A 277,472-nucleotide genomic window follows, 5' to 3' on the forward strand; every position below is an offset into this window, starting at 1 on the left:
CTTTTCTCTGGATGCCATTTGCTTGAAATATCATCTTCCAGTTCTTCAGTTTGAGCCCGTGTTTGTCTTGGAAGCTGATCCTGCAGGCAACATATAGTTGGGATTTGTTTTTAGTGTATCCCACTCATCTATGCCTTTTGATTGGTGAGTTTAGTCCGTTTACATTTAGGGTGAGTATTGATATATGGAACTTACTGCAGACATTTTATCTTTTCTAGTTGCTTTTGTATCGCCATTCCCCCCCCCCCCCCCCCCCCTTGTGATTCTCTGTGTTAATTTGGTGGTTTTCTATGATTTTTAAATCTCCATTACCTTTTTCTTTTGTTTGGAATTTCAGCTCTGGAATTTTGTTTTGTAGTTACCATTAGGTTTATGTAAAATGTTTCCTTTATACAGTAGTCCTTTCAACAAGTCTTGTGATGAAGGTCTTGTGGTGGTAAATTCTCAGCTTTTGTCTGGGAAAGCCTTTTTTCTCCTTCATAACTAAAGAATAATTTGCTGGATTTATGATCCTTAGTTGATGGTTCCTTTCAATATTTTGAATGTTTCCCTCCACTCCTGTGTTGTAATGTCCTACTGTGAAATCTAATAATTTACTAGGGTTTCCTTTGTAAGTTATTCTCTTTTTTTGCCAGCTGCCTTGAGAATTCTTTGTCATTGATTTTCGACAGTTTGAATACAATGTGTCATGGAAACGTTCTTTTTGCATTGATATAATTAGGTTTTATGTTCATTTCCTCTGTTTAGAAGTCCAGTTCTTTCCATGGGCTTGGAAAGTGTTCTTTTCAGTTATTTGAGTAAGTTCTCCGTTCCTTTCTTTCTTCTGGTTACACCTGTTATCCTTAAATTGTTCTTTCTAATGTAGCCAGATCGTTTTCATAGGGTTCTTTCATTATAAACTCTTAGTTCTCTTCTCCCTCCTGGGTCATTTCTAGATTTCTGTCTTGGTGCTTTTTCTTTTTCTTCCATCTGGTCTGCTGTATTCCCAGTGCGCTCTGATGTGTTCGTCATCTCGTTTTTTGATTTCTTCAGCTCCAGAATTTGTTTGGTTCTTTTTATAGTTTCAGTCTCTTTAGTATAGTACTCCTTTTGTTCATTAGCTCCTTGAACTGCCTGAGTTTTCTTGCATATCATCGAGTTTCTTCATAGCCTCAATCTTGAATTCTTTGCCATTTAAATCACCATCTTCCATGATTTTGAGTTTGGTTTCTGGAGACCTCATTTTCTTTGTGCTCCCAAGTTACGTTGGTTGGTCATGGTATTTGATGGCGTATTTCTCTATATGCATCTGAGATCATTCTTTTCTTGTTTAGATGCTGTTTTGCTTACAACAATTCAGCAGATTGATAGGTAGGGTATTTTATTTTCCAGTGATGGTATTAATAAGTTTTTGTTTTTTCTTACCTGCAGCATTTGCACATCTGGGATTATGATAGAACAGCATTGCTCTGGTTAAAGGAAAGGCTGTGTACCTACTCCCCTCTGTTAAAGGGCACCCCATGTGGTGGGGGGAATATGGTGGATGGTAGAGGACTGGTTTTGCAAGGTCCCAGAGCTACCTCCTTTTCACTAATGTCTGCTGTCCCCACTGTTTAGGGGGCAGAGGTGTCTCCACTGTCTCTGCCAGGCTGTGCTGGGATGCGTGGGGCAACGGGAGCAAGTGTCCTTCATGGCTCTACCCTCCTGTCTGCAGTGGCGGTCAGTACCTCTCTGCAGCTTAGGGCAGCATAATCTCGAATGGCTGCTGTGGCAGCCTTAGCTGAGACGTCACTGTCCACCCTCCTAGTGTACTCGGGCCCAGGGAGGCTGGTGAGAGAAGGGAGCCTGCACCCATAATTCTAACCTAAGTTTTTTTTATAATGCATTGGCTAGTACAATAAAGTTTATTTCTCTCATGACAATCCACCGCCATTCTGGTGGAGCAGCTCTCTTCTAGAGGATGGCTCAGGAGGGGGCTCCCTCCATTTTTCTCCACCATGGCCGCAGAGTCCCTGGGGTGCTCCTCTGCTCTGGCCAGCAGACAGAGGAAAGGAATGGAGTCACAGAGTCACATGCCAGGGCTGAAAGTGGAATACCTCGCTCTGTCCATATTGTACAGTAGTCGGGAGGTATAGATCAGCGGTGTGTCTTGGAAAGGGATGCTTGTTCAGTGACCGGTTGGTCTCTGCCACACCCAACTTTAAGGGCTTCTCTCTGAGGTGCTTAAGAGGTACTGAGTGTCTGGGTACTTTCCCTCTGTCTACCAAACCCAACTTGCTTGCAAGTCTTAGAACTGAACTGCTAAAGGCTCCCTCATCGAGGGCATGGTATGGGTGCACAAATTACCTGAAATATTAATAAAAGATTGGCTGAATGTTTTTGTAAAAGGTTTATTGTATTGATTTGAGAGAGAGGGGGAGAGAAAGACAGGAACATCAATTTGCTCCTGTGTGCACCCTGACCAGGGATTGAACTGGCAACGTCTGCACTTTGGGACGATGCTCTAACCAACCAAGCTATCCGGCCAGAGCAGGACAGTTAAATATTCAAAAATTAAAACCTCCTGGTTGTGGGTTCCAGGTATCAGTATGGTTTAAAAGTGGCCAGGTGATTCTAATAGACAGCCAGCATGAAAACCACAGATGTTGATGCTCAGGAACGTGTTGATCAGAAGTGAGGAGGGGAGAAATCGGAAGTGTATATAGAAAGGTTAGGCTAGGGTACAGTTTTGAATCTGCACTGAGAATTGGAAAGAGAGCTGGCCAAGGCCTGTCCTTTTCTGTGAGAGGTAACTACTTTTTCCCCTGTGACCAAAATAGCCTGATTAATACCCTTCCATGTCAAACCTGAGCAACTCAGCGAGCATAAGAGTGGATAGCCACAGTCCCAGTGCTGGAAATCAGGTCACTAATACCAACCATCAACTGGAGGGTTACCATATTTCCCCATATATAAGACGCACCTTAATTTTGGGGCCCAAAATTTGAAAAAAAAATATTACATAAAGTTATTGAACTCAAGTTTTATTCACCATAAAATTCATACAAATCCTCATCACTGTCAAAACTCCCATCTATTAGCTTGTCCTCATCTGTGTCTGATGACAAATCACTGTCTTCATATATTGCCTCATCCACAGTTCCATCTATGGCATTTGAAATGCCACACTTCTTTAAAAAAAATCTATAACCACTATATAAGATGCACCCAGTTTTAGACCCTAAATTTTACAGAAAAGGATGTGTCTTATACATGGGGAAATACAGTACGTAGGTGGAAGCGGCTATAACAGTGGCCTAGGTTAACAAAGCCTGTATAGGGGCCCTTAAACTAAACACACATTCCATAAGAGTCGGGGCCTGATGGATGCTCCTGAATCTCTTCTAGGGGCTGATGGCCCGACTACACACACCTTTCCCTGTTTCCAGAGAGTAACTCAGTGTGCGTGACTGCCTCTGCAGCTCCTAGCACTTACCAGGGGGCCACAGGGAAGCTGGAAGAACAAGGATCAGTCTCTCCCCAGGCAGGAGGGCCAGGGCTGCAGCCTTCCAGCCCTAGGGGTTTTCTTTGAGTTTTGCTTCCTGGTAAGTTTTCTCTAAGCACATGGGTACCTACTGAGGTTCCAGAAATGCGAGGCTGCCCGCTATCTGGTGCTCCTCTGGCTATGCTAGGAAAGGCCCACACCGTGGCCGTTAGGCCCCAGGGCGAGGGGGAGCTGTAGGTAGGGAAGACAGGACAGAAGACTGCCCTTCCCTGGAAGCCAGGGCAGCTGGCCCGCAGGGGCCGCAGGAACGCCCTCCTCAGGCAGAGCAGCGGCGGGGGCGGCCACAGCGGTGATGCCAGGCCCCGGCTTCCCTGCCGGAGGCCATCACCTCTCCGGGACACACAGGTGGTTGGACCCATGGTACAGGTCAGTGACGGGCACAAAGCAGCACACTCGTGAACAATTAAATAGCGTGTTTAATCATCTCACAACAGACAGTAGTACAGTAGTATAAACTTTCATTTTAAAAAGTCACTTCCCCGAAGCGCCCATTCCTCAACACCCAGGTACCATGCTGAGGAAATGGCGGAGGGATCGGGAACTCTGTTCCAAGGAGCTGAAAGTCTTTCCAGGTCAAGGCTGCCTGCCTCGTGAGTAGCCGAGAGCCCTGTGAGGAGCTGATGCTCACACACTCCAGGAGTGCGTGCACACACACACGCACACGCACACGCGAGGTATGCAGAAGACGGGCGGACATAGGAAAAACAAAGTGGGGCGATCACACAAGTGCACTCTCATGCCACAGCCTTCTAGTCCGTGTGGTGGTCTCCGGGCACGGGGGTGGCCCGAGCCCTGAAGTGGCCAGCGCTGGCCAGAAGGGGAAGCATTCTGGGACACACAGCCAGTTCTCCCCTCATCTTGGACCAGAGCTCGTTTCTGCACTGCCAGCCCGGCATCTGCGGTGAGAAGGCACCACGTGCTCTGGGCCTGGTGAGCGAGCACACTCCACCCCAGAGAAGAGAACAGAGAACGTGGGGCAGGCTCTTGGAGCCAGGAGGCTGGTGGCGCTTGGTGCTGTGCCCAGCAGAATGGGGTCACAGCCAGGGCTCGCTGTGCAGGTGCCCTGGGGACGGCAACACTGCCACCGGGGAGCTGGAAAGGTGCCAGGAGCGGCTGCGCCCAGCCGTGGGGCAGGAAGGGGTTGCAGAAAAGGAGGCCCTGAGGTAAGGCTATTTGGGGCGGGGCCTACCAGACGGGTTTAAAAAGGAAACCTCCGTCTTCATTCACAGCTTGTTCAGGGGTTCCTGGAGTGTCTCTCTGGGTTCAGGTACCAGCAGCTCTGGCTGGGGATGATACAGGGGGAGGCGACCAGCAGATGCTGGGAGAACAGCTGCCTACCGAGAGGGGAGGCTTGAGAAGCAGCCTGGCAATGCTCGGCCCCCGGCACTGCCAACCCCTGCCCTGAGGAGACAGCCCGCTGGCTGGCTATAAGATCTCCTCCCGTGGGCTCCTGGCCTTAAGTGGGGTCTGTCCATTGGGCACGGAGCCATTCTGACCGTGCAAGAGTTTGCCCTTCTCTCTGTCTGGCCAAGTGAAGATGGCATCGTCACTGTCCAGCTCCGACTCGGAGTGCATCAGGCTGCTGCTCAGCACTGGGCCTTTCTGTTTGATGCCTGCAAGGAAGAGAAGGGACCCCAGTGTCAGAAGCACAAACCTCCCCCAGCTTGAGCCACACCCTGCAGCCAGCCTCCCAGCCTGAAGAGGAGCAAAGGACTGGGAGCCATGGTCCCCTCTCCTGGCTGCAAGAGGCCAAGGGCAGCTTCCTGAGTCCTCCCCGTGCTGGCCGGTGGGGACAGCCCCACAGGGGAGTCAGGAAACGAGGCCAGCGTTGCTGTGCTGATTGTCTCTCTCCAGTAGCTTTGGTGAGTGCCACCCAATGACAGTTTCTTCTTTCTCTTATATATGCAATGTTTTATCTCCCTTTATGAATAGGGTGGAGTTCTTGGGAGGCAGGAAAGCACAAGGAACAAGAATACAAACTGTAAAGAATGAGCTTTCACCAAGTCCTGGCTCAGCATGGACATGAAGTGCTGCCCAGAGTTCCTGACGCTGATGGAGCATGTGACCTCACTCTACAGCGGCGTTTGCTCAAGCGGGCTAACCTGCTCGGAGAGCCAGACTGGCAGGCCCAGCTGGCAGCTCATCAGAACACACAAATAAGGTCCCATAAGAAGCACCTGAGGCCCTGGCTGGTTGGTTCAGTGGTGGAGCGTCAGTCTGGCATGTGGAAGTCCCAGGTTCAATTCCCAGCCAGGGCACACAGGAGAAGTGCTCATCTGCTTCTCCACCTTCCCCCTCTCCTTTCTCTCTATGTCTCTCTTCCCCTCCCACAGCCAAGGCTCCATTGGTGCAAGGTTGGCCCAGGCGCTGAGGATGGCTCCATGGCCTCCGCCTCAGGCGCTAAAACAGCTCCAGTTGCAGCAGAGCAATGTCCCAGATGGGCAGAGCATCACCCCCTGGTGGGCATGCCGGGTGGATCCCAGTCAGACACATGGGGAAGTCTGTCTCTCTGCTTTCCCACTTCTCACTTCAGAAAAATACCAAAAAAAACCCCTACAAATAAAACCACGAAGCACCTGAGGTCAGAAAAGATGTCTGAGATTCCACAAGCCATGGAAGTCCCTTACTACTCTCCCTATGGCTGCAGAGGCCACACCATACTGTAGTCTGGCAATGGCTTTAGGGCAGATCCCCCCAGCGGCAAGACAGCTGCCTCCTGATACTCTCCAGAGGAGCAAAAGGAAAGCTGAGACAGCAGGACGAGGACCGGGAACTGCCAACAGCAAGCACCCAGCTTGGCAGTGCCCTGGGTCCTAGAACTGCCCACCCCCAAGAGGTGACCAGTCAGGTGAGGTGTGTTTGAATCGTCATCAAACAATCACTCTCCCTCCCCTGGTCCCACCCAGGTCCCCAGAAAACACTGAATGAGTGTGTGATGTGATTCTTGGCCATCATGCCTGCAGGCTGTGAATGCTGAGGACGGCCAGACCCGGACTGCATCTGCACCTCGGGCCACACCCTGCAGTCCTTGTCCTTCTCAGAGGTACCATTTGGGGACATGACTGCAGATAGCCACGCCACCCACTGATTCTTGAGACATCAAAGCAGCAGAGCCAAACACCACCAGCATCCCGGGCCCCTCCTCTATGGTGGGGGCAGCAGCCAACCAAGCCCAGGGGGCTCAAGGTCCTCAGAAAAACCAAGGCCAGGGGGCTCAAGGTCCTCAGAAAAACCAAGGCCAGGGGGCTCAAGGTCCTCAGAAAAACCAAGGCCAGGGGGCTCAAGGTCCTCAGAAAAACCAAGGCCAGGGGGCTCAAGGTCCTCAAAACCCTGCTTTGCCCCCGAAGATGAAATGCCCCTGCCTCCTGTGCTCCCGGTGGCTTCCCCTTCCCTCTATCCCCACAGCCCTGCTGGGCACAGCAGCAGAGGCCAGGAGCCCGCGGGGGCACCACGCTCCCGGCACACAGCACAGCACAACACAGCACGCCCTCTGATCACGGCTGCTGCTCTGCTTGGAGAACTGAGTGGACTTCACTCACGAAACAGGACGGGTAACATCAATGGGGGCTGAACAGACATATCTATGAATCAGCAGTTCCATTCCTAGATCTACACTGAACAGGAACCCACACAGATGCCCAATTAAGGACGTGGCAGGACATTTACAGCAGCACTCTTAGTAATAGCCAACATGGAAAGGAAGAAATCCCCATCGACAATATGCCTGATGAATAAAAATACTCACTCAATGGAAATTATACAGCAATGAGCATAAACTATTGCTATATGCGATATATGGATGAATGCCAGACATGGACTGTTGAGTGCAAGGAGCCAACACAGTGATTCCATTTCTGTGAACTACTCCAAAATGTCAGGAGTAAGGGGGGCAGCGGGGACAGGCAGCAGCTGGGAGGAAGCACAAAGGAGGCACTTGGCGGGGGTGGGGGGGTGGGGGGGTGACATGGCTGGTTCAGTTGGGAAAATCCATTAAGCTGTGTTTGATTTTCTGTACATACTAGGCTGGACCACAAAACACTGCCATTTTTAAATATCAGCAATTTCACATGGTTCAAACTAATATACATCAATAGAATTTTTTAATCAATAGACTAGCGAAACCAAATAAAAAATAACAGCTGTTGAATGTGAACCACATCTCCCAGGGCAGGCAGTCCCCACACTCCGCCTGGTGGACTTCGTGCCCAAGAGCTTCCTTGGGTGGGACCGTCTATTTCCAGTCACGCATCATCCAGGCTTCCTGCAGCTCCCAGACCCTACACACGTCCTCTTCCTCACAACATGACCCACTATGTCTACTCTTCAAGCGGAACTTCTTCAGTTCTGTGCCTTCCACAACGTGGTCTTGAATCCCATTCCTGACCCTACTAGTGACCCTGCTCTGGGTTGCACCTGCTAACCCACAGAGCCCAGAAAAGAGCCAGGGCTTCTGGGCTGGTTGGACCCACCCCAAAACCAAGGGTAGTCTTGGGACACTGCCGTCAAGGGAAGCCCTGCTGAGCCTCATCCCCTTTCCCCGCGGTGACACAGGCGCACTGGCCGCCCGTAGCTGCTCCTCGCCACCCTCCCCTCCACACGATGCCTGCCATCTGCCCTGGGCCCGCTTCCCACTGTGCCTTTCAACCAGCACTTCCAGTGCCGCCAGCCGCTTCTCCCGCCCCGGCCCCGGCCTCGGCCTCAGAAGTGTGGGAGTTCCATTTACACACCCCTCTCCTCCCTGCCCCTCCCGCCACCCTTCTCAGGAACCTCGCCTGGACCTTCTGCTTCTCTGCCCACAGATTTGCTCCTGAACTCCAGCCGAGGAAGTCGTGTCTTCTAACCCTCATCCTGCGGCTTCTCCCCTTGTCTTTGTTCAACTTCCACATGGATTGAAATATTTAGGGCCTCCATTTCCTCTCAGCCTGCTCTAAAAACCTGCATTTCCATGTCTGCCATCACCCCGCACTCCGGCTCTTTAGGTGACCAGAAACCTGCCCTGCGGCAAGCCCGCTGAGGCTCCTTCATGGTGCCCCCGCCCCTGGACAGCGTGCTTAGGCTCCTCAGCGCCAGGCCCCTCTTTCATCCCTCAACATTCTCCCCACAAGGGAGTTCATCTGCTTGTGGTGCTGACGTCACCAGCACGCAGAAGCTTCCGTTGACTCGTCTAGTCCTAGTTGTTCTGCTGAATTCAATTCAATTCATCTCTCACCCAAACCCCACTGCACCAGATGTCCTAATTCTGTCAAAGGTGCTAACATTCCTGCCTCTCAGGTCGGAAGTCGGCGGTGACCTTCCTATCCCTCCATCCCAAGGACGCGATGCCGTTTAAGCCATCATCACCAGCTCCTCGACCACTGCAGAAACCTTGCTGGCCTCCACCTGTAACGTCTCCCCTTCAATCAAAATGTCATTAATTTTCTGAACTTCTCATCACCATCAAAATAAATGCTTAATTCCTGGCCCTGGCCGGTTGGCTCAGTGGTAGAGCGTTGGCCTGGTGTATGGCTGTTCCGGGTTTGATTCCCTGTCAGGGCACACAGGAGAAGTGACCATCTGCTTCTCCACCCCTCCCCCTCTCCGCACCTCTTGCAGACATAGCTCGAATGGTTCAAGAAATTTGGCCCCAGGAGCTGAGGATGGCTCCATGGGCTCTCCTCAGGTGCTGAAATAGCTCAGTTGCCAAGCAACAGGGCAGCAGCCCCAGATGGGCAGAGCATCACCCTGTAGGGGACTTGCTGGGTGGATCCTGGTCCAGATGCATGCAGGAGTCTCTCTCTGCCTCCCCGCCTCTCACTTAATTTTTTTTTCTTTTTTCTTTTGTATCTTTCTGAAGCTGGAAATGGGTAGAGACAGTCAGACAGACCCCGCATACGCCCGACTGGGATCCACCTGGTACGCCCACCAGGGGTGACGCTCTGCCCACCAGGGGGCGATGCTCTGCCCCTCTGGGGCATTGCTCTGCTGCAACCAGAGCCACTCAAGCGCCTGGGGCAGAGGCCAAGGAGCTATCCCCAGCGCCCGGGCCATCTTTGCTCCAATGGAGCCTCGGCTGCGGGAGGGGAAGAGAGAGACAGAGAGGAAGGAGAGGGGAAGGGGTGGAGAAGCAGATGGGCGCTTTTCCTGTGTGCCCTGGCCGGGAATCGAACCCGGGATTTCTGCACGCCAGGCCGACGCTCTTACCACTGAGCCAACCAGCCAGGGCTTCATTTTTTTTTTTTAAATAAACAATTCCTTAGGTTGATGTTCAAACCCTTCCACAGTCTGGTCCCTGTCGCTCTTCCAGCCTCCTTTCCCCATCCCTATTCACAACGGCTCTGCACAAGCCCTCCATCTCCCACCTTTCCTCCAGGCTTTCTCATCCCAGGGACTGGCATCACACCCCCCCCACACACACGTGCTCAGAGAAGCAGCTCAGGAACCATCTTCCTCTCACAGCCCTCAGCCCACATATCAAGTCTCCCCCAGACTGCCCAGCCTCTGTCTGCCTCTGTCCCTCCATCACCACCACGAGGACATTCTATTGAGTCTCCTCTCGCTCGCTCTTCCCCTCCAATTCCTTCACGGAAGCCACAGTTGTATTTTTAAAATTAAATCGTATCGCACCAGCTGCCCCTTACAAACTATCCGTGGCTCCCACTGCTCTCAGAAGGAACCCACAGCAGGTCTCGTCCAGCCGCACGCCCCTCGCCCCACGCTCATGTCGCCTCCTACTTGCCCAGATGCCCACTGCTCCTGCCAGCAGCTGGGCCTTCACCAACCTGGCTCCTTTGCCTGAAATGCTATTTCCCAGTCTTTACATGGCTAATGCCTATAGTCCCTTGGGTCTCAGCCTGTCACTCTTTTTTTTTTCTTTGTTTTTTTTTTAATTTATTTATTTATTCATTATTAGAGAGGAGAAACAGAGAGGGAGAGAGAGGAGAGAGAGACAGAGAGAGAGAAGGGGGAGGAGCTGGAAGCATCAACTCCCATATGTGCCTTGACCAGGCAAGCCCAGGGTTTTGAACCTGAGACCTCAGCATTTCCAGGTCGACGCTTTATCCACTGCGCTACCACAGGTCAGGCAGCCTGTCACTCTTTATAAAGACCTTTCATTATCACATTTGTGTGTATTTGTGAGTTTGTCTGTTTAATGTTTATCTGATGCTAAAGTGCGCATGAGTGAAGTTGTCTGTCTGCTTTACCATAACACAAGTGGGTCTGGCACAGGGCCTGGTACACAGCGTCTCAACCATCCTCGCAGATGAGTAAGACACAGTTCCTGTCCTCAAGGATTCCACTGACTGGTAAGGAGACAGACACAATCACTAATGAAACACAGTGAAATGCCAAACCAGACGTGGGAGAGGGTGAGCGCGACTTTAATTAGCAGGTTAAGGGAGGGTTGAGAAAGAGTTTCCTGGACAGAGATGTGAACCCGCAGACAAAGTGCTGTAAGCTCGCTGAGGCAGTGCCCTCCAGACTGAAAGTAAGCCGCTGAAGGAAGGATTCCAGGGGGTGGGAAACCCTTGTAAGCAGCATAAGAACAACGCTGGCCGCTGTGGGGAGGGTGGGCTGTGCACATTTTTACCTCAGGCCCCATTCCCATCAGCACGTGGGTCCCCGTCCACGCGTGGGTCCCCGTCCCTGTGTGGGTCCCATCCCCACGTGGGTCCCCGTCCGCACGTGGGTCCCTGTCCCTGTGTGGGTCCCGTCCCTGTGTGGGTCCCTGTCCCTGTGTGGGTCCTGTCCCTGCGTGGGTCCCCGTCTGCGTGTGGGTCCCCGTCCGCGTGTGGGTTCCCGTTCCCACGTGGGTTCTCGGCTGTACTTCTCTGTGTGTGAGCCCAGCGCCCCCAGGTGCCACCGCACAGCGTTCTCCAACTGAGCTGCCCGGGGACAGAGCCCGACTGCCCGTGAGCATTCATCTGCGGGTAAGTCCTCTCTCCCTCACTGCACTGACGAGGAGGAAGCTTGTCTTAGAACTCTCTGTGTTCCCCTACCAAGAGCTGATGAACAGTACTTTGTAATAGAAACTGTTCCACTTGCAGTGTTTAGAAATAGCGCCACACAGAGTCCAGTTTCCACAAACAGACAATGCCTGTCCTGCGGCACCCGTGCTGGGTGGAAAGCTCAGCGAGCAGGAGCCCAGCCGAGGAAGGGGGGCCTCTGCCGTCCTGCTCTCCTAGCCCGCACACAGAACCCCGGGGCCCTGCCCTCCTGCCTGCTCTGGCACCGCTCAGTCCCGCAGAAAGACCGTGACAGGCGGTCAGCTGGCAGACACTGGTTTTGATCGCATCATCGCCCCCTTCTTGTCTGCCCAAAGGAGAGACCATGGTGTCCGAGCCTGAAGAGCTAAACGCCAGGACAGAATCCTGAGGGGAATAAGCAGAAAAGGAAAGCAAGAGGGCTCGCCCGGTGTAAAGTGCCAGGACTGCTGAGAGGGGCGCGCCAGAGCGGGCCAGCAGGCGGCTCTGCTGCCACGGGGCCACGTCAGCCCTCGCCTTCCTCAGATGGGAGACAAGGTGCTTTTCCAGCCCAAACAGCTGCTGGGGACACATTTGTGGGGACACTAGTGACAGTGGCTCTTCACAAACAATGCACAAATCTGGATGCCCCAAGCCCCAGGTCCCAGGGCCTCTACCTGCTTGGGAGGTTGGCTTCAGTTCCAGGCTTTCCTGATCCGTCGCATCCAGGATCTTGTACTTGCTTTTTCTCTTGGGTTTTCCTTTTTGCCTGAAAAACACAATCCCGCCCCTGCTCAGGAAAGAGGCTGTGTGTGGAGTTCTGGTAGCCCCCCACTACAGGCTGACTCTCAGCTCTGCCACTTACCTGTGAGTCCACAGACAGGTGATACACTTCCCTATTTGAAAGATGGGAGAAGGTGGCCATGCATATTAAAGCAGAAGTTACCAGATGATGTTTATGTGGTGCTCAGCACACAGTAAATGTGGAAATCAGGCCCTGGCCGGTTGGCTCAGTGGTAGAGCATCGGCCTGGCATGCAGGAGTCCCGGGTTCGATTCCCAGCCGGGGCACACAGGAGAAGCGCCTATCTGCTTCTCCACCCCTCCCCCCCTCCTTTCTCTCTGTCTCTCTCTTCCCCTCTGGCAGCCAAGGCTCCATTGGAGCAAAGTTGGCCTTGGCACTGAGGACGTCTCCATGGCTTCTGCCTCAGGCACTACAATGGCTCTGATTGCAGCGGAGCAACACCCCAGATGGGCAGAGCATTGCCCCTTGGTGGGCATGCTGGGTGGATCCTTGTTGGGCGCATGCAGGAGTCTGTCTGTCTGTCTGCCTCCCCCCACCCCCACCGCTTCTCACTTTGGAAAAATACAAAAAAAAAGTGGAAATCATACGTATTAATGAAAACCACAATAAGCACTACCATTAAATATTGTAATACTAGATAGGAAGACCAAATGAAAAACCTATAACATGTAACCAGACTAACTGTGTGAAAAGTGTACATCAGGGGTCCACAAACTTTTAACACAGGGGCCAGTTCACTGTCCCTCAGACCGTTGGAGGGCCAGACTATAAAAAAAAACTATGAACAAATCCCTATGCACACTGCACATATCTTATTTTAAAGTAAAAAAACAAAATGGGAACAAATACAATATTTAAAATAAAGAACAAGTAAATTTAAATCAACAAACTGACCAGTATTTCAATGGGAACTATGGGCCTGCTTCTGGCTAATGAGATGGTCAATGTCTGGTTCCATATTTGTCACTGCTAGCCATAACAACTGATAAAACCTGCTTCCGGAGCCGTGACGTGTGCGTCCTGCATCATCGGAAGTAGTACTGTACGTGAGCGACCCTGCACTTTGCCGCACCGCCACATACAGGACTCCAGGATGTATCCTGTGCTCCTCTCACTGACCACCAATGAAAGAGGTGCCCCTTCTGGAAGTGTGGCGGGGGCTGGATAAATGGGCTCAGGGGGCCGCATGCGGCCGGGCCGTAGTTTGGGGACCCCTGGTGTACATGAATCCCAATAGGAAACTGGGAGAAAGTGAAGAGCTCGTGGTGGGTGGTGGGGCTGAGGTACGAGCGTTCAGGGACAAACACCCTAGATCTGTGATCGAGGGCCACACCCAGGCCTGCCCCCTCCCGCCCTGGCCACACATCCTGGGCAGCTGATCTGCACGCTGCCAGCCCCTGGCTGGAGGATTGTGCTGCTGCCCTCGTAGTGGCAGAGGGTGAGGAGAACCTCCCTGCGCATGTGCTGGGGGGCCACACTGCTGAGCAGTGTCAGGAAGGAAGGAACCAGGACTTAGCACCTTCCACGTGGAACGGGCCACACACCTCTGATGCATGACTACACGACTAGAAGCCCGAATGCATTTCCAAGGAGACTCCATCTTACCTCTTACAACAACAGATCACAGTCCAGGACAGGGTTCCCAAGGCAACAACAATGACAAAGCAAGCAATGATAACATATAACACGCTCCACTCTGCCAAGAAAAACAAAATGGTCAGGTTTGTGGAGAGAAAGGAAAGAGAGAGGTCTGGGTTGTCCCCACCTTGGGCAAGAGTGGCTTCACTGTCAATAAGAATGACCCCGAGTGCCCCCAGGAAGGTGAGACCTCGGAGCTGACAGCAGCTAAAGCTTTGCGCTCCTGAACTGCCCCTGTTCTCTGGGTCCCTCTGAGGCCCGGGGCAGTAGGGCAGCTGACAGGAGCTTGACAGAGGGGAGGGGGGACAGTGAGCTGAGGGCTCCCATTAGGCATGGCGTGTGGGCACCCCGAAAACACAGGCCTATCCCCGGTCTAATGCAGGCTACAGTTTGCAGCCAGTACGATTTAAGCTTGGTTCTTACAAAACTGCTTCAGAGCTCTCCTTTAACCTTGAGCAAGTGTAGAGGAAAGAAGTAAAAATCCTCTGCAAACAGAAAATACACCAAGTTCTTCTCACTTGCTCATCTGCCTCGGAAACACCAACACCCACCCACTCGACGCAGTGCCACAGTCGGCGCCAAGTCAGCTGGCACAGTGCCCCGCGGAACACTCACCACAGTTGCTGTCTCCATCCCTCAGCTGCACCTTGATGAGATTCTCCATCCAGAAAGGGTCACAGATGCAGCGTTTGGTAAATGAATCACAGCGGCCGTGGTCGGAACAGTTCAACTGGCATGCTGAAAGCAGCAGGAAAGAAAGACAACGGGAGTCAGTGTGCCCGGGAGGCAGGAAGGCCCCAGTTCAGGGGCCTGGGGTGAAGTTTCCTGAAGACCTGCCCCAAGAGCTTCTACAGCTTGGGCACACTGTCACCAACATCATCACGGTCGGGTAACACTAGAGCACTTAGGCCCCAGACTGCTTTTACTTTTTTCTGTATATCAGCAGTTCTTAATTTATTGATTGATTTTAGCGAGACAGGAAGGAAGGGACAGGGAAGAAGAGAGGGAGGAAGGAGGGAGGAGGAGAGAGAAACATCAATTTGTTGTTCTACTTACTTATGCATTCATTGGTTGATTGTTTTTGTTTTTTTAGGAGGGGAGATAGTGAGACAGACTCCCACATGCACCCAACCAGGATCCACCTGGCAACCCTGTCTGGGGCCAATGCTCAGACCAACTGAGCTATCCTCAGCGCCTAGGGCCATGCTCAAACCAATCAAGCCACTGGCTGTGGGAGGGGAAATGGAGGGTCAGAGAAGCAGATGGTTGCTTCTCCTGTGTACCCTGACCAGAGACCAAACCTACGATGTCCACATGCCAGTAAGATGCTCTATCGATTGAGCCACCGGCCAGGGACCATTGCTTGATTCTTATATGTGCCTGACTAGGGATCAAACTGACAACCCTGGTATATTGGAATGATGTTTTAACAAACTGAGCCACCTGGCCAGGGCCGAGGTGTTATTTTTGGCTGAGTTTTTTTTCCTTTGCTTAATCCCTTTACCTTTTTCACTCAGCCCCACCCCCCACCCCTCTGACAGCTGTCGGTCTGTCCTCTGTACCTATGAGTCTGTTTCTATTTTGTTAGTTTTGTTCATTAGATTCCACATATAAGTGAAATCATATCGAAGAAATAGGTGCAGGGAGGAGAGAGAGAGAGAGAGAGAGAGAGGGTAAGAAGCATCAACTCATAGCTGCTGTACCTTAGTTGTTCATTGGTTGTTTCTTATATGAGCCTTGACCGGGGGGCTACAGCATTCCAGGTCAATGCTCTAGCCACTGTGCAACCACAGATCAGGCAAATCATATGGTATTTTTCTTCCTTTGACCTAATTCACTTAGCATAATACACTCAATGTCCCTCCATGCTGTTGCAAAAAATAACATTTCCTTCTTTTTTACGGCCAAGTAGTCCACTGTGTAAATGTACCGCCGCTTTTTTTACCCACTCAAAAGCATGTGATTTTCCAAATAATATATGTGTGCTTTTACTAAAACATGAAGTAGCAAGATCTAGAAATGGGTCTAAGAACTGATAACTTTGAAGTAATAATGAGTGAAAATATTTCTTCATGTTGTGTGATACAAAATTACCTGTGATTTCCACTGCCTCAAAGTCATGGATTCTATTAATAACACTGTCATGTGTTGCCTACCTTTATAATTGAGGGAAATAATAAATTTCAGTTAGAGATAAGTGAAAAGAATGATGAAATTTTTTCTCATTCAAATTTACAGCCCCTCTGAACACTGTCTCAGAGGTCCGTGGACCCCAGGTTAAGAACCTGTCCAAGTCAGGAGGAAAGAGATTTCTCCATGTGCCGGGGGAACAGGAGCTGAAGCCCCAGGACAGCGGGGATGGACAGGTGAGCCTGGGCACTGGGCAGGCTCCTGTCCCCACCCCCCGAAGTACTCACTGACAGTGTAGATTTCCAGGGCTCTGAAGACCAGAAAGTCTGCCTTTTGCTTCCGCAGCTCATTCTTGAGCATCGCTGCCACCTCATGGCCCTTGAAGATCTGGTGGGGAGGCTCATTTTGAACAAAAAATACCATCTTGGTGCTGCAGAGACATGCGACAGTATGTGTGGATGAGCGGAAGCTGTCAACAGCAACAGCAGTGGCTACCATTTGCTAAGTGCCTCTGCTTGTGCCAGACCTGGTGCTAAGTACTGCGTGCATTCTCTCATAGCAAGTCAATGAGAAAGGCGGTATCAGTGACTGTTCCGTTTAACAAAGGACAACACTGGGGCTCAGAGGGGTTAAGCAACTTGCCCAAGGTCACACAGTTAATTTTGGCAGGGCCAGATCCCAACCCTGACACATCTGACTCCAAAGCCTATGCTTTCAGAAATGCCCCAAGCTGCCTCAGCTGACAAGACCCATTCCATACAGGTAACTGGAGGTCAGGAAAATGGGGATTTGGTTATGACTACATCCCTTCTGTCAGCTAAGACTGTGGTACTGTTGGGTTTGTGCCTAGCTTACCTGTAAGACAAACCATGATGCTTTGTAAAATGTAAATTATTAGACAGCGTCCAAGAATTATCCATAGGCCAAAACATAGCCAACACAATCGTTACTATGACAGCAACAAGAAAGACTACACAATGGTGCAGCTGGTGCAAGATTATGTTACTCCATGCCAGAATCTGTTTACTTTCTGATTGCCAGTTTCTGTACAAGGCAGACCATGTCTGAGCTCACAGCTCGGCGGCACCAAGGCTGCTCTCCATGGCCTGGCCTCCACTTCCGGCAGTCTGTCCCGGAGCCTCCTGTCTCCCAGGCTGCACGTTCCCACCAGCGGGTCACAGTGGGTTTGTAGGTGCCCACACAATACTCATCCCCTCAGCACACAGCATAGCTGGGTGGGACCAGCTGCTTACAATGTTAAGTCTACTGATCCCAAATGGCATTGTTTCCTATGTGTGGCATGGCCTACAAGTTTGGGAAGCAGTAGCATAAAAGACTTTCTAGAAGCTTGCTGCACAGGAAGGCTAATGATGGGGTATCTTATCACAAATTCCAGAATCAAGAAACAAAGCTTTACCATAGAAGACTTGTGTTCATGTCTCATTATTTTTTTGTCGTTTCCTAATCCACGCTTGTAATTTCAGTTTCTGTCTATACACCAGTGACTCTCAAATCTTGATCCCCTTTCCGCACATCCCCCTGGAGTGACTGAATCTTAACTACAAATACTTGCTAGATTATCTATCCCTGGAACCTCAAATCCAACATGTCTCAACATAAACTTATGATAACCATTAATCGAGCACTTGCTGTGCATTCAGGAACTACACAAACATTATCTCACTGGATCCTCAATGACAACCCTACAGAATGGGTACTGACACTTTTACGAGAGGTAGAACAGGCTCAGAGACGGGAAGCAGCCTGTCTGGTGGGGGGCCATGTTCCTTCCCACTGTAATCTGTCCCTTGTCCCCCTGCCATGATGCAGCCCCTTCAGGATTCCTCAGCTAAGCCAGCCAGAAGCCAGCCATCGCGAAGCTTCCCTTCCTCACGCCCAGAGCACTGAGCAAGTCTGCGAGCAAACCCTTCCTCAGTGCTCGCACCAGCTCCCTCGCTGGTGTCTCCCCCAGCTGGCACCCAGCCGAGTCCCACTAGCTTGGAGCGACCCAAGCAGCCACTCTCCCTGCCCTACTCCCTGCCGCTCTCTCTGCTCCAGTGAGCCCTGACTGCATATCAGGCTCACTGCGGGCGCTTTCAGCGTTTAGATGTCCCAAACCTCACTCTAGACCAAGTGAACCAAGTTCCAGGCTGCGTCTTGGATGAGGGTATGTTCACAAAAGCTCCAGATGATTCTGCGGTGGGGCTCGAGTTGGGAACCACTGCCCTCACCTCACGCCTCTAACCTGGGCTGAGACCCCAACGTTGCTCAAGGCCAGCACCTTCCCTGCGCTGCTGTCCCCCAACCTCACCCCTTTCCTCAGGCTGCCCACCTCGCTCCCCCTCCCCAAAGCTGATGGCCTTGTCTCCAGTCTCAGAGACAAAACACAGGACGTCTGTACCAACCGTCTTAAATTTCATCCTCAGTACCTCTAAATTCACCATATTGTTTTCAGCACCAGCCTCTTCAAAGAGGTGTTATACTTACCATCTCTGTGTCCTCAAACCATGGAATGAATTTGTCCTCTGCCCCCAACATCTAAGTAAAATGCTCTCACTGTGATTCTGATGATCACAAATCCCAAGCCTGTTTTGCATCCCACGGCACCTGCACCTCTGTGAGCCTCGGGAGCCTAGCCCGGCCCCCCGCCCCCCAGTTCCCCCGCAGCCCCCAGCAGACCAGCCCCACCGGGCTCTCCTCCCGCCCGTCTGACTAGGACTGCTATTTCTTACTTTCCCTTACTGCCTCTTCTTTTGTGCTTCCTCCTTAAATATGGGTGTTCTCCAGAGTTCTGTCCTCAGCCCTCTTGACACAGTGTATCTGTCCTCATGGTTTCCACTGTTTGTACGCAGACCCCCTCTGGCTTTTCCTCCACCCCAAGTTCCAGCCTGTATTTGCTACAATCTGATGACACATCTCCCCATGTAACCCATAAGACACCCCAAATTCAATAGTCAAAACTGAACTCATTATCTTTTCTTTGAAACCGAGTTCTTCTGCATCCCTGTTCTCAATTCATGGCACACACTGCCTGTCCGAGCATCCAGACCAAAAGCCTCATATTTGATACCCCCTTTCATTCCCAAAGGGTCTCCAAGTCCTGTTGATTTACCTCTGAGTTTCTTTTTCATGTCTTCTCTTCTGCCTTTTCCACCATCACTACCTTAATTCAGGCTTCATCCCCTTTTCACTAGACTAGTCCACATGCTTCCTGAGCGGCCTCCCAGCCTTCAGTCTCTCCCTGTTTTAGTCTAGCCTTCACACTACTGGACTCCCTTAAAAATAAAAAGAAAATTTTTTTTAAAAAGAAACAACTGATTTTCTTGCTTGGAAAACAAAACAAACAAACACTTCACACATATAAAACAAACTACCTTGAGTCCTCCTGCCCAAACGATTAAAAGTAAACTCCTGGGCTTGCCCGTGACTTCTCAGTCCACACGGTCAGCCTCATCTGCCACCACGTTCTGGGGCCCGTAGCTCCCAGAGCCAACGCCTCTTCCAGAGGAAATGCTGTACTTTCCTCCCACAGGACACCTGCTCACAGTGTTCCCCGTTCCCAATTTCCTCCTAGTCCTCCTATGCTTGGCCAATGCAAGTTTCACGTCTTCTGGGAAATCTTGAGACTTCACTCGACCCCAACCCTCCTGAGAGAATTAACCCCCTGCCTCTGAGCCTCCAGGATACCACACATTCTGTCACCCTGCACTGATGTTGTGTGTTTACTTGGCTACTTCCCTAACAGACTATGGCCTTCAAATATAATGGACCTCTTCTGACCCACAGCCCGGTGCTCTGCACAGTGTCTTACACAGAGCATGTGACCTGAACTAGAAGAAAAGAGCCCATTAAAGAAAGGGACACCATGAGTGGTTTCTGGTCAGAGTCCACCCTTCCTTCACTACTTCCTCAGCGAATCCTGAAGCCCAGGGGGCCCTGGTATTCCACCCCCACCCCCACCCCCACTCCATTCATTGCCTGGCTACCTCTGCTCCGTGTACGGCTGAATCTTCTGCACAATGATGTCGGAATCCAGCACCCCCAGGAGGACCCCAATCTGGCGGATGAACATCCCCTTCAGCCTCTCAGTTAGCTGACTGACACTGATATCCAAGATGATCTCCACCAGGTCGTTTCTCCTGGGATCTGGAAAGCGTGTGGAATAGTCACGGTTTAGAAGTAGGGAAGCTCACAGACCCGGCACTGTGCGTGTGTTTGGGCACAGGAGAGAAAGTGAGGGGAGTGGTCAGAGATGCAACTGACCTTCACATGGGAAGGGACAATAATGAATTCTTAGTAATGCGTCTGGTGTTGGCTTGGAGAGGTTCGAAAGGACTCCTGGTCCCTGTGTCAACCTGAGAATCACCACACATGTGCTAGTGACAGGGAGGCAACAGGATTTATTGAAAGGAGTTGGAAAGAGAAACATTTAGTGTTTTTGTGTTTGTTTTTAGAGAGTCAGGGAGAGAGAGATAGGAATACAGAGTTGCTTCTATATGTGCTCTGACCTGGGAATTGAACCAGCAACCTCTACGCACTGGCACGACGCTCCAACCAACTGAGCCATCCAGCCAGTGCTAAGAAACGCTTGTTTTAAAACAAGTGGCTTTGCTGAACTCTCCAGGCCAGGCAGGGGTTCTCTAACTACCTTGCCTTGTCCACACCCGATTTTCAGCGACTCACTGTACTTTGTCTACAACAATGGAAGGGAAGATGCCCATCTAAAGCATCTTACCAATAATGGGAATGCATCTGCCCTACAGGTGTGACAACAGTCAACACAGGTAATCCAGGCAGCCAAGAAACAAGGATCTCCTTAGAGCACATCACAGCTACAATTTCTTTACAACTCTACAACTGGGAAACCATTGTGCTTTCCTTCTGATTATGTCCTAAAGACTGTTCTACACTTGAAGGTCTGTGATTATTCAGTATACCTTATTCACACACTTGAGTGCACCATTTGCCTCTCCTGATGTATAATGTACATAATTAGTGGACTATCTGTGATCTGATTTTAAACACAGAAGGGATGTCATGGTGTCTTGGCTGTTTACTTCAGAGAGCTGGGACAAGGACTGCCAAGATCCCTTCCCATCCAGGAGCCTGGCCTGGAAACTGAAGAGTAGGTTTAAAGTTCATTCCGCCTCATCAGATGCTCAGGAATTTATAAAGCTCTACCCCACCGCACACTAACTTCCTCTCTAAAAGCAAATTAACCACAAAGCAAAATAAAAACATGGTTCTATTTAAGAGGGAAATTTTATTCTGCAAATCTGAAAATTGTAAAGGATGCTATCTACTTTACCTTCCCTGGGTTGTCAGAAAAAGCCTGAGGCTCAACTTATAAAAATAAATTGTTTTCTGCATCTGGGTGCTGATGAGACATCATGACTCAAGTTATTCCTGTGCTGATTCCCAAAGTGCCCTGAACCCTCTCTCGTCAGTCACACCCAGAGCAGAAAGTGCTGGATGAGGGGCACAGAGGCCTGGCTCTGACAACTGCTGCTGACACCAGGTGAACCTTGCCCTGACTTTCTGTTTCTCCAACAGAGATGAGCAGGGGGAGGTCCACATTCCTGTTTGGGTAGAAAGGGTGACGATGGGACAGGCAGACTCTAAGGATTTTTCAGCTTGGGGTTTCTAGATTTTTTTTTAAAGCTGGACATGCCATCTGGCCCAGTCTGTGCTGGGGAGAAAGGATCTCGGGACAGAGGCCCCACTGGGCTGACCCAGCAGGTCCACTCAGTCCCATCACCAAATGAACTCACCAGGTTTCACCTCCACAGTGGTCTGGTCTGTGTGACTCTCACCCTTTGCGTCAGTCACTTTCAGATGAAACGTGTAGGTTCCTTCAACCAGGTTAGAAAGGAGGAGGATGGGGTGGTGGTCAGAGTGATTTAACACCTCCTGTGGGGTTGAACAACATGGCAATGTTGCAAAACAAAACCACATTCCTTTTTTATTTTATTTTATTTTTTTCCTGAAGTTAGAAGCAAGGAGGCAGACAGAAATACTCCTGCATGCACCCGACTGGGATCCACCCGGCATGCCCACCAGGGGGCAATGCTCTGCCCCTCTGGGCCATTGCTCCGCTGAAACCGGAGCCATTCTAGCGCCTGAGGTGGAGGCCATGGAGCCATCCTCAGTGCCCGGGCCAACCTTGCTCCAATGGAGCCTTGGCTGCGGGAGGGGAAGAGAGAGACAGAGAGAAAGGAGAGGGGGAGGGGTGGAGAAGCAGATGGGGGCTTCTCCTATGTGCCCTGGCTGGGAATTGAACCCGGGACTTATACACGCCGGGTCGACACTCTACTGCTGAGCAACCAGCCAGGGCCAAAACCACATTCCTTTTGTGGGCTCAGCTGCTGCTGCTGTCACAACTACCCCTCCGAGCGGAACCACCTCAGCTCTGGGCGGCTCTTGCTCTATACCAGCATTCAGCCAGGAGCAGGGATGAAAAACACGTTCTGTGTCACAACAGCTTGCAGAGCGACCCTAGGCAAGTCATTTGACCGCCCTAGATTTCAGAGAGCAGTCCAGGTTTGACACAGGAAACCACAGACCCTAGAACATCGGGCTCAACTCCTCTGCCCATCTCCCCACCCGGACGGTACTGCCCTCCAGCCCTGGCACACTTACCCCTGCTGCAGGGCTCCCCTCGTCTCGGGTCCAGAGGTAGCTGACTATCCCCTTGTCATCAGAGGACTTGGAGCCATCCAGCTCTGCTGTGTCCGTGGGCAAGGTTATCACCACATTCCCAGTTATCTTGGCTATAGGTGGTTTGTTCATTTCTAACCAGAGAGAAATTACTGAAATTATATAACATTCTAGGAAAAAAGAATTGCTTCTTCATGATGTTTATGGAAAATTAAACCTCAAATGCATCTTAAACGGAGAACTGTTTCAAGTGCCTATCCACGCCAGCAACTAAGCATAGGGTTAAAGCTACCATTGCCACTGGTCCTGAGGCTCCAGTCGCACCCAGAGAAATGTCCTCCTGACACTGTGCGATGAAGGGGACAAGTGTCGTTTCTGCCTGTGTTCTCACAGCAAGCAGCCTCCCCGAAAGTAACCCATATCTGTGCTTTGGAAATTCATGGTAATTAGAAACAAAGGCCCAGAGTTGGAGTAAAACCTTGGAGTTTGGGTTTCATCCAGCAGATACCACAAATTCTCTTTAAAATACGGGTTAAAATATTATTCTCTGAACATCTTTTCTGATTCCTTCCTTAGTACTTTAATAGAGAAAAAGGAAAGAGACCTCGCTCAACCTGGGCCGCACCTGCAGCTTGTTTACTTAGCTGTGTGCTCCCAGTATTTACTGAGCTCAGGACGCTCCACAAGGAGGTCATCTGCATGCCTGACGGTTTTTCCTACTACCAGCTTTTAGTATCTCCCGAGGCCACGATCACCTGCCTGCAAACCAGAGCAAGGCCAGTCAACTCTTGCCTCAAGCTGGCTTCCAGAAAGCTACAGTGCAGGACAGTCATTCCAAGGTCTGACAGCAGGTGTCACTGTAGCTAGCAAGAGAGTCACAGAAACCCCAGGTCTTAGCAGTGCAGAGGCAAAATAAAAATGCAAAGGAAAAAAACCTTAATTCTTCTTCCATTCGTTAAAGAAAGGTAAGGTGGAAGGGAGAGAGGGGAACACAAGAAGTTAAAATTCACCTTACAATCACTCAATTACGGTGGTTTTAGAAAAGCAAGTTAACCCAACTTCCTTCCCCGCACCCGTCTGATTGACTTCTGCAGCCCAACAAGAGATGAGGGATCTGTTTTATCTGCCCCAGAGGCTGGGGCACCAGCCCGAAACAGGAGGTACCTTCTTTGACAATGACATTCACCGAGCTCTGGCTTTGCAGGTTCCTCTCATCTTTGACAGTCAAGGTGAACACGTACGTTCCCACTTGCAGCCCAGTCACAGTGGCGACACTGCTGTCAGCATTCTCAAGCTGCACCCCATCAGGACCCCTGGACAAAGAGAAAAACCAAGGGTGGGGTTGTACCTGTCTGCAGCGCTCCTGTCCCTGACTCAGCAGGTGCAGACAATTATTGCCTCGGCTCAGGCATGAACTATTGTTTCCCAGACCTTGAGAGGACAAGTTTAAAAATACTGCATTTGAACAGAGTGTCATTTGGCCCCAAAATAAAGGCTACCTACTGATCAGAAAATTCCATTCACCAGCTTCAAACACATCTAGCCAGCCTGCCTTTTATATGAGCTTCTAGAACAAACTCTTTGCTGTTCCAGTTTATAAAAGGAAGAAAGTACTCTGAGCAGGTCTCTGATCAAAAGAATGATTTCAGAGTGATGTTTCTGAAAAGTATTTCTGGCCTATTCGTTGGTTCAGCTCTTGCCAGCAAAAAAGAAAACACATTTCTTAATCACATGCCAAACTCACTCTTGCTGAAAAGTCAGAGAAAGGAAATGGGCCAAAGTTGTAGAGGAATTCTCAGGGCAAAAGACCCTCTTCTGAACAGCTCTGTAAGCAACGTTCCCTCCCGCTCTCGTCAGGGGCCACAGAGGACCCCGGCACCCATGTTCTTCCTTCTCTCCGGGCCTCACACGGCAGCCTGCAGCGGGCGGGAGCTCTGTGGCCTCCACCAGGCACAGGCTGCACACAGCAGAGAGCGCCCTGCTCAGGATCTAACTGCCCCAGGGCTTTCCTTAAGGCCACCAGGACTACCAAAGAAATCTGCAGGCTTTCCAGTTTTGTTCTGATGTTTAAATTTCTGACCTCCGATCCTAGCAGCCCCTCCTAAAACAGACTCTTCAAGAAGCTTGCTAAGCATTATTTCTGTGGTAAACACTAATAAAATTCAACCAAAAGGTTCATCACTAGTATTGTTAATAGTTATGATTAAAACACATTGGGCCTGACCAGGCAGTGGCGCAGTGGATAGAGTGTAGGACTGGGATGCGGAAGGACCCAGGTTCGAGACCCCGAGGTCACCAGCTTGAGTGGGCTCATCTGGTTTGAGCAAAAGCTCACTAGCTTGGACCCAAGGTCGCTGGCTCGAGCAAGGGGTTACTTGGTCTGCTGAAGGCCCACGGTCAAGGCACATATGAGAAAGCAATCAATGAACAACTAAGGTGTCACAACACAATGAAAAACTGATGATTGATGCTTCTCATCTCATCTCCGTTCCTGTCTGTCCCTGTCTATCCCTCTCTCTGACTCTCTGTCTCTGTAAAAAAACAACAACAACAAACAAACAAACAAAAAAAAAACACATTGGGCTGAGGAAGATTAGGTTCTCCAAAAGACAGAAACAAGAGCTGAGAAAAATAATTTCTAGCATCCAACTCACCAATCATAAATCAACTGGTTTCTATAGTCCAAATATAGATAGCCTGTTCTCAGACAAAAAAAAAAAAAACAAAAACAAAAGCAGCCTGACCAGGCAGTGGCGCAGTGGACAGAGCGTCAGACTGGGATGCGGAGGACCCGGTTTTGAGACCCCGAGGTCGCCAGCTTCAGTGCAGGCTCATCTGGCTTGAGCAAAAAGCTCACCAGCTTGGACCCAAGGTCGCTGGCTTGAGCAAGGGGTTACTCGGTCTGCTGAAGGCCCACGGTCAAGGCACATATGAGAAAGCAATCAATGAACAACTAAGCTGTCGCAACGAAGAACTAATGATTGATGCTTCCCATCTCTCTCCGTTCCTGTCTGTCTGTCCCTATCTATCCCCCTCTCTGACTCTCCCTCTGTCTCTTTAAAAAGAAAAAAAAAATTAAAAACAAAAGCAAAAACAAAACACCCGGTCTATGCTATGGTTGCTACCTTTGGAAATTGAAAAAAATTTAACTCCTTTTTAACTTTTACTCCGTTTTGGAATTCCTTTACTTCTCTTGGGATCTTGCATAGAATCTGAGTTCCAGCTGTTATGATTTAAAGGAGCTGAAAGAAACTGAGAGCCAGGAGATTTGATCGGGTAATCTCAGTTTCATTAGTATTATTTTGGTTCCTGCCCTTCACCTCCGGCTAACATAACTGGTAAATGTGGTCTTCAAGGAAACAGTAACAGAGCAATGCTTTCATTTTGTGGATGAATTCTCAGTGCCCCTTAATCGCAGCTCTGCCCCAGCCCTCCTGCCAGCCTCACCCAGTTAATTCTGAGCAACAGTATTTTTCTGCTCCATTACCCCTTCCATCCCGCCTCTCACGTGTAATTAAACTATGCATTTCAGCAGATGGGTTATACCTGTAAGAGCACCAGGACCACAAAGTACTACTTGGGGACTGTCTGATAATAAGCAGTCTTCCTTTTTTTTTCTTTTGAGATTTTATTATTCATTTTTTTAGAGAGAGGAGAGAGAGAGAGAGAGAGAGAGAGAGAGAAAGAGAGAGAGAAAGGAATGGGGGAGGAGCAGGAAGCATCAACTCCTAGTAGTTGCTTCTTGTATGTGCCTTGACCGGGCAAGCCCAGGGTTTCAACTGGCGACCTCAGCATTCCAGATCGACGCTTTATCCACTGCGCCACCACAGGTCAGGTGTTTTTTTTTCTTACAAAAATTATTATATACCATTTTCTTAGAGTCGAAGTTCGGCACTGCAAACCTTTCTCAGTCATACCCCACCCCCCTCTGAATAAGCCAACAAGAGCAAGTAAACTCTTCAGCCAAGTAAAACCTTGCTCTGCAAAGGTCTGGAGCCTTTGCATAAATAAGGGTTTGTGTCAGGACTCACTGTGTTTTTCCCCAGAGATATGAGATAATTTTCTGATCATCTGAGCTTTTGCTACCATCCAGGGTCGTGCTGTCCACGGGAAGGGTCAGCTCTTTGTCTGGGCCTGCGTCTGCCTGCGGAGGCTTGTTGTTTTCTGGAAGACAGAGACTTGGAGGTCAAAAGCAGGCAGTCCAGCTGGGAAAGGCAAAATCCAATTGGGACATATATTCTGGAAGCCGTAAAGACTGCCTCTCCACCCGCAGCACTGGCAGATACCGTGGGACATGTATGTACTGGGGTTTGGTCAGGGAGCTCACAATGAGGAATACAAGACTGAAAATGAAACAATTCTGAAAGAACATGGCAGAACTTCATGAAGTTATAATGTGAACTATAATGCTACAGCAGTTCAAATGAAAGGGTCTGCGTGGTGAGCTAGGGCTTTCTTTTTTTTTGTGTGTGTGTATTTCTCTGAAGCTGGAAACGGGGAGAGATAGTCAGACAGACTCCCGCATGCGCCCGACCGGGATCCACCCGGCACGCCCACCAGGGGCGAAGCTCTGCCCACCAGGGGGTGATGCTCTGCCCCTCCGGGGCATCGCCCTGTCTCGACAAAGAGCCACTCTAGCGCCCGGGGCAGAGGCCACAGAGCCATCCCCAGTGCCCGGGCCACGCCCGCTCCAATGGAGCCCTGGCTGCGGGAGGGGAAGAGAGAGACAGAGAGGAAGGGGGGGGGGGTGGAGAAGCAAATGGGCGCCTCTCCCATGTGCCCCGGCCGGGAATCGAACCCGGGCCCCCCGCACGCCAGGCCGATGCTCCACCGCTGAGCCAACCGGCCAGGGCCGAGCTGGGGCTTTCTTGAGGAAGTCGCTTGAAGCTGGTCCTTAAAGGACACATGATAGGATTTGGGATGGCAGAGACTCTATCTGCTATGTTCCCTGGAAGGCACAATAACTGGCCGAGGGCAAGGGCATAGCTGAGGCTATGAAGTACTCTTTCTCTCTAGCATGAAGAAAGCACCAGGGGAATGGACAACAGAAGCTGCCACAGGCTCCGTGGATTGGTGCCTCCCATGTCTACACTCCTACGTCTCAGAATCCAAACCCTCTTCTCCCCCAGAGATAAAGGGACCAGCCAATCGAAGACCCTACACCTCAAGATGGGAACTTACCAGGCTGCACAATAACAGTCACTTGAGCGGTGGACTGCTGTCCTATCGTGTCAGTCACTTTGAGCTGGTAAGTATAGTCTCCTTCTTGCATGGCAGAGAGCTGCAGGATTGGTGTTCTCACACCCTGGATATTTAAATACAGAGAGTGAAAAAGCAGCCTCCCAGAATCACAACATCATACACTAAATCCTGCTCAGGTCTAAGAGATTTGCCCAGTTTTCTAAACTTACTTGGTACTGGGCTATGACCTCCTAGTTCAGCAACATTAGTGAATGCTGGATCAGACGCTGTGGGACATCTTGTTAAAGTTTCCCCCTTAAAGAGAACAACCTCCCTCACAGAGCAGCAGTTTCAAATAAGATCAAGAGCTCTCACAAGGGAGGGAGGGGGTACAGGAAAATGCGCAAAGATAACCAAGATGTCTCTACGACCGACAGAAAATGATCATGAATATATAATAACACAATCTTTAAAACTGTTCTTCCTACGAAGGCCGCCCAATGATCCTTACAAAGCTGCCTCAAAAAACATGGCAGTGGGACAAGCTGCTGTGTGACAACACGCTGTCCCCTGACGGGTTTGTACAGATCTGCAGGGGCAGAGAAACCTAACATAACTTTAACTACATCCAGGTGAAATGTGAGCTTCAAGTCATGCCTCCAACCTAGAAACAGATTCTAGAGCAGCGGTCCCCAAACTTTTTACACAGGGGGCCAGTTCACTGTCCCTCAGACCGTTGGAAGGCCAGAATATAAAAAAAAACTATGAACAAATCCCTATGCACATTGCACATATCTTATTTTAAAGTAAAAAACCAAAACGGGAACAAATACAATATTTAAAATAAAGAACAAGTAAATTTAAATCAACAAACTGACCAATATTTCAATGGGAACTATGCTCTTCTCACTGACCACCAATGAAAGAGGTGCCCCTTCTGGAAGTGCGGCAGGGGCCGGATAAATGGCCTCAGGGGCCGCAGTTTGGGGACGCATGTTCTAGAGTGTCAGCAGGAACATTATATAGAACTTAAGACAAACTTCCAATGCTGGGACTTCAGAACACTGGGCAAAAGCTGGCCGCCTCTGGACTGAATCCAGCTTGTGGACATTTTGTTTGGCCTCTATGCCTTAAAAATTGTAAAATTTCAAGTAAAGGTCTAGATTTTTTATCTTTTCTTGAAAAACTGTACTAATTCTAGTAATACTGGGTCCACACTTCCCTCTGGCAACCACCAGCGGGGCTTGAGGAGCAGCTGATCCCTTTAGTCTGGTCTTAAGTTCACTGGTTTGCCACAGCCTGTCCAGCTTTATTAACATACGTCACCTGTGTGGTGACCGATCTGGTCCCTTCTTACACAGACAGGATGCTCACCGCCTAGGCAGGCCGTGTACTCCGGTCTATGAGACTCACACCTGTGTCGTTTCTAAACAGCCTGACTCTGGAATCGTCCTGGAACAGCTACCATTTCTCATCTCATCTCTTCCTTTCATACTAAACATTTAAGATAAAAGGTTTTTGCTGGTATGTTAAAGGGTCCTTAAACTTTCTTGATTTTTAAAGAAAGTCAGATATTCTATGGACAAATCTGACTTTGGTAATAAAATACAGCAAAAACAAGCCTTAGGTGGGTGATCTAGCCGGCAACTCGAACTCCGCTGGGCAAGGAAAGACGAAGCGTGTTCCTTCCTACCTGCATCTCCACCACTTTCCCTTTGCTGCTGGGGCTGAGCGACCACTCGTAGCTGGTGATGCCATGGTCATCAGTGCTCTGGTTCCCGAACAGGGTGATGGAGTTTTGGGGCAGAGTGATCACTTGGTTGGGGCCTGCATTGGCCACAGGGGGGTAATCCACAGCTTTGTTCACGGTCAGGCTGGCAGTGGTGGAGTTGGTGGCTCCATCAGAGTCTACTACAGTCAAGCTGGCAGGGCAGAGAGAGGAGTACAATCAGGGATGGGCTTCAGTAAAAAGAACAAACACAGGAGGACTGGAAGTCAAGGCTAAGAAACACCAAGGTGGCAGAGTTGCCAACTGCTAACTGATTCCTGCCATTCCTCTTGGAAAGGTAGAGTAATACCTGAAGCTAACACTAAGGGTTTACTGTGTGCCAGGCACTGTTCCAAGTGATTTAGAACTCAATAAATCCTCACAACAGCTCTGTAAGTCTTAATCTCATTTCATCCCTTACACACGAGGAGACTGAGGCATAGAGAGGTCAGCAACTTGCCAAAGTGAGAACGGAATGGTATCGGGACGGGAATCCAGGCAATGTGTGCCCAGCGCCACCGTGCTCTGCGGCCTACACGTGTCTGAGCGCTGGGACCTGTACAACCACCATCTGATCTGGCCCTCACAACATCAATCAATCTCATTTACAGGCGGCTGAGAGAAGCAAGGTAACCTGCCTAGCACTCTATCATGAGCCAAGACGCAAGTCCCGTTCTCTCTGACTCCCAAGCCCTAGAACCAGGTCTTAGTCCCTGGTCCCTATTCTGTGGGGTTCAAAGACACTGCGCTAACTAAAGCCCGGCCTGTAGCAAGCGCTGCTCCCATCAGCGTGCCTTGGCTGTGCACCTGTCACAAGAGTGGACGTCCCGGGCAGGCAGCCTCTGGGATGGACGAGGGGTGCTGGCTGTGAGACAGGAGCCTGAAATGGAAATGAGTTCTCCTACGCAACAGTTCCACAGTTTGTGCCAGTGTGAAAGAGGATTTGAAAGAGACCAAAAAAAAAAAAAAAATGTTCATTTATAAGAACAGGCTTTTACCTAAATGATGCCTTCCAGATGAACAGCCTAAAGCTGCTCTTGCCACCTCAGAATGTGAGCATAAGCAACAAGGAGGTTTGGGCTCCTTCCATTTTGCTGACAGAAAGAGGAAAAGCATAGAAAAGACATGTCGTTTGTTTAACTTTCACCACCAGCCACACACAGAGCCAGACATCTGTGGGGTTTTATCCTGCAGTCTCACCTTTTTCCCACGGTCTGGGGGGGAATCTTTGGTATAACAGCCTTGAGAAAAAGAGCAAAAAACATCATACACACAGACATGCAAATCAACAAACACTGGAGGGAGAAATATCCACAGAAATTTCCCTCTTTTTCCGGTTTCCTGTTGTTTTCAGTTTTTGTTTTATAAATATTCTACTCATTTCCTTTTTCAGAATAAAAGCAACTTATAGACAGGTGGCAAAGCAGCAGCGGCCCATTATTGACTTTCACCTCAGTCCCTGGCTTACACACAAGAATCCTGAATCCAAACAGCAGCTGACCACAGCAGTGGGAGAGTTGTAAAAGTGAGGGAGAGCAGACGGCGAGTGGAATCAGACTAGACCTTAATGCTAATCAAACCAGCCCCGTTGTTTCACAGACTGAGGCTTAGAAAAAAAGAATCACTTCCCAATACTCTATATCTACCAGAGGTGCTGCAGACTAACATCATGGTTAAAAGCTCAACCTGCCTGTGTGACCCTGGGCAAGTTACTTAACCTCTCAGTATCTAAATGTCCTAATCTATAAAATAAGAGTAATTATAATACCTGTTATAAGGGTTAAATGGGCTACTGCTTGCAAAGAGCTCAGAACAGTACTAAACACATAGTAAATGTTCAAGAAACAGTAGTTAACTATTGTTACTATTTTTAAAAAGATCAACCTAGCCCAGGCTAAATCTCATAAATGTTAAGATTCCTATATTATAAATCTAAGGTAAAAACCAATTCACATTTCCATTGTAAGCCAATGAGAAGGCTCCAACATTGTTGAATGGCAACTACAGGTACCTTTCATTCTCCTGAAGTCTTGAGTCAATGACAGAGCTACTAGGTCAGAACTTGCATAGTTATTTACATTTTGATTGATTGATCAATTGATTGATTTTGAGAGAGAGAGAGGGAGGAAGGGAGAGAGAAACATCGATTTGTTGTTCCGCTTATTTACGCCTTCATTGGTTGATTCTTGTATTTGCCCTCACCAGGGGTCGAACCCACAACCCTGACAGAGATGCATATTTATTTATATGGTAGGTATTGTGATAGAACGTTCATCACTGTGTCTCTGCAGTATCTAAAACTTGATTAATCTCAGATCCAGTGGGGAAGACAGACACCCATGGATAAGCTGCTACACCTGGTAGGCGTCATATAGAGCAAAGAGTGCAATGTTCTCTCCTCTCTGGAGGCATCTCAGGGCCTCAGAGAATGCTGTAGGTCCCTACAGAGAGGCAGAACTCCAACAGACTGAGAAGGGCATTCAAGGGAGCATAAAGAAAATACATATAGGTCAAGTCAAGGAATACAAGAGAATGAGCCCTGACACAGGGCTTAGAAAATCCACATTTCAGTTCTGTGTGACCTAAGAGAAGTTAGTAAATACACTGTGCCTCATTTTTCTCAGTATAAAATGAGGACAGTATCATGTACATATGGTGTTTATATGATACAAGTGCTTGTAACATACAAAGGGGATTACTCTGGAGTCAGCCTCCCACTTTTATTAATCACATTCTAGAACAGGGGTCGGGAACCTATGGCTCATGAGCCAGATGTGGCTCTTTTGATGGCTGCATCTGGCTCGCAGACAAATCTTTTTTTTTTTTTTTCCGAATTTGGAAACGGGGAGGCAGTCAGACTCCCGCATGCGCCCGACCGGGATCTACCCAGCATGCCCACCAGGGGGCGATGCTCTGCCCATCTGGGGCATCGCTCTGTTGCAACCAGAACCATTTTAGCACCTGAGGCAGAGGCCACAGAGCCATCCTCAGCACCCGGGCCAACTTTGCTCCAATGGAGCCTTGGCTGCGAGAGGGGAAGAAAGAGACAGAGAGGAAGGAGAGGGGGAGGGGTGGAGAAGCAGATGGGCACTTCTCCTGTGTGCCCTGGCCGGGAATCGAACCCGGGACTCCTGCACACCAGGCCAACGCTCTACCACTGAGCCAACTGGCCAGGGCAACAAATCTTTAATAAAAAAAAAGTTAAAAATATAAAACATTCTCATGTATTACAATCCATTCATTTCCTACTGCTCCTGTTCATGGTTGCGGGAGGCTGGAGCCAATCACAGCTGTCCTCCAGGACAACACCAAATTTTTATTGGATAATGCGTAACGTACATGGGTCGTTGTATGGCTCTCATGGAATTACATTTTAAAATATGTGGTGTTCATGGCTCTCTCAGCCAAAAAGGTTCCCGACCCCTGTTCTAGAATGTTGACACTGGTTCCTATAAGGACTATCTTTGAATCAGATTCTCCAAAAAGCCCAAATAGAGAAAGATCCTATAGCTCATATTCAAATAAATCACTTGTCAAAAGTAAAGATTTTGAGATATCATAAGTTAAAGAAGCATCTCCCAAAGGGAATAGGCAAGATGGCATTCTAGTTTTTTATTCTAGATTTTTTTTGAGGAAAGGCAAAGGAAGATGGGAACTTTCACTTAACGACAGAAACCCTGAAAACATGTTTGAAGATCTGCCAGGTAAGTCTGTGTAAAGGACTAATTGTGGTGGATTCTGATCTGTTATGCAAGGACTTCTGCCCTAAAAAGTTATTGCTGTTGTGACCACAATCACCATAGGGCTCAGAGAACCAATGGAACCACATGCTATATTTTCAACCAACTCTACAGTGAACTTGGCACTTGGGTTTTATATTTTTATATATTTCCTGTGAGAATGCAAAACCCACAAGAAAAAAAAAATTGGCCAATGGTAAACTTAAAGGATCCTAATTTACCTGAAAGTGTAGTTCCCAGGGACAAGCTTGCTTAGTTTTAATATGGCCGTATCTTCAGAAATCTTCTCTTCTCTCAGAGGTCCTTTAAGTTCTTCCCAATGGTACCTGATGATTTTATCATCATCAGTGCTTTCTTGACCATAAAGAAACATTGGTTACAACATGAGAGCGCTGGGTCTCATCATTTATCTAGTTTATACAAACCAAGGCAACTACCTAGAGATCTGAGGCTAGGAAAACTTCATGAAATTACAGACTATCTCTGCAGAGTGTTGCTTCCCTAGGAATATTGAGTCATTCTGCCTCTCTATGAATAGTCCAATGCACAGTTTTCCAAGGACTGCAACACAGGCAACCTTTGGTTAAAATGCTACTGTATAAAAGAAAGGAAAATCAAAAATTCTTAAATGCATGAAAAGATACTCAACCTCAGTTAAAAGAAATGCAAATTTAAATTACATTTGAGATACCATTTTTAAACCTATCAGATTGGTAAAGACCAAAGTTTTATAACTCTTTAAATGGGGAAACGTGTGGAGAAAGAGTCCCTTTCATACATCATGGTGGAAACATGAATTGATACAACCTCTATAAAGACCAATTTGGCAAAATTTACTACCTTTTTCCCTGCAATTCCTCTTCTAGGAATTTATCCTACAGATATCCTCACACATGTGTTAAATGTCATCTCTATGAGATTATTCATGGTAATATTATTTATAATAGTGAAAGACCAAAAATAATCTAAATGGCCACCAATAGAGAATGACTGAAAACAAGTATATATTCAAACAATGAAAATATACATCCAGACAATGTTGTTATTTACTTATTTATTTATATTTTTAATATACATCCATGTAATGGAAGGCTATTTAATCGTTAAAAGAAAAAAAGAATGAAGTGTTCCATATTTTGATTTAGAAAAATTCTCCAACATACAGAAACAGGCATTGTACATAGCAGTGTGCATAATGTTTTACCATAAAGACTGTATATATATCTTTTTATATATGCATAAGCTATCTGGAAAGATACAGAGAATAACAGCATTGATTGTCTGGAGGAAAACTGGATAGTTGGGAGACAGGGATGGTAGTGATTCTTTTTGCTGTATACCTTTACACATTATTTAACTTTGACCTATTCAAAAATATAAAATAAAATGGTATTGTATGAACCTTGTCTACCACTCTCTCGAGTGCTTCTTCCTGTTTTGTCTCTTCCTTCTTGACCTGCTATTCTTCTAGCTTCTTCTTCTTGTCAGACTATCTTCATGGAATGTTTAACACTGCTAGAGATTCCTCTGCAGAAGCAGTGACTACCTCTGCCCAAAACCACTGTTGTTGCCAGGGTAGTCAGGGTAACAGGGCCTTAACGGGTCTCAAAAGAACCCAAGCAAATACTGGTGAGATGATAGGCCTGAAATCTCCTGCACACACAGCGCCAGGATCAACACAATGGCCCAGAAATCTGCTCCTGTCCTCTGAGGGGAAATGGGAGCGAGCCCAGGCAGGGCGGGAGCTCCTCAAGTCTCTCCTGCAGAAGGCTGACCAGAACCCTGTTAGGCAGCAACAGTTGGGGGAGAGCCGTCAGTTAAGACTCAGTTACTTATCTTGTCCTGATAGAAAACAGCTATGTTTCCATAACTGAGAATGGCAACTCCATCTAAGAAAATTTAAAAACCAACAAGTTTCAACTAAAGTAATGCTAAAGACATGAATAATCCCACTTTCTTACAGTCGCAGGACAGAAATACCACCTCAAACAAGCCACATGGGGCTTTTAAATAGGGCATGTTTGGTTTTCCCTTCCTAATCAGTACCTTCAGATGGTTGGTCTTCTCATACTGTGGTCGAGAACCCTAAGCAAAATGCAGACATAGCTGGCCCAAATCTTCTACCAGAGGACGCAGTGAATGCTACTCTAAAGCATCATGCCTTGGTAAGTACTCACGGCTGCCGTCAATGATTGTAGAAGTGGTTGGCAGAGAAACCTCCTGAAACTGTGGTGATACAATGGCCACGGGAGGCCGATTCTTACGAGGCTCTGCAAGAAAATGACCCAGAAGAAATTTTAAAAAGGGCCTTGAGCCTGACCTGTGGTGGTGCAGTGGGATAAAGTGTCGACTTGGAACACTGAGGTCGCCGGTTCGAAACCCTGGGCTTGCCTGGTCAAGGCACTTATGGGAGTTGACGCTTCCTGCTCCTCCCCCTTCTCTCTCTCTCTCTCTCTCTATCTCTCCCCTCTCTGAAAATTGAATAAAAGTCTTTTTTTTGTGTGTAGAATAATTAAAAGGCTTTATTGAGTACATGAATAAGTCTTTTAAAATAAATAAATAAATAAATTTTAAAAATAAATAAATAAAAGAAGGGCCTTGAAAATTATAGGAGGATCAGGCCATATCTAGGTAAATTATAAATGTCTCCATTACATAACTGGTGGGTGAAGCACATCAAATGCAAAAGTCACAAGACCAGGTTGGCATTCTAACACAAGACAGCTGGGAGTATTAAAGTCTCTTCCAAATCTGACTATTCCCAAGGCCACGCCCTGTGCATTCTTTCCTGCTCAGTGCTATCTAGGTCATGAAAGGTGCTACAGCAGCAAGTGACTGCTTTCTGGCAGGCTGGCCAGAGGTGGACAACAAAAAAGCTTTGTGCACTAAAAGCTTTGGCAAGCAAGCTATCCCTTGGCACAAGACTGTGTTGAGAAGATCATGGGTAATTTTCCAACCACCTATGAGCTGATTATGTGTGAGGTGACTAGGCCAGAGTGTTGAAAAGGCCACAGACCACTCTGGCCCACCTGAATGACTGTGAGCCCCATAGCCTTTTCTGTGAGAAATGATCAAATGGTCTTTATACTAAACACATTTTTAAGAAAGAGAAAGAATTACCTTGGCTACAGATTCAAGGAATTAAAAGAAAATCTATTACCAACAGAGACGGGAAACAGTATTTAGAATTTGTACCAATGTATGTGCCACTTGCCAACTTCCCCCAAATTTCTCTGAAAAGTAAAACAAGATACCTTGCTATCACACTGTAATCTACTGATCACTGAAAAAAGAATGACAGTTTGGGGTCCAAGGTTAAAGTGAACTGGCAGGGTTACAATGAGGAAGTCTGTGAGCAAAGGCCCACATTTCTGGAAAGAGATCAGAAAGGGCCAGCTACTTGGCTGGTTCTCCCACAGAGTTTCCTAGGCTCCTGGCTTTCTTGTGTTTCTTAATGACAACACATGGTCTTCTCTCAGCATGACCCACTTGGAGAAGTAGTTAGTCCTCAGGTAGATATGCTATTGCTCAGGCCACACTGCACCATGGGTCATGTGACTTAGGTTTCCCTGCCCGACAAAGTGTTCCAAATGGAACCTAACTATATACTTTGCCACCCTCACTTTTTGCTACGTTAAATTAGGAATTGCCCAAAAACCATATCACAAAAAAAGAATCAGAATTTAAAACCCCCAAAGTCATCTCTATCTTCTTGGGAATCCTGCAGAGGGAGCAATGAAGACACAGGGCTGAGAAACATACCTGGTTTTACTGTCACATTCACATAGCCTTCCCCATGGGAATTCTGACCAGCTACAATCACTTTGAATTCATAGAGGCCTGGAGTGAGCTGCGGAAAGTACAGATCTTATAGTCAACTGCAAAGAACTATAATACTTAAAATCACACATATGTGAACTCTCCCATGCTGCACTCTCCTCTTCTTGTACTGTTTGCAAAATGGAAAAAGTAAACTAGCTGAAGAGATTAAACAATGAATTATAAACTAAAAAAACATAGCTTTTAATGTGAATCTTATTACTAGCTGACTCTAGAACAACAGAAGGGATTTCAATATCTCTGTACTCCCATTTTCTTTTAAGAAGAACATTAAGGGCCCAACCATCCTATTTCACACAGTTATGAAATTAAAACAATCATCTCTGCAAAGAAAAATATTTTGTAGAAATACCAAATAGCTCCCAAATATCGGATTATTTCTCCCTCCTGATTTTCACTAACTGTATAAACATAATATAAAAGAAAAAGTAATCACCCAAAATCCCACTGTCCTAACAACACATCAATTAATCATATTTCTCTTATTTCCTCCCAATCCTTAACCATACAAAAAATAGTTTTAAACAGTTCACTCATTCAACACACACACTTATTGAGAACCAATTATGTACCAGCCATTGTCCTAGGCCAGGGACTGGAGATGAGTAAGACAGATCCCTGCCTTCCTATGTCAATGGTATTTAGGGTCTAGCTAAAATCAAAGTGCATGTCAAACATTTTATTGTTCTTTTTTCCCCATTCATTTAGCATGAACACTTTTGCAACTATAACAGTCTTTTTAATAGTCATTTTAATGGCTGCAGACTAGGAGATGAATAAATGTGCCATAATTCATGTAAGCATTCCACATTGCCGGCTATTTGAATTGTTTCCAAATTTTAACTATTATAACTAATATTATGATGACATCTTTTGGGCAAATGGATTTTTTTCTTTCTTTTGAATTATCTTCTTTGGGTAAACGCTAACTGACTGCATGTAGCATGTTTGACCACTTCCTTCTTCTCATAATGCTCTCCCTTTCTTCGCTTTCACTTCCCTGCCCACTCCTCACTTCCTTCAGTTTCCCCTTTCCTATAATGACAGTGTCCCCCAGGGTCCCAAACAAAACCCATTTATTTCTTCACTCTACACACTCCCTCTGGATGATCTCATCTATTACTATGGCTTCAACTGTCATCTCTTTGAGGTTGGTGTGCAAATGTGTAGACCTGTATATATCCTATCTCCAGCCCTTACCCCTTATTGGGAACCTGCACTCCTGTTTCACAGGAACCTCAAACTCACTCTGTCCAAAAATGAATTAATTAATCATCTGCAAACCTCCCCGCCAAACCTGTTCTTCTATCTGTGCTTCTCATTTCAGTGAATGTCACCACATTTGCACCAACATCCACCCAAGTGCTTAAGCCAAAGGCTAGAATTATCCTAGACTTCTCTTAAACACCTTCACCCAATTAATTGATCACCAAGTCTTATCAAGTCAACCTCCATAACATTTCTCCAACCCAATCACTCCTCTCCATTCACACTGCCCTCCCCTAAGCGTTTAACCACTCACCATAGCAATGTTAAAAGCATGGGTTGGGGGAGGTCTTTAGAGATAGAAAGTTCAAGTCTACCATTTAAACACTTTGTGAACTTTGGCCAAACCACTTTATTTTTCCAATTTTTAGTTTGTCATTTGTAAAATATATATTAGTATCTAAATCTCAGGGTTGTTATGAAGACGAAATGAAATAATTGCATAAAACAATTAGCACTGTTTCTAACATATTGTATGAGTTCAATAGGTGGTTTTCATTTTATGTATTTACTTTTCTTAAGCTATTATCACCTCACACCTACATTTGTCAATGGATTCCTCACTGGTCTCCCTAGCTTGAGTCTGACCTCCTCCAATCTATAGTCAGGGTGATCTTTCTAAACTGAAAATCTGAACATGTCTTTCTGTTGCTTAACACCTTTCAAAGCCTCCAGGTTCCCTCTGGGTCAGAGTTCAAGTCCTTACAAAGGCTCTGCAATCTGGCCTCTGCATCTCTCCAGCTTACTTGTGCTATTGCTCTTTTCACACCATAGGCTCTAGTCAGGTTGAAACACATATAATTCCCTTTTCCCCACATTTTCTAATACATGGCCCAGTGGACATATTACCTCCTCTGCCTACAGTATTATCATTCTACCTTTTACCTAGTAAGTCAATAACCTTTCATGACCCAATTAAGCAAACTCTAAGAAATCTACTCTAACTCTTGGGGTTTCAATACCCACCCTGCACTGACCTAGTACATTCCATGTTATAATTACCTGTTTCCAGTCAATATCACCTACTAGACTCTGTTGTCCTTGAATGCTAAGTTTCAATTAACTCACTGGTAAATCCCCAATGCCTGCTATATAACTAGTGTACAATAAACTGTGGAGGGAGGGAGGAAAGTTAACTGCTTGACCATGTAAATTTTCATGAATTTTAATAACTACACTGAGTCTCAAAAAAAGACTGAGCCAGCCTGACCTGTGGTGGCAGTGGATAAAGCATCAACCCGGAATGCTGAGGTTGCCGGTTCAAAACCCTGGGCTTGCCTGGTCAAGGCACATATGGGAGTTGATGCTTCCTGCTCCTCCCCCTGTTCTCTCTACCTCTTTCCTCTCTCTCTCTCTCTCTCTCTCCAATAAAAATGGATAAATAAAATCTTTTTAAAAAAAAAAAAAGATTGAGCCAGTTTACACAGCCAATTTACATGTGGCCACAAATAACCTAGCTTTTCTACCAAATTCTAAAATCCTTATGTTACCCTTAAAAGCTGCATTTGCAGCTATCACCAATATGTTTATACAGTCTTCTCATCATAAATGAAAATTTGAGAATTATATACTAACAAATATTGGATGTCAGTCAAAACTTTTGAAGGATTCACTTCTGAATCCTGCTGAAATATTGTTCCTGACCTAAATGTGGACAGAAAATTCTATATTATAAATTTTTAAAAATGTTCAGCACCTCGATCCCAGCCCTGCAAATGACAGGAGGCAAATTCACCTTGGACAGTTTGAGGAACTGCGAATATTTCCCTTCCATTTCTCCACTGTAGTCTTTAGGGTGAGTAATCAGCTGCCAGTCGTAGGTGTAGTTTTCTCCTATAGAAAGGCAGTTACAAAAATCATCAAAACACACACCTACACACAAAGAGGGCAGCCACACAGCCTGCCAATAACAAATCTCTTCTAAATCTTGACATGGCCTTAGTTTCTAAGATTTCACCCCAAAGCCTGTAGGGAAACCAAACATTCTGTGGAGAGAAATGGTCGATTCTGCTGACTCAGCTACAGTCAGGGCTTCCTCTACTTTCTCCCAGCTATGCTCAATCCTGCCCCACACCCAAAATACCACGTTTCTCATGGTGTGGCATCCCAATGAAAGTTCATGCCTACCAACCACTACAGATGAACTCATTGGGAGTAAAGGCCATTTTCTTGCAAAACTTCTTTTGCAACAAAGAACAGCAATAACTTCTAAATAACATGGTTCAAAAATAGCTTTTTACAGAGTGCGAACAATGCTCGTCTCACTGAGGTCATCATATCCTGGTGAGTTAAAAGAGCTTCATTCCTGCTGAGCTAAATAACACTCTGCAGAAGATGGTAGGGGATGGCCCACTTAAAACAGGCCCCACTGAAATTAATTAAGCTCAAATGAAGCATTCCATGGTCCTCATCTGTAGCTCAGACCATATGCCTAGGTAAGGGAAGGACAGAATGCCATTATCTAAATGGAATGCCTTCCCAGTAAAACCGGTCTTAAATTTGGGGGAACAAATGCATGTCTGGCTAGGGAAGAGTGGGATTGATAGAAAGATGTAGTTTAATTTACCATCCAAAAGTAAAAAATAAAATGAAACATAAAAAACCTGAAATGCTTAGTAGAGTATGGTCATCTTTTTCATATTTCACAAGTTCAATAATTAAAGTTATCACACAAAACCCAATTCCAACATAGCCTTCATCTTAAGACCAGATTTTCTTGTAAGCCTGCAGTACAGATCTATTACTTTTCCTTCCTCTCCAAAGCTCAAGTTTTCTTTTGGCCAGTTGTCAGCCCAGGCCACTCTCACAAATGGACACAGCAGTCAGGTGAGACTGCTTAGCTGGAGAGAAGCAGCAGTAGGACTGGTGCAAAGAGATGACATTTCTTCCCACTGTAACTGGACATTTTCTTCCACACAGAAAACAGATCCGCACTAGTTTTGGGAAGTGACAATTTCATAGTATCTAAGGCTAACAACACAAATTTCCAAAAAGGACAATATTCCTAGGACAGAGAAGCTCAGGGGATGAAATACACCCTACAGCCAGAAATTTACCCAAGGGCAGGATCAACTAAGTATGGGTCTGTTCCAGAGAATGCTGGTTTTAATAATTTAGAACAGTGGTTTAAACCGTGCCTCCAAACCCTGGAGGGATCCTGAGAGGTGCTTCAGGGGCTGCCACGGGAAATGAGGATAATGAAGAGCAGGCAGAGCTGGTCCTACCTCATTGTCCCCAACCTTTGAAAGTTTGAAACCACCCACTTCATGTATCTGATTAAAGATTGAACAACCTGGGGAATGGAGAGTTGAAAATAATCTGTTTCTGAACTGATGTGTTTTGGATTACTGACCTACAAGGTGATATTAACTGACAGAAATGTATGAGCACACAGGTTAGAAAACAGCCCAGCATATCTTTCACCAAAGAGTGGAAACAATGGCAGCTCAAGGCAGTTAGTTCTTTCCTCACCTCTGTCTTCAAAGACCACCAAATCCATTCACCTTAACTCACTACCAGAGAAGGAAAGGAAAAAGCTTCTCCAGGGAAAGGAGGAATGGGTTCACAAGGAAAACTCAATTTGAGGGCAGAAATATAGAACAGAGAGGGCATTTAGGTTTCAGAAAAGTGCTTTTTGCATAAAAATACTATTTGATATTAGGCCCAGAAAACAGATATATTCTATTGGAAATGTGTATACCCAAAATGGAAGAACCCTTTCCTGAATTGAGTATGGCATTCCACTTGACTAACCTCATAAATGATGGTAATATAGACCCAACGAAATCATTTTTCATCAAAGCATGCTTCACTTCATTTCATAGATAGTCTTAAGAGAATAGGTTTGTGATTATTAAGTCAAACTCTGGTATATTAACATATACTTCAAAGGTGAAAGAGATGCTCATATGACAAAAGTTTTCTTAAATAATGAATTAATCATCCCTTATTTTACATATTTTGTATATTTTAATTTTATATATTACATTAGGCCTGTCTTGTGTTTGTTTTGTTATTGAGGGGGGGAGGTAACAATTTTATAGTGGCAGTAGTCTTGAATAATTTCTCTACAAGTTCTGTATCTGCTACTTACTAGCTGTTTTGGCCAAAATAAAGAGGTCAACCTAAATTTCAGTTTCTTCCTCTTTTAAATGGGTGTATAATACAACCTACATTTAATGAACATCAGCTATATGCTAGACCAGGCATGGCCAACATACGGCCCGTGGGCTGTATCGGCCCGTGGAATGAGTTTATGCGGCCGTGATTAAATTTTTAATATTCTCCGCACGACGCACTGTGGAAATGAAATAAGTGGTACTTTTAAACCGTTATACATAAACTACGATATCTAACCATTGTACAACAATGAAAGTTAAAATCTCAGCTACTCAGAAGCGGAAGCGTCTTTGATTATTGGAAATCGAGATATTTAAGAAGAGAGTGATACACGGAAAAGAATTCCGTGTTTGACTAAATCTAGGGTTAACTTCCAATAATTGGTCGAATGGATTTGCGATACTTCTTTATTTTTAAAAAAATCCATTATAAAGATTTACAACTTCTGTACTCGTCTGTGCAATTTTTATAAGCAATTGAATAATGGAAAATATGGAAATTTTAAAAAGCTTGCCAAGGAATATTTAGTAATCTTCAGCTCAACTTGTATTTGTGAACAAACTTTTTCTTAATAAATCTAAATAAAAGTACAAGATCAAGATTGAATGATTTACATTTGAAGGTTGTGTTAAGAATAGCTACTACAAGTATAGAGCCAGATATTAAAAAAAAATAGGCGATGCAAAGCGCCTCAATACGTCACATTATTTTTTTTGTTAATTTGTTGTACTAAATTACTTACATTTATTCATAAACAAGTTACATAATAAAGTTTTGTTTACTTAAATGAATCATTTTTGTATTTAACATTTTAAAATTTTAATATTTCGTCCAGCCCGTGAAAAAAGTTTCCTTTCTAATCTGGCCCGGGGGCAAAAATTGTTGGCCACACCTGTGCTAGACACTGAAGCGGGTACCTTATATACCATTTCATTTTGCCCTTAAGGTAGCCTAATGATATAGAAATCATCTTGATTTTACTGAGAAAGAAACGAAAACTAAAAGAAGTTAAACAACTTGCTTAAAATCATTCAGCCAATGACTGGCTGAGTTGAGATTTGAACCCAGCTTGACATTAAAGCCTATGATCTCAAACTTTATATTATATTGCCTCTTGTATCACATAAATATTTATGCACGTGCATGCTCTCTTCTATTCCAACAGGATTGTTGCTATAAGTGAATGAGTTAAGGTATGTAGATATCATTATAAATTAAAACATTGCCCAAATGTAAGGAGATGTTTTACCTTTAAGTGGTTCTTGGAGAACATATGCATTTAACTGAACTTCATTCTTAGGGAGTGTTATCTGGACACTCTCTCCAGCAGATACCACCAGTTCCTTTATAACTGCAAACAAAGAAAATATACACGAGATAAGAAATGAGATCCAAACTATCTCATTTCTCTCTTTCCTTTTGCGGCCAAATTTCTTTTATAAACAGTATTCAGTTACTATCTTCATTTTCTCATTAATTATCCACTGTAATCACCTGAAATTTTATTCTGCTGCCACTTTTCCACTGAAAAGGATCTTTTGAGGTCATTAGCAAACTGCTTCTTAGCAAGTCTAATAGCTGTTTCTCAGCCCTCATCCTTCACCTCTGTGGTATCTAATATAGCTGACTGCCTCCATGTTAAAATTTTTGGTTATCATGACACCACATTATTCTACTTTTCTTCTTTTCTAAGTTTTTATTAACTATGATTGATCTTTAAGCTCTCTTTATAGAGAGCTCAAGACACAGAGTTCAACTCTGTTTCAAGGGTCATCTTCATGCTGATAAATAACTTTTATTTATTTACTTTTTTTTTGAGTGGAGGGGATACATCAACTGAGCTATTCCTAGTGCCTGAGGCCAACACTCAGACCAATTGAGCTATCCTCAGTGCCCAGAGCCAACACTCGAACCAATCGAACCACTGGCTGTGGGAGGAAAAAAGGGAGAGAAGGGGAGAGAAGCAGATGGTTGCTTCTCCTGTGTGCCCTGACCGGGAATCCAACCCTGGATGTCCATACACTGGGTCAATGATCTATCCACTGAGCCAACTGGCCAGGGCCAATTACTTTCTAAATAAAATACACACATGCCTGACCAGGCAGTGGCGCAGTGAATAGAGCATCGGACTAGGATGCAGAGGACCCAGGTTCGAGACCCCGAGGTTGCCAGCTTGAGCATGGGCTCATCTGGTTTGAGCAAAGCTCACCAGCTTGGACCCAACGTCGCTGGCTTGAGCAAGGGGTTACTCGGTCTGCTGTAGCTCCCCGGTCAGAGCACATATGAGAAAGCAATCAATGAACAACTACGGTGTCACAACAAAAAACTGATGATTGATGCTTCTCATCTCTCTTCATTCCTGTCTGTCTGTCCCTATCTATCCCTCTCTTTGACTCTCTCTGTCTCTGTAAAAAAAAAATAAAAAAATTAAAAATAAAATAAAATAAAATAAAATACACACATGAAGTTCCTAGAAGAGGCAAGTACAGATCATAAAGCCAGCCTTAATTTCCATTTCAACTGCTATAACCATAGACTTAGATTATTCCAAGAATCTTCATTGTTCTTCCCTGTTAGCTCTCCCCACTCTAATCCATTCTGTCTTCCAAAACACCCACCATCATTAATTTTTCTAAAGTACTCACCCACCATGTTACTCTCCTATTCAAGACCCCCCCAAACACACCATGTTTAAGTCCAAACTCATAACCTGGTATTAGAGAACCATTATCATCTGATCAAACCATCTCATTCTTCCTACCCAATTCTGCCTCTAATTATATTCATTTTCCCTCTTGTGTTCCCCACTGAAGTCTATGCTTGGGGATTTGGCTAAAGCTATTTCCTTCAATTGGAATTTGAGCTTTCTTCATTCTAAATACAGTACTTTGTTTTTAATTCAAAGCCACTCTTCTCTCCAAGAAATCTTCCTGGACCATTTCAGATCAAACTTTACTTCTTGAACTACTTTGACATTTTTGGAACACCACATCAGCTAATAGCTATATATTGTCTTTATACTATTCACTAGCTATTTCATACATGTTAGGGCTTCTCAACCCTTGGCACTTGGGGCTAGTTCTTTGTTGTGGAGAAAATTGTGCTGTGTACTCTAAGATGTTTAGCAGGATCCCTGGCCTCTACCTATTAGATGTTAGCAGCACCCCTCCTCCATAGTTATAACAACAAAAAATGTTCGCAGGTTGTTGAGAAACACTGATTATATAAATCTTATTTCTCTGACAATAATTGTTCATTTGGTATGAGACCTTGGGACCAGAGAGAGAGCTTAAAGCAAACAACTGTCTAGTCCACCTACATTTCAAGCCTGGAGGCGAGAAAGCTTCCTAGGCAAATGTGAAATTTGATGTTTGTCTGCCTAAGAACTCTGAATGTACTTGGGGAGAAACAAAACCATCTATTATGGAAGCTTCACCATTTAGACACCCCAGGAGGTGGAATAAGAATTCTCTGAAGTGACTTTCAAAAAGAAAAAGGAAAAGAAAAGAAAGAAAGAAACCATTATACTCAGAGAAAGTATAATGGACAAAAATGCAGTATAGCCCAAACCTTCCACAATTTCACAAAAAATTAGACATTTTCTCTGAATAAAACAGTTACTTTAGTGCCAACAGAATTGAAACCCTAAAATTTCATGTTACATTACCACTAAAATAAAGATCCTTGGAAATTAAAATTTGGCAAAAATAATTTTCACTGGCTTTGCTTTATCCTGTTGACTTTTTTAGGGGTTTCCTTGATTAACCATTTCCTCCTAATAACTTACAACAATACTCATGAAGCACAAACTTGTTAAGGCAACATTCTATGTATAAATCTCCTTCCTATGGGTTACTTTAAAAAATAAAGATGCTGGGCCTGACCAGGTAGTGGAACAGTGGACAGAGCATTGACCTGGGACGATGAGGACCCAGGTTTGAAGCTCTAAGGTCAGTAGCTTGAGTACAAGCTCATCTGGCTTGAGCCCAAGGTCGCTGGCTTGAGCAAGGGATCACTGTCTCAGCTGGAGCCCCACAGTCAAGGCACATATGAGAAAGCAATCAATGAACAACTAAGATGCCGCAATGAAGAGTTGATCCTTCTCATCTCTCTCCCTTCCTGTCTGTCCCTTTCTGTCTTTCTCTCTCTTGCTAAAAAAAATTAAAATAAAAAAATAAAGATGCTGTTAAAATCAGAGAGATAAATATCTGACCTACAATCAACCATTCAGAAGGCAAATAGGTGCACAGATCGAACCCTGGCCTCTTGTTTGCTTGATTCCTTGAACATCACTTAATTGAATCATTTGCCTTGCAGGCACAGAGGAATCTGGCTCTGGGAAAATGAGCCTTATAAATTCCCATAGACTAACTAGGGCCTGTTGATAAAAGGATTGAGAGCCCCAAATCCTATGATTACAGGGACAGGGACAGTTACACTATTATTTTTTCTCTAACCTGCAGAATTAAAAGGCATGCCTCCCTCCTTTCTTTCCACTAAAAGGAACATTTTGATCAACTGTTCTACTTTTCCATCCTATCTCCATGGGCAGAAGCAAAGGTCCTCACCTGGATATGGTGTTGAGGTGCTTTGGAAAGAGGTGTGGAGAGTGGGGGTAGCATAACTGTAGGAGGGAGTCACTGGCAGAGGGAGAGCAATCTGAATATTCCCAGAGCTTTTTGCTTGCTGAGTGCTAGGCGTAGGACCCAGATCCTCTGACGTCTCAAGTTGGACTGATACCTTCTTTGACCAACCAGGAATCTCCCCAGCCAGATCTGTGGTTAGGGGATTGGAAATTGTAACTGCCTTGTGGACCTAAAGAAATGCAAAAATTCAATTGAGTAGGCAAAAGTTATACGGCCTGTTTTTTAGGTTATGTCTTATGAAATAATTGCACATTAAAATTTTTTAATGCAAAACTGTCTACAATATTGAAGAAACTAATCTCACCACCTAAATTGGTATGAAAATGTTGATATAAATCTTCCCAGTCTTTTTTTCTATGCACAGAGTTTTGCTTCAAACAAAATAATAATCATACTATGTACAGTATTTTTATCTTCTTTTCCCACTTAACATTTATATTTAATCTTTCTACAAATACTTATTTAAGCACCCATTATGGAATAGGTCTTCTGGATCCAAAATATAAATAAAACAATCACTGTGTTCAAAAGTATACCATCCAGAGAGAGAGAACTTAAAACATAGTAAGAAAACATGGTAAACATGTCCATAAAAGTTATGATGAATCAAAGAAACAGAATCTGAGAGTATTTAGCTACTCTTTCAGTGAAAGGAAGCATGTGAAGAAGGATGGTTTAAATAAAGGTTTTCTGAAGAGGGAGAGTCCCAAGCTGAGTTTTAAAGGGTAAAACAGTTGTTTGCTAGACAAAAAGCTGCAGTGAGAGATACATATAGGCACAAGAAATTATTTTAACATGGCATGTGTTGGGAACTGAGAGTCAAGCAAAGTGAGAGGCAAGAAGTAACAGAGGGGCCCTGGCCGGTTGGCTCAGTGGTAGAGCGTCAGCCTCGCGTGCAGGAGTCCCGGGTTCAATTCCCAGCCAGGGCACACAGGAGAGGCGCTCATCTGCTTCTCCACCCCTTCCCATCTCCTTCCTCTCTGTCTCTCTCTTCCTCTCCTGCAGCCAAGGCTCCATTGGAGCAAAGTTGGCCTGGGCGCTGAGGATGGCTCTGTGGACTCTGCCTCAGGCGCTAGAATGGCTCTGGTTGCAACAGAGCGACGCCCCAGATGGGCATGCCTGGTGGATCCCGGTCGGGCGCATGTGGGAGTCTATCTGACTGCCTCCCCATTTCCAACTTCAGAAAAATACAAAAAAGAAAAGTAACAGAGGGTGAGCTGGAGAGATAGTCAAGGGCTAAAGAAGAAAGTATATGCTACTTTTAAGTAGCCAGTTAATGGTGAGCTATTAAAAGGTTGTATGCTAGGAAGTGACACGGTCAGGTTTCTATTTTAAATGAATCATTCAGGTTATGCCTAGTTGTATGGGTTTGAAGAAGACAACAGCAGGAATACCATTTAGAAGGGTAGTGTGTTCATCCAAATGAGAAACAAATGTGGTGGTATAATTTTTTTAAAAAATCAAGTTAACTGAAGTATAATTTATATAAAATTAGCTGCACACATTTAAAGTGTACAGGTTGCCTGACCTGTAACCTGGAATGCTGAGATTGCTGGTTTGAAACCCCAGGCTTGCCAAGTCAAGGTACATAAGAGAAGCAACTATGAGTTGATGCTTTCTGCTCTTCCCCTCCTTTCTCTCTCTCCTCTCTCTGTCTCCCTCTCTCTAAAAATCAATAAATAAAATTTTTCCAAAAAAAAGTGTACAGGTCAATGAGTTTTGATAAGTGTATATACTCATGTAACCGTACTCAAGAGAGAGAATATTTCTATCAACCCCAAAAGTTGGTTAGAAGTACTTACTGCTAGTATATATAAGTATCTTGTACTTTATAAGAAACTGTGAACTCTTATCCAAAGTGGCTGTACCATTTTGCATTTCCACCAAAAATGTATGAGAGCTCCAGCTGCTCCACAACTTTGCCAATACTACTTGGTATTCATCTTTAATTTTTTGTCATTCTAACGGTATCTCGTTGTGATTTAATTTGCATTTTCCTAATGACTAATGAAGCTAAACATCTTTTCATGGTGTTTATTGGCCAGTCATATATTCTCTTTGGTTAAGTTTATTCAAATCTTTGTTCATTTTTTTTTTCAACTTAAGGTATAACTGACATGCAAAAAACTGATATTTAAAGTCTACAATTAGGTAAATTTTCATATATGTGTATACCTATGAAACCATCACTATATAATCAAGAAAATGAACATACCCACCACGTCCAAAGATTCCTTATGCTCCTTTATAATCCCTCCTCCTCCCACTCACAAGCAACCACTGCTCTGCTTCCTGTCACTATAGATTAGTTCGCATTTCCTAGAATTTTATGTAAATGGAATCACAGCCCTGGCTGGTAGCTCAGTTGATAGAGCATTGGACATCCTAAGTTTGATTACTGGTCAGGGCACACAAGAAAAGTGACCATCTGCTTCTCTCACCCTCCCTCTCACTCTTCCCCTCCCGCAGCCAGTGGTTTAATTGGTTTGAGCATGGCCCCTGGCACTGAAGATAGCTCTGTTAGTCCAAGCAGTCAGCCTCAGGCACTAAAAATAGCTTGGCTGATTCAAGCATTGGCCCAGATGGGGTTCCCAGATGGATCCTGATTTGGGTGCATACGGGAGTCTAGCTCACTATTTCCCCTCTTCTCACTTGGAAAAGGAAAAAATAAATAAAATAAAATAAATAAAAGTAAGTGGAATCATACAGTATATACTCCATTTTTTTTAGTCTGCCTTCTTTTCACTCAGCAAAATCATATTTTTATTCATCTGCATTGCTCTATGTATTAATCATTCTTTTCTTATGATTGCTGAATAGCATTCTGATTCATTCTGGAGAATGAACACTGGAGTAGATTCCAGTTTTTGGCTACTACAAACTGAGCTGTTATAAATATTCCTCTACACATCATTGTGTGGCCATATCCTTTCATTTTTCTGGAATAAATACCCATGAGTAGCATACCTGGTCATATGAAAGATGTATCTTTAGGTTTTTTAAAAAACTGCCAGTTTTCCAAAGTTGTTCATCACTATATACTCCTACCTCCAGTGTGCGCATTCCAGCTGTTCTTCAACCTTATCAGAATTTGGTGTAAGAAGTCTTTTTTTTTTTTTTTTTTGTATTTTTCCTCAAGTGAGAAGCAGGAGGCAAAGAGACAGACTCCTGCATGTGCCCAACCAGGATCCACCCAGCAAGCCCAACAGGGGGCGATGCTCTGCCCATCTGGGCCATTGCTCCATTGCAATCGGAGCCATTCTAGCGCCTGAGGAGGAGGTCATGGAGCCGTCCTCAGCACCTGGGCCCACCTTGCTCCAATGGAGCCTTGGTATGGGAGAGAAAGAGAGAGATAGAGAGGAAGGAGAGGGGGAAGGGTGGAGAAGCAGATGGGCACTTCTCAGGTGTGCCCTGGCTGGGAATCGGTCCCGGGACATCCACATGCTGGACCAATGTTCTACCACTGAGCCAACTAGCCAGGGCCAAGAAGTCTTTTTAATTGTAGCCATTATTGAGGTATACAGTGGCATCTTACTGTGGTTTTAATTTGCATTTTCCTAATGATTAATGATGTTGAGCATCTTTTCATGTACTTTTTTAGACATCTATGTGACTTCTTTGCTGGATAATCTGTTCATATTATTGTTTTCTAATTGAGTTACAAGAGCTCTTTATATATTCCACAAATAAAGCCTGACCTGTGGTGGCGCAGTGGATAAAGCATTGACCTGGAAATGCTGAGGTTGCCGGTTCAAAACCCTGGCTTGCCTGGTCAAGGCACATATGGGAGTTGATGCTTCCAGCTCCTCCCCCCTTTTCTTTCTCTGCCTCTCTCTCCTCTCTCTCCCTCTCTCTCTCCTCTCTAAAAATGAATAAATTAAAATATATATATTCCACAAATAAATCATTTGTTAGGTTTTAATTTACAAATATAGTATGTTTCCCAAGTCTGTAGCTTGACTTTTCATTTACCTTGATAGTGTCTTTTAAATAGCAAAAGCTTGTAGTTTAGATGAGCTCCAGTTTATCAATTTTTCTTTTATGTTTCATGCTTTTAGTGGCTTGTTAATTCAAAATCACAAGTGTTCTGTGTTTTCTCCTACAAGTTTTTTAGTTTTAGCTCTTAAATTTAGGTCTATGATCCATTTTGAGCTAATTTTTATGTATGGTGTGAGGTAAAGATCAAGGTTCATGTTTTTCCTTATCACTATCCAATTATTCCAACACCATTTATTGAAAACAGTATCCTTTCCCCACAGCCACATCAACTGACCATATTTGTGTGAGTCTATTTCTAGACTCTATTGTTTCATTAATTTAGTCTATTTTTATACCAATACCACTGCTTTGATTACTGTAGTTTTATAGTAGTCTTAAAGTTAGATAGCTTAAGTCTTCCAATTTTGTTGTTCACTTTCAAAATTGTTTTGATCATTCTAAGTCCCAATCCATGAAAATGGCTGTATTAGTTTCCTAGGGCTGCCATAACAAATTACCACAAACTTGGTGACTTAAAACAATGAAAATTGATTATCTCACAGTTCTAAAGGCCAGAATACAAAATTAAGGCATTGGTATGGCCACATTTTCTCTGAAGACTTTTGGACAGAATCCTTCCGTGCCTCTTCTAGCTCCCAGAGGCATTAGCATTCCTTGGCTTCTAGCAACATAACTCCAATCTCTGTCTCCACGTTCACCTTCTTTCTTATGTCTCTGTGGGTTCAGATCTCCCTCTCCTTTTTTTTTGTAAAGATACCAGTCGTTGCATTTATGCCCACCTTAAAATGATTTCATCTCAAGATCCTTATATAATTATACCTGCAAAGACCCTATTCCCAAATAAGACCATATGCTGAAGTTCCAGGTGGACAATATTTGGGAAGCTGTACACTATTCAACCTATTACAATGGTATCTCTCTCCATTTACTTAGTTCTTTATTGTCTCTCAGCAATGTTTTAAAATTTTCTATATATAGCTTTTGCACATATTTTGTTACATTTATCCCTAAGTATTTCATGTTTTTGGTTGTTATAATACATTTTAAAACTTTAATTCCCAATTAGTCTTTGCTAATATATAAACACAACTAATTTTTGTATATTGATCTTATATCCTGCAACTTGCCAAACTCACTTAATAACTCCAGTGGTGGCATGATCTGTGGTAGCACACTGGATAAAGAAAGCATTAACTTGGAATGCTGAGGTTGCCAGTTCAAAACCCTGGGCTTGCTTGGTCAAGGCACATATAGGAGTTGATGCTTCCTGCTCCTCCCTCCTTCTCTTTCTTTTTCTCTCTCTCTCTCTTCACTAAAATAAAAGTAAATAAAAATTAAAAAAAAATTTTTTTAATAAAGTTAAACTCGGCGGCTTTTATGTACATCCCTTGGAATTTTCTATGTGCGTGATTATATGAATAAAGGCAGTTTTGCTTCTTCAGTTCCAATTTGTATTCCTTTAATTTTCTTGCATTATCACATTACCTAGGACCTCCTGTATAATGCTGAATAAAAGTTATCAGAGGCCCTGGCCGGATGGCTCAGTGGTAGAGCGTCGGCCTGGCATGCAGGAGTCCCGAGTTTGATTCCCGGCCAGGGCACACAGGAGAAGCGCCCATCTGCTTCTCCACCCCTCCTCCTCTCCTTCCTTTCTGTCTCTCTCTTCCCTTCCCGCAGCCAAGGCTCCTTTGGAGCAAAGTTGGCCGGGGTGCTGAGGATGGCTCTATGGCCTCTGCCCCAGGCGCTAGAATGCCTCTGGTTGCAACAGAGCAACGCCCCAGATGGGCAGAGTATTGCCCCCTGGTGGGTATGCCGGGTGGATCCCAGTCGGGCACATGCAGGAGTCTGTCTGACTGCCTCCCCGTTTTCAACTTCAGAAAAAAACAAAAACAAAAACAAAAGTTATTAGAGCTGTTCTTTGTTGTGTAATTGTCATCTCATTATTCTTTAAATCTTTGACCATAGATTCCTTTAATTTTAAGCATATTTTTAATAGCTGCTTTGAAATATTTGCTAAATCTAACAGATGTGTACACTCAGAATTCAATTCTGTTGATTATATTTCTGTTGAGTATGGGTCAAAGTTTCCTGGTGCTTTTTTTTTTTAATTTTTTAAATTCATTTCAGAGAGAAGATGAAGAAAGAGAGAGAGAGAAGGGGAGAGGAGCAGGAAGCATCAACTTCCATATGTGCCTTGTCCAGGCAAGCCCGGGGTTTTGAACCAGCAACTTCAGTGGTCCTTGTTGATGCTTTATCCACTGCGCCACCACAAGTCAGGCTCCTGATACTTTTTTGCATGTCTGACATCTGGTTGAAAACTGGAACTTTTAGATAATATATTGTAGCAACTCTAGATTTTTATTTACTTTTCAGAAGGGCTGTTGTTTTTAATAACTTCCCAGTACTTAAACTAAAGAATCTCTCTCCCTCTCCCTCTTTCTCTCTCTCTTTCACACACACACAGTATGTTCCCATTGATGTCTATGCTGCTTTCTGCCAACCCATCTGTGTATTACTCAAGGAATATATTCAAAATTTCAGCCAATTCCTAAATTGCCCCTGATTTCTAGTTTTTACCAGGATTTCTTGGGTCTCTCACACATGCAGATAGTTTCTCAGGTAAGGCTATGTGAAGAGCTTATCTTAGCCCTTCTATGACTCCCTTACTTTTAGGATCTTCTCATTAAGTTTCTTTTTTTTTTTTTGTATTTTTCTGAAGTTGGAAATGGGGAGGCAGTCAGACAGACTCCTGCATGCGCCCAACTGGGATCCATCTGGCATGCCCACCAGGGGGCGATGCTGTGCCCATCTGGGGCATCATTCTGTTGCAACCAGAGGCATTCTAGCGCCTGAGGCAGAGGCCATAGAGCCATCTTCAGCGCCCGGGCCAACTTTGCTCCAATGGAGCCTTGGCTGCGGGAAGGGAAGAGAGAGACAGAGAGGAAGGAGAGGGGGAGGGGTGGAGAAGCAGATGGGCGCTTCTCCTGGGTGCCCTGGCCGGGAATCAAACCCGGGACTCCCGCATGCCAGGCTGACGCTCTACCACTGAGCCAACCGGCCAGGGCTCTCATTAAGTTTCTAGCAGGTCCACCACTCAGCCCAACAGGCACTGCGACCTCAGCCTAGAAAAGCTGTGGATTCTCTCCCTTCATTCCCAACCAAGTTTGCCAATTTTAGATGGCAAAGCTGTAAAGTTTAATCTTCTACCCCAAATGAAGTCCACACTGGTAAAACTACATTTTTTAAAAAAAAAACACAAATGGGATTTTTTGTCACCATTAAATGTCTGAATTTTAAACAGGTTCTTGGACTGGGGGTTCATATTCATCACTCATTCAACTTTAGCACCTGTTTCATCACCAGTAGCTTTTCCCGAATTGCTATCTTCACCATGACACCCCATGAGTTCTCCCAATTCAAACTCAGCTTCTTTAGCACTTTGGCTTTTCTAACGTAGACATCGTGGAGTGGACAGATTGGCAAGCCTTTACCCTCTCTTTGCCAGTGCTATCTGGAATCAGTTTATTGACCACTTCTTTCAAGTCATTTGTACCTCTTGGGTCATGATTTCCATCATCTTCTTCCCAATTTGGCAGACTTGGTGATGCTGAGCATAAGAGGTCTTCTGAATCTGATTGTTGCTTTTTTTTTTTTTTTTTTTTTTTTTTAGTAAAACCAACACAGAAAAGATGAAGCAAATAACCATTAGTAGTCTTGACATTACCAGGAGCTTCAATTACAGTCAGTCATTTTTTTTACCATGCAGCAAGCACATTTTGTCACAGGTAAGATCCATGCAATGGAAATTAGGCAGTTTTTGCCCTGAATATCCTCAGTAACAGGCTTGAATTTTCTAAATACAACTTCATCATTCAGCAGATCAGATAGGCTCACTTCAAAAACACGATCCATCCATAAGACTATCAGATGTGATTTTGGTTCCTTGAGTTCTCCTGACTAGTGTTTCTCCAATATTTCTTTTTTTTTTTCTTTTCTTTTTTTTTTACAGAGACAGAGAGAGAGTCAGAGAGCGGGATAGATAGGAACAGATAGACAGGAACAGAGAGAGATGAGAAGCATCAATCATCAGTTTTTCGTTGCAACACCTTAGTTCAGGGGTCAGGAACCTTTTTGGCTGAGAGAGACATGAATGCCACATATTTTAAAATGTAATTCCATGAGCCCTCGCTGGTTGGCTCAGTGGTAGAGCGTCGGCCTGGCGTGCAGAAGTCCTGAGTTCGATTCCCGGCCAGGGCACACAGGAGAGGCGCCCATCTGCCTCTCCACCCCTACCCCTCTCCTTCCTCTCTGTCTCTCTCTTCCCCTCCCGCAGCCAAGGCTCCATTGGAGCAAAAGATGGCCCGGGCGCTGGGGATGGCTCCTTGGCCTCTGCCCTAGGTACTGGAGTGGCTCTGGTCGTGACAGAGCGATGCCCCAGATGGGCAGAGCATCGCCCCCTGGTGGGCGTGCCGGGTGGATCCCGGTTGGGCGCATGCGGGAGTCTGTCTGACTGCCTCCCTGTTTCCAGCTTCAGAAAAATACAAAAAAAAAAAAAAAAAAAAAAAAAAGTAATTCCATGAGAGCCATACAACGACCCGTGTATGTTACGTATTATCCAATAAAAATTTGGTGTTGTCCCAAAGGACAGCTTTGATTGGCTCCAGCCACCCGCAACCATGAACATGAGCAGTAGGAAATGAATGGATTGTAATACATGAGAATGTTTTATATTTTTAACGTTATTTTTTTTTTTAATTAAAGATTTGTCTGCGAGCCAGATGCAGCCATCAAAAGAGCCACATCTGGCTCACGAGCCATAGGTTCCCAACCCCTGCCTTAGTTGTTCATTGATTGCTTCCTCATATGTGCCTTGACCATGGGCCTTCAGCAGACCGAGTAACCCCTTGCTTGAGCCACCGACCTTGGGTCCAAGCTGGTGAGCTTTTTGTTCAAACCAGATGAGCCCATGCTCACGCTGGCAACCTTGGGGTCTCGAACCTGGGTCTTCCGCATCCCAGTCCGACGCTCTATCCACTGCACCACCGCCTGGTCAGGCTCTCCAATATTTCTTATTGGAACGCTGGTGCTTTCACATCATACCAGTCTTTCTTAGGAACTGGATCAACCACTTTTTTCTTGGCTCCCTTTTTGCTGCCTTTTGTAAACTATTCTTGCCAACCACCATGATGCTACTCAGACAGCCAAAACGATAACTACATTTCTTGTCACCTGAGCTGGGGTGACAGAGGTAGAGACAAATGGGAGAAGCCCTAGGACGAAGGCTACAAGACTCCCACTGTACTTGTTCATAGCAATGCCAAGAATAAAAAATAAGTACCTTTTCAAGAATAAACACTTCTCAACTTGCTTCTGCCTCTTTTATATTTGTAGTGGCCAGAAATATGTTTTTGACAATTCTGTCCAATTTTATGTTTTTTTTACAATGAGAAAATTATGAAGCCCAGATGTCTTAAGTGAAAGTTCTCTTGTTTCTATTTTCTCATTTTAAAAATTGTTTACATTTCTCTTTTGAAATTCCTTAATTATTCATGCACTAAAACCATTTTTCCTTTAATTTTCTTCAGTTCTCTGAACATATGATACTTTAAAGCCTTTGACAGCTCAAACTGATCAACTTGGAGTCAGTTTCTATTGACTTCCTTTTTCCCCCTGGGTATGGGCCACTCTTTCCTGTACCTTTCATGTCTAATAATTTTTGTTTGAATACTAGGCATTTTATCTAACACAGGGGTCCCCAAACTACGGCCCATGGGCCGCATGTGGCCCCCTGAGGCCATTTATCCGGCCACGCCGCACTTCCAGAAGGGGCACCTCTTTCATTAGTGGTCAGTGAGAGGAGCACAGGATGCGGATGTAATGTATGTGGCGGCCCTGCAAAGCACAGCATCACTCACGTACAGTTGTTACGCTCATATCACTTGTTACGGCTAGCAGTGACAAATATGAAACTGGACATTGACCATCTCATTAGCCAAAAGCAGGCCCATAGTTCCCATTGAAATACTGGTCAGTTTGTTGATTTAAATTTACTTGTTCTTTATTTTAAATATTGTATTTGTTCCTGTTTTGTTTTTTTACTTTAAAATAAGATATGTGCAGTGTGCATAGGGATTTGCTCATAATTTTTTTTACAGTCTGGCCCTCCAACGGTCTGAGGGACAGTGAACTGGCCCCCTGTGTAAAAAGTTTGGGGACCCTTGATCTAACACATGTAGTGACTCTAGACTCTACTGTGTTTTCATTGGGATTGTTTGGGTATTTTTTTTCTAGTAGGCAAGTAATTTATCTGTATTTAAACTGTAGACTTTGCTTTCCCTGCAATGTGCAGCAACTCTTGCACTCGTTTATTAGCTTGATTCCCTGTAGGTTTTCTTGAGTAATCTGATGACTGGCCAAAACCTTGGCCATAGATTATACTCAGATTTGGGTAGGGCCTGCTCTCACTGTGCTTTCTTTATTCTGGAGATTACTTCCTAAATTTTCTGTTTTAGACTCTGTCCTCTGACACCTCAAATCAATAAGACTTCAGATTTCTGCTACTTGAGCTGCACATGGTTGGGAATGCACTCAGTTAGAAAAGCAGCAAATTCACAGAGCTCATCTGGTATAAATTCTTTCTTTCTAATTTTAATTTATTCATTTTAGCGAGTAGAGAGGAGGAGGGGAAGGGGGAGGGGAGGGAGGAGGAGGAGAGGGAGAGACAGGAATATTGAGCTGCTCCTGTATCTGCCCCAACTGGAGATCGAACTAGTAACCTCTGCACTTCGGAAAGATGCTCTAACCAACTAAGCTATCTGTCCAGGGCAATGTAGGTTTTTTCAAAGACAGACTCCTGCCTCTGATTTCCACCTGCTTTTTCTATCAGGCCCTCTGGAAACTCCCCATGTTTAGAAATTCAGCCAGGGATTTTAATAGAGTTTATAGTCCAGTTATGGGTTTCACCTTCTTCTATGGTTTTTATTACTTTCAAGGGCACCTCCCCTTATATTTCCAGGTAATTTTTCTATCCTGAACTCTGTCCTTTGCCACCATAAGAGAAGTAAGACTGTGGTTTTCCACTGCCACTTTCCTCCGCTGTGGGGGCTGGTTAATGCCTTCCCGTAAAACATTTAAAAAGCTACAAACTCACAATTCTTATCACTTACACTTGCTCTTTTTCAAGAGTAAACTCTCCTCTAGCTTCCATCTGCTTTTGGATCCTTTCCAGTTTCTTTAAATACAATTTTTACATATTTTATAATTATTATCTGTGGGAGGGTTCAGGAGATCACTTTACTCTGCCACCATTACCAAAAATTCCCCCTGAGGGATGGATTTTAAAATATTAAGCATCTATATTTATGAAGCTGAAATGCATCTGGGGCTTGGTGAAAAGAATTTAAGATGACTCCCATGTTTCTAAGCTTGAGTGAGGGACTAACTATGGCAGTGTCAAAAACAAACACAGACTAAAAAAGGTGCCGTTCTAAGAAAATAACAAGTCAGGTTATGTTTTAGACATATTGAATCTGAAGTACCTCTGGGAAATTCATATAGAGACCCAGAGTTGGAATCAAGTTCCCAAAGATAGTAGCTAAAGCCATGGGAATAAATGAGCTTACCAAGAAGAACATGTAAATAAAGGAAAAAGGCTCAAAAATAGAATATGTGGGAATACCAATGTTTAAGATGTGAGCAGAGCCTGACCGGGTGGTGGCGCAGTGGATAGAGCGTTGGACTGGGATGCAGAAGACCCAGGTTCGAGACCCTGAAGTCGCCAGCTTGAGCCCAAGGTCGCTAGCTCCAGCAAGGGGTTACTTGGTCTGCTGAAGGTCAAGGCACGTATGGGAGAGCAATCAATGAACAACTAAGGTGTCGCAATGCGCAACAAAAAACTAATGATTGATGCCTCTCATCTCTCCGTCCCTGTCGATCCCTCTCTCTGACTCTCTCTCTGTCTCTGTAAAAAAAAAAAAAAAAAAAAAGATGTGAGCAGATATGCCTAACCAGGTGGTGGAGCAGTGGATAGAGCATCGACCTGGGACACTGAGGACCCAGTTTTGAAACCCCAACATCACTGGCTTGAGCGTGGGCTCACCAGCTTGAATAGAGGGTTGCCAGCTTGAGCATGGGATCATAGACATGACCCCATGGTCTCTGGCTAGAAGCCCAAGGTCACTGGCATGAGCAAGGGGTCACTGGCTCTGCTGGAGCCCTGCAGTCAAGGCACATATGAGAAGGGAATCAATGAACAACTAAGGTGCCACATGAAGAATTGATGCTTCTCATCTCTCTCCCTGTTTTTCTCTCTCTCAAAAAAAAAAAAAAAAAAAAAAAACCAGTAAGACAAAACAAAAATAACCCAGCTTGTTTATTATTTATTATTATTTTTAAAGAAATAGAAAAATCTAGGCCAGCAGGGGGAATGGGGGCCACCTTCAGTGGCAGCTCACCCCCCACCTTCCCTAGACTTGTACTGGGGTGGGATTTGGATTGATGGGAAGGTTTTTTGTTTTTTTGTGTTTTTTTTGTATTTTTCTGAAGCTGGAAACGGGGAGAGACAGTCAGACAGACTCCCGCATGCACCCGACCAGGATCCACCCGGCACGCCCACCAGGGGCGAAGCTCTGCCCACCAGGGGGCAATGCTCTGCCCCTCCGGGGCGTCGCTCTGCCGCGACCAGAGCCACTCTAGTGCCTGGGGCAGAGGCCAAGGAGCCATCCCCAGCGCCCGGGCCATCTTTGCTCCAATGGAGCCTTGGCTGCGGGGATAGGAAGGTTTTTAAGGGCCAGGGCTGGATCTTTTCTAAATGTTATTACCTGTAAATAAAGTCTATTTTTCTCCCTTGAAAAAAAAAAGAAACAAAAAGGATATATGGAGCAAATTATTTTACTTCAGAAAGTATAAAGCAATAGTGAAATTTTTAGGGGATGACATAGGGTTAGGGACACTAGGGTGGAATTTCCTTAGGCAATTTTTTCTGGCACTTGAAAGAAATCATAAAAACTAACCCAATTCTGAACAAACTACAAGTCATATAATCATACCCCAGGCGTACATACATATATTTCTTCTTCAAAGAAGCTTTATTCAGAATAAAAGGTTTCTTTTCACATTCCTCTCTCATTTCTCTCTCCTTCCTTCTTTCCTTCTTGCTCCCTCCTCATTCCTCCTCACCCCCACTCTGGGCAACCCTCTAAACATCAGGCAGGCCATCCCCAGTGAATCATACCATAATTCAAGATGACCCTCTAAAAAAAATTTGTGTCACCAGCTGTTCTGTTTTGAATAGAAGACTTCAGGTCACACTCAGGATGTTGATACTTAGCCGGTTCATATCATCATAGACCAGGTAGAGGCCCCCCTTGGTAAGACACATGTTACCCTTGTGTCTACTTCATGCTAAAGAATGATTTGCTAAAATTCAGCTTGCTTTCAACACATTTTGATTTGAGATATAACTGTATTAAAATAAAAATTACCATCGTCACAAACAAAAACCCTACTAGATGAAAGACAGTGTCTTCCTACACTAGCAAAGCCAGTGGGGGGATGAAAGACATCCCACGCCAGTTCTTAACAACTAAGGATGAGGCTGGATGGAGAATACAGCAGGGTTTGTTTGTAGCAGTTAGTTACAAAGTTATGTCTTCTCAACTCTCCTTGGAGAAACTGAGACCACCAAAGACGGGAGAAAGGGGGAAGGATGAAAGGAGTGTTGTTAACTAAGAGATAGCTGCTTTTGAGACCTCCTTACCATGGCTTAAGCTCAGCCAATTAGCAAGGATCTGTTAATGAATTCACACCAAAATCCTCATCACCTATTGCTTTATAAGTTAACTTACAAAGTAGCCAACAAACACATTTTCAAATTCATTTCACATAGTAACACCAGATAAGCAGATAAAAGAACCAGAATACTTTAGATCAGGGGTCCCCAAACTACGGCCCGAGGGCCGCATGCGGCCCCCTGAGGCCATTTATCCGGCCCCCACCCCACTTCCAGAAGGGGCACCTCTTTCATTGGTGGTCAATGAGAGGAGCATAGTTACCATTGAAATACTGGTCAGTTTGTTGATTTAAATTTACTTGTTCTTTATTTTAAATATTGTATTTGTTCCCATTTTGTTTTTTTACTTTAAAATAAGGTATGTGCAGTGTGCATAGGGATTTGTTCATAGTTTTTTTTTATAGTCCAGCCCTCCAACGGTCTGAGGGACAGTGAACTGGCCCCCTGTGTAAAAAGTTTGGGGACCCCTGCTTTAGATTATAGGAGAAAGTGAGCAGCTATGGTAAAAAAAAGGGGGGGGGAGAGGGTATTATGGTTCAGGCACTAATACTTTAGAAAAAGAAAAAGTACAATAGCAGGACTTTCTACACACCCCCACACAAGGAAACAGGCTACCCAGTTTCTCTCTCCATGCAATAACCCGCTCATGTAAGTTCAGAGGGTGGGGAGGTGGGGCCGGGGGGGTGCTTAGAGAATACATGCACACAGACAGTCCTAGAAGGGCCTCGATTACTGAGGGGTTAGAAACCCATACAAATTATACTGGCCAGAGAGCAAAAGGGGGCCTGGGTCTCAAAAATTTTTGATGTCTGCTCAGCTAACTAAGGATGAGAATCTGGGGGAAAAAACAGCCCCTGAGGGATTCCAAATTTGTCAGGAAATAATAGCCAGAAGAATAAATGAACCCTTGGCAAAAATTTTATAAGCCTAAAGGATTAAAGGAAAGCTTTAAAAACAAAAACTAAAGGAAAGCAACCAAGCAAAAAAAAAAAAAAAAAGAAAAACCTGATAAACAAACCAAACCATAACAAAAGCGGGGAGGAAGGGAGGAAGCTGCTTAGGTTTCTGTCCTTGGTTATGCAAGGCTCTTCTTTGTCGCTGCCCACACCCCATGCCTTGATCTCCCGGTAAGAAGTAAACTCTGGCCTTAGGTAGACTCAGCACAACAGTTTTCCTCAGTGAAAAAAGGCAGCAGAGAGGTGTTCAAGGGCTTGGCTCATTTACCCACTCAGTCATTTGTTCCACAGAAAACCACTAGCTTGTAGGGGTTGAAATGCTGTGATTATTGACTGGAAACAGGGAGATGGATGATAGAGAGAGGAGGATCTCAGTGTCCTAAAGTCAAACCTTATATGCAGAGGTACCTAATCGGACCTTCACTTCCTGGCCTCAAAGAGAACGCCTCCTTTCACAAAGCACACTGGCAGCAAGTAATTGCCAGGGACTAAAATGCTTGTACTGCAAATGTTCCAGTACCCAATCAGCAAGCCTTCATGCTCCTCCTGCTAGCAATTCAGAGGTTCGTGGCATAAAGCAGATGCAGTAATTAAACCAAGAAGGGGGAATAAATTGGTGATATTTCTTTCCACTTTGGGAATTGCAAAAGCTCCACAATACCCTGCTCTTGGATAAAATATATGTATATTTCCAAAAGGATGAAAAATGCTACTGACAACACATGGCCTTTGCAGCTCTGCAGGCATTTTAGGCAAGACAAGAGCAATTTATGATACAATTTCTTTCCAGTTGGGATGCAGAGTTGCTTGACCTACCTTAGTGAAAACAGGACAAACTAGAAACTAGTGCTTCTAGCCAGTCATCCCTAATTAGAAGATCAGCCATGTTTACATTTCCCTTCCTTTCCCTAGTGCATTAAGCAGAAGTTTGAACTCCAAATCCTCTCCTAAAAGAAATGTTTTCTGGTTAACAACTCTGAATGTACAAGGTGATCCTACCACCCTTCCAAAGTTATCCATGGCCTTCCTTCAGCATTCCGGGTCAACACCCCATCCACTGCACCACCACAGGTCAGGCTATGGCCTTCCTAAGCAAGCAGAAAAGGTCAAATATAACTTTTCTGGATCTGAAGACCTCATTTTGCCCCATTTTTAGCAATGCTTGTAGTTCTCAACATTAATATCAAACTACATAATGCCTCCATGCACAAAGGCCCACTCCTACTTTTGGGGCTCAGAATATAAGTTCAGTATTCCTCCTTCCACATCCACCCATTCTCCATGTTAAAGCATAAAGCTGAGACCCTGTTCACTAGCAACAATTTATTGCCACTGCCCACTGCTGGTAAACAAGAAGAAAAAGAACCCCCAGCCAACACAGGATCTTCCTTCCAGCAAACATCTGAAGTCTGTAAGGCCCAAGTTTTGAGTTTTTACCATCTTCCAGGATACTCTCTGGCCTAAATCTACCATATTTCTCATATTACTGGTCTAGTTCTAATTTTATTGACCATAATTTTCCTATAGTGTGCTACTGTGCCCATCTCTCCCAACTGTGTGTTCAGAGACTTCCACGTTGGTAGCTTGAAATTGGTTATAGTGGTAGTACTTACACTATGAAACTGGCAAACTCAGGGTTTATTTTTGTTTTCTAGGGGAAAACCCCATTGTTAACCATATACTACGCTAAACTGTTATCCCTATACTCATCTGTACTTCTTCTGTGATCTCTAACCTCCTTTTCTTTCTCCCAAAAACTCCATGGGTTTGTCTTGGAATTTCTACTCTATGATAAAAATGTCACTTATATGCTCCATCATTTCATGTTTTGTTCCCTATACCTCCTGCAGGATAGGCTACATAATTTGCAGGATCTGGTGCAAAATGAAAATACAGGATCCCTTGCTCAAAAATTATTAAAAATTTCAAGACAATAACAGGAGAGCATTAAACCAAAAACAGGGTCTTTTTAAGTGTGCAGACTTATACAACCATATAGGTCTTGTGCCCCCAAACTAGACCCTGACCACCTATTCTTAACTGTAAGCCTGACCTCCCCTAAGGATACTGTTTCTTTGTATGATGGCTACTTACTCTCTTATTTTAGGATTGAAGGCGGGTTGCTAATAATTTATTTGCTCTCATTCCCATTGCTCTTTGCAAACCATTACTCTTCTGTCTTCTTTGTAAAAACCTCTTCTCCTTTGCCATCTTGCTGCACTACATACACTTTAACTCATCGTAGCTGTCATCTCCCAACTTACTAGTTACTTCTCCTACTTTACTAATGGCTTTGACATCTGGCTCTCAAAATTCCTCTTCACCCAAGTCCTTGCTCTCAAAATTCCTCTAGCTCTCAAAATTCCTCTTCACCCCAAGGCCTTGCCTGGTTAAGAGAACACACTCTGGATAAAATCAGGCAGTCTGGGTTTAAGTATTTTTTTTAGAAAGAAAGAGAGAAAGGGAGAGAGAAATATCGATATGTTGTTCCACTTACACTGCTCACAAAAATTAGGGGACCAGGGAACTTGCAGATACTCCAGTACTTTGAGCCTTTTGTATAGCGCATTTTCACCAATGAAATAGAAGTTGGCTTTGCATCTCATTTGAATAATCGAACAACTTTCTTTGACTTGTCTTTGCTTTTCTGATGTTCTTGTTCAGTAAAAAAAAAAAATCAAATGCTTTTTTTTATCGCTTCATATTCATTTGGAAATATACCCTAATTTTTGTTAGCAGTCTAAATGCATTCATTGGCTACTTCTTGTGTGTGCCCTGATGGAGACTGAACCTGCAACCTTGGTGTATCGGGAAGATGCTAAGCTAACTGGCCAGGGTCAAGGATTCAAGTCTTCATACTAACATATACTAGCTATGTTGCCCTGGACATGTTCCTTAACCTTTCTTTTCCTGAGCTTCCTCATTTATGAAATAGAGTTAATAGTAGTACTTCATAGGATTTGTTGTATAGATTTAAAGAGTTAATACATGTAAAGGGTTCAAAATGGTACCTGGCACATAATAAGTGCTCACTCAATAAACATGAGCTATTGCTTCTATCATCATCACCATTGTTAAAGTCTATCTCAAAGTCTACATGGATAACTCATTTAATATATTCTTTTTTTTTTTTTTTTTAATTTTATTTATTTATTTTACAGAGACAGAGAGAGAGTCAGAGAGAGGGATAGACAGGGACAGGCAGACAGGAACGGAGAGAGATGAGAAGCATCAATCATCAGTTTTTCATTGCGCGTTGCAACACCTTAGTTGTTCATTGATTGCTTTCTCATATGTGCCTTGACCGCGAGCCTTCAGCAGACCAAGTAACTCCTTGCTGGAGCCAGCGACCTTGGGTCCAAGCTGGTGAGCTTTTGCTCAAACCAGATGATCCCGCGCTCAAGCTGGTGACCTCGGGGTCTCGAACCTGGGTCCTTCTGCATCCCAGTCCGACACTCTATCCACTGCGCCACCGCCTGGTCAGGCTTAATATATTCTTTAACCATCCTGTCATCAACAAATTTATTCTCTACTCTATCCCAGCAACCCTCTTCCACAGCTATACCCTACATCCTATAATCACCAGAACTTCTCCACCTCCCAAATCTTAATTTCAAATATTTCTAACTACTACCTTCCAGGATTCACATTCACCTGTGTCCCATATGTCTGCTTCCTATCAGCAAAACCTATGAATATTGTATCTCCTCTATCATATTCATCAGCCCCTCCTATCTTTGCCTCTTTTCCTGTCCTCTTACACCCTCTTTCATCCACTCTCTTAACAACAACTTCAATTCCCATTCCCCAATTTCCTTCTATATAAGATTGGCAAAGTTCCAACCTTGGAGGAATCAAACTATCTGCTTTTCTTTTTTTTTATTTTATTTTTTTGCATTTTTCCGAAGCTGGAAACGGGGAGGCAGTCAGACAGACTCCCGCATGCGCCCGACCGGGATCCAACCGGCATGCCCACCAGGGGGCGATGCTCTGCCCCTCTGGGGCGTCACTCTGTTGCATCCAGAGCCATTCTAGCATCTGAGGCAGAGGCCACAGAGCCATCCTCAGTGCCCGGGCCATCTTTGCTCCAATGGAGCCTCGGCTGCGGGAGGGGAAGAGAGAGACAGAGAGGAAGGAGAGGGGGAGGGGTGGAGAAGCAGATGGGTGCCTCTCCTGTGTGCCCTGGCCGGGAATCGAACCCAGGACTCCTGCACGCCAGGCTGACACTCTACCACTGAGCCAACCGGCCAGGACCTATCAGCCTTTTCTTGACAGGGCTGCTCAGAGCTACTGGGGAAATACATATAACTATAAAGATCAGTACCACTCTTGTAAACCCATGGGCACTATCTTCAATGCTGCCCAGCAATCCTTCTAGTTCCTCACCTAGTCTGCCATCTCCTGCCCTTCACAATGGCTATTTCAGACCTTTACCGCTCTTTCTAGACCTCCCCACTCCAGCTCCCTTTGCTTCTGCTCTCAGTAACTCAGACATGAAGATAGATTATTTCTATTCCACTTCAGAAAAAAACAGGAACAAGGTTAGAACTACCACAAGGTCCTCTACCAAACCTCAAATACACCTTAGCTGCATCTATATCCACCCATCTCTTCCTTTCTATCACAATGAAGATGTCTCTCCACCTGCTTAAAGCTAATCTTGTGCCCCGTTCTCTGGATTGTAATTCCCCATCCTTGAAGGCAATGGTTCTTGAAATATAATCCCCAGACCAGTAGCATCAACATTCTCCAAGAACTTGGTACAAATGCAAATTCTCAAACCCTACTCTAGACCTACCAAATCACAAACTCTTGACTTGGGACCCAATAATGTTTTAACAAGGCCTCCAGGTGATTCTGATGCACACTGAAGTTTGAGAACCACAACCCTGAGGGACTAGTTGTTGTTTACCCCCTCCTTCTGTATCTTCGACCCTCTTCTTTGTACAATGGTTCCCTGGCCTGAAGAGCCTCCTATTTGAATGCTTCATGTACATTCTTGCCCTCCTCCAGTTTTTCCACACACAGCAACACATCTGATCACGTCATTCCTGCTTAAATAAGGCCAACATTTAAGGCCTCAAGGTTTTGCACACCTCTCAGGTCTCTTCTTTCACCCCTAGCTCTTTTGCTCTGTTTGACAAACAAGACCAGTCTCCCTCAATTTCCTGATCTTGCCTCTGACAAACTTTGAAGTTGTTATCTCCTCTGCCTAAAATTACTCTTGGCCTGTTTCTTTCCCTAACTCTTACTTCTACTTCAAGCCTTAGATTAAACTTTCCTTTCTTAGGGTAGCCTGATCTTACCCCTTAGTCTTGATTAGGACCCTATGAGATGCTCTTACAGAACTGCTCTTAGCCTCTCACAACCTGCACCAAACTTATAATTAATTATTGGAAATGTAATGTCTGTTTACTTTGCCAGAGTATAAGCTCTACTAAGGCAGAAATCATGTTTATCTTATTATTATATTCTTTGTGCTTAGCTTAGTCTAGCACCTTGTACTAGTAATGTGCAATAACTATCTGCTGGCTGACTGAGCCTTTGCATTCTCTGTGCCACTGTCCAGAATACTTTTTACTACCTTTAACTCCTTAGTGAAATCCTGTACACCCTTTGAGAAACAAGTTTAACATCTCTGTAAAGTCTTCCCTGCACATACACACCGCCTGATGTTCAAGTGAATCACTTTCTCTTGTGTTCCACTGTATTGTATACATAAGTCTACTAATGCAATAATTATACACTATTGTAAATATCTTGCTTCATGTCTGAGTCTCCAGGAGACTATAAACTCTCTGAGGGCAAAGATCTTGTCTTATTTACCTATGTGTCTTTAGTGCTGAGAAAAGTACCTGACATTGATAACAAGTCTATAAATGTTTATGGGCATATTAAGCCTAAGACTTTATCTCTCATACTGTACTGAAAAGTTTTTTCTGAATACTAAATCTGGGTTCCAATTCTAGGTTTGCTATTCATTAGCTGCATGATCAAATTGTTTAACCTCTTTAGGCCTCAGTTTCCTCACTACCAAAACAGGGCTAATAACACCTACTTGGAAATATTGCTCTGAAAATTGAACAAAATGACATGGTAAAACAATTAGCACACACAGTGCCTGGCATGCAGTACTGCCTCCCCACTCTGGCTTCGACTTAATAGAGACAACTAGGACAAAACAAATACAAAAATAAGTCACAGCAATCAAGGGAGACAGAGCATAGAGTGAGTCATTCCTTTGAATCATTTGCCCAGGAAGATTAACAATAAAGAAACATAATAAGTGGAATAAACTCTACTGGTGGCATCTCCCTTGGCATACAAAGCTCAGTGAGAATTCACCCTACAGACCTCTTGGCAAAGGCTACATCCAGCTCCCTAGCCCAGCAGGTCAGGACTTAATCTGTTGTAGCAGCCATGGTTACTTCAGACTGGAAAAGGAACTACCTCATAAGGAATGTGTTTACAGTCAGGAGATGGGGGAGGAGGAGGAGGAGAGGTTGACTGCAACCACATCTATCAAGTGTTTTGCAATCAGCAGAAATCACTGCAGAATCGTTGGTGGAGACTAACACCCACACAATGGTACTTACCTGTAGACAAGAGCCAACTCAGACTAGATAATGAGGAGCCTTCCGCTTTTACCAAAACAAGTCAGACTTGCATGGAGTGAACATCTCTAAGATCAAACTACCCTTGTTCATCTGGAAAGCCCCCATGGAGATGATACCGAGCAGCTTTCTACATACATTCCTCAGCCTAGGAGCACTGCCCACAAGTGCCAGCTTCACTGCGTATGTGTACCAAATGTAAAAGCAGACTTAACCGAGTCTCCGCTCCATATTCATATTATGCTTACCTCTTCAGAGCCATTGGTATTCGGATCACCTAGGTCCTTGGAGTCATTCACTCCAGAATGCTGTGCCACTGTAGGTTTAACTTCTTCACTGGGGCTCTCTCTCTTCTGAAGCTTCCTGATTAAGCTCTGCTGGTCACTAGGAGATAGAGTGGGTCTGAGTGGAGCTCCAGGAGGGCTCTGCCTCCTCTGAGATGTCCTGCTCCAACCCAGCCCCAGGATACGTGGTACATCATCTCCAGGTGGAAAGCCCAAATCATCTGCAGTTTGGAATTTTTTAAAAAACACCAGCATGGAATTGAAGGAGTCTGTATTAAAAGCCTGGCAGCTCTGGGGCCTCCTGCAGTCCGCCTGAACGCACATCCCTTCCAACCACCAAAAGGCATGGCAGGTGGGCTCCTGGCAGCAGGCAGCCCAACATGCCTGGAGAGAGCGGGTTCCTTCAAGAAGCCGGAGGTGATTTTCTCCCCCAGATCTCAGGCCAACTCCAAATTGTGTCTTCACCTGCTCGCATCTGCTCTCACCAGCATCTAAAAACAAAGAATGAAAATATTTTAAGATGAAATAAAAACAGAGACTCACTCTGTAAAGAACCCTTAACACACCAACATTTTGAGGCTATTTTGGAGACTAGTTTTTAAGAGGGTGGGAAAGCTGTCTAGTAAGAGGAACAGAAGCAGCAAAAGAGAGTGAGTGTTCTTGGCTCAGGATATTTTAGGCTGCAGAGTACTGCTACACATCCATCACTGATTCCCCTCTCAATGAGTCTCTGCCACATGGACCTTATACACAGACCTCCATCTAATTTGTGAACAAACAAACAAAAATAAAGGAAACCCAATCAAAAGAACTACTCTGGTGGCAGTGCATGGAGGGAAGGGGGCCCATCCTACCATTTGATCTCTCACTCACCTCAAAGGCATGTCTCAGGAACAGTGTGTGGACTATGGGACCAGAAGAGCAGAGAGCTCAACAAGATCGAATATGTCCCTCATTGAACTGGCAGAAACACAGAGAAATCATGACCTTTTGCAGGTTACAGGTTTATCATGTTCTAACCAATTGTTTACCAGAGTCAGCCGATTCTGCCTATCACAGTATCAGCCAGACCAGTAGTCAAGCTTACCAAAAATTTTAATCATGAGGAGTCTCTAAAATCAACTTCTTAATGAAAGGCTATGTCATGATAGGAAAAACAGTGTCCTACTGTGATTAACCTAGATAATGTGGTCCAAAATTCCGGCTAACGCTGTTTATGGAGAAACTTTTGGGCTGCTGAATTAGAGCATGGCATTTCATTTCATTTCTGTACTCTTAGATGAAATAAAATCAAAGCATGCTCTAAATGTAAGTTGATATACTTAGTTCATTTTAAGTTCTTAGTTATATGGGTGGCTGTAAGCAATTATGGTCAGGGTTATATAGGGCCAGAACCAGGGTGAGGAAAGAGAGGTGCCTCGGGCACAAAATTTAAGTGCTCACTCTCAGAGTCATGGAAGTGCATGGTTTGCTTGCTCAACCCTTGCGAGTGTCTCCTTAAATTTTGTGTCCTACCTGCCTCTTTTTTCACCCTTGCCCTGTCCCTGAAGTTAAAACAAAAAGTATATTTTAGAATTACATACAGAAAATATGCAGAAGAATCAAAGTATTAAAGAAATGAATAATCATGTCTGCATGTACACAAAACTGAAAAAGGGCTATGACTAGATAAAGCAACAACCTAATAGTCATCCAAAGCCAAACTGACCCCCAGAAAATACTTACTAAATGTCCAATAGACTAAATTTGGACACCAGTCAACAGAGAGATAAGAAAATTAAGGCAGGTTTCTGGATCACTGAGTTGAGCAAGTGCTAGCACAAAGCCAACCTGCAATCATCCTTTAAAAGAAAGATACATTGGCACCAACCTAACACCAGACAAGGCAAATTGGATGACCATAAAAAACAGAACTTCGCTAAGAAAAATGGAAGAAATAGCAACTATGAAAAACAAAGCTACCAAGCGTTAAAGAAATACCCCTCATTTCTTTGTCCATCTTCCCACACAGTAACCAATGGTATGAATCTTGGTAACAGTTATTGACTGTACAGACTTTGTTGAAATCAATAAATTGGGCCCTGGCCGGTTGGCTCAGCGGTAGAGCGTCGGCCTGGCGTGCGGGGGACCCGGGTTCGATTCCCGGCCAGGGCACATAGGAGAAGCACCCATTTGCTTCTCCACCCCCCCCCTCCTTCCTCTCTGTCTCTCTCTTCCCCTCCCGCAGCCAAGGCTCCATTGGAGCAAAGATGGCTCGGGCGCAGGGGATGGCTCCTTGGCCTCTGCCCCAGGCGCTAGAGTGGCTCTGGTTGCAGCGGAGCGACACCCCGGAGGGGTAGAGCATCGCCCCCTGGTGGGCAGAGCATCGCCCCCTGGTGGGCAGAGCGTCGCCCCTGGTGGGAGTGCCAGGTGGATCCCGGTCGGGCGCATGCGGGAGTCTGTCTCACTGTCTCTCCCCATTTCCAGCTTCAGAAAAATACAAAAAAAAAAAAAAAAAAGAAAAAAGAAAAAGAAATCAATAAATTGTTCAGTAACTACTGTGTTACCTTTATATCAACTTTCCATCATTTTACTCAAAATAAATCTCTCATATTTAATAATGAAGAGTTCCATTTAGATGAAAATAACTTGCACTTTTATGTAAGCCACTGTTTTATTATTTTATTTTATTTTATTTTTTAGCGAGAGTCACAGAGACAGAGAGAGAGATAGAGAGAGGGATAGAGATACACAGACAGGAGGAGAGAGATGAGAAGCATCAATTCTTCACTGTGGCATCTTAGTTGTTCATTGATTACATTCTCATATGTCCCTTGACCAGGGGGCTCCAGCCGAGCCAGTGATCCCTTGCTCAAGCCGCTGACCTTGGGCTTCAAGTCAGCAACCTTTAGGCTCAAGCTAGTGACCATGGAGTCATGTCTATGATCCCATGCTCAAGCCAACAACCCCATGCTCAAGCCAGATGAGCCCACGCTCAAGCCTGCGACCTCAGGGTTTCTACCCTGGGTCTTCTGTGTCCCGGGCCGACACTCTATCCACTGTGCCACTGCCTGGTCAGGGTTATTTCATTTTTTAAAATGTATTGTGACCCCCCACTTCTGTCTTGAAGGGAGAAATTGCCATAGGACTTGCCATGCCACCATGAGTAGTAGACAGAATATATAAAACTGTTTTTATTTGTTTGTTTTTGTTTTTTAAGTTAGAGGAGGGGAGATACAGAGACAGATTCCTGCATCAGCCCTGGACCTATGCACTCACATCAATTGAGCCATGGCTGCAGAGGGGGAAGAGAGAGAGAAAGAGAGAGAAAAGGGGGGGGAGGGTAAGGGGTGAGAAGCAGATTGTTGCTTCTCCTATGTGCCCTGACCAGGAATTGAACCTGGGACCTCCACTTGCCAGGTCCTAAAACAATTGTTTTTAGACACTGAACAACAGGTAGTCAGGACTGTGATCTCAAAGAAAAAGGAAACAAACAAGGTGTGCCCTATACCACCTGGGCTTTCCATATACACAAGCTCCAAACTGGGCACAGAGAGGGAGCTCCCAAGCAAAACAGGGAGGCGTTGCTGAGGAAGGAGAATTCAGGGTAACTGTGATAGAATTCTGGAACAAACTACCAGAAAGGAGAAAGCTCCACAAAGGAAGAGCTCCAGACATCTGGATAATAGTCCCCTTCAGTCTTTGACTGAATGCTAATTTATGTCCAAGTGTAGGCTGAAACTATACAAGAGAAATAAAATGTTTTGAACTCAATGAAAATTAAAACAGAACATATCAACACTTGTGGGATGCAGTTAATGTAATGTTTAGAGGACATTTATAGGTTTAAGTGGTTATTTTAGAAAAGAAGAAAAGTCTTAAATCAATGATCTAGAAAGACATACAGGGAGAATGCCATATGACAACAGTGGCAGAGATTGGAGTGAATCAGCTGCAAGCCATGGGATGCCAAAGATTGACAATGACCACCAGAGTCTAGGAAGAATCAAGAAAAGTATTCTACCTACAGTCTCAGAAGACCAACCCTGCCAGAACTTTGATTGTACACTTCCAGCCTCCACAACTATTGGCTTATGTAAGATTCTTTGCCCTTGCCTGGGAGAACAGTTCAGGAGACAGATGGCTTCAACATTACTAAGAGCCCATCTAGATCCAGGCAACACTGACATTTGTGGATGTGGCTATGGCCTTTACTCAGATTGAATGGAGATGCCTGGATGCTTTTCAATGGACATGTATAGGGCAGTGGTTTTCAATCTTTTTTTTTACACTTTGGGGGCTGGTGAAAATAGAATTATTTCAGGGATCACTAAGGCAGAAATCACCCTGAGCATAAGCAACTTTTACTAAGATCATGGGGTCTGTAACCTTTACACAACATCTGAGAAATAAACTCTTTCACAGACCAGCACAAACTTTCTAGTGGACAGGTACAGCAATGTGCAGTTGAAAAGCACTGGTGTAGGGGGCATAATGCTGAAAAACTATGGGAAGTTGGTGTCTGTGGGGATTCTCTCTTCCAAACCAAAATTAACTGGCCAACTAAAGGAGCACAGCCCTGGATAAAGATGTGAGAAGTTCTGCCAGGTATCAATGCAGTCCAGGAGTACTGGTTTGAAACAAAGATGTCAACTCTAAAGCAAAAATACTTCTGAAGAATCTGCTCTGGAAGAGTGGACAAAAAGTGTCATGATTGATATTGGTCTGGACTGGGAGGGCAGAGGCTCCACAGAGAAGAAGCATTATAATGTGGGAAAGTCTTCAAATCTAATTCCTCCTTTAGTAGCTATGAGAGAAAGCATACTGGTGAGAAATCCCATAAATGTAAAGAATGTGGGATAGCCTATACAAGCAGCCCATTTCTTTTAAATTGTCATAAAATTCGCATAAACAAGCAACTTTACAGTTGTATTGAATGTGGGAGGTTTCTCAAGAAGCACTCAATAATTATTAATTATTTCAGAATTCACTACAGAGAGAAACCCCACACAATGCATGGACAAAAGCTTTCAGAAAGAACCGTATCCTTTTAAGTCATCAGGGAACCCATACCAGTCAGAAACTTTACAGATGTAAAAACTGTTGTAAAGCCTTTGCTCAGAAGGCAGCCCTTACATAATGAGAGAATACATAGTGGAGAAAAGCTTCTTAAATGTATGAATTTGAAAAAAGTTTCAGGGATAATTCAACTGTGTTGGAGCATCAGAAAATCCATACTGGTGATAAACCATATTAGTAAAATGAATTAGGAAGAGCTCAACTCTCTTTTTCCCCAATTTTAAGACAGCATGGGTTTAATCACTCTTTCAGTGATAAATTACTTAAGTTATTTTTTTTTTATTGAAACTAGTTAGCCTCTAGTGGCACTAAAATGTAAGAAAAGGATTTGTAAATTTTGAGAAATGGGCTAGGGGTGGAACACTAAGATACAGAAGCTCAGATCTCAAGATTCTGGTACAGACACTCCTGGGGAAAAAAAGAAGTGTTTATGAGACACAAGTAGAAAGAGGTAGGACTGATTAAAAAATAAAACAACCCCAAAAAGAATACAGGCAGGCAGGTGGGCAGGGGTGAAGGCCGGAGCTCTTTAATCAGGCTCCTAAAGAAGAGCTCAGGCTCTGGCCGAGTAGCTCAGTTGGTTAGAGCAGTGTTTTTCAACCAGTGTGCCATGAGACATGGTCAGGTGTGCCATGGGGAAATTAAACATGGTCCCCAAACTACAGCCCGCGTACTGGATACAGCCTGCGGAGGCTATTTATCCCGCCCGCCGCCAGCCGCCTCCCTCCGAACATAAACATTCCCCTCACAATCCCTCCAGCTATCAGCGACAGGAAGAGTGAAGGCACAGGGAACACTCACTGACCAATCACCTTCTAGGATTCATCCCGACCACTAGCGATGAACCAATAGTAGGCCGCTTCTCATCCACACCCAGGAAGGTCCCCGCTAGGGCTGCCGCGCACTTGTCATTGTGTGGCCGCTGTGAGTAGTTGAAGCTGCTACTCCTCCCCATGGTCCTGATTTCTAATCCTGGTCAGGACTGGAGGTAAATGTTGCCACCACTGGATGAAGCCTCAGCCTCAGCTGGTTATGTCTATCCTGATGGTGTATAATAGATATTTGACCTTTTTCTTTTTAAAAGAGGCCCCCACAGAGGGTGATATACAATGCTTCACAATGCATCACAATATTATCTAACTTGAAAGCTAAAGTTTGCTGATCTTCCTTTGGACAGTTTTTGGTTATCTGTTGCCAAGGAGTTCCCCATTCTGGCCAACAAAGCTATTTTGACATTGCTCCCGTTTTCAACCACATATCTATGTGAGCTGAGCTTCTCAAGCTTGACTGCAATAAAAACTAAAAACAGAGAGACTGAGAACTGTTGAGGAAGAGCTTCGTGTGTGTCTTTCTACCATTCCTGCCAGGATATCCCTTTTGTGTTCATCGAAACAGGCCCAGGTTTCACACTGAGTATAAATACATTTAGAAACTATATTATTAACTTTATGTAAAATATGTACTGTGTTAGAGAGTCATTTTGATAGGTGGTGTGCCCCAGGATTTTGTAAATGTAAAAAATGTGCTGTGGCTCAAAAAAGGTTGAAAATCACTGGGTTAGAGCATCATCCTGACACGCTGAAGTTGCGGGTTTGATCTCCAGTCAGGGCATGTGTAAGAATCAATCAACAGCCTAACCGGGCGGTGGCGCAGTGGATAGAGCGTCAGACTGGGATGTGGAAGACCCAGGTTTGAGACCCCAAGGTCTCCAGCTAGAGCGAGGGCTCATCTGGTTTGAGCAAAAGCTCACCAGCTTGAGCCCAAGGTCGCTGGCTGGAGCAAGGGGTTACTCGGTCTGCTGAAGGCCCGTATGAGAAAGCAATCAATGAACAATTAAGGTGTTGCAATGTGCAACGAAAAACTAATGATTAATGCTTCTCATCTCTCTGTTCCTATCTGTCTGTCCCTGTCTATCCCTCTCTCTGACTCTCTCTCTGTCTCTGTAAAAAAAAAAAAAAAAAAAAAATCAACCAACAAATGCATAAATAAGTAGAACAACAAATTGATGTTTTGCCCTCTCCCTCTTTCTCTCCCCCATCCCTTTCTCTCTCTCTCTCCAAAATCAATCAATTAAAAAAAGAATTAATGAATAAAGAACTCAACTCTTAATTGGTGTTAGAGAATGCATACAGGAGAGAAACCCTATCACTGTAGTAAATACGGAAAATCTTTCAGGTATACATCTTTTGCTTGACATCAGAATACTCACAGTGAATGTAAAACCTATTGATAGAATAACAGAGGGAAAGCCTTTACAAAAAAGCTTAATTCTTTTTTTTTTTTCTTTATTCACTTTTAGAGAGGAGAGAGAGAGAGAGAAGGGGGGAGGAGCTGGAAGCATCAACTCCCATACGTGCCTTGACCAGGCAAGCCCAGGGTTTCAAACCGACGACCTCAGCATTTCCAGGTCGACGCGTTATCCACTGCACCACCACAGGTCAGGCAAAAAAAAGCTCAATTCTTGACATCAGAGAACTCATACTGGACAAATATCTACCACTGTAAGAAATGTGGGAAAGCCTTCAGATATGGCTCAAGCCTTACTGAACATCAGAGAGTCCATACTAGAAAAAAATCTTCTGAACATAACTAATGTGAAAAGACTGTTCCCCAAAGTTTGGCCCTTAAACAGCATAAGAAATTCATAACAAAGAAAGGGCTAGCCATTGTCGTTAGTGCGGTAAAAAAAAAAGAAAAAAAAAGAAAAGTTTACTCCTTCTGAGCATCAAAGTGGAGACATTCAATAAATTACACATTTATCAAAAATATTCTGTGTGCCTCCATCCTGGAGAACTTCTCACTTGTTAGAATTTCATTATAGTAGTGTTTGTACTGGTGAAATATTTGAAGAACTTAAATATCAATATGGAAGTAGTTACTAAAGAATACTATGTGCAATTAAAAACAATGAGGCAGAGTTCTATACAAGTCATAGAAACATCCCCACAATACTCTGTTAAATTAAAAAAGCAAATTGCAGCCCTGGCCGGTTGGCTCAGCGGTAGAGCGTCGGCCTAGTGTGCGGAGGACCTGGGTTCGATTCCCGGCCAGGGCACACAGGAGAAGCGCCCATTTGCTTCTCCACCCCTCCGCCGCGCTTTCCTCTCTGTCTCTCTCTTCCCCTCCCGCAGCCAAGGCTCCATTGGAGCAAAGATGGCCCGGGCGCTGGGGATGGCTCTGTGGCCTCTGCCCCAGGCGCTAGAGTGGCTCTGGTCGCAACATGGCGACGCCCAGGATGGGCAGAGCATCGCCCCCTGGTGGGCAGAGCGTCGCCCCATGGTGGGCGTGCCGGGTGGATCCTGGTCGGGCGCATGCGGGAGTCTGTCTGACTGTCTCTCCCTGTTTCCAGCTTCAGAAAAATGAAAAAAAAAAAAAAAGCAAATTGCAGAAAATCTATATATTATAATCTTACATACATTTTTTTTAAAATGAAGCCTTTGTACATATATATTATATGTACTCAAAAAGATATGGTCCTAACCAGGTGGTGGTGCAGTGGATAGAGCATCAACCTGGGATGCTGAGGACCCAGGTTAAAAACCACAAAGTCACCAGCTTGAGCACAGAGTCACTGGCTCAGCTGAAGCACCCCCACCCCAGTCAAGGTACATATAAGAAAGCAGTCAATGAGCTAAAGTGCAGCAACTATGAGTTGATGCTTCTCATCTCTCTCTCATCCTGTCTGTCTGTCCCTGTCTGTCTGTCTCTCATTAGAAAAAAAAATTAGTTGGAAAACTAAAAACCAAACTTTAAGAGCAAAAATTAAAAAAAATCAATGATCTATGCTTTCATCATAAAAGCTTGAAAAGGAAGAGTATATTATATCCAAAATAAGTAGAGAAGAGAACAAATAGAAATAAAAGTAGCCAATGAAACAAAGCAAACAAAAGACAACAGAAAATTTAAAAAACCAAAATCTGGTCATTTGAAAGATCAACGAAGCTGATAAAGCTCTAGTCAGACAGATGACAGAAAAAAAGAGAGCAGTCACCAATTAACAGTATCAGCAACAAAAATAAAGAATATCACTACTGCCTGACCAGGCTGTGACGCAGTGGATAGAGCATCGGGACTCAGATGCAGAGGACCCAGGTTCAAAACCCCAAGGCTGCCAGCTTAAGCGCAAGCTCATCTGGCCTGAGTACGGGCTCACCAGCTTGAGTGCGGGGTCGCTGGCTTGAGCATGGGATCATAGACATGTCTATGATCCCATGGTCACTGGCTTGAGCCCAAGGTCACTGGCTCTGCTGTAGCCTCCAGGTCAAAAAGGCACATATAAGAAAGCTGTAAATGAACAACTAAGGAGCTGCAACAAAGAATTGATGCTTCTCATCTCTCTCCCCTCCTGTCTGCCTGTCCCTATCTGTCCCTCTCTCTGTCTCTCTTTCTCTCTCTCTGTCTCTGTCACACACACACACAAAAAGAATATCACTAATGATTCAGTAAGCCAGGGGAAGCAAACTATGCCCGAGGAACTCCAGGTGCTGCCTACTATTCTAAATAAAGTTTTACTGGAACAGCATCACACTATTTATGTATTGTCTATGGGGCCTTTTGATCTAAGATGGCAGAGGTAAGTAACTGTAATAAGGTTATCTTAAGACTGGCAAAGCCTAAAATGTTTAATATCTGGCCCTTTAAGAAAGTTTGCCAACCACTGGTCTAAGAGAATGTACTTTTGTTTAATTTTTATCTACTATTGAGTAGAGCCTCAATTTATGTGTTAATTTAAAGAAAATTGATAAGTTACAAATGATTTTGATTTTCACAGAGATGCAAATAATTTCTTTCTGGTATAAAAGATAACCTCTAAGGTTCAATTAATAAGGCATCCTTATTTCTCACCTAGACATTATCATTACCTCCTTAATCATTCATCAATTCAATAAATATTACCGAGCATCTGTTTCATGCTAGGCATTGCTTTGATGGAGCTCATAACTCAGGAGAGAGAGAGATTAAATAGACATAATGATAAATGTAGAAATGCAAACTAGTAAGTGCTCTGAAGAAAACAAATCCAGCCTTTACAGAATAAAGGTAGCAAAATTTGGAATTTATTAAACATATATTATCACACATAATATCAAAGAAATTTACTGTATGCTGCTTGAGACCAAAAAATACTGGGAATAACTTATACATCCATCAATAGAGAACTGGCTACATAAATTAAGGAAAATCCATGCAATTCCTAAATGAATAAGACAACTCTATATTGTCCTGATATGGAATGATATTCAGGATACACTATGTTGAAAAAGAAAGGGGCAGCACAGTGTCTATAGTGTGCTACAATTTGTATTGGGGGGCAGGAAAGAATATAATGATTATCTATATTACACATAGACTATTGTTGGGTAAATATTCAAGAAACAGGCATGGCTACCTTTAGAAGGGGAAACCAGGAAGCTGGGAGACCAAAGTGAGAGACTTGTTCACTAAGCATCCTTTTATACCTCTGATTTTGTACAATGTACAATGTATTAGGTTTTGAAAAATAAATTTTACAAATTTAAATAAACAGCCTGACCAGGGGGTGGCACAGTGGATAGAACGTCTGACTGGAACGTGGAGGACCCAGGTTCAAAATCCTGAGGTCGCCGGCTTGAGTGTGGGCTCATCCGGCTGAAGCATGGGCTCACCATCTTGAGAGCAGGGTCGCTGGCTTGAGCCCAAAGGTCACTGGCTTGAAGCCTAAGGTTGCTGGCATGAGCCTAAGGTCGCTGGCTTGAGCAAGGGATTACTTGCTCTGCTGTAGCCCCCTGGTCAAGGCACATGTGAGAAAGCAATCAATGAACAGCTAAGGAGCTGTTCATACAACAAAGAGCCGCAACAAAGAATTGATGCTTCTCATCTCTCTTCCTGTCTGTCCCTATCTGTCCCTCTCTCTGTTTCTCTCTCTGTCTCTGTCATAAAAAAAAAAAAAAAAAAGTTTAAATAAACAAGTGCCCTGGCTGGTGGCTCAGTGGATAAGGGCTAACCTGGAATGTCAAAGTTACCAGCTCAATCCCAGGGTCACGAGCTCAATCCCGAGGGCACAGGCTCAACCCTAACGTCATCAGTTCGCACCCCACTCAGGGGCTTGACTCCCAAGGTTGTTGGTTCAAGCCACGATCAGGGCACATATAAGAAGCAATCAGACCCTGGCCATTGGCTCAGTAGATAGAGCATCAGCCTGGCATGTGGATGTCCCATTCAGGGCACACAGGAGAAGCAACTATCTGCTTCTCTCCCCCTCCATCTCCCCCTTCTCTCCCTCTTCACCTCCCGCAATTAGTGTCTTGATTGGTTTGAGCATGGCCCTGGGTGTTGAGGATAGGTTGGTTGGTCTGACCGCATCAGCCTCAGGAACTAAAAACAGCATTGGCCGCAGACAGGGTTGCCAGGTGGATCCCAATCAGGGTGCATGCGGGAGTTTGCCTCATAATCTCCCCTCCTCACACCTAAAAAAATTTAAAAATTAAAAATTAAAAATTAAAAAAAAATGGAAGCAATCGATGGCATAATTAAGTGGAACAATGAGTTGATGCTTCTCTCTCTCTCTCCCCCTCCCTCTACCTCTCTTTCTCTCTTAAAAACAAACAGACAAACAAGATTTTGGATGGCTTCCCAGGGCTCTTAGAATGAACACCAAAAGCCTTCATATAACCTAGAGACCCAGAGTGCTCGCTTCGGCAGCACATATACTAACCTAGAGACCCAGAATGATTTGGGTTCAGCCTACTTTTCTGGCCCCATCTAGTACGATGTTTTCCTTCCTTCACTATGGTCCAATCTACCAGCCTTCTTTCATTCCTAATTGGACTATGCTCCCTCCTCTAACTAGACTCTGCACATACTGTCCCCTCTATGTGGAATTCTTCTGCCTCCCTTCTTTACTCAGTTAACTCCTCATTATGAGGTCTCAGTTCAACCATCATTTCCTCCAAGAAACCTACATACTGTCTGGTATATCTAGACACTCTGTAGGCTCTGTTGCCCCTTTCTTTCAAAGCAATTATAACACATACAAAGTTACATTTTAAAAATATTTTTAGCCTGACCAGGCGGTGGCACAGTGGATAGAGCATCAGACTGGGATGTGGAGGACCCGGGTTCAAGACCCTGAGGTCGCCAGCTTGAGTGTGGGCTCATCTGGTTTGAGTAAAGCTCACCAGCTTGGACCCAAGGTCGCTGGTTCGAGCAAGGAGTCACTCGGTCTGCTGAAGGCCCACAGTCAAGGCACATATGAGAAAGCAATCAATGAACGACTAAGGTGTCGCAACGAAAAACTGATGATTGATGCTTCTCATCTCTCTCCATTCCTGTTTGTCTGTCCCTATCTATCCCTCTCTCTGACTCTCTCGCTATTTTTTTTTTAATTTACTAATTGATTGATTTCAGCATGAGAGGAAGGGAGAGACAGGAACCTCGAGCTGTTCCTGTATGTGCCCTGACTGAGGATTGAACCAGCAACCTCTTCGCTTTGGGACAATGCTCACCAACCAAGCTATTCAGACAGGGCAAAGTAACATTTCTTTATGTGATCATTTGCTCAATGTATATTCTTCCCCCTTCACAACACTGTAAGCTCCAGGATGAAAGGACCATGTCTGCTTTTTTCTCCTCACCCCTGTGTCTCCAATTCTAGCATAGGACTTGGCACATTACACTGTAGGGATTAAAAAACATTTTTTGAATGAAGGCACAAATAAATGCATGTATGCATATGCATAAAGTATTAAAAGAATGAATAGATACTCCTCTCTGCAGCTGCCTTACTGTTCAGCAACCGGGACACCAAAATGAGTGCAAAAAATTGTCCAAACCAGCTGTCGAAGGAAAAGCTGATGCTATCGATTCAGAATGCATTTCCCAGTTTCCTGAAAGGTCTAAGCAACCTAGAGGACCTCTTTAAAACTGGACAAGAAAGGAGACAATGGAGAAATTAAGTTTCAAAGAATTCCAGAGGTTACTGGAAAAAAAAAAAAAAACTCCAGTGAGAGAAAAAAAACAAAATATCATTCTGCTCACTAAGAGAAGAGCACCTGGAAAATGGCCATATTCTACATGGAGTCCCCAATCTCTGTGTTTAATTCTTTCTAATTATAATGACCTGGCAGTGATATCTAATTATTGCTAATAAAGAAATTCTTAGACATGCAACAACAATGACAAAAAGAATGAACAAACAGTCAGGAAACCAGGCGGCCAGGTATCACATAGGTCATACTGAAGACATCCAGACTAATGACAAGACTGTAAAAAGAGATGAGGCTCACTTGCCACAATAAATGGGGGGGGGGGTGAGTGACGGTTGGTAGATGAGTAATGATTAGTGATAGGAATTGGTATAAATCTCAAAGAGCAGGAGTTTTTACATGAAAGTGGAGGAGGAATGTTCAAGAAGTGACATTGAGGAGGGATAAGGACATCAGATCCACCTCCAAACTCACAGGTACATGGAATATGGGAGAATGAGCAACCACTGCCTGCAGGCTAGAGGGAAAATAGTGTCTTTCTCCAAGAAAAAGCCAGCTCTCAGAACAACCCCCTCTCTCGTGTCTTAACAAGTCTGAATATAAAGGGGATTTAGGAATTCAATAGATTCTTTTCACGATTAAAAGGTTGGAAAGGGAGCGGTGATAAGTGCGAGTGAGTTGAAAAGCACAGTCATACAGGAATGTCAAATCAGACACTCATTAATAAATCACAATGGTTAAGGCACTTTACAGCAAGACAAAAAGGAAAGGATGGAAAAATATGATGAGCAACTGATGACATGATTACTGCCTATCCATCTTTGGTATAAAATGGTGAAAGTTTTGAGGCAAATCATAGCAGATGTCTTAACAATGGAATTTGGGGGGGATAGATTTAGAATCAGGGGAAATGGCAATGGGATTTATGGGGATAACAAGGTTGAAGGGAAGGCAGCAAAAAATTTTCATTTCCTGGCTGTTGCTAACAGCTCTGGTTAAATCCTGATCTTTGAATGAGAAAGAGATAAAAGTGTGTGTAGGGGGGTGACTACAAGACTGGTTTGTCTTGCAAAGAGAGACAGACTCCCGCATGCGCCCGACGGGGATCCACCACCACCACCCCCCCCGCATGCCCACCAGGGGGCGTCGCTCTGTTGCAACCAGAGCCATTCTAGCACCTGAGGCAGAGGCCACAGAGCCATCCTGTTTCCCGGCCAACTTTGCTTCAGTGGAGCCTTGGCTACATGCAGGAGGGGAAGAGAGAAATAGAGAGGAAGGAGAGGGGGAAGGGTGGAGAAGCAGATGGGCGCTTCTCCTGTGTAACCTGGCCAGGAATCGAACCCAGGACTTCCATACACAGAGCTGATAATCTATCACTGAGCCAGCTGGCCAGGGTGGCAAAGATCTTCTTTTGCTTCCATACCTCCCTGAAGAATGTCACATAAGCTGTACAAATATCTGGCCAGGTAGCTCAGTTAGTTAGGGCACTACCCCTATACACTAAGTATGTGGGTTCGATTCCCAGTCAGCACAATACAAGAAACAACTAATGAATGCATAAATAAGTGGAACAATAAATCAATATATATATTTCTTCCTCTCTCCCTCCTTCTCTTTCTAAAATCAATTAAAATTTATATATATCATAACTCAAACACACCCTGTTTTTTTAGGTGACCTAAAAGCCCTGGTTACAGGTCTTATCCATTACTTGGGCTGGAGAGAACATGTTCAATGAGGGAAAGAAAACCTGGGGGTTCATACAGGATGTTCCAGACTCTCCCTGCTTCACTTGTACCTCTTGATTGTTATATGTTAAAATTATTACTAAAGTTTAGTTATGGCTCTGGCTGGTTGGCTCAGTGGTAGAGAACTGGCCTGGCATGTGGATGTCCTGAGTTTGATTCCCAGTCAGGGCACACAGGAGAAGTGCCTTCCCTCTTTTCCTTCTCTCTCTCTTTCTTCCCCTCCTACAGCCATGGTTCTATTGGAGCAAGTTGGCCCAGGTGCTGAGGATGGCTCCGTGGCCTCCACCTCAGGCTCTAAGAAGAGCTTGGTTGCTGAGTCATGAAGTAATGCCCCAGATGGGCACAACATCACCCCCTACTGGGCTTGCTGGGTGGATCCCAGTCAGGGCACATGCAGGAGTCTGTCTCTCTGCCTCCTCTCCTCTCACTAAATAAAAGAAAAAAAATTTTAAAGTTTAGTTACGAGTAAGATCTCTAATTCATATGGCTCTGATCTGACAATTTGATTCTTTGTCTTAGCTCAAGGGAACAGAGCCTGAGAGAGGACTAATGGCCAGAAGCATTTAGTGACCAGTAGTAAAAGAAATGTGAGTTCTGGAGAAGTTAGCTGGCTACAGTGTTGCTAAGAAAATGAATCCCGATAGTTACCAATAAGAGAAGGAGGTACTGTGATCTCTTGGTTCACATGTTCAGTTAGTGGAATTTTGACTGAGTTGTCTTTATTTTATTAACTATTATTTAATGTTGTTCCATTATGTGTTCAGCAATATAAAATATGGTGGGAAAACAGTTCTTTTTCATCCATTTAGTGGATCATAGTTCCTCCTTTTAGATGGTTAAAAAATGGTTAACCATCTTAAATGGTTAAAAAACATGGGTTCTAGTTTCACCTGTAGGTCCAACATTTACTAGTAATTTAAGGTTTGAAAAATAACCTCTCCAAGATTCAATTTTCATTGCTTTCATTGTTGTTACTCTTGAGAAAAAGAGTTCACCAGAGGAGGAAGCAGGGAATGATTCGTAGAGTCAATATTGGATTATAGATGTAACTTGGATAAAAGGTATGATGAAAATAAGCTCTAATTTTAGATCAGTTCCTCTCCCTTCCCACGCCACCATAGCCTGGCTCTGCTCCCAGGGCCTAAGCAAAAGCAATACTAAATCCTTATAAAAAAAAAAGGGCTTACAGTTGATAGAACATTAGATTAAAAACCCTTTGAGAAAATCTGGAACTCACTGTTGGTAGGAGCATGCAGAAAGCTTACAAGGTTGAGAACAGGAGGCAGAGCCAATCCCTTTCTTTTTAAAACCATGGCAAAGCAGAGCCTATAGAACTCTCATAAATATTACCTGGAGGATCCCCAAAACAGGAGGCTCTGGAACTTATTGTTACCACCTCTCAAAAGACAGAATTCTAATAAAACTGGCACAAAATCTAGACCAGGTTTCATAATTCCAAGCAACAGGATGGAAAAGTCTATAGAATATGTGAATTATTGCCAGAAGGAAATGCACCAAATACTTTTAGGAAGCTATGAAAAACTGAAATTATTTAGAGATAGTACTATTGCCTCTGGCATTTTAAAATCTCAGGTAACAAGCTTGACTTCTCCAGAAATTGCTGGCTGGCAAGCAAGAGGAAAACAGAGACAGAATGCCCCCTATCTTAGCAGCCATATTGTTAAGGTCCTTGGGAATTCACACTCTAATAAAATTCATCAAATTGTATCCCAATGGAAGGGCTGAGATGATGGGAATGAGAGTAAAGAGAATGCCCCACTAGTATAATAATAATAAAGTTTTAAAAAACAGTTAATAAATTCTTTCCTGGGACATGGGAGTGGGGGAAAGGATGGCAGCAACAGGAACCAAGTTTCTGTGGAAAACAATGGTTAGGACCCTTTATAGGCAAAATGTGTACTTACTTATAACATTCATTGAAACTAAAATTCTTTTTTTGAAATCTTACAATTATATAATACGGTCAAGAGTCCATTCAAAGCTTTCCTGTAATAAACTATTATCAAGCAGCAGGGCAGAAGCCTTAAATTTGGAGCTAAAGTCAGTGACTGAACTATGGCTCCACGCCATCTGTCTTCCTGCAGCTATCATCAAAAGTACGCATTCTCTCAGAAGCAGCAGGTCTCAGCCAAGATGGCTGCCATATGAAAATGAAATAAACAGGCGGATTATCAATCCCAAAAGCAACTCACAGGAACTGTTCAAAAAACAAATCACCCTAGGGGGCACCCTTCACCTTCCTTTTGACTGTTAGCATGTCTGTCACCTGCACACCCACTAATAAACAAATACAAAAATGGTTCCACATTACTCTCCACACCAATTCTCTCCTGCAGGGGTTAGCATAATCAGAAAGCCAGGCAGAGGAGGTAACCGAATCCTTCAAAGCCCACAATCAGGTATTATGAAGTTTGGAATAAGCCAGGATAATAACTATTGCCCTCTCTCCTTTTCAAAAGGTCCAACACTTTTTTTCCTCAATTCCACACAGGTTAGATTGAAAGGTGGCAGCAGCCTCACAAAGCAGTCCTTTGAAAAGAAAATAATTACTATTCATCACCTTTGCTGTATGCCTAGCTTTAAGAGCACAGAGTGTTAAATGCTATGGTGTAGGTGATTTATTGAAACTAAACTAACTGCTGAACAAGAATAAGTAGGCTTTGTATTCATAGTCTGACTCCTTTCCCTCTACTGTAACGTTTCCATTTTTCCCAAAAGACCATCCTGGTCAAAGACAAACTCCCTATGGATTAGTTGCCCAACACATACTGCTCAGACACTATTCACATTAACTTTTTTTTTAATTTATTGATTGATTTGAGAGAGAGAGAAGAAGGGAGAGGAAGAGAGAGAGAAAGAAACATCGATTTGTTGTTCCACTTATTTATGCATTCATTGGTTGACTTTTTTATGTGCCCTGACTGGGGGATTGAACCTGAAACCTTGGTGTATAGGGACATTGCTCTCTCTAACCAAATGAACTACTGTACCTGGCCAGGGGTTTCTCAGATTAACTCTTGATTGTCTGCTTTGGGGGCGGGGCAGGGGGGGAGGTTTCCAATGACTAATCACAAAAGCTGAGTCTTGCAGCACTTCTTTAGTTAAGAATACTTATAAAATTAAGTCCTATTCTATAAGACTCCTCAAAGGTACTGGATTGTGGCAAACTGCCGAAGAGAAAAATAATACCATAACACCTCCTTAAAAGAGAACAGTATTTAGAGGCAAAAGAGAGAAATATTCTACTAATCTACCTACTTAAAACAGAATAACTATATTTTCCAGGTTAAACTAACTATAAACTATAAACTAACAAAATCTAACAAAAGATGTCTGTTCCAATATGGAATTACTTGAATTTTAGCCATTTGAGACAGATCCTTAATGTTAGTTAATTTCTTTGAATAAAAGAAGGAAGGGACTGGAGAGAAAAGCGAAGTTCTCAGTTCACTAAAAAATCAGAAAGAGCTTTTCAAATTAAATTGGGGAGAGCACTGAGGGGAGGTATGATGAGAGATACCAAAAGAGAAACTGAAGAAAAGCTAAGTGGATTAAGAGGAGATAACTGAATCTAATGTAACCAGCTAGGAAACAGCCTTTCCTGCCTAAACACTAAACTGAAAAATCCTTTCAAATCTAAAAGCACTCTTCCCTCATGAAAGAACCAACCAGATTTCAGTTCCCTGAGCTATCTATTTCAGACTACTCCACTTCACTCACAAGCAAGATAGGCTTTCATCATGGAACAAAGCAAGAGTGGAGAATAGCTTCCCAGTTCACCTAAGCCAAGAGCCATCCATCACTGATGACATCTAGACTCATTCAATTTCCCTTCTCCTGAGTAATGATGAGAAGGAAAAGAAAAGAAAAAAAAGAAAAAGACACCTCAAAGTTCTAGTCACCTAGGTGACAATATGGAAACTAGTCTATCATAATCCTAATGCCCTTGGCATCGACTTGATTGATACTAATCAAAAAATTGCTGGATACAGATTGATTAACTGGATACAGTTGCTACTAAGTTTCAAAAGACCTATCTGTTAAGGTTTAGTAGTCCAAAGCCATTTTCACAATCAAGTTATAAGTGAGAATATTAACTGAAACACTGGTGTAGCTGAAAATAGCTCTCCTACCATAAAGTCACCTGCTCAGAAATGATCCAGTCATCAAGGGTTTTATAATATTTAAAGGCATATCGAAGGGAAATGACTCAACCATGTACTTAAAAAAACAAAAAAACAAAACTGTAACTAGTGGGTTACATTGCTACATGTGACATACTCAGTTACTTCTCCCACCACCTTATGACTAAAAGACTCTGGAGAATGCTGTCAGCAAGGAGAGCACGCCTCCAAACCACAGCATGAAGGAACCCACACCTCTCTATGTAACACTGTCTTTGTACTTTAAAAATTACAGGTATTAAATGGTAACAGATATACCTTGGCATGTACATAAAAAAGGTTCTAAAAAGAAAGAAAAAAGTTTTTTCTAAAGAGAAAAGCACCTAGATATGATGTCATAAATCTAGCAGTGGGCTCACTGTAGATGTGATCGTTATGAACCTTCAGTTGATTACTGTCTTCAATTGCAGGGAAAATAAATTATTTGCATTTACCACAATCATATCAACCTTTTTTTTAAACCCACACAGTGAACCTTGAGTCAGAGCACTGGGGGTTTTTTTGGGGGTGGGGGTGGGGGGAGGTCTTTCTTTCCTTTTTTCTTTGCTGACTGATTTTGTTGTTTCTAAAGAGAATGCCGTTTAGAGAGCTGCAGCAGAGATATATAAATTAAATAAAGTAGGAGTAAGCTTCAGAGGAAATAATACAGCAAACCATGAGGTGTTATTCCAGCAGATACAGCCAATAGAGAAAAACTTTGTCAATTTATCCATTAAAAATCCTCTCCTTTTGGAGCATTATGTAAGTGTCATAAAAAAAAAAAAGAAAGAAAGAAAACCTGCATGCAGTGAGCTGAACTGGGACATGAGGACTCAATACAACCAAGCTTTGAATACTTAAATATCTCAAACCACTTTTTGCTTATAGCAAATAAAATGCAGAGCTACAGATGCTTTCTCATCTGTGTGTAAATGAAAGCGAAACTGTGTGAGTAGTTAGTATTCTTAGAATTTGAGAGCCAGTTTATTTAAATGATATCAAAGCCAATCTGTATCTGTACAGAAATAATTTTCTTAGGGCTCTTATTCTCTAGACTTTACAGAGCTGTACATATGCTTCCCTCTACCCCTCCCTCTGAGATAAAGAAGTGAAAAGAGCTCTGCAGGTTAAAAACCACTTCAAATAGATCTGGGAGAAGGAAATTCAAAGGGACTAGAATATTACTTGTCTTACCGGCCTGCTGTGGAACAGGGTTCGGCTTGTCCCTGCCCCACTCTTTGTGCTCCCATAGCGTACCTTGGAATTTATCATGCTACTTTATGTCTCTACATCTATCTCTGTCTCCATAGTGTGAACTCTCTGATGGTAGGAACTGGGTTTTATTTATATGGAGACAATGTTTGTTGACCTAAATTGAATGTATCTATAGTGTGTGCATAATATCTAGGTATTAATTATCATTACATAATTTGAATTAAGCATCCTAAAGGAGGTATTAAAATTCAGTAAGCATATTTTAAGGCACTAAATGTAAGACAACACACATAAAGAACCAGGGATCACAACTATTAGAAATGCATACTCTAGGCCCTGGCCGGTTGGCTCAGTGGTAGAGCGTCGGCCTGGTGTGCAGAAGTCCCGGGTTCAATTCTCGGCCAGGGCACATAGGAGAAGCGCCCATTTGCTTCTCCACCCCTCCCCCTCTCCTTCCTCTCTGTCTCTCTCTTCCCCTCCTGCAGCCGAGGCTCCATTGGAGCAAAGATGGCCCGGGTGCTGGGGATGGCTCCTTGGCCTCTGCCCCAGGCGCTAGAGTGGCTCTGGTCGCAACAGAGCGACACCCGGAGGGGCAGAGCATTGCCCCCTGGTGGGCAGAGCGTCGCCCCCTGGTGGGCGTGCCGGGTGGATCCCAGTCGGGCGCATGCGGGAGTCTGTCTGACTGTCTCTCCCCATTTCCAGCTTCAGAGAAATACAAAAAAAAAAAAAAAGAAAAGAAATGCATACTCTAGCCTGACCAGGTGGTGGCGCAATGAAGTAGAGTGTCGACCTGGGAAAATGAGGACCCAGTTTGAAAACCCCAAGGTTGCCAGCTTGAGCACGGGCTCATTTGACTTGAGCTGGGGCTCACCAGCTTGAGCTTCAGATCATAGACATGACCCCAAGGTCGCTGGCTTGAAGCCCAAGGTTGCTGGCTTGAGCCCAAGGGTCGGTGGCATGAGCCCAAGATTGCTGGCTTGAGCAAGGGGTCACTGGCTCAGCTGGAGCCCCCCAGTCAAGGCACATATGAGAAAGCAATCAATGAACAACTAAGGTGCCGCCACAATAAAGAATCGATGCTTCTCATCTCTCTCCCTTCCTGTCTGTCTGTCCCTCTCTGTCCCTCTCTCTTAAAAAAAAAATGTATACTCTACTTAAAGTCATCAATATAATGGAGCACTGACATTCAGAGAATTTGGTATCGTTTGGTGTATTTACTGTAGATGTGTGGCTTTTAATAGACTTCATTTTTTATGACAGGTACCTAAAAGAATCTTTCTCTTATAGCTCCATTTTCAAGTCAATTGTAATTCACACCTTCTACTTACAGGAATAAAACTCTGGGCAAAATGGCCAATACTTCTGACTAACAAATTACCTAGTATGGACTCTTTCTAACTACAGAGAAACTGGCCTTTCCTTAGCCTCATCTGTAAATTGGCAATATTTCTCTGTTGCTTCAAAAGTGACATTAATTCTAGGCAGAACGTAATACCCAAATGTATCTTGGTTTGTGTGTGTCCCTCCATCTCTCCCCCCCCACCACCACACACAAACACTCCCCATAGGCATACAGAAAACCCCCTGCAAATACCTTAGTGCACAGAAGGCCTTTGCTCTTTACCTCTCCCTCCCCACTGACGGAGGCAGCAGCCCCCACATGAAATATGAAAGTGGAGGCGAAATAGCTCAATCAAAACAGCTTGGGAAAGGAAAGGAGTATGCTTGTCAGCGCAAGTCTCCATGGAAAGGCCAGAAAACTTTTGTTTCTGCCTTGACCCTCCTGGGTAAATAAACCTGTTCACTGTCTGCTTACCCGAGGTTAGAAGCCAAGCACCAACCTTAAACCTTTCACAGTCGGGTAACATGAAAATGCACCCAGTTATTTGAAAAGTGCATTGTGAGAAATGTCAGGGTGCAACTTATAAGCATACTCTGGAGAGCAGGGCCGAGAGCAGTTTTGAAAATCAAGCAGCTAAGGGACTGGTGAAGTGGAATGCACAGGTGGAAGGAAAGCTTGCACTGATCAGCACTGGGGGGGGGCTGTTTTGTTTCCAGCCCAAAGCCACAGACTGACCCAGCAGGATACAGATTACTCAGCTTTCTGAAATGGAATATGACTCTTCAGCTTCTCTCTACAAGGCTGCTTCACTTGTTCTGATTAAGACTCATTCATTCTACAAGGCCCACTTCTAAGCTTCCAGTTGATTCAGGTTGCCTTCAGTTAAGGACAATAATCATTGTCATGAAAGAGAGAGAGAGAGAGAGAGAGAGATCATTTCTTAACAGAATGGCAGTCCTTTAAAATTTTAAACCTGCATCTCAAATTAGAGCCTCAGAAGTAAAACCAAATCAATGTAAACTCCCCATCAGCCAAGTCTGATAATACTCGTCATTCCCCTTATTACCTAAAGGAGAGAATCCCTGAGCATACATTTCAAACTTAAATGTGCTGCTTGCTTTAGAATCAAAACATAATGTTAAGCCAGTTGGAAGAAAAAGATCATTCTTTAAAATCCTGTTATTTACTGGGAGAATTTAAAAGGGGAAATGAAATGAGCTAGTCTGGGCATCCATCTTTAGGGACAGAGCCTGCAGTTGGAGTTTCAGGTAGGCCGTGGCCAGCATTCTTTTCTACTTTTGTTTCTCCTAGGGCAGGGTATATGATGGTTGATACATCATTCAGAGACATTATAATTCCTTCTTATCTTAGAGTATTTGACAGTTTCTCTTTGTGACTAGCCAGAGAAGTTCAGGATTTATGTAATTTGGTGCTTGCCAGATGCTAAGCATTGGAATTGTTCACCTAAGAGCCAGAATAACAAACTTGATACCAAAAAGACAGAAGCACCATGAGGCAGAAAAGACTTTCAAGAGCTGACTGGTTGGATATCTCTAACACCCATGAAATCAACAGGACACATACTGCCAAACTGGAGGTGAAGACTGCAACTGCAGGGCTTTTACCAAATCTCCAGATAACCACCCTCACGGCTTACTCAGAAATGTGGGTTATTAGTGGTGAAGAGACTGGGCTGGATTGAAAAGAAAGCTAGAGACATCCTATACTGTAGACAGGAGCTTCACCTGCATAATTCTTAGCATAAGGTTATTCTGTTGAGATCAGCTTGAGACATCAAATTGCCTAGTCTCTTACATTCCTAGGATTCTACAAGGAAGAGTGGGTCTCTGTCACTGAATTACCTTGGGACCTTAGGGAGACCTCAGCTTCTTCAGAGGAAACCTTGATACCAGTAACATCATCCCTCTCAAAGACCATGAAAAAGGACTCAAAAAGCTGCAAGCACCATAGGGCAGAGACCACGTCTGTCTTACTCACCATTGCCTTTCTAATGCCTAGGATTATAAGCACCCAGGTAAGTGCGTTTTGAAGGAAGAAAGGGACCAACTCCACAAGCCACTTCTGATACAAAATCCAGAAGTGCTATTGAATCAGCTCCAGTCCAAATACTGTCCTGACTAAAAGACACAGCTAACCTGGCCTACCACAAGGCTTTGCCAAGCATGGGTACACCATCAGTATTGCAGGAAATGAACCAGGGCTGTGGGCCAGGTGGTACAATGTCAGCAAAACAGAATCCTCTTCCTGAGGAAAAGTAGCCTTGGCTGAAGGAGGAAGCAAGTAGCCAGTCAGCCTTCTTAGTGGCATGTTACAAGTATGGAAAATGCACAGTACAGCTCACCCTGTCATGGGCTTCAACCAACCTCAGACCTGTAAAGCTATATGAAAGGAGCTCTACTTTCCCTGACAATGCTAGGTTGCCTTCATTAGACTTAAAAAATGTAAAACTGATGCCCTAGACCGGTGTTTCCCAACGTGGGGCCCACGCCCCACAGGGGGGCAATTCGATAGTTAAGGGGGGCAATTTGAAAATGGACTCGACAAGACTTTAACTCTTTCGCCCCGGGCCATTTAAATGCAATGCTATATATTGGTGCCAAATTTAACAAAAAATGCAATTCTTAAATAATTGTGGTAAATAATTATTAAGTATAATTTCATTTGACGAAACCAAAATATCAACTGGGTGATTGGCGTCGTCAAGTAAACTTCGTCCTGGGTTCACCGCGGAACGTGCCATCTGCCGCGGAGAACCCCAGACGTTTTAATTACTCTCTAAACAACGCAGTTATTCTCACCTAATTGGCCCATCGCAACTTCTGTAGTGTTTCACATCATTCAGTTGGTGTTAATTTGAAATAAGTGTCAGTCAAAACTGTTGTAAAAGCTCATTGATTTAATAAATATACATATATATATAGTATAGATATAATTGGTAAGTATTTGATTTTATTTTTATCAATATTAAACTCTTTATTAAGTACTTCTTGCATCGGGGCTATAAAGCAATAATATTTTATAAATATTATTGGGGCTATAATAGTGCATGCACGACAATTTTAATTTTAGAAGCATAACTTTCCAGAAAATTTTGTCAAGTGGAAAAAATATAGATACCTTTTGATTTGCGGTGGTAGTGTAGTAAATGTGTTATATACATTTAAATAAATATGAATTTTTAGTATATGTTTACTCTATGTCACATTGAATATATTTTAACACATATTTTAATATTAGTTTTTAATTGATCTTATTTTTATTTCTTATAGCCCATAGTAAAATGAGTGGTGCAAGCAAGAAAAAAACTCGTCAATATTCGGAGGAATATTTAAAATTTGGGTTCATACCCGCTGTTCATGATGAGCGGATTCCTTTTTGTCTTTTATGCCAGCAATGCTTGACCAACGAATCAATGAAACGAGGTCGTCTTGAGGCACATTTGAAGGCGAAATATAGTGCTCATATTAATTCAGATTTGAGTTACTTTAAAACTTTAAAGAAAATTTTTGAAAAAAGAACAACATTAAAGTCTCTATTTACTGCTCATACTTCAACTAATAATCGTGTTCTTGAGGCTAGTTATCAAATTTCTTTATTCATCGCTAAAACTGGAGAAAATCACACTATAGGAGAGAATTTAATAAAACTGCCAATATCAGCATTTCTTAAAACGGTTCTTGAAAAAGATGACAAAGATGTAAAAGCTATGCCGCTCAGTGACAATACTGTTAGCAGAAGAATAGACGAAATGAGTGAGGATATTGAAAAACAACTTATTGAAAAGCTGAAAACAAGAAAATTCTCCTTGCAAATGGATGAATCAACTTTGAGAGACAGCGAGGCAGTATTGATAACTTACGTAAGATATATTGATAAAGGACATTTTGCTGAAGAAATGTTGTTCTGTAAAAGATTAGAAAGCACCACTACCTCCAAAGATATATATAATAAGCTAAAAAACTACTTAGATGTCAATGATATACCAATGAAAAATATAACATCTTGTGCTGCAGATGGTGCTCCCAATATGATGGGCAAGAAAAATGGCTGCTTAAAATTGATGAAAGATGCGAATCCAGAAATGATTCTTGTGCATTGTGTTATTCATAGGGAAAACTTGGTAGCTAAAACCATCTCGCCTGTTCTGAATGAAGTTATTATATACAGTAATAAAGTGTGTTAATGCTATTAAAGCTAGTGCCAAATGTGAGCGTCTTTTCAAGCTATTTTGTGAAGAACAAAATGAAGACCATGTGAGACTTTTACTTCACACTGAAGTAAGATGGCTATCTAAAGGAAACTGTTTGAAAAGATTTATGGAACTGTTTGATACTCTTAGTGATTTTTTAAGCGACAAACCTGAAATGAAGTATCTGTTAACAATAGATGGTAAAGCATTTGTGAGTTATTTAGCCGATATCTTTGAAAAACTAAATATATTAAATAAGCAACTTCAAGGAACAAATAAAACTCTTGTCGATGCAAAAGCAAAGATATTTGGTTTCATTACCAATATTGAGTTATGTCAGAAACATATTAACAACAAAAACTTTCAACAGTTTCATTGACTCCAAAAATGTGAAGTAACTGATACCGCTTTACTTGTTATTGTCAATCATTTGAATATTCTATCGGCTGATTTAAAAGAAAGATTTTCTGATTTAAAACAAATTGATTTCCCAACATGGATGATGCAGCCAATGTTAGTGGATTTGTCTGATATATCAAATATGCAGTATCAAGAAGAACTCGCAGAATTGCAAAATGATGAGTCAGTTAAAGCTTTATTTAATATCAAAGGAGCGACAGCATAGCTTTGTGAGGAAACAGAAATCAAATACCTAAATTCAACCAAATGTGCAAGAAAACGATTGCTACCGTTTCCATCTTCATTTTTAGCTGAATGTGGATTTAGTGCTGTAAATGATTTACTGGTAAAAAAAAAGAAATCGGCTGGATATAACACAATGTGGAGACTTGAGACTAAAGCTAACCAATAAATTAAAATAATAAATTAATATAGAAAAATCTGTATTAAAATTATTTGGAATTTAAATTTCTGTTTTTCATTATATGTTTTGAAATTTTACTTACTGTGTTTTGTTAACAATTTCATAATGATTTCTTCCTAGAACCTATCATTTATGTTTATTAAGTGAACAAATCAATTTTTTAATGTTAAAAATTATGTATGTTACATAGGGGGGGACATAAAAATTTTAGAAAGGTTAAGGTAGGGCATGGCACAAAAAAGGTTGGGAAACACTGCCCTAGACAGATAGTTTGGTTGGTTAGAGAATTGTCCCAAAGCACAGAGGTTGCCAGTTCAATCACTGGTCAAGGCACATATAGGAACAGCTAATGTTCCTGTCTCTCTTTCTCTCTCTCTCACTAAAATCAAGAAATAATTTTTTTTTTAATGTAGGGACTGAGACAAAGGTTTAAAGAAGCTAGCAGAGACCTCAAACCTGCTGCCCATTGGGTCATCTTGGACTGAGACAAGAGTTTAACCAAACAGGATTTCATGTTAGCATATTTTAATGACTATTGCTAACATTTCTTGAATTGATATTTTTGCACCTGGAAGTAGGTAAAGCACTTTGCGTGAACTTTTTATTTAATCCTCCCAACAAGCCCATGAAAGGTACTGTCATTCCCATGTTGTAGGTGAGGAACTTGATGAAAGGTGGGTTTCAGTGACACTAACCAGTTTACAAAAGAACCAGAACTCAGAGGTAGGTCCGTCTGACTCCTGAGTGCATGCTCTTGGCCACTTTGCCTCTTATTTCTTGCTCAGTTGATGAATAGGTAGGTGATCAAGACTAATTTTAACTTCTCTCTAAAACTTACCCAGTACTATCTGGAACCAAAAGTGGCTAACGGATCTTAACCACATGGGCTGACTTTTTTTAAGCTCTTAGATAAAAGATCAGAAAGTTGTTCAAAACACAAGCCCTTGGACCACGGGCTATAAGCTATCTATTTTGGCCCAAATTCTTCAATACTACTCACCTGAGAAAAAATGTCCAAACACTAACCACAAACAATTCTTGGTCATGTTCCTGCCAATCTCACATCATACCTTGAACTATAAACTGTCCACTTAGTTAGATTTTTATACAATCTCCAAAATAAGCCAAAAGGCCTTGCTTTGGCCCTGAACTTGTTACTCTGTTTTTATAAACTCTTCTACTACTATCTTATTATTTCTTCCCCTGAGGAATTCCTGAGGAAAGCCAATTTAAGAAAGTTTATAAATTGAATGGAATTTACTGCCCAATTATGCCATTTTCTTATTCCTCTTCACTTTGTTAGGAAATGTTTGTGTTTGCATAATGTTTCTAAAAGGCAAAAAGAACCCACCAAAATTATAGTTTTCCAAAATGGAGAGAAGAACTTAAGATGATTATCTTTTACTAAAAAGTATTTAAGCATGAGACAATTACTTTGTTTCACTGGGAGAGAGGCTAACTTTAGAAGATTCTGATTGGTCTTGCTTAGCACAATTAAATTGTGATATAACAAGACACAACAGACTGGCTCAATGTTAGCTGAATTTTAGAATCAAAAAACTTGCCTGGTTTGTGTTAACAGCCAGAACACTCTACCTTCCCCCAGCTGCCATGTACTCAAGTCATTATCCTACAATCTGAGAAGACAGATTTAGGATTAATAATTTATTACCTTCCTGTACTGCAATGTAGTTAAGAATGTAGGACAGTTTGGCAGGAGAAAGTTCCTGCTGAAGGCTCATTGCAATGAGATATATTCCATCAGTCATCCGCCTTAAATTAGGTGCCCAACATATACAAGAAGAGCAGAGATATAATGCCACCTAAAAAGTCTCCTGAAAATGCTTTTCTCCTGAAGATAAGACTGATGCATGTTCAAAATATATTATTCTCTTAAAGGAAAAAGATTCTACTTGATCTGACTGATACAACAGGGGCTACAGCCCTCAAGGAACAAGCAAAGGGTAGGGGCAAAGGAGAACTGAGTTCAGGTGCCTTCTGTCTGCCAGGGGCAAATACAAGCAGTTATAAGGTCAGATCAGTAAGAGATGAGTAGTGGGGAAAAGACCTCTTGAACAACCGGGAGCTGTCTTTGTCCCATCTGCAGTTTCTGTGGAGTTTGAGGGTGATAATTTAATCTTTCCCACCTAGACTTTGGGACTAATTAGAAACAACAACAACAAAACATTGCAAATAGAGGTAGATGGAGATCAAAATATCATCTTTATAAGAAGCGATGAGGTGACTGGAGAACATAGTTTAGATGTACAATCACAATAGGCTTTCTAATACTTTCTAATGCTGAATGAAATTTACTCAATTGGACAAATGCAGGCTGCCCTTGCAAGAGCAGACCAGTCAGAACATGGCAGGGAGAGAATACATATAAATCCTGAAGAATGGCCATTCCAGACAACAGAATGCTTTTCCAATCTCACCAAAAATCAGTCTTCTATTCATGAAGAGAACCAGAGAAAAAGGGGGAAAAAAAGAGCAAAAATTTCCCTCCAAAAATTACTCCTTCCTGGATAGTTAACATGCCATTAATGGGCTAAGATTGAAAACCAGAGTAGGAAAGAATGAGTCTCCTTAACATGTATATTCCAATGTGGTGCTATTTTCAGCATTATCTTTAGGTTAACCCAACAAATATTTATTGTTACCTCTGATGTATCAAGCTGCTAGGTATGTAACTACAAGTAAGACACTTTCATGAAGCAGACACATAAGCAAGTAATCACAGTGGACTTTTGCTCCCAGCCATGATGGAGTAACTGGTACCAGACTCACCATCTACCATAAATAACTATAAAACTGGACAGAATATACAAGACAACAGTTTTTAGAAGATAAGAGGCAGTGCAAGGCTACAACCCTTATAAGACGGTAAACTTGAAGTGAGCCATAAAGTTGCCTGTTCTCTGTTAGGGACAACTTCCCAACCAGGGCACAAAAACCTGGAACCCAGACAGAACAGAGCCCAAGAAGCAGAGATCTGAGTTTGGCTAGATCTGAGTGGTAAGACACTAATGAGGAAGGAGCTGTGAAAAGAGAGGGCAGGGCCCCAGAAGCCCACTGGAAGGGTCCTCTGCCAGGCTGAGGGGTGGGATGTAAAGGGCACAGGGCTAGAACACCTGAGGTTTATCAGATAGTAGATGCTAAGGGCTGAGAGGGAAACAGAATCACCAGAGGCCACCCAGTGCTGGGGAAAGGAGGTAGGATTTGGAATTCTAGCTCTGCAAGGGAAAGGAATCACATTAGCACTGTAGATCAGCAAACACCAGAAAGTCTTCATCTTACAGTAGGTCACACTAGAGCAAGACCTACTCAAAATCTCTCCTCCCAAAGCCTAAAACCCCACATATAATATATAGTTATATAATCTGGTGTATGATAATAGGTGTATAGACACTAGGAGAACATTCAAATCAGGGGACTGAGGGAAAGCATTACAAAGGAGCTGATGTTTACAAAACCAGAATCATCAGGCAGAATGATAACAACATGTGCGGCAGAATGAAACACTCTGCCTGGAAGCGTGAGCTGGCACTTCACAAACAGTGATTCGAATGTGGAGGAGAGAAAGGCGTATAGGATGACTCAGGGATTTCTACCTCAGAATATGAGTGGAGGAGGTCTTTTCACCATTATAGGGGATAAAAATGGAGGAAGAGGGGTAAAAGATCATGGGGTCAGTTCTGATATATTAAATTAGAGGTAGATGTGAGACATCCAGTTAAGAGATGTGTAGTAACACAGAGGTGGCTACGTGGTTTGCAATTCAGAGAGGAGTGAATGAACAGTTATAGATAGGGAGCTGTGGGAACACAGGTTACAATTATGGGGGGAAATGAGATTGCCCAGAGAGAACACACAGAGTGAGACAAAAAGGGATAGAAACAGAACCCTGAAGAACAAAACATTTAAGGGGCAAGCTAAGAAGGGAGTTAGGGAAGAATAATTAGAAAGGGTAATGCATCAGCTGAAATGAGAAGAAAGCAAAGCCTGGTATAACTTAAGGCAACTGAAGAAAGAGTCTCAAGAAAGAAGTAAGCAAAAGGGCCCAATGCAGCAAAGATGTTAAGTAAGGTAAAAACTAAAAGTCTTGGCAAAAGCCAAGGTTTGGGCAGAAGCCAGAGGACTGAGGGGAGAAAATGGGAACAGCACATGTAGTCTGCTATCTCAGAAAGTTTCAGTGTGGGAAGACCAAGTCAGTGACCTGGCTAGAGATTCCTCACAAAGAACATGCCTGGCTCAATAAATATTTGTTGAATTAATATGTAATTTTAAAAAATGAATAAATGAATGAATTGTATCCACCTGGTTGTTTTACCAGTCCTTGTGTCTTATTGTGTTTGTCTGTTTGTCTGCAAATTGGATATGTATTATGCAGAAGCCAAATTCCATTTCCTCCATGAAGCCCCCCCCCCGATTTTTCTAAACCTTAATAACCTCTTCCACTATAATTATAAAGTCAAGATGATAACAAATGTTAGTGAAGACACAGAGAAACTGGAACCTTTATACATTGCTGGTGGAAATGTAAAATGATGCAGCTCTACAGAAAACAAAAATTACATAATTCCCATATGAGCCAGCAATCCCACTACTAGGTATATAAACAAAATGTGATAAATCCATATAATGAAATATTATTCAGCCATGATAAAGGATGAAGTACTAATACACGCTACAACATGAATGAACCTTGAAAACATTATGTTAAGTGAAAGAAGTCAGACCCAAAAGACCACATATAAACATGTATGAATTCATGTTTATAAAATGTCCAGAATAGGCAAATCCAGAGTCAGAAAGGAGATTAGTGGTTTCTAGAAGCTACAGGAAAGGAGGAGCAAGGAGTGACTGCTAATTAGTACAGGGTTTTTTTTGGGGGGGGGGTAAGAAAAATGTTCTGGAATTAGATAGTTGTATTATATCTCAATTTAAAAAAGTAATAACTTCCTCTAATCTCTTACTACAGAACTCCTAAATTCTACCCATCTGTTTAGTACTACAGTACTTCAAACTGAGTGAAATTACTGCCTTCAGTGAGAGAGAGATTCCTTGGAAACAGCCCCTCATCAATTTTCTCCTGGACTACTCCATTCACTTCCTAATAGACACCCTATTCTAGCTTTGACATCCCTCCCCTTTGCATCCTACTCCCATCCCCACCATTATCTTTCTTCTATACCCCAGTAAAATCATCTAGAAATGTATCAGTATTATTATTCTGCTTAGAATTTTCTTTCTTTCTTTTTTAAGATTTTATTTATTTATTTATTTTAAAGAAAGGAGAAAGAGAGGGGGAGAGAGAGAGAGAGAGAAGGGGGTGAGGGAAAAACAGGAAGCATCAATTCATAGTAGTTGCTTTTCATATGTGCTTTGACCAGGCAAGCCCAGGGTTTGAACCAGCAACCTCAAGGTTCCAGGTCAACACTTTATCCACTGCGCCACCACAGGTCAGGCTGCTTAAAATTTTCAATAGCTCCCAATTCCCTAAAACAATGATTTCTAAAGTAGAATGCTTGCTTATAAGAGGTACACAAACCACTGGGGTATGGGAAGAAAATATTAGCACTATTTATACATTTTTTAGTTGATCCCTTTAAATTTGTTTTTGGCTTCTCTTTATATATAAGACATTACTATAAAGGTACTTGATATAATGTATGAATAAACATATATTGAGGTATATCCTCAACTTTTCTTATGGATTAGAGTGCATAATCAAGAAAATTTGTAGACCACCTACCTATAAAGATTAAAATCAAAGTTTCTTTTTATGCCATACAAGATCCTTCATGACCTGGTCACCAGCTACCCCTTCAGGAGCTGTCATTCCAGCTTTGCTCTGTATCTACCAGCAACACTAAACTGCTTACAGAAAAGTGGCTGTTGCATTCTTTTGTGCCTTGTTCTTGCATTCTTGTTGCCAGAGAATACAACTGCCCAACAATCACCACCCTCAACTATAGGGAAATTGTGGCAATGTTTTGCAACATAGAATAAGTGAGTGTTGATGAATACTCTCATTCTGAATGTGTCCTTGAGATAAATTCCTAAAAGGGGAATTACTAAGTCAAAAAGTCTTTCTTCTTTTCCAAGTGAGAGGAGGAGAGATAGACAGACATGCACCCAGACCAGGATCCACCTAGCAACCCTCGTTTGGGGCTGATGCTCTGCCCATATGGGGCAATGCTTGTAACCGAGCTATTTTTAGCACTCGAGGCACAGGCTCTAAGGAGCCATCCTCAGCGCCCAGGACCAATGCACTGGAACCAATTGAGCAATGGCTGCAGGAAGGGAAGAGAGAGAGAGAAGGGGGAGAGTAGATGGTCGCCTCTCCTGTGAGCCCTGACAGGGAATCAAACCTAGAACAGCCATACACTGTGCTGACACTCTACCACCTGAGCCAACGGGCCAGGGCCAAGAACATAACCTTTTAAAAGAACTTGATATTTATGCCAAAAAGCTTTCTGTCCAAACTTCCTGGCACAATATGAGGCCAACCACATCACCCATTGGCAGCACTAGATATTTTTACATTATTCTTTATCATCATGATGGATCAACAGAATTTCTCATTTTCATCTTCAGTTCTTTGGTTAGTAATGAGAATGAATATTTTTTAAATGCTTATAAGTAATTTTAATTTCTTATTTATGATACTCTCTTATGACCTTTATTCATTTTTTCTATTAGGATTGTGGTTTTTAAAAAGTTGATTAAAATAAATAAATAAATAAATAAAAATAAATAAATAAATAAAAAGTTGATTAAAAAGAGATCTAATAAACTAAAATATATAACAAATCTGTCATGTGTTGCTTGCATGCTCCTTCAGTTTAAACACACCTGATTCTTGGTTCTTCCATGGTAAAAGCCCCCAACTTCCCTACAATGGGAGCAGTACAATCTAATCTCCACCAGAATCACTCCTAACAATACCACCTTTGCACATTTATACATAATCTGCTCACTAGGATAATGTTTTTAAGCACCAAGCTCAAGGAATACTAAGACTAGCCCAACGAACCCATAGTACTATATCTAAGCAAGTGTTAGACTGAAAAGTAAGAAAAACTTGAAATGCTTCTTCCTCCCCTGTACTTGGAATCCCTCAAATAACAAGCTGCTTATCATAGTTGAGTGTAAGAAATTGTTTTTGGTCCTCCAAAAGATCCCCTATGGTTGGAAGGCACAGTAGCAGAATAAAAAGAGCATGAGTTTTAGAGTGGACAAACCTGGGTTTAGAATGCTGGCCTTGTCATGTTCTTGCTATGAGACTTTGGTCAAGTCACTTTGCCCCTCTGGGACTCAACTTCCTTATTTATAAAATGAGAAGAAAACTGTTTTTGTAATGTTTATAACCAGGGATCTAGTATGCAGTAGGTGCACTCCAAAAAAAATGTGGTTTTCTTACAATGATGGTGCTAAATCGGTAGTTATTTAATTCAAATGATCTTACATAAAATGTTGGCCTGAAATAGCTGTCCCAGCAAAGCATCATCTGGGTAAAAAACATTTAGGTCAGCTTTCTGTCAACTGCAATTTCTACTGCTGTAATTATGCAATCGTCAACCACCACTGCAAGACAACAAAAACCCCAAAGCTGATGTTACTGAAATTGCTAAATACAGTAATTACCTGAGTCTCAAGATGATGACCACTGTTTCCTTTAGGAAAGTAACAGAAACCTTTGTAACCATAGCAGCAAAAGGCTGATTAGTTATCCCAGACAGTGGTCTCTGTAACAGAAGGTTTTTGGTCACTGCCCAGAATGGCAGCATACTCAGAAGTCTTTCTCAAATTGTTATTTTCTCACATTTCATACTCTGAAAGAAACAAAGTCAACAAAAGAACTGAAGGAGGGGAAGATGGAAAGAAAGGATATTCTTTGAAATCTAGCCTCTTGGCACCCTTTTCTGGCAAGAGGCTCTAGCCTAGTGAAATAATCTCTAGGAGGAAAACATATTTTATGAAATCTATCAGCATAGCTCGTTTCTATGGAAAAAGCAAAGAACACGTTCTCCCTGTTATGTTGATTCCTTTAGGAAAGAAAATGAAGCAAAGTATCACTTATTAAGCAACTGTGTTCACAGTGCTGTACTACACTATTTAATTGTTATCTCACAAATCAAGCTATGAGAAAGGTCTTATTCTTCCTTATAGACAACAGGTAGTGTGCTCAAGGTTTTATTGTTATTAAATGGAAACATCCTACTCCAGCTCCAGGTCCCGGGTCTGTCCAACTTTGAAACCTTTCTCTTTTCATTATACCTTCAGCAAATCTCAGAATGATCGTGCAAATTCTACCATATGAGAAAGAACTTAATTTAATTTTAGTTTCAAACAAAATAGACAATTCCAACAAATTGTCCACCAACAGGCTGTTTCTGTCACTTAGCACACTGCATTTCTGCCTCCTACTAGTCTTTAAAATGAACCGAAGGACTCACACCAAATGCCCTCTTTAAAAATCTTAAATCTGTAAAGAAAATGGTACCTGTTGACAACCACAGAGCACTGAAGCAGAAGCAAGTATAAAACAGGTGCAGGCTTCTCAACCACTTCACAGCTGTCTGCCAACAAAATCTTGATAAAATCCAGGAAGCAGAGCTTGGCTTGACTCCCAGCCTCTTCTCCATGGCCTTCCAGATAGGCAGAATCAGTGCACTAGAAAGAAAGAAAAAGAAATTATATGCCAAGTAATTAATAATTGATTCCTAGAAATGTGGAAGGCTAGATAGAGCACATGATAAATTTAGGGGGAAGAAAAATTTCAAGTCTGTCTGTCACTGCTCATCTCTGCCCATAAATTTTAAACCTGAGCTTTGACATAGCCTATAATTATCAAGATAAAAACATAGCAAGGGATGTGAAATGAATCCACTGTAAAACCGAAACACCTTATATTGCATTATTTGCTAGTCTAACAGCAAAATCATCTATGTGGAAGAATGGAAAGAGTACCAGCTTAAAAAAATATATATGAGTGTCAGTTCCAGGTCTGCTGAGATCTTTGTGACTTTGACCAAATACATTTTCTTATCTATGAAGAGAAGAGACCGGACCTGAAGGTTTTGTGTAACTGTGTTTTTTAAAAAAAATGTTGTCCTGGCTGGTTCGATCAGCGGTAGAGTGTCAGCCTGGTGTGTGGATGTCTCATGTTCAATTCCTGGTCAGGGCACACAGAAGCACCCATCTGCTTCTCCACCCCTCCTCCCGTTTCTCTCTCTCTCTCTTTTTTTTTTTTAAATTTATTTATTTATTTATTTATTTTAGAGAGGAGGGGAGAGAGAGAGAGAGAAGTGGGAGGAGCAGGAAGCATCAACTCCCATATGTGCCTTGACCAGGCAAGCCAGGGTTTTGAACTGGCAACCTCAGTGTTTCCAGGTTGACGCTTTATTCACTGCGCCACCACAGGTCAGGCTCTCTCTCTCTCTTTTTTTAAATTTTATTTTTTTATTTATTTTTTTACAGAGACAGAGAGAAAGTCAGAGAGAGGGATAGTTAGGGACAGTCAGATGGGAACAAAGAGAGATGAGAAGCACCAATCATTAGTTTTTCGCTGTGACACTTTAGTTGTTCATTGATTGCTTTCTCATATGTGCCTTGACCGTGGGCCTTCAGCAGACTGAGTAACCCCTGCTCGAGCCAGCGACCTTGCGTCTAAGCTGGTGAGCCTTGCTCAAACCAGATGAGCCTGTGCTCAAGCTGGTGACCTTGGGGTCTTGAACCTGGGTCTTCTGCATCCCAGTCTGATGCCCCATCCACTGTGCCACCGCCTGGTCAGGCCCATTTCTCTTTTTCTCTCCTCTCCTCCCCTCCTGCAGCCATGGCTCAATTGGAGCGAGTTGGTCCCGGGCACTGAGCACCACAGCCTCCACCTCAGGTGCTAAAAAACAACTCCAGTTGCAATGGAGCAAGGGCCCCAGATGGGCAGAGCATTGCCCCCTGGTAGGCTTCTCTTTTTTTTTTTTTTTTTTAAATTTGGTAGGCTTGCTGGGTGGATCCCCAACCCAGTGCATGTGGGAGTCTGTTTCTGACCTCCCTTACTCTCACTAAATTTAAAAAAAGTTAATGTGATTGTCTTTAGGAAGGGCATACACTCTCCAGTTTGCTACTGTCCTCACCATTATCTTAAAAACATATTCAGGCCCTGGCTGGGTTGGCTCAGCAGTAGAGCGTCGGCCTGGCATGCGGGGGACCCCGGTTCGATTCCCGGCCAGGGCACATAGGAGAAGCGCCCATTTGCTTCTCCACCCCCCCCCTTCCTCTCTGTCTCTCTCTTTCCCTCCCACAGCCAAAGGCTCCATTGGAGCAAAGATGGCCCGGGCGCTGGGGATGGCTCCTTGGCCTCTGCCCCAGGCGGTAGAGTGGCTCTGGTCGTGGCAGAGCATCGCCCCCTGGTGGGCAGAGCTTCGCCCCTGGTGGGCGTGCCGAGTGGATCCCGGTGGGGCACATGCGGGAGTCTGACTGTCTCTCCCCGTTTCCAGCTTCAGAAAAATACAAAAAAACCCCAAAAAACGTATTCAATTTATGCCTGACCAGGCGGTGGTGCAGTGGATAGAGCGTTGGACTGGGATGCAGAGGACCCAGGTTCGAGACCCCGAGGTCCAGCAGCTTGAGCATGGGCTCATCTGGTTTGAGCAAAGCTCACCAGCTTGGACCCAAGGTCGCTGGCTCCAGCAAGGGGTTACTCGGTCTGCTGAAGGTCCGCGGTCAAGGCACATATGAGAAAGCAAACAATGAACAACTAAAGTGCCACAACGAAAAACTGATGATTGGTGCTTCTCATCTCTCTCTGTTCCTGTCTGTCTATCCCTATCTATTTCTTTCTCTGACTCTCTCTCTGTCTCTGTAAAAAAAAAAAAAAAGTATTCAATTTATACTTCGATGTTACCTCCTGACCAACAGAATCATTTGCAATTCCTGACTTGAAGTCATATATATACGTTCAACAAATATTTATGCAGCTCCTATTATATGCTAAACATTGTGCTGGCTACTCTAGAATTTAAGGGCCACTCTAGAATCTAGCTTGCTGTCCTAGCTGGGCCAGAAGTGCCACCTCTGGGTCCCTTCCAGAAGGAAAAAATTATTTTCCATCAGTTTCTTTTCTCTTGCACAATTTCCATATATTATGTAAATTGTGGCAACATTACAAGGGTTGATCGAGTTCTAAAGAAACAATTCAAAAATTTTGTCCTAAATGTGCACCTATCATCCACATCTGGCAAATGGCACAGTCTGACTACCTCCACCACCTGCCACCATACAGAGAGATTGGCATTGTGTGGATTGGATACCAGTACTAATACCAGGAAACAGACACAAGCACACACACAGCTGCAAAACTGAGATAATGTCCAACCAATAAGAGGCTCTCACTGAGCCTTAAGCATCTGAAGGACTTCATAATTCTTATTCACCTCCATCCTTTCTTATTTCTCATTATTTGTAGTTGTATGTTAGGGAACAGGAGGCAGGAAGGTGTGTGGAACAGAGACATGCTCAAGAGATTAATAAACGAAGCCTAAGTTAGAAAGTATATCCGGCAACTTTTCTAGCCTCCCAAGATATAATGGTGAGTGTGCGTGTGTGTTTTACCCAACACATTTCTGTCTACCACAAAAGGATTTTAAACTCAAGGTGACTCAACACTTGTCATCAACAGCATGACAGGTGGGCGAGAGAAACATTAAAAAAATGAATAGGTTTTGAAAAGAGGAATAATAAAACACCATTGGATTGACAGGCTGATTAGAAGTACAATGTCTTACAAACCATGCATAAGAGAGAGGCAGAGTTATTTTCCTGTGAACTCCCAACTAGGAATTCCTATGAAACCTACAGTAGTCCAAGGGCACAAATCACTGCTAGGGTCCAGTCAGAGGTTTGCTGACCGGGGCAGGAACAACAACACATCACCAAGATCCAAATGGCTGATTAGGAATCAAAGGTAACTGCTCAGAGAAAGAACACACACCCCCACAACATTTGACAAATGAAAACCTAGAAAAGCGTGAAGTAGTTCTGGCATTTGGGGCGTTACAAATACACCCGAAATAAAAGCACTCTGTTGCAGCAGCTGTTCAGACAGAGCAGGGGGTAATGTTTACTTAATACTTCAGGTTGATGGGGAATGTATCATAGTTCAGTCTGTCAGCTACATAGGTGGAACTCCATTTATGTACACAGCAATAAGATACCTTTGAGTAACGACAGAGCAGGTCTGAAACAGCCTATTCAGCTGGTGTGAGTAATCAAGAATAAAGTTCCCTTTTTTAAAAAATTCTGATATTTGGGAAAGTTACAGAACAGACTGTCATGAATAGCTTTGCTTATATTTGCAGACATTGTTTTCCAAATAGCTGGGAAAATGAACAGATTGTTCCGGGGGGGTGGGGAGGATTGTCTTTCCCATTTGTTCCTAGCTTCCAGTCTGTTAATCACACAAGAAAGCTCAAGAGTCAGCTAATGTTCTTCACCTACTGCATCTATGGTCGGTTGGGCACCATGCAGTAAGCGAAGGCAAAGCTTTCCTGCAATCCCGCCAGAAGTCTTCTCCTTGAAGACTTCATTTCACCTTTGTGCTCCCTGCAGCCACCACAGGGCCCCTCTGTGGGTATAATTGTCCAAGTCCTGGATAAGGCAGGTTTCGCATCGTAATTTACACGTCGTGCTCAGCCCCGCCCTCCTTAATCTGCATCAACTTTCTGTCTTGGTGGAAACGGAAAACACTAGAGACAGCAGCTAAGGACGAGGCTGCAGAAGTCGAGGGAGTTAAGACAGCTGGTCTGTCTGCCGGGGGATAGAGGGAGCTGCAGGACAAGGCCCCGGCCTGAAAGAAGCGGGATGCAGCTCCGCACCTGTAAAGCCAGAAGCAGCTGGCTGCCCTTAGCCGGGCCAGAAGCGCCACCTCCGGGTCCCAACACCCGGCCAGCGCACCCTCAGAAATAGCCCGTCCCGCTGGCCCCTCCCCTGAGCTCGTGGTCCCCCGCCACGCAGCCAGCCGCCTCCGGCCACCTACCGGGGCTCAGGGCCACACAGCGGGGCCCCGGTTCTCGGGAGCCTCCTCCCGGTCCATAGGGGTCGGGGCCCCAACCTCCGCTCCCCTCACCCGGAGGAGGAGAAAGAGGAAGAATGTAGTGCAGGTTTCCCACCCGGCAGTTCCCTCTCGCCTCAGCCTCCCTGGACAGCGACCACGACCGGAAACGCCGCCCCCTCACACCTCCCGGGGCTCAACCCGGAAATACACTCTTCACGCTAAACAAGCCCTCCTGCCCCACCCCCCCGGAAGCCCAGTTGCAGCCACGAGCTCGAAAGGGAAGGGAGACAGTGCTGGGAAGTAGAGCTACCTACGGGCAAAGGAACCTGAGCCTTCAGGCTGTCGCCTCTCGCTCTTCAGAGGCAGTCTGCACCTTCGCCCGCCCTGCACAAGCCCGGGGTCCCAGACTCGGGCAATACCCACAAGCAAGATGGCGACAACGGCACCACCCCCTACGGCTTAGCGCCCCGCCGTGCCATTGGCCAGAGCCTGGAGTGAAGCCTCCGAGGATTGGTCGAGAGCTCTGCGGGGGTGGGGGTGGAGCTGCAGCAGCTTGGAGCCCGGAGTGGGCAACGCGGCGTGAGCAGCGGCCTCAAGCTCCTGGAGCATCGCGCTCGGAGAAGACTTCGCAGCTCGGGGCCGCAGCCTGGTGAGCTCAGCCCCCTTCAGGCCCTCCCCTACACCCCAGCCGGGGCCTCTCCGAGCCGGCGCTGATCGACGCCGACACACCCAGGGGACCCTATCGTGACTCCATCGCGCCATATCGCGACATCATCGTGCCCTGTCGAGACTCCATTTTGTCACAGCTCTTTTCAATATATAGCTATATATTTTTTTAATTTGCCCTGTCATCTTTGGGGGCTGTCCCATGTCGTGATTTTGCCGTGATCTCTCCGTGACATCACCGCGCCATCGTGAAGTGTGATCTCATCGCCGCTCTGTCGTGACTTCATCAATGTCGTGTTGTGACCTGGCTGCGGCGGGACAGGTGGTGACCGCCAGGAACCCTCCTCCCCTTCTCCCCATCTCAGCAACCCCGCTTCGATTATCCGGCTTTTGGATTCTCCGTTGTCCTGGGACCTACCCGGGACCCTTCCTTGCTTCTCCAGCCCCTGCCAGCATCCACAGGCTGGTAGCGGGGCGGGGAGGTCGAGGAGAGGGAGAGCAAGGAGTTAATTCTGCTGCTCCTTCTGCTGTTGCTGCTGCTGTTGCTGCTGCAGCTTCTGCCTGAGGGAGGGAAAGGAGAGGAGGCAAGGAGCCCCGGGGGGGGGGGGGCGACTAAGAGCCCTGGCTGGAGGGGTGGGGCCCCAGAAGGGCCTCCAAGCCTTCCCTGGTCAGCGCCCTGCATCTTCACCTCAGCTGAGGCTTGTGTCCTGCCTCTTCTGAAGAAGGGAGGGGAGAGGAAACCTAGGACGCTCTTTTCCCTCTTGTCAGCCCGAGTGCGGATAATCGAACTTCACCCTTGTATGTCTCCATTCCTACCTGTCTGTCCTCTCCACTCTCTCCCTGTGTGCTTTAGTGGAGGGAGATAAAACTAGGCTTCTGATGCCAGGGGACAGCTGAACAGCGGGGCCAGCCCCCTCTCACCCTCAGGAGACTGGTGAGGAGAGCTGTCCAACTGAGCAGCAGGATGCATGGTCCTTTCGCTTCTTCTTCCTGGAGGTGACCTTGGACTAGGGTCCCTTCACCCCTAAAGATTTGAAGGTCCAGCCCCTTAAAGGGAGGAGGTCAGTCCTGAGAAGCCCATCCCTTCTGATCCTCCCCTCCTCCTGTGCTAATCCCTCCTTCCATCTTCCACTCCCACCCCCACCCCCGCCCCTCCTCTGCAGAGGGATGCTCAGTCCCTCTTGTGTTCACAGTTGGGCAAGACGGGCATCATGGCCTCGGATTGTGAGCCAGCTCTGAATCAGGCAGAGGGCCGAAACCCCACCCTGGAGCGCTACCTGGGAGCCCTCCGTGAGGCCAAGAATGACAGCGAGCAATTTGCAGCCCTGCTGCTAGTAAGGAGCTGACTAAAAATTGGGAGGTGGGAAGGGCTGGGTGGTTGGGCCCCCTAGGAATGGGGTCAGCAAGTCCCCGAGGATACATAGGTGATGCTGGCAACCCTGGAACAAAGTAGACCCAGGACGCCTCCTTGGGCTGAGTACAGGGGCAAAGGGGAGAATGGGGTAAATAATGCTTGTGGCTCTAGGAACCTTGGAGGAGGCTGCCTGGGTCTGCTCTCTGGGGTGTCCCAGAGCAGATGGGAGCTGACTCATAGGGTAACAGCAGCAGGTAGTAACTAGTGCAGAGTACTGGAGGGCTGGGGATGATCTGGGGGTAGAGAGTCTAGCAGGATGGGAAGTGACTGGGAAGGGGTCCCAGGGGATGGCTAGGATAGCAGCAGGTAGGTTGAGGTTAAGAGAGCTGGTTCTGGGCTTAATCCTGTTGGAGGAACCCAAGCTGGGGACAGCAGAGCAAGAGCTGCAGTGCTGGGAAGGGGGGGTTAGTGTGGGGGGGTGAAGGGAGGAGGGAGTACAGCCGCTGCTTGTTTGCCATGGCAACAGGGAGAAGGCTCTGGAGTCAAGGGCTCACACTGCAGCAGAGGAGGTGTTTAGGTGAAATGTAAGGGGAAATGTTTTGACAGGCATAGCGGCGAGACACAGGAGCCATTTCCCCTGAGAAGGTGGCAGAAATGGATCAGAAACACTTCTCTGGAGGGAGCAATTAGGAATGGACTCTAAATCCTTGGAGGGTTTTAAACACTGAGTTCTAAGCCCCTTCCAACTAAGGTTGTGGGCATCTAGATTAGACATCAGGAAGAACTTCCCAACTGACCAGGTGATGAAACAGCAGAACGAATAGTTGAGCCCTGGACCTCCCTTCCACGGAGATAATCATAGTTGAGAGATCCTAGAGGTCACACCTATCTGTCTCCAGGGAGAAGGAAGGAGCTGGATGAAATGACCTCTAGGAGGCTTCCTGACCCCAGAGTGAGTCCCATTACATAACCTAATCCTGCTAGGGCCAAAGTCCCAGGGTGCAAGGGACAGTCTTTGCAAACTCTTTTCATCCTGCTGATAGCACATACCCCACTTCAGGTGACCAAGGCAGTCAAAGCAGGTGACATCGATGCCAAAACTCGGCGGCGGATCTTTGATGCCGTGGGCTTCACCTTCCCCAATCGTCTCCTGACCACCAAGGAGGCGCCGGATGGCTGCCCTGACCACGTTCTCCGAGCCCTGGGCGTGGCCCTGCTGGCCTGCTTCTGCAGTGACCCTGAATTGGCTGCCCATCCCCAGGTCCTGAACAAGATCCCCATCCTTAGCACCTTCCTCACAGCCCGGGGGGACCCTGATGATGCTGCCCGCCGTTCCATGATTGATGACACCTACCAGTGCCTGACAGCTGTGGCAGGTACACCCCGTGGGCCCCGGCACCTCATTGCTGGTGGCACCGTGTCTGCCCTGTGTCAGGCATACCTGGGGCATGGCTATGGCTTTGACCAGGCCCTAGCACTTCTGGTGGGGCTGCTGGCTGCTGCCGAGACACAGTGCTGGAAGGAGGCAGAGCCTGACCTGCTGGCCGTGTTGCGGGGCCTCAGTGAAGATTTCCAGAAAGCTGAGGATGCCAGCAAGTTTGAGCTCTGCCAGCTGCTGCCTCTCTTTCTGCCCCCGACAACCGTGCCCTCTGAATGCCATCGGGATCTGCAGGCCGGGCTGGCACGCATCCTCGGCAGCAAGCTGAGCTCCTGGCAGCGCAACCCCGCACTAAAGCTGGCAGCCCGCCTGGCACACGCCTGTGGCTCTGACTGGATCCCGGCGGGCAGCTCCGGGAGCAAGTTCCTGGCCCTGCTGGTGAATCTGGCATGCGTGGAGGTACGGCTGGCACTGGAGGAGACGGGCACAGAGGTAAAAGAGGATGTGGTGACAGCCTGCTATGCCCTCATGGAGCTGGGGATCCAGGAATGCACCCGCTGTGAGCAGTCACTGCTTAAGGAGCCACAGAAGGTGCAGCTTGTGAGCATCATGAAGGAGGCCATCGGGGCTGTCATCCACTACCTGCAGCAGGTGAGGGCGCAATGCCCACAGAGGGCAGCAGTGTGGGGGGAGCCAGAAGGCAAGAAAAGGGGGAAGTAAAGCTCCTGCACCTCCGTGTACTGGGTAGACAGCGAAGATGCTCTTACCGAGGGCAAATTCTGCAGCACTCCCGGGAGTAGTGTGTGACCGAGCCTCCCTTTCCCCTCCATGTGCCTCCACACAGGCGCCTTACCACACACCATATGTGCACTCACATCACAGTACACACACGCACAACACCACAACCTCCCACTCACAGCCCTCCCCCCAGTACGTACACACACAATCGAAGCTGTCTGTTCTGCTCAATCTATAGCATTGTTTTACACAAATGAATATACACACTTGTAACCCTGTTGGGGAAAGGAGCAGGGCTGCCTGGTCTGGCCCTCTGCAGAGGTTCAGCTAACTCCTACCAGGTCAGAGTTGCTGTAGAGGGAATGTTTACTTAGCTCTGGACCTCTGAGTTTCCTTCTGTCCCTGAGATATTATAGAAGTGGCAGGACAGGGGAAATGCTAGTTGTCTCAGCAAGTGCAGAGGCATGATAGCTGAAGTCTGGTTGGCTCAGCAGGCATGCTTCCAGGGCCCGCCTTTAAAGGGCTCCCAGGCCAGAATTCCCTTCTGATTAGGTTATTCCAAGGCTGGCCGGCATGCTCTCCCGGCAAGGGAGGAGCTCTGGTTCTGCTCCATCTCATGGGCTCCTGTGGCAACAGGTGGGGCCAGAGAAGCAGAAGGAGCCCTTTGTATTTGCTTCGGTGCGGATCCTGGGTGCCTGGCTGGCCGAAGAGACCTCATCTCTGCGCAAGGAGGTCTGCCAACTGCTGCCCTTCCTCGTTCGCTATGCCAAGACCCTCTATGAGGAGGCTGAAGAAGCCAGCGACCTCTCCCAGCAGGTGGCCACCCTGGCCATCTCCCCCACCACCCCAGGGCCTACCTGGCCAGGGGATGCTCTCCGGTGAGTCTGAAGCTCCAGTCGGTCCGGCCAGACTGTTTTAAAGAAAAGTGTAACACAGAGACACCTCCTCTCCCCAAAACTGAGCTGTGCCAGGCTTCCTGGTTAGGGCATGAGTTTGCCTTGAGGATTATTTCTGTTTGGGAGGGCTTGTTCCCACAGGACTCTTGGGCTGCCAAGTCTCACTTGCCAACCTCAGCTTTCTCCATGAGGAGAGAACTTATGCTTGTTGAATATCATGGCAGGCATTTTTCTAAACCCTTCACTAAAACAATTTCATTAGGTTCTCACAGCAAATCTGTGAAATAAGTGAGAAAAGTGAGACGCAGAGGTTAAAGTCCCTTGCTCACACTCACCTTGTGGCAGAGCCCAAATCTGAGTCTAGGCCTGTGCAACTTCAAAGCTTGTACTTTCTCTGTGGTATCTGTGAGATTGTGTCCTCCTCTCCTCTACTTCCATTTTCTCTAAGGTGGGTTGCCCCCCAAAAAAGAATCTCTCCCCACTCCTCACACATCTGTCCCTTCCACATTCCCAGGCTTCTCCTGCCCGGCTGGTGCCACCTGACAGTTGAAGATGGGCCTCGGGAGATCCTGATCAAGGAGGGGGCACCCTCACTTCTGTGCAAGTATTTCCTGCAGCAGTGGGAACTCACATCCCCCGGCCATGACACCTCAGTGCTGCCCGACAGCGTGGAGATCGGCCTGCAGACCTGCTGCCACATCTTCCTCAACCTCGTGGTCACTGCACCAGGGTTGATCAAGTGAGCCCAGGGAGGAGGGAGGAAGAAACAAGGGGGTTGCTGCTCAAGCTTGCCTTAAATCTCCCTCTCCTGCTGGCTTCCCTGTGCCTATGGGTTCCTGTTCACGTTAGAATGAAAGGGTCTCAGGATAGACAGAACAAACCCACACAAGGATGTGGCATCACTGGAACCTCTCTGGGCATGTCCACCTGTTCCACTTATAACCCAGTCTCTACTCCCCAGGTGGCATGAATGGGACCCAAAATTAACTTTCCACCCTGTGGCCTAATTTCTTGCCAAATCCCGGCCTGCTGAAGCTGGGAGCCCAGGGTCCCAGGTCTACCCAGGGTTTGGTCTGGCTCTGTGAAACTCGCCCACCACCAACTCCTCTCTCTTTACTTCCCTTTCTCCCCAGGCGAGATGCCTGCTTCACATCCCTTATGAACACCCTGATGACGTCACTGCCCGCACTAGTGCAGCAGCAGGGAAGGCTGCTTCTAGCTGCCAACGTGGCCACCCTGGGCCTACTCATGGCTCGGCTCCTTAGCACCTCTCCAGGTAAGGCCTGGAAACAGTCCTAGTGGATAGGGCAGACGGCCTGAGTGGACCTGCCAGCCACGGGGCACGTCACCATTTTCAGGAAGTGATTTAACAGAATTTTCCAATCCAGAGGTACTCTCTGAAGTATGTCTTCATCCCCCACCCCACCCTTCTCCCCAAAATGATGACATTCTCTTCCTTCTGAGGACTTAAGGCAAGGTTTGGTGGGTGTAAGTGTAGGCCTACTCAGAAGTGCAGGCACAGGCACCTGGAAATCAGCAGCCCAAGGAATCTGAACCCAGTGTTTTCAAGGTGGGGCCACCGCCAGCCTTGAGTCAGAAACCCAGCTTCTCTCCATTGAGGTTTTTCTCTGCTCGGCACCTCACCTCCCCTCTTACAGGCTTCAGGGCTCGGTGTCCCTGCACAGATCCTCTCCCCAGCTTGCTTTACTCTGGCTGTGTGCAGGGGAGGGGCCTCCCCTCCAGCCCCTGCCAGCCCCTTGTGTCTCCCATTTTGGCTGTGGGTGTCTGCTTGGGTCCCTCTGTCCCTGCCTGTTCCCTGTGCCCCATCTGTCAGGTTGGAGGAGCTAAGCAGATGCCTGAGAACGGGGTGTACTGAGCCCATACCCTCAGCTGCCTCTGTTCCCTGTGAGGATCCCAGGGCAGTACTCAGCAATAGGAAGAGGAGCCCCCCTGTTCTCTGGCCCCCGAACTTCGTCAGTCCCAACCAGCATCCACACAGGCCCTGAGTAGAGCCCCAGTGCTGGTTCACCTACAGAAGTCACCAAAGTTAGACTAATAGCCTCCAGGAAAGAGTGCAGTGCAGGGGTGACTCCCAGCCCAGCAGGTAAGCAAAGCTAGGTCACCAGCTCCTATGCCCTTCTTGCTCCCTCTTCTGGCCCAAGGAGCAAATTGGTTCAACTTCCTCAGCCTGTTGAGCCCTAGGCCCAGCAGAGGCTCCCATCCCTACTCAGACCATAGGAAGGTCTGACTATGAGGTCGAGTGTACCAAGATTATTACATTTTAATTCTCACAGCAGGTTTCTAAGATTATTGCACCATTGCAGGCCCTATTTTACAAGTAAAGAAATGAGACCCAGAAAACTGAATTACCTCAGGTCACAGTGAAATCAAAGGCAGGATTGGAACCCAGGAAGGCTGATTCCACGCTACGCTTTGGCTCCCTGAGTGCCCACACAGGAAGGGACAGTAAAGGTCTGGCAGAGCAGCTGGCCCCTCTGGTTCATGGCGCCTTCTTGCCTTCCAGCTCTTCAGGGAACACCAGCATCCAGAGGTTTCTTTGCGGCAGCCATCCTCTTCCTGTCACAGTCCCACGTGGCACGGGCCACACCTGGCTCAGACCAGGCAGTGCTGGCCCTGTCCCCTGACTACGAGGGCATCTGGGCTGATCTGCAGGAGCTCTGGTTCCTGGGCATGCAGGCCTTCACAGGCTGCGTGCCGCTCCTGCCCTGGCTGGCCCCCGCTGCCCTGCGCTCCCGCTGGCCACAGGAGCTGCTCCAGCTGCTTGGCAGTGTCAGCCCCAACTCCGTCAAGCCTGAGATGGTGGCTGCCTATCAGGGTGTCCTGGTGGAGTTAGCACGGGCCAACCGGCTGTGCCGGGAGGCCATGAGGCTGCAGGCGGGTGAGGAGACGGCCAGCCACTACCGCATGGCCGCCCTGGAGCAATGCCTGTCAGAGCCCTGAGGGGGTGTCCACTGGGGACAGACCCGGGGGTGGGCAGTGAGGGAAGGAGGGTGGAGGCATCTTCCCCGAAGCCCCCAAACTGGATCTTCTCCCTAAACTCCCCCCAAACACCCCAGCTTTCTGGCTTTTTCAAGGGCAGGGGCATGGTGCCCACCCTTTAAGTGTAAGGAACTGCGTCCCGCCCCTGGGGCCGCTTAGGGGCAGGAATTATCTTGGAAATCAACATGGCTGTCCCTGCCAGGTCGGGGAAGATTGGAGTAGCCCCTAGGGAGGGGGCATTAGGTGTCATTGTGCCCATTGTCTGGCTCCCCCACAGGAGGGAGGCCCAGGGTGGGACAGGGCTGGCAGAGCTGGCTACTTCAGCCCATATGCCCTGCCGGCCAGGGTGTGGGCTCCCCTAGGCTGTGGTGCCCCTCTGGCCTCCCAGGTCCACGTCCTTTAAATTAGACGTTTGATTCTTGTCCTTGGCCCTCTTGGGCAGAGAGCAGGCTCAGGCCATTGACATTGTAGTTCTGCTTATCAGCTTCAGTGACCCAGGGTCTGAAATGCCCATCCATCCAGGGAGAGCTGGGGCAGACAGTCCTGGGATGGGGGAGGTGGGGAATTTTCCACCCGACCTTCCTTAAGGGGACCCAGAAGCCATTGGGCCTGGTCGCTATGCTTTTGTGTCGTGTTGCAGCAGAATGAACGATGAGGGTTGGGGGTTATTTATTTTGCCTGTCCTTATCCCTGCTTGGACACCTGAGCATCTGATTTGTCCCCCTGGTGCCATCTGGCCTGGCTGGAGGGACACTTCCCCAGAAACCGCATGTTTCCCTAGTGATTGCACCCCATCTCTATCATGGTGCCTGGCTTTAAATCCCACCCCTGCTTATGACTTCTCTGCAGAGACGCGACTGGCGACTCCAGCAGGGACCACCATTCTTATGAACCCAGGGGGACCCCCACGCACACACCTGATTCCTTGCTTTCCTCCCCCCTTCCCTCCCCCAGTGCGTTCTGTGATCGCCAAGTTCAAAACTGTGCACATGTGGACACTCAATAAATGTTCATTGGTGACAAGATGGCTCCTGTGTGGTCTGTCCTGAACTTTCTCCCAGGCCCCAGCGGCTCACAACTACCATTTGCTGAACACGAGCCCCGCCAAGCACACAAGTGTTATTCAGCCCACTCAAGAATCAGGCATTATTATCCTGATTTTACAGGTAGAGAAACTTAGGCATGTATAAGTGATTTGCTCAGGGCATTACAGCTACTGAGTGCCAGAGCCAAGACTCTACACAGGCCATCTGACTTCTCAGCCCACAGCCTTTATTGCTAGAGCAGGGACGCAGACTCCTGTGACCAGGCCTAGAGAGGGCCCTGGTGCTCTTCTGTATCAATGAAGTGCTGCTCCTCTGTGTCAGGAGGTTGTTGCCAAGTGGCACTGCCACATCCTCCAGTTTTTAAAGAGAATTCAGAAATCCTAATTTTTATGTGAAATCTGATTTTCAAATGTTGATAGTTGTTTTTTTGTTTTTTTTAAGTCAACCCAACAGAACACCAGCAGGCTAAATGTGGCTTTCAGGCAACCAGCTGTTCATGTCTGTTCTATACCAAGTGAGAAGGGGAAGGGCCTGACTCTTCAGCAGGAGATGAGCAGAGCACTCAAAGCTGTGAGAGTGGGCCAGACCAGCTCCAGGCCCCCGCAGCCTTAGCACTCTACAGACTCTTCACATAGGCCCTCAAGCCTCCAAGCTTTCACTGAGCATGTCCTAAGTGCCTGCTTATGGTTGGCTATGCATAGATAGAAAGGAACATTCATTTATTTGTTGGATGCACTGAAAGTCATGTTCTTAGCATGGATTCCTTGAGGTTCCTGGAAAATATGAAAATACATATCCCACCCTCAAGCAGCTTACAATCTAGAGGGGAAACAGACAAGGCAACAAACAGCTCCTAAAGGTATAACCAGTTGTTCTAGAGGGGTCTGAACAAAGCATGGCTGGAGCCTGAGAGCCCCTCGCCTGGCTAAGTCCAGGAAAAGTACTTGCTCAGACCTGAGGGTGAGTAGGGCTTGCCAGGCAGACGAGCAGAGGAACAGCAGGTATGAAGGCATGCAAGCTTGGGAACTGCAAGTAGATTGAACATGATCCAGTTTGCATTTAAGATGAGTTTAGCTGCAAGAAGTACGACTGAGACACGGAGCTCAGAGGGGAGGCAGTAAGTCTGAACTTACACTGCCAGTGGCAGTGAGGATGGAGAAAATAAAGGCAGGAGTTATTTAATAGGACTTGGTGATTAATTGGAAGTGAAGAGGGATGAAGAGCCAAGGATGACTTCCAGATTCTTGATGTGGGCCTCTGAGTGGATAAGGCCATTTACTGTCCATGGGGAACACTGGGAAACAGGTTTGTGCAAAATATAAGCTCTAGCCTGACCTGCAGTGGCGCAGTGGGTAAAAGCATTGACCTGGAACACTGAGGTTGCCGGTTCAAAACCCTGGGCTTCCCTGGTCAAGGCACATATGGGAGTTGATGCTTTCTGTTCCTCCTTCTCTCTCTCTCTCTCTCTCTCTCTCTCTCTCTCTCTCTGTCTCCTCTCTCTAAAATGAATAAATAAAATCTAAAAAATAATAATAAATAAAACAAAATATAAGCTCTAATGGTGCGTTTGTGCTACCTGTGGAATATTCAGGAGGCAGTTGCTTTCTGTGCTCTGGAATTGAGACAGGTCTGAGTGAGCAACAGATTTGTAAATTGTCGGTATAGAGAGGGTCCTTAGGTCGTGGGAGTGCTTGAGGACATCTAGGGAAGTGCAAAGAGAAGGGCCCCAGAGCAAGTGGGAACCACGCATGGTCCCTGCTTCTCAAAGTACCCTCCCTCATGCAGTGGGGAAGCCAAACACTGAAGGAAGTCTCCCAACAAGGCAGACTGAGCTCTTCTGTACTTCAGTGAGGGATGGTCGAGAATTCTGGGCTCCGGAATCGGAGGGGGTTAGGCTAATTTGAGAGGCCAAGCGGGCTCCTGATATAATCCAGCTTCTAGGGAGAAACAGGAGACCCAAGCTGCAGTTGTGAAGTCTAACCACAAGGTGGAGCGTAAGCATCTCCTTGTGCCAGAGTTCCTCCACCCTGTGCGCGGCCAGGCCCAGAGCAGGAAGGAGGCTGTCCGAGGCTGGGAGGAAAGTGGTTGTCAATAAGAAAGGAGGCAGGCCTGAGTTTTTTCTTTACATTCAAGTCCAAAAGCAAACTCATTTTTTGAAAAGAGAGGGGAAATGTTGAGCTGGGGGAAGAGCAATATGCCAAGTGTGCCAAATGGGAGTCTATGTATGTTGGAACGTGAGCACCTATGTGTCAATATATGTAGTGTTCCCATGTTATATGTGTGTTTCCCATGAATGTCTCTGTGCATGTTGTGTGTACCATGTGCCTAGGGATGTCTGCATGTGTGCCCCATGCATATCCCAGGCCTCCACATGTGTGCATGTGTCCCAAAGTGGGACACCATGCAAGGTCCTCCTCCATGCCTCAAGTGAGGAGTCCCTCGGCCCTGAAGGAGAAAGGCAACAGAGTCTACAGCCATAATGTCCTTAAGTTTTTAGGAGGACCTTGTGAATGCTGTGTGAATTCAAATCAGCAACAGGCTATAGAGAACATCCTTCTCCCTGGTTAGCCATAAGCAAAATCACTTATTGATGAGATGACTTCCTTGGATTAAACCTGGGTTCTATGACCAGCTATTTAAGGCCATGCTCACATGAAGGCTTTCTATACAACTGCTCACTAGACTGAGGGATTCATAAATTCACCCACTCATTTATCATTTATTTAATAAGCATTCATTGAGCACCTACCATGCACCAAACCTAGTGCAGAACACGTTTTCTGTTTCTCCTTTCATCTTCTTGTGAAGTAGTCCATGAGGCAGGGAGGGAAAATTAGTTGCAGCTGCAAAGAGCCTGGAATGCTGGCTAGAGTGCTTCATTTTTTTTCCCTGAAGATGGGCCACAGGGAGCCCCAGTGAATTTTCAGTAGAGAGGTTACATGGTCTAGTCCAGGGGTCCCCAAACTTTTTACACAGGGGGCCAGTTCAGTGTCCCTCAGACCGTTGGAGGGATGCCACATACAGTGCTCCTCTCACTGACCACCAATGAAAGAGGTGCCCCTTCTGGAAGTGCGGCGGGGGGCCGGATAAATGGCCCTCAGAGGGCCACATGTGGCCCACGGGCCTTAGTTTGGGTACGCCTGATCTAGTCATTCCTGTTGCTAAATGGAATTGGAATTGGGTCAGAAGAGAGATGGATGAAGAAGGCAGGAGACCAGTTAGCGGGTTTGTAATAGTTGAGGCATTGGTTCTCAGACTTTATAGTGCTTCTGAGTCACTGTAGGCTTATTAAAACAGTTTGCCAGGCCCCACCCCCAGAGTTACTGATTCAGCTCTTTTGGAGTGAGGTCCAAGAACTGACACTTCTAAAATATTCCCAGGTGATGCAGGTAATGTTGGTCCAGGAATCACACTTTGAGAACTAGTGGTCTATCACAAAAAGTAAGGTAGTTTAAGGTGCTGATAGAGGGGTGGAGAGAGATGTTTAAGGGTTGTAAATGAATGCTCCATGAGGAGTAACTAAGTGGGGGGGGGTGTCAGAGTCTGGGATGACTCTATTTTTTATTTGAAGGATAGTAGTGACATTTATGGAACTACAGAACTCAGGAGGATCTGAAGATTGTTGTAAATAGGAAAAAAAGGTAGAAGCTTCAATTCTGAGGATGAATAACTGACATTAAGGGTGTGGGTTAAAAGAGAGGAAATAGAATAAAGACTGGGAAGTGACCAAAACAGGAGAATAAAGCTAAAAGGGGGTATGTTAAGCTGCCAAGAAGTAGGGTGTGGAAATCCAAGGAAGCCACTGGACAGGCAGTTTGTCCTGTCATTCTGGCCTTCCCAAGCCTGCAGGAGAAAGAAGGGGAGCCCCACAGTTGGGCATGGGCATTATCAACCTTGCTGTGCCGGACTTCTCCCAACCTGCATGCCATGCATTGGCACACAAAAACATGTCCTGGAGCCTGACTTCTGATGTCCTTTACTGAAGTTGAGGGTGGGGGTAAGAGTGGTCTTACCACAGACTCACACACCCACATATATAGACACACAAACAAACACACTCCTGACCTCTGATCTCTCCTGAGCACAAAGGTCACAGAGCTACCCAATTCTGCTTCATCCACCACTGTAGCTGCTGATATCAACTTCCAGGAAGTTAATGATGAATCTTTGGCTGTGTTAGCCTCCTCCTTTCCCACAGCCCTCCAGGCTGAGATGGCCGGAACTGAGCTCTGCCCCTACCATGTACCTCCTGGGATACCCCATGCAAGTCTCCACCATGTACATTTCATGGGTTAATGTTTTCTCCTCTACTTCCCTTTCTCCTTTAATCTATCTTGATGTTTTTACCTTTACGTTCTCATCTTCCACTTCAACGGCAGGGTCCTAAGAAAACATCTAGTCCTCTCTGTCCTCCCCTATTTTCTTGTTGTTCTTGAAGTTGCAAAATTGAGGTTTAAGGCCCTGGCCGGTTGGCTCAGCGGTAGAGCGTCGGCCTGGCGTGCGGGGGACCGGGGTTCGATTCCCGGCCAGGGCACATAGGAGAAGTGCCCATTTGCTTCTCCATCCCCCCCCCCTTCCTCTCTGTCTCTCTCTTCCCCTCCCACAGCCAAGGCTCCATTGGAGCAAAGATGGCCCGGGCGCTGGGGATGGCTCCTTGGCCTCTGCCCCAGGCGCTAGAGTGGCTCTGGTCTCGGCAGAGCGACGCCCCGGAGGGGCAGAGCATTGCCCCCTGGTGGGCAGAGCTTCGCCCCTGGTGGGCGTGCCGGGTGGATCCCGGTTGGGCTCATGCGGGAGTCTGTCTGACTGTCTCTCCCCGTTTCCAGGTTCAGAAAAATACAAAAAAAATAAAAATAAAAAAATTGAGGTTTAAGAGGAAAGGGATTTGCCCAGGATCACAGGTCAATTGAAGTCAGGATGAATTCTAGGTACCTGAGTCTCAAGCAACACAGCCTAAGAATAGAAATTTTGAGCACTGAGTAGGGCTGGAATCAGATTACCCTCAGTTCTGCCTTGATTAGCTGTTTGACCTTGGACAAGTCAGTTCACCTCTGCCTCATTTTCCTCACCTGAGACTAGGGATGATAGGGCTATCTCACTGGACTGTGAGTGCTAAATAGCTCAATATTCATAAAGTACTTAGCACAGAGTCTGGCACACACTTATAATCAATGTTTGCTGCGACTATTTCTACTATGCCCTGGTCTGAACATCCAGCATTTTTTAAAGTGGGTTTTTTTTTAATTTATTGATTTTAGAGAGAGAGAAAGGTGGAGAGAGAGAGAGAGGACTCAGTTTATTTTTCCACTTATGTATACATTCATTGGTGGATTCTTGTATGTGCCCTACCTGGAATTGAACCCACAACAGCATATGTGGAAGATGCTCTAACTAATTGAGCTACCCAGCCAGGGCTCTCCTGGTCTTTTTAAAAACACCTTCCTTCTGCTTTCCTAATTCTCATTTCCCTTAGCATTCCTCTCATTTCCTTTTCTTTAATCCCTGTCCCTATTTCTCTCAGCAGGGCAAAATTGGGTTTTGGGAAAAGAAAGATGGAGTAACTACAGAGACTGGAATATGCTTGAGAGCCAGCCAGTACCTACCATGGGAACACACAACCTGAGTATGCTAGCACAAGGACCACATACGTCCACACAGTGTCACTTACACAAGTGTCATTTACTCAACAGGTCCACATTCAATCAGCCTCAGTCCTCCTGGCTTTGGAAACATTGTAAACCCTCAGGTGGAGCTCACATCCAACCCAAGTCCAGGTAACACTGACCAGATTGTGTCTCCAGCTTCCTCAGACTCCAGCTTGCCACTGGAATTAGCAACCCCTGGGAAGCCTGAGGTAAGTGGGTACCCTAAGAGGAGCTTTGATCTGGAAGCATTGAGAGAGACTGTGATGCCCCCTGCACACACACATACACACACAAGCACTCACACAGACACTGACACATGCATGCACATAAACTGGTGGGCTTGAGACTGCAGCTCACAAACTTCTTCCACATCCACAGTCGGTGAGATGGTTAAAAGGACAGATACCCATTTTACAGACAAGGAGGCTGAGGTCAAAGAAGAGTGGTGCTTTGCTCAAAGACGAAGAAGCAATAAAGTTTAGACTCAAACCTAGGGCCCCTGTGTCGCAGCCTTGAATCATCTTTCACAGCAGCTGGGAGCAGAGGCGGATTAAGGTCGGTTGAGGCCCCGGGCACAGAAGAAAATATTGGGCCCCTTACATTAGAAAAAAAGTGTAAAGTTGGGGCTTTGCGGGGCCCTTCCGAAGTCGGGGCCCAGGGCGCGCGCCCGGTGCACCCGCCGTTAAATCCTCCTACATTAGGAGACCCGCGGGACGCGGGTCTAATTCACGACGCGTTATCCACCCGGTGGGGTCGCGCTAAAGCCACGCCTCCCCCAGAGCTTTCGCTGGTGAGAAGGAAGAAAGCGATCTCCGCGTGTCTCTTTAATGCGCGCCCCCGGAGGCCCAGCGCGCCCCCGCCACTATAACTAGAGTGCATGGAGCAGGCTGCGCTCAAAGAAGAGCGGGCGCTGGGCACCCGTAGTCCGACTTTTCCAAGTACGATCACAGTCCATCCGGCCCACCTCCCGCCCCCATGGACTCTCCCGGGGGCGCCCACACTTGAGGACCCGTCACCCGCTGGGTTCCGGGCTGGGTTGCACCCCACCGCCGCCAGTGACCCTAGTGGGCCGGGCAGGCTCCCGCACCTCTTCCCGCAGCGCTGGCCGTCGGGCGAGGGCTCCGCTGCCGCCACGCCTCGCGCCCCACGCTACCTGCCCCATGCTAGTGCACACTTACTCCCCCATGGTGAGTAGTCTCCGGTCCCGGGGCGTGGGACAGCGTGAAGCTTGAGTGCTGAACCTTCCGGACCTCCTCCTCCAACGAAATCTCGGGGGGAGGGGCCTCAAGGACTCCGCCAGCTAAGAATGGTGAGCGCAGGAGACCGCTGTCCCCAGCCCGAGGCTCCTGCGCCCGCAGGTCACTCAGACGTAAACCCCCGGCCCCGGGAAGCGGGTAGGACGGCAGCTGGACCCATGCGAGCTGTCCAGGAGGAGGGTCCTTTTGGGCTGAACTCCTTTCAACTGTTGGTGGATAGCCTAACGCGCCCTTCTCCCTTCCCAGGAGCGCCCCGACGGGCTGGGCGCAGCGGCTGGAGGGACCCGCCTGTCGTCTCTGCCTCAGGCGGCCTACGGGCCGGCGCCGCCGCTCTGCCACACGCCAGCCGCTGCCGCTGCCGCCGACTTCCAGCCGCCCTACTTCCCGCCGCCCTACCCGCAGCCGCCACTGCCCTACAGCCAGGCGCCCGACGCCACCGCGGCCTTTCCCCACCTGGCCGGCGACCCGTACGGCGGCCTGGCGCCCCTGGCGCAGCCACAGCCTCCACAGGCCGCCTGGGCCGCGCCCCGCGCCGCCGCCCGCGCCCACGACGAGCCGCCCGGCTTGCTGGCGCCGCCCGCCCGCGCCCTGGGCCTAGACCCTCGCCGCGACTACGCCGCCGCTGTGCCCCGGCTCCTGCACAGCCTGGCCGACGGCGCGCACGGCCTGGCCGACGCGCCTCTCGGCCTTCCCGGGCTGGCGGCGCCGCCCGGCTTGGAGGACCTGCAGGTGAGGCCGGAACGGCCCGGGATTGGCCAGGACCTGCCGCGGTGATTTAGGGCTCTGGCTGGAGACAGAGCAACGAATACCAGAACCCGACTTTTCTCCCTGCCTGCCACTTCTCCCTCACGATTCCAAGGATGCGTCCCACGTCCTGGGTTAGATGCTTCCTGGCCATTAAGGCGGCCTGGCACTGAGTCTATGCGCGGTGTCTGGATGGCGGCAACCTTCAGTGGAGTAAATGGGAAAGGGTTGAGCTACTGCTCTCCCTCTTCGCTGGGCCTTTTAGGGCATCCGTGCACAGTCCTGGTCTGTTAGGGCAGTCTGTGCCTGGCGCAAAGAGAAGCAGAGGAATTGCCTAAGATTTTAAATTCCCTTATAGCACCGTGAGGTACCCGGGGCCAAGGTCGGCTGCACAGATGGTGCCTACCCTTGGTGAATCCTGGTCCCGCCTGTGGCCGCCCAAGGCTATAGTGGTGCGCAAAGGGAAGAGCAGACAGGACTGGGACCAGGGACAGCGGGAACTTGGGAAGCGACACGACACTAGGTACACAAGCGCCCTTACACCGCCTCTCCTATTTGCAGGTCATGGATGAGTCCGGAATGAGCCTCCTGGACCAGTCCGTCATCAAGAAAGGTAAGGAATGGTGTGCATCCGCCAGGGCAGAACCGGGCGAGATGGTGCAGGCCCTGGGCACGAAGACCCATTTTCTTCCTTCATGGAGCGTGTCTCCGGTGCGTCACTGGGCTCGGCGCACTCTTCCTGGCCCAGTAAAGGAGCAGTGGAATCTGGGGAGCCAGGCCAGAGCTTTGGCAGGCTGTGCAAGTTGGTGAGTTGGCCCCAGAGCCTGCGGCCTGGGGTGGGCAAAATCCATCAGTTCTCACTCGGTTTCCCTCTACCCCCAGTCGAGCCGCACAGGGACCTAGCGTCTCCCTACCGAGGGGAGGGCGCTCTTGTGGATCTGAAGTTAATTTGCAGAACGAGTTAAACCACTTCCCTAATTCCTAAGAGGTGAGAATGGGGGTGCTGTTCCCACGAATTTCGTTAAATGATTTCCACACTACAGTTTTACCAGTTGCCAGTCTGGCAAGCGATTTCTGCCCCTTCCTTCTCATAGGGCCTTGGAGGGTAATGGGGGAGGAGGAGTTGAATTTCTGTGGGGAATTTTCTCTGCAAGCGGGTCTCTTTTGGCATCTAGGATTAGGGGAGTTGGTGTGTGATATCGTAAGTTAGGCTGTGTGCTGAAGGGTGAGGGCCTGCCTGCTTCTGGGTGTCTGTGAATTCGGGTCCTGTACATGCCTGTATGTTCCTTTCCTAGGTGTCTTTCTGGTATTTCTTGGTGTGTGTGTTTCCATTGCTGTGTGTGGTGTGAGTTAGTGTATATTTCTGTGTGCTCGGGGACCTCTGTGTGTGTGTCAGGGTCTCAGTTGTGTCCCAGAATTTGACCTTTGGTTCTGAGAATCTCTAAGCACGTGAGGGTCATTCCCTGTGTATTCTCAGTGGTATTTGTGTCTCTGGACTTGTAAAAGCCAAGGATTTGAGACCTGCCCTCAGTGGATTTTTCAGTTTAAGGACCAAGTTCTGGCTGTGTCAGGAAAAGGAAAGAAAGAAACAGATTCTGAGGGTCCAAACCTTGGGTGGTCTCCTTAGGTTTGGGGCAAATGCAGAGCAGGAATCCGGAGGGACAGACAGTCCCTGGTGCCTGAGGCTGGCACCACTTCCGTGGGATTTGGCTCAAGTTGTTTTTCAAGAGTGAATTCAACCCCAGGCTCTGTTTCCAGCAGGGGCTGGGGCTGGGGCTGGGGCTGGAGGTGGGCGATGGGGGCTGGACTTCCAGGAACTGGACCACCAAAAATATGTGTGGGGGGGAGGAGGAAGCTGAAGGGACAGGCCTCTTGGAACTTGGGGGAACAACGTTCCAGGTATTGGGGCTGTGTCACCCGGAGCTAGAATTTGGGAGGACCCTGGGAGCCCCGCTGCCTGAAGTTAGAGTGGAGGTGTGCACTCAGGACCCAGCTCTTTGGGGCAGGCCCTTCTTTGGCTTAGTGGACTTTTTTGAACTGGTTGGAAGAAAGGGTTCGGTCAACCTAGAGATATGATCATCGTCACAGCCCCCACTTCCTGACTCTTGCCCTGACTGGAGGGTCTGGGGGACCTAGGCTCACTGACTCCTGGGGAAGACCATCCCCCTGCATTTTGGGAAGGAACTTGGGGACCTCTGCCCTGGGGAAGAGTAGAAAGATCAGCTGGTGCTCTGAGTACCTTAAGCCCCAATCCCCAGACCAGAGCAAGGAGGGAAGACTGGCTGCGAGGGGAGACTGGGGTTGCCCCAGAGTTGGTTTCTTTTAAGGGACATTAGCTTCCACAAATTCCCGGGTCCTAGGTGTGCTCAGGAATCCCGAAGGTGATGCCAAGAACACCACGAGTGTAGCCAGGATGGCCCAGAGTGCTGCTGTGCTGGCTGAGGGCAGGCGGGGTGGGGGTGTGGGGAGGCAGATGTTGTGTGGTGCGGTGCGGGGTGTTGCCGGCACTCGCTGCACCACAGTGTCAGCAGGTCCCTGGCTGAATGCAGCGAGGTGGAGTGCTGGCGACCTGAGCTGGGACTGCGCACTGAGCACCCCCCGCCCCGGACGTCAAGTCACAGCCTGGAGAGCTGCGGATAAGGTGTGTGTGTGTGTGTGGGGGGGTGACAGCCAAGGGGCTACCTTTGGAATGGAAGTGCCTGGTCCCAAGCCAGGAGCTTGGCTTTCTACTGACGCAGCGGGCCTTTGGTCGAGAAGAGAGGCTCAGTGCCGGCTCATTCAGGCTTTGCAAACGTGAGGGCAGTGCTGGTCCCTGGAGGTCCCGACCTCGGGGTGTGCATGGTGTGCAAATGTGCGGGAACCGCTTTGGCTAAACAGGTGGTCTGGCTGCAGCCCTGCTCCCAGCGGGCAATTTTCTCTGCTGTCACCGCAGTTCTCTGGTCACGCCACCAACTCCTTGGGGGCCGTGAGTTAGTGACCTTCTTTGCCCTCAGGCGCTTCCGACCGACATCGGGAACCTCTGTCGAGTGCTGAACTCCTCCTGCACTTGCATGGCAGCTGTGAGGACCCCATTCCCACCCGGGCCCTGGTTTATGGAAAGTTGATCTTGGCTAGCTGATTCCTCCAGCTCGCACAGGCCCTGGGGGGAGGGGCAGCTGTGCAGAGGACGGTTAGAATCCATGGGGCACCACTGGGAGGAAAGGCTAGAAGTCCCCACCGCTCACACCTTGGTTGTAAAAGTTTCACTGCTCCAGGCATTCGTCCTGGAGGGGAGGGGCGGTAAAGCCCCCGCCCGACCACACACTTGCAGGTCCGCAGCCGCTTGCACCCAAGGTGTGGGTTAGATGGCAGATGGGGCCAAGGCCAACCTGAGAAGAAGTGGGGGCTCCATTTTCTGCTCACATTTGTCCCTTCCAGTTTTGCAACCTGTCCTAGGGGCACAGAAAGCAGTTGGGTCTGGTGAGGAAGGCAGACCTGGACAGGAATACTTTTCAGCTGAGAAGGGCAGTGAGAGGGCCTGGATAGGTCGCCCAGAGGAGGAGCAGTGAATGCCTGAGGTTGGGAGTCTTCCCGGAAGAGACGTTAGAACTGAGCTCCCTAGGCACCCAGTGGGTGTTGAACGGATGATTGATGGGTTTTGAAGTCTGAGTGCATTGGAAGAGGAGGTGTATAAAGGGCCCAGCAGCTTTCACTGCACTAGCCTCAGCTTGTGGAAATGCCCTGTGGAGGGAAAAGCCAGACAGGTTAAAAAGGTTAAAAATCTCCATGGGTTTCAGTTTATACAGTCAAAGCTGGAGGGGGGGTGGTTTGCGGATGAGAACTGCAACAGTCCTTCTGCCCTCCGGAGGAGAGTGGGCTGCCTAGTGGGGGTGGGGGGTCTCTCTCTGGTGGGCTCCACTGTCCAGTCCCGGGGCGTCTCTGAGGTAGGCAGTAGCTGATATACACAGTCACCCTCTCCTCTGCTCCCCTGGGGGATGGCAAGGGTCTAGGCTTCCAGGTGAATCTCCAAGCAGGGCCAGGCTGAGGGTGAGGTTCTGACCCCGAGACAAGATTTATATACATAATGCAATATTTTAAAATAAAAATACAAAAATCCATGATAAAATAACAAAATTTTACATAAAGACAGGATCTGACCCTGCACTTGCACAACCCTGCCTCACTGAAGAACCAGTGCCCATGCGCAGTGTGGAGGGCACCTCGGGAGAGAGTGGTAGGAGCATTATTTAAAAGAAACCCTGTGGCAGTTGGTGAGAAGAAAACAACCAGCAGGTCCCACTGGGGGAGATGAGGAAACTCAGGTGGGCCGGGAAGAGGGCTACTGCCCCTTCTGCCTGCCTTCCTCCTGCTGTCCGCCTCACCCCCACCCTGCCCTTGAATAGTGGTGCTCTAAATGTAGTCCAAGGAACTATGTTTATCAGAATCCTTCAGAGTACTGGTTAAAAATGCAGATTGCTGGGGTACCACCCCACATCTACTGAATGAAATCCCTGGGACACCCTGGAACTTGCCTTTTTTTTTTTTTTTACCAATTTATTAAAGTAAACTTTATTTTTATTTTATTTTATTTTTTTAGAGCTACAGAGAGAGTCAGAGAGAGGGATAGATAGGGACAGACAGACAAGAATGGAGAGAGATGAGACGCATCAATCATCATTTTTCGTTGTGACACCTTAGTTGTTCATTGATTGCTTTCTCATATGTGCCCTGACCGTGGGCCTTCAGCAGACCGAGTAACCCTTTGCTTGAGCCAGCGACCTTGAGTCCAAGCTGGTGAGCTTTGCCCAAACCAGATGAGCCCGCGCTTACGCTGGCAACCTCTGGGTCTCGAACCTGGATCCTCAGCATCCTAGCCTGACGCTCTATCTACTGCGCCACCACCTGGTCAGGCGAAGTAAACTTTATATACCTAGAATTCACCCATTGTAAGACTATAATTAGATGACTTTTAGTAAATTTATAGTTGTATCATAACATTCATTTTTAGACATTTCTATCACCCCCCAAAATTCCTTCATTCCCATTTGTAGTTAATCTCCATTCCCACCCCAAGCCCTAGGCAACCACTGATCATCTTTCTGTCTATAAATTTTCATGTTTTAGGCCTGACCTGTGGTGGCGCAGTGGGATAAAGCGTCGACCTGGAAATGCTGAGGTCGCTGGTTCAAAACCCTGGGCTTGCCTGGTCAAGGCACATATGGGAGTTGATGCTTCCAGCTCCTCCCCCCTTCTCTCTCTCTGTCTCTCCTCTCTCTCTCTCTGTCTCTCCCTCTCCTCTCTAAAAAAATGAATAAATAAAAAATCAAATAAATAAACCTTAAGATAAAAAAAAATTTTTTTCATGTTTTAGATATGTTGTATAAATGGAACATATACATATGCATGCTTTTGCATATAGCTTCTTTTAGCATAATGTTTTGAGGTTCATTGTGTTGTAGCATGTATAAGTAGTTCTTTTTTTAAAATTGCTGAGTACATACTCAATTGTATGGATATAATGCATTTAAAAAGATTTTATTTATTGCTTTTACAGAAAGAAGAGGGGAGGTGGAGCAAGAACTATCAATTCATAGTTGCTTCACTTTAGTTGTTCATTGATTGCTTGTCATATGTTCAAACTTGTGACCTCAGCATTCCAGGTTGATGCTCTATCCACTGCATCACCACAGGCCAGGTGTAGCACATTTTTATTCATTCATCAGTTGATGAACACTTGGTGTTTCCACTTTTGGATTATTATGAATAATATTGCTATAATCATTCACATACATGTCTTTGTGTGGACGTACTTTTTTGTGTTTGTGACAGAGACAGAGAGAGAAGGACAGATAGGGACAGACAGACAGGAAGGGAGAGAGGTGAGAAGCATCAATTCTTTGTTGAAGCACCTTAGTTGTTCATTGATTGCTTTCTCATATGTGCCTTGACTGAGGGACTACGGCAGACCAAGTGAACCCTTGCTCAAGCCAGCGATCTTGAGCTCAAGCCAGTGACCGTGGGATTATATCTGTGGTCCCATGCTCAAGCCAACAACCCCTGCGCTCAAGCCCAGTGACCCTGGGTTTTTGAACCTGGGTCATCAGGCCAGTGCTCTATCCACTGTGCCACCACCTAAGGTGAACATGCATTTTCATTGCTCTTAGGTAAATTCCTAGGAGAGGAAATGCTGGATTTTATGATGAGTTTGTGTTTAATTTTTTAAGAAAATGCCAAGCTATTTCCTAAAGTGACTGTTTTACTTTGCATTCCCACTACCAATGTGTAAGGGTTCCAGTTTCTCTACATCCTCACCTATACTTGATATTGTCTATCATTTTAATTATGTCATCCCAGTAGTATCTCAGTATAGTTTTAATTTGCATTTTTCTAATGATGATGTTGAGCACTTTTCCATGGGCTTATTGAGCCATGGAATGGCTTATGAGTCATTCATACATCATTTCTAGTGAATGTCTATTTATATATTTTGATGATTTTATAATTGGGTTGTTTATCCTATTATTGAATTATATGAGTTCTTTATATATTCTGGATATACATCCTTGATTGGACATATGATTTCCCAATATTTTCTTCAAGTTTGTGGTTTGTGTTTTAATTTTCTTAATAGTATTTTTTCTTTTTCTTTTTCTTTTTTTTTCCGAAGTGAGAAGTGTGTGTGTGGGGGGGGCAGGCAGACAGACTCCCACATGCCTCCGACCAGGATCCACCTGCATGCCCACCAGGGGGCGATGCTCCACCCATCTGGTGCACTGCTCCACTGCAACTGGAGCCATTCTAGCGCCTGAGGCGGAGGCCATGGAGCCATCCTCAGTGCCTGGGTCAACCTTGCTCCAGTGGAGCCTTGGCTGCAGGAGGGGAAAAGAGAGACAGACAGAAAGGAGAGAGAAGGGTAGAGAAGCAGATGGGCGCTTCTCCTGTGTGCCCTGGCTGGGAATCGAGCCCAGGACTTCCATACGCCAGGCCAATGCTCTACTGCTGAGCCAAGTGACCAGGGCAATAGTATCTTTTGAGCTGTAAAAATTTGCAATTTTGAAGAGTCCAATTTATCATTTTCTTTTATGGATTCTGCTTTTGGTATTGTATCTAGGAACTCTTTGCCCAACCCAAGGTTGCAAAGATTTTCCTCCTATGTTTCCTCTGGTGGGATTTCTATTTTAACCAGCTGTCTGGGACAGTCTGTTGCATACTCCCCAGATTCAATGATCAGACCATTTTCTACCACCTGTGGATAATGTATAGACATGTGTGAGCATCCTGTCTGACAAATGAATAACTAGGAGCTCTTGTATCTGTAGGAGTGTGCAGTGTATGTGAATGGCTTCTGCTTGTGTGACCAGGGATACTGTGACTAGACACTTCCACTTCAGGAGTCACTGTGATGTGGGAGACAAACCCGTGACCCTACTTTGCAATCTGTTCTAGCTTAATTCTATGAATATCCCTTTCTCAGGCTGCCTGCTTCCCTCACCTTAGGTTCCATCACTCTTTTTTTTTCTTAGTTATTGATTCTAGAAAGACAAGGGAAGGGAGAGAAGGAGAGAGAGAGAGAGAAACATTGATTTGTTTCACTTACTCATGCATTCAGTGGTTGATTCTTATATATGCTCTGACTGGGAATTGAACCTGCAACCTTGTCTTATTGGGACAAGACTCTAATGAACTGAGCTACCCAGCCAGGGCAAGGGTTCCTTTCCTCTTGCCATTTTTTTTTTTTTTAGTAGTTTTTATTTTTTTATTTTTATTTTTATTTTTTTTTTTACAGAGGCAGAGATAGACAGGGACAGACAGACAGAAACGGAGAGAGATGAGAAGCATCAATCATTCGTTTTTCGTTGCGCGTTGCGACTTCTTAGTTGTTCATAGATTGCTTTCTCATATGTGCCTTGACCGCGGGCCTTCAGCGGACCGAGTAACCCCTTGCTGGAGCCAGCGACCTTGGGTCCAAGCTGGTGAGTTTTTTTTTGCTCAAGCCAGATGAGCCCGCGCTCAAGCTGGCGACCTCGGGGTCTCGAACCTGGGTCCTTCCGCATCCCAGTCCGACGCTCTATCCACTGCGCCACCACCTGGTCAGGCTCCTCTTGCCATTTTTTAAAAATTAATTAATTTTTGTGACAGAGACAGAAAGAGAGATAGAGAGAGGGACAGACAGACAGGAAGGGAGAGAGATGAGAAGCATCAATTCTTTGTTGCGGCACCTTAATTGTTCATTGATTGCATTCTCGTATTTGCCTTGACCCAGGGGCTCCAGCAGAGCAAGTGACCCCTTGCTCAAGCTAGTGACCTTTGGGCTCAAGCCAGCGACCATGGGGTTATGGCCATGATCCCACTCTCAAGCCAGCAACCCCGCACTCAAGCTGGTGAGCCTGCGCTCAAGCCAGCAACTTCGAGGTTTTGAACCTGGGTCTTCTGTGTCCCAGTCTATTGTACCACTGCCTGGTCAGGGTCCTCTTGCCATTTTTTTTGAGGAAAGAGGCTCTGAGGAAAATGGGAAGGACAAAAGGAAGCAGCAAGATCTCTCATTCATACACACAGACACATCTCCACCTGTCATGCACCTACACTCAGCTGCACCTATGTTTCCATAAATCTGGAATATAGTATGTTTAAATTTAGCAACAGGAGCAAAAGCACTTGCAGATATCCATATGCATGCTGCCACATTCCTGCAACACTCGAGGAAGATAGAGACTGTGTGTTCATAGCTGAGGTTCGGTATTTGTTGACTGAGTAAGTGTGCATATGCACACTCTCATCCTCATTGTTCTCGCTCTGGCAGGGAATATAATTTTTGCAGTCATTTTTGTGAAACACATGTGGTCACCATGTCACTGTTTGCATACAAACAGCCTCATGCAGCCTTAGTTTCTCTCCCCTCTCACAAGATCTGGCCCCAGGTTTGTTTGTTGAAGATTTTTTTTAAAGATTTTATTTATATAGCCCTGACCAAATAGCTCACTTGGTTGGAGCATCATTCCAAAACATAGAAGTTGTCAGTTCAATCCCTGGTCAAGGCACATATAGGAACAGCTCGATGTTCCTAACTCTCTGGCTCTCTTTCTGCCTCTCAAAAAAAATGTTTTTTATTTATTTATTAGTTTTACAGAGGAGTGTGGGAATGAGAAGTATCAACACATAGTTGCTTCACTTTAGTTGTTCATGGATTGTTTCCTGTATGTGCCTTGACTAAGCAAGCCCAGGGTTTCAAAACATTGATTTCAGCATTCCAGGTCGATGTTCTATTCACTGTGCAGCCACAGGTTAGGCTGGCCCCAGGTATTTTTGTTGTTGTTGTTTGCTTGCTTGTTTGTTTGTTTTAGCAAGAGAGACAGAGGGACAGGTAGGGTCAGACAGGAAGGGAGAGAGATGGGAAGCATCAGTTCTTCATTGTGGAACCTTAGTTGTTCATTGATTGCTTTCTCATATGTGTCTTGATGGGGGCAGGGGGCTCCAGCTGAGCCAGTGACCCTTTGCTCAAGCCAGCGACCTTGGGGTCATGTGTATGATCCCATGGTCAAGCCAGCAACCCTGCACTCAAGCTAGTGACCCCACGCTCAAGCCAGTGACCTTGGGGTTATGAACAGGTCTGAGAGACACTGGGGTGAGAGGTGGAGCTGGCTTCTATTACATGTCCAGTGCCAGTGTGTCTGTCCAGTCAGGACGTCCTTGTTCTTCACTCTGGGAGAGGGCTGAGTTAGGGTAAGGTGACTGAGGCAGGTTCAGGCAACAGCAGGATCAGAGCCCTGTTAAAAATTTTGATATTTTGTCGGCATGGGCTTTTTCATTAATTTTTTTAATACTGCATAAAAATACTATTTATCTTGGGGGGACAATGTGGTATGTAGAGGGTGTTATATTGAGTCAGTCACTTGAAACCATGTCAACACAATAAATTAAAAATAAAAATTTTAAGTTAAAAGAATAACTCAGAATAAAAAAAAGACTATCTTGATTACTGAGATTTTTTTCAGTGCCTCCTTAAATTAATAAACAGTTTTTATTGTTTATTTTATTGAATTTAGAGAGAAAAGAAGCCATGGTTGGGTCAGTGGTAGAGTGTCAGCCTGGTGTGTGGATGTCCCCGGTTCGATTCCGGGTCAGGGCAAACAGGAGAAGCGCCCATCTGCTTCTCTACCTCTCCCCCTCCCCCTCCTCCTCTCGCTTCTCTCTCTCTCTCTCTCTCTCTCTCTCTCTCTCTTCCATGGCTTGATTGGAGTGAGTTGACCCTGGGTGCTGAGGATGGCTCCATGGCCTCTGCATCAGGTGCTAAGAAGAGCTTGGTTGCTGAGCAACTGAGCAACGCCCCCAGATGGGCAGAGCATCACTCCCTAATGGGCTTGCTCAGTGGATCCCAGTCAGGGCACGTGTGGGAGTCTGTCTCTGTCTCCCCAACTCTCACTGAATAAAATAAATATTTAAAAAAAGAGAAAGGAAGGGAGGGAGAGACAGACAGACAGAGAAAGGAACATTGATCTGTTCCTTTATGTGCACTGGCCGGGGATTGTACAGACAACCTCTGTGCTTGGGGATGATGCTCTAACCACCTGGGCTATCTGGCCAGGGCGTGCCTCCTAAATTTTGCACTCCAGGATAGTGTCTCATTTGCCCCACCCTAGTTCTGGTCCAGTTCTGAGACAAGGAACCAGCCTGGGGTGGGATGTGTGTGCTGCTCATTTTCTCTACCTCCCCCAGCTTTCAACTTCTCCACTCACCCTCATCCATGACCTTTTGACCCTTCTCTGGTGCCTGAAATGGGGACCCAGGGAGGAAGGGCAATTTTACTATTAGATGCTATCAAAGGGATGGGGCTTCCCCAGCACCCGGCCCCCACACCTGGGCTGTGGGCCATCATCACTCTTTTTCCCACTTCAGATTTCAAAGGCCCTTGCCTCACTCACTCATTCTACATTCGCTGGCAGGCACTTGTGCCAAGACTCTGCCCTCAAGGCACTCCTAGTTGGTGGGGACAATGGGAGTAGAAGCAGACAGGAAGTTCAGGGTGTAGGAGAGGGATCAGGGGTGAGAGGGAGCTGGGTGGAGGGCCCAGGGAGCTTTGCAGTGGCGGTGGTGCCTGAACTGAAGCTTGGGAAGAAGGGGCCCTGAGCTGGACTGTGAGCAGTTCTCATGCTGGTGGCCCCACATCCCAGTCGCACTTTATACATGTTCTGTTTGGCCTGTGCTGGGTTTTTCAATGTTTGAGTCAGTTGTCAATGTTGAAAAAAAAACAGATTTAATATGGAAATCCAGAATTCTGGTCTCACTGGCAACAAACAAACCAGGAGTTCTGGAATGTTTGTACGTCTAACACAGTAACAGCCAAGAGCAGCTTTATACAGGGCAGAGCCCGTCACCTGTCACCGCATCTCGCTGACTTATGTTACCTGTTGTGCTTCCCCTTTCAAAGTCTAGAGCTGTGCTGTCCACTCTGGGAGCCACTAGCCACATGGGGCTGTTGGGCACTTGAAATGTGGCTAGTCTGCATTAAGATAAGCTGTAAGTGTAAAATATCATTGGATTTTGAAGACTAAGTATAAAGAAAAAATGTAAAATAGCTCATTAGTTATTTTTAAAATATTGATTATGTTTCAATGATAATATTTTTATATATTGGGGTAAATAAAATATATTAAAATTAACCTTACATGTTTCTTTTTACATTTTTTAAAATGAGGCTACGAGAAAATACAACTTTCCGTATGTGGCTCATGGTATACTTCTGTTGGTCAGTGTGGGTCGAGAGGCCAAAGGATAAATGGGGGGCCAGGCAAGAGGGGTAGGCACAGCCAGGCCCCAAAGGAGGGAGAAGTGGGGCGTGATGGTGGTAAGGATATGAACTTTGGAGTCCATGATCAGAGCTCATGCTCTTTATTGCTATGCCAGAATTTTGTGTCTTCACTTTGAAATGAGATGGATAATGTCATCCTCTCTGTGGAGCTGTTCATGTAAAGCAGTGGTCCCCAACCTTTTTGGGGCCACGGACCGGTTTAATGTCAGAAAATATTTTCAGGGACCGGCCTTTAGGGTGGGATGGATAAACGTATCACGTGACCGAGACAAGCGTCAAGAGTGAGTCTTAGACGAATGTAACAGAGGGAATCTGGTCATTTTTAAAAAATAAAACATCATTCAGACTTAAATATAAATAAAACGGAAATAATGTAAGTTATTTATTCTTTCTCTGCGGACCGGTACCAAGGGTTGGGGACCACTGATGTAAAGCACTGGGTATAGAGTCAGTGCTTCCTGAAGGATAGGCGACCTCATTTCACCCAGCTACAGAGCTGGGATGTGTTTCTCTGGGAACTGACCAGACACAGAGCAGTTTTAGGCTGGAGGGTGATGTCTGTTTCAGAAAGATCCCTCTGAGACCTGGCAATTTGGCTCAGCAGTAGAGCATCAGCCCAGCATGTGGAAGTCCCAGGTTTGATTCCCAGTCAGGGCACACCGGAGAAGTGCCCATCTGCTTCTTCAGTTACTGATCTCTCACTATGCTATGTGAGAAGCCTCAGAACAACCCACAAGGGGGCTATATTTATTATTCCCATTCTTATCTCTTATCTATCCCTCCCCCTTATCTCTTCCTCTCTCTCTTCTCCTCCCACAGCCATGGCTCAAATTAAAAAGTTGGCCCTGGGTGCTGAGGATGGCTCCATGGCCTTGCCTCAGGCACTGAAATAACTCAGTTGCCAAGCAATGGAGCAGTGGCCCAAGATGGGCAGAGCATCATCCTCTAGGGGGCTTGCCAGGTGGATCCCAATTGGGGCACATACGAGAGTTTGTCTCTCTGCCTCCCTGCTTCTCCATCTCTTACTTAATGAAAAAAAAAATTCCTCTGGAGCAGGGCAGGGAGACCAGAGCAGGGGCTGTACTGATATCAGGCAGGACATAAGTGACTGCATATATGGAGAAATGAAGACCGCAGGACATGGTGATGGGTGGGATATGGTGGGAGAGGGCATTGTGGAGGGTGTCACTGGGTTTTCTGGCTGGAGGTGAGGGAAGAGGGACGGGAGCATCCACATCCAGAAAGGGAAAAGCTAGAGGGGCTCTGCCAGGCCAGAGTCCTGTCAGCCTTGTCTGCCTGTGTGTTCCCGAGGCCGCGCACAGCTCCTGGCACACAGAGGCTCAGCAAATACATACTTGCTGAATGGCTGGAGGGCTAAGAGCACTGTCTTTGAGACCACAATTCAGGGTTTGCTGCTGGTTCTAAGTCTACAGCTGTGTGATCTTGCATTATTCATCTCTCTAGGCTTCAGTTTTCTCATCTGTGAAATGGGAATAATAAATATAGCCCCCTTGTGGGTTGTTCTGAGGCTTCTCACATAGCATAGTGAGAGCTCAGTAACTGTTGACCACAGACTCCCCACTTGATTCCCTCTCAGCACACAGACCTGCCTTCTCTATCAAGGCTCTCACTTCCTTGAAAGAAGATAAGCCCCAGGGGAAGTATCAATTATTCTCCTTTCCCTGAAGCTAAGCAGGAAGATGGAGGTTAGACTGCAGGAAGAACTTCCTTTTAGAGCCAAAGGTATCCAAGTACATTTTAGAAAATCAGCTTCTCAGATTCCCTTCCCTGCCCCTCATAGATAATTAGAGAGCATTTGGAGGAGGGGGCTATAGGGTGTGTCTCTTTATTCCTGGTCTCCTTGAGCATCTCAGAGTGACTTGGCAGGAAGGGGCCAGGGTTGGAGGCCTAATGGGGCCATAACCTCTCTGCCACCTCACTACAAGGGGACCACAAGTGGGCAGGGGACTCCTTGTGATGGTGCAGATCTGCCTGGGCCCTGCCACAGGGACCCAGGAATCCTGCCTCCAGCTCAGACTCCATTTCCTCATTTTCAACTCCCTCTCTGGTCACACACGCCCAAACTCCAGGAGTCTGCTGGAGCTGTTTGAGTTTTAACAGAGAACCAGCCTGGCTCAGTGAATGGAACATAGGTTCAAGAACCAGACCGCTCTGGGTTCAATTTCCATCCCCCCATTAGCTGAGTGAACTTGGGTGAGTCACATTAACCTCAGCGTGTCCCACTTTCTTCCTTTGTAACGCAGGGATAGTACAACCATCCTCTGAAAAATGCTGGGACACTTAGATGTGTAGTGTGTGCACAGTATGGAGCGTGGTGCCCCACACACAGCTGGTGTGTCACCAGATGCTCGCTCCACAGCTGGCCAATGCCTGTGGTCCTGGCTCAGTGTTGTCTCTCTCTCCCTTGCTCTTGCTTCTGCTTCACAGTCCCCATCCCCTCCAAAGCCAGCAGCCTCCCGGCCCTCTCACTGGCCAAAGACAGCCTGGTTGGCGGCATCACGAACCCCAGTGAGGTCTTCTGCTCTGTGCCAGGCCGGCTCTCGCTGCTCAGCTCCACATCCAAGTACAAGGTGACAGTGGGGGAGGTCCAGCGGCGACTCTCGCCTCCCGAGTGCCTCAACGCCTCACTCCTGGGTGGTGTCCTTCGCAGGTAGGAAGGCCAGCCCACACCTCCCTGCACAGTGCCTGGGTCAAAATCCGTGGTCATTTCCGACCTCCTCAGGGGATCAGAGAGGGGCCAGCCTCAACCCGGGCTTCAGGGTCATCTACGCCTCAGTCTCCCTGGGGATTGTGCTGCTCGGAGGGCAGGCCCAGGTCCCCAGCAGCAACCGCAGGTCTGTGGCCTTGGCGGTGGCGCGTGGAAGAGGAACAAGCCTAGACATAGGGAAGGGTTGGAAGGCTCACCCACACTGGGCAGGATGGACAGGCTGGGTCTGGGGAAGAGAGAGTGCCAGCTCCACCCCCTCCTCTAGGAAAGGGACCCCCAGGACACAAAGCCTGTTCCCCGTGGAACCTAGGCCTCTCTGGTGTGTCTGTTTTGGAGTCCAGTTATCTTCTAGTTGTGTGTCTGTCTTTCTCTATGCATATCTTTGTGCCTGGGTCGGGTATTTTCGCTTCGGGGCTATAAGTTTTGGTGTGTCTGAGGATGGTGTGTGCATGCGTGTGCATACATGAGTGCATGTTGGTGTAGGGGTTTGCCGGGAGGATATGTGTCCATAAACGTGAGCTTCCTGTGTTACGTTTAGTGGGATGTGTTGGCTAGAGTGTGTCCTGCCCTGTGTGAATGTGGTTGCATGTACATCTGGAACTAGACATATGTATGTTTTGATGTCTGTACCTCTGGGCGGGCTGCATTTGTGCAGGTGTGGGGTTATCTCCTTATTCCTGGTCTCTATGAGCACCCCAGAGGGGACTGTCTGAATCTGTGAGTGTCTGTGCATGTCCCCGGGATCCTGACTTGGTATGCACATTTGTCTCTCTATTCCTATGTGTCGTGGGGTGTCTGAGTGTGTGTATTTCTGTGTATGTCTGTCTCCTTTGGGGGGGGTGTTTATTCTTGGCCATCAGTGTGTGCTCATCTGTGTATGTAGCTGTATGTGTCTGTGTCTGCTTGTCCCAGTGCATCTCTGCATAAAGGTCTGTGTGTCCTGGGTAGCTGTGTATGGCCTAGCTGGCATGCTAAGGTGCCCCTTCCTGGGATGTCCTGCTATTGAGAACATTAAGGAGAAATGAGGGGCTCTGGAGCTGGATGCTAAGTCCCTTGACCCCCCCCCCATCTTGGCTACAGAGCCAATGAGGTTAAAAGGAGGTTGGGACCAGGCTGAAAGAGGCCCCAGACTGTTCCCAGGGCCACACGCAAGCCTCAGCAGGGGTTGGTGGAGGCAGCAAGGTCACTTAGCCTGCATGCTTCTCACTCATCTTCATATTGTGTGTCTGTCTCTCTCTGTGCATATGAAGGGCCAAGTCCAAGAATGGTGGCCGGTGCCTGCGGGAACGGCTGGAGAAGATTGGGCTCAACTTGCCAGCTGGCCGCCGCAAGGCCGCCAACGTGACGCTACTGACTTCACTGGTGGAGGGTGAGTGAGGCCTGAGGGTGGGTGTTAGTGCAAACACGAGGGGACCTGTGTCATCCAGTGTGACTACATGTGACTGTCTCTAATACAGGAGGGTGTTTAGTCACATGTTTGTTCTGTCATGCATAAGTGATGTGTGTGACATTTGTGTATAGACTTTGTATGTGCGTGCACACACATGCACGTGCCTATGCAGTAGAGAGCATGTCTGCATGTGTTTGTGTGGTGGGGAGAAGTGGCCAGTGTTTGGATGAGGTAAACGGGTGACAGGGTTAAGTCCCTTTCCTGGAGGTTGGTGACTGTGGGCCTGGTCATCTCGAGCTCAGACTCTGGGCTACATGGCAGGATCAGCTCCCATCCCTGAACTCAGAGCCCAGCCCTGGTGGTCCCAAGGGAGGGCAGCAGGATCGGGCTGCAGGGGGAAATTGGAGGACAGCACCTATAGAGCCAGGTGGGGCAGGATGGGCGCTGGCCAGCACGTCAGAGGCCCACGGTGGTGCTCCAGGCTGATCTGTCTGCCTCTCCTCCCTCCAGGAGAGGCCATACACCTGGCCCGAGACTTCGGCTACATTTGTGAGACCGAGTTCCCAGCCAAGGCAGCTGCCGAGTACCTGTGCCGACAGCACGCTGACCCTGGGGACGTGCACAGCCGCAAGAACATGCTGCTGGCTGCCAAGTAAGCGAGGGTGCAGTGTAGGCACTCTTGGACGCCATGCGCAGGCTGTCGTGGGTGCCGTGAACAGGCACATGCAGATGCAATGCACAGACACAAGACTCCAAGCATGGGCACAGATGAGACCACACACAGCACACCTAGACTCACTGCTGTGCATGCTGCAGAGCACACATGGACATATATGAACATATCTGGGTTCTATGAATCAGCAAAAAGGGTTTCACAGACAGGCTTACTGCATATTCTGTGCCACAGCCCCATACACTGCCCATGCACCACCAGCCCTGGTCTTACCATGAGTCTGAGTTCTCATGGTCTTGCTCCTGCTGCTTGAGCCTTACCCATCCACCCTTCTGTTCCAGTGACTTCCATGAGGGCATCAAGCCCACCCAGGCCCCAGGTTGATCACCCCTCGTCCTTACTTCACATTTACCCGCTCTGCAGCTCCTGCTGGTGCCTCCCTCACCACTGTTCTCATGCTGCCACCTCTACTCTGGTTGCCTCATCTCACTCCCAGACTTCACTCTAGCAGCCCACTGTTCCCTCAGACTCCCTGCACATGCACTGCCCCCACCCAAGAACCTTCAATGGCTCCCACTGCTACTGTATTGATTTTCAAACTAGGTCTGTGGGGATGTTTTGGGGTCTGTTTAATGAACTGGTATTCCAGTAAGATTTAGTTTCTAGAAAGAATCCCATTGCAAGAAGAGACAGAGACGGAGAGAGGTAAGGAGTAAAAATAAAAAATTTGAAAACCACCAATCAGTAGGGTAAAAGTCCAGACTCCTTTGAGTGGCCCACTATCAGGCCCACACAAACCCCACCCTGCCCAACTGACGTACTTGCTCTCTCCTACCCTCCTATCCTTGGGCTTGCTCTCCTGCTTAGAACACCATCCAGAACGCCCATCTAATGCTGTCTTTCAAATCACAACCCCACCCTCGCCTCTTTGAGGCTTCTCAAGCCCCCTAGACAGAAGTGGAATCGCAGACTCAAAGGACTTCCATGATGCATGGGACCTTTGAGGCTGCTCATATTGTAGATGGAGAAACACATCGGGGCTCACGTCGCTTATTAACCAGCTAACTCACCAAACACTTCCCGGGTCCCACTCACGTCTAAGAGGCTGACTTAGTTCTGTGGTGAGATGAAGGTGAGACACGAGTGATTCCCCTACCTGCGCCACACACAAGATGCAGAAAGAAACAATAATGGCGGCAAGCTGGAGCTGGACCCAGGTCTCGGCTTAGGCGCTCGGGCAGGTCATCTAACCTATCTGAAACCGGTCTCCTCATCAGAGGATGGGGATGGTAATGGCAGTGCAGACTGATTGTGAGGATTGAGATGATACACTTGGAACAGCATCGAGGCCTCAGTTTATGTTCACTGTGAGCTATTATTCTAATTATTCAAGGCAGATTCTAGATTGTTCCCTAATAATTTCAAAGACAAGGCTCTTATGAAGCACTGGGTGTTTGGGGTGGGAGTGAGACAGGGAGAGGGGGTCGAGGAGAGCCTCCTGGGTATGGTAGTACAGCTACATGGACAGGTGGTCCACAGGAAGGGAGATCTAGGGTACTGGCATGTACTGTTTACCAGTTGTGTGATATGGGACAAGTCAGATAATGTCTCTGAACCGTAGCTTCCTTTTCTATAAAATGGGTATGATCATTATTTGCAGACTATTGGCAGGGTCAATCATAAATTAAAAATAAAAATACAAATACATACATATATATATATATAAAAAGTGTCCAGCACATGTGGGTCCTTCTCTGGGCTCAGACTTTTGACCTCTAACCTCTGACCCTCCTTCCCTCACCAGGCAGATCTGCAAGGAGTTTGCAGACTTGATGGCTCAGGACCGCTCGCCCCTGGGCAACAGCCGCCCAGCACTCATCCTGGAGCCCGGAGTGCAGAGTTGCCTGACACACTTTAGCCTCATCACCCATGGCTTCGGCGGGCCAGCCATCTGTGCTGCCCTCACTGCCTTCCAGAACTACGTGCTGGAGTCACTCAAGGGACTGGACAAGATGTTTCTAAGCAGTGAGGGCAGTGGGCATGGTGACACCAAGGCTTCAGAGAAGGATGCCAAGCATCGGAAATAACCGTTTCCTTGGCCCCACCCCTAAGGGGCTCCCAAGGCCTGCAGTGAGGTCTTAGCTCCTGGGGGTGGATCTGAAAGGATTGAAAGGTGGGGTCGGAGTCAGGCCAGAAAGAGAGCATTCATCCAGAAACTCCTGTTAGGGGCCTGGGTTGGAAAAGGTGGGGGTGGCCTCTCTGTGGTGGTTTGTTGATAAGGGCCCAGTTGTCTGACCCTGGATTGCTGAGCGTGTGTTTGAACAGGAAATGGCCATGGAAGAGCCTGGTTCTTGGGGTGAGCCCTGCCCATTAGGGTGCTTGGGAAGTAATGGGTGCTCCTAGGGTCCAAGTCCTTGCTACTTTTACTGATGGCAGAGGGACTGTTAACAAACCAATGGTGCTACTGAAGAGTTGGCATCTGTCATTCCAGAATCTCTGCCCCCACAATAAAGGGCTGGCAGGAAAACCCTAGTGGGCTCTTTGGGCCCCTCCTACTCTTGGAAAGAAGTGGACGGGGGGGCCTCAAGGAACAAAGACAAAGCACAAATTTCAGAACTTGAATCCAGGCTGCACTTCAGTCCTGTCATTGTCTGTCCTATTTATTTATGTGTGTTATAATTAAATTTGAAAGTTTAAAAATGTCCAGTGCAACTTATTTTTCCCAAGGAGTTGAGGACCTTTGTTTCACTGTTTTCTGCTCACACACTGAGATGTTCATCTGGACCAGGATGGAGAGGATGCTTTTGCTCACAAAGGGCTGTTGGGGGGTGGCAGGAGGGAAGAAAAATGTATCAGGGACCTTGAGGTTGTCACTGGGATTTTGTATTCGCGGTTGTTCCTCCTGACCCTGCCAGTCAATCCAACTCTCAGAATGCTTTCTCGTTCTCTTAATAAAATCTTTTCATTGGATGTGAAGTCCTCCCCTGTCCGCCTTCAGCCCAGACCTGGATTTGCCTCGCAAGAGGCCCTGGGACTTAGGAAGAGGGGTTACAGTGGGGTGGGACCTCTAAGGGGGAGTCAGGAGAAGGGGGCTGGGTGCACCTGTGTGAAATGGGTACAGCTGGTGGGTCTGTCTGGTTTGTCAGTGTGGCTTTTAGTTCTGTGTGTGAAGTGACTCCTGGGTCTGTATGTATATATTATTGTGGCTTGTGGGCCTGTGTGTGCATGTCAGTCATAGATGGTGGGTCTGCGTGTGTGTCAGTGTGAATGCTTGTGGCTATGTGTGTATGTGTATGTTTTAAGCCAATTCTAAACCAGCTCTCCTGTCTTCTTAAGGATGTCACTCTTCAGGCATCTTTTCTTTCCTGTTTCATCAATCTCTGAATAGTTTACTAGATAATTCCCCAAAGCAAAATGGTCTAGGACCCCGTACCTTACAAAACATAAATCCTTTCCCTATAGATTTCCCTTGCAGTAAAGTTCCTGAAAGATTGCTAGGCCCCTAACCCCATTCCCTCACCCCAAACTCACTCTCCAGCCCACTTCAGTCTGGCTTTTGTCCCCACCAGTCTGGCAGTCCACTCAGACACGTCACCGATGGCCACAGTGTCAAATCCATAGGCCCCTTTTCTGGACTTAGCAGCATTTTACATATTTGACCCTTGCTCTTCTCTGTTTCCTGGTTTTCTGGATCTCACTGGTTCCAATTTTGGCTCTTTCTCTACTTGGCTCTGTCAGCCTTCCTTGGGACCTTCTTCCTGAACTTCCAGGTTTAGATGTACAACTGTCTGTGTGATGTCTCCACTGGATTGTCTAACAGGCATCTGGAACTGATGTCTGAAATGGAGTACTCGACTCAAGTACTGAAATCTTGACCTCCACACTTTCAGTAAATGGCATCACTCTCTACCCAGTTACTCAAGCGAGAAACTGGGGAGTCATACTTGATTCCTCCCTACACCCTATCCATCAGAAAGCCTGTGCTCTTCCACCTGTGCTGCCACCACCCTCGTCCTCTGCACCACTGCAAGCCTTCCCACTGGGCTGTCTGCACTGGCACACCCTCACACTAAAGCCCTGCCAGGATCTGGCCTTTGTTTACTTCTTCAACCTTATCTTATACTGTTCTCTTCGTCACTCTCTTTGCTCCAGCCACACAGATTTCCTTTCTGTTCTTCAAACCACCACTGCTTCATGCCTCAAGGCCATTGCACTCACGGTTCTCTTTGCCTAAAATGCTCTTCCCTCAGTCCTTGGCAGGTCTGTTTTCAGAGACAGATGTTGAATGCTCTGCAAAAGTGAAGGGAACATGGGGTCTAGCATCATCTTTCAGGGTAAAGGTCCAAAGATGTGATTTCTCTTTAAAATAACTTTCACTGACTCAACCCACCCATATAAAAGGAGAAATGGAGAAAGGCTGGAAGTATGCTCTGCTTTAACGAAGGTCCAGGGTCTGGCAAGAGACCTTCAACTACTAAAATTATTTTAGACTATGGGACGTTGAGGGGATTAAAGAAATAACAGACATATTAGCCGTTAAACAATGTCCAGCACATAGCAACAAATCAATAAAATGTTGTGCCTGAGCAGGTGGCGGTGCAGTGGATAGAGCGTTGGACTGGGATGCAGAGGACCCAGGTTCGAAACCCCAAGGTTTCCGGCTTGAGCACAGGCTCACCAGTTTGAGTGCAGGGTCACTGGCTTGAGCGTGGGATCATAGACATGACCCCATGATCACAGGCTTGAGCCGAAAGGTTGCTGTCTTGAGCAAGGGATCATTCGCTCTGCTGTGGCCCCCCAGTCAAGGCACATATGAGAAGGAAATCAGTGAACAACTAAGGAGCCGCAATGAAGAATTGATGCATCTCATCTGTCTCCCTTCCTGTCTGTCTGTCCCTATCTCTCCTTCTCTGTGTCTCTGTCTCTGTCACTAAAATAAAAGGTTGTAAATATCTCTACAGTGAACAAGGAGGAAACCAGTAACTTTTCAGAGCTGGACAACTTTCCCTAAATTAACCATGTAGTCCTCACCAAGCTCTATTTTTATTTATTTATTTACTTACTTACTTACTTATTTACTTATTTAGTGAGGGGGGAGAGAGAGAGAGAGAGAGAGAGAGAGAGAGAGAGAAGGGGTAAGGAGCAGGAATCATCAACTCTCTTATGTGCCTTGACCAGGCAAGCCCAGGGTTTTGAACTGGCGACCTCAGCATTCCAGGTGGATGCTTTATCCACTGTGCCACCACAGGTCAGGCACTGAGACCTAGTTTAGAGATGAGAAGATTTCTAGCTCGGAGCGACTTGCCCAAAGTCACAGAATAAGTGGGACTCATGCAGATGTGTCTGATCCATCCGTCTGTTCAATTCCATTGAACTCCATGGCCTCCTGAAGTGTCACAGTCCTTAGCCCAGCAAGGAGGAGTGGGTCTTCCCAGTCTTTCAGGCCCCAAGGCTCTGCTCCTCCAGTATAAGGTGAAGGTGGTACAGAGGCAACAGTATAGTGTGGAGACCAGAAGTGCAATAAAAAGCTTTTAATGAGGTCTCAAAATGTTTCTTTCCAGTAAGATTTTTTTTTAACTCTGCCATAGCAAAATAGTGTTTCAGCCTCTGACTAGCTGGGTTTAGTTCTGAGGAAAAGTAGGTAACGATTTTTGGGGCAGCTGTGTTAGGGTTGCTCACTGGTTTACCGGCTGCAAGCCCTTTGCCTAATTAGTGTGTGAGCACGTGGCAGCGCCACGTGTGTCTGCCCTATAAAAGGCTATGGGTGCTCGTGCTCAGGGGGATTGCAGATGTGCGGGTTATGTGCCCACCTTTGTGAGGGGCCATTTTGCTGTGTGCCTGAGAGGAGGTTTCCCCTGCTTGTTCGCCATGTGAGACTTTATTAAACAGAATGGCCCAACCCTTTCTGGCTCCGCAGTTTTTCTACCATCAGCCTGAATCCACTGTGAACCTGCCCGGCCTCAGCCACTGGCACTACACTGGCCTTGTCCATTCTATGAATTTCTCATAAGCAAGTTCTTTTTTCCAACGTTTCCAGATTGACATTTTCATTGGGAAGCGTGATGATCATATTCAGTTCTTTGCCAACATAAGGCAGCACCACAATTTTGGTGACTATTTCTCCTATGTAGGTCACACTAAAGGTAGGTTTTAAAAATATCATTTGCACAGGTTTTCCCTCATTCTTGCTGACTTTATTATTTTTAAAGATTTCTTAAAACTTTAATTTATTGATTTTAGAGAGAAAGGGCAAGATAGTAACATTAATTTGTTGTTCCCTTAATTATGCATTCGCTGGTTGTTCTTGTATATGCCCTGACCAGGGATCAAACCCACAACCCTTGGTGTTGGGATGAAACTTGTATCAACTGAGCTACCAGCCAGGGATCTTGCTGACTTTAAATGGTCTTTCCTTGGTCTGCAGCTTGTTAAACTGATTATCCCAGTTTCCACTGAAGTAGATAGATGGTTCTCATGGGGATCAAACAAGTAACGTGATTAACTGAACTTGGAGACAGCAACTTTGTAATTTTACCTTCTGTCTTGTTAGCCACCCAGGTGTTTACATGTTTTCTAGCCTCCTCTGTAGCTTTGAAGAAGTTGAGTGCTTCCATCTCGTTTAGAATTTGCGGCAGGAATCTTTCAAAGATGAGTTGTAATCATAAAACTTTTCTCCAAAGAGCTTGCTGACAGTTCTAAGCAAGTACTGCGTGCCAGTCGTGTTAACTTCAGTGAGAAGCGATTGGAAAACCCTGGTGGACATCTTCACCTCCACCACCACTTTTACGTAACTACATAAAGTGCCAGGACCATCTGGGCTCAGGTGTTTCCATTTTCCCCGTAAAGACCATGTCAGACAGAGCAGATGCTCATAGGCGAGAAACACATTTTTTCAAGTTGTCTTCACCCAGCTTTTTCAAAAGGTTTTGGCAAAAGTGCCATTTGCTTCCACAGTTTCCCTGGTCAGCAAACTGGCTTATGAGCCACATGTGGCTCTTTGGCCCCTTGAGTGTGGCTCTTCCTTCCACAAAATACCACGTGTGGGCGCTACCTCAGTAAGGAACGTACCTACCTATATAGTTTAAGTTTAAAAAATTTGGCTCTCAAAAGAAATTTCAGGGCCCTGGCCGGTTGGCTCAGTGGTAGAGCATCAGCTTGGCGTGCGGAAGTCCTGGGTTCGATTCCCAGCCAGGGCACACAGGAGAAGTGCCCATCTGCTTCCCCCTCCCCCTCTCTTTCCTCTCTGTCTCTCTCTTCCCCTCCCGCAGCCAAGGCTCTATTGGAGCAAAAGATGGCCCAGGCGCTGGGGATGGCTCCTTGGCCTCTGCCTCAGGCGCTAGAGTGGCTCTGGTCGCGACAGAGCGACGCCCCGATGGGTGGAGCATCGCCCCCTGGTGGGCGTGCCGGGTGGATCCCGGTTGGGCGCATGTGGGAGTCTGTCTGACTGCCTCCCCGTTTCCAGCTTCAGAAAAATAAAAAAAAAAAAAAAAAAAAAAAAAGATGCCTAGCTAAATGTAATGTGATATCCTGGATTATATCCTAGAACAGAAAGGACATTAGTGGGAAAACTAGTCAAATTTGAATGAAAGCTGGAGTTTAGTTAACACTAATGTACCAATCAATGTTGGTTTCTTAGTTTTGGCAAATGTGAGGTGGCTACGTAAGATGTTAACATAAGGGGAAACTGAATTAGGGTATTATAAGGAAACTGTATAATCTTTGCAACTTTCCTGTAAAACCAAATTTATTCCAAAACAAGTTTATTATTATTATTATTCTATTTTATTTTTTTGTATTTTTCCGAAGCTAGAAACGGGGAGAGACAGACAGACTCCCGCATGCGCCCGACCGGGATCCACCCGGCACGCCCACCAGGGGGCAACGCTCTGCCCACCAGAGGGCGATGATCTGCCCCTCCAGGGGCATCGCTCTGCCCCCACCAGAGTCACTCTAGCGCCTGGGGCAGAGGCCGGGCCATCTTTGCTTCAATGGAGCCTCGGCTGCGGGAGGGGAAGAGACAGAGAGGAAGGAGGGGGGAGGGGTGGAGAAGCAGATGGGCACTTCTCCTGTGTGCCCTGGCCGGTTATTGAACCCAGGACTTCTGCACGCCAGGCCGACGCTCTACCACTGAGCCAACCGGCCAGGGCCAAGTTTATTATTTTTTAAAGTATGTTTTAAAAATATTTTTCATTGATTGAGAGAGGAGGGGAGAAGAGAGACAAAGGCATTAACTCACTCTCCCATTTAGTTGTACTATTTGTGTATTCATTGCTTCATGAACGAGCCTTGAACAGGTATCAAACCTACCACCTTGGTGTGCCAGGATGATACTTCATCCACTGGGACATCTGGCCAAGGCAAATTTATTTATTTATTAGGAAAAAAAATTTTCTTTTTTATTGAATTTGAGTGATAAAGAACATACTAACAATTGTCAGTGGTGTGGGAGTTGCAAGGCTGGGTAAAAAAAGTGAAGGGATTAAGCAAACAATACCCCCCCCCCCCAAACAAACACCACCACTTAGACTCAGGCAACAGTCTGGTGATCACCAGAGGGAAAGGGGGTTGGGGAGGTAGAAGGGTGTATAGGGTGATTAAACGGTGATGGAAGGAGGCTTGACTTGGGGTGGTGAACACACAAAACGAGTTTATTAAAAATAAACAGTGTCTAGGCTCTGGCCAGTTGGCTCAGTGGATAGAGCATCTGCCCAGCATATGGACATCCCAGGTTCAATCCCTAGTTAGGACACACATGAGAAGCGACCATCTGCTTCTCTTCCCCTCCATCTCCCCCTTTCTCTCTCTTCTCTCATAGCCAGTGGCTCGACTGGTTCAAGTGTTGGCCCTGAGCACTGAGGATAGCTGGGTTGATCCGAGCATCAGCCCCAGATGGGGGTTGCTGGGTGGATCCCAGTTGAGGCACATGTGGGAGTCTATCTCCCCTCCTCTCACTTAAAAAAAAAGTAAAGTATGCATAGGTTTCTGGATTGGGCACTTGTGAGCCAGGTGGCTCTGACTCTCTAAGACAGACTGTGGTAGAGGCGGTTTTGAGAAGGTCAGATGGTAACATTCAGCTTTAGACATGTTGAGTATGATGTTCCTATGGCTGGAGGGTGGAATAAGTGATATTGGAGCTCAGAAATAAGTTGAACTGGAGCTCAGAAAAAGAGATCTGGGTTGGAAAAAGAGACTGGGCTGGTAGGCTTACATCAAACACAGAGAACCATTTCTTTCCTGGTGAGGCCTTGGACGCAGCACAGCAAGTTTCCCAATGATTACATACTTACTAAGCACTTACCACAGGCCAGGCCTGTTCTACATGCTTTGTACTGCCTGGTGGCATCCTCATAACCACCTCCATGGAAAAGATACTATTTAGACTGTTTTACAAATGAGGAAATTATGAAGTAGGACTGCCTGTGCTTAACTAGTGGTACACAACTGGGCCAAGTGTCAGAATCACTTGTGGAGCTTTAAAAATAGATGCCTTAGAAAGAGACTCAGGAATCTAGCCAAAAGCCCCAACCTACGCTTATTCACAGTGGTAATGGAGGCTGAACCAGCTATGATAATACGAATCATCTCTTCTCCTTCATTAATCCAGTAATTAACTTCTTATGGTATTTGTCATTGGTGTATTAAAGTGTATGGCATTTAACTCTGCAGTTAACACCATCAATAAACATGTTCTGATCTGTTGATACTATCTTACAGATGATATTTCACTTCAGATAAACCAAAAACCTATCTGTATGTGGTATTAAGAGTAGCACAAAACTGCCTGACCAGGCGGTGGCGCAGTGGATAGAGCATCAGACTGGGATGCAGAGGACCCAGGTTCGAGACCCCGAGGTCGCCAGCTTGAGTGCAGGCTCATCTGGTTTGAGGAAAAGCCCACCAGCTTGGACCCAAGGTCGCTGGCTCCAGCAAGGGGTTACTCGGTCTGCTGAAGGCCCGCGGTCAAGGCACATATGAGACAGCAATCAATGAACAACTAAGGTGTCGCAACAAAAAACTAATGACTGATGCTTCTCATCTCTCTCCGTCCCTGTCTATCCCTCTCTCTGTCTCTGTAAAAAAAAAAAAAAAAAAAAAAAAAAAGAGTAGCACAAAACTGAATAAAGTAGGATTTATCTCATAATTGGAAATTTTAAAAATGCAAAATCTCAGCCGACACCCCAAACACGCAGAAACCACAGGGTAACAACACCAACCCAGCAAACTGTGTTTCAATAAGCCCTCCAGACAGCTGGGATGCATGCTAAAGTTTGAGGATCACTGCTTCAAAGAAGCTGCAATCCGGTGGTTCTCCATCAAGACTGAGGGTAAGAATTACTCGGGAAGCTTTAAGAAATAATCCTATGGCCCAAACCTACTTAGTTGGAATCTGGGAGTGAGTGCAGTCTTACTTTCATACTTTCATAAGGGGCTGTGTGTGTACGTGCACACATTTTATACAAGAACAGCATATCTCTGAACAGGTATCAGTAGCTGAAGTTTCCTGTGGGAGGGAAGTAGGTAACCAAATTATAGGGACAAGAGAAACATTTTTTACTGTGTCTTTGTACAATGTCCATTTTTTTACTAAGTGCGTGTAATACCTATTCACATTAACTGATTAAAAATAGTTTTAGTTTTGGGGGAAAATATCGCTGCTTTGGATGGAATGAGACACTAGCAAGCATGCTATATGAACCAGCTGGGTGGGCAGGGAGCTGGGTGGGCAGGGAACTGAGAAGGAGGGAGCTGGGAGGGGAGGGAGCTGAGAGGGGAGGGAGCTGGGTGGGCAGGGAGCTGAGAGGGGAGGGAGCCGGGTAGGCAGGGAGCTGAGAAGGAGGGAGCTGGGAGGGGAGGGAGCTGAGAGGGGAGGGAGCTGGGTGGGGAGGGAGCTGGGTGGGCAGGGAGCTGAGAGGGGAGGGAGCTGAGAAGGAGGGAGCTGGGAGGGGAGGGAGCTGGGTGGGCAGGGAGCTGAGAGGGGAGGGAGCTGGGTGGGCAGGGAGCTGGGTGGGCAGGGAGCTGGGTGGGCAGGGAGCTGAGGAGGGAGCTGGGAGGGGAGGGAGCTGGGTGGGCAGGGAGCTGAGAGGGGAGGGAGCTGGGTGGGCAGGGAGCTGAGAGGGGAGGGAGCTGAGAGGGGAGGGAGCTGGGAGGGGAGGGAGCTGGGTGGGCAGGGAGCTGAGAGGGGAGGGAGCTGGGAGGGGAGGGAGCTGAGAGGGGAGGGAGCTGGGTGGGCAGGGAGCTGGGTGGGCAGGGAGCTGGGTGGGCAGGGAGCTGAGGAGGGAGCTGGGAGGGGAGGGAGCTGGGTGGGCAGGGAGCTGAGAGGGGAGGGAGCTGGGTGGGCAGGGAGCTAAGAGGGGAGGGAGCTGAGAGGGGAGGGAGCTGGGTAGGCAGGGAGCTGAGAGGGGAGGGAGCTGGGTGGGCAGGGAGCTGAGAAGGAGGGAGCTGGGAGGGGAGGGAGCTGGGTGGGCAGGGAGCTGAGAGGGGAGGGAGCTGGGTAGGCAGGGAGCTGAGAAGGAGGGAGCTGGGAGGGGAGGGAGCTGAGAGGGGAGGGAGCTGGGAGGGGAGGGAGCTGAGAGGGGAGGGAGCTGGGTGGGCAGGGAGCTGGGCGGGCAGGGAGCTGGGCAGTGAGCAGAATGTGGGGCTGTCAGCTGCCAAAGGGCAGTCAGAGCATGAATGAAAGGGAAGAGACAGGAGGAAAGACAGTCCTGGCCAAAACTCCAAGCAGATAATCCTTCCTCTATTTCCTCCCTAGGGTGAAATCAGGTAAACTGAGACTCAAACTGGAGAGCTCAATTTATCCATATTCAGCTTTATTCTGAATTAACCACCTATCAAGAGTACAACGTCAAAAGAGTAGAAAAAAATAAAGGAGCCCATCAAAAAAGTTCCCGGGCAAGTGGGAGAGAGGGCACGACGTTAAGAGCCCTGTTTAGGGAAGGAAATGTTGTCCAGGTCGTGGATGCCATTTTTGTCAATGATTCGAACACTGAAGGTTGGCAGGTTCAGGATGAAGCGTTTCTGGAGCTGCAGAGAGACACGGAGAAAATCAGTCAACAAATACTTATTGAGCTTTACCTGTGGGCCAGGCTGTGACTGAGGCACCAGGCATACAAGCAGATAAGAATCCCTGATTTTGTGGAGCTTGTATTCCATTGGGCACTCTTGGTACAAGGACATTGAAGAAAGCCCAAGCTGCAGCTGAAAGCTGACTGCAAGGTAGTGCGCAAGAACTGGGAGACGCGCCCTGGCTGGTTGGCTCAGCAGTGGAGTGTTGGCCTGGCGTGTGGAAGCCCCGGGTTTGATTCCCGGCCAGGGCACACAGGAGAAGCGCCCATCTGCTTCTCCACCCCTCCCCCTCTCCTTCCTCTCTGTCTCTCCCCCTCCCGCAGCCAAGGCTCCATTGGAGCAAAATTGGCCCGGGCACTGAGGATGGCTCCATGGCCTCTGCCTCAGGTGCTAGAATGGCTCCGACTGCAACGGGGCAATGCCCCAGAGGGGCCGAGCATCGCCTCCTGGTGGGCATGCCGGGTAGATCCCAATCGGGTGCCTCTTCGCTTCTAACTTTGGAAAAATACAAAAAACAAACAAACAAAACTGGGAGATGCAGCTGGGAGGTGTCTCTGGTCAGTCAGCTGATGAAAGAATGACACAATCCCATACCCTACCCCACAGTCTTCTCCCAATCAGCCTGGTAAATGCAGACTTCTCTTTTAAAACGTCTCAAGGTGATAAGCCAACAAAGGAGTGCCTTCCCTAAGAATAAGCTTTGGAGCAAAGCAATGTACTCCTGGGTCCTAACAGTTTGCTCTAGTCACCTGCCCATATTATCCGAACCTGATGTGTCTGTGTGTTTGTGAGTGTAGCTGGAGGGGTGATGGGAAGGATGTTGGCAGAACTGCTCTTGGAACAAACTCTGCTTCTGTATCCTCCAATCCAAGCTGACTAGTTATTAAAGTAACATCTCTACACTCTTATAAGATTCCTTGATTAAGAGGCTGTTCCAAAGGAGCTGCATGGTCTACATGGAAGCACACAACCTCACCAATCTGGCTGGAGATTACTGAGGGGCAGATGGGGTACTTTTTGCTCCCGTGGCCACCCTTCTCGAATACTTCACTTAGAGTCTCCAGAGAGAAGGCACAAAGCTCTCTACCTGCTTCCTTAGGAGCATATCCTAGAAATGTCCACCTCCCTGGGCTTAAGCTCCCTCTCTCAATGTTTCCCATCTCCTTTACTGAGAACTAGGCAGCAACAACCAATTCACTTTCAGAGTTCTCTCTGGCTGAAGATTCCTGTTATAAAGAAACAAGATTCGCCCTGGCCGGTTGGCTCAGCGGTAGAGCGTCGGCCCGGCGTGCAGGAGTCCCGGGTTCGATTCCCGGCCAGGGCACACAGGAGAGGCGCCCATTTGCTTCTCCACCCTTCCCCCTCTCCTTCCTCTCTGTCTCTCTCTTCCCCTCCCGCAGCCAAGGCTCCATTGGAGCAAAGATGGCCCAGGCGCTGGGGATGGCTCTGTGGCCTCTGCCTCAGGCGCTAGAATGACTCTGGACGCAACAGAGTGATGCCCCAGAAGGGCAAAGCATTGCCCCCTGTGGGCATGCCGGGTGGATCCCGGTCGGGCGCATGCGGGAGTCTGTCTGACTGCCTCCCCGTTTCCAGCTTCGGAAAAATGAAAAGGAAAAAAAAAAAAAAGAAACAAGATTCAAAATCAAGAAAAGGTGACAATAAGGAAATGTGGGTTTTCTTTCTTTTTTATTTTTGTATTTTTCCAAAGTTAGAAGTGGGGAGGCAGACTCCCACGTGTGCCCGACCAGGATCTACCAGGCATGTCCACCAGGGGACGTTGTTCTGTTGTGGCCAGAGCCATTCTAGCACCTGAGGCAGAGGCCATGGAGCCATCCTCAGTGTCTGGGCCAACTTTGCTCCAATGGAGCCTTGGCTGTGGGAGGGGAAGAGAGAGACAGAGAGGAAGGGGGTGGGGTGGGGGTGGAGAGCAGATGGGTGCTTCTCCTGTGTGCCCTGACTAGGAATTGAACTCTGGACTTCCACACACTGGGCTGACGCTCTACCACTGAGCCAACTGGTCAGGGACCCTTTTCTTTTTTTAAAGAGAGACAGACATGAAGGGAGATGAGAGAGTGACTTGTAGTTGCGTCACTACTAGCTGTTTATTGCTTCTCATTCATGCCTTGACTGAGGGGCTCAAGCTGAGCCAGTGACCCAGTGCTCAAGCCAACGAACTTGGGTTTCAAGCCAATGACCTTGGAATCATGTTAATGATCCCCACTCAAGCTGGCAACCCTATGCTTAAGTTAGTGAGCCCATGCTCAAGCCGGATGAGCCCACACTAAAGCCTGCAACTTCGAGGTTTCAAACCTGGGACCTCTGTGTCCCATGTCGATGCTGTATCCACTGCACCACCACGAATCAGGTAGAAATGTGGGTGTCTAATACGATCACCTTTAGGATCTATAAGGAATAAAGTGTCAAAGCACTTAGTATTCCAGTGTCTTCCTCCTGACAGCCCATCACAACACTTGGGCTGCCTGACTAATACGGCCTCTCAGCTGAGTTGTTAAGAAAAGCACATGAGTTTATGCTCAGCTTCCACTTTTAAAAGAGGATTTACAAACAAGAGGAAGAAGGGGGCACTATGGAATGGAAATGACAGGCTTGAATAAGAAGCAGGCAGTCTGACCTTACATCCTAAGTGCAGCCCCACCCCCAACCCTTCTCATCCTCCCACTCTTTCACTAGACTACAAGTTCCAGTTAATCCTCAGGCCACATGAACAGTAAAAGAATGTAAAAGAATAAGAGAGCTGCTTTCTTTTCCTCCTCATCCTCTATTCATGTCCCAAAGCCTCCGACTCTTAGGAGTAGTGCTAGACCGGGTGGGGTCCATGTTCCTGGCTTCATAAACTAAAGGTTACTCTCTCCTTCTCCCAAAGCTTCCTGGTTGAGTTCTGTGGCCTCCGGAATTCCCAGGGGAGGCTTTCTCTCTAGGACTCATGCCCCGTGAAAGAGAGCAGCTAGTATGGCAACTCCAGGTGGCACAAGAATAAAGCAGGTATAAAGTCTAGGGCAGCAGTTACCACCTGCAGCAAAGTCACCTGGGACTGCTCAATATTCTCAGGCTCTGCAGCAGGACAAGAGAATCAGAAGGGGGCAGGGGGTAGGAGCGCAAATCTGTTTGATTTTTTAAAAATAAGTTCTTAACACATCCTGACTGAACCACTGGTCTGAATGAACCAAAAAGAAAATTAAATTGTAAAACTGATATCAATGAGGAAATGACTCATTTACCCACCAAACTTTATCCCTAGCAGCAACTTCACATCTGGCTAGTGGGTACTTATTATACCTTCTGGCAAGAGTCAGAAAATAATGTAACTAAGGGACGGGAACAATATTGGCAAAGAGAGGGACAAAGCATTCTTTTCAGTCTTCTAAGAATCCCATGGGAGCTACTCACCTCCTCTAGACACTTCCTAAGGAGCTCCACTGCCTTCTCACGTGAGATTGCTGAAAGAGAACACAGGCCGAGCACTCAAATGGTGCCATTAAATCCAACTCTCTGCCGCAACTTTTAAGTTTCAAACTTCTTCAGGTCAGCGTGTCATACAAATGGAAGGCAAAAAATGCCCAACCTTCTAGCTTGCAACAAACTTATTCCATATGCAGTTGAGGGTGCCCCAGACCCAATGTTCTGGCAGCCATAAGCCATTGCAAATTGATTAGCTACAGAGAAGGGTAAGCATGACAGAATCCTGCCTCCCATGGCCGGGGCTGCCTCCTTTTTATAGCCCACCCCCAGCTCACCCCCAAACCCCCCTTTAGACCAGGGCTTAAACCAGTTCCATCTGCCCTAGCCAGCTGCGAACCAGGGAAAGGGAGTACAGGGCCAAAGTTTTAGCCTCACTTTCCCAGCTGGGTCTCAGTTTAACAATAGAAAGAGAATTCAGAGGATGGAGCTGAGACTCATAAAATAAGAGCCAAAGGAACTGTCCATGGGCATGTCAAACTGGGATGACATATTATGCAGTTAGGCTTCAACGGTGGTTGGTCGCTATTTAGGTGGGCAAATCAGCTGTATTACTGACAGAGGGCAAATCGAGAACAGTGACTAGGAGGTCAGGCTAATTCTTTTCAGGATGTGGCCTGGAGCTCTGGCAAGGCCAAGGTTGAGTGAGAAAGCAGCACCACAGAAGGAATGAATAAGCCAGATTCTTACTATACTGATAGCGAAGAATGAAATGTAAGGAGAGAGGTGGTTATCTGTGTTGCATCTATAGCCTGTCTTAGCTTAGACTCCCAAATGCCTACTGCTCATAGTGCCTGAAGTCAAAGCTGGGATTGGAGTCAGAAGACAAAACTTAACACAAAACCATCCCTGTGCCAGAAGCCTTGCCAAGCTGATTTGGCAAGCTAGAGAGCCAGCTTCATCTTGTAGAAGGGGGCAACCATTAGGTGATAAGAACCAAGGGAAGGGTCCAGACATGTGCCTTCAAAAATTTCAACATTTAAGCAAAAAAATATCCTTAGTTGTCATGCTGGGGAACTGTTCATCCTCACAAGCTCAAAACAAACACAAACCACTTGGGTTACTTGCTCATTCTCTATAGCTGAGATGCTGATAAGCATCTAGGAAGGGCAAAATGAGTGAAAAAAATCAAACTTTTGTACCTGAAGAATTATAGCTTTACTCACTACCCCAACCCCCCTTTAAAACAAAACAAAAACCCAGCTCTGGGAACATGCAATATCTCAATATGTCTTTATCAGCTTTTCAATAACTCTACTGACCCACAGGAGAAAGCAGCTTCCAAAGGGTACCTGAATGTGCTTCTATTCAAGCCCTGGCCACCTAACTCCAAGGGATAGCGCATAAAACCAAGAAGCAGCGAGGATGGAGCTCTGCTCCTTTTCCCTACCGAAACTGCTGGAACTTACTTGGTGTGTAGTATCGGTCCAGGATGCTGAGAGTTAGGAAGGCACCATAGCCATGGGCTGCGAAAGGGGCCTTGGCCAAGGCTGCTAAGTAGTCCATGTAGTAGAGTGCTGGACCCTCGTGCTCATCGTAGCCAGCCAGGAGGAGGTTGACATGATATGGGGTCTGCAAAAGAAAGCCATGGTAAAGTGACCCTCAAAGCAGTAACACCAACGTTGCTCCCCATTGCAAATGGGAACATTCCAAATCTTCATGAATAAAAAACAGCAGCTGCTAAATAAATCAACAGAATTTTAAAAATTTATAGAACCTAAAGGACCTAGAGTGTGCTTAAGAGTTTAAGAGAGCCTAACCAGGTGGTGGCGCAGTGGATAGAGCGTCGGACTGGGATGTGGAGGACCCAGGTTTGAGACCTCGAGGTCGCCAGCTTCAGTGCAGGCTCATCTGGCTTGAGCAAAAAGCTCACCAGCTTGGACCCAAGGTCGCTGGCTTGACCAAGGGGTTACTTGGTCTGCTGAAGGCCCGTGGTCAAGGCACATATGAGAAAGCAATCAATGAACAACTAAGGTGTCGCAACAAAGAACTAATAATTGATGCTTCTCATCTATCTCCATTCCTGTCTGTCTGTCCCTATCTATCCCTCTCTCTGATTCCCTGTCCCTGTAAAAAAAAAAAAAAAAAAAAGAGTTTAAGGGAGGTCAGCTTGTTTTCTTTAAATAGAACACTTGGAGCACTTTAAGGTACATGAAAAAGGTGCTTTCTTCTTAAAACCTACAGACCAGCCTAACCAGGCAGTGGCACAGTGGATAGAGCCTCGGATTGGGATGCCGAGGACCCAGGTCTGAGACCCCGAGGTTGTCAGCTTGAGCGCAGGCTCATCTGGTTTGAGCAAAAAGCTCACCACCTTGGACCCAAGGTCATTGGCTCGAGCAAGGGGTTACTCTGTCTGCTGAAGGCCCATGGTCAGGGCACATGTGACAGGGCAATCAATGAACAACTAAGGTCTCGCAACGAAAAACTGATGATTGATGCTTCTCATCTCTCTCCGTTCCTGTCTGTCCCTGTCTATCCCTCTCTCTGACTCTATCTCTGTAAAAACAAACAAACAAACAAACAAACAAAACAAAAAAAAACCCCTACAGACCAGAACCTGTTGTAAAAGCATTTCAAAGGCAAAGCATGGGCACTCTGGTGTCTCTTCCAATTGCTGAAACCAACAAACCCAACTTTGAAAGTGTCAAGCCACAGAGTAAAGAAAGCAGCAGCTCCAACTATCAATACATCATCCTCAATAAACAGGCCCAGGTTGAACACCTGAACCAAAATCTTAAATGGTTAACTATATGCCCCACAATTTTTTTTTTCAGAGTCAGAGAGAGGGATAGATAGGAACAGACAGGAACGGAGAGAGATGAGAAGCATCAATCATTAGTTTTTTGTTGCAACACCTTAGTTGTTCATTGATTGCTTTCTCTTATGTGCCTTGACTGGGGGCCACAGCAGACCAAGTAACCCCTTGCTCGATCCAGCAACCTTGGGTCCAAGCTGGTGAGCTTTTTGCTCAAACCAGATGAGCCCGCACTCAAGTAGGTGACCTCGGTCTCGAACCTGGGTCCTCCACATCCCAGTCCAACGCTCCATCCACTGTGCCATCGCTTGGTCAGGCTATGACCCACTATAAAGAAACAATTCTTGGGCTGGGGAAGGATAGTAGGTCTCAAATATTTAAGTCAAATCACTAAACTTTTTTTTTTTTGTATTTTTCTGAAGTTGGAAACGGGGAGGCAGTCAGACTCCCGCATGCGCCCAACCGGGATCCACCCAGCATGCCCACCAGGGGGCGATGCTCTGCCCATCTAGGGCGTTGCTCTGTTGCGACCAGAGCCATTCTAGCGCCTGAGGTAGAGGCCATAGAGCCATCCTCAGCGCCCGGGCCAACTTTGCTCCAATGGAGCCTTGGCTGTGGGAGGGGAAGAGAGAGACAGAGAGGAAGGAGAAGGGGAGGGGTGGAGAAGCAGATGGGCGCTTCTCCTGTGTGTCCTGGCCGGGAATCGAATCCGGGACTCCTACATGCCAGGCCGACGCTCTACCACTGAGCTAACCAGCCAGGGCGAAATCACTAAACTTTTAATGCAGACAATAATGAAAGTCCATAAATACTGAAGGAAAAAAAATCCACAGAACTATGAATTCAGGTGAAATGCTAACAATTTTCTAATATAACAAGGTCTGCCTAAGATAATGAAGAAGTGGCCCTGTTTAGTTGGCTCAGTGGACAGAGCATCTGCCCAGCATACAAACTTTCCAGGTTTGATCCCTGGTCAGAACACACATGAAAAGTGACCATTTGCTTCTCCACCCCTCACTCTTCTCTCTCTTTCTCTCCTGCAGCCATGGCTTGAACAGTTCGAGCTAGGTGGCCCTGGGGTGCTGAGGATGGCTCCATGACCTCACCTCATGTGCTAAAATAGCTTGATTGCCAAGCAACTGAGCAGCGGCCCCAGATGGGCAGAGCATCACCCCATAGGGGACTTGCTAGGCGGATCCCGGTCCAGGTGCATGTGGGAGCCTGTCTGTCTGCCTCCTCGCCTCTCACTTAATTGATAATAAAAAAAGATAACCAAGAAAGTAATTTTTAAAATTTATTATTCTTTTTTTTGTATTTTTTTATGTACTGACTTTTAGAGAGAGAGAGGGAGGAGGAGGGAGATGAAAGGAGGGAGGGAATAGACAGGGAGGGAGAAAGGGGGAGGAGAAAGGGAAAGAGGAAGGGAATAAGGAGAAAAGGAGAGGGGAAGAGAGACAGAGAGAGAAACATCAATTTGTTGTTCCATTTATACATGCATTCACCCGTTGATTCTTTATGTGTCTTGACCACTGATTGAACCTGCACCTCCAAGAAGTAAATTTAAAAAAAAAAAGACTTTATTTATTGATTTTAGCGAGCAGCAAAAGGGGAGAGAGAGAAAAGATGGGAGAGAAGGAAGAAAGGGGAGAGAGGGGAGTGAGGGAAGAGAGGGGAGGGGAAGGAGTGGGAAGCATCAACTCATTATAGTTGCTTCTTGTATGTGCCTTGACCAGGCAAGCTAGGGGTTTCAAAGCAATGACATCAATCAGTGTTCCAAGTCAATGCTTGATCCACTGCACCACCACAGGTCAGGCTCCAAGAAGTAATTTGTATCAGTGAGACAAATAAAAAAGTAATTATAACTTGGATTTATAGATGCCCCCCTTCTTTGTGACAGAGACAACGAGAGGGACAGATAGAGACAGACAGGAAGGGAAAGAGATGAGAAGCATCAATTCTTTGTTGCTGCTCCTTAGTTGTTCATTGATTGCTTTCTCATATGTGCCTTGACTGGGGGACTACAGCAGAGCAAGTGACCCCTTGCTCAAGCCAGTGATCTTGGGCTTAAGCCAGTGACCATGGGGTCATGTCTATGATCCCACACTCAAGCTGATGAGCCCGCACTCAAGCCAGAGACCTCGGGGCTTTGAACCTGGGTCCTCTGTACCCCAGTCCGACTCTAACCACTGCGCCACAACCTGGTCAGGATATAGGTGTCACTTTTTTGTTTTACCTGCAATTCTAAGAATATAAGTTCCTACAGAGAACTTAACTAAGTCTGCCTTGTTCTGCATGTCCAAATGAATTTTTTTTCTATACCAGCTGGGCTATTTTCCATACTAAATTCAGTCTGTCTATGCCTCCCGGCATCAGCAGCAAGACTCCTATCTTACGTGGCTTCCTTTTCCTCTGCAAAATGTGTTTTTCCGCTTGCATTTGCCTCAGTGAGCAGGTAGTAAGCAGGCCTTGCCCAAGGTTATGTGCTCATCCCTAAACTTATATATTCAATTAAGTGCACATTAAATGAAATTGGATGCCTTTATGTTCCCCTATTATACACCATAAAGAACAGCTAATGGTCATAAGAGTGACATCTTACATTCTTTGAACACTGGTTAACATGGGCACTTGGCAGCCCAGAAGAAACTCATGTTAGAACAACACATGAAAATATATTATATACTCACTTGAAATTCCAAACCAGCTGTGCTAAGTAATATCTCCTTGAGATTACAGAGTAGATCTAACCTGCAAACAAGTTCTGCCCTGGGATAAGATAGTTGATAGTCTCTAAGGAGTAAGAATTGACCAGCAGTAGTCAAGTCTTCTGAGAAAATAATTACCTGCCTATCACATTTCCCAGTGGGCAGTACGCTACACTCTGCCAGGCTCTGGATTTCTCTGCTGCATTTTGTGACTACGGTCTTAGAAGTCTGACCTTAGGTAAGACACTTAACCCCTGTGAGCTTCTGGTTCATTATGTGTAAAACTGGGTTAATTAATCCTTCCCCTTTCTATCTTCTAGGGAGTATGGTGAGAAAAAATAATAGAGGTGAGGTATCCCAAACTACAGCCTATTAGCTATACTCTAGTCTCCTGATGGCTTACCACAGTGGTTGGCAAACTGCGGCTCACAAGCCACAAGCGGCTCTTTGGCTCCTTGAGTGTGGCTCTTCCACAAAATACCACGTTTCTAGCAAAGGCCAGCTTAGGAGTACCCTAATTAAGTTAATAACAATGTACCTACCTATATAGTTTAAGTTTAAAAAATTTGGCTCTCAAAAGAAATTTCAATTGTACTGTTGATATTTGGCTCTGTTGACTAATGAGTTTGCTGACCACTGTTTACGATTTTCAACAACAAAACTGTTTAAATTAGCTACAGATAAAAAATATACAGTATAATATTTATTTTTATTATTTTGTATTTTTCTGAAGTGAGAAGTGGGGAGGCCAACTTTGCTTCAATGGAGCCTTGGCTGCTGGAAAGGAAGAAAGAGATAAAGGAGAGGGGGAAGAATGGAGAAGCAGATGGGTAATTCTCCTGTGTGCCCTGGCCAGGAATTGAACCCAGGTCTTCCACAGGCTGGGCCAATGCTCTACTGCTAAGCCAGCTGGCCAGGGCCAGTATAATAGTATTTTTTGAAGTATGAAAACGGTACTGTAAAATAAGGCAAACATAAAATACCTTGGTGTCCTTATAGTTAAAGTTAGAATAGCAAAAGAGGCAAGACAGTGAGAGAGAATGAGGATTCTAACAGGTTTCCCTCTCCAAGAGATTTAATAATACAGTCCCTTATCTGTCACAAAGTAAGTTGTGTTTTTTTTTGTTTTTTTTTTGCTAAGAGCATAATTCTATCCTACTTCACTCACTGGTTAAAAGACCACTGTATGGTTAACCAAAACTAGTTGCAATAATACAGTGTGTCCGTAAAGTCATGGTGCACTTTTGACCAGTCACAGGAAAGTAAAAGAAGACGATAAAAATGTGAAATCTGCACCAAATAAAAGGAAAACTCTCCCAGTTTCTGTAGGATGATGTGGCAGTATGTGCGCATGCGCAGATGATGACATAAACCATGTATACAGCGGAGCAGCCCATGGCCATGCCAGTCGCGATGTGGACGGTACAGAGAAAAGTTCAGTGTGTTCTGTGGCTCGCTAAATTCGAATCCGTGACCAAAGTGCAACGTGAATATCGGCGCGTTTATAATGAAGCGCCACCACATAGGAATAACATTACTTGGCGGGATAAACAGTTGAAGGAAACCGGCAGTTTGGTGGAGAAACCCCGTTCTGGTAGGCCATCAGTCAGTGACGAGTCTGTAGAGGCTATACGGGATAGCTACCTAAGGAGCCCTAAAAAATCTGTGCGTGAGCCCACACCGAACTGCACTGAATAGGTATTGAAACTGGGAGAGTTTTCCTTTTATTTGGTGCAGATTTCACATTTCTATTGTCTTTTGTTGCTTTCCTGTGACTGGTCAAAAGTGTACCATGACTTTACGGACACACTGTATATTAAGGATCCACCCAGATAACCAAAGAGACCTAACCAGCAAAACCCAGATATGTTTTGTCTTCAATGAGGATCTTGCCCATACTATAAGATTATACTGTGTTTAAAACAATTAATTTAAAAAGTTACCACCAAAAGATTTTACATGAAAACTGTGTCAACAAAATTCTAAAAGCAAACGGTATTGCTTAATTGCGCTATATAATATCATTTATTTATGCTTAAGCATCTGACACACACACTTGTCAAAGCTGGTATGCAGAAGCTACAACACGTGGTATAGAAGATAACTCACAAATTATTGTGTGACTTCGAATTACCAACTTTTGCATGTGTGAGATACTCAAGCATAAATAAATGGTGTTATCTAGACTAATTAAATCAATACATCTGTGTAACAACTTGCAGTTTCTGAAATTCTTCTGACAATGCTTCATCAAAGAACTCTGGCTCACACTAGTTTGTTAAAGTTTCAAATAAAGTCTTATGTACTGGTACTCTCTTACTCCTCTAAGAATCATGGCATTCAAAGTGACTAAGCCACAGTTAATAGGTTTCTTCACTATACATTTCTTCATATTATTGATTCATTAGTGTTTTCTTGGAATGAGACAAATCCCAATTTTGTGCTAGTCTTACAGCATACACACTTGTGACTGCTTATGGTGTGTTTAGGTAAATTCTTAGTATGTGTTAAGACACAACCTACATATACAAGTATTTGTACTAATTATAAGCTCCATGAAGGCAGGACTATGTCTGGATTGTTCAATGATATGAGCATATAGTATATGCTCAGAAAGTATTTACTGATGAGTATTAACACTGGGGAACAATTTCTTTTACATTTTCTGTTGCATGAGGTTTTATAACTGTTTCTATATATTTCTGCATCGCTGATTTCAAATCTGAAATTTGTTTTTTGGTGTATGCTCTAGTTTTTACGCAATTTTAACTTCTTTTTGTTATAGTTAATGGTATGCATTGGTTTTAAAATTGAAGTTAAAGGGCAATGACTCTTGGATTGAACATAACCATGAGGCAATTAATGTTTTACAAACATCACTTTTACATAATTGTAGTTGTTTTTAAATGTAAAAAATTATTATCTGATAAGAACACCCTCTTATTTTTTATCTTTTATTTTTTTTTTTTTTATTTATTCATTTTAGAGAGGAGAGGGAGAGACAGAGAGAGAGAGGAGAGACAGAGAGAGAGAAGGGGGGGAGGAGCTGGAAGCATCAACTCCCATATGTGCCTTGACCAGGCAAGCCCAGGGTTTCAAACCGGCAACCTCAGCATTTCTAGGTCAATGCTTTATCCACTGCGCCACCACAGGTCAGGCCAGAAACACCCTCTTATTTTGTTTTAAGATTGAATCATGGCTTCTTTGAGTAGGCGTAAATGTAAGAATAGTCCTGATACCTTCTGTTATAATATGTGGCTGTTACACACTTCAACGTCAAAGGTGCAATATTTTATCATTTGTGACACGTGCATATATTGCCTATTTTCAAATTCCCCTTGGCAATCAAGACAAGAATTGGGCTCCTTATATTGTGTGTCATAATTGTGAGGAAATGCTTCGTGACTGGACAAAAGGAAAACGCAAAGGAATGCCTTTTGGTATTCCCATGGTTTGGCGTGAACCTAAGGACCACAGCAGTGACTGTTATTTCTGTCTGATCCATACAAAGAGCACCGGCAAGAAAAAACAGCATACGATCGCATATCCTAATATTCTTTCAGCAATATGACCTATCCCACACTCTGAGACACTCCCGGTTCCAGTTCTCAATGGTTTTATTTCTTCTAAGGAAGAAAGTGAACATGGTGGTCAAGTGTATTTTGATAAGATACATGAGGAAATGGCTGTAGAATCTGAAGGGTCTTCTTCTGATGCCAAGCAGTCATTAACCCCTCAGCAGTTTAGCCAACCCGAATTGAATGACTTAGTAAGAATGACATAAAAATTGTCCTCAACTTTCTGAAGTATGAGGAGCATAACTGGATCATTTGTGTGGATCTTAAAATGGTAAATTTCCTGCTAGGACAACAGAGAGGTTTCACGAAGTATCCTTGTTTTCTGTGTTTGTGGGACAGCCGAGTTCAGGAGAAACACTGGACACAGAAGGAATGGCCAAAATGTGAAGCTCTGGAAGTAGGGATGCAAAATATTGTGAATGAACCTGTAGTCAATCGAGACAGGATCATTTTTCCCCCACTTCACATCAAACTTGGCTTAATGAAGCAGTTTGTTCAGGCTTTGAATAGAGAAAGTGAATGCTTTCAACACATTATTTCTGCTTTTCCTGCCTTGTCTTTTGAGAAGATAAAAGCAGGTATATTTGATGGACCTCAAATTCGAACCCTCATACATGACAAAGAATTTGCCAGGAAGATGAATAAGGAGGAGAAAGCAGCATGGCAGTCTTTTGCGTCAGTTACAAAGAACTTCCTTGGCAACAAAAAAGCAGAACACTATGAACTTCTGGTTCAAAGGATGCTGTTGGCTTTCCGCAACATTGGATGTAACATGAGCATTAAGATTCACTTCCTTGCCTGACCAGGCGGTGGCGCAGTGGATAGTGTCGAACTGGGATGCCGAGGACCCAGGTTCGAGACCCTGAGGTGCCAGCTTGAGCATGGGCTCATCTGGTTTGAGCAAAAAGCTCACCAACTTGGACCCAAGGTTGCTGGCTCGAGCAAGGGGTTACTCGGTCTGCTGAAGGCCCACGGTCAAGGCACATATGAGAAAGCAATCAATGAACAACTATGTGTCACAATGCGCAACGAAAAACTAATGATTGATGCTTCTCATCTCTCCAGTCCTGTCTGTCTGTCCCTGCCTATCCCTCTCTCTGACTCACTCTCTGTCTCTGTTAAAAAGTAAAAATAGCCTGACCTGTGGTGGCGCAGTGGATAAAAGCGTCAACTTGGAACACTGAGGTCGCCGGTTCAAAACCCTAGGCTTGCCCAGTCAAGGCACATATGGGAGTTGAAGCTTCCTGCTCCTCCCCCCCTTCTCTCTCTTTCTCTCTCCCCTCTAAAATGAATAAATAAATAAAAATAATTTTTTAAAAAAAGTAAAAATAAATAAAAATAAAAAGATTCACTTCCTTGGTAGAGCGACGGCCTGGCGTGCAGGAGTCCCAGGTTCGATTCTCAGCCAGGGCACACAGGAGAAGCGCCCATCTGCTTCTCCACCCCTCCCCCTCTCCTTCCTCTCTGTCTCTCTCTTCCCCTCCTGCAGCTGAGGCTCCACTGGAGCAAAGTTGGCCCGGGCGCTGAGGATGGCTACATGGCCTCTGCCTCAGGCACTAGAATGGCTCTGGTCGCAACAGAGCAACACCCCAGATGGGCAGAGCATCGCCCCCTGGTGGGCATGCCGGGTGGATCCTGGTCGGGCGCATGCGGGAGTCTGTCTGACTGCCTCCCCGTTTCCAACTTCAGAAAAATACAAAAAAAAAAAAAAATTCACTTCCTGAACAGTCACCTTGATAAGTTTCCCGAAAATCTTGGAGCTATTAGTGATGAGCAGACTACTGCTGGAGCATCAAAAGAGATTGTCCTCAACAGGTACACAAACTCAAGAGCTACAAACGCAAATTTTTGCCTGAGTAGAATTTAAGTAAGTTTTGCGCAAATTTTATGATTAAAATAAGTGTTTTAATATGTTCTATTTTGAAATTGTAGACATTCTGATGCAATTATATCTTTTAGTGTATTAGTGTATTTACTACAATACATTATATGAATTATTATATTTTCACAAAGATGATGCCCAAGAAGACATTCTACATCATTATGTTAAACTAAATATTGAAAATTTTACAATAAGATGAAAACCTAAAATCTTGAATTGCAAAAAAACCTGTAGCTTACAGAGAAAAACTAATGTCAGATTTGAGATCAGCACACTCGAATTAGGTAGAACAAGTGTTTTTGTGGATGCAACAAAAATTTTGTTCCCCAGTGAATCATGCCGGAATGCATTACGTATATTTTAATATATATGTGGCTAATCCTTAGTAAACAAATGCCAGAAAGTTATAGGTGGTACTTTTGAGAACTGATTCAAGTTTAAATCAACTGCCAGACTCTCTCTGAATGCACATATGTTGTTGCTTTTTGCTAGCCGGTGGGTCCTTCTCTTTCTACCTCCCTTTAGACATGGGTTGCTAAGTAAGGAAAAATTTAGGCTACAGTTATCTGAAATACAAGATAAATTCCTCATATATATCTTCCTAAAGGGATATGGAGAAGTATTTACAAAAAGTGCCTAATACACTGCCTGACACATGGTAAAATGCAGTAAATAATAGTTACCTCTTTTCGCCTTCCCAGACTCTTTTTAAGGCCCTAAGGTGTTTACAAGCAAAAACACAAGCAATAATACTTAGATCATATCTGCATTATAGTCAACCCACTCTAACCTAGCTTGAGAGTGACACAGGTATGGAGACAGAGACACAGAGATTTTTCTGGAAGCCTGAAAAAAAAAAACCCACCAAAAACATCCTACATCCAGATTTGGAGAGTAAATTACCATTTACTTAGTCCCTTCATGTTGCTTCTGACCACACAGATATGTCCCTCCTGAGTGCTAAACCTCACTTTCTACTTTTTTCACTGGAGCCCTTCTTCCCCATGATCAGCATTATGAGAGAATTTGCCAATTATTCTGAGGAAATGGGAACACATCAATCATGACTGAACTGTCAGAATCCTTTTTTACACAGTAATCCTTATTCTGGGCTTGATATAATTTAGTCTTTGCCTGTTTCTACTATTCTAATTATTCAGATAGCAAATCTAGGTAACTCCATCTTATATGTGTATCTTATATGTCTAGGCATCTTCCCCAGCAAAGCCCAGCACCAAATACTGCATACAATTGTGAACTAACATAAACATCCAAATGACCAGGAAGTGAATCCAAACTTTTAGGTGAGACACACTCTGTCCAATGCAACAGTCTGCAGTGCAAGTAACAATGTGCTTAAAGTTGTATCTAATTGATACACTAAGAAAAAAATAATTTAAATGAACCATCCTGGAAATTCAAAATGAATTTTAGCTTCTAAAATAAGGTACCACCAAAATTTTGCCTCTTTTTACAAGTGAGGAAAAAAAAAACCTAGACAAATGTGGTATATTTTCCTCCCTTAAAAAAAATACAAGATAAAAACTTATTTTTAAAGTGGAGAGCCTTAAGTCATTTTGAGATTTCCTTATTTACACAACAGGATTAAAAAAGGGTACATCAGATGGTTCCCAGAAGGAGGGGCGTTAGGGGGAATAGGTAAAAAAGTGAAGGGATTGAGAAGTACAAATTGTAGTTACAGAACAGTCACAGGGATATAAAGTACAGCACAGAGAACAGAGTCAATAATATTGCAATAACTAGGTATGGTGCCAGGCAGGTACTGGAAATATCGGGAGGGAACACTCTGTAAAGTATATGATTGTCTGACCACCATGCTGTACACCTGAAACTAACACAAAATAATATTGAAAGTAAACTGTAATTGAAAAATAAAAAAATATATATATATGCCAACAACTTGGACAATCTGGAAGAAATAGATAAATTCCGAGAAATTTATAATCTTCCAATAATAAAACCATAAACAGACAATGTGAAGAGACCTAGATAACTACTAAGGGAATTGAATCAGTAATCAGTAAAAACAAAAACAAACCAAAACTAGTACATATCATTATAGGGTTGTGGCAAGGTTTAAATAAATGTAAAATGCTTGATGCAATGCCTGTTACACACTAATAATACAGATTAGTTATTATTACTATCATTACCACCTCTACCATTTTAGGATCTTACTACATTATTTAAGATCTGAATAGATAATAATAAGATTATGAAGATACTCCACAGAGAGCTGATAAAATTATCTACTTTTCTGGTTGCTAAAAAGGGATACAATTTAAGATGAGGGAATTAGCCAGTAAGCACATCTTTTACATACTTCTCCCTGTGATTAAAATGGACTTCCCAAGTACCCCTGAGCTCTGCAGAGCTGAGCTCAGTTCTACTTTGTATACGTAAGTTCAGTTCCCTTGTACAGTCAGGAATGGAAGGTGTACATGGCACACACATGCAAATTTTCCTTAAGTTAGATTGAACATTTCTCTCCCTCAAACTCTTCTGCATACAACTCCTTGTATATTTCCTCTCATGGAAAACAAACACTGGAGTGATTAAGAAGAGTGTGAAATTCCATAAATTTTACAGCTAAAGAAAACAGTTGCGATAAATACACTGAAACAACAAAATCAGTGATGAGAGTCTGGGCGTTGACAAGCAGCGGTGTGACATCTGGCGGAAGCCAAAGTCACAGCAAGGGGGAGAGAGGTGGGCGTGAGGAAGCATCCTGCGGAGCGTGGACACAGAAAAAGAGAGGAATTGACAGTCTTCCTTTGGAGCCTGGCCAGCCTTTGCCACCTCTAATTGAATAGGACGACATCACTATGAGAGATGCCTTGGAAAAGAGTGCAGTTTCTTTTGCAATGTGCTGCACCTTGAAACATTAAGCAGTGTGTGAAGCATACCTCCACTCCTGGAGGGTCAGTAATTTGGAAAGAGATGCAGGACCGTCAATGGGACAAAGGAGTTTGTCTAGTGATGACAGTGTTTTAATAAACAGACTTCTAAATATATACTAAACAAAGACTGGGCTTTGAAGGGAAGGGCCTGCTATTTCTTTTAGTGCAGCCCGTTGTCAAAGCTGTCTGAAATGTCATCTTTGCCACTGAGAGTATTTTATAAAAATGTAGTTTCAAGGGTTAGGAGGGCTCTAAAAGCTTAATTAGTTTATCTAACATCTCTTTCACAAATGCGGAAACTCAGTTCAAAGAGGAGACAGTGACTTGCCCTAAACCACACAGCTAATTAGTGTAAGAGTCAGGACCAAAATTGAGGCTTCTTGATTCCAAGTCTTATGTGCTTTTCTAGGAAACCATGCTGCCTCCACAAAATGGAAATTAGTGTGAAAATATGACTCAATATGTAAATGTCAGTTTCACATTAAAATATTTCAGAATGTACTATTTTGCTTACCAGCATCTATTGTTCTCTATTTCATGTATCACATCTTATATGAGCAATAATATTTCAAGTTTTAAAGGAGCAGGTTTAACATATGACCATTATGACTCCTCTAAAGGCTCGAAAACTATGTAAAACATATAGTAGGCAATCAATAAATACATGTGATGATAAAAATAGATACCAACACCTTAAGTGCTTTGTCAATGCCCAAATTTCAACCTCATTAACAAACAAAATGAATCAATTGTTGTTTTCTTACACTGGTGCTTTGAACTCTGAATCAAGAGCTTGTTTCCAATAACCATCAGAATTCACTAGCTATCTGCTTTAGGTGGGTTTGGTAGTATAACTTACAATGTTCACTATTTCAAACAAAAAATATCTCAAAGATCTCAGCAACTTCCAATTGTCCTCATGATCTAAGAAGTACGTTTTCCAGCTCTAAAAAATTATGGTTCTACGGATGGGGATGAGGCTGGGGAAGAACTACCTATCTCTAATACCTAAGCAATATAGAATCATTTGTATCCTTACTTTAATCCTCTTTGACAGTCTTTTAAAGGAAATCAGTCAATCATTTTTCTAATAACAATGGTGTCTAAGACTTAAGTATAAATGTACACAGTTTATAGAAGGCGTCAACCAAGTCCTGAGTTTTCCGACTATAACACAGGATAATTATGAAATGGATAGATGCCCCAATTTCACTTTTCATTTGGACTGTGAATATATTATCGATTTGATAAATGTTATTTGGCATCTACTCTGTGAAAAGCATTATACCTGGTGATGAAGATAGAAACCTGAATCTGGAAGGAGCTCACAAGGTAGATAGGGGTACAAAGAATTCCAGATGGAGGAAACAGCATATGTGAAAGCAAATAAACACAGAGAATCATGGAATGTCTGGGTGGTGGGGAATATGGGACATGTATACCTAGTGAATAAGGTGATTCCAGCAGCAAGCAGAGAGGAAGTGGGATGAGAGGAAGTGGGATGAGAGGAAGTGGGATGTATACTGTCACTGGCTTCCTAAAGAATATGAATTCCAGTATATAATCCATGGAGGAGCCAATGAAAACCCTACTCTCCTGCTAATCCAAGCCCTTTTCATGTCTCAGAACACTGCAGAAGCAGTAGCGATAAAGGGGAAGATAAGGAATATCAGAAGTATTTAGAAGGTAGAACTGACAGGAATTAACAACTAGCAGACTAGAGGATGAGGGAGAATGAGTTGTTAAAACTAATCTCAATAAAGGGGGAAAGTGGTAAAGCAAGTGTAAAAAACTCAATTTGGACCCAATGAGCTTAAGTTAAGCTGTCCACAGGCAGCTGGAAAGAGAAAATGGCCTACAGCCAAAATTGTGAGACTGTATGAAGAGCCAGCCAATTAGAAGGCTTTATTTACCCAAACACACATTCCTATATTTACACGTGGAAGGCAACGAAGAACACAAAACAAGTACAATAGGACACTATGGCAAAGGTACTCCTAGGTTGCCATGCGAGTACAAAGAAGTTGAGGGTGATGTGTATGTGTTGGAATGTACAGATAAAGCTTCCCTGAAGAATGCTGACCTGAGTCTTAATTTATTAATTTTACAGCGGGGGAGCAAGAAGTATCAACTCATAGTTGCTTCAGGTTAGTTGTCCATTGCTTGCTTGTTGCTTGTTGTACATACCTTGACTGGGGAAGCCTGGGACCTTGAATTGGACCTGAGGCTTGACTGGCAATTAGAGTTAGCCATTTGAAGATGTAGAAATACATTCAGGGGAGAATGATCAGCAAGGTGGCCCAATGGGCAAAAGTAGAGATACAAGAGAGAACCACAGCCGGCTGGGGAAGTGCAAGCGATGCTGTATCAGGAGGAGAGTGAGAATGAGAGGTAGGTCTGGAGAGAAAGCAGAAAGCGAAAGAAGACATATGAAGCAGGGAAGCTAATCTCAAGACTGTGAACGTGTCAGTTTAAGAAAGCAGTTCTGGGGAGCCGAGAGGAAACTGGACTTTTTCTCCTTCATGATCACAAGCTGGGACCAGTCCTGTTACCTACCACTGCCACTCAGAGGGGGGAAAACGAGTTATGAAGTTGGAAGGTGAAAAACAGTTTCCTATTATTCCTATGACTGAAAAAAATTCAATTTTAAACTGATCAGAATCAGATTACTACTCTGAGCTTCACAACAAGGAAGTTATATTAACTGCCTGCCTTTTCTTTCTTCTGTTTGGGATACAATAATCTTTTGTAGCATTAAAATACAAACTGGTCTGGCCTAATCTGTGGTGGCACAGTGGATAAGGCATTGGCCTGGAATGCTGAGGTGGCCAGTTCGAAACCCTGGGCTTGCCTGGTCAAGGCACATATGGGAGTTGATGCTTCCTGCTCCTTCCCCCTTACCTCTCTTTCTCTCTCACTAAAATAAATTAATTAATTAAAAAAACCCTGCCCCTTGCCTGACCTGTGGTGGCGCAGTGGATAAAGCATTGACCTGGAAATGCTGAGGTTGCCGGTTCAAAACCCTGGGCTTGCCCGGTCAAGGCACATATGGGAGTTGATGCTTCCAGCTCCTCCCCCTTCTCTCTGTCTCTCGTCTCTCCCTCTCCTCTCTAAAATGAATAAATAAATAAAAAATTTAAAAAATAAAAATAAAAAAATAATTTAAAAAAACTGCCCCTTGCCTGACCTGTGGTGGTGCAGTGGATAAAGCGTCAACCTGGAAACGCTGAGGTTGCCGGTTCAAATCCCTGGGCTTGCCTGGTCAAGGTACATATGGGAGTTGATGCTTCCTGCTCCTTCCCCCCCCTCTATAATGAATAAATAAAATCTTAAAAATAAATAAATAAATAAAAATTTAAAGACTGGCCCTTGTTTATAAATTCTCATACTAAATTGAGAAAAAGAGGAAGCAAATGTGCCTCCAATGAAGCAATCTTTTGATTTCCAGAAAACCACTACTCTGAAGGTGAGACAATCTAACCAAAGTTTTCCCTTTTCTCTGCCTTAGGTCATTCTTTGACAGTATATTTAGTATACCTGTTTGATGTTGGCAGATGCAAAAATCATAATATAAAAATTGTCTTCATTTCCTTTTAATAATGATCAGTTTATGTTCAAACATTTTTGTTTAATACACTGGCAAAAATTAATGGCTGAGTTCTTGAACTTTAAGCTCAGAAATTTTCCCACATTTACAACCACCATTTTAAACTTTAAAGTTAAAACACCCTTTAAATTATTATTTGAATAAACTATCATTTTAAATGCTGTTTAAGTCATAAGATAGCCATGTATTTTTGTGAAAAAAGCAATGGAGACTGAGAGCAAAAATGCCTTTATCACTTTCTATTTGTGTTACCTGAGGCAGGGCCTTGGAGCCTCAAGCGCCCAAGCTGAATGTAAGGGATACAGCAGCACTGACCCTGACAGCTGTGAGGGATGGAAAGGGCTCACTGTGTTCAAGCTCCTGGAAGACGGCCTAGGTCGGAAGTGGTAGGCGCCTAATTAATATCAACTGCATTTGAATTTTAGGAGCAAAAAGTAAGTAAATAAATAAATATTGTATATATTTCAATTTTTAGCAAAACTAGATTTTAAAGTTCCTCTTCAATAATTCCACAATTTCTGTAAATTTAACTTCTCTAAAGCCATGACTAACCCCAAGTTTGAACGGTTTTCCTATTAAAGTTGTAATCTTATCGTAATTAGAAGTTTAGAAATTTAATGAGTTGAAATGCAACATAGCACAGATGCCTTATTATACCAACTAGTTAACACAGTATTTGTTTTCTACATTAATTTTACTTGCTAATCAAAAATACTGCTTTCTCCAAATAACATCAAAATAAAAATGCTGATTGTGCAATGGTAAAACCAACATCATGCCTGCAACAAGGCCACTGAATTCTTTTTTTTTAATGAGCTGGCAGTTTCCAGGGAAAATTTAAGATTCCATATACCTTTAAGTCAGTTCTCAAAAATTCAAGTGCAGAAGCCAAGCTGAGGTATATTTAAGCTATACATCCTACACATGCCCATAAGTATCTGCTAATGTTGAACATCAGAGCTGATGCATCTCCCAGAGTTAAGAAATAGGTCTGCCGGAAAAAAAACTAATAGGACTGTACATAATTATATATGTTCTTGAATGTCCCTAGTGACTAGATAAAGAGTACTAAGGAAGAAGACTAGGAACCCTTCTTAGAACAGTGCTTCTCTGCCTGATGGTGGTGTCACAGTGGATAAGAGTGTTGACCTGGGACACTGAGGTCCAGGTTTGAAACCTTAACACTGCCAGCATGACCATGATGATCCCATGGTCGCTGGTTTGAGACCAAAAGGCTTGAGCAAGGGGTCACTGGCTCGGCTAGAGTTCCCTGGTCAAGGCACCTATGAGAAACAATCAATGAATAACTAAAGTGCCGCAAGTACGAGTTGATTTTCATCTCTCTCCCTGCCTGTCTCTTTCTCTGTCTTCTCTTGCTTAAAAAGTAAGTAAGTAACAGTGCCCCCTATTTGCAGCTCAGATTCAATACAAGTTACTGCTACCTCTTCAATAGACATGGAAGCTCCTCATTGGTCTCCCTGCTTCTTTCCCCAAACACTCTACCAAAGAGCAGCCAAAGATCTAACCAAATTCCATCTGATCATGTTAACCCCCTCTTAGCCAACAAGCTTCCAGAGAGCTCCACTGCTTTTAGCACAAAGCTGTACCCCGTAAGGTTTTCATAAGGTCATAACGTGGACTACCTCTCTAGTTTCAATCTCTTCATTCTCCTAAAAACTTCAGCTGCATTTAACAAACTACTTTAGATTGTGGAGTTTTGCTATGTAGTAAAAACTATATAAAGATTATTTACTTATACTTGTTATTCACTCAGTAGCATTCTAATTTGTATATAGTACCCTACCAGTTAAAACAGATAAAATATTAGGAGCAGGAGGTTCAGAGAACTACCTGTCCCTGCCTTGAACATCATTAGAAAACCACTGTGACTAATGTAACATACTCTCTTACACACCTTCCTGGCCTGTGCTTCCAGTTTTCCCTTTTGTTTCACCTTTGCCTTAATGACAGCTGGTCCTCCAAGGCTCAGGTTAGGCTCTGTTCCCAGAGCATTTATTTATCTGTATGGCTATTGTAGCACTTGTCACTCTGCAGTGCACATGACTGTTTACTTCTCTATTTCCCCATCTGAAGGCACACACTGAGCTTTGTACAGTTGCTTCCTCAGCCCTCAATGCAGGCTGTAGATGTGCTGAATGAGTATCAGCACCTATGGAACTTCTCGGTTATAAGGAAACTGAACACTTTAGGAGGCATCAGAAAGGGAAGTGAAATTCTGTTAGGTTCAGCTTAAAAAGAATGAGAGATTATTATTATTTCCTCTCCTTTTCCCTTCTCTTTCCAGTCTAGTTAATCCTATTTGCTCTACTGTCTACACTCAAAAATAATGGTAAATCTGAACTTATTTTTTTCATTTTTGACTTTTTCAAAATATATATTGTGCTTTCCTGCCATTCTTCCTTTTATTTTCTTAAACTTTTGCGAAATAACACATACATATAAAAATGCATAAAACAGCCTGACCGGGCAGTGGTGCAGTGGATAGAGCATCGGACTGGGATGCGGAAGACCCAGGTTCGAGACCCTGAGATCGCCAGCTTGAGCGAGGGCTCATCTGGTTTGAGCAAAAGCTCACCAGCTTGAGCCCAAGGTCGCTGGCTCGAGCAAGGGGTTACTCGGTCTGCTATAGGCCTGTGGTCAAGGCACGTATGAGAAGGCAATCAATGAACAATTAAGGTGTTGCAATGTGCAACAAAAAACTAATGATTGATGCTTCTCATCTCTCCGTTCCTGTCTGTCCCCGTCTATCCCTCTCTCTGACTCTCTCTCTGTCTCTGTTAAAAAAAAAAAATACGTAAAACATATATGTACAGCTTAATGAATAAAGTGAGTATGTATGTAATTACTTCCCAGGTCAAGAAATAGGAAAGTCAGCTCTTTCCCCATTCAAAGACTTCCCTCTGTCCTCCGTTTAAGATAACTGGTTTTTTTGGAGAGAATAAAGAAAAATTTCAGAGTTTTTGGGATCAGCCCCTGGATTCATATCCCTGCATGATCCTGTGCCAGGGCAGAGAAAGAGGCACCAAGATGCCAGAATATATGTGTATTTGTATCCATGAGTGTGTGTGAGAGTGTGCTCACAAAGGCCAGAGCACAAAATTTAAATCAATCTTAAAAGTTGGAGTGAATTGGCACTTCTAATGGTAAACATTCTGAAAACAAAGTATGTTCTTACTAAGCAGACACAGTACTCTGTTGCTCCTGGCTTAAACCAAACTTTGATAAGAAACCACATAATTTTCAAGACATAAATTTCAAAAGAATACAAACTCAGACCAACTACATATATTGTTCCACCCCCATTATGGGTAGAAAAGATGTTTTAAGTGAAAATCTGGCATTATGTGGTTGCACAACCCAGCGACCCAATAGGCTCATTCCATTCAACCAGAACAGGGGTTCTCTCTGCTCACAGCAGGCATCCGACAGGGTAGCACATATATGCTCTCTGAGTGAGAAAGCAACACCTTCTCACATACAGCCCCCTGGAGAGAGATGGGGGGAGGACTTTACACCTGCAAACTCCTAACTCTATCAGCACTAGGGCTGGGAAAAACAGCACATATTTTTTTAAAAAGAAGGAAATAAAAGGTTTCCTGATAAAGCCAGTAACTTTCAAAAAAGAATTTTCTGAAGCCATTTTATTCTTAGGAGACAACTAAGAATAATGACTCAACATCTAAGTCTTTGTCTTCCAAATTCACTTAGTCAAGCCCTAATGACAGTATAAGCAAACTGCTTAAAAGGGCAGCTGTCAGAATTCTTATTTTCCTTGGTAGAAAAACACTGTAAGCATAAAGTATTGTCACAATTAAGATATTTCAATTTCAAGGCACATCTGTCCCTGGCCCTTTGGATAATCTAAATGACCACTACAAATAGAACAGTATTCCAAATGGGCTGACATGACCCACCCCCAATCCTAAGAAACTCCTGTGAGATATGACCTGGAATGCACATGCGTTTTGCAGTATCACTGAATATCCATCTAAATGTAGCCATATGTTTTCAGTTTTTACTTTATGTCCTATTAGGGCCAGGAGACAAACATAATTAACAGACACATAACTTGTGGCCTGTTGTGAAAATCCAATTAGCTGACTAGCTAACCGCAGTCTGGTGGGAAAGGAAACTGCTCTCCAGGACTAAAAGAACTGCTACTTGCACTAAATTCCATGAGTTTTATGATGAACATCTTGATTTTCTTTTTTCAATTTCCCCACCATCAAAAGTAAGCCAGCTCTGTCTGTCAAGATGCCCAGGCTGTATGGCAGCAGTGTCAAAGGCTGACATTTGCTCCAAGGCACTGCCATCTGCGGCAGCACAACATTTTGTCTCTGGAAAATAAACACATCTGCCTTTGCCCGTGTCCTCCCACTGTGCCGCCCATCTGGAGCAGGTAAGCTGGAAGGCAAGCCTGGGCATGGGTGAGACGGGGGCGAGCAGGGGAGATAAGGCCTCCAGGGAGATGGCACATGGAGGAAGAAGGCAGTGCTGTGTCATGTCACATCCTGCTAACCACATTGCCAAACAGCATGTGAAATTACCCTTGTTAGTGATATTTTAATCACATGTAACAAATGACTGGTCCTGTTTAGGGAACAATACCTGCAAAGTCAAGGTTTCACCTGGGCCATCTGTTCATAGGGTAACATGACCTCACCAATACCAACAGATGATGTCTCTGTGCCAGCCACCAAAGGCAAGAGGACAGTAACTTTAATGGTTAGAATAGAAGGTTCAAAGCAACAGGATTCTTCTAGGACAGGTGCACACTATACATGCCTATTAACTAGACCAAACACATTCAAATTTAGGCCAGAGTCTTGGGACAGTCTCATGGTCAATTTTGGAAATGACTTATACCTGAAATTCTCTCCTCCATATTCTTTCCCTTTCAATGAAAAAGTCAATGAAAATCAAGTCTGATTACGGTCTTTACAACAGATCTTTAAATCATACTGTTTGGGTAGGTAGAAGAAACCATAAAATATTATTCAATCAAATGCTTTCTGTCTCCCAAGTTTTTACTAGCTTATAAGAGAGCAAGTACTAACCTCCTAGAGCAGCACTCTTTCAACTGTACCATTAGTTTTCAACCTCTGGTGGGAATGGGACAGTGAGGTCACTAAGTTGAATTGATCTTTATGAAGCAGAGCTCAAGTTTTGCCAAACTGGCCTTTCCTGAGGCAGTTTCATGGAATAAAGTTTGAAAACCACTATCCCAGGCTGGATATATTTTGCCAACTTGTTTCTATTGTTTATTTGGTAAGCATTTATAAGTATAGCCCTATAAAACGACTAATTACCAAAAGCTCACCAAGCATTTCAGAGAAAGTGCTATGAAAACACTTTGGCCAGTGAGTAGCAGTAGTAAAGCCCTGAAGATTACACACCGCAGAGGCCAGTGATTTTCAACCAGTGTGCTACAAGAATTTTTAAAACATGCAATACCTGCCTATTTAGTCAGGGCCACTGACCTCTTTACCCGTAGATTGTCAAATAAGAAAATGCAACGGCTAACACAATAGCTGTCCAATGTCAATTAATCAAAATTTTATCTATTTTTCTTTTGTCTGGCAAAAAATATATTTTTTGGTGTGCCACAAAATTTTATTAAGTCGTTTATGTGTGCCAAGAGATGAAAAATGTTGAGAACTGCTGCTCTAATCACTTCTCGGCCTTTGGCTAAGACCAAGTGAAAATCGCTGCTCTAAGTCTTGCCACAAACTTGACATTCTCCAAGGATATCAGATTACACTGGTTTATATCTGTCTCTAAATAAGTAAAGTACAGATCTTGGTAGATAACAGAAAATCTTAGGGCATTCATTATGAACTACACCAAATGTGCCACATGATTCATTTCAAGCAAGAACTGGCCTCATTGCTTATCACTCTCTCTTTTATAGCCCATTAATCAAATCATAAGGAGAATTTATATAAGCCTTATGTGAACTATATCAATAAATCATCACAAAATTCTCAAAATAATTCTGTAAAAAATCCAAATGGCATTTACTAAATGATGAATTCACTTATTAAACACCTAATCTTCAAGGGAGGTATCATTCACTCATTCCAAACATTTTATTAAACCAATGGCTAATTCTAAGTCCTCATAATTTGCCACGTTTGATCACTCCTTCCTTCTTACGAGATGAAAAAAGTGAGGCTCAGCAAACATAATGCAAGATTATACAAAAGTAGTCCATATCAGAGAATTGGAATTCTGACATATTAGCCTCAAGACCCAAGCCTTATAAATGTTCAAAATTGTGGAGTCAAGCACATAGCAAGCCTGACCAGGCAGTGGCACAGTGGATAGAGCATCAGACTGGGATGCAGAGGGCCCAGGTTCAAAACCCGGAGGTAGCCGGCTTGAGCTCAGGCTTATCCAGCTTGAGCACGGGGTCACTGGCTTAAGCATGGGGTCACTAGCTTGAATATGGGGTCACAGGCTTGAGCGTGGGGTCTAGCTTGAGCCCAAGGTTACTGGCTTGAGCAAAGGGTCACTCACTCTGCTGTAGCCCCTCGGTCAAGGCACATATGAGAAAGCAATCAATGAACAACTAAGGAGCTGCAACGAAGAATTGGTGCTTCTCATCCCTCTCCCTTCCTGTCTGTCTGTCCCTATCTGTCCCTGTCTCTGCCACCAAAAACAAACAAAAAAAAACATAGCAAAAGCCTAATTAGCCCTTTTCCTGCATTTTGGGGTCTAACCATACACAGACCAACTTAGATGTATACATGCATTTAAATAAAAATTAAACTGAAGGTTCTTGATTTTCCCCCTATCCGTGTCTTTTTCATCTCTTCCTGCTGATTTCCTAGCTTTAAATCTTACATGAAGAAGTAACATCCATTCATTAAGAACACGTTAAGCCTGACCCATGGTGGCACAATAAATAGTAAACCTGGGATGCTGAGGTCCCAGGTTCAAAACCTAAGGTAACTGACTTGAATGTGGGCTCACCTGGCTTGAGTGCAGGCTCACCCACTTGAACATGGGGTCACCAGCTTGAGCAAAGGATCAAAATGATTCCACAGTTACTGGCTTGAACCCAAATGTCACTGGCTTGAAGCCCAAAGGTCACTGGCTTGAGCCAAAAGTTGCTGGTTTGTACAAGGGGTCACTGGCTTGGCTAGAACCCCCCCCCCCAAAGCATGTATGAAAAGCAATCAATGAACAACCAAAGTGCTACAACATCAAGCTGATGCTCCTCATCTCTCACCCTTCCTGTTTGTCTCTCTCTCGCTTTAAAAAAAAAAAAAGAAAAAGAACACGTTAATAAAATTCCACTCCAGTGTATGAATGCACGTTACTATACATATTTTCTTCATTGGTATATGTGGACCTAACTGGATGACATTTACTCAGCAAATTTACTGAATACCTACAATGGATACATATTATACCTTATCTATATAATCCTATGTGGAGAGCTTGGCATTTTAATAGAACTCACCATTTCATGCTTCTCCAAATGCACAACTTGTATATTAGTCAAGTAACTAATTTAGAAGAAAGTATAAAAAAGTATTGTATTTGAAGTTAGAATCTTATCTTAGCCTTTTATGAGATATATATGTGCCTTTGGTATAGTTGGACACATAAGAGAAATAGTTAGCCTATTAACCAGTCTTAGTATCTTTGTAAGTAAAATGGAAATAACATTCATTTTACGGTGTCATAATAAACATTAGATAAGGTCACATATATAACTATCCTTCTAGAATAGCTCGATCCAAGAGAATGATGATAAAATTGCTCTATATCTTCACTGTCTAATATGTAAACCATTAGCCCCATTCAACTATTGGACACTTGAAAAGTGGCTAACATAATTGAGGAACCAATTTTTTTTTACAGAAAAAAAGTTTACCTCTTATTCAAAATCCAGGAGACCATCACCCAAGAACTGAATTTTAAATTTTATTTAACTTTAATTATTTTAAATTTAAATAACCACATATGACTAGTGGCTACCATTCTGGACTGTGTTGATTTAGAACAAAGCCTACCACATAATAGATGATCAATGCTGGTTTATTTCTATTTTCCTTATCAATATCAGTAATTTTTAATATGTCCCTCTTTACTAACAGGTCAGCTCAACTAAAAGAGCACAAACAAGAATCTCCTATAGGAAACTAAGTTATAGCTATTAAGTTGCTTTTTCACCGAAAAAGCAATAGCAGCATAAAATTTATTAGTTGCATGTGCTATACATTATGCTAACAGTTTTGCATGATTATCCCATTTAATCTTTATAATAATTCTACAAAGTAGGTGCTATTATTCTATAAGTAGAGAAATTAAGCTTAGAATTAGTCCAAAGACACAGCTAACAAATCAATGAGCGAAGATTTAAACCCCGGTAATCTAATTCCAGAAATTGTACTTTTAACCACCATGCTAATCTTTTTTTTTTTTTTTTTTTTTTTTAGAGAGAGACAGGAAGGGAAAAAGATGAGAAGCATCAACTCATAGTTATGGCACTTTAATTGTTCACTGATTGCTTCTCATATGTGCCTTGACTAGGGTGGGGGCTCCAGCTGAGCCAGTCACCCCTTGCTCAAGCCAACAACCTTGGCCTCAAGCCAGCAACCTTGGGCTTCAAGCCAGTGACCTTTTGACTCAAGTGAGTGGCCATGGAATCATGTTGATGATCCCATGCTCAAGCTAACAAGCTCGGGGTTTTGAACCTGGGACCTCAGTGTTTCAGGTTGATGCTCTAACCATTGCACCACCATCAGTCAGGCACCTACCATGCTAATCTGTCTTCATTTTAAAGAACCGGTTTATATTAGATTATGTACTCTGCCATAAATAAATGCCCTCCCTACCAAATACCCACACTGCGCACACATACACAACGGACAGGGCCAACTGCAAATCAAACAATGTGAGCTACAGAAACAAAGTTATGCATGCTAACCCCCCCAAAAAAATCTCATATTCGAACTGGGAAAACTGTGTAAATGTACCAAATCTAGTGACTTTGCATTTATCAGGAAGACTGAAAACCTATCATCACATTTTCCCCCAGAATAAAATGACTAAAATGTAAATGCATGTTTTAGAACAAATAACCTTTAGATAAAAGAGTAGGGGAGAAGAATTGGACCAAGAAACACAAGGCAAGGTAATCAATATTTACTAGAGCCCCATGTTACTGTCTATACAGAATATTCATTTGTTAAGACATCAAACATTTTTGCTAGGAGATTAACTGGATTCACTATATTTGCATGAAGCACATCGCCACTCTTATCTTAATTCTAAAAGGAGCTTTATTCACTTTATGTGCAGCATTTATAAAAAAGCATTTATTGTGCCCAAAGCTGGAATTTTTATTTCAGTTCTGCCTGACAAGTCAGAGGAATATTTTATACAGAATACCAAAGCATACTCATGACTGAATTCCAGAGGAACATCCGGGTAGCCAGAAAGGTCGTATCTGACCCATTTTCCTCTCTCATGAAGGAGTGAAGAAAAGGTCATTGACCTTTTACCCAGATAAAACAAATATATAAAATTGTCTCGCTTGACCAGGCGGTGGCGCAGTAGATAGAGCGTCGGACTGGGATGCAGAAGACCCAGGTTCGAGACCCCGAGGTCACCAGCTTGAGCACGGGCTCATCTGGTTTGAGCAAAAAGCTCACCAGTGTGGACCCAAGGTCACTGGCTCCAGCAAGGGGTTATTCGGTCTGCTGAAGGCCCGCGGTCAAGGCACATATGAGAAAGCAATCAATGAACAACTAAGGTGTCGCAACAAAAAACTGATGATTGATGCTTCTCATCTCTCTCCATTCCTGTCTGTCTGTCCCTATCCATCCCTCTCTATGACTCTCTCTCTGGCTCTGTAAAAAAACCCAAAAAACCAACCATAACAATAAAAAACTGTCTCCTCCTTCCATCCATCATGTCTTTGTCTTCTCTTCAAACTTCATGATATTTCATATTACACAGCTCCTTTGTCAAAGCATTGAGTAAAACAGATTATATTTACTGAGACATTTTCAATCCAGTATTATTAGGCGGTATAAAATAAACTGCTTTAAAGATCTGTAATAAGGCCCTGGCCGGTTGGCTCAGTGGTAGAGCGTCGGCCTGGCGTACAGGAGTCCCGGGTTCGATTCCCGGCCAGGGCACACAGGAGAAGCACTCATCTGCTCTGCTTCTCCACCCCTCCCCCTCTCCTTCCTCTCTGTCTCTCTCTTCCCCTCCCGCAGCCAAGGCTCCATTGGAGCAAAGTTGGCCTGGGCGCTGAGGATGGCTCTGTGGCCTCTGCCTCAGGTGCTAGAATGGCTCTGGTTGCAACAGAGCGATGCCCCAGATGGGCAGAGCATCGCCCCCTGGTGGGCATGCCGGGTGGATCCCGGTCGGGCACATGTGGGAGTCTGACTGCCTCCCCGTTTCCAACTTCAGAAAAAAACAAACAAACAAAAAAAAGATCTGTAATAAGTTAACTTTAAAAGTAATACCTATACTTGTTTAGATTTCTGTCATAACTCAGCTTAAGGAAGTACAGATGAAGCTAAAACCATAAAAAATACAAACAGCAGCAATGTTCTACAAACACTACGGAAAAACCACAGAGCTGATGTCAGGCAGAACAGTCAAGTAATTATGGCACTGCTATGTGACTTAAAGCTAGTCCCTTTGCCACTTTGTGCCTTGCATTCCATATCAGGGATAGGGAATAAAGTGGAATGGTGAGTAGATTAAATTATTAAGCAAAGTGCTGTGGGCAAAAGTCATATGAATGTTAAATATTATGATTTACAAGCATCCACCATTTTCCTAGCACTCCTGTGGGGTTAGGAAGTTATCTCGATTTCATAGACGAGTCGATAGACACAGGGGTAAGGTCTCATGGTAAGGCTCCATTAACTTAGTTCCTGTGGGAAGGGAATAATACACACCTTTAGCAATCATCTGAACTTTCTTGGTACATCCTGCACAGTCTTTAATACATTCAATCCCTAACTTAATGTTGCATCTTTTAACATGCTATTGATGAAACAAAGACAGCTCTAAGGTAGCAACAGGGCCGGAATAAGTGAGGAGGAACAAACCTGTATGCCTTGGCAAGCACAGTCATAGAAAGACACAGATAATCTCAAACTTCATGATCTTTCATAACTCAAGATAAAATTTCCATGATTATTATTAAGATTATTTATTTATTTAAAAAAAATTTTTTTTTAACAGGGACAGAGAGAGAGTCAGAGAGAGGGATAGATAGGGACAGACAGACAGGAACAAAGAGAGATGAGAAGCATCAATCATTAGTTTTTCCTTGTGACACCTTAGTTGTTCATTGATTGCTTTCTCATATGTGCCTTGACTGCGGGCCTTCAGCAGACCAAGTAACCCCTTGCTCGAGCCAGCGACCTTGGGTCCAAGCTGGTGAGCTTTTTTCTCAAACCAGATGAGCCTGCGCTGAAGCTGGCGACCTTGGGGTCTCGAACCTGGGTCTTCCACATCCCAGTCCGACGCTCTATCCACTGCGCCACCGCCAGATCCGGGATATTCTTAAGATTTTATCTCTACTAACATGAGGAATCTTCAATCACAGAAATTAAGAAGCGTGGTTTGCTATGAAAAATCTTTAAAAATTTTAGAAGGCTGTCACAGGCATTCATGGTGGTGTGCCCATCCAAACTCTCTGGGATATATTGGCCCTCTGGGCTTTAATTAGCAACCAGGTAGAAAGAGAGATTAAATCCAAAGAGACTAAAAATAATGAACAAGTAGCAATGAGAAGGGCTCAGGAAGGCAAAAAAACAGCAAAACTACTTGTGTATAATGAAATATAAAAGAAGCACAGAAGATCTTTCTGCCCTTATCCAAGGCTGCCTGCCATATTGCTTACCCGACTCCGAAGACAGTCAGCCAGGTTTCGTCGTGTGAAATTAGCTGCTGCTGTGGGAGACAATTCATAACCTGGTACAAGAGAGAACAGTCATACTTAGAGTAAAACAGAAGGAATAACAGTCCCCCCTACTCCACTACTACTATTCTTACAGTCTACCACTTGCTGTACTGTACACTCAAGAGTGGCTAAGCACACAGAACAATGAATACAATCTTATTTCTTGACCCTTTCCCCATCTAACAGCTGTGAAATACCTGGTTAGTAACGACAGTGATTCCTGGCCACAGAACAGAACCAAAGTGAAGTTTAACTATTCTATGGTGAGATCAAATTCACAGCCTTCTTTAAGCTACTTATTCAAAACAGGCTGTGGTTGCACTGTAGAAAGAAAGAAGTGCAAATATACAGGTGTTGAGAAAAACAAGAAGTTTTAAGATGCCAATTTTTAAAGATTATTTTAATAAGAGAGGCCTGGAGCCTGCCCTGTGGTGGAACAGTGAATAAAACATCGACCTGGAACACTGAGGTCACCGGTTCAAAACCCGGGGCTTGCCTGGTCAAGGTATATATGGGAGTTGATGCTTCATGCGCCTCCCCCCGTCTCCTTCTCTCTCTCTCTCTCCCCCCTCTCTAAAATGAATAAGTAAAATCTTTAAAAGAAAAAGGAGAGAGAGGCTGGGAGTTAGAAGAGCCTCAGTTATATTTTATAAGATTTTCTTTTTTAAAAAGTAACTTTATTAAGAAGTATAGTATAATTTTCAAAAGTACATGCCACAGGAAAATAATGTTTCTATCAATATCTACAACATTTTTAAAAAGAGTATCTCAAGCAGAAAACCTTTTGAAAAGACTGTAATGCTAATACAAGTACAGCCCAGAGGAATGGCATCTGGTGTGCATTTAACAGTGCCCTCACTTTGGAACTTAACCCACAGTAAAATGGGATTAGTACCACAAGACACAAGAATGGCCCACAACTTAGCAGACCCACACATAAAATGCCAGTTTAGAAAGACAGAAAGAGGTTAAGTTATTCCCTACAACATTTTAAACACCAATGTCATGTCAGGTAAGATTTGGATTAAAATTCTAACAGATATTTATTGAACAGTTATGTTTCAGGTCTTTGCTATTTGCTTTCACAAAAATTAAAGAATTTCGGCCCTGGCCAGTTGGCTCAGCGGTAGAGCATTGGCCCGGCATGTGGAAGTCCTGGGTTTGAGTCCCAGCCAGGGGACACAGGAGAAGCACCCATCTGCTTCTCCACCCTCCCCCCCCCTTCTCCTACCACAGCCAAGGCTCCACTGGAGCAAAGTTGGCCCGGGCATTGAGGATGGCTCCATGGCCTCTGCCTCAGGTGCTAGAATGGCTCTGGCAGCAATGGAGTAACGCCCCAGATACACAAAGCATCGCCCCCTGGTGGGCATGCCAGTTGGATCCCGAATAGGCTCATGCAAGAGTCTGACTACCTCCCACTTTTAACTTCAGGGTGGGGGGGGGATAAATAAATAAAGAATTTCAGCCCTGGCCATTTGGCTCAGTGGATAGAACATCAGCCCAGTATTCAGACATCCCAGATTTGATCCTCAGTCTAGGCACACATGAGAAATGACCATCTGCTTCTCTCACCCCCTCTTCCTCTTCTCTCCCTCTTCCCCTCTCACAGCCTAAAGCTCGAATGGTTCAAGCATCAGCCCTAAGTGCTGAGAATAGCTCAGTTGGTCCAAGTGATGGCCTCAGGAACTAAGGATAGCTCGGTTGATTTGAGCACGGGCCCCAGATGGCGGTTCCCAGATGGATCCTGGTCAGGGCACATGCGGGAGTGTATCTGCACTCCTCTCACTTTAAAAAAAATAAAAAAAGAGATGCTCATCCTCACAAGTCTATTAGTATTTAATAAATCATAATGGAAGCAACTCTGGACAAGCAGGAATACTCTCTAATTCTCACCTAATCCCCTAAACATAATTAAGGATTTGACAGTTATCTTAAAGGCAGAAAAGTCTGCCTGACAACCTGCATATATATTTTTCTTTCCCTTATTTTAGTTCAGTTTTTAAACTTTAATATGCATAAGAATTACTATGTAAGGCTACATACAAAAAACCATACTTGAGCCTGACCAGGTGGTGGCGCAGTGGATAAAGTGTCGGATTGGGATGCCGAGGACCCAGGTTCGAGACCCCGAGGTCGCCAGCTTGAGCGCGGGCTCATCTGGTTTGAGCAAGAGCCCACGAGCTTAAACCCAAGGTCGCTGGCTCCAGCAAGGGGTTGCTCGGTCTGCTGGAGGCCCACAGTCAAGGCACATATGAGAAAGCAATCAATGAACAACTAAGGTGTCGCAACGCGCAATGAAAAACTAATGATTGATGCTTCTCATCTCTCTCTGTCCCTGTCTATCCCTCTCTCTGACTCACTCTCTGTCTCTGTAAAAAACAAACAAACAAACAAAAAAAAACTATACTTGATAGGTAATTTAAAGGGTTTAAAGGGTAAGTTTAACCATACATGATTTTTGTATTATTCAGGCTCCAGACCCTAACACCCATGTACCAAGTGACTCTTTCAACTCGTTTCTCTTCCTCCCTCTCCCAGGACATGCCAATGAAATACTGCTCTAACTACTGCAGTTCAGAAACACTACTGGCATCCTTTACCTGCCATACAGGCAAAAAGTAGAACCACTAAAAAACAATTCTTAAAATATTCTAAACTTGCTTAAACGTAAGTACATGTGCTTTAGGTTCCTGATGAGTGGGGACTGAGCTTTATTCATCTTTGAATTCTCTGTGGTACTAGGCAGAGTGCTTAATATAGACGATCAATCAAAAATATTTATGGAATTGTCTGGCCTGTGGTGGCACAGTAGATAGAGCATAGACCTGGAAAGCTGAGGTCACCGGTTTGGTTGCGGGTTCAAAACCCTGGGCTTACCCGGTCAAGGCTCATACAGCAAGCAATCAAAGAACAACTAAAGTAAAATAACTGAGTCGATACATCTTGCTCCCCACCCCATAAAATTAATAAATAAAATCTTAAAAAAAAATATGTTTGTGAAATTGAATACATGATGCTAAATCTGCTGACTAAAAGATGATATGAATGGATATCTAGTAATACAATTATACTGAAATTAAGTTCCTCCACAGCTCCACATTATAGCAGTGCTGTGGATAACAGTGTTACTAAACAGTGAAGTAAGTAACTGAAAGTAAGGTTCTTTCTGCTAAAGTGTCACTATAAACATTCCTGGATCAGAGGACTAGTGACTAATATTATTTGATGGGGGCTTTCCCAATGGATAACAATTCACTAGACCCAGAGAGAACTCATAAAACATCTCACAAAAAACTATCTTCTTAGACAAGAACCTGCTGGAGAGGCAAGGCAGGTTGCCTCTCCCTTTTAAGACATAGTAAATTTCCTACAATTACACAGAGCTTAAAGTTTACAAAGCATTTTCTTACATATTATTCATTGATATTATAATTCCAATTATAGAGATAAGGAAAATAAAAGGCCCAGAAAGGATAAGTGACTTGTCACAAAAGGTCTGATACTACCATGCCCATCTCCAGGATGGTGGATGGTGTTAGTTTCATCCCCCCTAGTATCGGTGTTATAATGGTCCTCTTTTCTGAAATTTTATAGAAAATCTTTATGATCAGAAATAGTCTAAGGATTCAAAACTAGGAAGGCTCAAATAAAAATATGAACTTATTGGTCCGCTCAAGTGTAGAATTGCCAGTAGAGAATAGTCCTTTTCAGCTCAAAGTTAAAACAAACCAACCAAAGCTACATTCTCAGTATTACCCACCATTTCGCATCTTATAAAGTTGTACATTTTTCTGAATATATTCCGCAAACTGTACAGTGTCTCCAGCCTCTCCAACGCATAGGAGTAAGATTTTCTCACTCATCTTAAACATCTTGTCATGATCTGCCCAAAGAAAAACACAGTATTAGAAATTACCTTATCAGAAATTTACTATTATATAGGCAACCATAAACATTAAATAATTACTACATTCAATAATTTGACTAATCACTATTTTTAGAAGACTCTGATGGGCAACTGTATTAATGACTCTTCCCTCTCCATGTCACAACCACCAGCATATTTTATTATATCAATTTAAGTTGTAGACTATATATGAAAGTTAACAATCGAAAATACAATGAAAAACATTTAAAGGCATTTGAAATGCAAAGAACAGAACTAATCAAAGAAATTGAAGGAACTACGACAAGGGCCATTATCTTCAGGCTCATGATTATGAAGCCCTGAAATGCCTCTAAAATACAAATGTTAGTTATCATATTAATATTTATATATACACAAAAACATATACAAAAATGACTGGTGCTACAATTAAAATTAAGGAGCCATCTCAAACTAAGAAAATAAATCAGCTTAAAAAGCCAAGGAGCCATCTCAAACTAAGAAAATAAATCAGCTTAAAAAGGAAACCACCTCCATTTCCAAAGCAAAGAGAAAATTAAAATGACTGCAAAGCAAACATTCTAATGAATATTGCAACCCTAAGCTACTTAAAAACACCTCAAAAATCCCTATACTCTAATGTTATCTGGCTGAACCAGACTCATTCAGATTAGATAGATAAATAAATATTCAGATAGAAATTAGTGCCTAAGGAAGAAAATGCCATATTCAGTCTGCAGCTTCAGAAAAAGCTTAAATCTATCTTACTCTCACTTTCACTTTTCATTTTTCAACTAGTGCTGAATAATCTTCCCTGGGAGACATATTTTCTGTTTGAAAGCTTCTGAAATGTCAAAATCCCTTAATAGGATTTAAAGAACAAAATGCTACAGTCTAATACTTTACAAGAGTTTGAGAGTTGTGGATACCAGTAATAGGGCTTAGACTTTGAAATACACACACACACACACACACACACACACACACACACACACACACACACACTATGCTTGTAGATAGTATCAACTTGCCTTGAAACTCCTAAACAAGCACATTTTAATTTATTATAGACTACAGGATATTTAAAGACTGTTCGCAAACTTGTTTAAAAAAGAAAAACATTTCACCTGTAGCTGTATTATCTATAAATATTTAAAGAAAAAGACCAGAAAAGTATTAGATGTTACTGTCACCTAAGTTCTTGCCAGTATGGGCAATTTTTATTTCCTTCTTTTTGTTTATCAGTATTTCCTAAAATGTCTATACTTAATATGCATCATTCTTGTAAGAAAACATTACTTAATAAGTTTGCATTATTTTCATAATGAGAAAAAAAAGCTGTTCTTATGTTTGTGGGGGAAGCTTGTGTACATAGAATTTGTCACATTTAGAAATGCTAACATTCTCAAGCTGTTCAACTCTGAAATGAACTTAATACAAGGCCAAAAATGTTTACTGCATGCCCAGTGAGTAGTGAAGGGGATATAAAAACAAAAGTCATAGATGCTAACAGCTCCCTGACTTGTGCAGAAAACAGCCTATGTAGCACTAGGGAATTTCTGACCCTTAAAGAGCTTACAAGACCCATACATGAAACAAATGGACAACAAAATGAACAATAATGCCCAATTCTGTGGAAAGCCAACCAGACTAGAACCTAGATGACCTTAGTTACAATCTAGGCTCGGCATTCTGAATTTGGACAAATGATTTGCCCTCTCTAAGCCCCAGTGTCCAAGCACATAAAATATAAATAGTAATACTATCACTTACTAGCTGCTACCAAACTCATAGGTAGGAAAACTGTACAAGTACAATATTATTAGACTCAGTGTTATACAATGTAAGTTCAGATTATACAGGCTATAGAAATTCGGGGGGGGGGGGGAGCATTCAGTGTGTGTTGGAGTGCTCTAAACAATTCTATATAGGCCAGGAGACAGACGTGAAATGTGGCATATAACCAAACTGAAGAATTGGACCACTTTCAATGAGCAAACAATCTTTGGGAAACTGTCTTCCTTACAGTATCAAAGTACCTCACAAAGTGACAAACCAAAAAAATGACTGGGGCCCTGGCCGGTTGGCTCAGCGGTAGAGCGTCGGCCTGGTGTGCGGGGGACCTGGGTTCGATTCCCGGCCAGGGCACATAGGAGAAGCGCCCATTTGCTTCTCCCCCCCTCCCCCCCTCCTTCCTCTCTGTCTCTCTCTTCCCCTCCAGCAGCGAGGCTCCATTGGAGCAAAGATGGCCCGGGCGCTGGGGATGGCTCCTTGGCCTCTGCCCCAGGCGCTAGAGTGGCTCTGGTCGCGGCAGAGCGATGCCCCAGAGGGGCAGAGCATCGCCACTGGTGGGCGTGCCGGGTGGATCCCGGTCAGGCGCATGCGGGAGTCTGTCTGACTGTCTCTCCCCGTTTCCAGCTTCAGAAAAATACAAACAACAACAACAACAACAAAAAATGACTGGAAGTATCATTCTATTTTATACTTGGAGAAAAAGAATCCCAAAAGATTACTCATTTTCAGCATTCTTGCCTACCCTGAACAAGTTCCTTCACAAAATGAAAGGTAGGGAAAAGCTCTCATGCAATTCCAAAGCTCCAATCACAAGAATTTTTATACCAGAAAAGACTATAAAGAAAATTATACACTGAGTTGACGGCAATTATTTCCAAACATTTTTTCAAGAACTCAAATTCATTTTTCTTCCATACCACAGTGATCTTTCTTTTCTCTGAATACCCTTAGGACTTATTCCCAAAATTATCAATTTAAAAACTAACCTAATATTTACTAGTGATACTTCTTTTATCATACAAAATCATCTTGTATTATTTATTTCCCTGTTTTCTTAACATCTTAGACCACTCTATGGATTATATCTAATACGTTGCACCCCCTCCAACACTCGGAAGTACTATGTATATAAGTAAGGTTAAATCATCCTACTTTTCAAAGTGGTTTTAACATGCACTGTGATGAAACAGAAACCTGTAAAGGTACTGACTTGGACTACTTCATGTTTAAATCACTTGCATGTCAAAGGTCTTAGTAGTTAAAATAATGGACAGATTTACTCTCAAAACAATTTACTACTTTGGGAAGCATGGTTTACAAGTAGAACTTCTACAAACTAATTATGCAATTTCATATAGTAATTTGACTTGAGGAACGATCCATACCATAGATCAGGGGTCCCCAAACTTTTTACACAGGGGGGGCCAGTTCACTGTCCCTCAGACCATTGGAGGGCCGGACTATAAAAAAAAAACTATGAACAAATCCCTATGCACACTGCACATATCTTATTTTAAAGTAAAAAAACAAAATGGGAACAAATACAATATTTAAAACAAAGAACAAGTAAATTTAAATCAACAAACTGACCAGTATTTCAATGGGAACTATGCTCCTCTCACTGACCACCAATGAAAGAGGTGCCCCTTCCAGAAGTGCGGCGGGGGCCAGATAAATGGCCTCAGGGGACCGCATGTGGCCCGCCATGGTCTGAAAGCCACTGAAAGCCACTTTCAGGTCTCTCCTCTTCAAGAAGAATAAAAATCAAACAGAGTTCCTTAGAGCTCTTTCCACCTCCCCAAGTGATGACAACCTGACCATCGGATGCCTGTTACTAACAAAAGCAGTGGTGAACACTTTTTTCCCTTTGTCCACGTATTTCAGGAAACCCCAGGTTTAATTTTTTTTTTTCTTTAAACCCATAGTATTATCTATCCCAAACACTTTCCCTAATCTCTACAACCAGAAAGAATCTCTTCTTCTGGATTATTTGAAAACAATCTACTCTATACTATCTCAGAAGTTTGATTGTACTTTTCCCATGGAGCATATTTTTCTAGCCTGCGCTATAATTATTTGTACTCATATCTGAGTCCCTTGTTAAAGTGTAACTTCTTTTCAGATACAGGCCACATCTTATTCTTCTTTGCATACCTTCAGTACCTAGCACTGTAAAGGGCACATAGGTGCCCAAAATCTATTTGTCAAGTGAGCATTAAATCGCCAGAGCATAATAGTTTTTCAACAGCAACATGTCTATAGTCAATTATGAAAACACAATCTTAGATTTCACAGACCATCAACCAAAAATCCTTAAACAATTATTTATTAAGTACTGAATACGGGGAGACAGTATGAATAGTAGTTATGGGCAAAAGATACGGAGTCAAACTGCATAGGTTCAAACCTGAGTTCTGCCACTTGTAGTCCTAGGCAAGTTTTTGAACCCTTACACCTCAAAACTAACACCTGTAAAGTGATGATACAATAGTGCTTATCTGCAAAGGTCAGATAGATTAATGTAAATCGCTTAAAACAGCACCTGATACATAAGTGCTTAGTATTTTTTCCACTAAGTATTTGTCACTGTACTAAGCATTTGCACAAACAAGCTCGTGATTTAACAGATTTTTAAAAAGAATCTGTGTAAGTTTATTTGAGCCAAACTGACTTGCAACTGCCAGGAGGCAAGATCTGAAATGCTCCCTTTTTAACAGATTTAAACGATTAGGAAATCGGGGCACTGCAAAATAACTTCTAGAGTCACAAAGCAAGTAAGTGACGGACTCTAGTTTCCCAATTCCACTAACGACTTCAATATAAGAAAAATGTGACAGCCAGTGCCCTGGAAAACTGGAAAAGGAGGGTCACAGCTGGGACAAGGAGGACACAGGCCGTGGAAGAGAAAGGCCAAGTTCTTAGTCCCATGGTCTCACTCTCCCTAGGATCCCACCTTATGCTGCCAGCAAAATAACCTCATTGGTAGCGACTTCAGGAAATGCATTAGAGATTCTGGGTCTAGAGATCCTGCTGCTCAGTAGATGCTTAAGACACTTAAAAACTGAATTTCCTTAGGCAACTCTATCCTACAACGTTATTAGCTAAGGCCAGAGCAGACCACTGATCTGGAAGGCCTGACTGAGAGGAGCAAATGTTAAGGCCCTAAACTTGTCTGCCAGGCTCCTAATTCTAAAAAATAAGCAAATGAAGACCAGGTTAGTTGGGGTTCCACCTTCCAACGTCCCACCAACTTCCTCCCGGCTGTCCCTACACTCAGGGTCGGCTAGGCCTTTCGTGCTTCCTCTCACCGTCCTTCATCTGGATAATATTGCTAGCGGCCACCCGGTCGGAGGCGACAAGGACATAGTCAGGGCCCTGGATGCCGATGAGGTACTCCATAGTGGTGAGAGGCCGGGGACTGCAGGATCGACAAGGCGCGCGATTCGCCGGCTTCTCTGCCTCACCAGTGAGACAGCACCGCGGCCCGCAGTTTCACTCTACGCAGGCCGCGCGACTTCCCGGGTCACCGGCGCTCTCGGATGACGTAAAAGTATCGCGAGAGGTTGGGAAGTGGGCGCGGCGCGGAACTATTTTACTGTGCTCGTGTGTTGTCCTGTAAGATCGAGGGCATCGCAAGGCTGGCACTATAGGTCTTTTGCGTCATGGAATACCCAGTTTCTTTATTTATAAATTGAGAGTGTAAAACTCGCTTCAAGATGAAATCACTCACTGTATGTAAAGTGCCGAGCACATGTGAATGCCAGAAAGGCGTGTGTTCCTAAATGGCTATTGCTTGGTAAAATATCTTTCCAAACTCCTTCCTACAAATCAAATTGGAGAAAAATAAACTTGACAATAGCTCAATTTACATGTTTCACAAAAATAAATATGGCTGAGTTAAAGATACGAGTATGAAAACCAAATCATAAAAACAACGGAGGAAAAAGAATAATTTGATTATATTTGGAAAGGAAATGTATTTTCAAGCATGACGGGGAACCCAGAAACAGGGAAAGATTAACAATATGGCTACATAAAGCCACCATATGACAAAAGTCGTCATAATGTTCAAACATAAGTATAAATTGAGAATGTGTTTCAATATATGAAATAGTTAATATCTGTAACTTAAATGGCATTCTTACAAATAAATGGGGGGAAAATAATACTTTTTTTTTTTTTTTGTATTTTTCTGAAGCTGGAAACGGGGAGAGACAGTCAGACTCCCGCGTGCGCCCGACCGGGATCCACCCGGCACGCCCACCAGGGGGCGATGCTCTGCCCCTCTGGGCGTCACTCTGTTGCGACCAGAGCCACTCTAGCGCCTGGGGCAGAGGCTAAGGAGCCATCCCCAGCGCCGGGGCCATCTTTGCTCCAATGGAGCCTCGGCTGCGGGAGGGAAGAGAGAGACAGAGAAGAAGGAAAGGGGGAGGGGTGGAGAAGCAGATGGGCGCTTCTCCTGTGTGCCCTGGCCGGGAATCGAACCCGGGACTTCTGCACCCCAGGCCGACGCTCTACCACTGAGCCAAACGGCCAGGGCCAATACAATTTTTTAATAGCAGTTCACGCCCTGGCCGGTTGGCTCAGCGGTAGAGCGTCGGCCTAGCGTGCGGAGAACCCGGGTTTGATTCCCGGCCAGGGCACACAGGAGAAGCGCCCATTTGCTTCTCCACCCCTCCGCCGCGCTTTCCTCTCTGTCTCTCTCTTCCCCTTCCGCGGCCAGGGCTCCATTGGAGCAAGGATGGCCCGGGCGCTGGGGATGGCTCTGTGGCCTCTGCCTCAGGCGCTAGAGTGGCTCTGGTCGCAACATGGCGACGCCCAGGATGGGCAGAGCATCGCCCCCTGGTGGGCAGAGCGTCGCCCCATGGTGGGCGTGCCGGGTGGAGCCCGGTCGGGCGCATGCGGGAGTCTGTCTGACTGTCTCTCCCTGTTTCCAGCTTCAGAAAAATGAAAAAAAAAAAGAAAAGAATAGCAGTTCACAAAAGAAGCAATACCAACAGCCAAGACACATAAAAAGATCTGACCTGCCTGACCAGGCGGTGGCACAGTGGATAGAGCATCGGACTGCGATGCCGAGGACCCAGGTTCAAGACCCGGGCTCGCCAGCTTGAGTGGGGGCTCATCTGGCTTGAGCAAAAAGCTCACCAGCTTGGACCCCAAGTTGCTGGTTCGAGCAATGGGTTCCTCGGTCTGCTGAAGGCCCAAGGTCAAGGCACATAAAGATCTGACCTGACTGGTAATTAGGAATAGTAGAAATAAGAAACTGAGAAATTATAAATTGTTGGAAGATAAATTGTTATGACTTTTTTAATAGAGGACAACTATAGATATCCATTTAAATTTAAATTTACATAACATTTTATATGTCTTAAACAAATATATGCACAAATATCCAAATATTTGTGTGAAGAGATGTTCGATGCAGCACAGCAACAACAACAACAACAAAAATGGGAGTAAGGGCCAACTAAAATGTCCATAAGTGAAAAAATTGCTATATAACTTTTGTACACTCACCCAGTGAAATATCATGCAGCCATTAAAAAGAATAAAATCAGCCTGATCAGGTGGTGGCACAGTGCATAGAGTATCGGCTTGGGATGCTGAGGACCCAGATTTGAAATCCCCAGGGTCACTGGCTTGAGTCCAAGGTTGCTGACTTGAGCAAGGGATTACTGCCTCAGCTGAAGTCTCCCTGGTCAAGGCACATATGAGAAAGCAATCAGCCCTGGCTGGATTGCTCAGTTGGTTAGCACATCAGCCCAAAGTGTAGAGAAAGCAATCAATGAACAACTAAAGTGCCGCAACTATAAGTTGATGATTCTCATTTCTCTCCCTTCCTGTCTGGCCCTGTCTGTCCCTCTTTCTCTCTCGTGTGCAATAAAATAAAATAAAATAAAGTAAATCTAAATATGGCTAGGCCTGACCTGTGGTGGTGCAGTAGATAAAGCATCAACCAGGACCACTGAGGTTGCTGATTCAAAACCCTGGGCTTGCCTGGTCAAGGCACACATGGAACTTGATGCTTCCTGCTCCTCTCCTCTTCCCTCTCTCTTTCTCTGTCTTTCCTCTTTGAAATGAAGAAAAAAAATTAAAAATAAATAAATAAATATGGCTATATATTCCATATGGCCCAGATATATAAAGTGAAAATGAAAATGCATTCTTATGTATGGCATGATGCCATTTTTAAAAAACCCCACATATATATGACTATAAATAAGAAAGATATATTTACAGATGTTCCAATTTCAAATTACATGCAGTTGTTTTCTCCGATAAGAGTGATTAGAAGGGAGAGCTTTTACTTTTTATTTTATACACATCTGTATTGTTTGAATGTTTTACAATGCTCATGTACAACTCATTTTTTAAAAATAAGAAAACTGGCCTGACCAGGTGGTAGTGCAGTGGATAGAGCATCTGACTAGGATGCGGAAGGACCGAGGTTCGAGACCCCGAGGTTGCCAGTTTGAGCGCGGGCTCATCTGGTTTGAGCAAAAGCTCACCAGCTTGGACCCAAGGTCGCTGGCTCGAGCAAGGAGTTACTCAGTCTGCTGAAGGCCTGTGGTCAAGGCACATATGAGAAAGCAATCAATGAACAACTAAGGTGTTGCAATGAAAAACTGATGATGTTTCTCATCTCTCTCTGTCCCTATCTACCCCTCTCTCTGACTCTCTCTTTAAAAAAGAAAAGAAAAAGAAAAAGAAAACTGGCCCTGGCTGGTTGGCTCAGTGGTAGAGCGTCAGCCTGGTGTGCGGGAGTCCCGGGTTCGATTCCCGGCCAGGGCACACAGGAGAAGTGCCCATCTGCTTCTCCACCCCTCCCCCTCTCCTTCCTCTCTGTCTCTCTTTTCCCCTCCCGCAGCAGAGGCTCCATTGGAGCAAAGATGGCCCGGGCGCTGGGGATGGCTCCTTGGCCTCTGCCCCAGGCGCTAGAGTGGCTCTGGTCGCGGCAGAGCGACGCCCCGGATGGGCAGAGCGTCACCCCCTGGTGAGCGTGCCGGGTGGATCCCGGTCGGGTGCATGCGGGAGTCTGACTGTCTCTCCCCGTTTCTAGCTTCAGAAAAATACAAAAAAATAAAAAAATAAAAATAAGAAAACTCACAGCCATAACTTATATCTTGCAGTCATTCTGGGAAAAGCTGATTCCATGATTAGTTTCTGACATCCCCAATTTAGTTTTCATAGTAGCCATACTAACTTTCCAAGAAATAGAAATACAGTTGCTATTATATGAAAAAATGCAGCTTTACAATTCATTTGTTTCTGCAGAAATTTGTAGTCCTTACTCCTCTATTCTAAATGTTTCTTCCAGGTCTCTGCCCATGAAGGAACATAGACCCTGAGGAGTTTGGGGCAGCCCATCTATCATAGGATGGACGCCAGGGGCGAGGAGGTCATTAAGTCAACCATCCCACTATGAACACAGATGCATCCATCATCTTAGAAATCCTTTCTTAAACACCACTGAGAAAGAAGTCTCTTGCTCTTTCTTTCTTCCTCCCTCTTTCTCTGTTATTGTGTGTGTTTGTATTTTTTAGTTGCAAAAAGTATGTAGGTATACTACATATACACACACACAAATAATACAGAAGTGAAGAGTTAAATAACGCTCCTTCCACCAAAGGTAATTACCCACCAGATGTCTGTATCCTTCCAGAACTTTTCCTCTTCATACATACCAATATTCATTCAGTCATTCACAAAGCCAACAGAATTCTGAATTGAAAGATCCACATTTTTTAAAAAAGGATTCGAAGATCTTTTAAGCTGATTCTTCTCTCTTCTTCTCCAGGACTCTTTTGAATGTGCTATAGCTAAGTCACACCAGAGATTCTCTTAACTACTTACAATATAGAAGAAAATGGATTTTCAAGACCCAACTTGTGTTATCTCACTAGGTGTCATAGAGAATTCCTCTTCCACTTAAAATTTTAGAATAACTGAGTCTTAGTATTAGAAAAAGTGTCTGTGGAGGTTCGGGAAACAGCATGATATAGTCAAATTTTTCTGTAAAGGTCAGATAATAAATATTTTTGGCTTTTCAGGCCATACAGTTTCTATCACAACTATTCAATGATATTATTGCAGTGAAAAAGCAACCATAGACAATCCATAAACAAATTACCATTGCTATGTTCTAATAAAAAAAAAAAGCAGTTGAGTGGAATAGGAAGAGATGTTTTGGCCCATGGGCTATAGTTTGCTGATCCCTGATGTAACAGGAGGTCTGAAAATCAACACGTAATTCTGGCCCCAGCCCTACCTTTTCCAACCTTGATGTAAAATTCATTAAGCTTCAATTTCCTTATTTATAAAAGGAATGCAAATATACAATTTATTAGAGAGATTTGCTTTGTGTTTCTCTTGGTTGGGTTTGTGAGTATAAGAAATCATATCTTAATCCTTCATGAACCCTGAGGAGTTTGAAAGGACCTTAAAGAAGAATGACTGCAGTATCTCGAGGGAACATGGCTATAGTTTGGGGGGCTACCAACTTTGTCAAGACTCCCAAGCTCAGACTTGACATGGAAGCATCAATACAACCCATGTTCACAAGACCCTATGAGCTTAGACAATAAAGATGGGACTCCAGTATTAGACTGGAGATCAGAGTCTCATCCCTAAGTACTTGTGAATGTTAATGTATTGGATATAGTTGATGCCTTCCTCATATTCAAATACCTATGGTAGCTGCTATCTCCCAGATGCTATAAATGTTGGTCAATAACTCACAATTTTTTTTTCATCAAAGAATTTCCCTCAACCACATGGGAAGCATCCTTGCTTGGGATGCTATGTACCTTTAATTTACCCCAGCCAATGGCCAATAGACATGGGACAAAAGGTCAACTCCCTTAACTTGAAATTGAATAGTTTGTTCTCCAGAGTTTTCCCATGGATCAGTCTAAAGCTAGTCTCTGGCCAAGACCACAGTCTTTTTTTTTTTTTTTTTTTAAGAGAGAGAGGCAAGGACAGAGAGAGACAGCAAAAGGGACAAACAGACAGGAAGGGAGAGATGAGAAGCACCAGTTCTTTTTTGAAGCACCTTAGTTGTTCATTGGTAGCTTTCTCATATGTGCCTTGACCTGAAGGGCTCCTGCCTAGCCAGTGACCCCTTGCTAAAGGCAGTGACCTTGGTTTCAAGCCAGTGACCTTGGGCTTCAAGCCAGCGACCTTTGGGCTCGAGCCACAGTCCCCACACTCAAGCAGGTGAGCCCACACTCAAGCCAGTGACTTCTGGGTTTTGAACCTGAGTCCTCTGCATCCCAAGCCAGCTCTATTTTCTTCACTACCACCTGGTCAGGCCAAGACCACATTCTTGCTTAGCTTTTCGCCCTTGGACTACATTGTTTCTGTCGCTCTCTTTCTCCTAACAGCACTTCCTAAGTAAATGACTTGAATAAGCATTTTCATTTTATTTCTGCTTTTAGGAAATTCAACTTCTAATAGTTGACAGCAAAAATGATCCTAGAAATTTATAGGATGTAGCAAAAGCAGTTCTAAGAAGGATGGTCATAGCTATATAGCCTACTTCAAGAAACAAGAAAAATCGCAAATAAACAACCTAACTCTAAACTTAAAGGAACTAAAAAAAAAAAAGAACAAACAAACCCAAAGTAAACAGAGAAATGAAATAGCTAAATTCAGAGTGGAAATAAACAAAAAGAAGTTAAAACACAATAGAAAAGATCAATAAAACTAAGAGCTAGTTCTCTGAAAAGACAAACCTTTAGCTAAATTCATCAAGAAAAAGAGAGCCCAAATAAGTAAAATCATAAATGAAAGAGAAGTTACAAATAACACCACAGAAATACAAAGAATCATTAAAGAATACTGTTAACAATTATATACCAACAAATTCAAGACGAAATGGATAAATTTCTAGAAGCATATAGCCATCTAAGATTGAACCAGGAACAAAAAGAATATCTAAACAGACTGGTTATGAGAAATGAAATTGAAGCTGTTATCCAAAAACTCCCAATAATAAAAGTACAGGATCAGACAACTTCACAGCTGAATTCTATCAAATATTTGAAGAAGAATTAATACCTATTCTTCTTAAACTAATTTTAAAAATTGAAAAGTAAAGAATGCTTCCAACTTGTTCTATGAAGCTAGCATTACCCAAATACCAACACCAGGCAAAGCCAATACAAAAACTAAAATTACAAGCCAATATCATTGATAAACATAGATGCAAAAATTCTCAACAAATATTAGCAAACTGGATTTAACAATACATCAAAAGAATTATATAGATGACCAAGTGGGATTTATTCCAGAGATGCAAGGATTGGTCAACAGCCATAAAACAATCAACATGATACATCACATTAACAAAATAAAGGACAAAAATCATGTGATCATATCAATAGATGGAGAAAAAGCTTTTGACAAAATTCAACATCTTTATGATAATAACTCTCAACAAAGTGGGTAAAAAAAAAAAGGAACATACCTTAACATAATAAAGGTTAAATATAACAAAGCCACAGCTAATATATACTCAATGGTGAAAAGCTGAAAGCTTTTCCCCTAAGATCAGGGATAAGACACGGCTGCCTATTACCACCACTTCCATTCAACATAGTATTGAAAGTTCTAGCTTCAGATATCAGACAAGATAAAAATAAAAGCATGTATTTGGAAATAAAACAAGCCTGTGTTGGAACCCTGGCTCTACTACTTACCACATGGGAGACCTTAACCATGATCTCAACTTTTTTATGTCAGTTTTATTTTTTATTATACGGGGAATGAATGTGATAGTACGTATTTCATAGAGTTGTTGTGAGAATGAGATAAAACAAAGTGTTTAGCCTAATATCTGGCATATGGTATGCATTTAATAAATAACAATATTATTATTATTAGCTGTTCAGTAGTTATGCAAAAGGCCAATCAATACCCAGTAAGAACTTTCTATCAGAGCCATCATCCGCTGTGGAAGGTAGATGTACCAGGACTGTACCAGAAGGAAGTTCAGTACAGGAGAGGTTGAGCCAGAAGGGAATTAGGCCAGAGAGAACACAGGGTACCAAACTTAAGTGCAGAGGGGAAAAGCAGCCCATCAAATCCTCAAGTAGAAAGGCAGGGCAGGGAAGAAGATGAGGGACAGATGAAGGGATGTTTGGAGTAACCAGAGAAAGATTCAAGCACAAATGGGTAAACTGTGCTGATTTGGAATGAACACCTGAAAGGCAATATTCTTCCTGCCCTGAAGTACTGTGAGGTGATAGAAGCAGATGTAGAGAAAAAAGAGTCAAGATAGATAATTACCTTCTCAAATTTCAAATTTTCTCTCTTGCTTCCCCACTACTGACCTGGGAAAAAGAAATTTGGCTTTCAGTCAGAAGGCTTTAGAAAGGAGCCAGTCCTGGGGAAGACGTTAAATTGAAACCAGGACTGCCTGACCAGGCAGTGCGCAGTGGATAGAGCATTGGACTGGGATGCAGAGGACCCAGGTTCGAGACCCCGGGGTTGTCAGCTTGAGCGTGGGCTCATCTGGTTTGAGCAAAGCTCACCAGCTTGGACCCAAGGTCGCTGGCTTGAACAGGGGGTTACTTGGTCTGCTGTAGCCTCCCCGTCAAGGCACATATGAGAAGGCAATCGATGAACAACTAGGGTGCCACAATGAAAAACTAATGATTGATGCTTCTTATCTCTCTCTGTTCCTGTCTGTCTGTCCCTATCTATCCCTCTCTCTGTCTCTGTAAAAAACAACAACAACAAAACAACAACAGGACTTAGAAATTGGGTAAACTCTGTGACTGGCTCTGCATTCCAGCCTTTAGTTTCTCCATCCAGGAAGGAAAAGATCCCCCTGGAAAAGCTCCAATTCTCCCACCCTCCGCATCATCCTTGGGATGTGTGGTCAGCCTAAAACACCAACACCTGGCTGATGTTTTCAGCAGCAGGCTCTAGCTAGCATCCCAGAGGCTGTCAGACAAATGACACTTTCCTGCTCTTTGCATTACCCACAGGGACCAGGACAGTCACATCTGCTGATGACCTAAAACACAACTCTGCCTATAGGTCCCATGGGAGCTGACTCCACCCCAGGAGAATTGAAGTGGTCCACTATCAGAGATCTTCCTGTACTGTCTAAAACTGACTGCACCAAGCACATCAGTGGCAAAAATTTGCTATCTACCATCTGTAATTGTTCCAACCTCTTGCCTAGAAGCTTGGGAATGGACCTAATGACTTTTAGAGAATTCCAGTGATCCAAGAAACCTATGATCATTGAAGATAGTGGTTGTAGGGTTCTTTAGGAAAAGTCATAAAGGACTTAGGAGGATCTACATAAACATCAGAAGTATCATTTATGCCATCTGACTTCTGGTTTCCAAGGAGATTATACAGAACCAGGAAGCCTGGTGTGCCTCCTCTCAGGGCTTGTGACTATAAAGCAGTTCAGGACCATGTTAAGCCCTGTCTTATCTGTTTCCCTCTCATTGTCATCCCAAATCCAACTTCCACTTGAAGCCCACTCTTAATCACCCCATCATCTATTCAAGCTTTGATTCAAGGAAAGCTGACAAGTCCTTTTGATTAGGGCCCTTTAATCTGGTGGTTCCTGCTCCATAGCACTCCTCCGCTATATCCCCACTCTGATATATCTAGAGACGGGAGGAAAATGCAAACGTGTCCTGATCCAGCCATCCATAAGTGATGTTTGGACTGCTGAGACTCCAGGCTGAAAGCCCATCCTGAGCCTTGTCCTCCTTGCTGCTTATCCTCTAAGAGCATTTGCTTCACTGATGCTTCTCCTGCCATGAGGAAGTGTGGCGGACCAGCCTGCTGCTGGCACCTGCCACACTGTAGCATAACAGCAACACTAATGGCAGAAATAATCACAATGACAACAACGGCTTGGTCTACAGGCAGAAGGTACTTGTCATCTCCCAAGGAGCCTCCTGGCCTGGAGCTCAACTGTGATAATATACCTGGCCTCTGGCCCACACTGTCTCAGTCACACAACAGATTCATCTGAATGGTTGACATTATCATTACTGTCATCACCATTCTTGATAACTATTCTTTTTATTTCTGCAAAACACATTTACTGAGGACAAAGTATAACTAGATATTTACTGAGTATTTTTTGAAAAAATGAATGAGTGGTATTCTACCTCAAGAGTATGTGCCATGTGCCAATGCTAATTCAGAAACACTTTGAAATACCTATTTCATGGCCAAATAGCTTCTTTTTCTTTTTTTAGGTGAGTTGAGGGGAGATAGTGAGGCAGACTCCCGCATGTGCCCTGACTAGAATCCACTGGAAACCCCATCTAGGGCTGATACTCAAGTACCGAGCTATTTTTAGCACCCAAGGCTGATGCGCCTCCAATGCAGCTATCCTAAGTGCCCGAGGCCATGCTCAAACCAATTGACCCACTAGCTGTGGGAGGTGAAGAGGGAGAGAAGGCAAAGAGAGAGGGGAGGAGAAGCAGATGGTTGCTTCTCCAGTGTGCCTTAACCAGGAATCAAACCCAGAATGCCCATATGCTTGTCTGGCCCCAAATAGCTTCTAATTAAGTGTTTGGTAATTGTCCCACTTAAAGTGTTAATATTAACTTTAGGTATTTTGTTTACAAAAAAGTTAAAGTAGCAGTTGTGCACTTGAGGTCTGTTGTAGGTAGAAGGTTATTGGGCAGCAAGGAACAGAATGCACTTGAGCCAGCTTAACAAAGGGTTGTTTAGATTGGAAAGACACAGGAGAAACTCACTGAATCCCACTTAACAAGTACAGACCATGTGTTCTGGAACTGTAAAATCACCAGGCAGCAACTTTCCCCATTGCTGTCTCTTAGGTCCCCATTATTTATTGCCTTTATGTTTTTATGCATGACTGCTTAATTTCTCTCTCATCAAACTGGTTTCCTCTGTTCCCACATACACTATTCATACACTATTATGGCTGCTCCAATGCACATGAAGTTAGTAAACATCTGATTGACCCATCTTAGGACAAATGTTTCCTACTCTTGTCTAATCATCTATGACCAAGGGATAGGACTGAGGGATACAGAAGACTCCTCCGTTTGGAAGAGGACGGCCATAGGAAGAATATGAAGGGCATCTCTAGAACATGGTCCTCTCTCCTGAAATTAAACAAAACTGATGAGTAAAAGTATCTGGCAACATGGGTGAGATTTCATTTTAGAGAGCAGAAAGTAAACCCAGAAATTTACCCAGAGCCCTAGAAACAACCTTTTCTGGGCACTCCATCTGGCTTGGCTGAGTCCAGCTCCTGTCTGCCTGGCTTCTGCTGCTTCTAAGCCCAGTTTTCAGAACGCAGAGGCCCTCACCAAAAGGTCTGATCATGTCAGGAGAACAAAGACACTTAGAGATGATGTTTTGGCTACTAAACATAACCAGAGAGAGGAAGGATGTCTTCCCACCTGTCTTATGCCTATGTCAACAGATGTTCCCTCCCAGGATTGTCAGACCTCAGGGATCAGGCTTGAGGTGAAGGGAGGATCAGGTTTGGGGAAATAACTTATTCTTCTAGAACCAGTACCTATACTTTATATTAGCTACATTTTGCAGCATTTCACATTCACTAGATATAATTGGGATTCTTACAGAGAACCTGCACAGCTGAATTTTTTTATCCCCATTACACAGATGAGAAAATTGAGGTTAGATGAGATGAAGTGACTTGTCTGAGTTCACAAAGTTAGCTGCTGATCTGAGACTGGAACCCAAGCCTGCTGGACTTCCAGTCCAGGGTTCCACTGTAATCTGCCTGGCAGTGATTTGGGGAGCAAGATTGTATCTAGGGAGAATATAGAGAAGACCAAAGCTTGTAGGTGGCTGGAGATGCAGAGTTAACCAGCTTATTAGCTCTTCAAAGATGAGGCTGGTTAAGGACCGTAGAGAATGAGGCATCGATCTGCCATTCCATGTGAAAATGGATTGTAGCCCCAGCCTGCATGCGCCAATGGAGCTGATTAGCACTTGCGTGAGTCTCCAGCCATCGATTGGCAGGTGAGAATCATTCTGGGAGCAGCAGGGGGCCAGTCCTCTGCCACCTCTCTTCCCACCAGCTTCCTCTCTCTACAGAGGGTTTCTCCCCCGCCCTACCAGCAGAAATCTCCAAACCTCCCCCAACTTCCAGGCCTAATAGGTCCTCTAGCAGCTCCTGACCAAAAGAGAAGAGCATAGTAGGTACTCTTATTTGGCCATGCTAGGTGCAGCTGGTAGAAGGAAAGATGGTCTTTCTAATTGGCACTGCCTGCTTTCAGGGCCTAGTGTGACCAGGTGAGTGCAGGGTTTAGCTTGGAGCTTATATCATACAGTGAAAAAAATAAGAGTTCTGCCCCATATTGACTATGTAATGTTGGGCAAATCACTTATCTCTTTGTGTTCATTTCCCTATGTGTCTGTGTGATGGTATATTTTATGTGTCAACTTGACTGGGCTAAGGGATACCTGGATATCTGGTAAAACATATCTGAGTGTGTTTGTAAGAGTGTTTTGGAAATAGATTAATATATGAGTCAGTAGACTGAGTAAAGAAGATCCACCTTCACTAGTGTGGGTGGGCATCATTAAATCTGTTGCTGGGCCAAAATAGAACAAAAAGACAGAGAAGGGTGAGTTCACTCTCCCCTTTTTGAGCTGGAATATCCATTTTCTCCTGCCCTAGGACATCAGAACATCTTGTTCTCAGGTCTTTGGACTCAGACTGAATCATACCACCAGTTTCCTGGTTCTCTAACTTGAAGATGGCATGTTGTGGTACTTCTCAGCCTCCATAACCATGTGAGCCAAATTACTATAATAAGTCTCCTCTTACATATGTCTATATATATCCTATTGGTTTTGTTCTCTGGAGAACCCTGATTAATATAGAAGGGATTAAAAATAGCTTTCTCACTGGATTGTTTGGATTAAATAAGGAAATGTGTATAAAAGTATTTTTTGCAGTCCCTGCCACATAGTAAGAACTAAAAATATTACTTGGAAATTGACTCTCCACTCTCCTCAAGAAGTACTCAACTCTGGGGAGCCCACTTAAGTTATCCCATTCCCATCTCTCTTTTTTATCGTTTGAACATCATGTGCAAATGACAGCAAGAGCCTCAGTATTTTCTCTGACTTGAAGAAATTCTGACTGTAAGGAAGCTCGGCCTATTGTATTGGGTTGCTTTTGGGAGAATGTACTGTCAATTTCCAGCAAAGAAACCAGACAGGCTTAGATTCATCAGACTGCCCATCCTCAAGGTTCATCTGGATTCAGAGTTTCTATCCTAAAGTTGTCATATAGTATCTAGGGATGTCTGGATGTTCTTGTGCCTGTCAAGCTGGAAACTCTTCCATTACCCCAATTATACTTAGTCTACATGGTCAGGATTCCTCAATTAGTTTTCTCTCCTGAGTTGAGCACTGCAGGACCATTGACGTTCTCTGATGTTACAGCCAGAGGGGAGCATCTTCTTGATGTCCACAATTGGACAGTGTGACTAAGAGTCACAAGCTCTGAGAGTGACTCCGAGGTCTGTAGTAGTAAAGAGGATTATGGTCAGAACCCTGGACAGAATCCACAGAGTCCTTGGTGCCTGGGATTGAGGCTGCATTTAGTTGCCTTGCATCCACACTGAAGCAGTGAATGGGGCACAGAGTCAGCACCATGGACAGGTCAGCACCATTTCACAGGCTTTGCTCTTCTTGAAATTCAGTCTTCAAGACCCTGAATAGGGCCCTTGAGCAAGGGCGCAGGAGCACAGCCTTGCCCCGCCTGGGGAACCGAGGCTTGTGGCCTGACTTGGGAGCCGGCTCTTCCCGCGGGGGTGGAGCCAAAAGCCCAGAACAGGCGGAGTCCCGCTACTGAGCGTGGGCACGCAGTCCTGCCTGGCCTCTGGAGCCAAGGCTTGCAGCAGTCCCACGAGCGGGCTCCTCCTGCAAGGGCAGGGCAAAAGCATGGAAACAGGCAGAGACCCGCAGTTGAGCAAAGGTGCTCGCCACTGTCCTCAGGACCGAGCATAACGCCACCCACCAGGGCAGAGCAAAGGCCAAGGCCACCAAAGCTTGTATACCCAAGCACATGATCACAGCCACCCCTTGAAGGAAAGGCAGAAACCACAGCAACAGCCCCAGTGGGAAGGCACCGGCAACGTCCATACCCAAACGCCCTAGGCAGCAACGGCAGAGGGTGTGGCAGGCCTGCAGACAGACCACACCTAGGGAACAGAGGCCACACCCAGAGGACTCCAGTGGCCAAGACTTTCTTTTACACAGAGAAGATGAGAAGGCAGAGAAATGCAATACAAATGAGTCAAGAGAAATCCCCAGAAAAGGACCTGCATGAATCAGATATAACCAAATTACCAGATGCAGAGTTTAAAATAACAATTATTAGGATGCTCAAAGATATTAGAACAATAGATGGTCATTACGAACACCTAAATAAAGGGATAGCAGATATAAAAATGGACATTGAAATAATAAAAAAGAATCAGTCAGAAATGACAAATACAATATCAGAAGTGAAGAACACAATGGAAGGAATTAAAAGCAGGATGGATGAAGCTGAGAATTGAATCAGTGAGTTAGAGGACACGATAAATAAAGGCACAGAAGCAGAGCAGAAAAAAGAAAAGAGATTCAAAAAGTCTGAGGAAACTCTAAGAGAGCTCTGTGATAACATGAAGAGAAATAACATCCGCATCATAGGGGTTCCTGAAGAAGAAGAGAAAGAACAAGGGATAGAGAGTTTGTTCAAGCATATCATAGCTGAAAACTTCCCTCAATTAAGGCAGGAAAACATCTCACATGTTCAGGAAGCACAGAGAAGTCCATTAAAGAGAAACCCAAAAAAATCAACACCAAGACACATCATAATTAAACTACCAAAGCTAAGTGATAAAGAGAAAATATTAAAAGCTGCTAGAGAAAAAAAGATTATCCCCTACAAAGGAGCCCCCATAAGGATGACTTCTGACTTCTTAACAGAAACACTTGAGGCCAGAAGGGAATGGCAAGAAATATTCAAAGTAATGCAGAATAAGAGCCTACAACCAAGACTACTTTATCCAGCAAGGCTATCGTTTAAAATTGAAGGAGAAATAAAAAGCTTTCCAGACAAAAAAAACCTCAAGGAATTCACTACAACCAAACCAAGGCTGCAAGAAATGCTAAGGGGCCTGTTGTAAACAGATCAAAGGAGAAAAAGAATATAGCAAAAGAGGAATACAATTTTAAACAATAAAATGGCAATAAACAATTACATATCAATAATAACCTTAAATGTAAATAAATTAAATGATCCAATCAAAAGACATAGGGTAGCTGCATGGATAAGAAAACAGGACCTATACATATGCTGTCTACAAGAGACACACCTTAAAAAAAAGATGCACATAGACTGAAGATAAATGGATGGGAAAAAATATTTCACGCAAATGGAAATGAAAAAAAAAGCTGGGGTAGCAATACTTATATCAGAAAAAATGGAATTTAAAACAAAGACTATAGTAAGAGATAAAGAAGGTCACTACATAATGATAAAGGGAGCAATCCAACAGGAAGATATAACCATTATAAATATCTATGCACCTAATATAGAAACACCTAAATATATAAAGCAGACTTTGATGGATTTAAAGGGAGAGATCAACAGCAATACTATAATAGTAGGGGATTTCAATACCCCACTAACATCACTAGATAGATCCTCAAGAAAGAAAATTAACAAAGAAGCAGCAGACTTAAAGGACATACTAGATCAACTTGATTTAATAGATATCTTCAGAACCTTTCACCCTAAAACAGCAGAATATACATTCTTTTCAAGCACTCATGGTACATTCTCCAAAATAGACCACATGTTAGGGCACAAAAGCGGTCTCAACAAATTTAAGAAGATTGAAATCATATCGAGCACTTTCTCTGATCACAATGGCATTAAACTAGAAATCAACCACAACAGAAAAACTGAAAAATACTCAAACACTTGGAAACCAAATAGCATGTTATTAAATAATGAATAGGTAAACAATGAGATCAAAGAAGAAATTTAAAAATTCCTAGAAACAACTGATAATGAGCATACATCAACTCAAAATTTATGAGACACAGCAAAAGCAGTCCTGAGAGGGAAGTTCATAGCATTACAGGCATACCTCAAGAAGCTAGAAAAAGCTCAAATAAACAACTTGACCCTACATCTAAAAGAACTAGAAAAAGAACAGCAAGTAAAGCCTAGAGCTAGTAGAAGGAAGGAAAAAATAAAGATCAGAGCAGAAATAAATGACATAGAGGCTAAAGAAACAATACAGAGGATCAATGAAACCAGGAGCTGGTTCTTTGAAAAGGTAAACAAGATCGATGAACCTTTAACCAGACTCACCAAGAATAAAGGAGAGAGGACTCAAATAAATAAAATTAGAAACGAGAGTGGAGAAATAACTGACACAACAGAAATGCAAAATATTGTAAGAAAATACTATGAAGAACTGTACACCAAAAAACTAGACAACCTAGATGAAATGGACAAATTCCTTGAAACATATAATCTTCCAAAAATTAATCTGGAAGAATCAGAAAACCTAAACAGACCAATTACAACAAATGAGATTGAAACAATTATCAAAAAGCTCCCCAAAAAGAAAAGTCCTGGGCCTGATGGCTTCACAAGTGAATTCTAACAAGTATTTAAAGAAGAACTAACTCCTATCCTTCTCAAGCTATAATATTTCAAAAAATTCAAGAGGAAGGAAGACTTCCAAGCTCCTTTTATGAGGTGAGCATAATTCTGATTCCAAAACCAGGCAAAGACAACACAAAGAAAGAAAATTATAGGCCAATATCCCTGATGAATTTAGATGCTAAAATCCTCAACAAAATATTAGCAAATTGGATCCAGCAATATATGAAAAAAATCATACACCATGATCAAGTGGGATTTATTCTTGGGAGGCAAGGCTGGTACAATATTCACAAATCAATCAATGTGATTCATCACATAAACAAAAGGAAGGAGAAAAACCACATGATAATTTCAATAGATGCAGAAAAAGCATTTGATAAAATCCAGCACCCATTCATGATCAAAACTCTCAGCAAAGTGGGAATACAAGGAACATCCTTCAACATGATAAAGGCCATTTATGACAAACCCACAGCCAACATTATACTCAATGGGCAAAAATTAAAAGCAATCCCCTTAAGATTAGGAACAAGGAATGGGTGCTCCCTTTCACCACTCTTATTCAACATAGTTCTGGAAGTCCTAGCCACAGCAATCAGACAAGAAAAAGAAATAAAAGGCATCCAAATTGGAAAAGAAGAAGTAAAACTATCATTATTTGCAGATGATATGATATTGTATATAAAAAACCTTAAAGTCGCAGTCAAAAAACTACTAGACCTGATAAATGAATTCGGCAAGGTGGCAGGATATAAAATCAATACTCAGAACTCAGAGGCATTTTTATACACTAACAATGAACTGTCAGAAAGAGAAATTAAGGAATCAATCCCCTTTACCATTGCAACCAAAAAAATAAAGTACCTAGGAATAAATTTAACCAGGGAGATTAAAGACTTGTACTCAGAAAATTATAAAACATTGATAAAAGAAATCAGGGAAGATACGAACAAGTGGAAGCATATACCGTGCTCATGGTTAGGAAGAATAAACATCATTAAAATGTCTATATTACCCAAAGCAATTTATAAATTCAATGCAATACCAATTAAAATACCAATGACTTACTTCAAAGATATAGAACACATATTCCAAAAATTTATATGGAACCAAAAGAGAACATGAATAACCTCAGCAATCTTGAAAAGGAAGAATAGAGTGGGAGGTATCACACTTCTGGATATCAAGTTATACTATAAGGCCATTGTACTCAAAACAGCCTGGTACTGGCATAAGAACAGGCATTTAGATCAATGGAACAGAACTGAGAACCCAGAAATAAACCCACACTTTTATGGACAACTGATATTTGACAAAGGAGGTAAGAGCATACATTGGAGTAAAGACAGCCTCTTCAACAAATGGTGTTGGGAAAATTGGAAAGCTACCTGCAAAGAAATGAAAATAGACCACCAACTTATACCATTCACAAAAATCAACTCAAAATGGATAACAGACTTAAATGTAAGCTGTGAAACCATAAGCATCTTAGAAGAAAACATAGGCAGTAAACTCTCTGACATTTCTCGCAGCAATATATTTGCCAATTTGTCTCCACAGGCAAGTGAAATAAAAGACAGGATAAACAAATGGGACTATATCAAACTAAAAAGCTTCTGCACAACTAAAGACAATAAGAACAGAATAAAAAGACAAACTACACAATGGGAGAACATATTTGACAATGCATCTGATAAGGGGTTAATAACCAAAATTTATAAAGAACTTGTAAAACTTAATACCAGGAAGACAACCAATCCAATCCAAAAATGGGCAAAAGAAATGAATAGACACTTCTCCAAAGAGGACATACAGATGGCCAATAGGCATATGAAAAAATGCTCAACATCACTAATCATTAGAGAAATGCAAATTAAAACCACAATGAGATATCACCATATACCAGTCAGAATGGCGCTCATCAACAAAACAACACAGAATAAGTGCTGACGAGGATGTGGAGAAAAGGGAACCGTCCTGCACTGCTGGTGGGAATGCAGACTGGTGCATCCACTGTGGAAAACAGTATGGAGATTCCTCAAAAAATTAAAAATCGAACTGCCTTTTGACCCAGCTATCCCCCTGTTAGGAATATACCCCAAGAACACCATAGCACTGTATGAAAAGAAGAAATGGCACCCCTATGTTTATGGCAGCATTGTTCACAATAGTGAAGATCTGGAAACAGCCCAAGTGTCCGTCAGAGGACGAGTGGATTAAAAAGCTTTGGTACATATATACTATGGAATACTACTCAGCCATAAGAAATGATGACATCGGATTATTTACAACAACATGGATGAACCTTGATAACATTATACTGAGCGAAATAAGTAAATCAGAAAAAACTAGGAACTATATGATTCCATACATAGGTGGGACATAAAGGTGAGACTCAGAGACATGGACAAGAGTGTGGGGGTTGCGGGGTGGGGGGGAGGACAGGGAGGGGTGGGGGGAGGGGAGGGGCACAAAGGAAACCAGTTGGAAGGTGACGAAGGACAGTTGGACTTTGGGTGATGGAAATGCAGCATGAGCAAATGGCAAAATGACCTGGAGCTGTTTTCTCTGAACATATGTACCCTAATTTATCAATGTCACCCCATTAAAATTAATAAAAAAAAAAAAAGATCCTGAATAGGCCCTGGCCGATTGGTTCAGTGGTAGAGCGTCACCCCAGCATGTGGAAATCCCGGATTCTATTCCTGTTCAAGACACACAGAGAAGCGACCATCTGCTTCTCCACCCTTCCTCCTCACCTTTCTATCTCTTTCTTACCCTCCTGCATCCAAGGCTCCATTGGAGCTCTTGGCAGGGCGCTGAGGATGGCTCCCTGAACTCCTTCTCAGGCGCTAGAATGGCTCCAGTTGCAATGGAGTCAACGCCCCAGATGGGCAGAACATCGCCCCCTGGTGCGCATGCCGAGTAGATCCTGATCGGGCGCATGCGGGAGCCTCTCTATCTCCCCACTTCTCACTTCAGAAAAATTAAAAATAAAATAAAATAAAAAATAAAAAAGACCCTGAATTAGTCAAGATTCTTCCAACTACAAGAAATGAAAACTTGCTTCAAACCACCCTAAACTAGTCTTTGGATGAACCAGATGAGAGAGATGAGATGGGGCCTTTGGTGGCACTGAATGCCAAGATTTGGTGAAATGAGTAATGGGAAGTTATATATAAGTTTAAAGTTTACTTTAAAACAAGATGTACCCTGGTCTGTGGTAGTGCAGTGGGTAAAGCGCTGACCTAGAATGCTGAGGTTGCTGGATTGAAACCTTAGCTTTCCTGGTCAAGGCACACATGGGAGTTGATGCTTTCTGCTCCTCACCCCTTCTCTCTCTCTCTTCTCGAAAATAAATAAAATCTTTAAAAAAAAAAAAAGGAATTTCTTTAAAAAGAAAACAAGATGTTACTTTAGCAAATGTAGGGCTATTTAAGTTATCTATTTCTTCTTGAGTAATAAAAGGAAATTGTATTTTTATCTAAGTTATAAAATTTATTGGCATAAAGTTGTTCATGGTATTCCCTTATTATTCTTATAATTTTTGTAGGATCTGTAGTCTCTCTGGTTTCTGATATTGATATTAGTAGTGTGCATCTTCTCCTTCTCTCTCCATTTTTTCTGATTAGTCAACTAGAGGTTTATGAATTTCGTTGATCTTTCAGTATTCCTGCCACCTGTTTCCGTTGTGCCAGTTTAGAAAATGATCATTTCATTGTGGTCGCCTCCTTCTCCGGTACACTCTGCATTCTGCTGCCAAATAAACCTTACTAAAAGAACAAAGATTTCCAGTGGTTCTACATTGCTTTTGAATAATTTCCAGGCCCCTTCACCTGACACTCAGGACTCTCCCCCACCATCTGACAAGAATGCACATTCTGAGCCATCACCCACTCCTCCCCTGCACAAATCTTTTCCAGCCAAACGGGTCCATTTGTTGTTCCCATTAAATCTAGGTGATTTCTCAGCTCTGTGCTTCTACAACTTTTCAGCTGTCAGCTGCTGAGGGAAGAACACCACACTTGCAGGCCAAGATTAGAAATGCTGGTTATCCCATTTATGGGTGATATAGCCTCACTTTCTTTACCTGAAAAATGGGGTAATAATGCTTACTTTTTGGAGTCATTCTTTTTTTTTTTTTTTTTTAATTTTTTTTTATTATTTATTTATTCATTTTAGAGAGGAGAGGGAGAGACAGAGGGAGAGAGAGGAGAGACAGAGAGAGAAGGGGGGGAGGAGCTGGAAGCATCAACTCCCTTATGTGCCTTGACCAGGCAAGCCCAGGGTTTCGAACCGGCGACCTCAGCATTCCCAGGTCGACGCTTTATCCACTGCGCCACCACAGGTCAGGCATGGAGTCATTCTTAATTCATTCAGTAAGTATTTAAAGGAATATGCCCTGAGTTTTACCTGCATACTTGTGTGCATACTTGTGTGTACCCATGTGCACCCGCACAATGAGAAGCAGTGCTTATGCCCCAGCATGAAGGAATGTACATTCAAAGAATAATAATAGATAACATTTGTTGAGTGCTGACTATATTTGTTTATTGAGTGACTACTATACTAGGCTTCAGGGGATATAACAGTGAGCAAAGAGCAAAGCTCCCTGCCCTCTTGGAGTTTACATTTAATACCCACATTTGAATTCTACATTTAATCTTCTGGAAATCTGAACCATAGGCTGCATCTATTTTTTAATCTAAAAAGCTTAAATTTGGGGAAAATACATATAATAAAGTTACCATATTAACCAATTTTTAAATTATTTATTTTTTTAATTGTGGTAAAATTAAAATAGCAGAAAATTTTACCATCGTAATCATTTTTAAGAGAGCAGTTGAGTAGTATTAAGTACATTCACACTGTTATATAATCACCATTACCATCCATCTCTAGAACTCTTTTCATCTTACCAAACTAAAACTCTATATCCATTAAACAATAACTCCCCATTCTCTCCCCCCACCCAGTCCCTGGAAGCCACCATTCTACTCTCTCTAAATTTGACTACTCTAGGTGCCTCATATAAGTGGAATCATGCAGTGTTTGTTTGTTTTGTAACTGGTTTATTTCACTTGGGATCATGTCCTCAAGGTTCATCCACATTGTAGCATTGTCTCAATTGTCTTCTTTTCAAAGGCTGAATATTATTCCATTGTATGTTTCTTTTTTATAAACAAATTAATACATGTACATGGTCTTAAAATGTCAACTAGTATTAGAAGTCTTATCACATACAAAAAGCAGTAGTCTATACCCCATCCCCAAGTCTCCCTTCTCAAGGCAACCACTTAAAATCAGTTTAGCTGAGTCTACTGGTATTTACTTCTGGATAATATGCTTTTATGCTAGCTCTTTTTTTTTTTTTTTTTTTTTTTTTGCATTTTTCCGAAGCTGGAAACGGGGAGAGACAGTCAGACAGACTCCCGCATGCGCCCGACCGGGATCCACCCGGCACGCCCACCAGGGGTGCCGCTCTGCCCACCAGGGGGCGATGCTCTGCCCCTCCGGGGCATCGCTTTGCCGCGACCAGAGCCACTCCAGCGCCTGGGGCAGAGGCCAAGGAGCCATCCCCAGCGCCCGGGCCATCTTTGCTCCAATGGAGCCTTGGCTGTGGGAGGGGGAGAGAGGGACAGAGAGGAAGGAGGGGGGGGTGGAGAAGCAAATGGGCGCTTCTCCTATGTGCCCTGGCCCTGGCTGGGAATCGAACCCGGGTCCCCCGCACGCCAGGCCAACGCTCTACCGCTGAGCCAACCGGCCAGGGCCTATGCTAGCTCTTAATCTATTATGAAAGATGATAGTTTAATATCCTATGGCACTCTGACCCCACACCCCTCCCCCTTGCATCCTTCTATTGTAATTATATCACAATTTTTTTATTAAATCAATATTCAGGGTTCGCCTTTATTGATTTTGCACACATGGTTCACTGCTGAAACTAACATTGCATTACCTTTCATGAACAGATATTTTTTCTTGCCTTTTGTTAATGCCCTTGTTTTTTTCTTTCTCCTATTTTCTTAGTTTTCCATATCGTTACCATGAATTCTTCCCAAAATCTTTATCATAGTGCAAAAACCTTCTGAAGAGTAGTTTCCACAGGGTGAAACACATTAGGTAATCTATTAATTCCCTCTGAAGGCATCCTTTGGAGCCTTGTATTTCTCTGCTCAATGTGTACTTACTCTCCAGGCCTTCCACACAGCAGTTGCTTGGGGGATTCCTTCTGTAAATTTTCTGGGCTAGACCCCCTGGACCCACATCTTTATCTTCCTTGGTTTAATTCTTCATTTTGATGGCACATGTCCTTTAATAACTTCCTGAGAAAGAATATGTGAGAGGTAAAATGTTTGACATCTTGAATCACAGAGAATTTTTTTATTCTATCCAGTTAATGTATATATCTTGGCTGGCATGGGAATACTTTCGCGTTTTGAAGGTATTGCTTCAGGATGGCTGCTGAGAACCCTTCGCTATTCCTGATTCTGTGTCATCCTCTGCATGTATCCTAGCCTTACTAAATGGAAAAAGATTTTTATCTGTATCTTTGGCCATCTAAAACTTTATGTCAATGGGATTTGGTATGGACCTATTTTCACTTATTATATTCATGACACTTTTGGAAGGCCTTCTCACTCTGGGAACTTAATTTTATTCACTCTTTTCTGTGACTCTCTTCTCTCCCGTTTATCCAATCTCTCTTTCAATATCTAAAAATCTTTTCTTTGCTCAGTTTCTTCAGTGAAGAATTCACCAGTCTCCTCCTGAGAGGGTGGGTATGCATTTCTAGAAACCTTGTCTCCTGGGCCCTAGAATCTCACTGTTCAGACTCTCTTGATGCCCCTCTTTACATTATGACATTCTACCTTGATTGCTGCTGTGCCCAGTGTTCCTGGCTGGTGCCTTTTCTTTTTCTTTCTTCTTTTTATTTTTTATTTATTTTTTGACAGAGACAGAGAGAGAGTCAGAGGACTAGATAGGGACAGACAGGCAGAAGGGAGAGAGATGAGAAGCATCAATTCTTTGTCACGGCACCTTAGTTGTTCATTGACTGCTTTCTCATATGTGCCTCAACCAGGGGGGCTACAGCCGAGCCAGAGACCCCCTTGCTCAAGCCAGCGACCATGAGGTCATGTCCATGATCCCATGCTCAAGTCAGTGACCCTGCGCTCAAGCTGGTGAGCCCATGCTAAAGCCAGATGAGCCTGCGCTTAAGCCGGCAACCTCGGGGTCTCGAACCTGGGTCCTCTGTGCCCTAGTTCAATGCTCTATCCACTGCGCCACCACCTGGTCAGGCTTGGTTTGCTTTTCCAATGGAATAAAACCTCCAGACCCTGCCAGGATAATGAAGATGTAGTCAGCTGTCTGTGTATGATAGAGAAGGGACCTGCTTTTTGTGCAGACTTTCAACCTTGTTTTTTGCCCCATGTTTTGCTCCCACATTTGCGGTAACTATTGCCTCCAACATCTGTTCTTTCCCTGGTCCTAGGTCTCCAATTTGCTGACTCCTCTTTGGCATCATTTTCTGTAGCACTTGGTAGGCAGCTATCTTGGTATCCCAGCTCTGCCAATTCCTCTATTCACTTGACATCTTCTAAAAATGTGTTGACATCTGTGGTCTACAATTTCCTTTTTTATATTCCTTTACTTTTTTTTTCTTTTTCTTTTTAGTGAGAGAGAGAGAGGCAGACAGACAGGAAGGGAGAGAGATGAGAAGCATCAACTCATGTTGTAACATTTCAGTTGTTCATTGATCACTTTCTCATATGTGTCTTGACTAGGGGGCTCCAGTTGAGCCAATGGCCCTTGCTCAAGCCAGTGACCCTGGGCTTCATGTCAGTGATTTTTAGGCTCAAGCCAGCAACCATGGGGTCATGTCTATGATCCCATGCTCAAGCTGGCGACCCCACACTCAAGCTGGTAAGCCCTCACTCAAGCCGATGAGCTCTGGGTTTTGAGCCTGGGTCCTCAGCATCCCAGGCTGCTGCTCTCCACTGCACCATTGCCTGGTCAGTCTCCTTTACTTTTACTTTAGTGAAGTTTGTGGAGGGAGCAGATATAAATTCATGCATTCTATTTGCCACATTGAACCAGTAATTTAAAGACTGCACTCATAATTATTATGCTATATTGCCTCTCAGATGAGATGGTACTTCTGGGATCCTAGAGCCTAATGAAGACGAAGTGCGATTACACATTGATCACACTTCCTAAGCTCTAAAGAGAGGGTCTATGTTAAATTCCCCAACCGAAGTGCTCTCCTTCCTCCTCTCTGCTCTCTGATTCATCCCCATCTCCAAGGTACAACTCAAGCTTATCTCCTCCCAGGAGCTTTCCCTGATCAACCAAACTAACTGGGATGGTCCTGAGCACTGAGCCACCACAGGATTCCCTGCGCATTTCCCTGTCCCTAAGCAATGCTGTTTTATTCTGTCGTAGGCACAAAGCTTGGCTAAGATGCATAGTCAAATGTGGATCTTTCAGTGTACAACAAACGGGCTTTCCTCCTTCTTCCTACAGGCAGGAAACGCCGATTTGGTTAAACAAGGATGAAGTTTGAGGGGCATGGGAAAGAGTGTTGTGTTTCTTTGGAGCTAGTAAGTCTTGGAGTTAAAGTGGCTTCTGTTGCCCTGCATTCTGAGCTTTTCTCTCTTGCCTTCTCTCCCTTCTCCAGGCCTCTCCCACTGACAGCAGGGCAGTGGCATAGCTGCACCTGCAGGTCTGTGCCGCTGGCCCAGAGGCTGTGTCCCTTTACTCCCTCACTCTCACCAGAGCTTTGATGTGGGTTCTGAGAGAATTAATTCATCTCCACACAGAGCTTCAGCCAAGCTGGTGGTGGAAAATGGACTGGGCTCTGGCAAGCAGCAGAAGATCTCCACCTCAAAAAGATACTGATAAAAAAAATACTAATTCGCTACTATTCACGGATAGCTAAAATGAGAAAGCAACCCAACTGATGAATGGATAAGCAGAATGTGGTATATACATACAATGGAACATTATGCAATCTTAAAAACGAACAGGAAATTCTGACATGCTACAACATGAATGAACTTTGACATTATGCTAAGTAAAATAAGCCAGTCACACAAAAAAGACAAAATCTCTATGATTTCAGGTACAGTATATGAAATACTTAGATTATTCAAATCCACAGAGACAGAAAGTAGAATGGTTGTTGCCAGGGGCAGTGGGAATGGGGAGTTATTGACTAAAGAGTAGCGAGTTTCAGGATGAAAATGTTTTGAAGTTGGATGGTAGTGATGGGTGCACAACAACAGTGTGAATGCACTTAATGCCACTGAACTGTATATTTGAAAATGGTTAGGATGGTAAATTTTATGTTGTGTATATTCTACCACAATAGGAAAAAAAAAGATCCTGATCATTAATTACCTAAGAGACAAATACCACTTGAAGTCTTTACAGAGCATTCTTCTAGACAGAAACGTGCCATCTCTTGTCTCATGACTGATGTGCTTATATGAAGGAAACTGAGCTTTTGCCAGTGACTGCAGCTGCAGGGAGCTCTCTGAAGGTCAGTGCTCACATCCTGGAGTGCCTCTGAAACACACAAGTGCATTGACACACTCACACTCCAGGGCTGCACACAACTCTGTGTGCAGTGGGAGCACAGCCCTGTCCCATGTCTATGAACCAAGGCAGAAGTCCAGTCCCTCTGGATTCTCCTCTGTACTTTCCAGACCCTTCATCTTGGAGTCCCTTGAAGCAGAGGCTGATTTGGCTGGAAATAACCAGCAGGAGCAGCTAGGGAGGAGAACTGCTAAGAAGAGAAAGACAGACAATGAGGAGGTCATGTCACTCTGGTCTGCCGCCATCCTGCTGCAGACTGTCCCAAGACTTAGGCTTGCATTTCCCAACTTTTTTTTTTTTTTTTTTTTACAGAGACAAAGGGAGAGTCAGAGTGAGGGATAGACAGGGACAGACAGACAGGAACAGAGAGGTGAGAAGCATCAATCATTAGTTTTTTGTTGCGCATTGCGACACCTTAGTTGTTCATTGATTGCTTTCTCATATATGCCTTGACCATGGGCCTTCAGCAGACCGAGCAACCCTTTGCTTGAGCCAGTGACCTTGGGTCCAAGAAGTGAATTTTTGCTCAAACCAGATGAGCCCACGCTCAAGCTGGCGACCTCGGAGTCTCGAACCTGGGTCTTCCGCATCCCAGTTCGACGCTCTATCCACTGTGCCACCACCTGGTCAGGCCCCAACTTTCTTTTTGTGTCTAGACCTGCCCTGCCATTCAATATGGTAGCACTAGCCATGTGTGGCTATTGAGCACTTGAAAGATGACTAGACTGAATTTAGATGAGCATCAAGTATAAAATACATAACAGAATTCAAAGATTTAGTACCAAGAAATAGTAAAATATCACCTAAAATTGGTTTTTATTGATATATGCTAAAATGATAGCCTTGGCATACATTGGGTTAAATAAAACATATTATTAAAATGAATTCCATCTGTTTCTTTTTATTTTATTTGTACATTTGTGGCTCACGTTATAGTTTTAGTCTGCAGCTTATCCTGATCCCAGACTGCTTGGCCGGGCCCTGATCTTCTGCTTGGATCTTGTCATGTTGTTCCACAGAAATGGAACCCTTGTCTCTGCTGAGGTCCCTTGCTCAACGAAATAACGCTGTACTTACCTGAAGTAGCCATCACCTCCTACCTGGGCTTCTTCTCACTGTTCCTTCTGGTTTCGAGACCAGATCACTCCCCCTCCTCTTCCCCAGTATCTATTTTCTTGAAGTCCTAGGAGAGGCTGGGTCTCTGGCCTACATGCAGGCCCAGAACTCTCCAGGAATCTCCCTGTAGGCTGGGCCCACACCACCTGCTTGAGTAAGGGCAGGTGACCACAAATGCTATGTCCTTTTCTTAATTTCCCTCCTTCCATCTTATCCACCCAATCCTCCCCCCACACAAACACACCCTTCCTCTCTTTTTTAAAAGTCTAATTCTGAGCAGCCGGCTCTGTTCAGCCTGACTGGTTTGTTATGGCTTATAATCTGCGCCAGGATTAATTAGCTAATTACTGACAAACGTCCGCTGGCAAGATTCTGCTCCAGCTTGTCAGCTTGAAGTGTTTAATTATTTTAATCATTTACTTTCATCTTCAAAATGTATGCTGCCAAGAGAGTTGCAGGGCATCTTTTAATTATGATTTGGGGTTTTTGCTGGGCTGCGTTCTGTTCCTGGGGCTAGGGGACATGATTTTTTACTAGTCTACCACGAGGGCCTAAACACCTTCTACTGCAGGGCCTAGTGCCAGGATCCATGGATGGGAGGCGAGGAGGGAGCCCAGACCTTCTCTGGACACCGCCCCTTTGGTCTCCCCTCGAACATGATGTGAACAGGAGCATGATGGGATTTTGCGTTTGTGAGGTACCTATTGTGTGCTGGATGGACACCATGCTGAATGTTTATATTATTTTTCATCTTTGAGCCTCTGTGAGCACAGGGAGTATGGGAACAGCCTGCGAGCTGACAGAGTGGCCTAGGGTGACCAGTGGTGAGCAGAAAAGTAATGAATAGGCTAATTTACTTAACTGTCTACAACATAATTTGTAGTAATGTGAGATCATCTTAAGTATAAAGCTCATCTTAAGTATAAAGATCATCTTAAGTATAAAGTTCTGGGTGTCATCCACCCAGAACAAGGAACTCTAGAGACCCCCTTGTGCCCCCTCCCAACCCATACCTCCCAAAGGTGCGACTTCTGACCTCCGTCACCACAGATTTGTTTTGTATAGTCTTCACTTTCATGTAAATGAAATTATATGGCATGTCCTCTGTTACATGTAACTTCTTTCCATCAACATATTGTCTGTGAGAGGAAAGGTTTTTAATAAAAATCATATTCCCTGGCCAAGGCTTCAGTGTGGGTCCAGCTGAGAGAGTCAACACCAGTCTTTAGAGAGATTTCCTTTCTACTTAACATTGTCCTGAAAACGAGTTTGGATGTGACTTTTCTCCTCCATTCCCTCTGCTTCTCTATCTCTTCCTCTCCCTCTGCCTCCTCTTTCCACTAGCCCTCGGCCTGTCTATTACCTTGTCCCACTAGGAAGTTATGGCTGAGCTTTAGCTCATGCCATTCTGGAGGCAAAGGCTTTGGGACTTCCTGAAGACACATGCTGTTCAGAGGGCTTAGTGAAAGGCAAAACATTGTCTCCTGTTATGGATTGAATTCTGTCCTCTAAAAGAGTGATGTTGGCCCTGGCCGGTTGGCTCAGTGGTAGAGCGTCGGCCTGGCGTGCAGAAGTCCCGGGTTCGATTCCCGGCCAGGGCACACAGGAGAGGCGCCCATCTGCTTCTCCACCCCCCCTCCTTCCTCTCTGTCTCTCTCTTCCCCTCCCGCAGCCGAGGCTCCATTAGAGCAAAAAGATGGCCGGGCGCTGGGGATGGCTCCTTGGCCTCTGCCCCAGGCGCTAGAATGGCTCTGGTTGCGACAGAGCGACGTCCCGGATGGGCAGAGCATCGCCCCCTGGTGGGCGTGCCGGGTGGATCCTGGTCGGGCGCATGCGGGAGTCTGTCTGACTGCCTCCCCGTTTCCAGTTTCAGAAAAATACAAAAAAAGCCTGACCTGTGGTGGTGCAGTGGATAACGCATCGACCTGGAAATGCTGAGGTCGCCGGTTCGAAACCCTGGGCTTACCTGGTCAAGGCACATATGGGAGTTGATGCTTCCAGCTCCTCCCCCTTCTCTCTCTCTGTCTCTCTCTCCTCTCTAAAAATGAATAAAGAAAAAAAAAAGAAAAATACAAAAAAATAAATAAATAAATAAATAATAAATAAACATGGGGGGGGGGGGAAGAGTGATGTTACCTGACCAGGCGGTGGCACAGTGGATAGAGCGTCAGACTGGGATGTGGAAGGACCCAAGTTCGAGACCCCTAGGTCGCCAGCTTGAGCACAGGCTCATCTGATTTGAACAAAGCTCACCACCTTGGACCCAAGGTCACTGGCTCGAGCAAGGGGTTACTCGGTCTGCTGAAGGCCCACAGTCAAGGTACATATGAGAAAGCAATCAATGAACAACTAAGGTGTCGCAATGAAAAACTGATGATTGATGCTTCTCATCTCTCTCCGTTCCTGTCTGTCTGTCCCTATCTATCCCTCCCTCTGACTCTGTCTCTGTTAAAAATAAATAAATAAATAGATAGATAGATAAATAAATAAATAAAAGAGTGATGTTGAACTCCTAGCCACTATCACCACAGAATGTCATCTTTCTTTCTTTTTTCTAACAGAGACAGAGAGATAGAGAGAGGGACAGATAGGAACAGACAAACAGGAACGGAGAGAGATGAGAAGCATCAATTCTTCGTTGTGGCTCCTTAGTTGTTCATTGACTGCTTTCTCATATGTGCCTTGACCAAGGGCCTACACCAGAGCACGTGACCACTTGCTTAAGCCAGAGACCTTGGGTGCAAGCCAGCAACCTTAGGCTCAAACCAATGACCTTGGGCTTCAAACCAGCAACTATGGGGTCATGTCTGTGATTCCACACTCAAGCCAGTGGTCCCGTGCTCAAACTGGTATACCCGTGCTCAAGCTGGCGACCTCAGGGTTTGGAACCTGGGTCCTCCGCATCCCAGTCTAATGCTCTATCCACTGCACCACCACTTGGTCAGGCAGAATGTCACCTTTCTTGAGGTAGGGCATTTACAGAGGTAGTCAAATTAGAATGAGGTTGTTAGGTAAGTCCTAATCCAAAATGACTAATTCTTTTTTTTTTTATTATTATTTTTTTTATTCATTTTAGAGAGGAGAGGGAGAGACAGAGAGAGAGAGAGAGGAGAGACAGAGAGAGAAGGGAGGAGGAGCTGGAAGCATCAACTCCCATATGTGCCTTGACCAGGCAAGCCCAGGGTTTCGAACCGGCGACCTCAGCATTTCCAGGTCGACGCTTTATCCACTGTGCCACCACAGGTCAGGCCAAAATGACTAATTCTTGATCAAAAAGGGAAATTTGGACACACACGGACACACACACACAGGGAGAACACCATGTGAAGATGAAGGCAGAGATGGGGGTGATACTTCTACAAGTTAAGGAATGCCAAAGATTTCCAGAAGCCCCCCAGAGGCTGGGGGAGAGGCAGGGGACAGGTTCTCCCTCATAGCCCTCAGGAGGAACCAACCTTGCCCACACCTTTATGTCAGCCTTTCAACCTCTAGGACTGTGACAGAATATTCTGTTGTTGAAGTCACTTAGCTTGTGGCACTTTGTTACAGTAGCCCTAGCAAACGAATCTATCTACAGCCCTGGTCAGTCATTCTGAATCTGTGTCATGGGATCGAATGCAACCCAACCTCTGTGGGATCCTCTGTGCTGGAGCCACCAAGGGTTAACCTAGCCCCAGGCTGGGAGTGACTGAGGTGACAGCTCACAGCCTGGAGACTAAGGAGAGGAGAAAGATCAACTTAATGAGCTCAGCAATGCCATTAATGAGGCACCCGTCAACATCCAGGGGGCTTCTGTGACAACCTACACCAGCGTGAGATCAGCTGAAAGATGCCACGAGCCAGGCCAGGGTCTGATGTGATGTGTTCTGTCCTCTTGATGCCTTCCTTCCACAGGGCCCAGGATGGGGGTGGGAGTAGACACAGAGAGTCTTTGCCCAGTGGCTGAGATAGCTTGGGATTCCCCTCCCCTTCTCTTGACTTGAGCCGGACCCTGCACATAGCATTGCACTTTCTAGCTCATACCTGAGTCTTCCCTCATACATGCCTGCACCTAACTGTGCCAGGCTTGGCTATGGAACTCTACTCTCTATGTGTTTCCCCCTCCCACTCCCGCCCACCTTTGAAGTTCCATCTGGAGCAATTTGCTTCAGAGGAATGCTACTGAGCATCTTGCTAGTCTATCTGGCAAATGCCTAGGGAACCTCCTGCCCTAAATGGTACAAAATCCTCTTTCCTCTTCCATTCCATGCCAGAAATCTCACCTCTATTTGAGAATCTCATTCCTTCTGCCAGAGCCAATGACTCTGCTTAACAAGTTCCCTCCTTACCTACAGCCAAGGATTCTCCCTGTTCTGTCCCTAGAGGCCTATGTGGGGTCTGAGTCTCTGTCTCAGTCTGTGTCTACTATAACAAAGTCTAGCTGTGGTGACTCACATGTTGAAGGGACATGGTGCAGACCTCCCACAATGAGCTATCTGAGAATCCAGTCACAGGTATCATAAAGTAAGAGGTGAAGAGAGAAACAGGATGGGACCTGGATTCCAGCGCTGGTTCTACCTCTGGAGCAAGCTAAGTCTCGTCTAAGTCTCAGTCTCCTCACTTGGAAAATGAGGACAACAATCTCTATGGTGTAGAATTGTGCAGGTTAAGTAGAAATATAAAATGTAACGTGCATGTAGGATATACATACAGTGGAATATGGTTCACCCATTAAAAAGGAGGATCTGACACATGACCACACAAATGAAGCTAGAGGACATTATGCAATGTGAAGTAAGCCAGTCACAAAAGGACAAATACTGTGTGATTCCTGTATGAGGCACCTAGAGTCATCACATCCATAGAGAAAGGATGTAGAATGGTGGTTGTCAGGGCTGACAGGCACCGGAATGGGGAGTTAGTGTTTAATGGATACAGAAGGGATTTGTTGCAAGAAGAAGAGAGTTCCAGCCCAGGCCGGTTGGTTCATTTGGTAGAGCATTGGCCTGCCATATGGATGTCCCAGTCTGGGCACACAGGAGAAGCACCTCTGCTTCTCCACCCCTCTCCCTCTCACTTCTCTCTCTCTCTCTCTCTCTCTCTCTCTCTCTCCTGCTCTCTCTTCCTCTCCTGCAGCCATGGCTCGATTGGAGCAGGTTGGCTCTGGGTGCTGAGGATGACTTCATGGCCTCCGCCTAAGGCACTAAGAATAGCTCAGTTGCTGAGCAATGGAGCAATGTTCCAGATGGGCAGAGCATTGCCTGCTAGTGGGCTTGCTGGTGGATCCCAGTCAGGGCACATGTGGGCATCTGTCTCTGCCTCCCCTCCTCTCACTGAATTATAAAAAAGAAAGAGTTACGGAGCTGGATGATGGTAATGATCACAATGTGAATGTACTTAACGTAGCACAATGTAGGACTGTCTCCAAGGGCGGCACATACTTGTTCTTTCATCAAGGCCTTTTGCAAACTCCCAGCCAGTTCTCAGCCATTCTCCAAACAGCAGTGTTCATTCTCTTGTCAAGCCCACATCTCCACCGCCTCCTGGTTTCACTCTCAGCACTTAACCTCACTTTTTTCTTAACAGAGAACATGAAAAGATTAGGGATCATCAAGAGCAGACCCTTCCTGAGACCCCCATTAATAGAAACCGACTTGCATTTGTTTTCAGCCATACCTCCCCATCTCTGGAATGTCCACAGCTAATTGCTTACTGATGTTCAGTATCTTATTTCTCCCCCATCTTCTAGGATCTTTCTCCATCAGCTATCATCCATTTCCTGTATTTTAAATTGCTTATGCTCTACTACAGGGGTCCCCAAACTACGGCCCCCGGGCCACATGCGGCCCCCTGAGGCCATTTATCCGGCCCCCGCCGCACTTCCAGAAGAGGCACCTCTTTCATTGGTGGTCAATGAGAGGAGCATAGTTCCCATTGAAATACTGGTCAGTTTGTTGATTTAAATTTACTTATTCTTTATTTTCAATATTGTATTTGTTCCCATTTTGTTTTTTTACTTTAAAATAAGATATGTGCAGTGTGCATAGGGATTTGTTCATAGTTTTTTTTATAGTCCGGCCCTCCAACGGTCTGAGGGACAGTGAACTGGCCCCCTGTGTAAAAAGTTTGGGGACCCCTGCTCTACTATAACCTCCCCTTCCCATGTAAATATACTCAAATCTTCTCCGGCTTAAAAAATAAATTAGCCTGACCAGGCGGTGGCGCAGTGGATAAAGCGTCGGACTGGGATGCAGAAGACCCAGGTTCAAGACCCTGAGGTCACCAGCTTGAGTGTGGGCTCATCTGGTTTGAGCAAAAATTCACCAGCTTGGACCCAGGGTCGCTGGCTCGAGCAAGGGGTTACTCAGTCTGCTGAAGGCCCATGGTCAAGGCACATATGAGAAAGCAATCAATGAACAACTAAGGTGTCGCAATGCGCAACGAAAAACTAATGATTGATGCTTCTCATCTCTCTCTGTTCCTGTCTGTCTGTTCCTATCTATCCCTCTCTCTGACTCTTTCTCTGTCTCTGTAAAAAAAAAAATTTTTAATAAATAAATAAATTATTACTCTATATATTTTCTTCTATCTTCCACTATGTCTCTCTCCTTCCATTCACTGCTAATTTTCTTAAAAGGGTTGTCTTCGCTCCCTCTCTCCTCTTCTTACCAACCCATCATTTCCCAAAGCACTGCTGTGTTTTCTGCACCCCACCCCGGCCGTACACAGCTGCCCACCAAAGATGCCAGCCATCTCCTTTGAGCTAAACCCATGACCACTTCCCAGTCCCTGTGGTTGGAACCTCTTAGCAGCATTAAATATTGTTGACTATTTCCTCCTTGGAACTCTCTCCCTTGGTTGTCTTCTGTCTTGGCGAGTTTTGACTCTCTCTTTTCTTCTTCTTACCTCTCTGGCTGCCCTTTAATGACTTCCTCTTCCTCTGCCTTATTCTTCAACTTCCTACGACCAATCAGTATTAATTCCATAGCTTCTACCTCCTAAAGCTCTTCTAAAAGAAAAAAGTTCTAGTTCTCATGTTCCTAAATGAGACTCTGCTTTAACCTGAATTCAGATAACACCACCCTAACTGGGTGCCCTGGACCCACTCCTGCTTTTTCTAACTTACTCTACACCTGGTCTAAGTAATCCTTTTAAAATAAAAATCTGATTATATCCTTCTGCTGCACAAAATTTCTCACTTGCCTCTCAATGCCATTAAAATAAAATCCAAAATCTGAAAGAGGACTTGACAAGGCCCTCTGTGTTCAGACCCCACCTTCCTCTGTAGCCTCATCTCTCACACCTGACCACTTGCCTTCTTCCTACTTTTTCAGTTCAGCTAAACCCTTTTCAAATACAGCACATTATCTATTGCCTTCGGGCATTTGAACACAGTATTATCTCTGCCTAGAAACCCTCCCCTACCCTCAATCCCTCCTCTTACCTAAATAACTTGTCCTTCACGGCACAAGTTGGCCAACGGCTTCTCCTTAGAGATCCCTCCATCCATCTATTTATTTATTTTATCTGTCCAGTTATTCAGCAAGAGTAGTTGCACTTGAAACTTAAGAGCCTCACGGAAAATGCTCAGTCTACCCGTGAACCTACTAAGAAAACTGGGAGAAGAAGATTACAAGGTCCTAATGATTTGTTGGGAGATAAAGCTTCCTAGAAAGCAAGGCTTCCCTAAACATAGAATGGTAGTACATAGAAAAATAGAGAGTCAATAATGAGAACTATGGGATTTCTCTCATGTATGTTTTGGCCATTATGTACTTATAAAGGGCCTGTAGGAAACTCTACACTGACAAGAAAAATAGACTTAGGAAGCCATATTTATTGGGCATTAACGACAAATGGTGAAGCATGTAATGCATATTATCAACCACAATTCTGTGACAATGTAAGTATTATTCCCATTTTGCAGGTGAAGAAAATGAGATTCAGAAAGGTTGGGATCTGCCCAAATTATCACAGCAAATTAGTGGCAGAATCAAAATACAAACCTAAATCTATCTTACCCAAAAGTCAAGTTCTTGATCTTGATATTCTTTTGCCCATTATTAATATGGGGGTGGGTGTAGAGGGAGGTTCAGATGTACAAGGAGTAGGGAGCTTATTGGTAGTTTCCACACTTAATGTCCCCATGGCACCCATCCCTTGTGTGCTGACAGTTTGACAATTTACACAGCAGCTGGTTTGCTCCAAGGAGATCTCTGTTAATTAAAATAGCACAAAGGGAGAGCAACACACAAAACATGTCAGCAGGTAATTAATGCAAAGGAGGACGCAGGCATGCCAGAATGCTCAGCCTCTACCTGCCAGAGCCCAGCTTTACTCATTGCCTCCAGCCCAAAGTTGCCACTTTGTCCCTCCGGCCATGAATTTCTACCTGAGCACCTACCTGCATGGATAGGAGTGGGAGGACCTGTCCTCTGGGGTCAGAACCTGGGCTACTAGTACTCTTACTGGGCTCTGGCCTTCTCAACCTCCTCTGAACTGTCCATCTCTCCCAGGAGGTCCAGGAGGACAGGAGGAGCCAGAAATAAGCCACTTCTGAGGAAGTGCTAGTCTCTGCCTACCCCTGCTCCATCAAGTAGACCCCTGCTTTATGTCCCAGGGCAGGGGCCTTGAATTGGCCGGCCTCAGTATCATATTGGAATAAACTGAACCCAACCCCACCATTGTCTCTGCTCAGGGCTTGGGATTGCTTTCCTGCTGGACCTACAGCCTGGTCCTGAATCTCACTGCTCTGCTGGGATCCTGACCTCTTTCCTCTCCCTTTGCTCATTTCATTACCCCCATATGCCCAGCAGGTTCACTGCAAAAGGGTATTCTTCCATTACACAGATGAACAAACAGAAGTTGACAGCAGCAAAGTAGCTTGTCTAAGGACAACGGAAGTGTTCCTTTCTCTGTTCAGAGACCGTGTGCTCTTCTGGGATTCTAGCCATGGGTTCAGCTATAACTTGCTTTTCTGTCTTTAATAAACTTTTAATTTTGAAAAAACTTTAGATTTACAGAAAAGTTAGTACAGAGAGTTCCTGTGCTATCGTTCAATTTCCCCTTTATTAATATTTCACATTGCCATGGTACATTTGCCAAAAACTAAGAAACTAACATTCTGTACCTGGATTTAAATCAAGGCACTTTTTTTCTCCCTGGGAGATGAGCACTAAATTTCTTTCTTCTTCATCCAAAGAGGATCAATGAAGAGTTTGGATGCTTGCAACGTGACCCCTTCATCACAAGCACAGCCTCCCTGCATTCCTACCTTGCCCAACCCCTCAAATAAAGCCAGAAGGACCATCAGGGAGGCCAGAGGCTTAAATTCCCAGGTAGTGTCTTTCAACTGCTTCACTTGCCAAGCCCTTCTTTCCTAAGCCCCCAAAGGTATCTCTTGCCCACAATCACCACCACCCCCTTTACTAACTCTACAATTAATCCTTGAGTGCACCCATCCAATATCAACTTCATGCCTAAAGATCTCAATCAGATTCAATTTGGCAAATTTACTAATAACATAGAAACAAACCCAATCTAGTCTCTGATCTTGAGCAGCTCCTGGTTTGAGGGAGAATAAACTCTATCTATGATTAAAACAGCGTGTGGCAAAGATGCAGTATAGAACAATGATTAAGAGCTTAAGGTCTGCCTGACCTGTGGTGGCACAGTGGATAAAGTTTTGACCTGGAACACTGAGGTCTACAGTTCAAAACTCTGGGCTTGCCTGGTCAAGGCACATATGGAAGTTGATGCTTCCTGCTCCTCCCCTACCCTCTTCTCTCTCTCTCTCTCTCTCTCTCAATCTTGTCTAAAATGAATAAAGCCTTAAAAATTAAAAAAAAGAGAGAGCATAAGGTCTTCAATAGAAAGCTATGTGACTGGTCTTGGCTGGTTAACTCAGTTGTTTACAGTGTCCTCTTGAAACACCAAGGTTGCCTGACCTGTGGTGGCGCAGTGGATAAAGCGTCGACCTGGAAATGCTGAGGTCGCCGGTTTGAAACCCTGGGCTTGCCTGGTCAAGGCACATATGGGAGTTGCTGCTTCCTGCTCCTCCCCCTTCTCTCTCTCTGTTTCTCTCTCTCTCCTTTCTAAAATGAATAAATAAAATAAAAAAATAAATTAAAAAAAAAAAAGAAAGAAACACCAAGGTTACAGGTTTGAATCCTGGTCAGGGCATGTACAAGAAGCAACCAATGAATACACAACTAAGTGGAACAATAAATGAATGCTTCTTTCTCTCTCTTTCTTCTGTCTCTCCCTCTCTCTATCTCTCTAAAATCAATCAATTAAAATAACTTTATAAAAGAGAGCTATGTGACTTTGGGTAAGTGACAGTTTCCAACAAATGGTTTATGATCATCTAATCTTTTAAAAAACTAAATACTTATAATTTATTAAGTAGTTACTATCTGCCAGGCACTGTGCCAATTGTCTTGTTTTGGCTTACAAGTGAAAGCTTACTTGCCTTTACAATCAAGGGTAGGGATGATGGTGGTCTGAAGCAAGACAATGACTTGGGGAAGGAGAGGTGGATTTAAGAAACAACTGAGCCTGACCAGGCGGTGGCGCAGTGGATAGAGCATCCGACTGGGATGCGGAAGGACCCAGGTTCGAGACCCTGGGGTTGCCAGCTTGAGCGCGGGCTCATCTGGTTTGAGCAAAAAGCTCACTAGCATGGACCCAAGGTCACTGGCTCGAGCGGGGGGGGGGGGGTACTCAGTCTGCTGAAGGCCCGCGGTCATGGCACATATGAGAAAGCAATCAATGAACAACTATGGTGTCACAACGAAAAACTGATGATTGATGCTTCTCATCTCTCTCCGTTCCTGTTTGTCCCTATCTATCCCTCTATCTGACTCTCTCTCTGTCCCTGTAAAAAAAAAAGAAAAAGAAAAAAAAAGAAACAACTGAGAAGTCAGGAACTAGTTGGATTCAGGGACACTGAGTTGAGCACAATGTTCAGATGTGTAGCCTGGGTCCCTAAGTCGGTGGGTACTGGTGCCATTTATTGTGAGAGGGGACCTTAGAGGAATAGGTTTAAAGAAGGTGGTGAATTTAGTTTGAGTTTGTTGTGTTGTCTTTGGGACATTCAAAGAGAGATGTCCATTAGAAAGTTGTATATATGAGCCGAAAGTCAAGAATAGAGGTAGTCGCCTGATCAGTTGGTGGCACAGTGGATCGAGTGTCAAACTGGGATGCAGAGGACCCAGGTTCGAAATCCCGAGTTGGCCAGCTTAAGCGTGGGCTCATCTGGTTTGAGCAAGGCTCACCAGCTTGAATCCAAGGTCGGTGGCTTGAGCAAGGAGTCACTCCATCTGCTGTAGACCCCCGGTCAAGGCACATATGAGAAAGCAATCAATGAACAACTAAGGCACCGCAACAAGGAATTGATGCTTCTCATTTCTCTCCCTTCCTGTCTGTCTGTCCCTATCTGTCCCTCTCTCTCTCTCTCTGTCACAAAAAAAAGGAATAGAGGTAGCCTTTTGAGGCATCAGTTTATAAATGATAGTTGAAAGTATTTGAGTAGATATGATTGCCTAAGTAGACTCAGAAAAAATAAAGGATAAAATTCAAAGGAAAAACAATATTTAAAGAATGGCTATAAAAGGAGAAGCCTATAAAGGAGATAGAAATGTTTTAATGTTTGGAAACATTTTTAACATGGTTGATACTTGCATTCTACACCTTCTTTTTGGATTTAATGTCTTTCTTGCTGAAATAAATTCTTTAACAAAATTCTTTTAGCAAGATCTGCCTTTGTTTTTATGTGACTGAAATAACTTTATGTTGTCCTCATTTTCTGTGGTAGGTCAGCCAGATATAGAACTCTAAATAGATAGTTATTTCCCTCTCAAGTTGATGATGTCATTCCATTGCTTTCTAGCATCTATTGCTGCTGTTGAGAAGTCTACTGTTGTTCTGATTGCCATTGCTTTTTATGTAATATCACTTATCTTCTGTTTTTGATAGCTTTTAACATTTTAATTTTTCCTTAATGTTTTATAGTTTTACTGTAATGTACTAAGTGTGACCCTCTATTGATTTATTCAGCTTGGGACATCATGTTTATTTTCAATATGAGAATTCATATCATTCATCAATTCTAGAGAATTATTAGTCATTATCTCTCCTAAACTGTCTTTCCCTCATTCTTTCCTAGAATTCTTACTAGATGTATGCACCCGACCGGGATCCACCCGGCATGCCCACCAGGGGGTGATGCTCTGAGGCATCGCTCTGTTGCATCCAGAGCCATTCTAGCGCCTGATATCATAAAATTTGAAGACATAGGCATCATTGATTATCCAGGTGATAGTTGTTTCATGGAATAATGGGGGACAAAATCTTAATTGTAGTGAACCAAAGATGAAAGGGAGACAATAGAAGGAGATAGGAGGTCCTCCTTCTGAAGAGGGACTTTTCAGAGAGGAAACTGAATTGGCAATAGTAGGACAAGTGCTGGGGGGGAAGGAAACAGTGGAGGCAGAAAAGACAGAAGGTGCAGGGAAAAAATGATGCCCCACGAAGGCTACAGAAGTCAGGGATCAAACTTAAAGTTGTCCACAGTGAGCTATTACCTCACACCTGTTAGGATGGCTGTTACCAAAAAAGACAATAAATAACAAGTATTGGTGAGGATATGGAGAAAAGGGAACCCTCATGCACTGTTGATGGGAATGTAAATTGGTGTAGCCACTATGGAAAACAATATGGATATTCTTCAAAAAATTAATGAAATTACCATGTTTATTGTAGCATTACTTACAATAACCAAGATATGGAAACTACCTAAGTATCCATCAATGAATGAACGTATAAAGAAGATGTAGTGTTACACCTAAAACTAATACAAAATAATATTGAATGTAAACTGTATGTGAAAAAAATTTTAATTTAAAAGAAAGAAATGTGATACACACACACATAATTGAATACTACTTAGCTATAAAAAAGAATGGAATCGTCCTGGCCAGTTGGCTCAGTGGTAGAGTGTCAGCCTGGCGTGCAGGAGTCCCAGGTTCGATTCCTGGCCAGAGCACACAGGAGAAGCACCCATCTGCTTCTCCACCCCTCCCCCTCTCCTTCTTCTCTGTCTCTCTCTTCCCCTCCCACAGCCAAGGCTCCATTGGAGCAAAGTTGGCCCGGGCGCTGAGGATGGCTCCATGGCCTCTGCCTTAGGCGCTAGAATGGCCCTGGTTGCAACAGAGCAACGCACTAGATGGGCATAGCATCACCCCCTGGTGAGCATGCCGGGTGGATCCCGGTCGGGCGCATGTGGGAGTCTGTCTGACTGCCTCCTCGTTTCCAACTTCAGAAAAATACAAAAAAAAAAAAAAAAGAAGATGTAGTGTTACACCTAAAAGTAATACAAAATAATATTGAATGTAAACTGTATGTGAAAAAAATTTTAATTTAAAAGAAAGAAATGTGATACACACACACACACACACACACAATTGAATACTACTTAGCCATAAAAAAGAATGGAATCGCCCTGGCAGGTTGGCTCAGCGGTAGAGCATCGCCCAGGCGTGTGGAAGTCCTGGGTTCAATTCCCAGCCAGGGAATACAGGAGAAGTGCCCATCTGCTTCTCCACCCATCCCTCCTATTTTTTCTCTCTATCTTTCTCTTCCCTTCCCACAGCCAAGGCTGCATGGGAGCAAAGTTGGCCCAGGCTTTGAGGATGGCTCCATGGCCACTGCCTCAGTTGCTAGAATGGCTCCCATTGCAATGGAGCAACTCCCCAGATGGGCAGAGCATCGCCCCCTGGTGGGCATGTTGGGTGGATCCTGGTCGGGCGCATAAGGGAATCTGTCTGCCCCCCCTCCTTGCTTCTCACTTCAAAATGGAATCTTGCTATTTGTAACAACAGGTATGGACCTTGAGGACATTGTGTTAAGTGAGGTAAGTCAAAGAAAAACAGATACCACACTCTCTTTCTCTCTCTTTTCTTCTTTCTTCTTTCTTCAAATGAGAGGAGAGGAGATATAAAGACAGACTCCCACATGCGCCCCACCTGGGATCCACCTGGCAACTCCTGTCTAGGACCAATGCTCTGCCTATCTGGGGCCATGCTTGCAACCAAGCTATTTTTAGCACCTGAGGCAGAGGCTCTACAGAGCCATCCTCAGTGCTGGGGGTGATATGTTCAAACCAATAGAACCATGGCTGTGGGAAGGGGAGAGAGAGAGAGAGAGAAGGAGGAAGAAAAGGGGTGGAAAAACAGATAGTCATTTCTCCTGTGTTCCCTGACCAGGAATCAAACCTGGGACATCCACATGCTATGCCAATGCTCTACCACTGAACCAACCAGCCAGAGCCACCATCTTGCTTATATATGGAATCTAGAAACCAAAACAAACGAACAAAACCAAACAAAAACCAAGCTTATAGATGCAGAAAACAGATTGATGGTTGCCAGAGGGAGGGAGGATGGGGTATAGATGAAATGAATGAAGGGAAACAAAAGGTAAAAACTTGAAGTTACAAAATAAGTCATGGGTATGTAATGTGCAGCTTGGTGACTATAGTTAATAATACTGTATTGTGTATTTTAAAGTTACTGATAGAGTAAATATTAAAAGTTTTCATCACAAGAAAAAAAATTGGAACTATGTATGGTGATGGAGTGTATTTAGATTTATTATGATCATTTCATAGTGTATACAAATATCAAAGCATTATGCTGTACAGCTGAAACTAATATAATATTACATGTCAGTTATATCACAATTTAAAAAAAACAACCACAGAGTTGTTGTCAGACTTTTCCAGAAGGAGACGTTAGAACCAGAAAAAAAGAAGGATAAGAGAAAACACAGAGGTCATTTAAGCTGGGCTCAAAAGACAAATTGAGGAGTTGCCTGTCCGTGGCTGGATGGAGTCAGTAGATTGACGCTGGTGAGGAGGGGCAGAACAGGTAGGGGTATGGGGAAGGATGAGGGAGGTCTTAGCATATGGGATGATGTGGGCATAGGAGAGGAAGCATCACTGAGTGACCTCCAGGGGAGAAAAGTCATGGGAATCCCTCCTACCACCCTCAGTGGGCCAGCCTGAAGTGGGAGTCAGTCAGATAAGTGCTGAAAGAGGCTAAGGGTGAGGGAATAGGGTGCTAGTGAGAAGGCAGGGCCACACAAGTTTCAGGATGGGGGCGGATTAGGTACAAACCATCCTTGGGCAGACAGTGAAAGCAAAGAGAATTGGGTAAAGTTTCCAAAAGAGAAGCTTGGCAAATTTTTTTTATGTGTAAATAACTTTGTTGTTCTATTTGACTGAGACTTGGTCAGTAAATAAAAAATGAATGAGCCTGACCAGGCGGTGGCGCAGTGGATAGAGCGTCGGACTGGGATGCGGAGGACCCAGGTTCGAGATCCTGAGGTCACCAGCTTGAGTGCGGGCTCATCTGGTTTGAGCAAAAGCCCACCAGCTTGAACCCAAGGTCACTGGCTCCAGCAAGGGGATACTTGGTCTGCTGAAGGCCCGCGGTCAAGGCACATATGAGAAAGCAATCAATGAACAACTAAGGTGTTGCAACACGCAATGAAAAACTAATGATTGATGCTTCTCATCTTTCTTCGTTCCTGTCTGTCTGTCCCTGTCTATCCCTCTCTCTGACTCACTCTCTGTCTCTATAATAAATAAATAAATAAATAAATAAATAAATAAATAAATAAATAAATAAATAAAATTTTTTTAAAAAATGAATGAATGAATGAATGACAGCAAAGGAAAACAGAGAGAGATAGAAGTAGGGGAGAGAGACAGGCAGTGGTCAGATAGCTAAGTGAATAGAAGAGCATAAAATAGCTGGACTGACTAACTCTCTCCTCTCTAAACTTAATCTTTCTAGACTGTTATGTTCTCAGTATTCCTCTTCTTTTTCCTTCCTCTGTCTCCTCCTCCAGTTACCTAGCTAGAGAGGGGCTGGGGCTGTTTTGTAAAGGGCTGGTTCTGAGGGCTGGCACTGGGGTGGGAGGCAGCAGCTTCAGGAATGCTGGGTGGCAGTATGCAGCTGAAGCTGAGAGGTGGAGGGAGGGAGAGGAGAGGCAGAAGTGCCCTAGGCATGGACGCTGCAGAGGTGTCAGAGACAGAGACTTAATGACAAGCCCGGGGTCCACCTGCACAGATGAGCAGGGCTGGGGGACGGGAATGTGGGGAAATTGGAAAAGGGACACATTCATTTTTCAGCTCTCTATCTCTCTCTCTCTTTGCGTGTGTGTGTGTGTGTGTGTGTGTGTGTGTGTGCGCGCACACACACACACACACACATACACACACACTCACTCACTCACATATTTAATAAAGAGCCAGGGTTACTCTGTTCTGGCTCTCATTCTATTTCCACAAAGGAACCCCTGGGAAAGAGATTATATCACTCACTCTCTCACTCACTCACATATTTAATAAAGAACCAGGGTTACTCTGTTCTGGCTCTCATTCTATTTCCACAAAGGAACCCCTGGGAAAGAGGTTATAAAGAGAGACAAAGAGGGTCCTAAGGAAGGAACGCAATTGCCTTCTCCCTTGGGCTTTGCCACTGTCTGTGCTTCTGCCTGTGGGAGACCAGACAGCCACGTCTTGGGCGAAGTCGGGTTGGGATGAGATGGGGTGGAATTAGGGAACCAAGAACAAGGCTGTGAGGCTGAATTGGTGCCCAGCACTGGAGCAAGCACAAGGCCAGAACCTTAAGACTCAGGAGCCCCATCTCAGCCCCTCAGAAGAGGCCCACCTGCAACCTGAGAAGTGTCCCCACCCCAACATGCTAGGGTCATGGGACACTCACTAAGCCCACAGCCCTTAACACCTGTGCTGAGTTCTCTTCCCTGACTCAAGACAATAGGACCAGGACCAAGCTGAACCACTGAGCCAGGAGGGGCTGGGTTGACTCTAACTAAGGTCAGCACCTCAAGACTCAATTTCAGCGCTCACATTCCACAATAATTCACATCTGGCCTTGCCTAACCAGTAGTGGCATAGTGGACGCTGAGGGCGCCAGTTTGAAGCCCCGAACTTGTCCAGTCAGGGCACAGACGGGCAGTTGCTGAGTTGATGCTTTCCGCTCCTCCCCCACTTCTCTCTTTCTTTGTTTCCTCTCTCTAAAATCAATTTTTAAAAAAGTCTTTTTAAAAAATTTATGCCTGACTAGTGGTGGTGCAATGGATAAAGCATCGAACTGGAATGCTGAGGTTGGTGTCACTTATGCTACTTGCTTATGATGCTGATGAGTGTGGATTATATAAATCACTTGGGTCTAATTGGCTCAGGCATGTCGGTGATGGATGCACTCCCACAAGAGCAGAGCTGGTGGCAATCACTCTTTCTGTTTGTTTTTTGGGGGGTGTGGAAAAATACAAGTCACATAAAATTCACTGTCTTTAAGTGTGTAACTCTATGGCATTAAGTGTATTCACATTGTTGCATAACCACCATCTCTCTTTTCATCTTGTAAAACTGAAACTCTAGATACATTAAAGAATAACTCATCATTCTTCCCTCCCTTTAGTCCCTGGCAACCATCGTTCTCCTTTCTGTCTCTCTGAATTTGACTGTTCTAGTTATCTTATATAAGCAGAATCATACAGTATTTGTCCTTTTGTGCTTGGCTTATTTTTTTTTGTTACAGAGACCGGGAGAGAGACAGAGAGGGACAGATAGGGAAGACAGACAGGAAGGGATGGATGAGAAGCATCAGTTCTTTGTTGTGGCACCTTTGTAGTTCATCAATTGCTTTTTTTTTTTTTTTTTTTTGTATTTTTCTGAAGCTGGAAATGGGGAGAGACAGTAGTCAGACAGACTTCCGCATGCGCCCAACCAGGATCCACCCGGCACGCCCACCAGGGGGCGACACTCTGCCCACCAGGGGGCGATGCTCTGCCCCTCCAGGGCGTCACTCTGTTGAGACCAGAGCCACTCCAGCGCCTGGGGCAGAGGCCAAGGAGCCATCTTCAGCGCCCGGGCCATCTTTGCTCCAATGAAGCCTCAGCTGTGGGAGGGGAAGAGAGAGACAGAGAGGAAGGAGAGGGGGAGGGGTGGAAAAGCAGATGGGCGTTTCTCCTGTGTGCCCTGGCTGGGAATCGAACCTGGGACTTCTGCACGCCAGGCCGACACTCTACCACTGAGCCAACCGGCCAGGCCCTCATCAATTGCTTTCTTATATGTGCCTTGACTGGGGGGCTACAGAAGAGCAAGTGACCCTTGCTCAAGCCATTGACCTTGCTCAAGCTGGTGAGCCTACACTCAAGCTGGAGGAGCCCACACTTAAGCCAGCGACCTTGGGGTTTCAAACTTGCGTCCTCTGTATCCCAGTCCGACGCTCTATCCATTGCACCACAGCCTGATTATCCATTCATCATTGAGGAACATTTGGGTTGTGGTTGTTTCCACTTTTGGCTACAATGAACACTTATGCACAAGTCTTTGTGTGAATATAAGTTTTCAATTCTCTTGTCTACATATGTACTAGGATTGAAATTGCTGGGCTGTGGAATTATGGTAATTCTACCTTTAACCTTTGGAGGAACTGCCAGATTGTTTCCCCAAGCAGCTTCATTGTTTTACATTCCCACCAGCAGGTCGCCCAACACTTATTATCTGTTGTTTTGGTTATAGCTATCACTGAGGGTGTGAAGTGGTATCTTATTATTTTTTTTTTATTATTGATTTTAGAAAGAAGAAGGGAGAGAAAGACAAAAACATCGCTGTTTCTGTATGTGCCCTGACTAGGGATCGAACAGGCAACCTCTACATACTGGGATCATGCTCTAACCAACAGAGCTATCCAGCCAAGGCTCATTGTGATTTGATTTGTATTTTCCTGATGGCTAATGATGTTCACCATTATTCATTTGTAACCTAAAGCAAACAAAGTAAGGTTGAAATATTCCCGTTATAAAAGTAAATCATGCTTATTTTAGATATTTTGGCTGTTTCCAAAATTTAAAATTTTTTAAAAATAATTTAAACTATACCCAAATAGCACCATCTAGAGGTAACCACTGTCAATATTTTAGGGTGTTTCCTTTTAATTTTTTTCTCTTTCTTTCAAAAATATGATTGTTGGGCCCTGGCCGGTTGGCTCAATGGTAGAGTGTCAGCCTGGCGTGCAGGAGTCCCGGGTTTGATTCCCGGCCAGGGCACACAGGAGAAGCGCCCATCTGCTTCTCCACCCCTCCCCCTCTCCTTCCTCTCTGTCTCTCTCTTTCCTGCAGCCAAGGCTCCATTGGAGCAAAAGTTGGCCTAGGCGCTGAGGATGGCTCTATGGCCTCTGCCTCAGGCGCTAGAATGGCTCTGATTGTGGCAGAGCGATGCCCCAGAGGGGCAGAGCATCGCCCCCTGGTGGGCATGCCCGGTGAATCCCGGTCAGGCGCATGTGGGAGTCTGTCTGACTGCCTCCTCGTTTCCAGCTTCGGAAAAAAACTACCAAAAAAAATATATATATATACATATATGATTGTTTTACGACATTTGCAATTTTGCTTCTGATCCTTTCACCTCATATAATAAAATAGGAATTTTTAACCTCTTTTTAAACATTACTGGGTGTAACAATGCCCTTAGCCATTCCTTATTGATGGACACTTGAATATTTCCAGCTGTATTTAATATTGTAAATAACGCAATAATACAGTGCTTTGACATTGATCTTTTGATTCTGCATTCCATCTGTCCAGTAAGGCTGACATCTTTGAGGATGAAGAACCCGTCTTCTTTTGCCTCTCTATCCATCTGCATCCTTCCAGGACAGAACTTGGTACCGAGTAGACTTACTAAGTCCTTATTATGGGCCAGGCACTGTTCTAACCACTTGGTGCTTATCGATGAATTTAATCTTCACAACTTCTCTGCGATGTAAGTAATAGTATTATTATCCCTACTTTATAGATGAGGAAACTGAAGTAAAGAAACTTGTCAAACTGGTTGCAAAGGGGAGAGAGGGTTGGGAGACTGGGTGGAAAAGGCGATTAAGAAGTACAAATTGGGCCCTGGCTGGTTGGCTCAGTGGTAGAGTGTCGGCCTGGCGTGCGGAAGTACCGGGTTTGATTCCCGACCAGGACACACAGGAGAGGCGCCCATCTGCTTCTCCACCCCTCCCCCTCTCCTTCCTCTCTGTCTCTCTCTTCCCCTCCCGCAGCCGAGGCTCCATTGGAGCAAAAGATGGCCCAGGTGCTGGGGATGGCTCCTTGGCCTCTGCCCCAGGCGTTAGAGTGGCTCTGGTCACGACAGAGCGATGCCCCGGATGGGCAGAGCATCGCCCCCTGGTGGGCGTGCCGGGTGGATCCCGGTCGGGCGCATGCAGGAGTCTGTCTGACTGCCTCCTGGTTTCCAGCTTCAGAAAAATACAAAAAAAAAAAAAAAAAAAAAAAAGAAGTACAAATTGCCTGACCAGGCGGTGGCGCAGTGAATGGAGCGTCGGACTGGGATGCGGAAGACCCAGGTTTGAGACCCCGAGGTCGCCAGCTTGAGTGCGGGCTCATCTGGTTTGAGCAAAAAAGTTCACCACCATGGCGCAGTGGATGGAGCGTCGGACTGGGATGCGGAAGGACCCGGGTTCGAGACCCCGAGGTCACCAGCTTGAGCACGGGCTCATCTGGCTTGAGCAGAGAGCTCGCCAGCTTGGACCCAAGGTCGCTGGCTCCAGCGGGGGGTTACTCAGTCTGCTGAAGGCCCGCGGTCGGGGCACATGTGGGAGGGCAATCAATGAACAACTAAGAAGTCGCAACGCGCAACGAGAAACTGATGGTTGATGCTTCTCATCTCTCCCCGTTCCTGTCTGTCTGTCCCTGTCTATCTCTGCCTCTGTAAAAAAAAAAAAAAAAAAAAAAAAAAGTTCACCACCAAGGTCGCTGGCTGAGCAAGGGGTTGCTCGGTCTGCTGAAGGCCCGCGGTCAGGGCACATATGGGAGGGCAGTCAATGAGTAACTAAGGTGTCGCAATGAAAAACTGATGATTGATGCTTCTCATCTCTCTCTGTTCCTGTCTGTCCCTGACTATCCCTCTCTCTGACTCTCTGTCTCTGTAAAAAAAATAATAATAAAATAAAAAAGAAATAAAAAGAAGTACAAATTGGCAGTTACAAAACAGTCATGGGGATGTAAAGTACTGCATATGGAATATAATCAATAATATTCTAATAACTGTATGGTATCAGGTGGGTACTGGAAATATGGGGGGGGTGATGTAAAGTATATGATTGTCTAAACACTATAATGTACACCTGAAACTAATATAAAATAATATTGAAAGTAAACTGTAAAATTAAAAATAATATTTGTGCAAGGTTATCAGCTAGTAAGGGGCAGAGGTGGAAACTAAATCCAGGCAGCCTGGTTCCAGAGTCTGAAACTCAACCACCAGCCAGTTGCTTTCCTATGATGACAGAGGCAGAGAGAACTGGCAATGGGAAGACAGCCATTAGGGCTTTGGGGATAGATTGGTCACATGTTTGAAATCAGGTACTCAAGCTGCATCCCTCAATTGGGAGGGAAAATGGGCAGTCAGGAAGCCTGCAGGGAGGAAATGCAGACCCAGCTCGCTGGTCCTAAGCTTCTGTCTCCAGCTTTGCACTTTCCTATTAGCCTCCAAAGCACCGGTGTAGTCTTTCTCAAATGCAAATTCAATCCTATCACTTCCCTGCTTAAAGCTCTCTATTGCCCTCAGGATAAAACCTCAGGCCCACACTTGACACAGGTCCTTTCTAGCTCCAGCTCTCTCCATTCTCCCAGGCCTCTCACTCATATCTGTTGGACTGTTGGCCCGGAGAGCACTTTCCTACCTCCCCCCTACTCAGCCCGCTTTGGCCCCACTCCAAGTAAGTATCTGCTTACACACCCCTCTCTTCTAGAAAGGCTGCTCCATCCAAATCCTGCAACAGATTGTGTTCCCCTGCCAGACCTGTACCTCTCTCCTGATACCCATCACAATTCTTGTAATTGCATTTCTGCAAAACAGCATTTTATCATAAAAAATTAAATATAAAGAAAAAGAATAGTCTCATCACACAACTTCAGTTATCAATTCATGGCCAATCTGTTTCAGCCTAAACACCTACTTCCCTCCTTCTCCATCATTTTTAAGAAAATAATACAGATTACTTTATTTCATCTGAAAATGTTTTATTTAGCAAGCATCTTTAAAAGATAAGGACTTTTGGCCCTGGCCGGTTGGCTCAGTGGTAGAGCGTCAGCCTGGTGTGCAGAAGTCCCGGGTTCGATTCCCAGCCAGGGCACACAGGAGAAGCACCCATCTGCTTCTCCACCCCTCCCCCTCTCCTTCCTCTCTGTCTCTCTCTTCCCCTCCCGCAGCCGAGGCTCCATTGGAGCAAAGATGGCCCGGGCGCTGGGGATGGCTCCTTGGCCTCTGCCTCAGGCGCTAGAGTGGCTCTGGTCGCAACAGAGCGACGCCCTGGAGGGGCAGAGCATTGCCCCCTGGTGGGCAGAGCGTCGCCCCCTGGTAGGCATGCCGGGTGGATCCCGGTCGGGCACATGCGGGAGTCTGTCTGACTGTCTCTCCCCGTTTCTAGCTTCAGAAAAATACAAAAAAAAAAAAAAAAGAAAAGATAAGGACTTTTAAAGATCATAGTTCCATTGTATGGTATAAAAATGTTGAATCACTATATTGTACACTTGAAACTAATATAACTAATATAATATTGCATATCAACTCTACTTAAATAAATAAAACATTAAGAAATTTTTTAAATCATAGTTACGATTGCATTAACATGCTTTAAAAAGCCAATGAGAATTTTTATTTTTATTTTGAAAAATTTTAAACCTATGGAAAAGTTGCAAATATAATTCAATGAACCACCCTAAATTTCTCACCTAATTCACCAGTTGTTATTATTTGCCTCAATTGTTCTCTGAATCATCTGAGGCAAAGTTGCAAATATCATGATCTTTTACCCCTAAACATTTCCGCATATGCTTCCCCCCAAACAAGGAGATTTTTCTATGCAACCATAATATGATCATATTCAGGAAATTTAAGATGGATATAATAAGCTATCTATAATACAATTCATAGTCACATTTTGCCAAATGTCCCACTGTTGTCCTCTACAGAAATTTTATTCAACCCACTAAGTATCTAATTCAGAATCAGCAAATGCATTTTATTGTCTTCCTCTTTAGTCCCTTTGATCTGGAACAGTTCATTCTCCTTTTATGATAGTATTTCCAGAGAACCCCTGTCACTGTTTCTAAGCCTGACCCTGAATTTAGGTTTGTCTGATGGTTCCTCCTGGTTCTGCAGCCCTCAGGTTCTGCCTCTGTGGCAGCATGGTGCGTCCTAAAGGCTTCACATCAGAAAGTGGATGTCCATTTGTCTCACGATGGTGATATTGATTTTGATTGCTTGATTAAGGTGTCCTATAATTGCTTTAAATTTTTTAAATTATCTGAGGTGGGGGTTTTTTCTTCTGTTAGACTGTGAGCTTTATGAGGGCAGAAACCATGTCTGTTGTCTCTATCTCTGTATCTGCCAAGAATAACAGGTGTAAACTGTCCAGTGCGGGGCTCCACGTCTGGCCCACGGTTCAGCCTCACAGCAGTCCTGGGAAGGACTAACTGAAATCTCAGATAAGAAAAAGGAGGCTCAGAAAGGGGCGGGCTCCATAACAGAGTGATGTTTTCAAACTTCTACCTGATCTGTTCCCACCCTCTAAGACTCTCCCTTTGGATGGCACCTGGGAAACACACCCACCTCTGCCACTTTAAAAAAACGATTTCATCAGCGGTAGAGCGTCGGCCTAGCGTGCAGAGGACCCGGGTTCGATTCCCGGCCAGGGCACACAGGAGAAGCGCCCATTTGCTTCTCCACCCCTCCGCAGCGCTTTCCTCTCTGTCTCTCTCTTCCCCTCCCGCAGCCAAGGCTCCATTGGAGCAAAGATGGCCTGGGCGCTGGGGATGGCTCTGTGGCCTCTGCCTCAGGCGCTAGAGTGGCTCTGGTCGCAACATGGCGACGCCCAGGATGGGCAGAGCATCGCCCCCTGGTGGGCAGAGCATCGCCCCATGGTGGGCGTGCCGGGTGGATCCCGGTCGGGCGCATGCGGAAGTCTGTCTGACTGTCTCTCCCTGTTTCCAGCTTCAGAAAAATGAAAAAGAAAAAAAAAAAAAAAAGAAAAAAAGAAAAATAAAAAACAATTTCAATGGAAACGGAGAAATTCCCAAAAAGAAAGAAATCACATTAGTGGTCCAGAGCCTGGGGGCTGAGGGAGAGAGGGGAGGTCTTATTTGCATTTTTTCCATTAACAAGCTGGAGTTGAGCTAACTTGCCTGGGGAGATAATTTGAGAGGGAAATCTTTGCATATTTTATTTAAAAGCAAGGCGCATTAGGCGGGTAATAATGCAGAGTGTGGCGATTAGGTGAACCTGCAGGGGGCAGGGATGGGGTCCTTTTGCTCCTCAATTCTACCACCCCATTCCGCCCCCTTAGCTCCCATCACCCTCCCTCAGTCCTGGGAACCAGCCTCCTTAAAGAAACAGCCTCCTCAGGCCTCAGAGGCAGGTTCATGCCTCAGTAACTCCTGACGCTTGCTGAGAGAGTCCAAGAGGAATAGTTCTTGAAACTAGGATAATAGAAAGGGAACCAGTGTCAAAACTGAGACCCTAGTCCTGTAGTTCCAAGTGGTGGGGGGAGAGGGGAGTGTGGGGTGGTAACAACCCTGTAAGGGGCTTTTTAAAATATGAGAGAGATTTTTTGGATGTCTTAATCATTGGCTATGCAGGGCTATAGATATTTCATTTTAAGGGACAGAAATGCTAAATTTGGACTCTGCATTGACTAGGACAGTCTCACTCAAAGAATTCTCCAAATGCCAAAGCCACTCCCATTGAGCCAGCTAACCTCCCTGCTAGCATCTACAAGCCTTTCCTTTGTGTCCTGCCACACTGCTGTCCCTGGATTCAGTAGTGACTTGTGTGAGACCTGCACAATTGAATATGTAGTTAGTTGATGAGCAGAATTCTTGTTCCATCACAGCACAGGTCACTTAATCTCCCATCTCCTCTTCTATAAAAAGGCATACGAGAGCCTACCTCCCAGTGTAACCAGAGAAAGCAATGGGAAAACAGAGGAAAAGTGTGAGCACACACTTTATTATAATGGGGAGCAGAACATAGGCTGCTAATTTAATAACGGACTCCTAAAGCTCTCCTTCTCTAGGTGAGGTGTCTAGCCCATGGAGACCTAACCATTCCTGCCTCACTAGATGAGGGGCTCATAGTCACAGAGTAACCTTCCACAGTTACTGCTGCTTGACCTTGACTATAGTTTCTCCACTGAAAAAATGGAGTTGATTGCACCTATTCAATAGCCAAAAAGCAGAACTGGGAGTGATTTGAAAAACATTACATATTGGCCCTGGCCGGTTGGCTTGGTGGTGGAGCGTTGGCCTGGCGTGCGAGGGACCCGGGTTCAATTCCCGGCCAGGGCACATAGGAGAAGCGCCCATTTGCTTCTCCGCCCCCCCCCCCTTCCTCTCTGTCTCTCTCTTCCCCTCCCGCAGCCAAGGCTCCATTGGAGCAAAGATAGCCCGGGCGCTGGGGATGGATCCTTGGCCTCTGCCCCAGGCGCTGGAGTGGCTCTGGTCACAGTGGAGCAGTGCCCTGGAGGGGCAGAGCATCGCCCCCTGGTGGGCGTGCCGGGTGGATCCCGGTCGGTCGCATGTGGGAGTCTGTCTGACTGTCTCTCCCCGTTTCCAGCTTCAGAAAAATACAAAAAATAAAATAAAAATAAAAAAACATTACATATTATGAAGACTACAAGGTAATTTGCCATTTCCACACAAGCCAGAAAGATCTTCCTCCTCCTCTCCCTGCCTCAGTCTCCTCATCTGTCAGGGGTTGGGAACCTATGGCTCGCGAGCCAGATGTGGCTCTTTTGGTGGCTGCATCTGGCTTGCAGACAAAGCTTTAATAAAAATAATAATAATGTTAAAAATATAAAACATTCTCATGTATTACAATACATTCATTTCCTACTGCTCATGTTCATGGTTGCGGGTGACTGGAGCCAATCACAGCTGTCCTTCGGGACAACACCAAATTTTTATTGAATAATGCCTAATGTACATGGATTGTTGTATGGCTCACACGGAATTACAATTTAAAATATGTGGCGTTCATGGCTCTCTCAGCCAAAAAGGTTCCCGACCCCTGTGTTAGATGAATGCATAGCCACTCTGATACCCCATCTCCCAAACTCATATGTGCACATGCACTCATGTACACACACGCGCACACACGCACACACTCACACATAGACTAAAAGATCTCATTAGAATTAGGGGACTACCTAATAAAACTTATATAAACAAGTTTCATTATGGAGATTAAGGTGGTGATTGTACCTGAGACTAATTGGGGGGTGAGGGAACCAGGCAATCACTTAGTAGGATCTGAGTCTTTCCATGTGAGTTTAGGGGGTAAGAATGAATTTAGGAGTAAGTTGGTCTGTGAGTCCAAGGAGACTATGAGGATTTCAGGCCCTCCAGGCACAGGAAGCAGAATAGGTAGCACCTGCCTTCCCTGGGTTAACACATGTTGAGCACCAAGAGCAGGACCTACCCGGGCACAAAGTCAGCACTCTGTGCGCATGCTCTTCTTCTGCTTCTTCTTGACCTCCTCCTCCTCTTCCTTCGACTCCTTCTGGTGCTATTATTAAGGAGATGGTATGGACTACAGTGGAGATGTGAGTTGGGAAAGATGGTATTGAGAATGGGAAGAGGACGGCTGGCTACTGGAGAGGAATAGCAAATGAGGGTGAGCATGACATTGACATCCACCAGACCCACCAGAGAAGAAGAGCTTTGGACTTCTTCACAGGAGTCTAGACACACTCACACACACCCGTATACATCTGCATGTTCTAGATGAAGCCTATCTTGATAAGCTCCCAAAGAAACAAATTCAGCTGCCACAAAGCAAGATAGGTCTTTTGAGGGAGTTTTGTTGGCTCCCATTTGAAGTCCTGGTACAGAACCCTTCTTTTCGGAAGACCGGTTCCTGGGGTTCCCGGTCTGTACTCATTACTATCCCATACACAGCCAAACTGTAAAAGTCCTGGCTGTACCTGGAGACAGAGGTATGTCTGCCTCATAGGCAAGTGAGATATTTTACTGACTTTAGTAGTTTACTGCCCAGCAGTATACTAAAGTGATGTGATATTTCAGGCCAAGCTTAAAAGAGAGTATTCAGAATGGCTGTACAAATAAAGCCCCTCTCCACACTGCAGTTGCTGGCTCAAAAAGACTGTCCCTGGGACAGTACCCTGCTTCTGGACCCCCGGAGGCCCCTGGTTCCAGCCTCGCCAGAGCAAGTCGCCTTCATAGGATGCTGTTTTCCTCACCTACTTTCATGCATCCTCCAGGTTGACACCAGCTCCCCTGTGAACTCTTTCTGATTGTCTCTCACTTCCCTCACTCCTCTCTCTACCCCAAACACAGAATTAGCCTCTCCCTTCTCTAGGTTTCCACAGCAATGTGTTTCCACAAATGTGATCCCTGGAACACTCAATCTGTAAAACAATCCATCAAAAAAGGGTCCCATGCTCAAACAAGTTTGAGAAGCCCTCTTCATATACAGCCCTCCTATTAGTAATTCACAACACATATCATTTAACCTGGTGTTTTCTAAGCCCATTTGATCATATCCTGTTCATTGAAACATGCTTTGGAAAGTGCTTCCACAGCACTGTGTACACAATTCTATTAGCACTTATCACACTCTCATCACCCACGTCTGGGACTGTCTTCCCGAACAGACTGTGAAGTCCCTATGGCTGTAACTGCGTTTGATTTATCTGGGTTCTCAGTGCCTAACGGAGGGTCTGGCACATGGTAGACCAGGGGTCCCCAAACTACGGCCCCCGTGGGCCGCATGCGGCCCCCTGAGGTCATTTATCCGGCCCCCGCTGCACTTCCGGAAGGGGCACCTTTTTCATTGGTGGTCAGTGAGAGGAGCATAGTTCCCATTGAAATACTGGTCAGTTTGTTGATTTAAATTTACTTGTTCTTTATTTTAAATATTGTATTTGTTCCCATTTTGTTTTTTTACTTTAAAATAAGATATGTGTAGTGTGCATAGGGATTTGTTCATAGTTTTTTTTTATAGTCCGGCCCTCCAACGGTCTGAGGGACAGTGAACTGGCCCCCTGTGTAAAAAGTTTGGAGACCCCTGCTGTATGGTTCTTGGCCCTCTGGGGAGGTGTTCCACCGTGAGGGATTTGGGACAGAGGTGAGGGTGTCCACTATCCCTGGGGACTCAGGAACCTGGGGTGACTTCTGTAGCCACAATGGCAGGAGGAAAGAAGCCCAAGGAAGGACAGGACCTCATCAGTCTGGGAGGAACCCAGCTGTCCCACATGTGCCAGGCACAGTGTGGGCAAAGCTGGGCCAGTACACACCATCTTTGGCAGGTACGGCTTCCCTGAATCACCCACTGCCTGTAGTTTCCTGGACCTTGAGGTTCTGAAGGATGGTTCTGTGGGGAACAAGGCTAGCCATTGATTTCATTCCCTTTCCTGAGAGGGAAAAATCTCCATAAGAGGTCCTGAGGAAGGTTTTTTGTGGACTCGACAGAAACTTGTGGCACACTAGACCCTTGGAAGAGATCAGGCCCGGGGTGCAGGAACCAGCTAGAGGAGCCTCGCAGGCCAAGCTAAGCAAGTGGAGCCACTGGAGAGCCTTGTAAAGGTCTTAAGTTGGAGGGGTCTTCTAGGAGCCCACCCTAGAGCAGTGTGGTGAATGGAAGAGAGGGAGCTCAGACCAGGAGCCTTTGCAGTTGGCCAGGTGAGAGATGATGGTGGCCTGACAAAGGTGGGGGATGTTGGAACAGAGTGGAAGGAATGGGCTGGACAAGTTCTTAGAAGTTGGAAGGGATTGAGTGCCATGAGGCGTGACTAGGAGGGCTGAAACTCACACTGCAAACAATTGAGTGGAACAATCCAGTTTGTGGATGGAGAGATGAGCTGAGTTTTGGACAGGGGAAGTTTGAGTGCTGTGAGTCTTCCATGTGCAGTGGTCCACTGGGCAGTTGGATATGCAGTGGGGGCGGGAGGCAGAGACCCTGCTGGAGACAGAGGTCTGGGAGTTCCAGGTGTGAATGGAGACTGAACGCACAGAGTGGAGGAGATCCCAGGAGGGCGGACAGATGTCCTAGGCAAGTGCAGGGGAGCATCAAAGTCTAGGGAGAGCTGTATGAACAGTGGATGTTGGGGGCTGCCTAGAGGAGTCCAAGAAACATTCAGAACCACCCGGAGTCCCCTCCAGCCCGATAACTCGCACCCAGTCAGAGGTGCACACTCACAGGTCCAGTCCCACATCTCTGTTTTCACCTGCACACCCCTGCACTCGCAGCCCTCTCTTGCTCTTCCCTCTGTGGCCCCATCCCTCCCTGCAGACCCCAGGGTTAATCCTCCACCTCCCCCAGATTAGGGGCGCTGCCCCCCTTTGTGCACCCAAGGGCCTGAGGCGAAAGCCCTGGAAGGCTGCCGGCCTTCCTAGCAGCTGAGATGGGGAGGGTGGCAGGGGCGCGGGGGAGGAGACACAAAAGTAGGGGAGGCATCCCGGCTGCAGCTGTCCTGCGAGGGGCCAGGACAAAGGGCCTGCTGGCGGGCCGCCGCGAGCCGTTTTCATGCTTGTTGGGATTAGGGCAGGAAACGCCGCTCCCAGTCGTGCGGATCAGCAGCCCCGGCGCGCCGGCGCGTGGGGCGGGCTCGGCCCGGCCGGGCCCCCGCTTTGTGAGGAGCCCCCGGCCCGCGCGGCTCCGAGGAGGCCGCCCCTTTGTCTGCGCCTTTCGGGGGACCAGCCCCGCCCGGAGACCGCTGAACACCAGCTGATCGCCAGTCTCCAGCCCTCTCCTTCTTCCCCGGCGCCGAGCACTGGAGCTCCACCTTGCGCTCCCTTACGGGGCAAGGTCATGACCCCCCCCACCCGCAGCCCCTTGGACTGCTCCCGTCCCACGCCCCGAGACCTCTTTCATTCCGAGTGGGTGGGGGGTGCGAGCCCTCGCGGGACCTAGCCCCCCGCCCCGGCCCTGATTCCCCCCCCCCGCGCCACGCCCTCCCTGCTCCCATCAATCCTACAACCGGACGACTGTCTCCCCAAATCTACTGGTGATCAATAGGAATGGAGCGATTTAGAGGATCGACCGGTTCTGGCCAAGGGGTTTGAGGAGAGGAGTGGGGCGGAGATAAGGTTCAGCTGGAGAAGCCTTCAAGCTCAGAGAGGGGAAGTAGACACATTTCTGGCCGTCCCGCACTGGGGCTGGGAGAATCTCAGGAGGCTGCTGGGGTGTGAAAACCTCCCCGGGCTTGGTGCAGTGGCATTTCTGAGGAGTGAGGCAGAGAAGGGAGCACGCATGTGGGTCTGTGTCCAGGACTGTGCATCTGTGAATGTGAGCGCTTGTGTGTGTGTGCGTGCACACAAATATAGGTGTGGTGTCCAGTGCCCCTGTGTCTGTGGGTGCCTGGTGGGAGTGCGTATGTATATGAGGGTGGCTTTGAGGTCTGGCTCAGACCCCAGAGCATCCCTCTCTCACGTTTCTCTTCTTACCACCAGCATCCATTAAACTCACGGGTCTGGGACTCAAGCCTTTTAGCAACACTTTTTAACAGAACAGTACAATTTGCCCAGGGGCATCTCCTATCCCTGATGGCTTCCCCCTGCTCTCCTAGTCAGATAATATCGTTTATGGACTACTTTCTATGAGCCAGGCTCGGGTCTATGCCCTTTACAAACGTGTAAACTCTCACATAACTCTATGAAAGAAGTACTAATTGTCCCCGTTTCACAGTTGAGAAAAGAGAGGCAAAGCTACCAAGTGGAGGATCCAAGACATTTGGATCCAGCCTGCACTAGAAATCATTATTCTCTGTTGCCTCAACTTCTACTCCTAGGCTCCTCTTCCTCCAGGAAGCTTTCTTTGATCAAGTGATCTCATTGCTTTCCTGTCCCTGTCACCTGTTCATGCTGTGATTAGGAGACACTAACACTGACTGGACTTTGGGTGAGGCTTGTAGGAAACAGGCTGGTAGACAAGACAGGTCAAACGCTGCCACCAGGGGGCATTCAATCTACACAGAACCCTAATATTCCAAGCCCCACCTAATTCAATCTTCACAGAACCCTAATATCCCAGGCCCCAGGCTAGGGAGCTCACCCACCACATTCTGAAGCCTCCTGATCCCCCTAACTCTACTCTCTTCCTTAGTTCCCAGTTCACTTTCTGCCCTCTGGGCTTTACGCCACCCTTCTGACCAGGCTTAGATGGGACAGACCTATTCTAGGTACCTGGAGAGAAAGTTTTCTACGAACCCAGCCCTGAGTGACCTCCTGCCAATCTCTTCCATGACCTCCTGCCAATCTCTTCGATGCTTCAGTCCTGTCCCTGGGGGCATGTTCAGGCCTCCACTGTGTGCCCTGCCCCTGTGGGTCACTGGGTCTCAGTCCCAATCTCATCCCTCATTCCTCCTACTAAGTGAGGCTCCTCAGGTAGCACCAGAAACCTGAGTTAAACTTCCTTATTTCTGGTCATGGGATTTCATTCTGGTGAGAATGGGAAGGCGGCTAACTGACTAGTCCCCTCCCTAGTGAATGAACCTTCCTACTCCCCTCGCTGTGTCAGAGACTAAGACATCCCTACCCAATGACTTTAAAACAACCTCCTAAGTATATCAAGTCTCAGGCACAGACCTGCACAGAGGGCTGGGACCAGCTTTCCCTCTCCTAGGCTCAGAGCAGCCTGTGATCTAATCTTTTGGATGAATCTCATCTATTAGCGCAGACCTGCTCAAGGTCAGGGGTGGGCTCTGCAGGACCTGTATGGAGGTGTTCAATTGGTTTTAATGCATAGGAAGCATCTTCAGGTCCATTTCCTCATTTAATCCTTACAATTGCCACAGGTGGAGACAGTCCAGACAGTCCTGGAACAGGTCTGTCCCACACAAAGTACAGCATTTGCCTCAGCCCTCTCCATGAGTAGGTGTAATGGCCGGTGTACCTGATGGGAAACAGTAATTCTGGTCTGGATTGGCTCATCCACTGGGGTCCTGCGTCAGTTCCCCTGTCTCAAACTGCTGTGGCTCCGACCCCCTGCTCTTGCCCAGCTTCTTCCTCATCCACCACCACACCAGGGGCTTGACCTGTCCCTAGACAGGGGTCCTGTATACATATAGTACACCTCACTTGTTCGTTGGTCTGGCTTTCATCTTTTTCTCAGCTCAGAAAGCTCTTTTAGGGAAAGGAATATTAGGCAGCTTTATTTTTTTAAAAGTTTCTCTTAAAAAGATGCCTTTCATTTTGCCTGGCCTGTGGTGGAGCAGTGTGGATAAAACATCAACCAGGAACGCTGAGGTTGCAGGTTCAAAACCCTGAGCTTGCCCGGTTGAGGCACATATGGGAGTTGATGCTTCCCGCTCCCTCACCCTTCTCTCTCTCTCTCCTCTAAAATCGATCAATTAAAAAAAAAATCTTATAAATAAATAAATATAAGATGCCTTTCACTTTAGATTCAAATTTCTTAAGGAAAAAGTTTGATACTTTTTCTATGAAAAAGTGAAGTGTGCATCTCAAAAGCACTATTTATATTAATATTCATAACTCTCATTAATGTATTTTACTATGTGCCAGGTATAAGTATTTTGCATATTATATATTCGCTTAATCATTGACACATGCTATGAGGTAGTTACTACTATTGTCTCTGTTTTAAGATGAGGAAATTGAGGTACAGAGACTTGCCCAAGATCATGGATACAGAGCGCAATGGTGCTAACATCCAAATCCAGGGGTCTGGCTTCACAGTCTGTGCTCTTAACTGCTGGTTGTGCTCAGAAAAGCCTTCACACGTTTGGAAAAGGGGTCTCTTCTGAAAATTCTCCCTCTTGTTCTCTAAAGGTTTGATGTTGCCTCATTGTTAGAAATCTCCTGCCCTGGCCAGAAAGCTCAACTGGTTTAGAGGATTGTTCCAAAGTGCAGATGTAGCTGGTTCAATACCCAGTCAGGGCACATACAGGAACAGACCCATGCTCTTCTCTCTCTTTTTTTTTTCTCTCTCTCCCTCTCTTCCTCTCTCGATAACATCATAAAAAAAAGTTTTAAAAAAAATAAATCTCCATAGTTAAAGCTATTTAAATTTAAGCCATAGCCCTTTGCTAGAACATCTCTTAGTAAGTGGAATTTGTCAAAATTGGTTCAACATTGTTTCTAAATGTCAAATGTAGAGATGACAAGAATTATTAATATCCTGGGTCACTATTTCAGAGATGTATACTTTGTGAGGTTTAAAATATGTACGCCTTGTTGGGGGCATTGTAAAAGAAGACATTAGATTTCTCTAAAATGTTTCAATTTTTGTAAGTGGAATATAATAATTTTTATTTGTATAATTTAAAAATAATCAATAAAATATTTGATTTGCTTAATCAATCAATATATGCCTCCTGTGGTAGTCAACCTCGAAGATGCCCCCTGATGCTCCCCACCACCTGGTACTTAGACGCTTGTGTAATATCCTCCCTTTGAGTAACTTACTTCTAACCAACAGAATATGGCAACATGGAGGGGATAACAATGCTACGATTAGGCTGCAGAAAATTGTGACTGCTGTCTTGCTAGCACTCTATGATTTTCTTGGCTTGTATGCTTTGATGGACTGAGCTGCCATGTTGGAAGGGTCCACATGGCAAGGAACTGAAGGTGACCTCCAGCCAACAGCCCTTGAAGAACAAAATGCTCTCCTCAAAATGAGACCATGGACCCTGGACTGACAGCCTCCACTGCAGCCTTGATTCCTGACCTACAGAAATGGTGAGATGAGCCTGACCAAGTGGTGGTGCACTGGATGGAGCATTGGACTGGGACGCAGAGGACCCAGGTTCAAGGCCCCAAGTCGCTGGCTTGCATGCAGGCTCATCAAGTTTGAGCACAGGCTCACCAGCTTGAGCACAGGGTCACTGGCTTGAGCATGGGATCATAGAAATGACCCCACGGTTGCTGGCTTGAGCCCAAAGGTCGCTGGCTTGAAGCCCAAGGTCACTGACTTGAGCCCAAGGTTGCTGGTTTGAGCAAGGGGTCACTTGCTCTGCTGTAGCCTCCCCCCCTCCCGCCTCGTCAAGGCACATATGAGAAAGCAATCAATGAACAACTAAGGAGCTGCAATGAAGAATTGATGCTTCTCATCTCTCTCCCTTCCTGTCTGTCCCAATCTGTCCCTCTCTCTGTCTCTCTCTCTCTGTCTCTGTCACACAGAAAAAGAAATGGTGAGATGACAAATGTATATTGTTTCAAGTCACTAAGTTTTAGGATGATTTGTCATGCAGCAACAGGTAACTAATATACTTCTTTTCTCAAAGTAATTTTTGAGACACCAATAAACCATCATATAAACTAATATAAAAGATCTAATTTGATTGGCATCAACAAATACCTGAAGTCATTTACATGTATTGTAACCACATTTGTGTCAGAACCATCTAAGAACTCTGTGTTTTGCAGTGAGGCTGCCTTTCAGGGAAGTGGTGGCTTTAGAGCAGGAATGACAATGTGAGTGCTTGTGTTTGTGTGTGTGTGTGTGTGTAGGGGGGTGTCCCTCACAATCAGTGCCCCCCTTTCAGGCCCAAAGATGTCTTAAGACAAGGACAATCACAAATGGGACTCTCACAGAGGCCCAGTCTCCCCTGTCGATCTGAGAGGCTCCTGAGGAGAGGCCTGTCTCCCCATCATCAGACCATCAATCATAGCAGACTGGACTCCTCCCCGCAGTGTCATCTCCCGCACCCACCCCCCATCGCAGAACCGGCTCCAAAGAGGAGCTCAGATGGTGTAGCAAAAAGGCCACCAGAGGCCCTGGCTGGTTGGCTCAGTGGTAGAGCGTCGGCCTGGCGTGCAGAAGTCCCGGGTTTGATTCCCGGCCAGGGCACACAGGAGAAGCGCTCATCTGCTTCTCCACCCCTCCCCCTCTCCTTCCTCTCTGTCTCTCTCTTCCCCTACCGCAGCCAGGGCTCCATTGGAGCAAAGATGGCCCGGGCGCTGGGGATGGCTCTGTGGCCTCTGCCTCAGGCGCTAGAATGGCTCTGGTCGCGACATAGCGACGCCCCGGAGGGGCAGAGCATCGCCCCCTGGTGGGCGTGCCGGGTGGATCCCGGTCGGGCGCATGCGGGAGTCTGTCTGACTGTCTCTCCCGTTTCCAGCTTCAGAAAAATGAAAAGAAAAAAAAAAGCCACCAGACAACAGGTAGAACAGAAACACAAACTCCAGAAATGCATTGCTCTGCCCCAGTTTATTCATCTCAGTTCACATTCAATATGCAAGAGCTAGACACAGAGTCCCCAGGGTCACTGCTTCAGCCTCACTCCCATTGCTTTCACCTACCCACCGTTAGGGATGGGATTCTCAGAGAAGTCAGAAAGAGCCCTGCATTTTGCAAGTCGGAAGGCTTAGGGCCAGAGGCAGCATCAATGACTTCCATGTCACTGCTCACCCATCAGAATCTTGCAATCTCTTGGCCCCCAGAAGCAAAATAGACAGGTTGGCCGCCTTACTTCTTGGCTCTCCCCAGAACTCACCAACTCTCTACCTTGCAGAGCTTCTCCTGGAGCCTGTCAACTCCCATTTAAAGGGCCATTCAGTGATGGAAGGGGGCATGACTCAGCACCTTAGGAGTTTACAGAGGCAGGGCTGACACTGCTCCCTTGCCCACCCTTGAAAGCAGAACTGTGGCTTCTCCTGGCCCAGAAAGTCTTATTTAGGGAAATGAACCAAACTAATTCAACATCCAGTGCTGATAAAGCCAGAGAGGCATAGTGAGTAGAGGCACAGAGAGGGAAGGGATATTTTCCAACAGCCTGGGAACACCTTGTCCATTCCTTTCAAGCTTATGAGCACACGTTCCTTTTCATCGGAAGGTTAAATCCATATGGTCTGCAACAGCTCCTTTGCAGTGGAGAGGAGCTGGTTTGTGGTTGGTTTGGAACAGGTATTTTAGAATTCCCAAAGTCCTATTCTTCACAGGATTCCACCATCACCATCTCCCCATTCCCATCTCCCATATGCCCAGAGGCAGAGTTCAAGAGGGACAATCTCCTATCTTCTTCTCTGATCCCACTCCCACCCCTGCCATGGTGTCGATCACCACCCCCAGCTCCCCACCCTGAAACAATTTCTCTTCCAATTGCCCTGGCAAAATTGCTGCCAAAAAGCCATGACAGGCCAAAGCCGCTCCTTTTGCAGCAAGTCCACCATCAGGGAAAACAGCCTTAGCAGAACAAAGTCTAGGAGTGAGGGGAGGAAGGAGAGGTGACCTGGGAAATCCCAGGAGAATGGGTCAGACAGAACCCTCAGATATAGGGCAGCAGGCAGCCCTCTTTTCAGGGAGCAGTGGGACCCTGTGGAGAAAACAGGGTATGACAGGCTATGGGTAACATAGGGTGTGGGTGTGCAATTGAATATAGGTTTGCTCATACTTGCTTGGGAGTCTGCCTGAAAAGATACATGTTCCTAATATACACTTCCCATGCCTGCTTTGCACACATGTACCCCTACCTATAGTTCTACACACACAAGAGCTCTCACATACACCCACCATAGCTTGCACACTCAGTCACTCATAGGCACACACATCATTTGTATGTACAGTTGACTCTTGAACAACACAAGGGTTAGGGGTGCTGACCCTTGAAACAATAAAAAATCCAGGTATAACTTTCTTTTAGTTGAGTTTAGAGAGGAAGGAAGGGAGAGAGACAGACAGACAGACAGAGAAACATCGATTTATTTGTTGTTCCACTTATTTATGCATTCATTGATTGATTCTTGTTTGTACCCTGACAGAGGATCAAACCCACAACCTTGGCATATCAGGATGATACTCTAACCAACTGAGTACCCAGCCAGGGCTCCATGTATAACTTCTGACTCTCCAAAAACTTAACTAATTCCCTGCTGCTGACAGGAAACCTATGGAGAACATAAACAGTTGATTAACACATATTTTGTTTGTTATATGTTTTATATACTATATTCTTACTCTAAAGTAAGCAAAGAAAATGCTATTAAGATAAACTTAAGGAAGAGAAAATATATTTACAGGACTATACATATTTATTTTTAAAAATTCACTCAACATGCAAGAGCTAGACACAAAGTCTCCAGGGTCACCTACGTATTATAGTTTAAACCTATTTTGTTCAAGGATCAACTATACAAAAATTACGGGACATTATATCGCTTCATATTCATTTTGAAATATCCCCTAAGTTTTCAAATTATATCATAATCATATATATATATATATATATATATATATATACACACACATACATACATACATATACCCTCACTCATACACTTATACACACAATGTTGGGTACCTGTTCAGATATGCATATACAAATTTACTCCCTCTTATATGTATACCATACAGACACAGATGGACACACTCACAGGCCTGTACGTAGATAGCTTGAGTGTACACAAAGCACACATAAGCTGATGCACAGATGCCAATTCACATATGCCTGGCATATGTGAGCATGTACATACTCACTTATGCTTACCTGCACTCATACCAGCTACTAATCTTGTACTTGTGTACAACCACACACATGCCTGAAAATATGTACATATACCCTTGCGCCCAGTGGAGGCACACTCTTAGCTCTGGTCCTGGGGCCTAGAGGGTGCTGCCCTCTGTTGGAGACAGCGGATAAGCTCCTTTCGGTTGTCTAGGATGGTATCAAAGCTCTCCTGTAGGCGGGCCTGCTGGTCAACCAATTGGTGCTGCAGGGCTCGGATCCACTGGAGCAGGGCCAGGCGGCGGTACATCACAAGGTGCATGTGGTGCTTCTCCTTCTCCTGCTCCTTGTAGCGCTCCTGAGCCTGCAGCTTTTGCACAGCCTGGGCCACTGAGGGCAGAAGGGGATCTGAAGGGCAAGGGCCTTCAGGAGTCCCACAGGCAGGCTCAGGGCTGCTGGTGGGGCTGTCGATGCTTAGGGAGCTGCTGGCATAGCCATTGTCCTCCAGAGGGGAGCGGACTGTGCCAGCACTAGCCATCTTCTCAGGCCCAGCTCTGGGGATCTCTGCTCCCTCTGGTGGGCTGCGGACCTCCCCCTCAGGGAGTCCAGGGGCCTGGAAGGGCTGGTTGTCAGAGGGCAACTTGGAGGAGCCTCTCATCAGGATGGCCTCCACTTGGTCTGGCATCCCATGCCAATTCTCGTTGGCATCCTTGGCACTTGCCATGAAGTTGGAGTTGCTGTCTGGTTGGAACTCGGGCTGACACACTCCAGGAGGCCGTCTCCCGGGGAACTGGCCCCCCTCACATACCCCTGGCTGGATGGCAAACATCTGGTCTGTGGAAGGGAAGCAGAAGAAGGAGTCAGAGCAGGACAGGGTGAAGTGCCCTGACAGAGTCGAGGCAACCTAGCTGCAGGGACAAGGCAGCAAGCATGAGCCTGGCTGCTCCTCCCAGTCCCTGTCCTGCACTCTGGTAACGCCTCCCTCGGTGGGTTTCCTCCTCCCTTCCTGTCTGTTGCTCCTCAGCCTCCTGCACAGGCTTTCCCTCGGGCCTCTGAGGCAGGTGGTCTTCTCACTCTGTGCACTGCTCCCCAGCTGTAGCTTCAAGGAGCATCCTGTGTTAGCAACTCTCAGATCTCTTTCCAGCCCAGATCCAGCTGCTATCTAACCCTGCAGCAACCACAGGCTCCTGAGATTCCACATGTCTAAACCAGCTCTCCCTCTTCAGTGGCCTCAGCAAAATGGCCATTCGGTCACTCTAGTCAGAAACCTGATAGCATCCTCAACCTCTCACTCTGCTTCCCCCCCCCCATCTCACTGGCCACCAGATTATGACAATTTTTCCTCTGAAAAACCTCTATGTGGCCCTGGGCAGAGGGCCCAGCAGTAGAGCGTCGGCCCAGTGTGTAGAAGTCCTGGGTTCGATTCTCTGTTGGGGCACACAGGAGAGGTGCCCATCTGCTTCTCCACCCCTCCCCCCTTCTCTCTCTCTCTCTCTTCCCCTCGTGCAGCCATGCTCAAATGGTTCAAGCAAAGTTGGCCCTGGCTTGAGGATGGCTCCATGGCCTGCCTCAGGCACTAGAATAGCTCAGTTGCCAAGTTACTAGGGAATAAGCAAGGGCCCCAGATGGGCAGAGCATTGCCTGCCCAGTAGGGGGTTTGCAGGGTGGATCCCAGTCAGGGCAAAAGTGACAGTCTGTCTCTGCCTCCCCACTTCTCACTTAATAAAAAACAAACAAAAAACACCACACCTCTGAATGTGACTTGGGTGGTGAACACACAAGACAATATACAGATGAGGTACTATGGAGTTGTGTACCTGAAACCTGTATAATTTTTTTTTTTAATTTCCATTGCCTGATCAGGCGGTGGTGCACTGGATGTGGAGGACCCAGGTTCGAGACCACGAGGTCACCGGCTTAAGCGCAGGATCATCTGGCTTGAGCAAAAAGCTCACCAGCTTGGACCCAAGGTCGCTGGCTCGAGCGGGGGGTTACTCGGTCTGCTGAAGGCCCGTGGTCGGGGCACATATGAGAAGGCAATCAATGAACAACTAAGGTGTCACAACGCGCAACTAAAAACTAATGATTGATGCTTCTCATCTCCGTTCTTGTCTGTCTATCCCTCTCTCTGACTCTCTGTCTCTGTAAAAAAAAAAAATTTCCATTGATTTGAGATAGAGAGGAAGGGGGGAGGGATAAAGGGAGAGTGAGAGAGGGAGAGAAAGAAGCATCAATTCATTGTTCCATTTAGTTGTTCCATTTTGTTGTATACACAGTGGTTGCTTCTCATATGTGCCCTGACCCAGGATGGAACCTGTAACGTCAGTGTATGAGGATAATGCTCCATCCATTGAGCTACCCAGCCAGGGCTGAAACCTGTGTAATTTGATTAACCAATGTCACCCCAATAAATTCAATTAAAAATGTTTTTAACAGAACAACATTGATGTGTATATATACGTACATCTCCCCTCACTTTCACTTGGTTCGGGCCATTTCTTGCCTGGATGACTGACTGCCACAGCCTTTTCACTGACCTCTCCGCCTCCAGTTACAAATGTCAATCTGACTCATCACAGCTCCCTAAACTCCTGGAAAACATCTACATGGTCTACTGGCTGTGCTTTATCTGGCCCCTGCTCACCCCTCCAGGCTTGCCACTCTGCGCCTCCTGCCACACCCAGCTGCCCAGAGATCTCAGAAATGCACCATTATTCTCCTCACACAATTCCCTTGACCTACACTACACTTCCTCTCCTTTCCCCTCTAAGGTCTTTCCTTCTTCACCCAACAGATTTCCTTTTTTTTTTCTACTGAGAAAGAGAGAGGAAGGGAGAGAGACAAAACATTAATCTGTTCCTGTTTGTGGCCTAACCGGGGATGGAACCATCAACCTCTCTGCTTCAGGATGATGTTCTAACCGGCCTTGAGCTAACTGGCCTCCGATCTTATATCCGCCCCACCCCCCCCATCTGATACTCTCCCCAGTAAGAATGAGGGATAGTGTTGGTGTAACCAGTAGTGGGCAGAAGTCCTGGGAGAAGGATGGTGTAGGGGCAGTTCCTTTATAAACTACAAACTCCGGGCTAAACAAGGTGCCTGGAGATCTTCCCCGCGCAAATGTTTTCTTTTTCCTAAACTTGGGCGGGGCCGTGAAGGAAGCTGGGATGCGGCGGGGATGGTGTTAATCGAGGGGTTCTCGGAGACGTTTTGGGAACCCACACACCCAGGGTCAGGTTTCTCTCCAAGCTAATTCACAATGTGCAGGGGTTTGGGGTAGGAAGGTCTAAGGATGGGGGGGAGTCGGCCTCCCTTCCTGCCTAGCTTTGCGGGAGAGGGAGACGATCCCCCGAAGACAGAGGATAGACACCATCCTTCTCTGATCTCCCCATTGGAGGCATCTGTGCGGAAGCTGCGATTTCCCTCTCGGCGCCCCGAACCCCTGCGGCTGAGCTCCACCCCTGCAAAATCTTCCCCTCACGGCCCCGCGACTCACGGCCTTGAGGCGCCCACCCCGGCGCGGCTGGCTCTGGTCCACGGGCCCCGCAGCGGGAACTCGTCTCTCGGGACTGGGTCTGCTGGCCTGGGCGTTCACGCAGGCTCGGGTGTGGGGTGCGTGGTTACGGAGCGGCGCCCCTAGCCCCAGGAGCCGACTGCGGAGCCCAGCGGCGTCAGCGCGCGGGGCGGGGCAGCCTGGCCCACGTGGGCCGGTTCGGTTTCCAGTGGAGCGGCCCGGGGTCCGTTGGCCGGAACCGCCTCCCCACCTTCGCTTTTGCAGCCTTGACCGAGGCTTTCCAGGTCTAGTGTTATTTCCTAACTGCAGTCACTGGGCCCCTCCGATCGGCTTGCCTTACTGCAGATACACTGACATTTACAAAATGAAAATCTGATCATGTCACCAGCCTCCAGCCTAAAACCAGTCTGTGGTTTCCCCATTGCAGGGTAAATCCTTATGGCAGCAGGCCCGAGGCTCGGCGCACCCCGTCCTGCCTCTCCTGCTTCGGCCTCTGCGCCGCATCTCCGCAGTGGGGCCGGCAGCCCTTTCCTGCCACTCCACTTTGGCACACGCTGTACCCTCGGCCTAACACTCACCCCTCTCACATTTTAGATCTCTTGTCAGCAACTTCCTCTGACCCCCTTTTATATTACCTCTGGGCACTTGTTCCTTTTCTTCATAGCATCTATCACAGTTTGAAATTCTGTATTCATTTTTGTGTTTAGTTATTAAAGGCACTTAGGAAGGCTACGCTTTTAAGAGAAGAAAGAGAAAGAAAAAAAAAAGAAAGAAAATCTGCTCTGGGGCAGGCAGGGGTCTACTGCCCCGCCCAAGAGGCTTCCCACAGGGCAGAGAACACCCAACGGTGCCAGTGCAGTGACTCTCTCTTTCTTTCTCTTTCTCTCTCTCTCTCTCTCTCTCTCTCTCTCTCTCTCTCTCTCTCCCTCCCTCCCTCCCTCCGTTTGCAATCAAAGAGAACAGAGGAATTGCTGGCTTTAATGATAAAAGCGAAAAGCACTGTTTGGTGTTAAATTAAGTAAGTTAAGGCTTCTTAAAATAAGTTAGCTTTCAGGGCACATGTGCTTGTAGGAGGTCCCTTCCACGCCCCGTTACTGAGCAAGCTATGCGATTGGCTACACCTTCCTCCTGTACCCCCACCTCAACCCCATTTCAAAACCAAACTAAGTAGATTCATTACTGAATTATAATACATTTAGGTCTGACCAGGCGGTGGCGCAGTGGGTAGAGCGTCGGACTGGGATGCAGAGGACCCAGGTTCGAGACCCCGAGGTCGCCAGCTTGAGTGTGGGCTCATCTGGTTTGAGGAAAAGCTCACCAGCTTGAACTAAGGTCACTGGCTCCAGCAAGGGGTTACTCGGTCTGCTGAAGGCCTGTGGTCAAGGCACATACGAGAAAGCAGTCAATGAACAACTAACTAATGATTGATGCTTCTCATCTCTCTGTTCCTGTCTCTCTGACTCACTCTCTGTCTCTGTAAAAAATTAAATAAATAAATAAATAAATAATACATTTAGAATACCTTGTCTTTCCCTCACACCCCTCCCCCCCTTTTTTTTTAATGAGGAAGAATTCAGTCTGTGGGCTCCATACTGGGGCATCTTCCAGTTTCTACTTGATTCCAGCTCACTCTTCTGCAACTAGAGACTAAGTACATATTCAACTGCACCAGCCAATCCTATATACAAAAATAAGGGAAATGGAAGAGGAAAAATTCCATTTTATGATTATAACAACTATTTTAAGAGGAAAAGGGAAACAAAAGGGAGAAGGCAAGAGTAACTCAAACTTTGGACAACACCCCCAGGCTTAGAACATATAGGCAGAGACCTCAACCTCATTCCTACATCAGGTCCTGAGGCCAATCAATGTAGGAGGCTGTTGGTCAAATAAGTTTGTAAATATGATATATATATGTTTGCTCACTAATAGTTTGCATTGGGTGTGGGGGACAGGCTGTAAGTAGGCAGGCTTATTATAGCCTAAGGCTTAAGTTTTAAGACTAAGCCTTTTCCACCCTTTTAATACTAAGATCTTTTCAAAACTAAGCTTTCCCCCACACCCTTGACTGTTGCATGATAGGGGTTGGCGCACTCTCATGAGGAATCCCATTATGCCTCAGATAAGTGACTTTGTATCAGAGACTTCCTTGTTTGTATATTGGATTAAAGGTTTTGATTTCTACACTATAAAATGGGGCAGAGGAGCCCATGCTGGGGGAGAGCAGAGAAAGGCCATGTGGAGGAGAGGAGAAGCAGTCAAGATGGTAGAGTGCTGAAGGAGAAGTCAGTTTGTGCAGTTTGTGCAGAGAGAAGGAGATGGGGAACAGAGGTGAATAAGGCTGGTAAGGTAGAAACCTTTAATTCTAGGAAACTCGAATAAGTCAGTGGCTTTGGGAGCCCTGAATGGAAAGGGAAGTGTCTTCCCACTGTGTGTATTTCTTGCCCACCGGGTGTTCTAATTTCTTTCTTTTTTCTTTTTTTTTCATTTTTCCAAAGCTGGAAACGGGGAGGCAGTCAGACAGACTCCTGCATGCGCCCGATCAGGATCCACCCAGCATGCCCACCAGGGGGCGATGCTCTGCCCCTCTGGGGCGTCACTCTGTTGCATCCAGAGCCATTCTAGCACCTGAGGCAGAGGCCACAGAGCCATCCTCAGTGCCCAGGCCATCTTGGCTCCAATGGAGCCTTGGCTGCGGGAGGGGAAGAGAGAGACAGAGAGGAAGGAGAAGGGGAGGGGTGGAGAAGCAGATAGGCGCTTCTCCTGTGTGCCCTGGCTGGGAATTGAACCCCGGACTACTGCACGCCAGGCTGACGCTCTACTGCTGAGCCAACCGGCCAAATCAAATGCAAACCTGCATGGGCCAGGTGGCTGTGGCTACTGGCCGTACAGAGGCCCTTTTCTATCATCCACTGCAAGTTCCCCTTGCCTTCATCTACAGAGTTTTCTTCCTTATGAGATGACTCAAGATCCCTGAGCTTCCCTGGTCTGGAGTTATGATGCTGATCTACTGTAAAGCCAGTAGCCATGGCCACCATCACAGCCGCCTGGCCCATGAAGGTTCTCATTGGATTCGGACAGTTGGTAAAGAAACAACGGAGCCAAAAACTGGTGGGCCATCCTCTTTAATCCTAGCTTGCACCCAGCAGGCAAGTAAAAACACACACTGGGCTCCAAAACCCACTCATTCAGTGCTCACAAAGCTATTGACTTTTCCGAGATTCCTAGAATCAAAGGTTTCTAGCTCACCAGACTTATTCACCTCTGTTCCCCATCTCCTTCTCTCTGCACAAACTGGCTTTTCCTTCAGCATTCTGCCATGTTGGCTGCTTCTCCTCTCTTTTCACATGGCCTTTCTCTGCTCTCCTCTCTAATGCCAATCTCAGGACCAGAGAGAGAGAGCTCCTGGTCCGTCTCCATTTTATAGTGTAGAAATCAAAACCTTTAATCCAATATACAAATAAGGAAGTCTCTGATACAAAGTCATTTATCTGAGGCATAATGGGATTCCTCATGAGAGTGCACCACCCCACATCATGCAACAGTCAAGGGTGTGAAGAAAAGCTTAGTTTTAAAACTAAGTCTTAGGCTATAACCACTCTGCCTGCTTACAGCCTGTCCCCACATCCAATGCAAACTGTAAGTGAGTAAACATATATATCATATTTAAAAACTTATTTGACCAACAATAGGACAGCCCACTGTTGGGTAGATAAAATATAGTATGCTCACTTTGTTAAAGATGGCACTGCCCACATGGAAGCCGTCGCCCAGGTGATATTAAAGTGTGTTGGGGGCGGGCTGTAGGCAGGCAGGATCCTTGTAGCCTGGGGCTTGGTTTTAGGACTAAGCCTTTCCCACCCTTTTTGATGTGGGGTGGTACAATACCATCATGCCTCAGATAAGTGACTTTGTATTAGAGACTTTCCTATTTTGTATATTGGATTAAAAGGTTTTGATTTCTGCACTATAAAATGGGGGCAGAACAGGAGCTTGCTCTCTCGGTTCTGTTCCTGAGATTAGCATTAGAGGACAGAGCAGAGAGGAGAGCAGAGAGAGGCTACGTAGAGGAAGCCAGGAGAAGCAGCCAAGATGGCAGAGTGCTGAAGGAAAAGCCAGAGTTTGTGCAGAGAGAAGGAAGGAGATGGGGAACAGAGGTGAATAAGTCTGGTGAGCTAGAAACCTTTGATTCTAGGACACTTGGATAAGTCAGTAGCTTTGTGAGCACTGAATGAGTGGGTTTTGGAGCCCAGTGTGTTTTTACTTGCCTGCTGGGTGCAAGCTAGGATTAAAGATGGCCCAGGCCCTGGCCAGTTGGCTCAGTGGTAGAGCGTCGGCCTGGCGTGCAGGGGACCCGGAGTTCGATTCCCGGCCAGGGCACATAGGAGAAGCGCCCATCTGCTTCTCCACCCCTCCCCCTCTCCTTCCTCTCTGTCTCTCTCTTCCCCTCCTGCAGCCAAGGCTCCATTGGAGCAAAGTTGGCCTGGGCGCTGGGGATGGCTCTGTGGCCTCTGTCCCAGGCACTAGAGTGGCTCTGGTCGTGACAGAGCGACGCCCCGGATGGGCAGAGCATCGCCCCCTGGTGGGCGTGCCGGGTGGATCCCGGTCGGGCGCATGCGGGAGTCTGTCTGACTGCCTCCCTGTTTCCAACTTTGGAAAAATACAAAAAAAAAAAAAAAGATGATGGCCCACCAAGTTTTTGGCTCCATTGTTTCTTCTTTTTTTTTTTTTTTTTTTAATTTTTTTAAAAATTATTTATTTATTTTTTTAGAGAGGAGAGGGAGAGACAGAGAGAGAGAGAGAGAGAGAGAGAGAGAGAGGAGAGACAGAGAGAGAGAAGGGGTGAGGAGCTGGAAGCATCAACTCCTATATGTACCTTGACCAGGCAAGCCCAGGGTTTTGAACCAGCGACCTCAGCATTTCCAGGTCGACGCTTTATCCACTGCGCCACCATAGGTCACGCGGTTCCATTGTTTCTTTACTGACTGTCCGAATTCAATGCGAACCTGCATGTGAATGGCCACGATGGCGGCTCCTGGCCTTACACCCACTCTTAGGTGAGTTAGTCAGAGTCTTTCTCTGGGACTTCCTGAAATAAAATGAAGGGAAGACAAAAGCAGGGAAGATGCTAGCCTAGGGCTATAGCAGTCACATTCCCTGGCAAGCAGAGGTCAATTTGTAGGGGGGAGAAAACGGCCCTGACACACAGAAGCAGAGACAAAAGACAGAGTCTTGGTGATGTTCCAGGCCCTGTTTCCTGAGGCTTTTGTAAACCTTCCAATAAGGGCCTTGTTTTCAAGCCGACTTGAGTGGAATGTCTTTCACTGGCAATCAAAAGAACCATGATTAATAGAACACCCCTGGGTCCCACTCATGCACTTCTCAGTCCTCGTTAAATTGTAGCAACTCTATTTCCCCTTCATGGCCATTATCAGTCCAACCTACGTGGTAACCTTCCTTCTATTCCTCTCTAGTATTATGAGGAGCTAGAAATGCAGTGGAATCAGCTTTGTGTTCCCTGGTTAGAAACATTCCTCCTTAGATGCTAAGAGCTCCTGACCTGCAGAATTTAGAATGTCAGAGACAGGAATTCTACTCTTTCAGAAAGTCATTAGATACAATCATAAAAGGTGCCACACCTACCTCTACCTTTTCATATGTGTTCTGACTACAAAAGACAAAGAATTATAGATTGAATGTTGATTAAGAGTCTATATTGTACTTGGCAGAGCAGCACCCAGCCTGCATCGCTTTATAGAACAAGTAAGAGGGAAAAAAAAGAAAGCTTTATAGAACAATTGAGAGAAAAAAAGCTAACCAACTAGCTTTATAGAACAATTGGTGACTAGCTTTCTATAAAGCTAGTTGTTCTCAAGAATATAATACCTGATCAATCCAGTGAATTCCAAGAGCATCAGACTATAGCCTCTCTTTTCTTAGTCAGGCAATGTTGTGTGGGGTAGTCAGTCTAGCCCTGTATAATTATTGCAGTAAGTGCTCAGATAGTGGTCCTGGCCACTCCATAGTTTTCAGAGAGGTGGGAGCCCAAAGAACAAAAAAAGGCCCAGGAAGGCAGAAGCATCCATGTCTATACAACCACAGAAAAGCAAAATGCAGAGATGTCTGTTATTCATTCACCAAAAGCTTCCTTAGTCAGGATACCAGGGAATCAGTCAGCCTAGGTGAAGGGGTATCTGCAGCTGTGACCACTTAGCTATGACCACTTACTCAGATTGAAGGGATTTAATTGGCAGAGACAATGAATTCACCAGAAATGGCCAGTACCACCCTGAACAGGGCTCTGCAGCAGGCCAGCCCATCATGAAGGTCCAGTAGTGGGCAGTAATTAGGTATCTTGTCAAACAGACAGATGTCAGAGCCAAGAGAGGCTAGCAGTGATTAGCCAACTCCAAGCCTTGGGGGCCTGGGGACAAGGGAAAATGAAAGGAATTTCTACTCCAGGAAATAGGACAGGCATGAGTTCCTATATAGGTGAATAATTTTTCAGTGTCAGTACTTCCGGAAGAAAGGGGTGAGTATGATCAAGGTGTTTCAACGTCAAAGACCTGCCCCTTCCCATCCATTCCTTCACATCTAGGGCACAGTTACGGAGTGCTTACTGCATGCCAGGTTCTGTGCTGGGGATTCAGGGCAGACTCAGAACTGGTGGTGGCCTTTGGGAGCTCCCTGTTTAAAAATGGAAACAAAAAAACAGTAGGCTAGACAATGTGACGGGCCCTGCAACAGAGCAAAAGTGTTCTAAGATTATTATTATTATTATTATTATTATTGATTTTAGAGAGAGTAGAGAGAGAGAGGAGAGAGAGAAAGAAAGGGAGAGGAGCAGAAAGCATCAACTCGAAGTAGTCGCTTCCTGTATGTCCCCCTTGACCAGGCTAGCCCAGGGTTTCAAACCAGCGACCTCAGCATTCCAGGTCGACACTTCATCCACTGCACCACCACAGGTCAGGCTTAGAAGCAGAAGTAATGAGCACAAAATAGAGAAAGGAAAGGCTTTATAGAGGTGATATTTGAGCCCCGCCTTTATGGATAAATAGAAGCTCACCAAAAGAAAACAGAAGGCCAAGGTGACAGTATGTGGTGTGTGTGTTTAGAGTGTGTTGAGACAACACAGGGAAGACCACAATGTCACTGGTGTGTGTGTGGGGGGCAATAGAGGTGGGCGATGAAGCCGGAGGATAAAGTGGACCAAGAGGTGAAAGCCCTTGACCACCATTCCCAGGAGCTGGGGCTTCTTCCTGGGGGCAGCAGGGAAATCAGAGGAAGCCCCCAAAGGTTCCACATCAGAACAAAGCACAGGCTCCTAGTTCAGGAGTAGAAGCCACATTGCGGCCTGCCTTATTCTCTTTTCCTGAGCTCAGATCATCTGTCAATGTCCTTACATGGCTTTGGGAACTTAGGCAAATCAAATCATTTTCACCTCTTGAGGTTAAATAAAGATAATATGCCTTGAACATTGTTAAATAACATAATATGAACATTGTTAGTTGGGCTCCCAAGACCAAGCACAGCCCTGGAGGACATTTAATGTGCAGGAGAGCCCTTAAGGCAGATTAGAAGGAAAATAATTCCCCAGAATTAGCTCATCTTAGGAAAGAAAGGCCTACAAAGCTGGTGACCTAGTTGTTTTCTTCATCCATTTCTCCTCTGCTTCTTAAAGGTAAAGTGCCACTCAAAGCTATCAAGAAATTGTGTGATCACACTAGGTAAGATGGTCCATTCCCCACCCTCCAATATGGTTCTTTCTTCAGCTATAAAATGAGGGGGACATACATCAAATGTGAAGTTAAAAAAAATTGTAGAAGGCTTAGGACCTTTTATTTTTAGGCACAATATTTGCAGTACACCCCGTTTAAGATCTCTCCCCGTCTGAACCCTCCACCCTAAACTGCTCATGACGGGGCTCCAGGAAGCGTTTAAAGCTCAGTGAGCACAGTATCAAGTCCACTGTACCCCACAGACCTAGGAAATGCATCCTGCCCCAACCTTCCCTCTCACTCCTGAAAGGAAAAAGGGGAAACTGAGGCATGTTTTGGAGCTGCTGGAAGAATGAAATAGACTCCTCTCCCCTGAGTGGTAAATGGTCTCTCCCAAATCTCTCTTCCACCCGCAGACCAGAAAAGCCAAATCCAAGGTCCCAAAGCTGTTTGAACATCCCAGAGCCCACAGCAAAGGGAGTGAGTTAAATAGAAAATCTGATCTGAAGGAGAAATGAGAAAAGGGGTGCCCATCCCACCCCCTTCCTAGCAGCTGCCTCTGTGGGCTCTGTAATCCCCATGCCCTCTCCCCCACCCCATCCTCTGGCCGCCCACCTCTCCTCCACCCACCCCATTCATCAGTAGGAGGGCTTGGTATCAGCACAGCCTTTCAGGGCCTGACAGGTCCTTTCTGGGTGCCCTCCACATGTAACCACTTAACCTCCAGCACAAAGGGCCAGGCTGAATGGGCTTGGAGCTGATGGCTCGTGCAGAGGGGGGGGCCTCAATAGGATTTGGGGAGCTGGGTGTATAAACGGCTCTGCTCCAGCGGCCCTCAATGGAGGAGCTGGAGTCGGGGCATGTGCCGAAGGGAGGAGCCCGGCAGCTGCATCCCGCCCCTGAACAATGATTTATTCATTCTCCTGGCACACACAGAGAACACAGGCTGGGGGAACGTGGTCCCACAAATCGCCCTTGGCCTCAGCTGATTCCCGTGGCAATCATCTTGGTCAAGAGCACCCCCTCCGACTTGTAATTTATTGCCTGAAGCCTGCCCTTCCTCTTCCCCATGAGGAAGTTGAGTACATTATGGGAGGCTTTGCTAGCCCAAAGGTCAGGCCGGCTAACTATGAATCGGGTCCATCCAGTCTCAGTCCCACTGGCTCTGAAAGCTTCCTGGTCAGGTTGTTTTTTTCTCACCCATTTCATAGCAAGAAAAACTGATAAATAAATAAATAAATAAATAAATAAATAAATAAATAAATAGCACAGACCTTGGTAGTCTCAGGAATACCCAGGGGAAGGAATGAGAAAGAAGCAGGGAGTTGGGGAACTTAGCCTAGAAATAACAGACGGGTGAGGGAATGCAATAAAAGCTTGCTGGGATAGTTCATGGCTGCTAAGGAAAGATGACATGTTTGTTTTCCCCACTCCTCTCCCAGCCCCCACCAACTTGCCACATCTGGCTCCAGTTCCTGGAAGAATCTTTGGTCAAACTTTGGGACTAGGAGAGAGAATGAAGACAGATAAACAAAGGTACTAAAACCTGTAGATTAAAAAAAAAATGTTGGGTGGGTAGATGGTTTCAAGAAGCTAAATTGTGACAAGAATAAATGGGTTTTGCCCTCTCGCCTCCATACCTCATGTCACCAGGGCCAGATCACACACACAAAAAAATCATAATAATAAATAAAACTAAAAATCAATAATGTTAGTAGAACAGGGAGAACCAGATTGAAGTGACATCCTCAGACTGGCCCCCGGGCCTCCTGGCCCCAAGCTCATAATTACCTTGTCACACAGAAAACAAATCTATTGTGGGTGTTAAGTGTGGGCTGGGAGATTCTGGGCAAGGAGTCTGCCCAGCTGAGGGGGAAGGGGTTGCAGTAGGAAGACAAATTGGACTTTGGTGCTGGGGTGGGGGGTGGTTTGAGATGAACAAAACCAAGGCCTAGACAGGTTCAGAAAGTTTTCTTCTTTTAGACTAGAAGGTGAACACAGTAAGGGAGGTGAGCCTAATACTGATACTGGTGGTGGGAACTGAGAAGGGACAGGAAAAGGCCCCACGCCACGCCTCTGACAGTCAGGAGAGTGGGTTGCTTTGATGCTGCTGCCCTCTGGCGGACATAAAAAAGACAGCACCAACACCTCCTATGCTGGAAACTAACGGTACTGGAAACTGCAAAGCGGTCTATCATTTCTTGTCCTAAAGCCTTGGCCACCAGGACTGGCACACATGCAGGCTGGATTCCCCAGGAAACAAACTCAGACAGTTTAGCCTGGAGGGTGTTTGTTAAGAAGTGTCCTTTGGCCTGATCTGCGGTGGCGGAATGGGTAAAAGCGTAGACCTAAAACACTGAGGTCACCGGTTCAAAACCCCGGGCTTCCCTGGTCAAGGCACATATGGGAGTTGATGCTTTCTGCTCCTCCCTCCCTTCTCTCTCTGTCTCTCTCTCTATCTCCTCTCTCTAAAATGAATAAATAAAAATCTTTAAAGAAGTGCCCTTTGGATCAGCATCTGTGGAAGGGAGGGAACAGAAGCTGAACCGCTATATAGGGCCATGATAGCCTCAGCCAAGCGCTAGGGGAGTTCTGAAGCTAGAATGGTCCTCAGAATTGTCTGAAAATGAGCTGAGATGGCCAGGCAATTATTCCCCTGTTGTCATTGGAGGTGGGCTGTCCTGAAAAGGGGCAAGACTTTGGGCAAGGCATTCTCTGCAGCTGAGGCAAGCCCCGAAGGGGATGACGGCTGAAAGCTGTCTGCAGACAGTGCTCCAGTAGCTGAGCCAGCAGGTCTTCATGGAAGAGGGATAGGCTGGTACACTGCAGGATCTACCCCACACACCATGGATACTCGTTCAACATGTGTTAAATGAATGGCAGGATAAGATCATGCCTCATGCTCCAGGCTCAACAGGACAGCCCATAGGTCTCAGTTATTCAAGCTGTTATACATCAACCTTTGGAAATGGTCACCAGGGCCCTAATGCTCAGATCCATGGACTCATTCATTCAACAAGCACTCATTGATGTTTACTATGTGCTAGGCCTGGAAGCAGACACTTTACAATTCTTTTTTTTACTTAATCCTCACCACTGTGGAGCTAGTATTAACTCAGATTATTCAGATGAGATCAAGTTATTAAGTGGCTTTCACAGTCCAATGACACTTTACAAAATGGCACTCACAATGGAACAAGTGCTATTGCCGCTGCCAGATTCCTCAGGCCAGAAAGGGTCTTGGCTCTGTTCTGTGTGCATGTGTGTCGGTGGAAAGATGGCTCTTTCTGCTTTCAGCCCGATTTCCTCTATCACAGCCAAGAATCTCCATAGCCTCCTACTGCAACTCCTTCCTAACGATGATGCTGCCCAGAGGTAACCACAGGCTTCGAACCTTCCTTCCTGGTTGTGACTACGTGCTAATTCCTTCCCTGGCTATTTTTAAGGATCTTTTTTTTTTTTTTACAGAGACAGAGTCAGAGGGAGGGATAGACAGGAACGGAGAGAGAGATGAGAAGCATCAATTATCAGTTTTTCATTGAAACCAATACCTTAGTTGTTCATTGATTGCTTTCTCATATGTGCCTTGACCATGAGGATACAGCAGACCGAGTAACCCCTTGCTCGAGCCAGCGACCTTGGGTCCAAGCTGGTGAGCTTTGCTCAAACCAGATGAGCCCACGCTCAAGCTGGCGATCTCAGGGGTCTCGAACCTGGGTCCTCCGCATCCCAGTTCGATGCTCTATCCACTGCGCCACTGCCTGGTCAGGCCCTTCCCTAGCTATTTAGGGGAAGAGACAACCTTTAATCCCCAGTGTTCTTTGGTCATTTGATCATTGGGAAGTCATAAAACAGTAAGTTCTTCCCCTAACGTCTAACTTCAGTAACTGCTGTGATCATTTTGGGGTACCTTTGAAGGGACAAGAGGTGGAGGTTTCTGCTCTGGAAACCTCTCTGTCACCTGCACCTCTTGCTAACCCACTGGTTCCATAGGAGGCGAGGGCTAGAGAGAGAAGGCTGTCAGCTGCTGTTCTATTCTAGCCCTGACACACTCTCATCCTCGGCCAATTAAACCTCTCAGCACTCCCAGCCAATAACATAAAGATTATAGTTTTCTCATTTAGATTCTAATCATAAAGAACTTGAAGGAATAAGAAGGGGGAAGTTGAATGTCATGGAGCAATTTCTGGGTCTGACTACAGAGACATAAAGTACCCTCAATACTCCTCACCCCCTCCCAACCACACACACACACACACACACACACACACACACGTGCACGAGCGTGCCTTTCCTCCTGGGCCCTCAGAACCTAATTTTTCACATTTGGAAAACCCAGATGATTTTTGCCTGGGTCCATCTGGTTTTCCAAATAACCTGTCTATTTGATAAATAACGTAAGTTAAATTAGACAAGACAAAGAGAGGGGTGGGCAGTCAGCTTTTTTCTTTCCCTCAGCCTCTGAGAGAAAGGGGATAAAGAGCCAGCACCACGGTTCACTCCCAGCCACCCTGCCCCAGCACTCTCCACTGAGACTGGCCTGGAGCTTGAGCTGCCTCTTCACCCCACCTCCAGCCCACCAGCCACCAAGAACACTAACTGTGGTTCCTCCGAAAATAAAGTGGAGGAACCCAGGCACCCAGGCCCACAGTTTTGCCAAGCACCCTTAGGCTGTAACTGCTTCAAACTCCCTGTTCCCATTAGGTATCCCACCACAGGAAAGAACTAGATCAATAAACTGAAAATGAAAAAGCTTGAAGGTGAGAGAAGAGAGGACAGAAAGAGGGAATAGAAAGGGTGTGGACAGTACAGACCAAGACAATACAGCTACTAGGGGCAGAGAGAGCTGGCACCCGGGTATAAAAACGTAAAATCCAAGGTGATATCAGCCATAGACAAAGCTGTACCTACTTCCCCAGCTCACTGTGAAAGTCCAGGCACACAAGCAGACCACCATCCTGACCACTCTCACAAGTCCCAGCCCATGGCTGGCCATCCCTGGTCCTGAGATGGGCCCATGGGCTGGTAGTTGTGGAGACTGGTGAGGTGTGGCCTCTCCTTCCCAGAGCCCCACCATAAAGGAGGCACGAGCACCAGTCCTTCCCTGGCATTAGCTCAGCCTCCATCACTTCACATTAATTTGTCCCTCTGAGCCTAACCACAACCCTGTGAGCTAAACCAAGCTGCTTCACGTTAGCCTCATTTTCCAGGTGAGGAGAAAGAAGTTCAGAGAATGATTTATCCAAGGTCCTGTCACTTGGAAGTTGTTGAACAGGGGCTTCAGGTTTTACATAGCAACCACCTCTATTCTACCTCACTAGAAAGCTTCTCCATAGGTCATTCAGCTCTAAGCTTTTCACCATTAGCTCTTCTAGGCTTCGGGTCATTCATTACCCAATCAATACTCACTTGGGTATGTGCCAGGCACAGCACTACCCAAAGCATCCATTTTTAAACAAAACAGATATCGTCTGTTTTCACAGAATTAAGTTGAATGGGGAAGACAGACTTAGACAAACAATAAGGTGGCAAATGGCGATTAAAAAAAAAAGGAATAGGAAACTAACATAGGTAACTTAAGCCATCTCTGAGGAAGTGAAATCTAAGCTAACACCTGGAGAATTATACATCAGCCAGACAAAGGGGGTAGAGGGAAGGGCATGTCGGGAGAAGGAAGGACACTGTAGGAGCCTCAGCTGAGCGTGAGGTGAATGGAGTGGCTGGGAGGTTGAAAGGCACAGCTGTATCACAGAGGGCCTGTAGGTCATGAGTTGGAAGTTAATTTTGAGTACAATGAAAGCCATTGAAAGGTTTTAATTGGGGGAGTGGCATCCTCTAAGTTATGTTTATACAAAGGTCACCCTCTAGCTGCTATGCACAGTGGACAGAAGGGAAGCGAAATAGATCATGAGGCTACTGTAATATCCA

The 277,472-nt window shown here is 45.2% G+C and overlaps 5 protein-coding genes, 2 non-coding genes and 1 pseudogene across 13 annotated transcripts; 3 read left to right on the forward strand and 5 right to left on the reverse strand.

Moving 5' to 3' along the window:
• Positions 1-3,921: 3,921 nt before the first annotated feature.
• On the reverse strand, positions 3,922-108,951 carry KIAA0319L (KIAA0319 like). Of its 5 annotated transcripts, none has more exons than XM_066375830.1 (21): positions 108,814-108,951; positions 103,952-104,121; positions 68,860-69,386; positions 47,175-47,421; positions 43,856-43,957; positions 40,223-40,320; positions 37,144-37,231; positions 35,559-35,651; positions 33,603-33,735; positions 29,567-29,795; positions 27,874-27,997; positions 26,724-26,856; positions 23,857-24,005; positions 22,675-22,826; positions 21,807-21,945; positions 20,022-20,181; positions 16,323-16,465; positions 14,521-14,643; positions 13,873-13,963; positions 12,141-12,232; positions 3,922-5,136 (listed from the first exon to the last, which is right to left on the reverse strand). In XM_066375830.1, exons 2-21 carry the CDS (start codon positions 104,091-104,093, stop codon positions 4,949-4,951), a joined length of 3,153 nt encoding a protein of 1,050 aa, XP_066231927.1. In that variant the 5' UTR covers positions 104,094-104,121; positions 108,814-108,951; the 3' UTR covers positions 3,922-4,948. The 5 variants fall into 5 exon arrangements, with proteins under 5 accessions (XP_066231927.1, XP_066231930.1, XP_066231928.1 ...); XM_066375833.1 differs by having other exon boundaries at positions 108,810-108,937; XM_066375831.1 differs by lacking the exon at positions 108,814-108,951 and adding an exon at positions 108,572-108,670.
• On the forward strand, positions 48,106-48,181 carry TRNAA-CGC (transfer RNA alanine (anticodon CGC)). The gene has a single exon. It is a non-coding gene; the product is annotated as a tRNA-Ala (tRNA).
• Positions 108,952-109,033: 82 nt separating the features above from the next.
• On the forward strand, positions 109,034-117,544 carry NCDN (neurochondrin). 3 transcript variants are annotated; one of them, XM_066375839.1, is made up of 8 exons: positions 109,034-109,148; positions 109,420-109,487; positions 110,359-110,499; positions 111,580-112,548; positions 113,272-113,513; positions 114,046-114,270; positions 114,665-114,807; positions 116,056-117,544. In XM_066375839.1, exons 2-8 carry the CDS (start codon positions 109,455-109,457, stop codon positions 116,490-116,492), a joined length of 2,190 nt encoding a protein of 729 aa, XP_066231936.1. In that variant the 5' UTR covers positions 109,034-109,148; positions 109,420-109,454; the 3' UTR covers positions 116,493-117,544. The 3 variants fall into 3 exon arrangements, with proteins under 3 accessions (XP_066231936.1, XP_066231938.1, XP_066231937.1); XM_066375840.1 differs by adding an exon at positions 110,019-110,226 and having other exon boundaries at positions 109,083-109,487; XM_066375841.1 differs by lacking the exon at positions 109,420-109,487 and having other exon boundaries at positions 109,048-109,148.
• Positions 117,545-124,379: 6,835 nt separating this feature from the next.
• TFAP2E (transcription factor AP-2 epsilon) lies at positions 124,380-144,592 on the forward strand. The gene is made up of 7 exons (XM_066372103.1): positions 124,380-124,406; positions 124,722-125,204; positions 125,781-125,832; positions 139,453-139,675; positions 140,983-141,101; positions 141,633-141,774; positions 143,600-144,592. The coding sequence occupies exons 1-7, from the start codon at positions 124,380-124,382 to the stop codon at positions 143,880-143,882; spliced, it is 1,329 nt and encodes a 442-aa protein (XP_066228200.1). The 3' UTR covers positions 143,883-144,592.
• A 3,176-nt stretch (positions 144,593-147,768) lies between these two features.
• On the reverse strand, positions 147,769-150,143 carry LOC136398287 (serpin B6-like; annotated as a pseudogene).
• A 3,438-nt stretch (positions 150,144-153,581) lies between these two features.
• PSMB2 (proteasome 20S subunit beta 2) lies at positions 153,582-195,949 on the reverse strand. The gene is made up of 6 exons (XM_066375880.1): positions 195,737-195,949; positions 190,509-190,631; positions 186,689-186,759; positions 158,745-158,907; positions 157,267-157,316; positions 153,582-153,816 (listed from the first exon to the last, which is right to left on the reverse strand). Exons 1-6 carry the CDS (start codon positions 195,825-195,827, stop codon positions 153,709-153,711), a joined length of 606 nt encoding a protein of 201 aa, XP_066231977.1. The 5' UTR covers positions 195,828-195,949; the 3' UTR covers positions 153,582-153,708.
• Positions 195,950-196,892: 943 nt separating this feature from the next.
• Positions 196,893-196,968, reverse strand: TRNAP-GGG (transfer RNA proline (anticodon GGG)). Its single transcript has one exon. It is a non-coding gene; the product is annotated as a tRNA-Pro (tRNA).
• A 61,962-nt stretch (positions 196,969-258,930) lies between these two features.
• Positions 258,931-263,982, reverse strand: C3H1orf216 (chromosome 3 C1orf216 homolog). The gene is made up of 2 exons (XM_066375845.1): positions 263,809-263,982; positions 258,931-261,146 (listed from the first exon to the last, which is right to left on the reverse strand). The coding sequence occupies exon 2, from the start codon at positions 261,139-261,141 to the stop codon at positions 260,452-260,454; it is 690 nt and encodes a 229-aa protein (XP_066231942.1). The 5' UTR covers positions 261,142-261,146; positions 263,809-263,982; the 3' UTR covers positions 258,931-260,451.
• Between the last annotated feature and the right edge of the window lie 13,490 nt (positions 263,983-277,472).

Source organism: Saccopteryx leptura, chromosome 3 (genome assembly GCF_036850995.1).
Source record: "Saccopteryx leptura isolate mSacLep1 chromosome 3, mSacLep1_pri_phased_curated, whole genome shotgun sequence".
Classification (NCBI taxonomy): Eukaryota; Metazoa; Chordata; class Mammalia; order Chiroptera; family Emballonuridae; genus Saccopteryx; species Saccopteryx leptura.

Excerpts from the sequence above, each read along its gene's own strand:
- KIAA0319L (XM_066375830.1), bottom strand. The coding sequence starts at position 104,093 with ATGGAGAAGAGGCTGGGAGTCAAGCCAAGCTCTGCTTCCTGGATTTTA. Across the intron at positions 69,387-103,951 it reads TGCTCTGTGGTTGTCAACAG|ATGCTGGTGAGAGCAGATGC; the intron begins GTACCATTTTCT and ends CTTTGTTTTTAG. Across the intron at positions 14,644-16,322 it reads CCTGGAAATCTACACTGTCA|CATGCCAGTTGAACTGTTCC; the intron begins GTGAGTACTTCG and ends TGCTGCTTTCAG.
- NCDN (XM_066375839.1), top strand. The coding sequence starts at position 109,455 with ATGTCGTGTTGTGACCTGGCTGCGGCGGGACAG. Across the intron at positions 114,271-114,664 it reads ACTGCACCAGGGTTGATCAA|GCGAGATGCCTGCTTCACAT; the intron begins GTGAGCCCAGGG and ends CTTTCTCCCCAG. Across the intron at positions 114,808-116,055 it reads GCTCCTTAGCACCTCTCCAG|CTCTTCAGGGAACACCAGCA; the intron begins GTAAGGCCTGGA and ends CTTGCCTTCCAG.
- TFAP2E (XM_066372103.1), top strand. The coding sequence starts at position 124,380 with ATGCTAGTGCACACTTACTCCCCCATG. Across the intron at positions 125,833-139,452 it reads CCAGTCCGTCATCAAGAAAG|TCCCCATCCCCTCCAAAGCC; the intron begins GTAAGGAATGGT and ends TCTGCTTCACAG. Across the intron at positions 139,676-140,982 it reads CTGGGTGGTGTCCTTCGCAG|GGCCAAGTCCAAGAATGGTG; the intron begins GTAGGAAGGCCA and ends GTGCATATGAAG.
- PSMB2 (XM_066375880.1), bottom strand. The coding sequence starts at position 195,827 with ATGGAGTACCTCATCGGCATCCAGGGCCCTGACTATGTCCTTGTCGCC. Across the intron at positions 158,908-186,688 it reads CTGACTGTCTTCGGAGTCGG|ACCCCATATCATGTCAACCT; the intron begins GTAAGCAATATG and ends TTTCTTTTGCAG. Across the intron at positions 153,817-157,266 it reads TTAGGAAGTGTCTAGAGGAG|CTCCAGAAACGCTTCATCCT; the intron begins GTGAGTAGCTCC and ends GTCTCTCTGCAG.
- C3H1orf216 (XM_066375845.1), bottom strand. The coding sequence starts at position 261,141 with ATGTTTGCCATCCAGCCAGGGGTATGTGAGGGGGGCCAGTTCCCCGGG.